This window comes from Microplitis demolitor, chromosome 3, assembly GCF_026212275.2.
Source record: "Microplitis demolitor isolate Queensland-Clemson2020A chromosome 3, iyMicDemo2.1a, whole genome shotgun sequence".
Classification (NCBI taxonomy): Eukaryota; Metazoa; Arthropoda; class Insecta; order Hymenoptera; family Braconidae; genus Microplitis; species Microplitis demolitor.
Genome location: NC_068547.1, coordinates 7,725,091 through 7,965,052, shown reverse-complemented (window position 1 = coordinate 7,965,052; position 239,962 = coordinate 7,725,091). Strand labels below are relative to the sequence as shown.

General features: G+C 29.8%; 14 protein-coding genes across 33 annotated transcripts; 6 read left to right on the top strand and 8 right to left on the bottom strand.

Moving 5' to 3' along the window:
* Positions 1 to 355: 355 nt before the first annotated feature.
* Positions 356 to 13,135, bottom strand: LOC103569726 (ankyrin repeat and fibronectin type-III domain-containing protein 1). 7 transcript variants are annotated; one of them, XM_053737644.1, is made up of 11 exons: positions 12,813 to 13,135; positions 12,435 to 12,709; positions 9,728 to 10,620; positions 9,163 to 9,241; positions 8,277 to 8,380; positions 7,936 to 8,196; positions 6,364 to 6,666; positions 5,859 to 6,295; positions 4,002 to 4,988; positions 2,772 to 3,584; positions 356 to 2,683 (listed from the first exon to the last, which is right to left on the bottom strand). In XM_053737644.1, exons 3-11 carry the CDS (start codon positions 10,416 to 10,418, stop codon positions 2,348 to 2,350), a joined length of 4,011 nt encoding a protein of 1,336 aa, XP_053593619.1. In that variant the 5' UTR covers positions 10,419 to 10,620; positions 12,435 to 12,709; positions 12,813 to 13,135; the 3' UTR covers positions 356 to 2,347. The 7 variants fall into 7 exon arrangements, with proteins under 7 accessions (XP_053593619.1, XP_053593620.1, XP_053593621.1 ...); XM_053737645.1 differs by lacking the exons at positions 12,435 to 12,709; positions 12,813 to 13,135 and adding an exon at positions 11,837 to 12,394; XM_053737646.1 differs by lacking the exons at positions 12,435 to 12,709; positions 12,813 to 13,135 and adding an exon at positions 11,867 to 12,394 and having other exon boundaries at positions 9,728 to 10,567.
* Positions 13,136 to 13,562: 427 nt separating this feature from the next.
* On the bottom strand, positions 13,563 to 18,779 carry LOC106693354 (uncharacterized). Of its 2 annotated transcripts, XM_014440526.2 has the most exons (7): positions 18,608 to 18,779; positions 18,288 to 18,362; positions 16,164 to 16,400; positions 15,008 to 15,186; positions 14,808 to 14,936; positions 14,563 to 14,734; positions 13,563 to 14,466 (listed from the first exon to the last, which is right to left on the bottom strand). In XM_014440526.2, the coding sequence occupies exons 3-7, from the start codon at positions 16,274 to 16,276 to the stop codon at positions 14,100 to 14,102; spliced, it is 960 nt and encodes a 319-aa protein (XP_014296012.1). In that variant the 5' UTR covers positions 16,277 to 16,400; positions 18,288 to 18,362; positions 18,608 to 18,779; the 3' UTR covers positions 13,563 to 14,099. The 2 variants fall into 2 exon arrangements, with proteins under 2 accessions (XP_014296012.1, XP_014296013.1); XM_014440527.2 differs by lacking the exon at positions 18,608 to 18,779 and having other exon boundaries at positions 18,288 to 18,376.
* Positions 18,780 to 23,499: 4,720 nt separating this feature from the next.
* On the top strand, positions 23,500 to 27,153 carry LOC103569699 (uncharacterized). 2 transcript variants are annotated; one of them, XM_053737651.1, is made up of 5 exons: positions 23,500 to 23,755; positions 23,927 to 24,148; positions 24,232 to 24,319; positions 25,262 to 25,492; positions 25,576 to 27,153. In XM_053737651.1, exons 2-5 carry the CDS (start codon positions 23,934 to 23,936, stop codon positions 25,687 to 25,689), a joined length of 648 nt encoding a protein of 215 aa, XP_053593626.1. In that variant the 5' UTR covers positions 23,500 to 23,755; positions 23,927 to 23,933; the 3' UTR covers positions 25,690 to 27,153. The 2 variants fall into 2 exon arrangements, with proteins under 2 accessions (XP_053593626.1, XP_008545378.1); XM_008547156.1 differs by having other exon boundaries at positions 23,500 to 23,786.
* A 9,489-nt stretch (positions 27,154 to 36,642) lies between these two features.
* On the top strand, positions 36,643 to 46,647 carry LOC103569701 (multiple inositol polyphosphate phosphatase 1). Its single transcript, XM_014440552.2, has 9 exons — positions 36,643 to 37,207; positions 37,286 to 38,441; positions 38,550 to 38,681; positions 39,452 to 39,645; positions 39,712 to 39,831; positions 39,903 to 40,053; positions 41,151 to 41,361; positions 41,438 to 41,647; positions 46,405 to 46,647. The coding sequence occupies exons 2-9, from the start codon at positions 38,276 to 38,278 to the stop codon at positions 46,637 to 46,639; spliced, it is 1,419 nt and encodes a 472-aa protein (XP_014296038.1). The 5' UTR covers positions 36,643 to 37,207; positions 37,286 to 38,275; the 3' UTR covers positions 46,640 to 46,647.
* A 43-nt stretch (positions 46,648 to 46,690) lies between these two features.
* Positions 46,691 to 52,314, bottom strand: LOC103569702 (DNA-directed RNA polymerase III subunit RPC5). Its single transcript, XM_008547159.3, has 7 exons — positions 52,144 to 52,314; positions 51,711 to 51,967; positions 51,450 to 51,646; positions 50,882 to 51,048; positions 49,230 to 49,434; positions 48,954 to 49,156; positions 46,691 to 47,508 (listed from the first exon to the last, which is right to left on the bottom strand). Exons 1-7 carry the CDS (start codon positions 52,192 to 52,194, stop codon positions 47,080 to 47,082), a joined length of 1,509 nt encoding a protein of 502 aa, XP_008545381.1. The 5' UTR covers positions 52,195 to 52,314; the 3' UTR covers positions 46,691 to 47,079.
* Positions 52,315 to 54,241: 1,927 nt separating this feature from the next.
* On the bottom strand, positions 54,242 to 60,452 carry LOC103569703 (protein DENND6A). Its single transcript, XM_008547161.3, has 9 exons — positions 60,061 to 60,452; positions 59,785 to 59,919; positions 58,081 to 58,353; positions 57,827 to 58,012; positions 56,379 to 56,635; positions 56,114 to 56,304; positions 55,754 to 56,022; positions 55,460 to 55,672; positions 54,242 to 54,654 (listed from the first exon to the last, which is right to left on the bottom strand). The coding sequence occupies exons 2-9, from the start codon at positions 59,872 to 59,874 to the stop codon at positions 54,454 to 54,456; spliced, it is 1,680 nt and encodes a 559-aa protein (XP_008545383.1). The 5' UTR covers positions 59,875 to 59,919; positions 60,061 to 60,452; the 3' UTR covers positions 54,242 to 54,453.
* Positions 60,453 to 61,987: 1,535 nt separating this feature from the next.
* LOC103569705 (myotubularin-related protein 14) lies at positions 61,988 to 69,082 on the top strand. 8 transcript variants are annotated; one of them, XM_053737485.1, is made up of 8 exons: positions 61,988 to 62,076; positions 62,961 to 63,107; positions 64,619 to 64,902; positions 65,489 to 66,045; positions 66,564 to 66,883; positions 66,950 to 67,412; positions 68,114 to 68,455; positions 68,729 to 69,082. In XM_053737485.1, exons 3-8 carry the CDS (start codon positions 64,816 to 64,818, stop codon positions 68,895 to 68,897), a joined length of 1,938 nt encoding a protein of 645 aa, XP_053593460.1. In that variant the 5' UTR covers positions 61,988 to 62,076; positions 62,961 to 63,107; positions 64,619 to 64,815; the 3' UTR covers positions 68,898 to 69,082. The 8 variants fall into 8 exon arrangements, with proteins under 8 accessions (XP_053593460.1, XP_053593462.1, XP_053593456.1 ...); XM_053737487.1 differs by having other exon boundaries at positions 62,035 to 62,222; positions 62,984 to 63,107; XM_053737481.1 differs by having other exon boundaries at positions 62,035 to 62,222.
* A 2,774-nt stretch (positions 69,083 to 71,856) lies between these two features.
* Positions 71,857 to 82,189, bottom strand: LOC103569706 (uncharacterized). Its single transcript, XM_008547163.1, has 5 exons — positions 81,594 to 82,189; positions 76,535 to 76,734; positions 74,812 to 74,947; positions 74,094 to 74,227; positions 71,857 to 72,572 (listed from the first exon to the last, which is right to left on the bottom strand). The coding sequence occupies exons 1-5, from the start codon at positions 81,787 to 81,789 to the stop codon at positions 72,267 to 72,269; spliced, it is 972 nt and encodes a 323-aa protein (XP_008545385.1). The 5' UTR covers positions 81,790 to 82,189; the 3' UTR covers positions 71,857 to 72,266.
* A 6,052-nt stretch (positions 82,190 to 88,241) lies between these two features.
* Positions 88,242 to 165,976, bottom strand: LOC103569707 (microphthalmia-associated transcription factor). Of its 2 annotated transcripts, none has more exons than XM_008547164.2 (7): positions 165,040 to 165,976; positions 139,293 to 139,500; positions 129,070 to 129,450; positions 105,754 to 105,934; positions 100,162 to 100,237; positions 96,710 to 96,989; positions 88,242 to 95,013 (listed from the first exon to the last, which is right to left on the bottom strand). In XM_008547164.2, the coding sequence occupies exons 1-7, from the start codon at positions 165,219 to 165,221 to the stop codon at positions 94,765 to 94,767; spliced, it is 1,557 nt and encodes a 518-aa protein (XP_008545386.1). In that variant the 5' UTR covers positions 165,222 to 165,976; the 3' UTR covers positions 88,242 to 94,764. The 2 variants fall into 2 exon arrangements, with proteins under 2 accessions (XP_008545386.1, XP_008545387.1); XM_008547165.2 differs by having other exon boundaries at positions 88,242 to 95,001.
* Positions 165,977 to 169,233: 3,257 nt separating this feature from the next.
* LOC103569708 (procathepsin L) lies at positions 169,234 to 172,685 on the top strand. Its single transcript, XM_008547166.3, has 5 exons — positions 169,234 to 169,432; positions 169,518 to 169,694; positions 169,765 to 170,124; positions 171,527 to 171,687; positions 172,184 to 172,685. Exons 1-5 carry the CDS (start codon positions 169,289 to 169,291, stop codon positions 172,377 to 172,379), a joined length of 1,038 nt encoding a protein of 345 aa, XP_008545388.1. The 5' UTR covers positions 169,234 to 169,288; the 3' UTR covers positions 172,380 to 172,685.
* Positions 172,686 to 184,804: 12,119 nt separating this feature from the next.
* LOC103569709 (growth/differentiation factor 8) lies at positions 184,805 to 195,057 on the top strand. 2 transcript variants are annotated; one of them, XM_008547168.2, is made up of 5 exons: positions 184,805 to 184,920; positions 185,088 to 185,435; positions 192,085 to 192,342; positions 192,499 to 192,881; positions 192,979 to 195,057. In XM_008547168.2, exons 2-5 carry the CDS (start codon positions 185,117 to 185,119, stop codon positions 193,132 to 193,134), a joined length of 1,116 nt encoding a protein of 371 aa, XP_008545390.1. In that variant the 5' UTR covers positions 184,805 to 184,920; positions 185,088 to 185,116; the 3' UTR covers positions 193,135 to 195,057. The 2 variants fall into 2 exon arrangements, with proteins under 2 accessions (XP_008545390.1, XP_008545389.1); XM_008547167.2 differs by having other exon boundaries at positions 184,805 to 185,435.
* Positions 195,058 to 200,608: 5,551 nt separating this feature from the next.
* LOC103569711 (acidic fibroblast growth factor intracellular-binding protein) lies at positions 200,609 to 204,935 on the top strand. The gene is made up of 6 exons (XM_008547169.3): positions 200,609 to 201,103; positions 201,174 to 201,375; positions 202,362 to 202,589; positions 203,371 to 203,598; positions 203,671 to 203,925; positions 204,768 to 204,935. The coding sequence occupies exons 1-6, from the start codon at positions 201,019 to 201,021 to the stop codon at positions 204,844 to 204,846; spliced, it is 1,077 nt and encodes a 358-aa protein (XP_008545391.1). The 5' UTR covers positions 200,609 to 201,018; the 3' UTR covers positions 204,847 to 204,935.
* A 329-nt stretch (positions 204,936 to 205,264) lies between these two features.
* Positions 205,265 to 208,322, bottom strand: LOC103569712 (pyruvate dehydrogenase E1 component subunit beta, mitochondrial). Its single transcript, XM_008547170.3, has 5 exons — positions 208,120 to 208,322; positions 207,945 to 208,007; positions 207,361 to 207,567; positions 205,652 to 206,282; positions 205,265 to 205,568 (listed from the first exon to the last, which is right to left on the bottom strand). The coding sequence occupies exons 1-5, from the start codon at positions 208,126 to 208,128 to the stop codon at positions 205,417 to 205,419; spliced, it is 1,062 nt and encodes a 353-aa protein (XP_008545392.1). The 5' UTR covers positions 208,129 to 208,322; the 3' UTR covers positions 205,265 to 205,416.
* A 10,143-nt stretch (positions 208,323 to 218,465) lies between these two features.
* On the bottom strand, positions 218,466 to 237,251 carry LOC103569713 (calcium-dependent secretion activator). Of its 3 annotated transcripts, XM_053737475.1 has the most exons (16): positions 236,804 to 237,250; positions 236,634 to 236,684; positions 230,530 to 231,084; positions 230,302 to 230,469; positions 227,836 to 228,327; positions 227,372 to 227,769; positions 226,826 to 227,290; positions 226,388 to 226,747; positions 226,064 to 226,303; positions 224,089 to 224,386; positions 223,576 to 223,732; positions 223,013 to 223,464; positions 221,536 to 221,694; positions 221,300 to 221,416; positions 220,984 to 221,222; positions 218,466 to 218,939 (listed from the first exon to the last, which is right to left on the bottom strand). In XM_053737475.1, exons 3-16 carry the CDS (start codon positions 230,974 to 230,976, stop codon positions 218,735 to 218,737), a joined length of 4,197 nt encoding a protein of 1,398 aa, XP_053593450.1. In that variant the 5' UTR covers positions 230,977 to 231,084; positions 236,634 to 236,684; positions 236,804 to 237,250; the 3' UTR covers positions 218,466 to 218,734. The 3 variants fall into 3 exon arrangements, with proteins under 3 accessions (XP_053593450.1, XP_014296080.1, XP_053593451.1); XM_014440594.2 differs by lacking the exon at positions 236,634 to 236,684; XM_053737476.1 differs by lacking the exons at positions 218,466 to 218,939; positions 220,984 to 221,222; positions 236,634 to 236,684 and having other exon boundaries at positions 221,335 to 221,416; positions 221,501 to 221,694; positions 236,804 to 237,251.
* Between the last annotated feature and the right edge of the window lie 2,711 nt (positions 237,252 to 239,962).

The following is a 239,962-nucleotide window of genomic DNA, read 5'->3' as shown; positions in this document are numbered from 1 at the left end:
GTAGAAGTATGATTAACGTAAACATATCTGTATCTAGGATCGTCCATTTGAGTAAAACACATTAGCATTGAATTTAAAAGCACCGGATTTAATTAAAAGTTGAAATTAAAACAAGTGAACACTTAAAGAGTATTGACAATAATAGGTTTTACTGTTCAAATATAAAATTTTAATAACTAAAGCTTTATTCTATAATGACGGATGTAGAATTTATCGAAAACTTTATATCACTACTTTGATTTTTTTATTAATAATACATATCAACTATCAATCTTCGTACGTACACTAGTTCAATTCAATGAAAATTCGAAATTAATTTGTACAATGTATGTTTTAAAAAATTTCTAGAATCTAAAGTTTACATTAATATTATTTTACAGGATATAATAATTGAATTTTACATTATATTCTATATATTTATACCATTACAATGGAATTAGATGTTAGTATTGTAGCGACATTATATATTATACATGAATCCAGGTGAAAACTGCACGTAAACAAGCATATCAGAAAAATTAACAAAATATGTATTTAAAAGTACACAGACTTGTGATAATATTTTGTCCAGTTTTTATGGAATATATATACTTCAATGCATAAATATATCAATAAATGTCCCCATCAAAAATACCCTTGTGGAATTGCATGGGAACCCATAAGAATAATTCATATGAGAAAGCATGAATTTATATAAGAATCTATGAAACTAACCACGGGTATTTGTATTTTCATATGGGGACTTCACATAGGTAACTAGTTACCTGGATTTCTATGCAGGAAACCCATATATAAGAAACTATAGGTACCTCATTAAAAGAAGCGATTTAAAGTGATTAGAAAAAAAAAATTTTTAATACTTTCTAATACTTTTGAATACTTTCAAATCGCCCTTTTTATGGGCATTTAACATTACAAATCGTTTTAAATCACTTCTTTTAATAAGAGGTACTTGGAATCCCGTATTGGAACTTGGATAAATGGATTTCTTTATGGAAACTCCACGTAGGAATTTGGGTTTCTATATAAGTAATTTCTATAGAATACGGGATATCTGGATTTCTATTATCTATTGATACGCGTACATGAATAGAAAAAAGAAGATCAATATTCTATTGGCAGGATACTTTTAAATGAAAAATTGATTAATAAATACTTTTTATATCAGAATTTATAATAAGTTATTAATTTATTAGTTAACTCAAGAAATATATCACTTTCATAGAAATCACAAATAATTCTAATAAAACATTAAATCAGGAATAATACGAAGGTATCGTATTCCAAAGAAGTTTATTAAACTCCATACGTTTTTTATGGCATTTGTTTCAATAACGTCATGCTTTTTGTTAATTTTTCTAATTCCTAATCCACACAAGATTCTCATATAGATTTTGATATGGTGCAGATTCTCATAGGGACTCATGTGAGAATCTATATCGAGATCTATGCTAAATTTTTGTGAGGAACCATATGAGAATCTACTCGAAAATGCCATGTCAGAATTCACATACGGAATCTAGACTGGGTTCCTCTATAGGTTTTTTTGATAGGGATGTTTGTATATATTTTTTTCATCGGTAGCTTTTTCCACGGCAGTTTTTATCCAGAAATTTCTTGCTATTCTAGTAAGATATCTACTACTAGGTGGTGCTACGATACAATATCGAAAAAAATTAGATCAGTGCAAACGTCATTTGCAATTATTCATTTCTTGGAAAATAAAACTTTCAAACCATTGTCTTGCATAAAAACTGCATGTTGAAGTTAAAATAGTGATTAATATAGTATGATGGATTTACAGAATCCACCTTGAACCATATTGAATTACAAAAGAACCTATCGGTTAACTTTGAAAATATCGCATACTATAATTAATCCGTTCTTCGATTTGTAGCATAAATAAATATTCTTTAGTCTTTTGTCATAAATAAAATAAACTTTTTTTTTTTGGTTTTTCTTCGCCATTCGCAAATAAGTGTAATTCATGATAAAAATTTACATTATTAATATTTACGAGATCTAGATTTCAATGAAAATCGTGCGTATACTTTTTTTATATAAAAATAAGTTTCATAACCCAGAACACCTTGATTTTCGATTGATAATTTTTTGTTTTTTATTTCAAACAAAACTTTATTTGAAATTATACTCAACTTGAATTCGTTGTTTGTTGGAATTTCATTTTATAAGTTTATACATTTCTAGTCTGACTGAAAGTTATTTTGTTTTCAAGAGAGTATATGCTTATTAATGTGTATGGTAATGAAATCAACAAATAAGCTTTGGTGATAGATTAATAATAATATTATGTATTGCAAAATATCATACAATAATTTTAATAATATTATAAATATGCCATATGTTTACTGCTGTGCTCAAGAGCAGCTAACACATCTTGTTTTTGTCTAACATAAAGACGACCTTTTTTCCATGGATTTTGAAGTTGAAGTGGCTTAAAGTCATCTCTTAAACATCTTTCTCTTGCGCCAATGACTGCTACTAAACAAAAATTCGGTAATTCATCAGCAGTATAAATTGGTCCTTCTTGACCTTTCAGTACTACTGCCATGTTCAGTTGTTTAACGACCAAATCAACAACTTCTCTTGCCGTTGTTCTAGGTGTAACATGCAATTTCAAACTCGTTCCAGAAGCTAGTCCAGTTTCATAAGCAACATACACCTAGTGAATAAAAAAAATAAAAACTTGTAGTTTACAAAAATTGCCCGCGTGTAATGCTTAGAATGAAAAAAAGTTATGATGTTTTTACCTGAAGAATACCATGTGGAGGGACTGGTAAAACCGTAGATTGATCTTTGAGTTCATCTAAATGCGTGTCCATCGAGATGCTTGCCATAGCTGCTACACTTGCTGTAGATTTGGATATGTCATTTTTAGTATGAATGCTAGACATATGACTTCGACTACAGCGTGGCATTGTGTTATAATTTTCATTGTTGATTAAATTAATACTGTCAGAGGTGGTACTTTTAACGCTTAATGAACTGTTAGTATTTGTTAAGGTGGTGGTAGAAATATCTATAAGTGATCGTTCATATGTAGTTGATTTTTCACCTAGTTGAGGACTAGTACTCGCTGAAGTGGATTTTATGGCCGTTAAGTCATTTTTGAGCCCACTACGACTTTGTTTATATTGACTAAGTAGAAGTATGTCGTCAGACTTTGAAGTTGGTATCGTTATTACTGGTCCATTCAAAAAAGTTGAACTACTGGATTTTACTGATTTTGCTGTAGCAAATAATTTTGAAGAATCTATATTTTTATTCGGACAGTCATTAATATCATGAGGATTATCACTTATATAAGTTCCGCAATTATCATTTAGCATATCTTGTTTCGATAGATGCTGTTCACTCTTACTAAATTCAGTTGCGAAAAGATTATTCGAATCCGATGTATTTAGTCCAGGCCAACTTCCTCTGCTAAGATTCGATTTTACTAATTTCTTATCTTTTACAGGAGTTTGTGATAAAATTCGTTTCACATATTGACCATTAGATTCGTTACATTGATCAATATTTAATAAATATTTCAAACTGATGATATTATTACTACGGGAAGCCTAAATAGAAAAATAACTGTGATAAACAAAATAATGTCAAATTAAGTTTCAGTTGATTCAAATTTCAATGAATTCAGTAGATTTCTCACAGAATTTAAAGTTATACGAATTATCCATGATTATATTTGTTTAAGATTTTTTAAAAATAAAAATATTAAGAATATATATTCAAAGAATATATTCAAAGTAAGTCAGGTCCAATATTTAAATAGTATGATCTAACGATGAATTGATAGTATGTTGATGGTATTTTCTAAAGTATTAAAAATAGAAACTTTCAATTTCATTTTAGAAAAAAAATTACATATTTTGAGTGTTTACGGAAATAAGAAAAATAATTATTTGAATCTTATTTTTTTTTCTATCAGTGTATATAAAGAAAAAATAGGCGAGCGTAATACATATTATAATACTCACAGATTGCGAAAATCCTTTATCTCGAGCAAATGTTATCACATCAATTAACCATCGAGCGCCTTTCCAAATGTTATTCATTTGGGATTGTAATTCCTGTAACTTCATTAATTTATCTTTCGTTGCACTAACTTCAATCGAACTAAAAGCTTCTCTATGTTTATGTTGAGCTTGTACTATTTCTAATTCAAGAATGCAGCTAAGCTTCGAATAACGATTCATGATATCTTTTTGATAAGCATTTAATTGCACCATTTCAAAAATTTGTATAGGAAGAGTTAATAAATCTCCTCGCTGAAACAGGATTTCTCGAGTACCTGGTACTAAACACACGTTTTCTACAGGTGGAACGATAATAAGAAATGACACTTCGTCAGTAAGTTCGATAATTTCAACATCATATAATCTGTGCGTTTGAGAATCTTCAGAGCTAATGCCCATGTAGGAAAAAAGTTGATTAACTGCAGCTGCCACTGTTTCTACAAATAACTTTCCGTGATTAACTATTACATTTTCATCTGATTTTTTTTTACTCTCTCTAACACAAACTTTTTCTGTACTGTCTGATACTGTAGTATGTATGATTTTTTTTAAATGATTCCATTCTTCAGCAGATACATGAGGATTATCACGGATTTTACAGTGAGGTAGAACATTTGGTGTTTTAGCGGGTACGACTATTTGGATGAGATCAACACTACTTTGCATTTTTAGATACCCCAAATAAAGTCCTTTACTTAGTTTAATACTGCTTAATTGATGATAGGCAATTTGATTTTGAATACTCGATATTAAAATATCTGAAACATTGCTTTCATCGTGAATTATTATTTTTTTCATAATTTTATTAAATGGTAGCCATCTGCTATTAAGAAGAGACACTGATTTTGGAGATGTAATATGATTTATTGCTGAAATGACTAACGTTCCTTGATTATCTTTAATCGGTTTGTAATAAATCTCACCTAAATCTTGAATACATAATGCCGCCTAAATTTAATGGGATTGAAAATTTTTTTAATATACTATCATTAAAATAACTACAATAATAGAATATTGTCTGACAAGATAAAAAACAAAACGATTTCAGGCTAGGGTGGTTGGCTGCTCAAGCCTTTCACGAAGGCTGACATCCTGGGCAGTCTGAAATCGTGTTTCATCCTGTGTCACGCACTATATTTTTCGTGATTACGTGCATAGGAACTTCAAATTTCAGTGTCGGCAGCCAGAAGGAAACAAGTTAATTTAAGACCAATGATGTGACCAACTCTTAGCGTAAACGTAAATTTACATTTGTAATTTATAATTAAGCAAAACTATGTATATATATTATTTACACTAATTCTTATAAAACTTAATCACAAAGTCAAAACTGTTATTTACGTAAATAAAATTAACATTAAACTAATGACAAGTATCAGAGTTTAAATTGTGAATGCCTTCAATTAGTGGGCAGAAACATTATTTTATGCCCTATTTGCCTCGCAAGCTTAAATTCCTGCCCTGTTTAGAGGGCAAAACGTCGTTATTTTCTTTTATGAGAAAATAACTGATGAAAATTAGCGCATGCACCACTCTTCCCACAAAAAGGGGCAAACATTTGGTCTTTCAGGTGCAGATCTCGCGGAAACTCGTATACACACCACGGAAGAAAATAGGACATCTCAATTCACGTTTTTGCCACCCTCACCTTCGGTTCGAGTGGGCAATTATGTACGTGGGTTGAAGTGTCTTACTTTCGTTCCTTGGTGTGTAATACACTATCCCAAGAAATGAAACATATTTGTTTCTGCCCTGTAGAGACACTGAAACTTTAAGTTACAATGCTAGTATAATGAAAAAATAAAGAAATGTGCATACCTGCATTTGAACCGCTGCTTGAAGATATTTGAGTCTAAAATGATTAATTGAGCTTTCATAATTCTTTTCCATGTCTTGCTTAAAAGTTTTTAAATTATGCCAAATATATGAAACCTTCATGAACCAATGAAAATCATTGTAAATACAGTTGGGATAAACTTCATCAATTTGAATAACCGGTAAAAAGTCTTCATTGGTTACTAATACTTTATCTTCATGGTATAAAATACAAGTGAAGTAAACACCTCGTTTTAGGTTTTTCTGAAATTTACTTGTAGCAGTGAATAGCTGTTTTATTGTTTTTTTCTTGTGATTCCGTCGTTGAAGAGCAGATGTATCTTTTGTATATTCTGGACGATGCATATCTACCAGTAGTGAATTTAATTGTCCTAATTGATCCGCATATCTCGGTAATCGTTCGTCGACGTCACGCCAACCTTGATATTGTGATACAAGTTTAATTGATTATTTTTTACGAATGATTAATAAATGTACTGATACTTACTACTTGTTATCGCATAAGCGGGAAATGAAGGCACGAATTTACTATATCCCTTTAAATTGCCCAAACATATTCTAAAAAAATACTTTTGCCCTTGAGCAAGTTCATTGATTCGACATTCTCGTTCTTTAATGTCAAATACTTCTACTTCACCCGTGATCACTGAAAAATTTTCTTTTGTACTCCATTGTACTTTGAACTTTGTACATACAAAAGAAGGTTCTTTTGAAGATTCCTCAAACCTTATATTCACTGAATTGACTCCAGAAACCTCAAGATTAACTAAACGTGGAATATCTGGGGGACCTTAAAAATATAATAAGATAATGAACAATAATGATATATTGAATGGACAAATGGAATATTCAATTGACAGAAAATATATTAATATATTGGGAATTCTGGCAGAGGTGTGGCTTAAAAAATTGCACCTAGTGGCGATAATATTCACTAGAGTGAGTAGGTCACTCTGCATGCTCTGTATTTATACACGGAAAGAATTTTTTGATGAAAATTACCCCGCAATTTCGAGTAATCCTGGGCGATTCCAAAAAATTACTATTTCTTATTTCAACTTTTAATGTTTCTCGTTGAAATATTAATCCCATTATACTATATTTTACTCTACTAACGAGTAATTTTTTAACAGCAGATAAAGTGGTATAATTATACGATTTTAAACTCTGTTGGAATTCCATATTTAATCGGTTATTGTGAATATTTTATCTGAATCTACCAATTTTTATTCTACGTGTATTAATTGTTACTCCCCAATATAGCATTCCTTGAAACTTATTGATGTTATGATGAAAAATTACTTGTACTTCGAATAAAATTTCGAATCTATTCAAGTAGTTTTTACTCTGAACCGCAGGGTAATAATTTAGTAGTCTTCGTTAATCTTCGGTTAATATTGGCTTCGATTACCTGTTTTTTATTTTGCTCGCGATAAATTACGTGTTATGAACACTAACGTATGCTTGGAAAAAAGAACAAAAATTTTGTATTGTTTCTTTTTCAACCCAATAGTAATATATTTTTTCTTTTTCAAAATATTTACTTTGAGTTTTATTTTAATACAATTAGATGGCTTTAGATTTTTTGTAGGAATTTCAACCTATTAATTGTAATTTTATTTTAATTCAATATAAATTTGATGAAATGAATAAGTTTTTATTATAACCTAAGAGTAAAAATTGAATTAAAACATGTTGATTTAGACAACTGCTAGGAGTAATTTTTACTCGTAACTGTGAGTAAAAATTCATCTGATTGATTTTTACTCACTGAAAGAGTAAAATTTCATTATTCAAAAATGAATTGGATTGACTATTAAATTTTGAAATAATTATTACTCCTTGAAATAATAAATAAATCATAATTATATTAATTTAAATTGAGTTTTATTCATTTTTCCATATAAACAAGCATGTAGTTCAAGTCAGCTGTTAAAAATTCGACCTACTTTTTTAGATGTTTAATTCGTCCATTAACTTGCGTATTCGAGCACCAGAGTTCCTAATATTTATAAAAAAAAAAAAACACCCTAATGCATAAATATTTCAATATACTTACGTGTTTGATCGAAACCAGCTAGCATTTTCTTCAAGGTTCGTACCCTACGCTCCCAAAGAGCTACTTCTTTGCTATTCGTTTCGTCATTCCATGACGCATGATTATTGTGCGTTGCAGGAAAATTAGCTTTAATATCTGAGGCCTCTAATAATGCAGTCTTACTAGCTACCAAAGATTCAGATCCACTCGCTTCAGATAACTTATGTTCAGCCGTCCGCATTAAAGACTTCAAGTGAACACTCAAATTTTCTGGAGATGAGACTATTAATATTTAAAAAAAAATTAAGTATTTTTGAGCGTAGAAAATTTATTTATAGATTAAAAAAATGTAATTAACTAACATTGGTTTCCTTCTCGAGCACCATATGTGATTAACATTTTAATTAATAATTTGTTATTCCCAAGCACAGCTAAGTCGAGAGGTGACAGACCATCGCTGTTCACACTAAAACAAAAATACAAACATTAAAAAAAACTGATCACATCTTTTTTTAATGAATGGTCTTGAAATTTTGGTGAAGGATACTAAAATAGAGACCCTGTTAAAATTTGAACTCTAAAAATGAATGTCACGAGGTTGCTAATCATTATTTTTGTTTCCCTTAAAAAAAGCGTAAATAATTGATAAGTAAATGAAAAGATAGCTTTTATTGTTTTGAACTATTTTAAATTAATTTGAAAAGTTTAAGCAATCTTTTTTAAAGTTTTATTTCGATTTTCAATTTAAAATGCACTAACGCAAAAAATTGAAAGAACAGAAAAATTTTATAAAGAGGCTGTAATTTTGTGAAAAATAATCGTATCAAGATTTTAAAAAAAGCATTTTATGGCTTGAAATCTCTAGTTTCGGTGTATTTTTATCAAAATTTTTTTAAGAACTCCGGTTATTGCGCAAACATAAGAAATACCGCGAGACAAAAAATTTCTAATTTTTTTTTTCCGAAGAGCCCACAGACTGTGGGAAAACTTTTGCAACTAAACCAATCCTTAGGTCGTTTAGCAAATTTATTCAGCTTCAACTTGGCTTTTTTTTTAACCTCGTAGGACAATTTGTCGCAGAGATATCAGCCTTCAAACAAAAAATGATTCTTTTGGCTTTGATCATCGATATTTCAGGTACCAATGATCGCACAGTAAATTTGAGGATGGCGTTAAAAACTTGAATAAATTCCCTACAAGACCTTCTCATCATTTATTGAAAAAAATTATTTATATTTTTGTTCTTACCTATTAATGTCTACGTCAGCAGATTCAAGTATCGACTTTACTTTCTCTAAGTTATCGTGTTCAATTGCTGTAAACAAAACTGAACAAATTCACATTTTTAGTAAAATTAACATTTCTTTTGTACTGATTTATTGTTAATCATCATGTTATTTAAAGTTAAATGATAGATGTAGAAGAATTAGTAAAAATAAAAAATTATAAATTACAACAAAAGAAAAAAAAATACCATGCAAGTACACGTTGAGAGAAAGCTGAGCCGTTAAAGGGTTGATGGACCCTACTATCAAGTAGTTGCCTTCATGACTATGCGCTTGGAGTTGAATTTTTTTTTTTCCAAACCCTTCTAAGAATTCCATTTCTTGTAAGAATTGTTATTCTATTTAAATGGAAATTAGAATATATAATAATTTAAAAAATAAATTGAAAATAATTCAGAAGTACAAAACAAAAAATAGAATTTTACTAAAAGCATATAAGTTTATACAAAAATTAAAAAATTATCGCGTTCGACTCGATCAGAAGACAGTAAAATTACACGTAATATTATGAATAAAAATAAACATACTGTTTAAAGTGGAGTTATCATCGACAAAAAGTTGTGAATTAAATTTTTGATCAACTTGAGTTTTCCAACTAAAGCTATTTATTTTATTACTACATACACGTTTGTAGTTATCATTTTCACTGTTCTTTCCCTTTTGTTGTGTATAATTTTGAGACAAATTTCCGAGTTTATTAGAATGCTCATCGACAATCGTAGGGAACTCATTTTCAAGGCGTTTATGTAACTCGTTTTGATATTCTACTTTTTCGTAATCGTCATAGTTTTCTTTACTATCAGTAACTGATTCAAAAAGATAACTTGTTATAGACGTTTCATGAGAAGAGTCTAGAACAAAGCTAGGATTTTCATATCCTTGATGACTTTCAGATTCAGGTCTAACAAAGTTGCTTGAACTTGCAAGCGATAATTTTGTTTTTAAATCATTAGAAATTTTTTCAACATTTACTGGTTTTTCCAAGCTGTTAACTGTTTTTGAATTTTCAGTTAATTCCGATGTCGTACTTTTTTCGGTACGAAATTTTAATGAGTTGTTAACTTCGATTTGGTTATATAATTTTGATATTAACTTAACAGAAGATCGTACCGGTTTAAAATTTTTTTTGTTAGATATTCGACTAGAATATGCGGTACGATGCCTGGAAACAAGTTCCATCTTTAAATTTTCATTATTTATACTTTTACGAAATTTCATTGAGACTATAGTTTTTTTAATTTTTATTACTCAATGTTATCACCTTATTGTTTTTGGTAACAAATTTTACTATAATTAACAATTCACCATAGAATAATATCTTTATTTTTATTGCCACCGCACTGCTTAATTGATATTTTAATTTTCGTCTATTTAATATCGTTTAATACATAAATAAAAATATTTTATTTTATGGACTACACTGAAAGAAAAAAATGTATGTTTTCCAGAAAAAATGCTTGATTCAAGTATTTTAGTTCCTTATATAGTGCCAAGCAATTATTTTCGTCAATCAAGTCAAATAATTTCTTTATTCAAGTATTTTGCTTAATACTAAGAAAATAATTTGATTTTGTCAAAAAAAAAAATACCATGAGGCATGCCTTTTTTTGATCTAATGTTGTTCAGATTAGTTTTGTACCTCTTTGATTAAAAGAAACGATTCAAAACAATTCAATTTTACTACTATATAGATAAACCTTCACCATTGAATGAATCGTTTTCTTCAATTAGGGCTCAACAAAAATTTTTTTTGAGAATAAATAATTTTACCCTGCCTAAGATTCAAACCGAAACCGATTATCCGAGACTTAGGGCCTATGCTTTACGCACTGTGACTTATTGGAAATCATGTTTCTAATAAACTCTCAAGTTATTAATTGATGTATGTCATCTTAAACATTAATTTAAACAACTAAATTATAAAATCTAAATATTTAATAGCTCATAGAAGTAGCTCTTGAACAATTAATATATTTTACATTTTTATCAATGCTAATAAAAAATTCTGTTATGTTATGAAAACAAATTTTTATGGAACTGAAAGCCCTCATTAAAAAGTGATTGAAAACGATTTGTAATGTTAAATGCCCATAAGAAAGGCGATTTGAAAGTATTTAAAGTATTAAAAAGTATTAAAATTTTTTTTTTCTAATCACTTTAAATCGCTTCTTTTAATAAGGAAGTAGCAGACATTGAAAAAACTTATTTTCCCTAAATAAAGAAATAAAATATTTATAGGAAAATTTTTGAAAGTTGCACATCAAAAACTTTTCTTGTGCATATTATAAAATTATATTTTATTTACAAGTAAGTTTTTAATAAAAATAATAAAATTTTCTGGTATCTACTACTTTCAATATTATAAATTTTTTTTTCTAATTTCGAATTATATCTTCCTTGAATTCCTTTTTTTTTGTATTTAATCAAATGATTGCTTTATTGAAGTTTAAATTGTGTAATAAATTTGAGAACGTATTACATAAATTGAAGAAATATTTGCTTGCCTTAAGTAATTGATGCTTCCAGAAATTTATTACTAAAGTGAAGCAATAGGTTTTTAAAAATAAAAATTACCAATTCCATTTTAGAAAAAAATTACTCATTTTGAGTATTTACGGAATAAGAAAAATAATTACTTGAATTTAATTCTTTTTCTCTCAGTGTACCTCTTTTCAATAAATTATTTATTCAATTATAATTCAAAAACACACTCTGAACACGCTTTAAAAAATAATTATACTTGTAAATATAAAACACGATATGAGTTCAACGAATATTATTATTGCTCCCGGATTAATTAAACAATTTTTAAAAATTTACGAACAACCACAAGCATCACAGAACTATAAACTTTTTTTTATATTTACTTTACCAATACAATGTGTGTTGATGCTTTAAGTTTTTAGTTTTTACTGACGCAGGTATAAATGAAATTCCGACTGACTGTATCTCACTAGACTAAGTCACTATCCCCATGTGCTTTTGAGCAACAGCTGCATTAAGTCCCCATTACGTACACCCTACTCTCTGTAGTCCCCCATCGAAATTTTGGTATTAGAAATGTTACAATGTCGTAGCAATGACAACTCTTATTATTTGTACATAAGACCTAATGTACGTTGATTTGTATATGTGTAGAACCAATGTATTTAAGCTCATGATAATAATCCACATATTAATTTATTTTGTACTATTCATTATATAAATCATTCAATACTTAATAAAAATACATACCTTTAAAAAGGATAGTTTTAATAGAAACACGTTTTCAATGCAAAAAACCAATTTAGATTTTTTCATCATTTACTATCTTCAATGAACAAAATTTATGTCAATTTTTAAAACGGCTTGATCGATGTTAATTTTCATTTGTTTTTTTCAATAATTCAGTCCCGGTAAATATATTTCATGTTGACATAAGAAACGACAATTACATTCAATAATTCAATTTCACGTTGTTTCAAACTTGTTTTATTCAAATTGATTTAATGATATTGCAAAATGTGTTGCTAAAATAGGAATATTAGAATTTATAACCTTAAATTTATATGACAACATATAAACATTTCTTAATAAACTGATGTAAAAAACAAAAAAAAAAACTACGCCTACATTTTCTCAATGAACGTTAGAACTATAAAATAAAATATTTCATTAAACTGTTTATTGTCTTTTGTAACACTTGAAATACAGTAATCACTATCAGCTTTATCACGATCAAAAAAATCGAACCACAATCAACCGAATGCAACGGTTAAATTTGGCAGGCTCATTTACCTGCTTTTTCTTGATTAACGATCGACCTGCTGCTATCACTTGTTTTTTTAATAGACATGCGTATTCTGAATTATCTACAACAGGAAAAAATGTGTTCAGGTGGTAAGAAAGAGAATTACCATTCCGCATAGCTACCCTGGATAGCAAGATTTTCTAGTCACAAAGTTCATTTCAATTATATTGCATGATGATGACTTTAATCTTTTGCAACAGACATATCTAATCGTTTGTGTTTAATTCTTGTGTTAAACACATAAAAGTTAAACTCTTGAATGCTGTTCTTTTTATACAGCTCTGTGTAAAACACGATAAAGGCATGTTTACTTATGCTTTGTTTCATTTGTGGAACGATTTCCGCACAAAATCCTTGTCAAGTTTCTGACGCAAGACTTGCTGCATTATATACAGTCCAGACATTGAAAAAAACTTTTGAACAAATATTTTCGGACAAGATTTGTTATATTTTGCATCAAATACTCAGTCAAATAATCTGTTCAAGCAACTTGAGTAATATGATTACTACCTAGGGACAAGCGCTTATTATCTGTTCCACCCTGTCTTGTAGCCTCGAGCACTTAACACCAATTCAAGTTTCCGTCAAAGTTTTTTCTTCCAATTACTTAACCTAATCATTTATCATTTATGTATTTAATAACTATGGATATATAAAAATAGCAGGTGAGATAGGCGTCAGCCAATTTAAAAATAACAAAACTTAAAATATGAAATTATACACCAAAAGATAAATAAATGATGCCCAGGATCCACCGGGGGTCATATCGATACTCCAATGAGGCTTAACCTGGGCTTTAATGGACATTGTCTACCTTCAGAAGTACTACAGTGGTCGTGAATAACCTGAACGATTTGGAACTATTATAGTTATCGCGGCGAATCTTTCATCACCTGACCAAAGTCATTTTAGTCACATATGGTGACCAAGCTAGAATTAATAGCCCAAGATCAAACGGCAGTGAAAAATGTGATTGATAGTGCATTGACGTATATTTTTATTCATTCACTAAGCATATTATATGTATACTGTGGATATTGTAATACCAAGGCAAATATTATTACTCAACTTTCTCATAGAATATAATCGAAAATATATATAATGATAGTTTACTCACGAACAGGAGTTCTTAGCCTCTTGCTTCGTTTACCATGTTCATTGTAAATAAAACTATGTTGCTCAATTGTTTTTAATCGTTTCGCTCTGGTTAGAGGAATTGAGTAGAAAATCGTATTTTGACTCGCACCATCGCTATTTACAAAAGCATGTGAACTAGGTTCAGTATTGATATCAAATTGACTTTCGCGCTTACAGTTCAATAGTTTAATATTTTTCATAAAATTATCAGTCTGATCTGATTTATAAACCTTCAAATCTGTCGAGTAAAATATATTATCCATAGAAGTACTCCTTTGTATAGATACTTTTCGTGGAATAGGATTACTTTGTCTCAATATACGATCATCTTCCGCAAATCTTGAATAAAATCACAAAATTACTAAAGCTAAACTTGAAAATATATGCTAACATAAATTGAAACACTGTCAATAATGTTTTTCAAAAATAACGTACGGAATGATGTTATAATTTATTTGTGGATTTAATAAGCTATTGGTTTTCTTCGATGGTTCTGAACCGATGCCTGAACCATGCATATCACTGAATTTATCACTACTGGTTTGAATGCTATTGTGTGGGCAAGCATTGTGCTCATCGTGAATTATTTTTGTAGATTTACGGCGTTCTTAAAGAATTAAATAAATTGTTATTATGATTTGAAATTTCTTAATTGTTCATTCTTGTTAGCGAAATCATACCTAGTATATGATCAGTAAAGAAGACTCTTGGTATGTGGAATCTATTATGATTTACAGCTGATGAAATATTTTCAACATTGTATTTTGACATAGAAGAGGCTTGTTGTCTTTTGATGTTGACTGGTTCAACTGGGGACAGCAAATAATAAAATTTGTTTAGTGTAAATGAAATAACTGAGATAACAAACTTAAAAGCAAACCTTTATTTTTAGCAAGCTGATAAGTATTGACTTGCAGTGAAAAAATATCAACATTAGGAACCATTATTGCAGGCAATGTTTTAGAGCGTAAAAGTGGAGCAGGTCGAGATCGTCTATTTTCATAGCGATTATTACCAATTCGATAAATTGATGAATTTCCTTCCGATTCAAGTGTTTCACTATTGAAGCAAGAAAAAAAAATGAATCAATGAGAACACCGCATTAAAAAAAATATCTGTTCAAATATATATATATATATATATATATATATATATATATATACATATATATTAGGGTGAGCTAAAAAATCTAACTTATCGAATTTGTGATTTTGAAAAGGACCTATATACCGAGAAAAAAAATTCTCACATTGGGCAAAATTTTTAGCTCAATTGCAAAAGGTATCGGTAGCCATTTGAAATTTCCCATTTAAAGAACATGCAAAAAAAATGTTTTTTGATTAAAAATATTATAACTTTTTAACTGTGTGAGATAAAAATTTGGCTCTAGAATATTCTTGTAGGGCATTAAATTTCCTAGAAAAAAGTCTTGATGTCGAATTTGTAAACTTGATATTTTGTATACTAGCAGGTCATCGAAATCTAGAGTAAACAGAATCATGGAAATTTAAGGGTTTATTATACTAAAAAGAGCGGTGTTAAAAAACTCACTTTAACTCCGCCCGGTGTTAATATGAAATTACACCGGTGAAAGAGGCGCGATTCGGTGGTGTTAAAATACCGGTGTAAAAGCGGAGTGATAACGGTGTAAAAGTGGAATAAACTACATCCAACTGGAGTATTAACTTTGAAAAGCTTATAAAACACAAAATGTTAATTCTTTATAAAAATTAATAGAAAATATCATTTATTAACAAGTATAAAATAAGAAAACAAAGTATTAAATTGATTGAACTATTAGATGCAGTGATATATATTATTATATTATTATTAAATACCAATCGTATAATTTATGATATTTCTCATGAAATTTTTTGAGAATTTGCAAAATGTTCTTGAAGCATTAATGAAGATATCATCTTTCGGAAAAATAGTTAATAATAGGTCTTTTTCTTTTTTTGGCAGGAATGAAAGTGATGAAATATTTTTAAATAAAATGACGTTACCAATAAGAAAATTTGATTTTTAATAAATACCTTGCTTCTTTCTTTTCTTGTTTCCGTTTCTTAAATGCCCTTTTCACCCTAAGAAGCAAAAAAGCTGCTCGGTCAATTGTTAGTCGTGAAACTAATTTGTCTTCATTAGCCATAGTTTTCCTTTGAATACTTTGAAGAAAATCTAAGTTATAATTTGTATTTTTGCCATGACTTCTTCAGGTAACTATTATAATTTTAAGTAGAGTTGCGAGCTTTCTAGCTAAAGTTCTTTTGTATCTAAAATTAAAAAACAAATCGTTTTTAACAAAAATAAAAAAAAAACAGTTCTGATAATATAAAAAAAATATGAGATCTTCTGTTTTAGTTTATTGTACAGTACGGTGATGTGTGAATAGAAAATCTTATATTTCCACCATGCATAGTGAACATGTTCACGCAGAGAAAATTTTTTATTTCTAAGGACTGAGATCTATATGTGTAAACCAGTCTAGATGAGTATATTTATCCGAGGTCTTAAAAATAGTTTGTAGAATTATTTTTACTATTTATGTATTTTTGTAGTTCAAGTTTTAATTTTTTGTGACGATTACATTAGGTGACGTAAATTTAGGAATTAGTATAGGTAACGTCATAAATGTGCATTTGGCATACTGTTGTCAGATGGGAATGTTACGCGGGACCGGAAAATTATAAGATTTTTGTGCGCAGTTATTTTAGAATAAGATGATTATAGTTGTGTTTTTTTAAATTATGTGCAAGCTTGACGAGGCAGGGGTGCGAAGTCCAGATAGAAAGGAATATACCAAGTTGTAAATGTTAAAAGGGCAGTTTAAGAGCAGCCTTTAAAAAGGATCTTTGTCGAGACGTTGTATTAAATAAACGCTTAATCTGAAAATAGATCCAGGAACATCAAAAGAATTGCCCCAGCAGGGTTAATATAAATAATGAATAGCAAAGAGACCAGGGTAGATCCCTGGTGGACACGGGGGTTCTGTAACATTTAAACTGAAGACAGTACGACCACGACAGTTCAACCGACGACACTTCAACCGAGAACACTTTAACCGTACAACAGTTCAATCAAACGACATCTCAACTGAAGACAATTAAAACAAACGATATTTTAACTATTAAACGTAAACTTATAAATTACGACATGTACAGAATTATATAATAGTATTAAATAATCAATCAGTAAAGATAAAAGTTCATTTCATGATACTAAATTATGCTTGTTTCCAGTGAAATACTTAATTTGTTCACCGGTTAATCCTTTCGACAACGGTTTCTCTTGAACGAATGAAACGATTTTGATAATTGAGGTGGCATTCGACACAGCTTATCAAGCTTCAGAGCCCAGTTGATTTTATAGAATCAATCCATCGAACACACTACGTTATCCAAAAAAAAACATAGCCTAACGGTTAGAGATCGTCACCCAGCCAAGTAGTAATCATTCTCGATGCTACTTAACTTTGGTGATTACCCGAGCCATGCGCGTGCCGAAAAGCCGCATCAGCCGCTTGGAGGTCTTATATTTTAATAACAGAATCATTTCTGTCTCTAACTATTCCGTAGCTTCCCGCGAATTCGATTTACCAAAATATACTAGTAATGGCGGATTCTTACAAGTGGAAGAAATATTTGTTTTAAAGTTCGAGTCTGCAAGTCTTAGAGATAAAAAATGAATTTTCATGCTTGGTTTCACACCACTCGCTCCGGAGATTATTTCCGAAAAAAAAATTGCATCTCAATGAATAATTTTGCATATGGATCATCTTTACATAGTTTCCTTAATAAAAATATAGAAAGTTTATAATAGCAGAAAAAAATTTTAATATTAATTTTAAAAATAAAAGAAACAAATAAAACGAGAGAGGTTTTTTTTTTTTTATCGCGACATAACTATTTATATAAAAAAAAAAGAAGTGAGTAAACATTGATGAATTTTAGATAATGAGTAGCCATAAATTGTCCCCTAGCGATAATGCATCAAGAGATGAAGGTTCCATGTCATAAAGTTTTGTTGTTTTTAAGGTATTTGATTTTCAAAATGAATGGTTATTATATATAAATTCCTGATGTTTGGAGAAAAATTTCCGTTGCGTACAGTGTAATACAAAAAGTAATTATGTTCCTCATAAGTTTAAAAAATGTACTTACCAATTTTTTCAAACTGAAAATTAACATGTCGTAGGCTTATTTTCCATATTTACTTTTCAATTGTGGCTTCAGCTTCTATTTAATTTTATAAAAATTATAAAAATTAAAAAATTTTCTTAACTGTAGAATAGCTTGTTTATCAACACATTTTAGATTGAAAGATGTTAAGTATTTATATCTTAAAATGTTACTAATCTTTATGTCTGTTATAGTAATTTGTAAAATTGAGTAAACAAAGATAAATAAATCCAACAATAAAAATTGATGAATTGTAACAAACAGTACGAAGCACCAAATATTTAAACTACAAGCGAATTTACCTCGTCAGTAATACAGTAATCGAAAAAAATTTATTAACATATTAAGCATCGAAAAATCATATTAAAAAGAAAAAAATACTGATGAAGAAAAGAAAGAAAGAGAGAGAGAGAGAAAGAGAAAGAGAGAAAGTGTCTCGAATCGACAATTGCTTGAAATGCACGATGTGTATATCACGGCGTCCCAGTATGGACTAACGGAGCAACGAAAAAACTCGGATTGACGACAGGTGACGACCATCCGATGACAAATGATGACTGTCATTTCACGCCCTGCTTTTATAGCTAATTTAGTAAATATACAAATAAAATAAATTTTCCCTTATTAATTTAAGTACAAAAAATGATCTGTAATGTTTTTTATATGTAAAACACTGCATAAAGGGGTTTAAAGTTATTTTACCTTTCATTGATCGCACCGTGCTCAGTATTTTACTTGCACGCTAGTGACCTTTTATAAGCAGAGTATTTTATTTCACAACGTCGAATAATAATGATTCTCAAGATCAGTCGTACCCAAACTAATTAGTTATTTTAATTTAAAAAAGAAAAATGAACAAAAAATCTACGGGAAAAAAAAATAGATTGTATGAAAACTGAGTGAAATACCATATTAAAATTAATTGTGAAACAAACTCAAAAACATTAGTGTGACTACATTTTCGAGCTCTTTGATCTCGAAAATGCTTTCACATGCGATTGTTTTATTATGAGCCTTTTAAACTCTAACAAGTAACGTTTTATGATAAGGTTGAAAAATTTAAGAATCAAAAATTATTAATGAACATGCGGTTTTTAAATTGTTAGTCCTGATTATGTTCAATAGAATAAAAAAATCAAGGTAAAAATCAATGTCAGTAAAAAAAATTAAGATTTGAATCAATTTTGACGCAGATCAGAGCAATAATATATAAAATATCCGCGAAAAATATTAAAAACTGTATTTTTTAAATTTTTTCGTTGATAATATGATTAAAACTAAAGAACGAGTTAGATAATATTATACGGGGATCGAAAGAGACCATAAGGACGAGGAGTTGGTATAATTTTGGACATATTATAAGACATTATATTATGACTTATCCGGAAAAAATAGCATAAAATGTTATTCTTTTCATATTTTGACGACGATGTCTTTTTTTTTGTTGCAATCGACGCGTTTTGTTGAATTCTAGAGCTGATTGAAATTTGAAATTGATTGGTTCAGTCGTTTCAAAGATATTGGAAAAAAGAAAACGTTTTTTTACATTTTTTTCTCCTACGATTGTTCTTTGACAAATAATCTGGTTCTTATGTTTGAAGTGGTCTGATTTTTGTTTGAAGTGGCAATCGTCCCGTTTTGATAGTCTAAAGTTGATCAGATTTTGAAATCATTTGGTTCAGCTATTTCAGTGCTTGAACGAATTATACGATTGAGATGGCTAAGGCGGCAATCGACGTGTTTTATTTTCTAAAAATGATAAGATTTTAAAGTCGATTGTATAAGTCGTTTCTGAGGAATCAATAAAAAACTAAAAAAAAATATTTTTTTTTTTGTAATCCGCAAATATTTTCGAGTCTACTTAATCAAATGATCTGAAATTTTCAAGAAAGTTGATGGCTAATAAGCTCTTTTGATTGGCTCCTCGACGTTAGCACGTGAAAGTACGAATATCGGACCCACTCACAGCTAGAATAATTGGTCATATTTGGTCAGTAACTTTCGTAATTTGGTCACGGTTTTGATTCTCAAAATTTCCAGTTAAAAATCCCAAGGCCATATAAAAAATTTTAGCACGGTAAATTCGACATTCAACCTCCAAAAAAATACTGTTGGAATGGAAATTAAGTGATATTAAATGGTCAATGAGATTCATAATTTGGTCAGCAGTATGTGCACTAGAAACAGCAATTTTCAGTGATTGGGCCTAAAAAAAAAATTACATAGCACCCCAAACTCATTGAAAATAATCGTTTCTTCGTTATTTAGATGGTACCGAATTGCACAAAAATAATCAAACATTATCATTAATTAGTCAAGAACAGAAAATTCAAAAAGGGAAGTTTAAAACTCCAAGGTCCCCTAAAATATATTGGCAGCCCAAAATGAATGTACAGACTCACATCACAGTTCAATTTAATCAGAATCAAAAGTATATAAATGGTCTTTATGAATTTTAATTCAGTCATTGCTTTACATAGTACTATTTATTTTTTAGGTCTTAAGTATATGAACCCCCTCTCAACGTTCATCAAGTTTTTTTTCTAACATACAGTGAGATATTATTACATTAAGCAATATATTTATTCCCTTAAGTTTGTGACATCATAATTAAACATGTAATAAGCTGAAAATTTTGGATCTTTTAAATAAATAACAAAAAAATTCGATTAGAAACAAGCATTTTAGTACAAAAAGTACATGACCATCTATGTTGAATTTTAAACATACCAGATAATATCAAACAGAAAAATCTAGTCGATGCTACATGATTCTGTGTATGAGGTGATTAGAAGTATAGTTACTATTCAGATATTGGGGATGTTATTTCAGATAACTAGAAAGGACAGCGTGCGAATTGGTTTGAGCTCGAACGGCTCTGTTATCATAGTGGAATGCTTAAGATCTGTAAATATTTCATATTAATATGTGGTATGTGATTTCAGATATTGTTACATGCTAATGTGCCCAATGCTATGTTACTGATTATGAGTAAAGAACATTTGAGAAATGGTCATCCATCAAACGAACCTAATTCTATCTTGAAGTGCATGTTAACTGAAAATATTGCGTTATTTAGTTTAAAATGTATTTGTAGGCACAGTCACTCGATTAATCTTCGCGAACGATGATAATGATAATTGTAATGTTAATGTGTAGCAACAGCGTAATTGAATTCGTTTTCTAAGAGTGGGGGTAAAAACCGACGGTAAATTATTCTCTGGGAAGACTTTACGTTTTTGGCTGACTTGTAAAAAAAACGTTGATAAAATTTCGTACTTTATGGAATTTTTTGTAATTTAACAAATCTTTATAAGATATTAAAAGTTTTTGAAAAATATAGTAAAACCTTATGTTTTTAGGACCTCAAAAGGTCAACATCTAATAAAAACTCGATTTTCAAATATCGAGGTAATAACAAAGACTTCCTGAATGTTTTAAAAATCGTTTATTTTCAATTCGGAAAGAACATTTATTCTTACGCCATCTGCTAGTTGCAAATCACATTCTACAATGGTAAAAGAGAACGCCACAAGTAGTCGATAACTTCTGTAATCGCCTCCTTTCCTAGTAAAAGGCTACCAGCTTTTTTCCCAATCGCACATATAACAAAATCTGCTGGAGGCAGTAGAGAAAGTAGGAACAAATGCTGTCAAAAATCAAAACAGAAACGATAACTTATAACTGCCATGAATTTTGAGTCTCGTTCTTTACAAAAACACCCCTGCTAAACTCTCTAAAACTTGAATTTGTAAAAAAAGTTTTTACTATTGCTTTTATCGTAATGTAAATATTATTTATTTTAAATTTCAAGTTCGTAGGTCCCTGGAATAAAAATTGGAAAAATTTCAATTTTTTTTATGCTCAGCTCGAAAATATTATTGTCCATACAAGTATAAGCTCTTTAAGCTCGACAATATGTTCGTCCTTTTATATTTTCGAGCTTTTAGAGCTCGATAAGATTCAGGTTCCTGTTAATCGTCGAGAATTCGAGATATTTATAATTATCATTAAGGGCCGTTTTTTTCAAGTCAATCACTATTATGATTGATGAATCCAATCTCTTGGACAGATATTGATAAAAATAATCAAGATAAAGAGTACGTTTGAATCAAACCAGCGGGTAATTTTATGAAACATTCGGAAAAAATGTTAGAAACATAAATAAATAAAACAGTGATTTTTTTTTAATTTTTGATGATAATTTTATTTAAACTATCGAACCAATTGCGATAATTTATGTAATGATCATTAACGAACTATGAAGTCACAGGACCAGTATGAGTTTCGAAACACATGAGAAATTAGGATGTACGTTATCCGAGAAAAATGAAGTATTTTGTTATTTTTTAAATTTTTCATTGCTGATATCCTTTAAACTAATAAACTAATTCTGATGTTTGAGACAGTATTCGACATAGTTTCTAACTTTGTACGTACCCTGTTTAGAAAATCTCATAGAATCCAATAGATCCTCATAAATTCCTATAGAAATTTTATAAGAATGAATGAGTTCTATGAGAAGTGCTATAGTTAAGTATATGGCCTTATACATACAGCTATAAGAATCTATCGGATTTTTTAAGCAGGGTAACAACATTATAAAAATCAATCAATTTTGTGATTTTTAAGATTATTCAAAAATGTACTATTTTTCGTGACTGATACAGCTTTAGAGCTGATTAGATTTTGAAATCAGTCCATCAACTCTACTAAAAGTTTTTCAAAAAAGACATTTTCCAGAAAATTTTATTTTCGGAATAACTTCAAACCTACTGTACCAATAAAGGTCAATATCTCACCTAGGAATTAATAAGCTGTTGTAAATATCACCTTAAAGATCTAAATTGGTTGATACGTTTAAAGTTAGAGAATATTTACATATTCATATCTGTTGTATAGATTTTGCAATTTAGAATAGAATTTGATATGGTGCAATTGTCAGTTATGAGTGTTTCAAACCCAAGCTCGCAAGAGCCATTGACTTAATCGTGCATAAGAATACTCTACATATTACCTTTATGACCTAGATCGATCCAAAACGTGTATAGGCTTGAGTCCAGGAGACAAAAGAATGTTATTTCCTGAATAATTTCGATTCAAAGAAATACATTCATTCATAAAATAAATAGATTCATTTATTTCAAGCTGTAAGATGGACAGCGAAATGATTCAGGTTAAGGTCCATCAAGGTCGCAAGTGTTTACAGTAAACGTTCGCTTGTGCGCCTTTGTCAGCCTGATATATATACATATATACTAGGGGATGTCGCTCAATGTACACTCGAGGTTTTGTGCAACCGATCAATAAATGGTAAAACTCGTATAATTTCAGACTGACAGTTCATATCGAAATCGTGAATAAAACGGAATGGGTTGTTGATTAACCGTTTTTTTTTACGTAAATCATTAATTATTGAAATTTTTGATCTGTTTTTATCCCACTTTAATGTAAGTGAAATAAAGTATTTTTAAACATTATGTAAGTACTAAATAAGTTATACTTTTATATTATAAATTTACGACTTATATGTATAAAGCTATATATATCCAGTATTTTATAATACATTAAGATATTAATTAAAAAATTATATAAATTTAACAAATTAATATTTTTAATAGATTAAAAATGAGTTTATTGGAAAACTGTTGGAAAGATGCGACTGAGGGCTTCAATACAGATGTATGTGATACCTGGTTAGCTCGTTTACAGGAAGTATATTCTGATGAAAAAAGAACGTATCACAATTTGGATTCTCTTATAGAAAAGTTAGGTCATTATTTAGAAATAAAAGATCAATTAAAAAATTCCAAAGCTTTGCTTTTAGCTTTATTTTTTCAAAAGTAAGAATACTTGTTTAATATTATTCAACTATAAAAAAGATTGTATTTAAGTTCAAACTCATTTTAATTATTATATTCAATAGCTTCGAATACGATCCAAAAGCTCTTGATGGTGAAAATCGGAATACAGACCATTTTATTGCATTTGCTGATGAAGCTGAAATACCTCAAGTAAGTGAATTTATAGTTTAATAAATGTTTATCATTGTTTTTGAATTTAACCTATGCATTTTTGTTTTCGAATATAACCCATGCATTATTAATGTTCACTTATAATCGGCTATAACGACCAATAACAGGAGGTCCTTTCGATGTCGTTATAAACGGTTTCCACTGTATTTACTGATTTATTTAGTCAAGTTATTGCAATTGGAATCGACTTACAAAATTAAATGTAGATAAGAACATCACAAAGGGAGATAGAACTAATTAAATAATAACATTAATTGTCAAGTCTCAGTTTTTACTTAGTTTAGAATATAGTGCATATTTTAATGAATATATCAGTGCACTGATACATGTATTATGCGATAATGATGAAACCGGATGATTTCAGTCGCCTGTGATGACTGACATTCCATGAAGTTTGAAATTGAATTTTACCCTATGCCTTACATTATACTCTCTAAACCTGAACTAGTGATTTTTCACTAATTCCAAGTGAATATTCACTTTTTGTCAATGCTACAATCGTACCACGCAGAATTAGTGACTATTCACTAAATGAATATGTGAATGGTGTTATGACTGTGGTGTTATTATTTCTAATTGTGTTGTGTTATTAGTTCTTTATAGCTTCTTACGATTATATCAATACGATTGCAGAGGAAGTCATAGGTTAAGGCCATAGTTATAGAAATAATTTTAATCATAAAAAAAAATCATCATTTAACTTTAATTCACGCCCAGTGAAGCGAACACCAATAAGATAGGATTTGAAAAGGCTAAAATGAAATAATAATTAATAACTAATTTGAATTCGCCAATTCGCATTGTGTTGATTATGGCTTGTTTTCAATTGACTTAGATAACCATTAATAATATCATTTTCAAAATAAAATTTGGTCATTTATTTTTCTTAATTTAAAAAATATTCAATTGATCGTGTTTTAGGATGATGAAATACGAGATGAAACTTGTGCACTCCTGAAAGCAATAGCGATTCACAGTACTGAAGAACATAAAATCGATGGTGCCTTTGGTAGCGAAGATGCTCACTATTTATTAGATTTAGATATGGCTGTTTTAGGATCAAATCCTGAAATTTACTCAGAATATAGAGACAAAATTCGAGGAGAATATTCGTTTCTCAGCGAACCAATGTATACAGCATTAAGACTGAAGGTATATTGATGATGAATTAATTTATAATCAAATAAATATAAAAATTGACTCATTTTAATAAATCGTTATTTTGTTACATTAAGGTGCTGCAAAATTTTTTACAAATACCAAATATTTTTGCCACGAAAGAATTTCGAGAAAAATTTGAAGACCAAGCAAGGCAAAATATTCAATCCGAAGTAGAATTTTTGTCTTGAAATTAATAAATTATTATAAAAAGTACCGCATTTATAAAAGTAAATATATGCAATTTGCGATTTGATTTTACTATATACAAAGTTTACTTACATTTTCAAACGTATTTTCTATATTTTATAAATGTTCAAAAAGTATTCGTTCGTTTTGTCTATTTTCAATCATTTTTTTTGTGGATTTTTTTTTTTTTATCTTTTTAAATAAGCACTTTAGAGGCTGGATAATTGATTTAATTATCGTGATTCCTGAAAAAGTTGTGGAAGTTAACATAATGGAGATTTTGAACAATTTAAAAACATGATATTTTTTAAGCTCGACTCAAAATTAATGAAGTACTTTAAACTTTCAAATTTGACATAAGGACATGGAGGTTGAAATTATCATTTAAGATTATGATAATCGGTACTTCAAAATGATAATTTGAATCTAAATTTGGTAACTTTATCCGCTTTTACCAAATTTCGGTTGAAATCGTCATTTTTAAATGATAAAATGTGCCCTCAGAATCTACATCGTTAGGGTAAGATTCTTTTCGGATGTGTATAATAGGTAAAAGGAAAGAAGGGAAAAGAGGACATTAATCGAAAATGACTGCCATCTCGACATCAATTTGAAACAAAAAAATTCTACAAATAATTTTTCAGTAGTAAATATCGTATTGTATGATTAAATCCGATGACATCGAATTTATTATTAATAATGATTAAAGGTATGCGATTAGTATTCGAATTGAAAATTACTTATCAATATGAAATTCGAATTGAATAATGAGAATCTTTAACTCATTCGAATATTATTAATGTTCAATCGCCTCGGAGTACTGGAAATTTAAAACCACCGACAGGTTCGAAAAATACTGCAGATAATTAATCTACTGGCGCCGGGAAACGATACTAACATTTAACAAATATGAAGCATGAACGCTGCCACATTGCTTCTCGACCGCTCACGTTCAGTAAATGTTTTCATCTATTTAAAAAGCTCTTATTATTGTAACGATAATCTTCTGTAAAGGAATTGAGCTCATTCGAATTTACAAATTAAAAGTATGGTAGGCATTCGAGGGTTAAAATATCCTTCTAAACTGATGATTATTTTTCCTTCATAGGCGGATTTACTTCTTCATACGCGATTTCAGAACACTAAGGAGTTGAGTAATATATTGCATTTAGTGGCAAGTCCAAAATCAAAAGAACTGAGTCCTTTGGGGCTCAGAAAACTTTATTAATTTTGACTCGAGAAGTTTTTTAAGTTAAAAGCACTATTGAATAACTATTTCTATGTGTATTTTTGATTTGTGAAAGATAATAATTTATATGAAAACAAAAAAATATATTGTTATCGAAAACTATTTAGTCTCAAATATTTGCAGGCAAATAAATGAGAAATGTTTCCTTTGTATTCGTTTTTCAAGTTATAAAATTTATGCAACAATATAACTATACATTTAGTAATAATAAAAATTGGTAGATAGCACAATAAAGTTATGGTTGTGATTTTTTGTTTAACTATAGAGGATTCAAATTTAAAAATTGTTATATGTGTTTCAATAATAAAAACAACATCGTTTTTAAATTAAGTGATTTTGGCTGGTATGTAAAAAATGTTGTGAAATATTAGAGATGAAAGAAAAATAAAATATAAATATTAAGATTTCTTTTTTATCCATAATAACTTTTTCACCCACTTACTATCATTTAAGTATTAAAATATATTCTTAATTTTAATAATTACAAGGAGAGGAAAAATGGAATTTTTCCAATTTTGCTTTGAGAAAATCCCGTTGTCGGCGTTGTAAGTTTTACTAAGTCAACATGTGAATTGTAACTATGTCACGTAGCAAATTTTGCTTTGTTACGTACGAATTATTTCCATATTGACAATGTAAATATTCCTAACCAAAAATTGGAAAAATAACTATGTAATATAGGAACGATTCCAATATTAACATGGAAATTTTTCATATGTTAACATAGTAAAAATTCCTACGTAAAAAAAAATTCCTGTGTGAACATTGCTGAATTCCTTCAATGACGAAGGAAATCCGTCAATGTCAACATGAGAAAATTTCCCATGTTAACATAGAAATTATTCGCATGTTAACAAAGTAGAAATTCCTACGTATGTAAAAATGAAATATTTGTAAAGTGATGATTTTTTCACGTAATTCATGAAGTAAATAAAATTAATTAATTCAATTGAAGATAATATAGTGTCGAAAACACGATTTAAGAAGTTGATAATATCAATAGTCTTTGAATTAAACAGATCTAATTTATTCAAATGCGAAAAGTTCCACCATCGTTTTAAGTTACTCTTGTATTGTTTTAATCTTGACTTTGCAATAGAGTTGATCATCATATCTGATGTATCCTCCGATAAACCCTTCCGTACGCCGTCCTGACAATTTGCCCGCGACCAATGGAAGGTGGGATTCTAATGAGTGGCTAATGTCTCTACAAGCAGATGCTAATGAATTATTATATGGTTTAAATATAATACTAAGTTCTGTAAGGAGATATGTAAATAGGGGGTACCACGGTTGGGTAGGCCATATCGGCACTACCAGTACTCCAACCACCTGGTGGTTAATTATTTTTCGCAATGTACGTAAAATTACTGCAAAGGGAGAAAAGGCATAGAAATATTGTTTTTCCCATGACGTAATTAAAGTATCAATCATTTTTGCTTCTGGGTCTGGGAACCTGGAGTAGAATATTTTGCATTTCTTATTTAACTTTGATGCGAATAAGTCTACCGAGAACCAACTGAATTTTTTCTTACTTTAATTAAAGGCAGCTTGGTCTAGCTCCCCTTCAGAATCTGCTCTTACATTGCGTGATGCTCTGTTAGCTTCCGTATTTTCTGCTATATAGGATGCTCTCAGCCATATCTGCCTGTCCTCACACCATCCCCAACTTTTTCTAGAAAAAACGCTAAGATGTGGGTATTGAACACCCCCGGCCCTATTTACGTACGCGATAGCCATTATATTATCTAATGCAAAGCACTTTATAGTAAAAAATGTGGTCAGTAATTCAAGATAATTTATATGATTCCTCTTTTCTTTCTTGTCCCAAAACCCAAAGGCTTCCTTGCTTTTACAATAACAGCCCCATCCTGACAGGCATGGGTCTGAGAAGGTTTCTAGAGCATAGTTTTGGGATCTTATGGGATTTGAACCAATGGCCGCATTTGATTTCCACCAACCGATGTCTCCCAATATTGACTCAGGTAAAAATATTTTTCCCTCATAGTTTCCGCCATTAAATTTTAATGCTAAAAATTTCTGTCTCTCCAGCCACTTACAGTGTAGAAACCCATAAGCTATCGTTGGACAGGCAGACGTTAGCACACCCAGTAACTCAGCGAGCCTTCTGATTTTATAAGCTTTAATTTACCTTAAACTCTAGCAAGGCTGGTTTACAAGCTTGGCCCAAGGTTCTACATACTTGGGCCAAGCCTAGGTCCGTCGTACTTTCCTTTCTGGGAAACTGCTGGAGATTGTTGTTAAAAATTTATATCCAAAATTATAAAGTCTGTGAACTGAAACCACATAGTGCCACGTGTCTAAATAATTATAGTAGAAAAGTCGCCATCAAGGAGCAACTCAGTTATTGTTATGGACATCACTGCGTAATAGTGTAAGTAATTCTTATTATTATAATTATCAATATACGATTACTAAGTTTATATAATTATTGTGGCTGTATTCTACCCTATCCTTTAACCTAAATAATTTTACATCATTTGTGAACATTTTAAGATGATTAGTCGTAAGGGAATTTAATAGGAGCCCCATCTATTGTTTATTTGATTGAGTGCGTTTTCTAGATAGAGTAAAAATTGGTTAGAGGCTAGCCTGAGCCAGGGTTTAACCTGCAAATTTTGATGTGATGACTATTAGTTAAAATCGCGAAGATAAAAAGTGATTTGTCTTAGCGTACATCTCCAAAAAAGTGAGGAAATGACCCCATAAATAGAGATAATCATATGAAAGTAATTGATCACCAGCTAGCGTCGTTATATTAATCAATCTTTCCAAGTTCCGACTTTGGTTCAAGCCACCATTACCTTCACCCACGTCTGAAATCGCCATGTTTCATCCCTTATTTCACAATACACTATTTTTTAGGAATATTTTGATGGAAGTTTTATTAATAATATTGTAAGTACATAGATTCAATGTCATGAGTATTATGATATCTATATCATGATTCATAACATATTCTACATTTTATTCTATAAACTCAATTTTATGGAAATAAGTATTATAAGTAGAAATTGCAAGCTTTCAGTTATCGCTTCCTGGCGTGACAGATACGGATTGGCGTAACATGCGAGTAAAGCAGTCTCAAAATGTGTTAGAAAATAGATGATGTTTCTGAACTTATTGTATACCTCATGACAATAATCGATTATTACTGCATGCATGTTACGATAAAACACTGATCTATATTTTAGCCTTCTTCTGTTAAATATTTACACTAGAATCATTGTTTTGATTTCGTTTTAATAGTATCGATTTTCTTGTATGGAAAAATACTTTGAGTTCAAATCTAATGTTACCAAGATGATGGAAGACAGAATCACATCTAACACGTAATAATACGATAGAAAATTTTGACGCGTGTCAGTTTATTTTATGAAACATAATACATGCAAGTTATTTAAATATACGAGGGTGAATAATTCACTTTCGTCTTCACCTCTTTCTTCATTCTCCAATAGTTCAAATCTAGAACCCAACAGACTCGTGACTCACGAAGGTGCTGGTAGTTACGATTAAATCACGCATTTACCATGGCTATCAGTTTTTGGAAATGCGTGAGTTCAATTTTAATACCATAGTTACTATAAATTAATTATAAATTTTAATATTTACTATCGTCCAACCAGTATTTATTAATTTTATTTACTCTCTTGAAATGAATTAGTGGAAAGTGTACTTCTATCAGAAACTTCAATAGTGACTGTCAAAACAGACTCAAATATACCACTTACTCAATCAGACATATACTTAAGCCTGAAAATTTAATACATATTTTTTAAAATTATAGTTAAGGATATTTTTGTTGCATAGTGTAAATTAATTCATATACTTTAATTATAGTTGGAAAAAAAAGAAAGTAGAGCAAAACTTCGACAACGAACTATAAATCTACATAAGAAATTGGCTTCTGAGGTAATTAGATAAGACTAAGTACATTCAAATTTATTATTAATTATGATAGTCAAAAATGTATCACACAGTAAAACACATTGTGTTAAAATGAATATAGTCTGTGTGTTAAAAGGTCCGCTCAATATTTGTTTTACTTTTTAACACATACTATTTGTCGTTTATATATTATTATTAAGATATCGGAAATGATGATTATTATTATTCAACATATAGTAAATAGTTCAACATTGAACTATTTTTTGATCGTAAACAATTTTTTTTATTAGATTCAAAATTTTAAAAAATCACGCAATTTTTCACACTAGTTGTAAAAAGCTAATTTCTTTTAAAAAACGAAATCACATTTTTAATCAGCGAAAAAGTTATTTTTACATTACATAAAATAATTTTAAATAATAATTAAATCTTTTTGATTAGTTTCATAAACGTTTCGGCATTTAGTAAATGGTACATTTAATATATTGGCAATAGTAAAAGTTTTTAAGTCAAATTGTCATTTATAAATTGTTGGTTTCATTTTCATTGTCCTAATAATTTTTCGGTGACTTGCCGATAGAGTTTTCAACATAAATTTTGTATTAATTCTAAAATAACAAAAATTTGGTGTTGACACTTTGGATTTTCGTAGTAGGTAACACTTCTGAAGTGTTAAATAGTAGATCGTTTTAAAATTTTGAAGCAACTCAATGAAATGTATTGATTTAACACAAAATAATCAACACAGAAAATTCAATACAGATTATTATTAACACGAATACACAAAATTTTTCACTATGTAAAAATACGTATTCACAAATTGAGAATTAAACTAATCGCGCGCTTTTGAAAATCAACAGCAGCTTGTGATCGGTGTCACGATGGTACAAAAATCGATCCGTCTCTGTAGCTTGGTTGCCAAGTATCTAAATACATTAATATTACCGAGATTGAACCAATTTTTATTTTAAAACTGCCTTTATTCTTTTCTATTATAAAATTTATAAAACATACCTCTGTGATGCCTATGACTTTCGACTCATCTGCACGAAATAGCATTGATTATGATCAGGTTTGCTTTATTATAAATAATAATAATAATAATAATAATCATCATGATCTAAATTTTAAATAATTCAATGAAAGTGAGAAATATATTATTTTAAAAAATAATTATTCGAGCTAAGGTATTATTGTCTATTAGCAGAGTCCAAAATATCAAAATTCATTTCGTCTTGATGCCCATCAACCATTTCGAGCTGATCCTGTGGATCAAATAGTTAAAACAGTTATGGGATATCGTTTTGAAGATATTACCTACGATGCTAATGCTGCTCCAGATGTATGTAGTCAAGTAGCTGCAGAAATTAAAAAAAAAGTTATGAAATTGCAGTTTGATAGGTATGTTGAACAGCCCTGATTAGAAAATACGTCTAATGATGACTAAAAATGTTTTAATCGTTTCAAATCGTCATAAATCGTTTTTAATTTTCAAGTGGGATCAGATATTGTAATATTATTGTACGATTAAAGACGATTCATGACGATTAAAAATTTCAAACCGTCATGTATTGTTTTACATACTCATTCGAGACCAAAAATCGCAATATTATTTGACGATTAAAGACGATTCTTGTAGGAAATAAAATATTGAAGGTTGGTCCGAGATCCGACCAATATTCAAGTGACGAGCCTCGGTTCACCAGTCTTGTGCCAAGATTCAGCCACAACTCAAGTAGCAAGCTTTGGTTTGGCAGTCTTGAAGCAAAATTCAACCAATATTCAAATAGCAAGCTCTGATTTACCAGCCTAAATAACAAATGGTACCTAAAATCCTCTGGCTTCTATGTGTAGCGTAACAGCTTATTAAATAAGACACTTGCTTAGAAGCCATGAAGAACCAGGTTCGAGACACAGCGAATGCAAAAAAAATTAGTTTCATCGATCTACCCGATTTCTCTATTGTAAAAATTTATTTCCATATGTTACCATCACACACATGTCTACTAATATTTTATTTTTTTTTATATGTATTTAATAAGTGTAGGTGCTTATTTAGCTACAGTCTTGTTATAATACTGGCTCTGGATATTCGGACAATACTAAGATGCAGTCTTGACACAATACTGTCACTCAAGCTTGGCTCGCTGTTATAATTTCGATGCTTAGACAGACTTATAAATCTTTCACCAAGAATAATAAATTTTTCGCCAAGCCATGGCTAAGCTTGGGTCTATCTCTTTTTCCTATAAGAGATGACGATTAAAAATCTCACGTCGTCATTAATCGTTTTTAATCTTCATACTGGACCAGAAGTTGTAATATTATTTTACGATTAAAGAAGTTTTGAAATTTTTCATCGTCTTTAATCGTAATATAATATTACAATTTCTGGTCACACATGAAGATTATAAACGTTTCATGATGATTAGAAATTTTAATCGTTATTAATTGTTTTTAGTCGTAGAATAATAAATCGTCTTTTGATGATTAGATGCAATTAAATGTGAAAAAACGAGACGATTATAAATACTAAAGACGATTAATGATGATTAAATTATTAGTCGTCACAAATCGTATTCTCTAATCAGGGAGAATATATATGTATACGGAGAGAAACCTCTAATAGCAATTACAATATATTTTGGGTATGATTCCTATACCGTACGGTACACGGAGAATAATTTATGGTAACCGTTCCTAATATGTTTATGAAATATCATCCCATACCGCTATGTTAATGATTACTTGGAATTATAGAATATAGAGGCCCATCCTTTCTGAGAAAAAGGTTTCTTACACTTTTTTCGTAAATCCAACCATTTAAGTGATACCGAAGCTCAAAGTGGATAGATTTAAAAATTAATGTTTTTCGATTAAACTTCTATAACTCTTCAGCAAACAGATATATACTTAGGCTTTTGACATTTTTTGTCGGAAATTCACTGCTCTACAAAAAATGGCCTTTTAGATTATCTAAATAAACTCAACCATTGTAGAGATATTTAAACTCGAAATAAAAGGAATTTTTTATATCATCAGAGCAAAATTTTGAGTTGGTGTGTGAAAGCTGTCTTTCAACTTAATGCTTAAATATCTCTTAAACGGTTGAGTTTATCAAAAAAATTTACGATATCGAACACAAAAAAAAAGAGTTTCAATTTTGTTTTCTTTGATTTTTTATGAAATTTATTGGAAACTTTTTGTTTATTTTTTCCTTGCATTTGCTGAGTAACCAACGCAGAAATGTAAAAAAAGTCAAAATGAGATTATTTTGTCATTTTGATTATGATTACACAATTACAGGAACAAAACTTGTTCCATTAATTGTTTAGCAAAAGGTTGATCGATCACCCACGAAAAACGGTTCGATAGATCAACTTGAAAATTTACAGGGTTATTAGGGGTACATTAAGCTAAAAAAATCCCTGGCAACATTAGTATTTTCATCTATATTTACTTACTTCTAATGGATGTTAAAAATAAAAAAAAAATTTTTTTTTTCAAAAATTGATGAAAAAATCTTGCAAGAAATTTATTCAAGTTTTTAATTAGTAAAAAATAGCAGTGTCAATAAAAGTTTTATTCTGAGATAGATTTTTCACTAAATCAAATAACAAATTTTATTGAATGGCTATGTTTTGTACTCTAATACTCAAAGTAATTTTACTTATAGGATTAAGCGATTATAATTTTTACTTATTCAAAGGAAAATTTCTATATTATTGGACTATTTCTAGTTTGCTTTGGCGGAAGAGTAATTTTTATTTGAAAAATAACAAATAATATCAGATTTTCTTCTCCGTGTAGTAGGAATGGGGACCATAAATTTCTCTCCGTGTAAGAATATAAAAATTAAATGAAGAAAATTTTTTTTTTAGGTATAAAATTGTTGTGGTCGTGACAATGGTAGAAAAAACAAGTCAATCAGTAAATTCTGTTATTGGCTTTTTATGGGATATTAAAAAAGATAATTACTCTACCTACACTTTTGAAACTCAAACTTTTCTGGCTTATTGTTTTGTTGGCGGTATCTATCATGAATAAATCTATATACATAAAAGATATTATTGAATTCAAATTATAATTTTACAGTAAAATAATACAATAAGAAATAATGTTTATTGAATAAATTATTTTATGATGTCTTGAAGTTAAAAATTATTAGCGACATCTATTGTAGCTCCTTGAAGTCGAAAACATTACAGTGAATATATTTTCTAGCTCTTCGAGTTAGGCGCAGGTTGTGGTACCCAGTTCAACAAATATTTCTTCTTTCTCCGCCCTTAATTCCCACTGTTATTTTCGGTATTAAACGCCCTGCGCTTGTGGTTCGTAAAACTATACAGGACAGTATCAAAAAAGCATTCAGGCCTTGGTGATTCCCAATGGTTGGCTATCTACCGTTTATGAGAAATAGCTTAAATGTAGAATTCATTCATCAATGAATTAGTGGGTCGATATGGTCCTATATACAGTTTACGAATTGGGAGCCCGCTATATATTGTAATAAAAGATTATCGTCGGATACGTACCCTGGTCAGTAAACGAGAGACTTCAGGAAGGTCTTTAACGGAGTTTACGATTTCAGTGGTGACAGCGAGTGATGAATTTTAATATACCATGACTTTTTTATTTCAATGAGATTTATTTATTGGTTTTGATGGGTTTGTGCATTTCTAATATTGGTCTCATCAAATCTAAGGGACTGCACTGGAATCAGCAACGATGATTTTTACACGAAAAGTTAAGGCTGTTAAGAATGACCAAGTCTACGAATAATTCGGCTTGAATGTTACACTCATAGAGAAGAGAAGTTAATTTAACTATCGAATTATAATGCAAGAACGCTTCAAATATTTAATCATCATTTCTACAACTATGATTTATAATAATTATATCAATCGGATAATAGTAAAAAAAAACTATTTTTCAGTGCAATTAGTCATGGAAATGTTAACATAACAAATTTAAAGATATTTATGAATTAAAAATTTTATTATTTTTATAATTTAATTCTAGTAGTTTTATTTACTAAAAGTATTTCATTCAAAAAGATAAAAATTTGAGTATCGTTAAATATAAAATAATAATTATTGGAAATATTTAATATTTATAAATTAAACTAAAATTTTCCAAACATGTTGACCAACGGAAAATTATCGGTACCAGTATTGCTAACAAGTTTGAAATATAACACTTCTGAAATAAGTTTCTTATCAGGGACACTACAAGTCGTAGGCGCTATCTAGTAGCGAGCACCGAACTATTCTCATTGCCGTTGTCTAGAACCGACGACTCTTCCTTTCACTATGTATATTTTTTGTGCCGCTTAGATACTTGATAAATATTACGGCCTTAAAATTTGTTACTACAGTAAATGCATACTCACTGCACTTTTTTACAGATTAAATTTGTCATTTGGCTGACATAATAATCAAAGAGAACAGTGTTCGATACAGTTTAATGCGATATAAAAAAATTTCACCAATTTTTCACTCAAATTGCGATTTTTTTTCCAAACAATTTATTTTACAACTTGTAACTTTTGAATTATAAGATTTAAAAATAATCGGGTAACATTATTTGATGGGCAATGAAATGATCTGCAAAAAATGTGCATGGACTCCTTGAAAAAAATACAAAAAATTTAGAAACTTTTTGTCTCGCGGTATTTCTCATATTTGCGTAATAGTCATAGTTCTAACAAAATTTGATGAAAATGCATCAAAACTAGATGTTTCAAGTTTTTAAATGTTTTTTTTTTCCATCTCGATATGATTATTTCTCACAAAGTCACAACCTTGCAAAAATCACTAAAAAATTTAGAAAATTTTCTGTTCCTTCAATTTTTTGCGTTAGTGTATTTATTTTATTTTATTTAAACTATGTGGTGTGAAGTATACAGATAAACTTAGGTACTACAGAGTAATCTCGAGAACAAAACTTGAGACATAATAGTATATTTTGTTATCAGTATAGAATCCAGCGCATTATTGTTGTGTATGATCTACTTATATTTCATTGCAAAGTAGTAGATAAATTTACTTCGTTATTATAATGGCTAACATATTTTGTGTCCAATTGTTATTTTTCTAAAATATTAATGAACGAACAAATTCAAAAATCACTTGAAAATCACAAGAATTATTCCATTCGCGTTGTCCATTACTGTAAAAGAAAGAAATATTTTTCTAATAAGTAGACGAAGGATAAGTGAAGTTATGTAACATTGCAAGCATTAGACATGCACTCATACTTAAGCGCAACGAGTAAATGAACTATGTATTTACTCGAGCGTTAAGAACTAGCAACAGCAAAGAACACAGTCAGTTTCTTCGGAATCGGTGATATGATCGGTACAGTAATTACTTAACTTTACAAAATTAGAATAAAGCCGATGATGTCATCTTAATTATCTTATCCACTACTTTCAGCAGTGTAAATGTCAAATTACAACAGTTCTATTGCATTCAGCAGAAAATGCATTAAAAATAAAGGTGTGGGTACAGGTATACTCTAGTATTCAGGTGTTATTGACACTGACAGTGAAAGGTCCATTCCGTTCACTATAAAGAACATTAAATATTTATGTTATTATAAATGTTTTCATTTTTAAAAGTTTATAAATAATAATTCTATAGATCCGTGTTTTTTAATTTATCACAAAAATATGAATAAATTGGGACTGGTGATAAAGGAAATAAACTAGACGTTAAATAAGTGAGTGAGTGATTAAAATATTAAAATTCATATAAAGTCAAAATTTTCTATACTATAAATATAAATTTATTTTGTTCAGTTAATTACGTTATTGTTGAATAGTGTAAGATAAAATTTCTATTTTATTTACTGTTATTAGACAAATATTTATTTTAGATAATTATATCACTGTTTTTAAAAAATAATTTTACTGCCGAATAATCCCATTTTGACAATAATCAATGCAATAAACTAAACATCATATTAATGTATTTTTTGTAGTAATTTAGATTTATTGAAAATCACCTGCATTGCATAGTTTTTAAAAAAAAAACAAACTTGCTTTTTTTAATTTTATTGATTGATATTTATTTGTGAGTTCGTGGCTGGGAAATAATTAAACATAGCTTCCATTACGAAGGCCCGTGACCTTCAATTTCAACAACCTTTCTATCAACTAAAGGATACAATCAAGGATTATTAATAATTCACTCACAAATCGATTCAGTTGCATGAGCTTATTTTTTTCTGTAGAATCTTTTCAATTTTACAAAGAAACAAGGATCTAATAAAAAAAAATATATATTCATATATACATTGAGTAATAAAAATTTACTAAATAGTTGACGTAAGAATATATAGTTGTTAAAAGAGAAATTTTAAGTCTTTATCGTCAGCAAAAAATTTGCAACATATATAGTTGTTATTAGTACTCAAATATCATCATGTTTCATTGGTCATCACTATTGCTGCTAGCAACTTTCATTAGTGATTCTCTATCTCGTGAAGTGGATTTGTGTTATGTAAATGATGATGACCCGTACCTCTACTTGGGTACAAAAACCGCCTACACTTTTGTTGGTGGAAGAACACGACTTCAACCGATACCGAGTAATTTTATTTTTTAAATTTATCTATTCATATTCAATATTCTACATTTTAATTATTATAAATTTTTTATGATAATTTCGACTATTTATTAAAATTGTTTTTTAATAGATTGTCAACCATTACAAGTCTGGACTATTATCAGACATGGTGCTCATTACCCGGGAACGGATAAAATAACAAAACTACGATCCTTATCTAAATTTCGTGATCAGATAATAGAGAATCATGAACAAAAAAAAAGTAAGTTTAACGAAACGGCCAAGGCTAGGTTACCCAGTCTTGGCCCAGGCTCGGGTAATGATTGGGATGGCCAGAATTGAGTATCCAATCTTGACCCAAGCATGGGCCAATATAGGCGTGCAAAATCTAGGTTCCCCAGTGCTGGGCCAAGGAGAGCCCCTTCGTTCGACTTTGGCAGCTCCTACATGGGTAAAGGAACAAATTTTGTTCTTTTGATTGTGTAATCATCATTCAAATGAAATTATTATTTTATTCGACTTTTCTTACATTTTTGCATGAGTAACTTGGTAAATATAAGGTAACGAACAAAAAAAAAAATTGGGCTTTTTTTCTACAGAATTTCACGAAAAAAGTTCCTGAATTTTTTTTAACCCTCGGAGTACACTAGGGGTCATTTTGACACCAGAATTTTATTTATCCTAAAATATTTCTCAAGTTAGGTTTAATTTTAATTAATTTTTTCACCATTAAAAATTAGTTAATTCGAAATAATGATAGTTGTATTCGAAAGAGTATTGTTTTACCTAAAAAAAACGTCATGACATGCATTCCGATAAAATGCATAGTTTTCGAGATATAACTCTTCAAAAGCGAAGTGAGATCAATTTGACCCCGTGTGTACTTCGAAGGTCTCTTCGGAGGTGTATACTTCGAGGGTTAAGTTTACTATGTATTTGTGACTAGGCTTGGGTAGCTACTGTAAGATTGTTATATGGTTAATAAAAATGTAATAAGAAAAATATATTTTTATATGTTAAAATAATTTTTAGCTGGACGTATGTGCAATCAAGATTTGGACAACTTGAAAATATGGTCACCAGATCCAAATATGAAAGAAGAAAATGCAAAAAAATTAACAAAGCAAGGTATTGAAGATATAAAAATTTTTGCTCGACGTCTTCAGTCTGATTTTCCAGAACTTCTTCAGCCCACTTTTGCTGATCTTACATCACAAAACTATGTGGTACTATAGCTATTAAATTTTTTTATTCATTTGAAATATTTGATTATCACATATTTTAAATTTAAGTTCAGAAATTCAGGAAGTCAACGGACTCAATCAAGTCTTGATGCTTTTGTAGAAGAATTTTTTAGTAAAGTTGGTGTTAGTACTGCATTATTATCACAAAGTGAAGATGCGTGGTTGAAGGTAAAAATAACCTAAGAGTAAACAAAAATGATCTACAATCGCATGTCATCAAATGTTATTATTTGTTATAGACGTACAAGAATTGTTCTCGTGAGAAAGATGGTGATCAAATAGATTCTGATATATTAGAAGAACGATCTAAATTTCTAATGAGTCCCGAATTTATGAACGCTATTCAGAATATTAGCAGCAGACTAGGTTTTAAATATAATTTATCACAAGGTATAGATTTTTTTTATTAATTTAAAAACTTATTAAATTAATGTATTACACGCCTTATAACGTGCCGCGTTGGACGTGCTCTATAACATAAAACATTTTCGTCCATTTTACTCACTTAAAATTTCTGTTACACTGACATAATTACGTAATAATAAGATGAATTATATACTATCATGTAGACACCTTGCGGATCCGAATGACGGTAAATTATGATTATTACCGTAATTAACTGTAAAATATCGGAATTTACAGCATTCAGAAGAATTACCGTGATATACGGTAATTTACCGCGAAGCACGGCAAAGTTGCGGTACAATTGCGGTAATACCATAAAATTGCAACAATCCTACGATATTTTACGGTCAAAGTGAGATATTTAACCGTTGATATGCAGAATTACTTCATTTTACCGTAACACAGTTAAGTATTTCACTGTGTTACGGTAAAAATGCCACGAATTGCAGTAAATTGGCATGTTATACCGCAAATTACCGTAAAATTCGGCAAATTCGCAGTAAAATACTGTATTTTACGTTAAACTAGGAAATTTACCGTAATTCGAATCCGTTAAGGCAATTTATTAAATTTTAATTTGGAATTAATTTTGAGTCGTTTCACCAATAATTTATTTAAAAATGAATATTTCAGTCCAAAAAACCTTTTACGCCAATTATCTTATATGAAACTTCGTAAATACGATAACTTTCGAAAAACACCCGTAATTAATACGATTCTTTTTTTAATATTTTGATTATATTAGTAGAAAGAACCCTATGGAAATTCACTGTCTAAGCTGTTGTTGTTTAATTATAATTAAAAAAACTTAAAACCTACAATTCCACAACATAAAATTTTGTTTTGTTTGTGCAATTTTTTTTCGCACGGGATATACTATCATTGCTGTCTATATCTAACTCACATAACGGTATCATTTAGTGTGCATTTAATGTACTACTGCAGTGCAGTCACTCTAGCAGTAGTACCAGGAAAGCGAAATTCAAAATGTGCTTTTGTAAAAATGAAGTCAAATGCGCATAAGGATTGCACTTTTTGATTTTCCAAACTTTTTTCTACTTAGATATCATTTATACTTACAGAGGCTATTTTTTTGATGTACGATATGTGTCGGTATGAAAAATCGTGGGTCATAACTCGAATATCTCCGTGGTGTGCGATCTTCAGTGCAGATGAACTTAAAATTATTGAATACTCTGAGGATATTTATTACCATTATGAAGCTGGTTCTGGGCGTGATGTTAATAATCAACTAGGATGTATTCCATTACAAGATATGTTTAAACATTTTCAGTTAGTTTTTGATTTTTCTTGTTAATACTAAAATGGTATGAAAAATTATGTTAAAGTAAGGGTAAAATTGTTTCAGTGAAATTGAAAATGGTGATGTTACTGACAAACCAAAAGGAGTTTTTCATTTTACTCATTCAATGCTAATGCTCAGTTTTTTGAATTCAATTGGTATAGGTAAAGATGAACAGCCACTTTTATCAACAAATTATAAGGAAATGACTAGACGTCATTGGAGAACATCATTTTTAGGACCATTTAATTCTAATCTTGTTGCTGTATTTTACAGGTAATTTGTCATCATTAAATTTAATTATAATATTCGTAATCGTGTGGTTGACACGAGACAAAATTTTCAAAAACCGTTCATAAAGCATCTTTATTTTATTAGTTTAAAATAAATTATTTTAACTCAAGAAACCAGTGCTGTCAATTGTTACGTATAAAATGTTTTTAACACGATAAACACAATTAATCGGCCTAACTTTTTTTTATTGTCTTGGTATTTTTTATTACAAGAAACCTTATGAAAATCACTATCTAAATCCTTTCAGTTTAATTGTAATTAATTAAAAACATAAAACTGATTAATCGCGAAAAATTGAGCTGCTACTTTTGCTGTTACTATATTTTCATTGTTTCTCTCTATTAATTACCGGTGGCAGCACTAGCGTGTCAATAGATTTGAAAAAAAAGAGCGAAATTCAAAACAAAAGACGGGAAATTTAAAAAAAAAAATGTTGATAAAAAAATATTAAACTGAAAATAAGAAATAAAAAAATCAAGTTGATAATTTGTAAATTGAATAAAAATTCATAAATAAAAAAATGCACTGATATTATATAATAAATGATTAAAAATAAAATGAGCGATCACGAGGTGTGTATTTTGGATTTTCCAACATTAATTTTACAATAAAACATTTATTACTAAATAATTGGTTGTAGAATTTAAAATTTAAAATTTTTTTCGATCTTGGCGCCAATTTTCGTTGATGGTCTCTTTTCGCTTCATTTTCTGTACCTATTGTACGCGGTCCAATGAAAGTTTTTCTTACCATAAAAATATAGACTCTAGAAGCTAATTTCATCATTTAAAAATGAAAAGTTGATTCTAAGCTGTGTAAAAGAAGGCAGTTACCAAGTTTAGGTTCAAATTATTATTTTAAAATACAGATTATCATAATCTAAAATGATAATTTCAACCACCTTCCCCTCATATAGAATTTAGAGGCTTAAATTACTTTTTTAGTTTTGACTCGAGATACGCTTAGCACTTCATTATTCTCATAACTGTAATTAATAATGTTTATGAAAAATATTTTTTTTTAATTAACAATAACATTTTTTTTCATTACACTTATCTATCATCAAAAATTCATCATAAATTCTTTTACAAGCAAACAAGTATACTATTTATTTGTTCAAGCCTGCTATTTTTTACTTAAGCTCATATCATCAGAACCGGACAATGTAGCTATTTCTAAACAATAGAGTTATCAGTTTTTTTTGTTTACTCATTATTGTAATGAAACGATTAAGACTTTGAAAACGTAAAAAAAAGGAATAGACTGAATTACATTTAAGCGATAAAATAATAATATTTTTTTATCTTCTAATCATAGAAATGAAATGTAGATCAGTATGATGATATCACATTGTAAAACACTCCCGTTGATAGCCGTAGTATTATTGCAAATATATTTTACTCTTGACACAAGCTTATCGATCGACGAAAACACTACCTCGAGATCGAGATTCTACGATATATTAGTTTCCAGAAGTAAAAAAAAATCAATTTAGCAAAGCGATGGACAACTTTTTCAACACGTTTCATATTCGGAATTTATAACTCAACTGTTACGGAAGTTTAATATTGATTATTATTAATTTTCATTATGGCTAGAGTATTTTTAATTATTAGCATCATATATATAAGTGGTTTTTTTGAGTGTTTAAAAGGTTCAAATTCAGAACAGCTTGAATGGCTTTTTGACTTGCGTAATTACATAAAAACTATTACAGACGAGTATCAGATAATGATCATTAATTCTGAAAACCAGACAGAATCTGTAGATAATCCATCGATACGTAATTTATTAATCAGTACAATTGAAAGTCGTCCTACTTTACGACTAAGCTTTAATGGATCATCAAAAACAACTAAGAATAAATTGTACGATGAAATAAGTGATACAGCAGGAACTTTTTTTATTTTAATCCGAGATCATAAATTTACTGACATTAAATCTTTGATGAGTATGATCGACATGTTAAAAGAACTCTCCGCAACGAAAGAAATAACAAAATTTTTACTCATTTCTTTATCCATGGAATCAAATGAAATTTTTGAGATAATTTTTCAGTATACTTGGAAAAAACAAATAGTAGATATTACAATTTTAGAAATACCAAATTGTGATATAAAGATAAATACAATACTGAAAGATTGTTCTGAAGAAATACCTATAATTCATCAATTCAATCCGTTCTTAAATTTATTTAAGCACGAACCATATTCATCTAAAACTCAGTGGTTTCCAATAATTATGAAAAATTTATACGGTTATCCTATTAAAGTTGCAGTTGTTAACGATCCACCCTTTTCTTTAGTAAAATATAATGAAAAATTAGAAGTAAAAAGTATGTCTGGCCCGGATATTTTGGTAATGAAAGCTTTGGAATCAAAAATGAATTTCACTGCAAAAATTCAACTTCATTTAATTGGTTACGAAGAAATACGAAACGGCTCAATAGATGAACTTTTCAAATTATTAGAATCCGATAAAATAGATTTATTAGCTCATGTTAATCCTCATTACACTGAAGATATAACTGAAAATGCATATCGTACTGGGGTCTTATTTATTGATGAATTGTGCGCTTTAGTGCCAATACAAAAAGAAGCTAAAGTTCCCTTGTCATTGAGTGCGCTGGAAGCAATCATTATATCTACTACAATAGTGATTTCATTTTGGATACCGGCTTTTTTGTTAAATTTCGACAGAAGCTGTTGGAGTATTTTTGTTATTTTTCGAGTGTTATTTGGTATTTCTGTAAATAAACGTCCGTTAATAACATCTCAACGAATTTTGTACACATTTCTTATGCTTATATCGTTTTCATATTCTTCAAATATTTATGCTTCTTTGACAAGTGTCAGTATGGATATAGACCATGAAATTGAATACAGAAATTATGATGATCTGGCTAAATCACCGTTAACACCAATTATTTCAAAATATCTTTATGAAAAAACATTTAGTGAGAGTGAAGGAGCGATATTAGAATTGAAACATAAAGTTGAAAATACAACGAATATATGGAAATGCCCATTTAAAGCTGAAAGAAATAAAAGTATTACCTGTTTGATGGGTAAACTTGAGAGTGAAATTTATTTATCATCAAAAAAATCAAAGAGGCAGACATTGAAGCTTTCAAAAGTATGTTTTTGGTCTGATAGTTACACTTTTTTATTGAGAAAAGGTTCACCACTTCGAAGGGCGTTCAAAAAAATATTTTTGATATTTTCTGCTATTGGATTACATTCAAAATGGTATAAAAAACATGCAGAAATGGAAGTGTCTGATGATATAATTGAAAATACTGTTGAAGAATTACTTATTCCTTCAGAAACTTTGCTTGAACAGCTGACAGCTATTTTATTGTTTGGTTACATAGCTTCCGGTACAGCTTTTATTGGAGAAATAATATGCAATAAAATACTGAATAATTGGAAAATGAGAGGCTATTAATTTTACCATTGCAAAATAGTCGAAAATAATTTTCTTCAATTAACAATATATAAAAGAATTTTCGTATCAATTATTATTTCATTTATTAGATGAATTGTATTGGATTTCTTACATTTTATTAAAGGTAAAAAAACTTATAAAAATCACACGAGAGTATGATACTCGATGTCACTAGACGTATGCAATAGTTTATGTAATGATATATAATACAACAACAAAAACGCCGTTAATTGTCTCAAGTCAACGTCTTGCAGTCGCATTGAGAAAAAAAAAATAAAATATAAGTAATTACTTTTCTTGTTTCAATAAATACTCAAAATGAGTCATTTTTTAATGAAATAAAATTGATAGCTCTTATCTTGAGAAAATTATTGTTTCATTTTAGTAATAACTTTTTAGAAGCCTCAATTACTTAAAACAAACAAATATTTCTTCGATTTAGTTGATACGTTGATACATAGCAAAAAAACATCATAACTTTTTATATAATATATATGAATGATCAATTGAAATTTATAATGATTTTTTTGCCATATATCTGTGATATAGTAGTAATTTTTACTAATAATCGATAGAAATGATCATTAATTGTTAATTATTATAAATTTCTGTTCTTTATTCTACTAAATATTCATAGATATTTATTATTAAGTTGGTAATATTGGATATTCAAGTTATATAGATTAATTTTGTCTAGCTTAAAAATAAATATTCCAAAAATTTTGAATAGGTATAATTTTGATGCTTGATTTCTTCGAGATGGCTTGTCTTACGAAAATCATCGATTAAACCTTTTTATAGAGTATATAATTACCTAAAACTATCCATCACGGGTAAAATTTCAAAAGTACTTTTCAGTCAGTAAACATTAACCAAACAATAATACTAACAAAATAAGTTAATTTAAAATTGAATTATCATTATTTTTATTTTTTCGTAACAATTTTAGGGATTGTGTTTGTTCAGGACTGATCATATCTGAATATTGGCCCGCCATAAGCATGCGAATCATGCATGATCTCACATGCTCAGGGCTGACCAATATTCAGCCATAATAAGATCTGAAGATTTTTTCCTGGGTACATAAATTTATTTGATCCAACTCATGCCCACTCGTGTCGCGAAACCCACACTCGAGTATAATACCGATTCCAAAAAATGTACAAGATACTACTGAACATCTTCGAAAATAATATAAGATTAATATAATGAGTTCGTGATACATTTTATTAAATACAATTATAATTACATATTTAAGATTTTACATTTCGTTTTTAAATTATTTGTTTCAGATGCAATGACAAAACCTCACCAAATCAGGTAATGTTCTATTTACAAGAAAAACCCCTGCAGTATGAGGGATGTAAAGTGGGTCTTTGTGATTGGGAATATCTGAAAAATAAACTTGGTGACATCGCTAGTCAATGTAATCCAGACATATGTGGATCTGGATCGACGTCCTTCTTTAATCGATCAATAGTTTACTCATTACTAACAACTGTATTAGTATTCATCTGGTTGATATAAATTATTCAAATAGTGACAAACAGTAAATAAGTATAACTTAATAGATCAAATATATTTACAGCAAATCATATGAAATCTAGATTCGAAAAAAAAACACTTAATAATCTAATGCTTATTTTATTTTTTTAGTATTTATGTGTCGAAATTTAAACGCTTTTTTAAATAAATGTTATTCGCAGTCTTCTGAATTGTAGTATAAATAAATTAATTACTTTACAATTATTGTTATTTTGTATTTTAAATAATTATTGCGATTAATCTGATGAGCAGTTTTTATTTTCATTATCCGTTTAAATTATTCAATTGTGTAAGCGTATTAATATTAATTCATAAATTTATAACGCTGAATGGCAGTGGAACGAAAACTGATTTCTATTTTTTTACCATCCTATTTATAAAATGTAAATCATACTATTAAATAAGTTGTTTTAAAGTTTTGGTCATGTTGTTTCCGACGCTTTTCGAGATTTATTACTTTTTTTACTTTTTACGGGTTCCGTTAGACCATCATCGGACATTGAGGAATCTCTCATAGTTTTTTTTCCACGTCCGACATTTCTTTCTTCATTTTCAGAACCTATTGATTCACGATTTGATTTTCTTCTTTGACGTTGAGGTGGGATACTTTGTGCTTCTATCAAATCTTTTAGATGTTTACGTTTTGCTTCCCAATGCATAGCTTGTCGATGAGCAATATCCGAAAATCTATTTGCAAACTCGGTATTGGGCGGCAAGATTAATTTCCATCCTTTCTTTAATTCAACTTTTCCTAAATTTTTTAATATTTCTTCTATTTCTTCAGGAGGTAATTTCATTACTGAAGCTATTGACTTTCTAGTAATATACTCATTTTCAGTGAAAGTTAATAACTAAAAAAAAATATTATTAGTTAAGAAATTAATATTACGTTAGAAAAAAAAAATGTTTAGTAATTAGGAGAGCATTCTTTTTGTGACCAACTAAAATATTGAATTGTAACTTTCCGCTATGGAAATCAATCATTTTTGAAAAATTTTGCAATAATTGTTTTCACTCCGATATTTGAAAATTGAGTTTTTATCAGATGCCAAGGTTATGGGGTCCTAAGAAAGTATTATAACTAATTTAAAGATATCGTTTGTCAAAAAAATTTCAAAAAATAACAATTTACGTTATTTTTCCTGAATAACTCACAATGTAATTTAACAAACGTGTAAAAAAAGGCTATTTGGCATCCAGAATGGAAATAAATTTCTTGATATTTATTTGTTCATTTTCAAGATCAGATTGAATTAAAAAGAAGTTTTTTTTTGACATTTTTTATATATTTCGAGGTAAAAAATTTTCAAAGATTAAGTTGGCGACAACCCTGCTTCGATATTGACGACAGTAGAGCACTACCACTCCGCTTCGCGTTTGAGGTGTTCAATATAAAAATGAAATGAAATTAGACATAACTTTTTGAATTGAAATGTTAAGATTTAAAAAGTGTCATACGTCAATAAACTTAAGTAAAACAGTCTCGAAAATTTAGGGAAAATTATAAGGGCTAAAGCGAAAAAAAAAAAAACATTTTTTTATTTTTTTAAAAATTTGGAAATTTATAAAAATATTAGAAAAAATTGTAAAAAGAATAAGTATATAGCACAAGTTAAAGTTGACAATGAACTATAAGATGCAATCACTCGAAATAGATTGTTTTCTAGATTCAGAAGTTACTTGATGATAAATCAATAGATGTCGATTTTTTCGAAAGAACAAAAAATGTTAAACGATCGTAGATTTTAAACTTTCTGGCTGATTTAGCTTTTTTCGAACTAAATCGAGCTCTTTAACTAGTGAAACTATCCGAAATTTTATTAAGATCAGTGTAGAACTGTGGTCGCTACCGTGGGAAAACGGCGCATTATATTGTATATAGAAGGGGGGAGGGGACAAAGCGGAGTATAAAAGCAACCAAAAATAAATTTTAAAAAATGCTCAATTATATTTACCCGAGTGATTTTGAAATGTTTAGAAAACATTTTAAAAAAAAAACTTTTTTTAGAAAATAATGGGTATACCCAATTTGCCTCCCCTCTACAAATACAATCTGTAAACTTTTGAACCAATGTTATTTTTGCACTCAACTAACTGAGACAGAAAATGGTAAATTTTCGGAAAAATAGGAAAGTATAAAATTTACAAAAAATCAAGTCAGTTTTTTGTTTTTATAGTCTTATGCAATCAACCCATAATTTGATGTGATTGGTCTGCCAATAAAATTTTTAAAATCATAAAAATTTCAGTCACAGAAAAAGAATACCACCCTGAATAAAGCTTTAGTTTTACATACAATATAATCTCTCGCTCGGCACATAAGCTCAGAATTAATTCCATTGTGAGCTGAAGTTTTGTCTTTTGGATAAACAAGCTCACTTTGAACAACCCAATTTCCTTGTACAAGAACCGCTACTTGTTGTAAATATTTTAAAATATCTACCGTATCGTGTTTGTCATCTATCATTGATCTTAACTGTTTGAATGAAATAACTCTTGCTACAAAATAATAAATTTCAATAATTTATAATTCGTTTTATGAGTTTTAAAACTTGTTAAATAATCAACTTACCATCTTTTACAATTATACGAACTTGATCTAAAAGTGGACGCGTGTAAATATAATTGGAGGACCTTTCATTAGTTAATGCATTAGGGTTTGAATATTCATCGGGTTTTACAGGATTGGCCAATAAGTTAAGATATTCTTTACAGGAAAGTTTTAAATTGTTTTTTGATATTTCGTTCATTGAACAAAACATTTCCAATCGTGTCAGCTAAAATTCAAATAAAAAATTTAGGTTAACTTTGCGGGTAATTTTTATTAATAATAGAAAAACAATAAATATTTCGACCAAATGTTTAACTTGTTAACAATTCATAGACAAAAGTATATCTCTACATGAAATCATTTTTTTAATTTTGCACAGAGAAAAACGATCCGATGAATATTTCAAGAAATAAAATATTTGAACGAATTTTTACGATAACATGTCAGAAGATAATAAGAGAATGTAATAATTGTAATGATAGCATAGTAAATTTTTTTGGTATTTGTATACAAGTGGGGCTGAACACATTTCTCAAAGTTCCAAAGGCCACCATAAGAAAGACGGTGGCGATAGAAAGGTCGATCCAAAAGTTACAAAAAAATTTTGAGCTCTTTTGATAGTGAAAACCAGCATATTTATGTTATTTTAATACTTTTAATGTGTACAGCAGCTCACATAACATTTTGCTGCAAGTAATTTGGATGGTATCTGCCTTCATTGCTAGTATAGTGTCTGGCTGAAGCCCACAACACTGTTTTACGCCGGCGCGTACTAGTAAGAGATGTAGTCTAAGGCAAGAGTGCGTTAACATAGCCTTACTGACAAATCTGTTAACGTACTTAGGACAAAACTACACAAATTATGGCAAATAGGCATATACCTTAAGTTTTGATAGTTGACTTAAAAGTCAATCCATGGAATGACATGAAAAATATGTCAAATAGTGCAGTGTGGGACGGAACTTGAAAATGTAAAGGTTAACCTAAAAAATAAGCAAAATTCGTACCCTTGGTACAAACTTTTTGGCTTAGTAAGTCTTATATAACAACAAATTAACCAAATGTATCTTTAATCCGCCGACAAACTCTGAATAATGATACCTCATTTGAAGCTATTGATCTAAAATTGGTCTAAATTTGGTGATCAAAAAGATTAGCAGCTCTGATTCTGCATGAATACCATTTTTCTTTCATAGAAAGAAGCAAATTAAAGCACCAAGTTTTTAGTTTTCAGATCCTGAATTTAAATATATTTATCACTGATAATTTTCAAGTAATCATAAAGTAATCAGAAGTAAAACTTTTTCTTTTAACTTTTCCTACCTTTTGGAAAGTCTGTGACCTTCAATAGTTTTTTTTTTTGGTACAAAATTTATTCAACTAAGTAAAAATTTTTTTAAATCACACATCTCAGTTTTTAAAATACGATTTTAATTTTTTTATGCTAAAATACGAATATTATAAGTATAGATTACACTAATCATAAAAAAAGAGTGACTTGTTTCAAGTTTGGTAGATTAGCATAATAAAGTTTGATATATTTTTTGTTGTTATTTTATGTATTTTTAAGCTTCATTTTGTCCGTGTGCTATGGTAGCAAGCAGAAATCTAACGTAAGCTTTTCATAAAATGATTATATTCATAAATAATATTAATTATTTTTATTTGCATACCTGGGCTTGAGTACTTGACGAATTTATATATTGAGTATCAATCCATTGTTCTTCAGAGCTTTTAACTGTATGATGATGAAATGATTGTTCCTGCAATTTTTTAGTTGCTTCGGATTTATTTCTTGAAAATGAAACATTAATTGACCTGCCTTCCTCTTCATCAGAATCTAATTTATTTTATAACAAAACAAAAATCAATAATAAAATTTAATTATTAACAACAATTAGAAAATAATTGTTATATTTTTAATGTCCACTGGCATTATTTTTTTTGCTCACCTCAAGCACGACTCAAATTAAAGCACGACAACACTGGAATGTTTATCATACTAATCACAAAGATTTAGTTATGATTTCAAATCATTTTATGCAATGTAATTTTTTTTTTTTTTTTTTTTTTTTTTTTCGATAAATGAAATTGAGTTTTTATCTTTTTAAAAGAAATTAATTGATTTACTACACTAGCCATAAAAATTAAGGATATTGAAAAAATTCCAAATTTTTAAGTGATTTTCAACATGCTGTCACTTGGAGGAAAATTAAAAAAAAATTTTAATGACTAACTTACCATTTCCTTGTTTTTTTGTTTCTTCATCTTTCTTATTTTTATCATTCTCTTCAAGATAATTAAACTGTGGTCTTAACTGGACAATACTTTTTAAAGGTGTAATATGTAACTCATTTCCATGAAAGCTACCGATTGAATAATTAGAACAATCTGGAACTGCTCTTGACGATTGAAGTACAGTTTTATCCATTAAATGACTGAAATAATATTTAATTAAATGTATAATAAATATCAATAAAAGAAGTTTCATTTTCACTATACCTATTAAATACTCGCTCCTGATCACTTTCAAATTTATCGGTTGGTCCATTGGCATTTCTAGCAATATCTTCACCTTTCTTTACATCGTAATTAGCGCTATTATAATCTATCGCAACCTCAATACGAAATTCTTGATTTTCTGGTTTAATTGATGTTTTTAAAAACGTGGTTTTATCATAACCTTTACTTGCAGGCCTTATGGGATATTGAAATATAAATAATTTATCGGCAAGTGTTGTTGACAATAATACTGGGAACTAAAATAATAATTTACGTAGATATGTATACATATTTTTTAATTTTTAAACCATAAACTATTATTATTTTTAAAATAAAAAGATAAAATAAAATCCATTTTTACTATAAGCTATATTTATTATAAAATATTAAATTGTGTCAAATTGAATACTACAAATAAGTATTTTATCTTTACCTCAGATTCAACTGGATCATTGTCACTATCCATACTATTTGGATCAATCATATTTATAATGATTTTTATATTTTCTATAATTATTAAAATGCAATATTATCATTAAAGCTGGTCATTTAATAATGGTACGAATGTACGAATCTCACGTTTTATTGTTTGTTATATTTTTTCTTCACTTTATCTAAGCATGGTCAGCCCCTGTGCGTGGATGCCGTTTCAACATCGTCAGACAGATGGGGTTTTGTACTCTTTCCTACAAACTCTAATAGCCACTTCAGCTTGAAATTGACGGTAGTTTGATGTAGAAATTAACTGAAATTTGCGGTTAATTTTTTTTTTCAATTTAAAGGTAATTTTTCACAAAAAAAAATTTGGTAATGTTCATTCTTACTATTTCAGAAAATAAGCAAATTTATACATAAAATTGCCTACAATTTGACGGTAAGAAAATACAACAATTTTTCAAGTCAAACTTATAATGACTTCTTAAAGGTGTCATTTTTAAGAACTTTCAATTAAGTGTTTTTGAAGACTCCATAATTAAGACGTCAGTTTTGTGACGTCTAAATGTATTCATTTTTAAACTTCTTTATTAACTCAAAATTAGGAGCTCCTTAAAGACGTCATAGTAAATTTATGCTGAAGTCTTATTCGCGAAGTCAGAAAAAAAAATTCTTTGAGAACTCTTTTTAAAGACGTCTTACTGAGTTCGCTAGGTGGCTCATCGACATCTTGAAAATTTCGTGAAGACTTCTTTGAGATGTTGATGAGACGTCCAAATCATAAACGTATTAAATCGACAAATAATAATTTTATTTCTGCGCCATTTTTTCGAGGTTTTAGGCTGCTACAGAGAATCCTGTGCAATTTGAATCCCGATATGATTTTTTTATGCAGCAAATCGAAATCTACAGCCCAGCCAATTCTTAAACCAATCCATTGATATTTGGATTTTTTAGACCCGTTTAAGCTGCTGATCTGGTGATTTTTTCAATTTTTCGAGGTTTCGAGGAGCAACCCTGCAATCCATATCTTTGGATTGGTTCAAAGGCCCACGTTCTGTAGAACTTAAAAGTTTTACCCAGGACTTAGATAAGAAATGATGTTTCATGTAGAACCTTCTAATCATTAAAAATTGTTATTTGTGCTTATAACTCTTCTATTTTTGTATTTATTTCAAAGTAACGGTCGAATGTATGTATCAATTAAGATTTCATCACTTGTATTTTTGCGTGTTTCTAAAAAGGTCTACCCTAAAACTAAAATATAAGAAAATAAATAAAGAAATTCATGAGTTGCTACATATATTTATTCTAATTCTCTATATAAAAATAAAATTTTCCATGAACACAGCAATATAAATTACATTAAATAATAAATACTAATGCTCAAAAATTGTCTTGGATATTAATCATTATTACTGTTTTTTTATGTACGTCATTACAGTTCTATCTCTTCCATAATTTTTATTCATTCAAAGGGAATGTTGATTATGGCGAATCTTAATTCAAAAACAGGCGCCAAGGCTGTTGAAAGAAACCTTTAAGAATCCCAAGAAAAAAATTTTTTTTTATTTGTGATGCCGGGTTAGGTCATGAAAAATAAGGGAGGATCGCGTCAATGGATTTTTATTAAACATAGCCCCGTAACTATTTTCCTGTTGAGAATTACTCCACGTAATACAAACGTTTTCTGTTTATTACAATGTTCTATAGTCGGAGAATCTCCAAAAATTACAGAGAAAAATTTATTTCAAGTTCTGACGCCGTGTCGAATTTGAGAAGATGAGAGAGGATAGGGGAGGATAACTGACTATGTACTTTTACAAAAAGTAGCCGTTATTTTTTATCTGTTGGGAGTAACTCCACCCAATACAAAACGTTTTTTTGTTCATTATAATATCCTCAAATAGGAAAGATTCCAAAACGACTTGAGAAAAATTTTTCATATAAAAATTAAATAACCTCGATAATTTCTACAAAAATTTTTATTTAAGTATTATTTTTAATCTCATTGAATTCATTTAAATTTCTTAAGGTCTAAAGTCTATCTAGACTTAATAGTTTTGAACAAATTTAAAATATAATAGTATCTATTCTGCTCAACTGTTAATAAAATTTTACTAAATATAATTACAAGTATACTTTAACATAATTAGGTATCATCTTCGAGCAATACTTTTATAAAACATAGAAAATGTTGCTGATTTTTATAACAATTGATTTTTCTATAAATTGAATACTTCGTCCCAAAAAACTTATCGATGGAGTATAAAAAAAATGTATATTTAAGGTAATAAAAATGGCGATGTCAAGATTCTTGTTTCAATATAGTTTTCAAATCATCAGGCAGTGTATGTGTAATATCGTTCAAACGTTCACCAAGTCTTACTCGCACTGCTTGAGTAGTCGGTACATCTTCACTATGACTTATTTCCAGTTTTTGTCGAATTTTCAAAATCATATCGATAACTTCAACTTCTTGCTTATCTTGAACCCATGTTTTTAAATCCTAAAATGTTTTATAAATTTTCGTTATTTAACTAAAAACAATAAAAAAAAAAATTAATGATTTAGACGAAGGAGTAGCGGGAAAATTGGATACCTCCAAATTTTATGAAAAAAGTTTGTTTTTTTAATTTCAAAAAAATAGCAAGAAATCTATTTGATTTTTTTTTCTCATTAATTCACAATAAAAGAACTCCCAGTGTCAAATTCCTTCAAGTTTAAAATATTTACGATTTATATATAATTTTAAAATTTAATTGACTTTTAATAATTTTTTAATTTATTACTCGAAACAATATATAATTGCTTGTTTAAAAATATATTTTTTGGAATCAAAACCGACTTATATCTTTTACTTTGAATTTAATAATAAAAAGTGAGTAACGAATAAAAATTCAAGAATTTAAAGGAGCTAAACTTTTTCAAAAATTACAAGTGTCAATTGAAAAATGTTAATGATTTATTTTATAATAAGAACTATTAAAAATTTTTTTTTCTTCCTTTGCATCCAATAATTATGTAAAATATAATTTTTCTTTGTGCAAAAATTACTCATAAAAAAATTTAATTTAATTTCCAGAAACTGTTTTTTTCACCTTTTTTGAAGGTAGCCCATTTTGCTCGCAAAAAGTGAAATTTTTTTTTTAACGGCAGCTCAAAAGATTTTCTATTCATTTTGAATATCATTAAAAAAAAAAAAAAAAAAAAAAAAAAAAAAAAAAAAAAAGAATCAACGTATTTGAGTTCCCGAAAACTTAAAATTTCCTTAAGAACCCCGTTTTGTCCCCTCCCTATAAGTTAAATTTTACCGCATGAGACAACGCTTCAAGTTGTAGTGCTTGTAATTTATGAGTGAGTTCTGAGTATCGAGAATGGAACCATCCGGAAAAATTTGGTGCTCGAAAAAATCGTTTATACAGTCCAACCCAGTCTCCTTTAATCCCTATAGTCAACTGCGGTCCAGCAGTACTAACCGTAGCCAAAAAATCATCAGGATTAAATAATTGCGGTATTGGAGTAGCCTAGTTTATAATTACAGAATTAATAATCACAAAGTTTTGTTTAAATATAAGTTGATTATTGACAGGAAATAAAATACAAACTTTAAACGGTGATATGTTTTTCTGTAACGGCATAAGACTTGCAATATAACGCTCAAGTGGAATCATAAAACTTTCAGTTAAATCCATTAAATGACGTTTAAGTAATGCAGCTTGAACTTCTCTTGGACGCTTTGTTTGGACACCTCGGATGAGCTTTTTCAATAGAGTTTTATCTTTTTGTAAAAATGTTTTATACTCTGTATAAACTCCAGGTTTTGAATCGAGTATTTTTAGACTATCAACTTTTTTGATTTTATATTTTTTATTATCTTAAAAATAAAAAAAAATAAAATAAAATACTGTAAATACAATATATAAATTTCAACTTTTTTACTAAAATTAACTTTTACAAAACTGTACCAGTATTCGTAATATCACAAATTCTTATTATATGTGGCCATCGTTGAAGTGTTTTTGCAAAAAATGGATTGGTAACCCCGAGAATAACAGCCGGAGGAACTGTCGCATCTGAAGTATATTCTTTGAATTCAGAGTCATGAATTGTGAAATATGGACGGTAATCAGAGCAATATTTAAAAGGCACAATCATTCTGAAAAAACATAATTATAAACCACTTAACTAAGTAAAATAATTTAAAAAGTTCAAATACTCATTGAAACTTACGCTACAAGGGCTTGAACCATATCTGAACAAGTTTTAGGAGATCCTGCCATAACTACGATAGGTTCGTTAAGTAAAACAAGCTCCCACAGTAAATGGACATGACTCATTATGTTCAATAAACTCTGAAACATATCTTCTTCAAGTGCTGATGCAATAATAAGTCTACGTACAGGTTGTATACTAGATGATTGCGAAAGACTATCTATCCCAGTGATTGTTGATATGTTAGCTTTATAATTTTCATTCGGAATATACGTCTAGACAACAGTAAATATAAATTTTATTTGAAAAATTTGTATATCGACTAACTTCATTAGCCAACTAACACCAAACTTTCTATTCTGTTTCTAAGAACTCTTCGAGCTCGAAAATATTAACGGGTTTATATATATATTCACTTTTTCAAGCTCAATAACACTACTTATAAAGCGTGCTTTTTCAAATCCAATGGTTTTTTCAATTTCCCGCTAAGAAAATTGAAAATTTTCAAAAAAAGTTATTGATTTTAGTCCGATTTTTGAAAACTGAGTTTTGAACAGATCTCGACGTTTTGAGGTTCTAGGAAGATATTCCGACTATTTTCAAGAGGATGTCTGAGTGTAAAAACGTATGTAGATATTCTATAACTTTTAAACGAATAAATCGATTTGGATCTCTAAGGTGACACTCGAAGCGGCTTATTAATTTCTATATGCTGTGAAAAATTGAGCCTGATCTGTACAGTACGTTTTGACTTATTCCAAAAATAAAAATTAAAAAAAAATTTTTTTTCAACTTCCCGCTAAAGAAATCAAAGATTTTTGAAAAATTCCTGAAGTTATTGTTTTCAACCTGATTTGCGAAAATCAAGTTTTGATTCATTTTTGTCGGATAACACATAATGTAATTCATCATATGTTCCAAAACTTATACCGAGCCGTTGCTTTTATAGTCTTTGATGATCGCTACATACATTATTGAAATATCAGTTTATTGGTATACATAATATTATCATAAAAAATTTTGAAAAATCACAAATTCCGACATTTTTTCCCGCTCTGGTTCAAAATACTGAAAAGAATTGAGAAGTGGTCACCCTATGCAAACTGTATATCTATATATACAAACAAAAGAACTGAAATTATTGGAAAGAATTCGAATTTTATCATTTTTTATTCTTATCAATCAATATTTTTAAACAGGGCGTATGTTTTATATTTTAACTCGCTGGTAAAATTTAAAGTTCATGTCACTCTCTATTTTAGTCAGTTCGATACATTCATGCCCAAAACCATCTAATTTATCAAGCATAATCGTGAGCAAATCTTTAAAAAACGATCCCAAATTGATTATTTTCAATTTCCCTTTTATTTTTAAATATTGTTAATAGCTTGTATGTAGCTGTATATTTCTACATAGCTGTTTATTTATAAACAGGTGTTACATCAGAAATGTGAAAATTGCTGTACCTGAAAGAGAACTCCAAGCAAAGGTAAATTAATCAGTTCACCTGGTGTTGGTGGAGGCCATTGATCTATTTCCCGGATTGCTACTTCCATAATAGTATTTCCAGATTGAAAAAATTCTTGTGCTAATAAAGCACATAATTCACCAAAGAGATTAACAAACGGCAACATTGAAATTATTACAACACTCTACAATAAAGCTTCTAATGATTATTTATCATTTTAAATATAATTAAGTTAATCCATTTTTAACGAACCTTTTGAAAATATCCTCTGGGTAAATCGTGATTTTTTACTTGCCGAAAATAAATATACCCCCAATAATAATTTTCATTGCATTGTAGGAAAGGAGGAGATTTACGATTATAATCTCTTCTGGCATCTTTATCTTGTGATTCTAGGCAATTTCTCCGAATTCTCACGTGATATCGAGTATCACCCATACATCCAGAATTTGAATCAGGAAATGCCAAGTAACATACATTAGATCGTTCTGTTTCTGATAGTTCGACATGACTAGGGTATACTGCCTGAGAAATATTAATAAATTTCGAAATTACTTTAGCTTTCCATAAAACAAGTTTCCATCACAAGTTGCTGGTCAAGGTATTGATCATATCTTTTGATAGATACTAGATAGACTTGCCCAAGATGATGTACACAAGACAATCTTATAATACTATTTTTATGAAACAATCTTGCGGAAGACCCCTAGATGTTTGTGTCTCTGTATACCTATTAATCTGTCACAAGATATTAATGCAAGATTCTAAGACGAGATTATTGCAGGACTTGCACATAATATTGTATAAAAAAACATTAAAAATGTCTTGCTCAAAATGCATTAGTAAACTTACGCGTATCTTGAGTAAGTCTTGCACCAGAAAGTACTTGCAGACACTAACGCATAACTTGCAGCAAATCTGCTCAACAAGTCTCATATTACACTATCTATATTTCTCACTTTTCTATCTGTCACTTTACATCAGGATCCTGTATCATATGAAAGTGAGACGGATGGTGTAATATGAGACTTCTTGAGCAGATCTGGCGCAAGATATGCGCGACTATATGCAAGTAATTTCTGGTGCGAGATTAGCTCGTCACTGTTCCAATACAATACACCTTGAGCAAGATATCTCCGATATTCTTGCCTATTTCTTTAAGTACAACATAACATATAGTATTTTTTTAAGTTTTGTACAAGGATTGCAATTTAAAACTTTGTACTAGTGTCTGCTGCAAGATCCATAGTTATATAAAGACACATTAATTAATGATTAAGAAAAGTGATTAGAAAAGGTTTAAAAAAAAAAAATAGTTTTTAATCTTTCTGAATTTTCAATAGAAGTTGAAAATATTTAAAGCAATTAAAAACTACTTGGAAGTATGAAAAAAAAGTGAGTACTTTTGAATCGTTAAATCTTGAAATATAAAATGAGATTGAGCTATTACTTGATGTCTTAAAAGTTTTTGGAAGTATTCAAAACAATGAAGTATTTTTGAATTTTTCTAGATCATTCCATGAATTGAAATTTCAGTATTATTTTGCTATTAAAAAAAATATGAGTCATTGAAAATTATGTTTATGAATTCTTTTGAATCTCCGTATAAAATGAAATTCGATTATTAAAGGATTGATAAGTATATAAAAAATTTTATATTTTCGAATCATCCTTAGTCTTTCAATAATCGGAAAATTCAACTGTTATTTAGTGATTAAAAATTATTGTCAAGTATTTAAAAAATTAAATAGCGTCTAATCTTCCCAAATTATCAAATAACGGCCGACTTGGAACTTTTCGGAAGGATTCAAAAAGTATTAAAAAAATATTTTTTTAATCTTTCCAAATCACTTTTTTTGATTAGGGACAGGTAATCAGTGAGCTGGTGACCAGACTTGGGCAAGATTGCTATGAGATTGTTGTATGGTTTACTTGTTGACCGGTTATTCATATTACCTCTAACGCTTGTCCCAATTCTAAATCAAAAGTCACAACACATATGCAATGAATCCAGTTATCAAAGTTTTCCCATCCGCATTTGGTCATTGTGATATTTTTCAAAATATTATTGCGTCATTTTATAAAAATAAACTGTAAAAAAAAAAATAAATAAATAAAACCAATGCTGATTTTTTGTTTTGTTTCCTACTTCTTTTATTCACTGAAAATTTTCAGGAAAAATTTTCGTAGAAAAAAGTTGTATGAAAAGATAAATTAATCTGTCACAGTTACCTTGGAGAAAGAATGAGATTTTTGTAGCCTTTCTAAACACACGATTCCTTTACCCCTTCCAGAATTAAAACTTTATTTCTATTTCCAGAAGAATTATATACAACAATTTTATAACAGCAACATAATTTTCTTTTATTAATTCGTATATATTAATTTAAAAATTTTGTTGTATATCAGTTGTTTGTTAATATGCCAAAAGTATGGAACAACTTTTTAACTTTTATATTCACACACCACATAATAATAATATATCTGTTATTGACATCTCCTACTTACAATATGAATTGGAACAAAGATTGGATTAATTTAATACTTAATAAAAAAAACAACACTAATTATTGAAATAAAAAAAAATTAAAGTTTGTGGTCCAATGATAAACATGGAGTTAGAGTTCAAGAATACACATACAGAATGTCGATAGTTTTTTTTTTTTTCGGTTACTACACCATCTCTGGGAAAAAATAAGAACTGAAAAACGAAAAATTTGTAAACAGGTAATAATTAACTTCTGAAATGGTAAGAATGAACATTACCGACCTTTTAACTTCCTGCTAGAAATATGGGCACTGGTTTCGTGACGAGTAATTTTACCCACTTTTTACTGTCACAAAACGGTTTTGTGACAATTGTAATTGTGACGCGCTGTCACAAACCATTGTCATCTAGCAGAATACATTTGAATTAAAAATAATAATATGTTTTGGAGGGAAATGCGCGGGTACTGTGTACTATGCACTTTAATAGCTTTGTAATAAATCGCATACTCTTCCCTGGTTAAAAATACTGATTGAAAAGAATTGAGAAGCTGTCACTCCATGCAAACTGTATATTTATAAATACAAACAAAAAAATTGAAATTATTGTATTATTGAAAAGAATTCGAATTTCATCATTTTTAATTCTATTCAATCAATATTTTTAAGCAGGGTTACATTTATTATTTTTTATTGAGTTAAATACATATGTGCATGTAATCATGATTAAATATATCGTTTATTCTTAATTGCGATCATAGCCAAATGCGTTATCGCTAAGTAATTAAATTATGTTACTTTTAGGTTATTCTACAATTGAACGTTCTTTCGGTACTCAGGGATGAATACATTCTTTAAAAAGGAATTGCCTGACTATTGAAAGGGCTGGAAAAGTGGCATATATCTCTCACAATATGAGACTTTTAGAGAATAAAATTGTCAAGAAAAGTCAGCGCAGTAACTGTGATTAAAATAATTCGTCTGAAGATGAAAAATATGATGACGAATATGATATCTAATAATGTTCATGATAAAACCTGACTAGTCATTACTTAGTTATTTTATGAAGAATTTTACTACTTGAATCTATTTTTATATTTAAAGTAAAATTATTAATATATAAGTAATGAATATCCAATGATCTCAAAAGTACCTAAAAACAAATAAATAAATCTTTGTTTTTTAAAAATGTGTATGTCATAATGCAAGCCATAAATTTAAGATATTAAAATAATAACTGGCTAGATTCTTTATACAAAATATAATTTTCAAAAAAACCTGGTAAGTATACTATATATATAATCACTTGAATATTGATTTGTTTTAATAAATTATATAAACAGACTGGAATCATACTTCACATCCGTAAAATCATAAAAAAACGTGAAAAAATTGTTTTAACTTAACTGGGTAATCAATTTTTCAAAAAAAAAAAAAAAAAAAAAAAAAAAAAAAAAAAAAAACCTTGAAAGAACGTCTATATAGTTGTATTTGACGGTAACAATGTGACCGGCGTTGTGACCGTCATTTGCACACAGACTTATAAAAAAAAATTTTGTGACGCCAGTGACCGTCAAAAGACGGTATTTATGACGGTACGTCACATAAATTGATAATACCAGTAATTGCCCATCCTCTAGTCGCAACTCATGTACACCAACTTTCTGATCTGAAACTCTGACATCAGGAACCTTGCTAGCGTTTATGAAAATTGGCCTTGTTGATACTTAATTATAGTTTGTGAAAATGGGTTAAACATGTGTAAGAAATTGACGAATTTTCAAAATATGTTATTTTTCGAGTGTACATTAATTTTTGCATCGCTTTTGTAGCTATTATCACTTGAAGTTTTTCGATTTATTTTCTAAATAAAACTCTACCGAATATCTACATTGCGCTCATCTGAAGTAATTTTTATTTATAAAATTAAAATATTGTAAATTTTCTCCAACTTCTATCAGCTTGGCCTCTTTTTTTATGGTTCGAGTGAATTAGTTGAAAGTTTTATTTATTTTGTCCGGATTAAATATGAGTAAATTTTAAAAAATAATTCAGTTTTCAATACTACGATGTAATAATTATCAGTATAAATTTTTAGTTTATCACTAGTCGTTTTTTTTTCTTTTGTTTAGTAATGAAATATGTTTTGATTTTTTTCTATTATAATCTGATCGCCCTTTAACTGCGTAATGTATATGCATATGTATTTTGACAAACATGCAATGCAATGTATGTATATATTTATATGTATGTAACAACACTATTAATATGTAGTTAATTTTATGATACTGAAAGTAGTAGACATCAGACGATTATTTGATTTTCATAAACAAGTTAATTGTAAGTAAAATAAAATTTTTCAAATATAAACAAAAAGATTTTTAGAAGTTTTTTCTACATGTATTTTATTTGTTTATTTAAACAAAAAAATTTCTTAATGTTTGCTACTGTCAGTTTCATGTTATTTTTTGGTATTTAACAAAAACAATTCTTATGTATTCATTTTTTAACTTTGCAAATAGTGATCGGAAATTTATTGATGCTACACGAAAGCTTTACTGAATTTATTGAATATTTTATTGAGAAAAGTTGATGCAGATTTATATTATATAAATTTCTATTTATTTTTTTTTGTTATAATGCAGCATTTACATCGCGTTGGTTACAGTTACAAATGTTACAATAGTTAAGTGTGAAAATCAAGTATTTTATGACCACGCTTGTACATATAAAAGTATCAATATGTGTATATTCTTATATATTTAGTATGCTGTTTTTTCTGAACCACAAGGGTAAGTTTTTAGTGTCACAGTTTTACAGTAACATTTCCACAATATACTTTTTTCTTTTTACATTTATAGTAAAGCCGTAATGAAACTTTTAGTGACCCAGAGAATTTTACAGTATTTTAAACACTAAAAGTTTATTGGAAAATTACTATAGTGATAGAAGCATAAGGACGGTATAGAATTATGGTAAAAATTACCGATAACATAGAAATTTTTAAAATACATCCAACAGAATGTGCTGCATCGTAATTGGTTATGCTAAATTATGATATTCAGTAAAATTCTCGTAAAAAATAAAATTAAAAAATAATTATAATTAAAAAAAAGCTGAAGAAATGGGTTAGATGCATTTGATAGTTCAACATACTTGCAATCACTTAGTAACATCAAATTAGAAACATTCAATTACAGTGGATTACTTTATTTTACGGTAGATTACTGTAAATTACGGTTTACCCACAGCAATTTACGATACATCGTTATTTTACTGTGGTTCACCGTATTTTACAGTAATTTACCGTAATTTGGGTCAGTTAGGGAATCTACTATAATGCATATTAATTTTTGATTATATTTAGTAAATTGAGGTGTGCTCTTTTAGATTTTTAACATTTTATTAATTTCGCGCTTATTTTCAACTATTGTCATAATGTATTGGGCGCAAAACATGTCATTTAGTTAGAGTAAATAAATGTATTCCTTGAAATGACATACCCATATAACAATCTTGTTCAAGGCTTGAACAAGCCTGGTCTTAAGTTCAATAGACGTTAATGTCTTTTCCTATCTATGTGTCTTGTTACAGATACTTGTGGCTAGATTTCAATAGCAAGTCTTATACAAGAAAATCGTGCCAGATTATAACTTAATTCTGAAGAAATACTATAGTTGAAAATAGTTGCGCATAGCTTGCTCAAGATCTGCTCAAGGCTCAAAATTTATCTTGAGCCTTGAGCAGATCTTGAGCAAGCCATGCGTAAGTACCTACTGAAAGTTACTGGTGCAAGAAATGCGTCAGGGATTTTTCAACTGTACCGTATCTAAAATATCTTCACTGTTCTTGCGCACAATGCTTTGAGCAAGTCATGCACAAGTTTTGATGACGATTTTTTGCTACATGATCTCGAGCGAGACTCGTGCGTAGAAAAAGACACTAGTGACTAAGAATTTTGTTCAAGGCACTGGCATCAGAATCTTGCTCAAGCATGTGTTACTTGAGAGTAAAGCACACCTAAATGATTCACATTTGTGACGTGCAAGACTTAAGCTTTAAAAAAGATATACTTTTTTTTTACAAAAAATCATGTAATCTCATTTTACGGTACTTTTTTACCTACGTGAATACATTCAATTTCTATTGAGATGTACAGAGCCCGTGTGAAAATTTTAAATAAACATTTCTACTAAAAATTTATCAAAATACAAATATTGAATTTAAATTTATAGCTTGGTTATATTTTTATTTTCACTTTTCCATCATAATTATTAATGTTTTTTTTTTTTTTTTTATACAGGATGTCTAAAAAGTGCAGAACTATGAAAAGTATCCTACATGAAAAAAAATTGAAAATAAAAATGAAAAATATGAGTAAATAAACAATTTTTACATAATTTTTTACTAGTACAATCAAAAAATTCAGTCAAGATTTTATTCTTCATTGTATTATTGTGTAATAATTATCGAAATTGTATTAGAATATTTATAAAAATCATGACTGATATCTCTATTCAAGACTTGCACGATTTGCTAGTTTATTTTTCAAAAAATACGTACAAAGCCAAAGATGCAGATTGCACGGTAATTATCAAAAATACTTCCTTGATTAAAAACTTTGATTGAATCTAAATGAAAATTTTTAATCGAATTTAATCGGAAATTTCTGATTGACTTTCAATCGGAAAGTTTATTTGAAAAAATGATCGATGAAAATTATTATTTTTCTATTGAATCTGATTGAAGAAATTCAATCGGATGTAATTGGAAAATAATAAATATTTTTTTCCGATTTTATCGAATTGGAATTCTATTAGTTAGTTGCCCTGATTAAAAACTCTAATTGAATCTGATTGGGAAATTCTAATCTGGTTTCATCGGAAATTTCCGATTGACTGTCAATTTAATCAATTATTATCGGATTTAATCGAAAAGTTCCGATTGAAAGTTGATCAGAAATCGAAGAGTTAATCGGAAAAAAATAAATATCTTTTTCCAATTGAATACGATTGGAATGCAAACGGATAGTCGGAACGCTCCCATGCATTTCTAATTGAATTTTTTAATTTGATAGAAGTCTGATTGAGTTTCAATCAGGTCAATCAGAGTTAATCGAAGTTTTTAATCAGGGTTAAACTTTGAATAACATAAACATGAATAATTTTTGCAGGGCCAAACAATTATGCAACAATGTCTTTTACTAGTTGATTTAGATTACACACATTCAGTAATCAACAATATCGCTGGGGACCTTAGTGCCCATTATCCAAGCCATTTAATTATTCTTGAAAATGAAAAGCGAAGAAATCCTTACAAATGTGATACACCACCGCAACTGCCACGTACAACGGAAACTATTTATGAAAATACATATGATACGAATAAGTTGAAGGAATTAATTAAAAATGCCAGATTTGCTAGATGTCGTTCACGATTTCCACTGCCCGTAATACTTTATAAGGGTAGATTTATTTGTAGATCAGCAACATTATCTGGAGGCCCCGAAATTTATGGAAGGTCGGGATTAAATTATTTATTTGCTGGGAATGAATCTGCAAATGCTTTTCATCAACGAATCGATGAGGCCGGATGTAGTGATTCTGCACTAAGTGATTGGCAATTATTTGATAAAGTTAGGAATCAAGATATAAAACTGTTAAAAGCTCTTAATGTTGGTAATATAATCGATTTTATGGTTGAGAAGAAAAAAGTTAAATTCGGAATGAAGTAAGTATTTCATTTTTTTTTTTTTTTTCATGAATGATGTAACCAAATATGCATATAAAAATTTTCTCCACTTTTTTTTTTTTATTTTGATTCGGATACATTTTATTTATAAATCAGGAAACAACCAATAGTATATTGTACAACTAGTGCGGTAAGTTGTCGATTGCTCAAGAGAGCAAAGTTGTGCGCACGAACGAAATGAGTGCGCTCATTTGCTCGTGTGGGTAGCACTGATATTGCATGAATGATAAAAAAGTGATTTTGTAATGTCTACAAAATATTTTAAAATAAAAACTTCTTTTATAAAATTTTGGGGATACCCATTTGCCCCTCGCCCCTAAGTTTATAATACTTTCCATCAAAATAGTAACGTATGCAAAAGATAACACTTCAATTTTAAATAAAGCAAGATGTATATACCAATATATATCTGAGTCAAAAATAAATTTTAGAGAAATTTTTAAATGCTTATTTGATGCACAATTTTGATATGGTTCTAAAATGTCGATTTTTTTCAGTGTAACTTCATCAGAAAAAGTAGATAAAGAAAAAAGATATGCTGATTTTACCATAATTTCACTGCCATATCCCGGATGTGAATTTTTCAAAGAATTTCGAGAAAATGATTATCAAGCAAAAGGTTTAGTCTTCGATTGGTCTCAAACGCATGTTGATGCTCAAATTGGGGTTCCGGAAGATGTAATATCTACTCAATTGAAAATAAATTGGGATCAATATCAAGTATGGGATTTAGTTAAATTGACGCAAAATTATTTCAAACTTATATTAAATTATCTCAGCGATAGTAGTAATGGAATGTTAATTCATTGTATATCTGGTAAGTTTTTAAAGATTAAATGAGAAAATTTTATAATTATTATCAATTATTAGTGAATGTTTTCAGGATGGGACCGAACTCCTCTATTTGTTTCATTATTGAGGATAAGTCTATGGGCAGATGGCGTAATCCACACGTCTTTAAGTGCCTCCCAAATTTTATACTTTACAATCGCATATGACTGGTTGCTATTTGGTCATGATTTGCAAGACCGACTCAGTAAAGGCGAGGAAATATTTTTTTTTTGTTTTTTTTTTTTAAAGCATATTCAAGATGAAGAATTTAGTATTACTCATAGGAATGCAAGGGCTCGACATTCAGTACACTGTCACGATAGTGATCCACAACTAGACAACGTAATGTTTGAAACTGAGTCAGTTGTCACATTAAGTTCAGTTAGCTCTAATATGAGTTTAAATAGTTGGTGTAGCTCTTTCAGCCAAAATAGTAGAGATAGTCAGGAAAATAATCCACCTACAGTATTTCCTTGCTCTTCCGTGGACACTCAAGATGACAGTCACAGTAATGGGTAAGTGATTTAAATTATATCGTTTTTTCGTTTGCTGCAATATTATTTGCATTTTTCTAAATATCCGTGAAAAAATATTTTCCAAAAATATTGTAAAACTTTATGGACAGCAATTACTTAAAAAAAACATATTACATATATGCGATATCGTAAAAAAAAGAAAAAAATTGCGACTAGATCTTATATATCGATTTAATGGATAATTACATTATTGCGAGAAATGACATTATTTTATTGACGTAAAAGTCCGAGTGGCTGCTGGATCGGACGCTGGATTCCTTTGATTTTCAAAAGGGTTCTTATGATGAAAAATACAAAGACAATAAAAAAAAATCTGTCTATTAGTTGACCCTGCGGGCCAGCCTCAAAATTTCCCGCTGTTTTCGAGCTCCTTGACTTTTTAATTATCATGAATCGTCTTTAATCGTAAAATAATATTGCAATTTCTGGTTCCGAATGAAGATTGAAGACAATTCGTGAGGATTTGAAATTTTTAATCCTTATTAATCGTAAAATAATACATCATTTTTTGAGGATTAGAGACGATTAAATGTGAAAAACCAAGGGGATTGTGACGATTAAAGACGATTAATGATGGTTAAATTTTTAATCGTTTTTAATCCTCACGAATCGCTTTGTTTAATCAGGGTATTTATATCATATTTTATAACTGAAGTAACCATGATTTAAATGTTGGGTAGGAATGTGGTGCCATGGACATTTTACAACTCCCAAAATAAAGAAAGTGTTGGTCACGGTTCATGTTCGCCTTTGCTATCAAATAGCCGAACATCTCCCGTAGCTGTTCCTATTCCTGGCCGCTTTCGACAACGTAACGAATCTTCGTCTTCCGCTGGTTCGTGGCAAATGATTTCAGGAACTGGTAGTTTACGTGGGTCAACAACTTCAAATTGTGCACTACCGGAATTGTTATCTACTTCTGCATTAGCTTGTAAATCACATTGCATTACGTGTTCTGGTCAAAACTCTCAGGAATCGAGTGTAACAGTTATTGAAGATGATCTAGCTACGTCATCAGCACAGTAACGTTTCATTACTTTTTTTCTCCGACAAAAACCCTAGCGCATCCAATTTACCGTAAACGTACAGTGAATCCATCGTATTTTACGTAATACTTACAGTAATGATGGCCCTAATTTACGGTAAATTAGTCATAACACTGCAAATTGCGGTGAGTTGTTTATCTACGGTGATATTGCTTTCATTTTGATAAACTCACTGTATTTTTACGTGAATTGGATCCGCCTGAAAAAAGAACATTTAACTATTGTTGTAATTTAAAATTATTATTTTAGATCTCGTAAAGATAGACTACACAGTGTACGCACATTGTTTTACAATGTTTATAGTCATACAGTTGGATTTAGAATGAAAGATAATTCAGAATCGAGTGGCTTTGGTCAATTATTGGGGAATTTCGCTGAAAAAGTAGGGATATTATCAGTGCAACGTACATCATTGTGACCTTAAATCATAGTTAACAAACAATCTATATAATTAAAGTTATACTAACTTAAATTGATTGAACTGATTTACATTAAATATTTCACAAATACTATGTGAGAGATAAATGAGAATAAATTTTCCATGGGAATAAAATGCAATTTTATAAATATTATGTATACGTGTACAATAAAATAAACTTAATATTTTTCATATAAATTTTGGTGTACAATTATAACTATAGTTTTGTGGAGTAATTATTGTTCTATTTAGGAAAACAAAAATCTAATTTCATTAATATTAAAGTTAATATAATAGCGTGTAATCGTAACACAAAGTATTGTTTTGCAATTTTAAAAAATTTAGAAAATCCAAAAGTGCGCACCTCAAACGTTCATGCAATATTTTGGGTAGTCAATTTACTTATATTAACTACTGAATCATATGTTTCTTTTTAAGCTAAAGAAAAGCTTTATCTCCCTGATAGCCACACCTTACTCAGCAAGTTCTGCAGTGAAGCATCTACGGCTAACTCAACGACAAGATTCTGGCAAGCCTTGGCTGGATAATACTTGCGTGTGAGTTGATGCAAATCAACTGCCGCCATCTGAATGTAATTTGACAGAAAAACGCCGTCAATTTGAACTGAAACTTCCAGTCAACTTAATGTCATTATCTGACAGTAACATTTGAAGTCAAGTTGAATTCAAGTTACAGGCAATCTACTGTCAACTCAACCGCAACTGTTTGCTCTCCAACATTTGCTTTTAAATTGGCTTCAGAATATGGCCGTAGCTTGAAGTTAACTTGCGGTTATGGTGGCTATCAGGACTGTTTAATAAACAAAAAATATTTTTTGACACACACTTATCATATGATATGCGTGTGATAAAGACAATTACTTTTGATAGTGTACCTATGTAGTAGTGTTTTTATTGGATAGGCTTAAAAATGGTGACGTTTGTTTGGTAGTGTATTTTGTTGGCAGAGATTTATTCTGGTATAGTTGAAATGATAGAGATGCTAATGATAGTTTTCATGATTTTTCGTAAAAGTCAGTTTTTAATCCCTGCTAAAGCTTATATAACTTTGAAACTAATATTCATAGACAATTTCCGTAAATAGTATCTGAAAGCTTGTCTAATAATCTTTAATTTATGAGCTGTAGATTTCACTCTTAGAAAAGGAGTCTAATTTTATATCATGACTATACACTAACATGTATGACAAGATATGTATGGATGAAACTAACTTTTTATATCGATTAATTGAAAAATCTACCTTCCATTTCGGCTGCCGAATCCTGATAAAAAAAAACGATTTGAAATGTCAAATGCCTATAAGAAGGCTGATTCAAAGGTATTCAAAGTATTTAAAAGCATTAAAAAGTATTAAAAATTTTTTTTCTAATCGTTTACAATCCTTTCTTTTAATAAGGGAATGACCTTTCTATTGTTTACTAAGGTAACTGAAGATATTCAGTTTCAATTTGGCATTGAAGCGGCATACATTTCGGTTAAAAAACAAAAACATTGTTTTTTTTTCACTTTTCTTTTGTTGTTATTATTGTGGCGTTATATTTTCTAGTTCACATGTGTCAATGTTTATATATTATTTAATATTATAGTTACCTATTTATTAAAATACATTACTTGTGAGAAAATAGAATTTCTCAAACTCGTGTTGGAGTCAATGATATTTTATTTTTTTTTTTTATCACTCCTCCACTGACAGTTTAAATTTCTGCCCTGTATATATACGTGTATGATGCATATACATATATGCAGACACATACAAATGTATAGCATCGGGTGGGAAACAGCGGACCTCGTTGTGGGGGTCGAGTTCAAGGAGGTTCCGCGTTAATGGAATCTAAACTAATAGACTTTGACTGTACAAACAAATAATATAACAAGTAGACTTTTTTTTTTATAAATTGGAGATACTTATTTTTTTTCATCCTTTAAAGAAACCCCAGACAGCATTCAAGTCGGAATGACTACTTTACCTTTATGACGTCTTTTTGAAGGCGTCTTCAAGAAGTCTTATAATGACTTCTTAGAGGTGTCATTTTTAAGAACTCTTAATGAAGAGTTCTTGAAGACTCCATTAATAAGACGTCAGTTTTGTGATGTCTAATTGTATTTTTTTTTTAACTTCTTCATGAAGTCAAAATTAGGAGCTACTTAAGACGTCACGGTAGATTCATAATGAAGTCTTATTTGCCAAGTCAGAAAAAAGAACTCTTTGAGAACTCTTTTTGAAAACGTCTTACTGAGTTCGCTAAGTGGCTCATTCGATATCTTGAGAACTTCGTGAAGACTTCTTTCAGATGTTGATGAGACGTCCAAATCATTAATAGGAACTCATTCAGAACTCACCAAGACGTCATTTTGCTGTCTGGGACGATTATCTTAGCACACTGAAAAAAAGATTTATTTGAGCCAAAGATATCGTATATTTGGATATGGCCAAATAAATATTTAATTGTGAGAAATATGTAATATATTTGAGTAGTTTAATTGCGTGAAATAAGTGATTTATTTGTGGTAAAGAAATGATTCAATTACTACAAATAAATAAGGGCTTCAAATATATAGATAGTATCGCCAAATTTTGGGTTATGTCACGAATTTAATATCTTTACCACAAATATATCAATTACTTACCACAAATAAATAATATATTTCTATCAAATTACAAAACTATTTGAATCAACTGTCATATTTTTTTGTACCAAATATATTTATTTGTCATTAAGAAATATTAAAAAAAAAGCCACAAATAAATTGATTTATTTGGGACAAATATTTCTTTTTTTCTGTGCGAAAACGGAAAATATAGGATTATACCATCAATAAGATAAAATACAAGTTCAAAATTATTACTTAATTCTTGTGATTTTTTATTTAGATAAATTATGAGTTAAAAAGTTTTTTTTTTCACAAAACAGTTTAAATATTATTGCAGTCATTAATTTGCAACCAACACTTTCAATTAATTTTTTTTGTGCTATCATATATTTCATTTACACATTAATAAATTATTGAATATCTAAAATTGATCAAATGTTAGAAAGGTATAACATATAGACGGACGGATATCGTACCAATGATATTGATAGTGAGTTTTGTTACTTCGGAAAAACTCAAATCACAATAAAAAATTAAAAAATTAAAAAAAAATACGGTAGTGTTTACTCGTTTCATTGTTATTGACGGTGATAATTTTTAATTTGAGGAAGAATCCGATGTTTATATTTTTTAATTATTTTACGTATAAAATTCGAACAAAATTCGTTATGATTTTTGTCATTGATAATCGAATAATTACATGCCTGATGCATTAGTCGCTTAAAATACATTATTTGAAACATGTCATACATAATTATCACGTTATGATGAGAAAAAAAAATAGGAAGTATATTAATTTGGATCGTATTTCATTTGCTGTATTTTTTATGTTTTCACGAAAATCACTTGCACTTAGTCTTTGATTGTTAACATAAACAACTTCTACGTGCTTTGCTGCTTCAAGAAGACGTGACCCGATTTCTGCCAAACATCGAATCTTGAGAGTACCTCCACTATCAGTGAAGTGACGAGTTTCAGTCCCAAAATGTAGTCCAAGAATATTTGCGGTACCCGCCGAGGTCATTGAAGATGTTGGGTAAGTTATCGTATATTGTTCAGGAACCTGGAATTATTACATATTATAAATTATTGGGATTTAAAAGGTGTGAAATAAAACAAGTTAACGTGTTTTCCCGAGAAAAAGTTATTGCTTAGGCTTACGATGGATATAAAGAGTCATTCATACACACTATGAAGTTGAATATGCTTTAATATACAGTATATTTTCAATACAGTCTAAATTATTTCACGAGAAGTATATGTATCAATAAAATTGAAAAATGGGTGATAAAAGTTTCGTGTTTTATTATACCGTGACGTAAATAGTTTCGGAATTAGTTATTGATATATTCATTGGTAGAATCACTCAGGTTGTAAATTAAGATTGAGTAACTTTTCGACTAATTTAATTTTAAAAATATTACTCGGAGAAATTATTCCCCTTTAAAATTCTGTGGTATCATAATTTTCTTTTTTTTTTCCAGGTACATAAACTTTTTTTTCTCTAATCAACGTGGAAATGTCACAAAAGTATATCTACGAAAAAAACAAAAAACAAATTAATTTTTTTTTTATGTACGCCCTTTTGGCTTTAAGAAAAAAACATTTTTAGAGCCAAAAGGACGTATCGTTTTTTTTTTTTTCATAGATATATACTGTTTTAAAATTCCTAAGTTAATTAGAAAAAATTTTTTTTTATATGCCCTTTTGACTGCAAAACCAAAAGGGCGTATATTTTGAGATACGCCCTTTTGTCATTAGTAACGTGAAATATCTATAATAGAATTAGGCTTTGGCCAATCTCATATCCAGTCAACAGAGTTGAATTTAAATTCAGATCCAAATAGAATTCAAAGATCGGTGACGAGACGAATCTCAGGTATGAAAGACTTCACACCTTTTGTGCGAAAAATTATTTCGGGTTTTACTGGAATTTGAACCCACGCTTGAAGTGATCAAGTTCGAAAGGCCTGTTTTACGCCGTAGATCGCTCTGCCATGATCACCAGTTTTATGGTATCATAGTAAATCCAGATCATATTGGCCATCTGACGGAAATTGAAATGAACACATACAATAAATACTATGACCACAGTGACATTTACAATGTTTACAGTAATTTGTGATATAATCATCAATTTTACTATTGTTACAGTAATTTTTGCATGAGTTTATTTCAATATTTGCAAGAGGCCAACATGATCTGGCTTTACCATGACACAATAGTATTTCAAACGAGAATTATTTCTCCGTGTACCAAACAATTGACGGTGTGTTACGCCCCCTAGATATGATTTTCCGCAGCTAAATAAAAGTACGTCTCCCTTAGATTTCAACGGAGAATAACATATCTCAGTCTCATCGAAATCGGAGAGGGACACTTGGGAACCGCCCTTGTGAGTTTAAAGAATATCAAAAGAACAGAAGATTTTTCCTAGTTATTGCGAATAAAATTTTATAGTATAAAAATTGATGCCATAGGTTATTTCAATGGTTACAAGCTACTATAAAGTTCTAAGCTACATAGGTGGGAAATTGAATAAAAAAAATTGAAAACAATAGTCAGCTATTAGAATTTTATTTACCGGCTTATCATTGATGGTCCAGTAGAGTTTCGCTCGTGGTACTGAGGGCCATGCTGAACAGTTTGCTGTGATATTTTTCCCAACTTCATAGTAGAGTGGCAATCCAATTATTTCTGGCCCGTGAATTGGTAAAGCTGGAATTAAATAATATGTTCGATGTTAATAATAGATTGAGTTTCTTTTGAAATGCGGATAATAATTTGTAATTGGTTTATAATTTATATAATATATTAATTCGATTTACATATCTTCTATTTGATATTGATATTTGATAGCCAGGTAAAAATACCAAAACTACTTACACTTGCTTATCATGCTATAAATTTTTGATTTATTTATCGATAAATAAAATTACATAATAACGAAAATAGTCATAGTAATCGCTTAGATAGTTTTCTCACGGGTATACACGCGTTTCACAAGTAAAAAAGGAGATGTGCATAGAGCTAGGGAGCAAATGACAAATATTCCTTGGAAACATTTTATGAAATTGTACACCTATCATGTTAAAGATATTTTCATTTGAAAATATACTGTGTGAAAATACGGGTAACCAAAAGAATTATACGTAAATGAACCAAAGTAATCAAAGACGCTCTAAATTGCACTGACAAATGATTGATAGCCAACAGAATAGGAATGAAAATATTAGTTTTTCTCGGGTATAAGCTCAAGAAAAAAAAAATTCGTATATTAATAGGTAAATTAGGTTACTTACATACGACATTGAGATTACCGGTCATAAAAGATGTTGCAAAAGCCGGTCCTTCAGTCGATACTTCACATTTATATTGACCAGCACTGGAAAGACTAAGATCTATTAAGCGTATCGAGTTTTCTCGGCTCAACATACTCTGAAAGAAAATAAATATTAATGTTTTAACTGTTTTCTCTCTATTCATTGTTTTGTATATAACATAAAATGCAGACAATTATATTTTACAGTAAAATCTCCGTAAATGAAGTCCAACATCAAAAGAATTGAGGCTTCTGAAGCTCAAGCTGTTTTTAATTTCTTGTTAAGAAAATTGAAAATTTACAAAAAAAAAAAAAAAAAAAAGGGGTTATTAATAATAAAGTTATTTTAATTTTGATTTGGAACATTTATTACATGCCAATTTAGTAATTGAAATGACTGGGTGCGTCTAATAGTTCGTAAATTTGAGTCAGGCGTGACTGATACTGTGAGTCAACATTTACAATCGACATTGGTTAACTGAAATTTAGCAATTACAGTTGAGAATTTATTTAACATCAGCTAATTTCAGAAATAATGTATTGTATAGTCAGAATTTGAGTATAGTTTTCGGCCAGGTTATAAAAATTTATACATCATGAAAACTATAGATTATCAAAAAATTAGATTTGTAAAATTTGTCGAAAAATTCTTAAGTACGCGCAATTGAAAATTCGCAAATTAACAAATTATCAATTAACTATCAAGTTTAACAATTTTTGATTAAGTCAGATAGAGGATTATTGTTGGAATACTACATTATATAGATTGCGTACACAATAATTAATAATCCTGTAATTGTGGGCAATAAACTAACCTCATACATATTAAATTCACTGTGCCTTCTATTGTTAGAGTACCCTGATTAAAAATACTCATTGAGAGGGATTAAAAATTTTTCCAATCTTTTTCAATCCATACAGAGGTTTTGAAAAGTATTGAATGGAATTGAAATTTCGATCATTTGAATACTTTGTAATTCTTAAAATGGAATTCAAAAGTATTAAAAGGAATTCAATCTTTTATCATTTCAATACCTTCCAATATGGAATTATTTTGGTATTGAGAAGGATTCAGAAAGATTCAAAAATTTCAATTCATTTGAATTCTTTTCAATCCTACACTCGATTCGAAATATCGAATTATTTAGGTATTGAAAAGTATTCAGAACGATTAAAAATATCAATTCTTTTGAATCTTTTTCAATTCCTCGGAAGTTTAGAAATTCTCATATTATTTTTGGATTCAATAGAATTGAAAAGTATTAATTTTATGTCCAGATGAAAATGTTGGGGTATAGAAAGTATTCTAAAGTATTCAATTCTCATCTTTTTTAATTCTTTTCAATGAGTATTTTAATCAGGGTATAATAATTCTAACAAAAGTATCAATAAATAAATGTAAATCATGTAAATAGCAGTAATACATTATATTTTATCGTAATTAATCGATAAAATTGTCAATAATATCAAGTAGACATATGATCCTCGTATAGAGACACGGTAATCTCGCGCTGCCATGTACATACACACTCATATACCTGTGTTTAAACGTGTATTTTGTGCGAGACACTACCGTGTCTATGGACTAAGTTGATAAAAGTTTTAAATTACTAATAATATTTTGATCTTAAACTTGACTGAGAAAAAAATGTCAGATATGAAGATTATGCATAGAAGCAGTTTAGCCAGCTGATATTACTTACTTGAAGTTTTACTCCTATCTGAGGAAACGTCTGAATTGGCTGAGGATTATTTGGAACATAACGGAAGAATTCATGGCCGTCTTTGTACCATTTAACAGAATACAAGCTTTTGTTGCCGTGAATTTCCCAATTACACCTCAAATCCACGTAGTCGCCGATTTCTGCTTCTTTTGGAATTTCAACGTTCACTTTTATGTCTTCTAAAAGAAGTCAGTAAAAATACATTAATATGAGAGCATAATAAATTGACTGAGTTGAAAATAAATATATGTTTTTATTTTAATAAAGATTTGAGCCCGGAAGAAAAGGTTTAGAACTGACCACATAATTATATCTGATTAAATCTGAAAAAGCAGATCTAACCAATAAAATCTTTAAATTGTCTCTATCTAACGAGATCCGATCAGATATAATTATATGTGGTCAGATTTTAATCGTTTTTCTCCTAAAATCCATTAAAAGAAAAATATTAAATTGTGAAAAAAAATATAGTTTTAATTCGACCCGGAATATAGTCTAATGTATTAGAAACGTTACTTAGAGTAAATTTCTAAAGTCTCATTGAACTCAAACTAAGAAGGAGATGAAAAATTAAGTTGAAAATTTCTTCGTTATTAAATTTAAGCATAAATACATGAAAAATATTCGATAATCTAAACCTCACATCATAATGGTTTACGATGTCGATAGAAAGGCCGCAAATTTACGGTAAATTTTCGATAATAGTTAAAAATCCCGATATTTCCAACCCATATAAATATAGTACTTTCACGTCGACAAGTCGGTACATTTGAGAAAATCTTCTACGTGCTCAGACGGTAAAATTATCATGGATTCCCTTTTTCTTCATTGCCAGCACACAGGATTTCTGACAAAAAAAAAAAAAAAAAAAACACTATATACCTGCTGGGATTTTCCTATGTTTTCACCATAAATTTATCGTAAACTTACTGTGATTTTATTTGGAAAACATTGTCATACTACACAGTGTACACAGTAGTACACTGTGCATTTATGATCATTTTGCTTTCAATCTGTAACTCTTTTACCATCGATTTACGGTGTGTTCATCGTATTTTCACTGCAAGTTCTCAGATTTTCTGCTGTAAGAAAATTTTTACGAAACTTAAAATTTCAACGAATCCACTTTATGTTAAATGAATTAGAGAAAGTTTTTAATGTATACGTTTTGGCTTTTTGACAGCAGAACACAGCCAACGATTTGAGTTCGGAGTGCGTGCAAGGTTAGTTATCTTTGGTATGAATAAAAATAATCATTATTAATGAACTTCATTTGTAATTTCAATGTATCGTGAAGTCGCGATCTCTGAGATTCGATGATCTGTTAGAGTGCCATTAATATCAATTATATATGATACAGATATATTCATGTTTCTATATAAATATTGTTCTATAATTTGCTAGACAAGATCAGCCCAAATCATGTACGAACCCGAACATAAATCTGCATCTTCGCTGATCCACCCCCATACAAACTGTGTATTGATAGATTTAATTACATGTAAATCCATATATAATCATGCGTAAATATTGATCTATTTATATGTGATCAGATATAAGTTCACTATGATGATGATATATAAGCTTACATTTAATTTTATATTCGTTCTTTTATAATTAAAACACGCAAAGTAATTCGTAGCAAAAATTACCTGAAAATTCTAAGTAACGGTGAGATAACTCGATATTCTTGACAGTTATACTATTTGCTTTAGTAATTTTTTGTTGAAACATACTTTAAAAGGTAATTATTATCACTGTATCACATATAGTTCGGCTGCTGAATTTCAAAACACAGTAACTGACAAAAATATAATTTTTGCAATATGAATTGAATTATGTTCACGAAACTCCATTGGAACTAATAATACGAAAAAATCGATTTTGAAAAATTTGCTTCTTACTGTGTTTTGAAATTGGGCAGACGAGTAATATATCTGACTGATCAAAAAATGTATTACTTAATTTAAATATTTACAAAACAAAAAACAAAAATCTGAAAAGCGATTGACCTTGAAAGAGCTGATAAGGTTTCGGAATCAATCCATCAAATATACTATAAGTTATCAAAACAAAAATACAAAAAAAAAATTTTTTTGAATAACTTGAAACGTACTGTACTGATCAAGCTCAATTTCTCACAGCACTTAGAAATTAATAAGCCGCTTCGAATATTCCCGGGTCATAATATCTAGCCTCACCAAACCCAAGTAAGTCTCAATCAAGCCTCACTTAGCTAAAAAAGCATTTTGAGCCTCAAATAATGCTCATAGAGCCTTAATGAACCTCAAATGATGCTCAAAGCGCCTCAATGAGCCTCAAATAATACTAATCGAATTTAAATTACATTTATTGAGGATCTGTGAACATCATTCGAGGCTCATTGAGGCTATATGAGCATTATTTGAGGCTCAAAATACTTTTTTAGCTAAGTGAGGCTTGATTGAGGCTTACTTGGGTTTGATGAGGCTAGATTGAGGTTCGATGAGGCTAGATATTGTGATTTGGGTTATCTCAAAGTTCTCTCATTTGAAAGTTATAGAATATTTACATGCACACATATGTACACTCGGATACCCTCTCGAAAATAGTCAGGACAGCTTCTTAGGACCTTTAAAAGTCGAGATTTGTTTAAAACTCGGTTTTCAAACATCGGTTCGAAACCTTTTCATCACGAGAAGTTTAAAAAATAACTAAAAAAACTATAGATGCAATACATGATCTAAATTTAACAATTTGTACTTTTTTGATGCTTTTGACTACACAAAATGGTAATTTTATCAAATATCTTTCAAGTTCGAGTTTGTTTGTAAATATTCGACTGTTTTCGTTGGTTCAAGTACTAATAGCTTAGAATAAATTATATGATGTATTCAGGCGTAAGTTAGCATCTTGATGTAGAGGACTTAGTCAATTTTTTTGTGTTATTATTATAGATATGTATTTAAATGCTTATGAAATTTTAGAAAAATTCAGTAGATGGACTGTTTTTATTTTTGTTAATGCTAATTTATTTAGCAAAACTAACATGTTTATAATTTGTTGTTACTGATTCTATGTATATTGAGAGGTTGAATGTAGCAAATCCATTTTTTTTCTTTTTTTCGGTTATAATTTTTTTTTTTATTTATTGCTTTTATTTTATTTTTCCCGAGAATTTAACTAATTATCATAATTTAGCATAATAAATTACGATGTAGCTGGTAAAAACTTCTCAAATGGAATTAAATCTGTTGTCTTGTGATAATTACACTGCACATTGTAATTTTTGTTGGATGTATTTAAAAATTTCTATGTTATAATGATTTCTTTTACGATAATTTCTATAATTTTTACTCTCTATTACTGTTACTATAGTATAATTTTCCTATAAATTGTTTTGCACGAAAAATACTGTAAGACTCTGATTGTTTTTGAAAAAGCATTTTTTAGAATTTTTTTTCTAGGGTAATACATAATTTTCAACTAATTTTTCATCTAACATTTTATTTTATATAGTTCACAACAGAATACTATTAAATCCAAAAAGACTGATTAAAATACAGTGCTGATAAACTTGAACATAGGGCGGGAATATATGAGGTTGGTTTGTGGGATCGATTAATTAGCTTTTCATTTGTCTGCTAAAATAATTTCCAAATGGCATACAAATTATCTTTGACGATTCTACTTTTTCATAAAAAGATATTTTTATAATTCTTAGATAAATACTCTATCCATTAAAATTTTCCAATTAACTCCCGGTTCATTTTAGCACGCTCTTCCAACACATTAGCCGAGCTTGAAACTAATATCTGATATTATAAAAATATTTTTATCAACTTTCTAACGAGCACAGATATTTATCTCTTTTAGTTCAAAAAATAGAATAATATTGTACTATTTTAAACAAAAAGCGAATTCAGAAATTTTTTCACGCAACATTTACTCTAATGTAATAAATTTTTGAAAAGAATGAAAGTTCGCTTTTATTAGTTTTTCAAGTCGATCTTGTAAAATATATGGCTCGCGTTAGTTTACTATTTATTTTGAATTCCGTATCTCAAATATTTATTAAGGGCAGGAGTGGGGAGGGGCAAAATGGGTTGCCTCCAAAATTTTATAAAAAAAGTTTGTTTTTTAAACTATTTCAAAATCACTATTTCAAATATAATTTAGGATTATTTTTAATTTTTTTTTTCATGTTTTTGAAAAATTTTGTTTTTGTAAAAAAATTATGAAATCATTTTGATTTTTTTTTTTTTTTATTAATTGACAGGAAAAGAACTTTCAATGTCAAATTACTTGAGATGTATTTCAATAATGAGCTTAAAAATATTTATGATCTCGAAACTTAATTAATTACTTTGAACCAATTATTAAACCTTTTACTTTGAAGTTAATAATAAATAGTGATTAACGAATAGAAAATTATTAATTTAAAGTAGTGGACTTTTTCAAAAATGAAAAGTATCATTTGAAAAATTTCATGACTTTTATTTTATAAGAATTGTAAAAAATTTTTTTTTCCCTTTTCATCTAATAATTATGTGAAATGTAATTTTCCTTTATGAAAATTACTTTTAAGAAAATTTTTTTTAATCAAATTTGTTTGATTTCCAAAAAAGTTTTTTTTCACCTTTTTCAGAAGGTACCTCATTTTGCTCAGAAAAAACAAAATTTCCTTTCTTAACGGCAGCTGAAAATTTTTTCTATTTACTATAAATTTCATTAAAAGAAAAATAGTTAACATATTTGAATCCCGGAAAACTTAGTATTTCCTTAAGTACCCCACCCCTATATTTTTTATCACCCTGAAATTCATGGGTAAATCAGTCAAAAACGCTAAGAGATCCAATAACATTACCATAATGAGCAAAGTGTTTCTTCAATTCGATAAATTATAATAAAATTTGTCAATAAAAAACAATGGTATGATCTTATGGTAAGATGAAAATTATTGTTATGAGCAGTATTTATGATCGAAAAAAATGATTGATATTAAAGGAACGGAACAAAGCAAAAATGTATTAACGGATGAAAATTATAAGCCACTTACTTTTTGAAAATGAAGCCGTAGAAAATCCAATATATAATAGTAATAATATCATGGTAACAATTTTATGAGGGCGATGCATCTGGTTTTCTTTATTGTTTAAATATTTTCGGAAATAATGAATTTTCGTGGGAAATATTAAATTACATTGGACACTGGGTATTGCACTTTCATAAATATCACTGTTATTTGAGGTCATTTTCAGCCTCGTTTATAACCTTATTATTGTTTTAAAATCACCATAATTCCGTTAATCCACCAAATATCAGTCGCATGATACTACTTAATTTTTAATCCATTTGAACGATTACTTTTGAAATTTTGTTTTGATTAAATTGCACGCGAGCTCTAAAATTGACGCATTTCTTGCCAGATACAATTTAGACTAGGAATTCCAGTAAGCGTCGTAAAGGTAGTTCGTAGGTTTACGTGGGCGGTTCCCATCAACGCGCAGCAAGGGGTTGCTACGGCCGGAGAGAAAAGGGTATGTGAAACAGAGATGTACTGAACGTTAGATAGAGAAAGAATGGGAAAGAGCGAGAAACTGTCGTGGAAAAATTTTGCGAACTACCCTCGTAAGCGTGATGCCGCGTCGAGACGCCCGGCACTACTGAGCGAACCGAAGGAAAATTCAGAGCCCGTTGGGGTGTTGCTACTGCTGCTGCTGCTGCTGCTGCTAACGCTACGCACACCCATTAAAATCGAAAGGTCACATTAGTTAGGTGGGGATGGAGCGAGATAAGTTCATATCTGTGTGCTTTATGTTGGTATCAAATTGGAAACTTTTTAGAATAAAATATCAAAATTCTTTTCAAGCTAATTATAATTTAATAGACATTGATATTTGAGTGTTTTGATCGATATTGATAGTAATTTTTCTTTTTGGAAAAATTAGTGACGTGCATAACAAAATTTGTTCTATAAAAATCTCTGAATAGTACAATCATTAAATATTTTTCATTTTTACGACAGTCTTATGGTTACGAGATAAAAAATGTCTATGAAATGATATAACTGTGACGGGAAGGGGACCGTCACAAACTCACCTATACTATTTTTAAGCTCAAATAGCTAGAAAAAATCAATTGTCGAAGATTTTTAAGGTCCGCGAGCTCAAAAACTCTGTTCGAAATACCGCTTTCACTAAGCTCTAAACTATATTTTCAGTGCCATGAACAAATATTTTTATTTTATTTTTATTTTTAGAAAAAATTTTTGAAAACGTAGACTTCATAGGTCATGTCCAGAATTTCATGCTGTTTCGAAATTCACAGAGTATAACACAGCCCCTATTCGCATACGATTTAAAAATATTCGGCAATTGAAAATAATAACTTCCCAAATTTTTAAAAAATCGTCGAAATCCATAGCGGAAAGTTATAAGGGGAAGACTATAAATTAAAAATAAATTGTGCTCTTAATTGAGACCTGTAACAACGTCAAAGGTAATTCTCTAGATTCCCAGCTAAGAGATTACGAGTTCGAAACCTCAGTACAACTGTGTGTTTTTTTTTTATTTATTAAAAGAACATGAATAATTAAGTTAATGTACTTAACACATTGAACTTATTAATATTTGAGAATTTTTTTTTTTCTTGAAAAAAATTTTAGAGTAAATTAGTTTTGGCCTCTTTCAAAAGAAATATATGCGTGTACAGAAAAAAAGGGTTTCTTAATGCGAAAAATTATTACTCGCCTCAAAAAAATTTTCAGTTACTCCAAGAAATTTTTTGCATTATGAATTGAAAACGAAAATTTTCTTAGTGCGAGAAAAAATTTCTTGCATCAAAAAATTTTGTCTAGTTCTAAGAAAATTTTAGTTTCCAATTCATAATGCAAAGTATTTTTTTGCTTCGGGAAATCCTATTTTTCTGTGTGAGCTAAACTTTATTAATGCCTAAAACTTGAATAAGTCGCACAAAATGAGACACGCCCAAATTTTTATTTGTACGAATTCAAAATGGTGAGAGCTAACTGAGATGAACTTAAAAATCTTTCATTTCTGATTAAAACCTAGAATTACTTTTCGACCCGGGTAATTAGAAAAGAACAAGAGAGAAAGATAGAGAAAGTAAGCTGTCAGAAAAAGAGGACACTAATATATTTCACGCACGCACGTATGTCTAATGTCAAATTATAATAAGTTGTGAGTTTTTTAATTACTATAATTAAATAGAATCGATTGAAACGGTGATTTCCAAAAGGGTTTTCAAGTTTTTGAATAAAAATTAAGTAAAAACTAAGTTTTGTTTTCGACATTGTTATGAATATGAAGGTCTTGAAGCGATATAAAGAAATAGTATGAACTGTAAATTAAGTAACAAAAAGTAAAGCAAATTAGATTCTCAAAAATTCCTTCAATAATACTGTCCTATGAGTGGAGATCTTAATAATATTGATCAATAAAAAGAAATCATTTTTTTTCTCAAATTCCGAAAATTTCGAATACCTACGTTCAAACGAATCGACCGATTTGGCGCAGTTTTGAAACTGTTTCAGCTTATGAACTATTATATATTCCTAAGTCGAAATTATAAAAGAAGTTTGAGCCTCAAAATCTCTTTATGTTAGACTTACTGCGGAATGTAATATGCTCTTTGAATCCTCTCTTTGAACCTTTGTAAAATGATATTTTAGCCCTTCAAAGCCTACCATACTTTTAATTTTCAACTTGAAATTAGTTCAGTTCTTTAACATAAGATGATTGTTACGATAATAGCTGCGTAAGCGTTCGAGTAGCAGTGCGGCAGCGTACATGCTTTATATTCGTTAGGTCTTGGTTTCGAATCCCGGTGCTAGAAAATTATTTTTCAGCCATATTTTTCGAATTCTTCGGCAGTTTCCATTTTCCGGTACATTATTCGTATTTATTGTTCACATAAAATAATTAACTATTAATAGTATACTATAATAACTCAAAGATTCTATTGATTCAATTCAAATTTTGAATCGATTAGTACTATTCGATTCGATTACTACTCGCATAACCTTAACTATCATTATTCATAAATTAGGTGTTACCTTTTTTGATCTTACAGTAAAACATTTATTTCTAAATAATTATTTGTAGATTTCTTTAATTTCAAATTTTTTCGATCATTGTAGCCGTTCCTAATTCATGGTACCGTTATTTTCTTTTTCTTTACCGATTGTACGTGATTCGAGGAGAATCTTTCTCACTTTACAAATTTAGGATCTGGAGGCTAATTTTACTCTTCAAAATTAATATGATTTGAACCTAAATTTGGTAAAAGCGGACATATTTACCAAGGTTAGGTTCAAATCACTATTTCGATGTACAGATCATCATAATCGAGAAAGATGATTTCAGCCTCTTAGCCCTCGTTTATGATTTGGAGGCTCAAACCACTTTTTTAATTTTGACTCGGGTTATATGACAAGGGATGAAACAAGATGATTTTAGACTAGGGTGAAGCTGGCTGTTCGAGCCATAGGAAATTCGTTGGAAATTTTTCCAATAGTTACATTTGCAATAGATATTTAGACAACTCTCAGAACATTTCCGTTGTAAGTTAAAAACTTACCCTCAGATTTATGGCATATGCCCAAATTCGCACTGAAAAAAAAAGAAAAGGACCTGATGGCTTATTAAAAATTTCTTAATTCATATCTCTTTTTTGCCATTCAATTTATTTCAATTGGTCCTTCTATAAAAACATAAAAAACGCCTCAAGAGTATCGATTACAACCTAACGATATTCGACGAATCCTCTCTGCTTTATGAGCAATCGCGTTTGTGTTTTCCGGCAACGTATAGTTTAGACTTCCGATTCCAATCACAGAGCTATGAGCTCACTTTATGCTGCGCCGACAGCTTCGGAAACAACGTTGAACTCTTCCGCAGCTTGTGAAGTAGAATAAAAAAAAAAAAAAAAAAAAAAAAAAATTATGGAAGCACCTCGACTTTAGTGTTTCTCAACATCCTATGATTAAAAAATCAAGGATAAAAGTAGTAAAGTCAAAATGATAAATAGAAAACGTGATCTGTAGAAAATAATATGTTTCTTCAACTTGAACTATTTTTATTTTAGAGTAATACGATTGTAAGAATATTTTTCTGTAAATTTATCCAAACTTAACCACATGGAATACTGATTGATTGCCCATAAAAAAATGATTCTCCAACCTGAGCGGTCTAGGAAATAATTATCGATATCGTTAGAAATTCAAACTTGATAGTCTGAATATTTAATAAATCAATTTCAATCTCTATTTCGATTAGTTCTATTGATTACCATTGAATATGATGAATATTTGAAAATTATTTTGTTTTGATATCACTCAAAATTTTTGAATTTTGAGATTTCTTATTGAAGAAAACGGGAGTAATCTGGAAGAGTTTTAATTTAATTACAATTTTTTCAACAATTATTTTTGGGCATGAATTCAAAAATATGTTTATATACTAAACTGCATATACTATGCGTTGATAGCAACATTTTATTTCTGCTAATAAAGTAGGGGCTTTCTAAAAATTGAAGTTATTGTTTTCAGTTGAATTTTGGAAAACCTAGTTTTGAAAAAATGTCATTTTTAGATCTAAGGTAAATATTTCAACTATTTTAAAAATTATGCTAGAAGGTACAAGCTTATCTATGATATGTGTGTGTGAACTTCCAGTAACTTTTTGATGAATGAATCAACTTCTATGGTTTTCGCGGTACTCGTCGACTTTTCTGTAAATTTCCAATTATTCGATCGAATAGACTCTGAGATAATTCAAAAATACGAATAAAAAATCTAATTCATATAAATCGGTTCATTCAACAAAAAGTTATAAGAAGATTATACGCATACTCTCTGAAAATAGTCAGAATGTCTTATTAGAACCTCGAAACGGCGACATCAGACGGTAGTTAAAAATCTGGAAAACGGTTGATCCTGTTAGTCAGCCCAAACACTTGACACTTTTTTCAAGATCAATTTTTCAAACTTTTTTTTTTCTCCACAACTTCTGTCGGGGTTTGATTTTACCAGGCCTCTAATCAGATTTCGGTAATACGTGACAGCATATTAAAATACTACAACCATTTATTGCAGGGTGATACTTTTTTCGTAGTGACACCTACCTAAAAAATCATAAAAATTATTCAGAAGCACTTCACTCATTCACTCAAGAACATGAGGAGATGTATAAATAGACAAAAACAAATTAAGCCAAAGAACTTATTTTTATTAATTTATTTGAAATTAAAATCTTTTTTCAGTAGTTGTCGCGTCTCCTGTACTGCGACGTACATATTAACAATATTCCATCAATCAATGATGTTTTATAATTTTTTTTTTTTTTTCAATCAATATATCTAATAAATCTTTACAAATAAGAATTGTAGAACATACAATGCGTATGTAAAATATATATCTACATTCTTATAACATTTGATCACTAAGTTTATTCATATTGATGTTTATATTAATATATTTTATAATACCATACTAAATTACATTTTTAAACCTCGACAATTTTTGAGCAGTCAGTTAAATTTACTAAACTATCTATTCTTGATGAAAAGTACTAATCCTAAAAATATGTAAACTTCAACATTAGTTTTGGTATCACTGTCAACCAATGAATCATTTGTTAATTTCGGTAAAAATGATAATGTTCTATTTTTTTTTTTTTTAGTTTTCAACAAGAATAATAGTATAATCTGTGTTCATTATTATTTAAACTTTCCTACGATACTATGAATTTCATAAGATGTGTACTATAACGTCGAATCGATTAAGAGAAGAATATGAAATTATCTAATTCTATGAGCCATAAACGCATTATTAAATACAGAAAGATTGTGACTAAAAATATGACTTGTGCACTTAATCGATAAAAAAGAATTCCATCCGTGGCTAATTCCTAAAGGATTCTTACACACAAACAAACTTCCTGACGAATCCGAATTACGGTAATTTATTGTATTTTGCCGTAATTTACGGTAAAATACAGTTTTTCTAAAGCTAATTTGCTGTCACTCACGGCAATTAACGGCATTTCCCAGCATTATACAGTAATATACAGTGAATTACGATAAAAGTTCGGCAAGTTACCGTAATTTACGGCATTTTCACCGTAAGCACTGTATGTTTTTTTATTTTTACAGTTTTTATAGTGCAATACTTCACTTTACGGTAAAATATCGCAGGCTTGTCGCAATTCTGCGGTAAATTACCGTTTTCGAACTGCGAATTTGCCGTAAAGATACCGAACTTTTGCTGTAAAGTATTGTACGTGTACCGTAAATTACGTTAAAATCCTATAATTCATCCATATGTCGTGAGTTACGGCAAATGCCAGTAATTACCGTCATTCGGGTCTGCCAGGGTGGTATGTAAAAAATTTTTTGTGTGAAAATGGTCTCTAAGGACATTACACGATACCCTCGGTGTGAATTAACAGTTTGAAATTTTTCGGTGTGAATCATCAGGTGGTGTAATTTTAACACGGTGTGAATGTTATCTTTCATACCTTACGGTGTTATTGCCTCAAAACTCAGATATTGTCTGATCATATGATCTAGAGTTAAAAGTGACCCAATAAATAATTTAACATTAATTTCAAAAATTCACAATTAATTTTCTTCAATAATGATTAAAAACAAAAACATAATTAATAACTGAATCAATATAAAAAAATAATGTCAAGTATATTTAATTAAAGATTACTCATTACAAGTAACATTGCATTCATTAATCCAATGTAAATTAAATACAAACTACAACAATTTATATACATAAATTATTAACATAAATACTTTTGTTAAAAATCATATTAATTAAAAATTAGAACATAAAATAGAAATTTCTGTAAAAGAATTTTTCATCATTATCTCGTCCGAATAACAAGTTATTTTTATTATTTTGTTTTTCATTTTGTCTATAAAAATACCATTTACATCGTTGGTGTGATCGTTCTAATTCACGAGGTCAAAAATTTACCACCGTGCGTCTTGTAACTATGACACCGGCCACGTTGAAAATTTTCACACCAAATCATTCACACCACACGTTGGACTGAATTGTTCACAGTGCCCTCAAGAGACGATTATATGCAGATAATTTTTAAATAAAAATTACCCATAAAATTTGGTACTGTGAGGACATCTAGCCAGTAACTAAATTTTTACTGTGTTGTAAGTAGAAATTGCACTTCATTTACATGCTATCAAGTAGTATAATTTACAACGTGCATGGGAAAATTTACATATTTACCACATGTCCTCACAGTATCGAAATTTTTGGATAATTTTTACTAAAAATTTCTCTGCGTGTATCAACTTGAATATGAATTTGTGATTAATATTTTATAAGGATATTGATGTTAATGATTCTGTTATAATTCCCTTATCAAATATTAATCAAAAATTAATGCTCAAACCCATAATCGTCCCATAAGATAAATTTTTATACAACAGAATCGATCACGAATTTATCATAAACTTCCCTTCACAGGGGCTTATAGTCAGATAAAAAAAGTAGCACACTTACAGCCATATGCCTTCAGCTAGAGTGAGAATTATGTACATGTATATATATATATATTTTATTGTATGTTATACATACATATTTTTTGTAGCTTTTGAAATACCACATTACTGTTTCTCGCGAAAAACCAATCATATATAGCCATATATTTTTATGATCATACATGTCCATATATAAATCATATATAACCATGCATGTAATTTTTAGAAGAAATTAATTTTTTTTTGCCCTGCTAACACGGCAGTTAGACTTTGCATCTAATTGACCCAGGCTATTTTGACTATTTATTAATAAACCTTCGTGTGTGTGCGTGTGTAAACCAATTTTTGTTTATGGCTTTTTTTAGCGAATTGGATTTTTTTTTGGTCCAAGCTTTTTTCAGAATTTTTTTTTTTTTTTTACGTAGAATTGAATATATGATTGATTTTTCGCGGGTTTTTTTTTAAACAGAGGCTTCTGATTCTGTGAGATTATAACATTTTACCAAAAAACGTAAATACTCTTAATAACTCTTATTCTATAAAAATTCTTTCAAAAATATGTTTCAACAGTTAATATAAAATTATAAATTTCAATAACAAATGTTTTTTTACAGCTTATATAAAGATACTATCTTCCAAAATCAACCATCATTAAGTATGCACTAATAATGAATGTCTGCTTTCAAAATGTGCAAAATTTATATACAACAATTCTTACAAGGCAAGTCAGAACTTTCAATTTATTTTTATAATTACGGAGTTTTGGATCGTAACTTATACATAAAATTCAAACATGTCTTATTAAGCTTGAGGAAATTAATTACCCTCAGAAAAAACTCCGATTAAATCCGATTAAATTTGAGTGAAATTCAGTCGGAATTCTATCGGATCAAAATATTCAATCAGAGTTGCTTAGGACTTTGCCAACTATCTGATTAAATTCCAATCGGATCCAATCGGAAAAAATATGGATTATTTCCCGATAAATTCCGATTAACTTTAATTAAAATATTTTAATCCGATTTTGTCGGATACAATTAGAAAGTAATCATTTTCTATAAATCGTTTTTCTGATTGAACTTTCCAATAAAAAGTCAATCGTAAATTTTCGAATAAATCCGATTAGAATTTTTCAATCGGATTTTTTTCCGGATAAAATATTGTGTTCCAATATAAGACTTTTGCTGAAGAGATTCAATATTAATAATGATAAACAAATATTGATATCCAACTTCGAATTAAATTGAGTTATATATGATATAATTTTCAATAGAAAAATTTGCATCGAGGTGATCCACTCAAATTCACTTATAATTTATTTTTTTCAATTTTTTTTTTTATGGTAATAAAATTTTAATTGAACCTTCTCCGAAATTTGGTTTTCAGGATAAAGTGAACGTACTAATCTTATGAATTATTATGGAAATTTCAAAAACCGGCTATTAGTATTCAATATTTTCGATAATATGTTTAGTGGGATTCAATTTTTTCAGTTTTGCGTGAACCCAAGTCTTAAGAATTTCAGTTTTTATTCTTGGTTTATTTGAATTTTCAAAAAGTTATCAAGGTACGTTTATGAAAATTTGAAAATTTTACATCTGTTAGCATAATTAAATAGGCTTATTAAATGCAAAAAATAAACAATTTATTTTTTCATTGTGAAATTTTTCTCAACACAGACTTTTAAAATTAAAAAATTTATCAAATTTTCCAAATTATGCTTACACTAAATCTTTTCACTTTTATCAACAATAATAGTAAGAAAAAATAGTCTCTTTCATCTCAACAAAAAACCAAAATTCAGAAAAAAAATCGTACATGGTAAGAAATATTTTGCGGATAATACTATGTCAGTATGGGCTCGAACGCCACACTGTATGGTATCGAAGATTTTTATACGTTGTAACATTGTGTGCATAGATGATTCGGTCATTGCAGGAATAGTAACACTGGCGATAGATGTCGCGGACGTCACAATATCAGTATGGCCGTCAGGTCCATACTGCGTTGCCGTATCCACAATGCTTCTGGCGGATAAACCTAATCTTATGACATCTATATAGTTTTGGCGGTAATACAATAGTATGCATTGATTGACATGGCAAAAATTATGGCGGGAAAAACTTGTAGCATTATACCCTCGGCATTGCAGTATGGGTCTCACGGCCATACTGTTTCACCGTGCTTGCTATACATCCGTGTAAGCAATACAATAGCACCAGTATTATACAGTATAGTAAATAACGCCATACTTCGAGACTTGTTACAAAGCTGTCTTGGAATATTTCACATACTATTTTAGAGACCATACCAGCATGGTGTTAAACGCCATGCATTTCTTACCGTGTAATTGGTATCACGGAGTCAAAAATTAAAATACCAAAATTTTGTATTACAATTGTCGATACTATCTTATTTGAAATACTTGTCATTTCTTTCAATATATAACCTCAAATAAATAATCATCTGAAAATTTACTCATTTAGTTGTAATTCTTGGAATCTTATTTACGATTTCTTTTATTATTATCATACATCTAAAAATATTAAATACTAATCATCGGCAGATTACGGAAAAATATTCAGTATCACTGTTTACTTTTTGCTATGTGACATCAGTTATGATTTTTAAAAAAATCTAGACATAACATGTTCGTTTCGTTCACCTTCATTTTTTTAAAAATTCCGCTACTATCTCAGTCGAACAATCGGCAACCGAATAAAAATAGTCACAGAAGTGACGAAAAACGATACGACATCTGGTCATCAACTTTTTAGAAGAGAATATAGATTTAATTATTTATGTAAGATCTGTTATTAAATCTAAACGAAGGTACTATATTTGGATTTCTTTTTATTAAAAACTAATGAGTCTGTAAATTTTTTGAAATATGAGACTTTCAAATATTTGTTTAACCACTTAATTATTAGGTTCATTATTAATCTGTACAATATTAATTACTTTAAAGCACTTTCAATTTACTCGTTTATTTCGTAAATGGTGAGCAGTATTTCCTTTTGATTCTACACGCAGAGAATTTTATAGTAAAAAGTACCAAAAATTTTAGAAAACGATATTTTTAAAAATTATACTATTTGTTTCAGTAATTTTTAATTTTATTTTATTAAAATATATTCGATAAGATAAGTATTTTTACCATGCCACATCGTAATATTTCTGACTATAGTTATTGATTATAATCAAAAAATATAGTACTTCATTTCAATATTGACAAAATATATATATATATAACTACAAAAATTAGTACCAGGTGCAATAGAAAATTTATTAATTTAAAATTAAAAATTACAAAGTTTTTGATACTTTGTACTACGCAGAATGGTTATTATCAAAAATCTTTCAAATTCCAGTTTGTTCAAATATATTCGGCTATCTTTGCCCATTCAAGAACTGATAGATTAGAATAAATTACGTAACGTATTCATGAGAACACTGCAAAAAATTGGTTCTGTAACATTTAAATCGAAGACATTTCAACCGCGACATTTCAACCGAACGACAGTTCAAACTAGCGACATTACAACTGAAAACGATGAAACCAAACAATATTCAAACATTTAAACGAAAACTTATAAATTTTAACATGTACAGTATCATATAAAAACGACAAAATATTCGCGACAACACATATGCTGGAAATCGTACTGTGCCCTTTTTTCACATATTTTGGGTGGGTATTATTTTGGAAATAGGTTAACACATATGATTGGAACAGCACAATACCCGTTTATTAAAAACCATGAATTATTTTTTCTTCGGATATCTCATCGCGGATATTTTGTCGCTAGGTTGAACTATCGTTCGGTTGAAGTGTTGCGGTTGAACTGTTCGCGGTTTAATAGTCGCGGCACCAAAAAATTTTAGGTGTGAAAATGGTCTCTAAAGATTTTACACGTTAAACTCGGTTTCAATAAGGGTGTGAAACATTAAGTGGTGTACTTTTAATACGGTGTGTTATCTTTCACACCATTTAGTATTATCAGCCCAAAACAGACATTATACTGAGAGAACAATTTATTCAAATCAGATAAGATTTGTTACATGTAAATAAATCCCAAATTTGAATGGATCCAATCAGTATTTATTTAAGACAAGGATATGGTTTTTTTGAATGAAATAATAATATGTTCAAAGTTAACAAATCTGTACTTGGATGGTGGCACTGTAGCGTCACCAGTCGTAGTGTAATTTTTTTTAACCACGATTTGTTAACGATAAACAAATATATATTTAAATGAACTAAATGATTTTATTCAGTCAAATAAATTGTTCTCTCAGTGTATCGAATCATATGATATGTAGTGAAAAATGACCCAATAACTATTTTCAATATTAAAATTAATTAATTTAATGGTAACTTCAAAAATTACCCACTAACTTTCTTTACCAATGCTTAAAAAAAAATACAATTAATAGCTCAACCAATTAAAAATACAATGTCAAGTATTTTCAATTGAAAAAATTACTCTTTACAAATAACATTGTATTTATTTATCAAATGTAAATTTATAGAAAACTAACAATTTATCTATACAAACCTTTGCCATTGCTATTTGTACGAATTTTGTATGGTATTTTATGGTTCGAACCAAATTAATTAACGATTCTATTAATATAAGTGTTTTTGTTCGAGATATCAATTAAAAATTAAAACTTAGAATGGAAAGTTTTATACAAGTATTTTTTACTACAACCTCTTCCGGACGAGAAGTTATTTTTATTATTTCGTTTTTCATTGTGTCTATCAAAGTAAAATACACACCGTTGGTGATGTAAGTGGTCTAACACACACGGCCAAAAAATTAACGCCAGCGTGTGTCGCATAACTTTTAGACCAGCGGTGTTGAAAATTTCCACATGAAATCATTCACACCACTCGGCAGATTCTGAATTTTTTGCAGTGTGAGTTTGCTTCTCTATGTAAAACTTCTTTTGAATTTTCTTTCGTATAATAATGGTTGATGTGTATTTGAATGCTTATAAAATTTTGGATAAATTTAGTATATAGACTGTTGTTATTAGTGTTAATGATGATCTTTACTATGTACATTGTAATTTCTGTTGGATGTATTTTAAAAATTTATGTTATCGGTAATTTTTATCATAATTCTATACTGTCCTCACGCTAATATCACTATAGCAATTTTCCTATAACTTTTTTGTCTGAAAAATACTGTAAAATTCTCTGAGTGTATAATTCGTCTTTCGTTATATAACTAATTAAAAAGTGTTGAAAAGTTTTTCAATAGTTATATTTAATTTTATGTACAACAATTATTATTACGTTCTTCATCATCAAGATATATCTCACGCAATTGCTTTTTACATGGCAAGTATATCATAGTATTTTCTGTTCGTTGTGGCCGATACAAAAGGGACGGTACGTACATATATTTTTTGAAAGTCTTAAGCGTCAATATGATTTCCGTCAACTTATAACAAATAAAACAGCCGATATTTGGAAGAAGCCTCAAAAGTAACGGTTGGTTCGATTTCCAATTAGTTACTTTATTACTTAGTTTTTATTGATATTTGACTGTACTATTCCTCAAAATCTTTCGATCCGATAATTATAATAATTATTCACAGTCTCATAACACTTGATCGTGTAATGAATCAATTATACATGCGAATAAGAGTCCACTAACGTAAGTGAGAACAAAAGCTGCTGGTTATGCCACTATATCCATTTCGGATGATGAATTTGATGGGGTAGGTACCAAGCTTCCAAGGGTATCTTCATCCGGAAGAGGATGACAGGCAGACTCAGGCGGACTTAGGGGTGGCAAATGTGGCGATGACAGCATCGGATCACCTCCATGAACAGGACCTCCCCCATCGTCTTCCATCAGATCTTCAAATTGTGCCAAGCTCAGTACTGACGTCTCTTCCGTCATGACATCTGGCATCTGCAACAATTTCTAATATATATAAGAACAAGTCAGCAATTACATTTTAATAAAAAAATAACGTGATAATAACTATCTTACTACTAAATTTATAATACCGATGGAGTTTCAATAATATTTCATATTTTGAGTTTAAATACACGAAGAGAATTTATCGTTAAATGTGATATTGCTAACCCTGAATAGTTCGGGCAAATACCATCAACTAGACTATTTAGATTGTTCTTTGTATCATAATAGTTTATAATGCAGTATGAAACTATTTTATCGCAAATTTGCAATAAGTTGATTATTTAAAAATAAAAAAAAACGTTTTCAAATTCGAAGTATAAGAGAATATTTTTGAGCTCAAAAAACTGAAAAAGGTGTTTGGAAAAAACGAATGTTGAAAATATTGTAATATTTAATATATTTTGGTAAAAAATACTGATGCAAATCAATACGTGCATTACTTTTACTATTCATCACTAAATTTACAGTAAAAATCACAAGATGCTAATTATTACTTTGTGATTATATGAAAAATTGCTAAATTGTTACTATTATTACTGATTCATGCTTATTCTTTATTAAAGGAGTAACAATTTTTATAAAGAGTATATTAATTTGTTACTAAATGTTGAGTAATACATTTTATTATGATAAAACGATTTTTATTCTATAAAAATATGCATTTAATACTGTACAGTATGCTAAAATTATCTGCCATGGAGAGAAATGTCAAGTAAATATGCCTATGCAGCACAGCAATAATTACATTACTCTATAGTTTGTAAAAGAGCGGCAGGACACAAACTATAGAGTAATGTAAAAATTACTGTGCTGCATAGGCATATTCACTTGATATTTTTTTCCGTGTGTTTTGTGATTTCTGTGAATCAGATGAATACTGAAGTATTTATATAGCAATTAAAAATTACTAAGGAGTTTGTAATTTTTTGAAAGCATATCGATAAAATTAACAATTGGTAGAGACAGGGTATACGAATATCTATTACAAAGTCGAAGAAGGACAGGATTCAGACGTCAAGTGATTTTTAAATATGAAAATTGACACCATCACTAATACATATGCAACAAATAATAACAATGATAGTAACAAAAAAAAAAGTTGAAAAACTAATAAAAGTATAGTTTTATTTAATTCTAATCATATAGTCAAGTAATCAACACAGAAAAAAATGATTGACAATAATTGTAGTTCAACTTCTAATTATTTATGTTATGTTCAATAACTAATGTCGTTTCAATCAGTTAAATTATGATTTTAATGTTTAAACTGCTATAATTAACAGTTAATCGTTGAAATATACTGCTTGACATTTAAAATTACTACTTAAACCTTAAAAAACTACAAGACACTTGTCAAAAAAAAATGCATCTGTTATTAATTTTTTAAATTCTACTCAGCAAAATTTACTGAGGTCCGGTCTAGGCGCGCTGTTGACGAGAATCTCAGTAATATTTACTAATATTTTTTTTCCGTGAAGTAATTTAAATTCATATTTTTAAATAAAGCTCCATGTATTTTCTTTTCCGTGTAGAGAAAAATGTTTTTAAACTCTGTGAGTTCAAAAACAACCATGAGTTTTAGATCTGGTCTGCAGAGTCTACCATTTTTCAGGTTTTTAATTTCAAAACCGTACAAATTATAAAGTTAAAAAAAGATTTAATTAAAAGAAAAAACTTAAAAATTCATTATTCTTACTTTTCTTCTGTCATTTTTATTCCTACAAATAGAATTGATAGCACCACTAGACGTAGAAGCCCAATGAAAGTCTGTTACGGGTAGACCATGAGTTTTCGCTTGAAGTTCCAGTTCCTGAACTCGTAGTTGAAGCCGACGATTTTGATGCTCTAGTTGCTTATGCCTCATTTCACACTGTTTCATTCGTGTCAACTCGTTTTTTAAAAGCTTAATGTACTCTACTGAAGATTTTAATATCGTTCCTTTGTTTGGTCTCACGTCTCTGACAATTTCATAATACCTACAAATAGAAACAAAACAGTGTTTTGATTGCTGATCTAATTAATTTCATGTGAATTTGATAAAAATTTCGGAAACTATTCCTTTTCAAAATACTCATATTGAATGAGATTATAGGAGTGTGCGAATCTTGTTCGAATCGAATATTACTCTTTGGTTCAAGTCAAATCGATCAATTCGAATTTTCGAATAATTCGTTTTTATCGATAAAACCGAAAGTTTTCGAATTATTCATAATTTTTCGTATTGCTCGATTCTAATCGAGAAAATTCTGATCAGCTTTTAAATATCAAATTTTTGTTTCATGGAGAGCTTAGTTTTTTAAAGTAACGAAAAGTAATTATTTCGTAGATTCGTGTCGGACTAAAAATCGAATTATTAGAAAAAATATTAAAATTTTAAGTTGTTTGAAAATAAATTTTGGGCTCGTTTGTAAAAATGTTCTAATCATCTGAAGCTTTATGAATGAATTGTAAAGTTTAAAGTGATTCGAAAACTTACGAATTATACGAAAATTTCCGAGTGATTCGATAACTCGTAAATATTTCGGACAGTTTTGAATAATTTGAAAAATTTGAATTATTCAGTTCGTAATTTTAAACTATTTGCACTCTGCTAATTTTTTTTATCGAGAATGATTTTCAAAGAAAATTTGATAATCGATTATTTGTTAATCCATTTTAATTTCGAGAATTCTCTACTACGACAGATAATTTTTCTACGAAATCGAAAAGCTCGAAAAGTCCTCGGAATATATTTTTTCTGTGGTTATATAAAAGAAAATCATTAATATCGTGCTGTGCGAGATGTTACGCATGAATTCAACATAAAATGATTTTGAACGTGATAAATGAAATTGTTGCGATTATTTATGGAATTGAATCGGTTATTAAAAATACAACTTAAATGTTTGACTTATTCACTTTTGAATTCTCGGAATTTTCTTCTTTTTTTTTCATCCCATTCATATTTTTGTGGGTTAATTTTTTTTATAACCTTATTCGAAACTAGAGGGAGAGAGAATACATTGGATCCACATAGTAGAGTAAATAGAAGATATTGAAGCTGTTTATAAGTTCTTGTGGTCATCGACACTGACTAATGAATCTCAACTCCCTGCAGCTAGATTGATAAATGGTCGATTTATGCGGGTGTGTTCCGTATGCTTGGGCTCGTTAGCACACGAGACTCCTATAGCCAACATACAGAGTAAATAACTACTGATGTAGAGTCAGCAAGAGATGCCTTCAAGCAGCATTGCATACTCAACGGGTTAGTAATTACGTTGAAGAGATAGGACAAGAACATAATGTATTTTGCTCAGTACTGAATTCTAGATGTAGTGTCAATGGAAATTATGTTTAGAAAGTTATATAAGCTTTATGTTTATGGGAAATTTTGATTTAAAATTGTAGACGATTTGTTCTACGCAGAAAAAAAAGAATTGTAATAAATCAAGTTCAATGATTAATAAGTATAACATACTCAGTAATCAATATTGATCAGAGCAGTGATATCATGATTTTAATAAATCATGCATGCTCATGTATGATCATGCAGAGCCATACTGCAAAAAATTTTTGGTGTAAACACGGTCGCCGAAAATTAAAAAAAAAAATAGTGTTCGGATCGACTTTAAGATATTGATATTAAAACGGTAATAACTAGAAAACAATGTGAAATTTTAAAAAACTTTATTCAAGATAATTTGTAGGAAATAAAATTGTCTGCAAAAAAGGTCCTATGACATTTTGTGATGAGTCTGACAGTTACGCTGGGAAAATAAAAAGATCTCGAAATTTACTATAAATTTGACTTCAAGCTTAAATAACTTTTGAACAGATGGATTGATAAAAAAATCATAAGAGACTTTTTTTGTAGAGCGCTAAATTTCCTACAAAATTATACCCTGGACTTATTAGTACAATACGTCATTACGGAAATATAAAATTCCAAACTTACAAATTTTTGTTCCCATGTTATTTAAATGGGAAATAGAAAATCGCAACCAGGGAGTACTTAATATTAATTTTAAGGGCTCAAATTTTAACTGGCGTCATCTTTTATCCTACTGAAACTTTTCAGTGGGTGTCCTTGATAAAAAAAAAATAGTTGTTTTATTTGAATCAGTCCAATATATATATGCATATAAACTTTTGCCATTGACTTTGTAAGAATGTTGTATGGTATTTTATGGTTCAAAGTTGATAAATTAACGGTTCTATTAACATAAATATTTTTGTTTGATATGATACTAATTAAGAATTAAAATTTTATTTTATTATTATCCCGTCAAATGATAAGTTATTTTTATAATTCTGTTTTTATTGTGTGTCTATTAAATTAACAATTACACCATTGGTGTGAACGTCCTAACTCACATGGCCAAAAATTTAACACCCTACATCGTGTAACTTCCACAAACGGTGTCGAAAATTATCATACCAAACCATTCACCCCGCGTGGCGGACTCTGAATTTTTTACTGTGTAATGTCATTTGCGGTATTGTATTGAAAAATACTTGATTTTATGGACGAATACCGTAAAGTCCGGTATTTTTGTACTTAATGCCGTAAATTATGGTATTTTTTGGTACAGTAAAGTAATTTTTTGAATGCCGTAACCTATAAGTTACCGCAACCCACGATATCTACCGTAATTTATGGTAATTTACCGTCGTTTGAATCTGCTAAGAAAGGAAACTTTTTTCTATTGCATTGACAAATAATTTTAGTTATGATGTGTACAAATGTAGTACTTTAAGTATAATTAAATTATTGTTATGCTGGCTATATATTTTTACCGAGAACGGCTACCTGAATACAAGAACTTACTGACAAAGCTTAGAAGGTCTTTTAGTGTTCTACTTTGCCTCGAGAGCACTTTATATAGTTTTTTAGCGCTGCAAGTCAAAGAGCCCCAGAGCGAGATCATTCAGTATAACTGATTAAGATTGAAATAACATGCTCAGATACATTGTGTGTGCATACAAGCATTCATATACAATCTCGCTATTTTTTTTCTGATTTCTCGGCAAAACATTCTGCGCACAAGCTTGAAGATAGTGTACAGTCGGGATATGATTCATCAATATATGTTAATGTATTTCCAGTTACATGAGAAAATTTAATGTACATTTTATTTAAAGCTTATCATAATAAAATATACTCACGGATCATTTGTTTTGGGTAATAGTGTACCAAGTTCTTTGATCCTATCGTTGATATTAAATCTTCGTCTTCTCTCAACTGTAAAATAAAGATTATGAAATAGTTTTTTGATTCATTTATAAATGCTAATATGCAGTTTTTTTAGTCAATCTATTTAACATTCATCATAGAGTGTCAAAAAGAATATTGATTATAAGGAAAGACGGAGAAAATGCGACAAGGAGGTGGCAAAATGGGGTAACCCAAAATTTTTATAAACAAAGCTTGTATTTTAAATATTTCAAAATCACTTTTGAAAATATAATTGAGCAGAAAATTTAATTGAATCAAACGTATTTAATCTCTAGAAATTTCTTTTTCACTTTTTTTAGGGAGTACCCTGTTCCCGTTCGGCATGAATGTCAGAAAGTCATCTTATTGGTATCATAAAGTTATTTTAAAAATTATGTTATCTTTCTGACATTCATGCTGAGTAGGTTACTTGACTAAATATCACATTTATAATATCACATGTCAAAATATCAATAACATATGTACGTCAAGCATTACGTCAAAATGTTACATGATATTATGTCGTATGATATTATGACTGTGATATTTAGTCATGACACCGAGTACCCCATTTTGCCTGCAAAAAATGAAATTATATGTTCTTTATTCCTCGGTCAAAAGTACGTCCAGCATTAATTTCGCGGCAGAAAGTCTAAGATTCGTGCATTGGTAAAATTACAGGCATGCCACCCTAAGATTTTCTGACAATTTTAGATTATTTAGTCAAACAGACTCTGAGATATTCAAGAAATACCAAAAACAAAAAAAATTTCTTTCCGTTTTTTTCTTGGATATTTTGAAAACTGTCGCGAATAGTTCGGAAACTATCGAATAGATCAATTCTAAAATCTAATCAGCTCTAGAACTCAATACAAATATTCGATTGTTGCCAAGAACATCTCAATCGGATAATCCGTTCAAGGTATATTTTTCTTTTAAATTTAGTAAAACAAAATTATATTATATTATTACAGTTATACATGACCACATATTGCCAATTTCTATGTATAATCATTTTTCACAGATAGATTACGGTTTTTTTGGGTGACTTCGGTTTCTGAATTTGTGCCGAATTAAGTTTTCCTAATTATGCAGAGGATCAGAAGTGCGTTATTTTCGTGATGCGAGCCTTATGCGGTTGCCTCATTTGGCGTAAACTCGGAGTTCGGCATGCCTTATCCGGCGCTAATAAAAACAAACTGAAATTTTTAGTCAGGATGCCACCTCAAACATCAAAATCAGTTCAGTCATTCAAGAGAAACTGTTTTCGAAAGAATTAAAATTTTTTTTTTTAATTTTTTGAAATTTCTCAAAAACGACTAAATAAATCAATTCCAAAATCTGACCAGCATTCAATGAAACGCATCGATTGCCACCTTAACTGACTCAATCTATCAAATCGTTGGAGAAAAAATGCTAAAAAACGTTTTTTTTTTTTTTTTTTTCGAAATCAACGGTATACGATCGTATTTTCGAGCCCAAGGAGTTTAAAAATAGCGAGGTTTTGGGGCTGGCCTGTAGAGTCAACCGATAGACCGATTTTTTTATGCACGTTGAATATCATTAGAAAAAAAAACAACGATTTAACATATTTGGGTTCCGGAAAACTTAGTATTTCCTTAAGTACCACGTTTTGACCCTCTCCGCCCTCTCCTCCTCTGCCATATGCATGTATATTTATTTTTAATTTTTAAGTAAAGCTAACAATTACATTGGAATCTATGAAAATTCAATAAGTAGTTGGTACGTACATTCTGTGCACGTGTTGTTCTTCATACTTGTACTCAGTTCGAAAGAAAAAAAAAAAAAAAAAAAAAAAAAAGACAATGTGAGAGGAAAAAGAATGTACGTGCACCTCTACGTTAACTCGCTATCAATCTACAAGCTCGCAGAATAAACGTGAGATTTTGTAGAGCTATGGGACAGCAAATATTTTTGATCGATCGACAATTGCCAGATGAATATATCACAAGCATTTTCCCATTTCATCAATATGTACATTTGGTTATCTGCATGAATAAAAGTTACAGAGCAATGTTCACATCTCTGTATGATTTAAATTGATCTCCCGCTCAATTTCAACGTGTTTAAATTATTTTTGTACATCAAAAATATACTAAAAAGAATCATATAAATTTCATATGGAGATCCATTCTGATCATAAACATAATCGAAAAATATTTCTTTTCAATTTTTTTAACGGAAAGTTAAAGATAATATTTTCTGAAAATTATTAAAATTTTTTTTTTAAATTCACATTCTATTAAAAACAGTAACTTTGAAGAGTTTGAATCTTTTGTTTACTCGTTTAAATTATCAGTATTTAAAAACAATAAATTATTTATATAATTTACATTTTTGTTATATTTTTTTCTTGACAAAAAAAAAATCCGACGTTTTTGACAGCTCGACTCTTCTTCTTTCTTGTTCAAGTTTTCAATTAAAAAATTCTTAATGATCCTATTTTCCGTTGAACCTGAAAACTCCGTTATCTTCAACTGTTTTGCGGGAAGCACGCTACGTCTCTCTACTATCGTTCCGTCAAGAATCTCTCTTCTACTTTTTTCGTTGAAATTCTGATTGGTTGCTTAGATTAATTAATACTTAACAAATTTTCTGCGCGCTAGATCAAAAAACGCCCCAATACTTTTTGTTTTAACATTGTATTCTCTATTCACTCTTAATTTATGTCTGTTACTTTTGGGACACCCTGTATAAGTGATCAATAGACAGGGTGCTCTACACGCACGCCGGTCGGCCGGGTGATTTACAACCACGCGGTCCAGTTATACTTTATCCGTTAATACTCTATTACATAATAACCAACTCTCTTATAACAATTTACTCAGTCAACTCAATTAAACTAAATGTAACTCAACAAATTCAGTCAATTACCAAAGAGTACATCTGTACATGCCTGTGATAATACAATAAAATCGTCTATATATTTTTATAGCAGCAACATCTTTTAACGTTCGTAAATTCTAGGAATTGGTTTACAGTGATGACATTTAATGATAATTTTAAATGCTTAAAAAAAAAAAAACAATTTTCTCAGGCACCTATTTTTAGAGAATGTTTCTGACTCTATTATTCACCGATTTCAGACAATGCCATGCATTAACTGTATGTCACTTTTTAAAATTCTTCGAATCACGATTAATAAGTTTACTTCAAATTTCAAATGTTAAACCTTCTTAACTATTTAAATTTGAATTTCGGACTATCTACTTTTTTTGAACTGTTTGATTCAATTTTCCAATTGAATAACAGTATATTATATACTAAGAAAGGAAAATAAGACGTTTCAACCCGTGTGTGCACTGTAAAGAATTTTCAACACTACCGGTGTGAAAGTTACACGACGCATGGTGTTAAATTTTTTAGGTGTTACTTTAAAATAGGGGTGTGCGAATACTCGAAACTTCGAATTATTCGAGATATTCGAATAGTTCGAAAGGTTCGAATAATTCGGGAGATTCGAATAGTTCGGGAGATTCGAATAATTCGAAAGGTTCGAAAGGTTCAAATAGCTCGAAATAACTCCCTAAAAACATATAGAAAACAAAATTGTTTTTTATTTTCCGTCAAGTTATGACCTCTATAATATTTTTATCATATTTTAGGCCAATATGTGGGGTAAAATAGAGCACTTGAAAAAATTGTAACGAAAAAATTAATTAAATGGAAAATTATAAAAATAATTTTTTCGTTGCAATTTTTTTTTGAGTGGTCCATTTTACTCCACATGTTAGTCTAAAATGTGATAGAAATAGAGAGCATAACTTGACGGAAAAGGAAAAAAAAAATTTTACCTAATTTTTGAAGGGGGCACTCGTGCCCCAGGTTCCCCTAATAGTTTTTTGATTGAATAAAGCTATAAATACTAAATTTCTTAGATGCAATAATATTATTTACCGAAGATTCGGAAAAATTTCGAACTATTCGAATCTTTCGAACTATTCGATATTCGACTCGAATATCGAATTGAATCTAACTATTCGACTCGATTCGATTCGAACAAGATTCGCACAGCCCTACTTTAAAATCAACACAAAAAAAGTGTTTAAATTTTAACATAAATTTTGTGTTGACGTTTAACGCAAATAGTCTGTGTTAAAAAATAACACAAATATTGTGTGGACCGTTTCTAACACACAGATTGTGTTGATTTTAACACAACATTTTTTACAGTGTAGTTGATCATTTCTTGAAGTTGATATTCAATTATTTAATTTTAATGTTAACACACCGTGTTAAAAGTACACTACCTATTGTTTCACACCGTCAATTTACACTGAAATCACCGTTTCAAGTCCTCTTAGACCGTTTTTACATCAAAAATTTTGTACAATGTATAATAACCCGGGCCGAAGGCGAAGATGACAAACACGCGGATTAGAACGCTCTACCTTTCTCCGCGATGATTGTACAATTTTTTACCAGATTTGTATCTGAATTTTCTTTTCACCCCGATTTTTTAAAATCGAATTTTTATCAGATTTCGAAATTTCCTGGTCCTTCAGCTGTTCTACTCTCAATGGGCACTAAAGGTTCTGCGTGAGTGTGTGAGAACTCTTTATAACTTTTTAACTATTAAACTGATTTGAATGATTTCTGCGACAATTGTAAGAACTTGTCAGCCATTGACTTTATGTCTTGTGAATTATGGTAAGTAATAAAAATTTTATTTAAGGTTTTTATTTTTTTAGATCGAAAAATTTCGTATCAAATTTTTTCAGTTCGGTTTAACAAGTTATGAGATATCAAAGTTATAAAGTCGTATTAATTTTTACGTGCTTTCTAAATAGAAATAGAGTCAAGATACGAAACTGTCGCATGCGAATATCGAGAGCCTATATTCCAGAGAATCTATATTCTGCTGTCTTTTATCGAAATTCCGAGACTTGTTATGAAAAAAGAGATGCTCGATTTATTCAGCACACCTTATTATTTACATCTCAAGTGAAAAGATAAAAAAATTTTTAGAACGAACGTCAATTCCGCAGGTACTTAGTTTTATCTCAAGTTTTCTGTTCTGCTCAAGTCTTTACCACACAAAACAACAAAGAAACATTCTAATCAATTTAAAAAAATATAAATCAGATTAGAATTGCAAATTAAAATTACCAATTAAAATCACGGCTTTACTATTTCAAGTACTCAAGAATTGAAATCAGTTTTAAATTTTACTATGTACGATATCTATTCACTTGGTTTTTTTACTTTTACCCCTTTTTCCACGGCTCATAAGGGTATATCCTCGAAACGATTATTCCATTCGGCTCAATCCTACTAGACTTCGTTTCGCAAAATTTTCGCTTTTTAAATTCTTGGCTTATACGTCTTTTTGCTACTAAATACTATAAAAATACAAAAACTAACTCACTATTTCACGTGGTATACTTAAGTTCATGCAAATAAATTTATAGCATGGCTGTGGAAACAATGGGTATAAACTTGAATAGTATGATACCGTGAATCATGAATTAAAAACTTTTACAGATACAACTACAAGCATCTTGACATAGTATTAAACTTACTCATATTGTGATTATCCTTTTTCTGACGATCTTTCGCAAGGGCATGAATTTCTGCGTCAGTAAGTAACAATGGTTCCGGTTTGATTTGTAAATCTGGTAAGCTACTTGTATGACTTCCGGTGTGACCATCCTTCAAGGATCCATTCTCAAATGATAAGATGTCATCTAAAAGATCTTCTGCCTAATTAACAAAAAGATAAATTATAAAAAAACCTTTAATACATATATCGTGTGCCAAATGCCAAAAGGACGTATTACAGCAGTTAGATAAGGTTCCATGCCAAAAGGGCATATAAAAAAATTTTTTTTTGCTATTCTTTTTAGAATCGCCCGAAACGTAAAGATCTACAGAAAAAAAAATTTGACGTACTAACGCCAAAAGGGCATATCTTAAGATATATGCCCTTTTGGCTTTGGAAATTTTTTTTTTATTTTTACGCTTAAAACATGTATGCAAAACGATTGGCTCCAAAAAAATAATTATACGCCCTTCTGGCTTTTCAGTGCCAAAAGAGCGTATAACGCCCTTTTGGCATTTGGCACGCGATATGTTACTAAAACAAAATTATAAATTTTGCCATCCTATCAATTGTCGGTTGTATAATATATCAAATTGAAAAAATAGAAGCTTATTTGGATCAAAGATGATAAATAGGTTATAGAACAAGAATATTGAATTTAGTATTAACAATCTCCAATTTTGAAAGTCAGGGAGGGGCAAAACATAGGTAATCTCAAAATTTTATAAAAAAAGTTCGTTTTTGGAAGTGTTTTTAAATGTTTCAAAATCACTTTTTTAAATATAATTGAGCATTATTTCGAATTTTTTATTACTGTAACTTTGTTATTTGAAATTTTGTTTTTATAAAAAAAAAAAAAAAAAAGTATAAAATCGATTCGATTTTTTTTTATTATCAATTTACAATAAATGAACTCGCAGTGTCAAATTATTTCAGATGTATTTTCTGTTACCATTCAAATACATTCTAGTCACTTGCAACACACTTGCAAACTTTTAGAAACTGACCACAGTGTGCTTAAATGGCAATTAAACACTTAGTTGTTTTAAATTCAAACATTTAGATTTACAGTGTATATTCATTATATATGCACAAATATATCCTTAAAATATTAAAACATTCCATGTAGTATTTTTCTTTAAAAAAATTCCCAAAAATCATCGGTTTTTCAGACGGGCACACTAATGGTCCCCTTAATCGAATTTCTTTAATTTCCAGAAATTTTATTTTCCACTTTTTTTCGGAGATACCCCATTTTACCGGAAAAAATAAATTTTTTTTTACGGCAGCTGAAATTTTTTTTATTCACTTTGAATATCATTAAAAAAAAGACATAACATATTTGAGTTTCCGAAAACTTAGTACTTCCTTAAGTACCCCGTTCCACTCTCTCCCCTAATTATGTATGTAGTTGTAAACTTTTTTGCATAGAAATTTATTTTTTAATTCATACCGTTACTCTGTACTCATAATCTAAATAGTACCTTACACACCAAGGAAGAAAAGTCGGATATTCCGACTTATGTGTATGATTGCGTGCTGCTGTTCGAGTCAAAGGTGAGGGTTGGACGCGGATTGTTACATCTTTCCTTTATTCGTGGTGTGTATACTATTTGTTCTCAGGATGAACAAGGAATCCATGTTTGATTCGTCTCATAAAATTAAAGAGACTCCATTTAAAGAGTAAAAAATTCATCAGGGATCGAACAAATGGATTATAGCTTGTTCACAACTGAATAATTACAGAGGACCCTTTTTAGGGTGTTAAGGGAAGATCTCGAAGCGGCTTATTCACCAGTACAGAAAAATGGTGCCACGGGGTGTTTCTCATGTTCGGCTTGGGTAGGCAATAACGCACGTGAGTTTAAATGTCCTACTTTCCTAATTAAGTGCATAATATACTATTGACACTACGGACCAAAAACAGTACAAAACTTTTAAATAGGCTCAGTAATAGAATATTGAGTCCAAGAAAAATTCGATCAAACTGAAATTTATTCAATATATTTTATTAGCTTATGAATTCAAATGAAACAAACTTGTTAATATAAACGTAATTGTTAATTATTTTCAACAGTTGCATAGCAATAAAATAAAATGGAATATCGGCTCCATAATTCAAAAACAATTCCATTGAATTTTAGTCAATAAAAGAACAATGTTGATCACATATGATAATAATGCATAAGCAGAATTGTTATGCTCGTAACGTTCTCCAGTCGATAGAGACGGGGTTGAGAGGGATAAACTGTTACGTAAACAAGTGTTATGTAAACACCAATAATAAGCACGACTTGTCCCAGTAGAATGCATAAAGTAATCGCATCCATTGCGACTAGATACAGGACTACAACATGCCGTGTATTCATTATAGAAAGAAAACATACCCAAGGGAATGAAGTTACATGCGTCTACATGTGACTAGATATTCCATATGAGAAAGACACAACGACATTGAAATTTTAATGATAGATGTGATGAAATTCAAACATCAGCGAGAATGAAATAGTTCGTGCAAACCAACTACACCTCGTGAATTGTTCAATCCAAGTAATACGAATTTTTAATTTTGACTGAGTTTTGGGAATATCACGATCCGAAGATTTTTGAGAGAAAAACCTTTGATTGTTTTATCCCTAAATAGCTTTGAAACCGTGTAATGACTAAATTCCGTAAAATTCATTTTGAAACTCGTTTAAAAAACTTTGGTTTCATTTACTTAATTTATTTTTTCAATGATTTTTAACTTTCCACTAAGGAAATCGGAAGTTTTCGAAAAAAAAGGCAAGATACTGATTTCGGTCCGATTTTTGAAAATCGAGTTTGTTTTCAAATCTCGACGTTCTAAGGTCCTGGGAAGCTATTTTAAATCTATTCAAAGTATTACTCGAGTGCTTGCGTGTGTGTGTGTGTGTTTCTGAGTGTGGGGGCGGGTGGATATGTGTGTATGTAAACTTTTTTTGTCCGACGACATCTCTGGAATGAATCAAACGATTTGAACGTCCTTGGCGGCAATCTAAAGGTATTACCAAGACTTAGAATTGATTAGATTTTTTAGCCGACCAGTTGAATAGTTTACGATTTATACGAAAAATAAAAATAAAAAAAAATTTGTTTTTACTTATTGATTACTGCGAAATACATTCAAATCGGTTGATTCGTTGCACAATAATTATTTCTTCCGTATTATGTATTTTCTTCGGGTCCAAAAGTTTTTTGAGCTCGAAATTACAAACAGTTACGTTTTTGAGCTTTCTAAGCATAAAAATAGCGCGAACTTTTGAGTTGGTCTCGCACAATAAGCCGTTTTTCAGATTTTTTTCGTTGAACTGTTTCGATTGTTAAAGAAGACTTATAAATTCAAATTAGTAAGGGGATATTTAAAACCGTTATGACTTATATTTTTAATGAATTTTTGTGAAATATATGTAAGCTATCTATATCTTTTAAGCCAATTGATCGATAAGAATCATTCTTGCGGCAATTGAAATAACTTTTCATCCGTCATCGTTTTTGTAAATTTAAAGTCATTCAATCAAATAGATTCTGAGATAAATATTTTCGATTTGTTGATTTATTTAAGTTTGATGAAGTCTCAATGAATTATTTAAGTTTAACACAAGATGTAAATTTTTCGAACTTCAGGATCTCGAAAACAGCGAAAAGTTTTCGGGCTGGCTCTCAGAATCAACCGGTTTCCAAATACTTTTATTTTTTTTTTTTTGTTCGGAATTACCAATATTATTAGAGATGGAGGCCGAGTGAATATGCGGTCGACAGAAATATTCGAAATCGTAGAATTCATTAAAAACTTTTATAATTGACATCCAGTCACACCAGAGGTTTGTTAACATCCTATTACCAAGTTTAATCTGCGTTAATATCATATTAGTATTGTATTTATACCGTCTTTATACAGTACGACCATCGTAACGATTTCCATGAACTAATATATCTCGTGAAAAAATAATTTTATAAAAGCTCATAAAATTTTATTATATTTTATATAACCTTTTGTGAAACTGTTAAATGTTATTTCGCCCCAGCACAATTAATTCAGTTTTATCTTTAAAAATCTATAGTGTAATTTTTAAATAAGGTTAAATGATAATATATTAGACCGAGAATATATGGGGCATTCCACCAAATAAAATTTTTTTGGGAGTGTGACCTCCGCGAATTCTGTTTAAATTTTGTGGAGTGATTCTCCATATCAAAATACAGATTTCCTAAAGAGTTGAGCTCTTAACATTAAGTATTTTCGAACTGATGTTTTTTTTTTTTGAACATTTTCGTTGAATTTTTTCTACAGTAAAGACATTTTCTATAGAAATGCAAGCAGTACATTTTTTTTTTTTGTAAGAAATTATCAGCTTTTCAATAAGAATATTAATTTATTGTAAATAATGGAAGACCCTCAAAAATTGAATTAAAGTGAAAAGAGCTATCTTTCTGACCTGATTGAAACTTGGAATCGAAAGAACCGGGGTTCGTGCCCAGCAGTCGTCAGATATTTTTCATCAAGAACAAGCATTAATCAGTCCGTCTAAGTGATGGTCCTAATCCATTAGATCACATACAGAATGTAATTGAAGTTTTCTATTTTTGTTCTACAATCTAATATTTTTTAAATTACTCTCTAAACATGAATAAGTGAAATAGGTGAATATTCACTAATTCTGAGTGTTAATCGAACCACTTTTTAAAATAAGTGGTCCGGTTTGCACTTAAAATTAGTGCAAACTAATATTCGCCTATTTTACTTATTCATGTTTACAGAGTATTTTAAAAAAATCGTAGAAACAATGTATACCATTAGTAGGATCATTGTATAAACACCGTAAACACTCGATAAAATCTCAGTCTAAATACCAAGAACAGCATTCACGAATACGCTGTATGAATACGGCAATAAGCTTACTATTTACTACATTTATATTTTAATATTGCGGTATTTAAACAATAGTGTAAAGCCCCAAGGGAATGCAAAACCTAGATAATTTGAATATTTGTAAAATAATAGCAAATTTATCAAATCGTAACCGTATTTAAGTCTCTGATTTTCTAATTTAATATTTAAACCTGTATGATATTCAGTTTTTTGCAATAAGTCGTCAAAATATAAGTGTATTCTATGCCGTAGCATTGCCAGATAGAAGATTGCCGCCGGATATCTCATAACATAACGAGTGTGATTAATTAAAGTTGTCATTGCTATTATCTTCACATTATTTTCTGCGCTTATTGAAGACGAGTACGCGCCAATTACATTGTTGCGCAATTATGAAATACTTTTCATTTCCTGTTATACTACTATATGAATGAATTTATTTACATTAACTGAAGTTACAAAACCAATATGTAATTTACCATATATTTTAAAATGGTATAATAAATTTTTAGCAAATTTCATAAAAATCTAACTACTGTATTTGTCCTCATGAGTCAACTTTAAAAAAATTTTACCATTCTTTCTCTCAGCTAATCGAGTTAGTTCTAAAAAAACCATTGGTTCAAAAATTCATATATACATTCATATATCAACTATTTTTTGATGATGAAGTTTTGTTTCCATTCTTTAAAAATTTTGTCTTCTTGAAATCTTATAAAGCTTAATGGATGAGCTACACCATATATTTAACAAAATGATTTCAAGGTCACCAAACAGTTAAAAAAAAACCTGGAAAACGCCTGATCTTGCGGGCCAGCTCTAAATTTTCCCTCTATTTTTGAACTCGGGAGTTCTTGAGCTCAAAAATAATACTTTTAATATATTTTTAAGCTTTTCAAGCTTGAGGTGACATTCGACGCGGTTTGTGAAGTTTTAGAGCAGATTAGATTTTGGAATCAATCCATGGGACAGATTACAAATTATCCAAAAAAAAAAAAAAAAAAACATTAGTCATTGTTGTCACAATGTAATATAGGATAATATCACGCATAAAATACATTTTCGGTAATAAAATAAAGGTGATTTTTGTATTCAATAAATGATCTTAAATAATCTAAAAATAATAAATTTCGGTAAATTTTTTTTTTTTTTTTTGAGTATTCACTTACTCCGAATACACTCTGGTTTCACTCGATACTACAAAGTATTATTCTGATGCATGATCGATCATTAATAACTTGACAACTTGAATAAATTGCAGTAACGTTATATGAATTTCGTCCAATTTACGGCGTTTTAGAAGAAAGACATAAAGCAATCGAGTTGAAAAAAAATTATATTCTCACAACTAAATGTAAGTTTACTGAAATTAAAACAAAAATAGATGGAATATCATCATTTTTTGCATAAAATTTAAGTATTGTAAAAACAAAAGCAAATACGCGAGATAAAGTTTCTAGTACGTTGACGCAATTACATATATTTTTTTATTGAGTGCGTAAAAGTCATCGGAAATACAAATGATATGTTCACAAGTACGCCATGTAATTGTTTAGATAATTCCCTACAAATACATGTGGCTCCCACCAGTAGTGTGTTTCACCGTATTTGAAGTCGTGGCCTGTCTGGCTCAACTCAAACCAAGTCGATTCAAAAGTTTCTTTTTATCAGTGTAGGACCTCAAAACATTAAGATTTGCTAGAAATTCGATTTTCAAAAATCGGACCAAAACCAATAACTTCCCTTTTTTTTTGAAAATTATTAATTTCCCCAACAGGTAGTTTATATGTAAAATGATAAAACGTCATCATATGTATTAAGGAGGTTGAATGACTAAAAAAGGAGGTTCTTGATAATAAAAGATAGAATCAGATTTCGGATAACGTGTCTTATCTTCAAGTTTTCTAGGTTATCTTACAAATAACTATAGAGATAGTATCTGTAGTTAAAAAGAAAATAAAAAGAATTATGAAAATAAAGGAACTTATTACACCAAAACCTTTTCTTATAATGTTTATACAGAAAAATACTAATGAACACTACTAGGAAAACATACGAATTGCGGTAATCAGAATACGGTATTGCCATGGTAAATTTACCGCACTTTGTGGTAAATACAACAATTTACAGTAATGCAGGTGAATTACGGCATTTTACGGTAAACTTCGAAAATTTTACCGTACTTCGTGGTATTTTTATCGTAAACACGGTATAAGCACAGTGCGATACTTAACTTTATCGTAAGATACCGCAATTTTGCATTGTGCGCATGCTTTTACGGTAAAATACCGAAGGCCTGTCACAAATTTGTGATAAATTTCCGTAGTCTGAGATAAATCGCAATTTACTGTAAAATGTCATGTTTCACCGTAATTCTTCGGAATACTGCAAATTACAGTTATTGTCGTAAATTACAGTGATTACAGTAATTTCGGTAAATACCGTAATTTACCGTAATTCAGATCTGCCAGGAACATTACTAAAACACTGATACTTGAATTTTTCCTTTGAATTGAACTTCGTTTTAAATACTCAATTTAATTGAACAGGCCTATTTTACTTGCGCATTAACTTGTTATATATGTACGTGTATGCTATCTCTACCAATTATTGATCTACTTTCGAAAAATTACAAACCGTTTAAAGTAATTTTTAATTGCTGCATAAAAGTTAATACTCGGCTTTTTATCTGATTTACAGAAATTACTAATCAGATTATAATATAATCGTTAAATCGATTAATGTAATGTATTACTCAATGTCTAGTAATAATTCAATATACTCTTTATAAAAATTGCTGCTCTATTAATAAAGCATACAAATAAATTAGTAATAAAAGTAATGATACAGCAATTTTTCAGATAAACATATAGTAATAATCAACATTATTTTATTTTTCTATACGCTTAGTAATAAATAGTAAAAGTAATGTATTTATGGATTTGCATTAGTATTCCTTCCTAAAATATATTAAATATCATAGTATTTCTAAACTCGATTTCTTTATGTAGGTTTTAAATATCTTCAATATATATTTTTTAAATGTATCAAAATCTACTCGATTGAATGATCTCAAAATTGCATAATATCTAAGTTCTAAATACAAACTCAATTATAAGAAATTTTGATTTTACTTTTGAAGATGTATAAGAATCTTTTCCCTGGTTAAAAATACTGGTTGAAAAGAATTGACAAGCGGTCACTCCATGCAATCTGTATATCTATATATACAAACAAAAGAATTGAAATTATTGAAAAGAATTCGAATTTCATCATTTTTAATTCTTTTCAATCAATATTTTTAAACATAATTATGTTCTGAATTTAAATAATTAACAGGAAAAAGATTTGACATTAACTGTAGAAAAACATAAAATTGAATACCATGGAAAATTTGTAAAGTTGGAAAAATTCAATGTACACGACATTGCGTACAACCCAAACTTTTTTTAATAAATATTATATTGAATTGAATTGTATAATTTTTTTCATTCCATTATCAAATATATCACGGTAATGGTATTAAAATTTCGAATAATCGTAAATAAAAATGTTTTCTTTGATGAATTAAAAAAAAATGTTAGCTATTAATTAAAAAATTTATCGCAATAGTATTAAATTTGTAATATATATGATTAGATATTTCATACAGAAAAATATATACAGTATTCCCTGCAGTTTTCATTTTCGCAAGCTCGCTTAAATCTCGTCATTTTTTTTTGCATTTTTTTTAGGGCAAATTTAAATACCAGAATTTTACCGGTAAAAAAATTTCGAGCATGTAAAGCTATAAATTCAGCCTTTTCTGTTCCCCACCTGAAATCTCGAGTTTCAACTTATTGTACTCAATTAATTACTCTTATAATTATGCTTGGAATCAACTTTCTTATCATTTGTCTCTTCAATTAATGCATGCGATAAGATGGTTTGATAAATAAAATATGATTATATGTTGCCTTTTTTTTTGCTGATAAAGTTTGTTTCCTGAGATACGAATTATTCTCTGGGCATATAATTTACAATAAAATAACATGTAATCAAGAATGTAGTTTAATAAGATATCAATAAATGTCGAGATTAAATGTAAATGAATCTAAACACGCACTTCATGTCAGTTATATTACAAACGAAAGTTGGAGCAAAATCAAACAAAGATAACGGTAAACTTTTATTGACCAATAGTAATACGTAGAAAAAGTTAACTGTGTTCTTCCTTGATTGTTTTTTATACGGAAAAAACGCAGCTCACAATTAATTAATAATCATAGTAATGAATAAAAAAACACTTCCCAGAAAAAAAAAAAATTTATAATCCGAACCAATAATTGATATTATTAGTGTAAATATATATATTTTTTTCGATTCTTATTTAAAATCACCAGAAACGTCACTCATAACTCAAGTTTTATTTATAGGAATTTCACAAAAATTACTTTTATATACCGATTATAATATCAAAGGAATATAATACCAAAAATTATAATATCAAAGGAAATTTAGTTAAGGTATTGCAGTTTTTAAAACATCGATAATGTAAATCACTACTTATCAGGTAAGAATTACTATGTACCAATGTAACTTTTAATAAGTAAGATATATAATATTGAGAGCATTATATCTTGTTTATGTTTGGTATACACCCTATGTAAAACTATATAAATGATATTCAAATTGTTCTTGTAGCCGAATGGTTCGCATGCTTGCTCCTCAACTAGAATACTAGCAAGGCTCGGGTTCGAATCCCGGCGCGGTAAAAAAAAATAGTGCATTTAAGCTGACATTTGCGATGTATATCATTAGGAAAAAAAAAAAATTATTATTACACATAAGAACAGACATATTTTGCAATTTGAATTAGTAGAAGTTCAATAGCAGTCTCAGTGAGAATTTCATTCTAAAATAGATTTTTTACTCTCTAAATATGAATAAGTGAATAAGTGAATATTCAGAATATTCACTAATCCTGATTGCCAACCGAACCACTTTTTGAAATTAGTGGTTCGGTTTGCATTTGGAATTAGTAAATATTTACTTATTTTCACTAATTCATGTTTAGAGAATAGTAAATAAAATAGTAAAATGTATTATAATTTTAACTTATTTAAAAAAAAATTTTTTGTATTTTTTGACGGTTTCAAGTTTGCCTCGATGTAGTAATTTTTATTTGAAAAAAAAAAAAAAAAAATAATAATAATAATATATATATATATATATATTATTAGACTTTTTTACTAAAAAAAAATAATAATCTTAACACGTGTGCTCGGAGTATATTTTATCCACTCATCATGTTCCCACCTCGGTATATAATTATTGACGTTCAACTTTTCAATTTGTTTATATGCTTTTGTTAGAACTTACTTTGCTTCGTCTTGTAATATATGTATGAACACTGGGTATGTTGAACACCGGCATTTTTTCTTAATAATAATACCACGATTGAGTTTGTCTGTTTTAAATTTCACTTTATGTCACTTAAAATAATTCTATTTTTTCCTTTTTTCGTTTTAAAAATATCTTGTTCATCCGTAACAATTGAAAAGTTCATCGAACTCACGGGAGATTTTTTTTCGCGTCAAGTGAAATCAAAATTTGTGGCTACAGCACGGAAATACTGATACCAATTACGATGAGTATACTATTCGACCGAGCGTAGAATATATTCAATAGACGAAAGACAGATTCACATATGAAAAATTCAGGACACGTTTGAGTTTTGTGGGTTTAAACTATGCACGTATTTTCTGCAACACACTAGTTTACGTTCTTGTGTAAGTCCACGTATTTAACTCACACCAACTATAGATCCGATGAAAACAGATATGCAAGTGTCCAATGGTCCAGTTTATTTTATTAAAACATATTTTAGTCTTTTTAAAGAGTTTTTGGTTTTTTTCATGATTTTTATTTGTGGCGATACTTCACATCAGATTTTTGCATATTACGTGAGTTGAAATAAAATTATTTATAAAATTTATAATATTGTTGTATATCGATTTAATTTAAGTATTTGGGTCGCTTGTCGTTTCTTGAGGATTACATATTTAATAGTTTATTTTATCTCACTTATCAATCTCCGGATGCATTAATTTATTTATTTTTTTCTTTTTTGCTCATTTTAACGTTTGTCCTTTTCTTTAACTCTTTGTCTAGTTTGATGTATTTTATGTTATCCTCGAGCCTTGTTTTGTAGCCTTGAGCGTTTTCTCATTTGTAACGTTTCAGCAGCTATCTAGACTTTATAATTACAAACCAAGAACCAAGGTTGAAGTTATCTAATACCATAGTTTTAGACAAATGCAGTTTACATTAATCAACAATGTTTATTATGACAATGATCTTCTGGAAACTGTATGTTCTATTATATATTCAAAACAGAATAAGATCAGTATACTCAAGATCTTACTTTAACTTTCGTTTAAAATACGAGTATAATAAAAAGTCATACCAGACAACAAACTTTTTACTCTATCGTTTCATTCTTTTTTAAATTAAATTACCTCTCCGTTATGTAGCAAAACAAATAACAAGTATTTTAATTCAAGTCCAGATCAACTATAGTTATTTCAAATCTTCATCAATTTCAATTCAAAAGTATCCTGTAACTTTTCGATTTAATTCAATCAAGGCAACATAAATGATTAATAGTTTTGCAGAAACTCAAGGTTCAAAATTCATTATAATTATAATTTTAGTCTTAAATTTTAAGTTAAATTAATTAAACTTGACAGTTCATTTTAAATAAACACAAGCATGAATTGAACACTAAAAGAAAAGTACTCGGTATTGCATCCGGTTGAAACGGTTGATCCGGTCGATCGTTGTCAACTGAGGCCTAACTTTGACACACTGTTTGACTCTTGATATTTTCATCACTGAGTCGTTCACGCATTAGTTATCTTAAAAATTTTTTAACCATTATAATTTCTTATCTGTCTTTCTCTTATTATCTTATATATTGAATCTTTTGTTATCTTATACAATTTACCTTATCACTTTTTGACTGTAATTAATCTTAGAGCATAAAACATTGTTATTAACCACTCGCGTAAAGACAAGCTCTCGGGCAATTGAATCAACTGTAAAGGCGTTGACTATTCAATATTTGTGGCCCGAAGTGCACTCGAGCATATATACAATACATGCAAGAGAATACAGACAGACAGACAGTACACGATCTCAAGCAACAATACGCAGCTGGAATCTGATGACGAAGTTAGCATAGAAAGAGAAGACGAGAGAAACGAAGAAACGAAAGAAAAAAAGAGGGGGTAGAGGCAAATGTTGACGGCAATGATTATATAACTCAGCCAGAGACACAAATGCCCCCGCCTCCCCCCATCGGCCTCAGCGATCCATCATTTTATCTCTCATTCAGTGGCGCTCTACCGTACTGATCAATGCCACATCCATTTCCCAGAAACGTCCTTTCTACTGGTGATCATTTTTAAATTATTTATTTAATGCTCAATTCTGGTAATTTTGTTTAATATTTTTATATTGAAATAAAGATAATATTAGATTTTATCTATGAATAGAAATTTAATTCGTCAAAACTGTCTAATTTTTTGTTGACAAATTACAAGTTATAAAAAAGGACAATGATTAATAGAAAACTTTTCAACCATATAATTGATCGTTGGGTAAATCTTTAGCAATGGTACAATTAAATAATTTTAAATACAGTAATTAACCTATGCTTCAAGATAATAACAACTGGAATAAATGAAGAGACTTATATGTGGTAGTGTCGTATCACTACACACCTACATAAGATAGCACAAGACTATCGATGTGTCTGTCCAGAAAGCAAGATAAATTTTATTTAAAAAATATTAAATTATAAAGAAAAAAAATAATCGCAGTTTTGGCAAAGATATCCTTAAATACACAGTCTATGTGATTACCTGAGGAAAAACCATTTTATAAAATTTTATGACATAAAATTAATAGAATTCTATAAATTTTATAAAGTTCTATGAAATTGTATGAAAATTTATTTTATTTTATTTTATGAAATTTCATAAAATTCGATGGAATTTCATGAAATTCAAATCTAGTTCTAAGCTAATGATTTTCTATCATTTTTCGAGTTCTGTATAGTTTCATTAAATTTTTAAAAATTCTATAATTTTTAATCGAAACTCATATAAGTTTGAATCCAGTATTGAAAAGAATGATTTTATGAAAATTCAGGTTCTATTTTTTATCATTATTATTATGCACACCTCAAGTGCGAAAGCGCAGAAAGTGCTTTATAATCGATCTATTACTTTTGACTCATTCACTCACATTGAATTATCTCTACACTCTTTTGATTATACAAAAACAGGTTAAATTGTATACTTATACATAGACAATTTATTAAAGAATAATTTCGATCCAATATTAAAACCATGAATTATTCCATAAATTAAATATAAATTATTTAAATTCTAAATAACCCCATGTAGGAGCTACCAGAGTTGAACGACGGGGCCCTACTTGGCCCAGTACTGGGGAACCTAGCTTTGGCACACTTATATTGGTCCATGTTTGGCTCAAGACTGGGTACTCAATTCTGGCCATCCCAATCATTACCCGAGTCTGAGTCACGACTGGGTAACCGAGCCTTGGCCGTTTCAATTACCCGAGCTTGGGTCAAGACTGGGTGCTCCTGCCTTGGTCATCCAATGGTAACCCAGACTTGGGCCAAAGCAGGATTACCCAAGTTTGGCTATACCTATGATTTAATAAGTAGATCATATAAAAGTATCAGTTCAACATTAATACGTTGGTCCAGTAGTTAACGTTCAGGCCCAGCATTCAGAAGGACGGAAGTTCGCACCCAAAGCCTTGCAGAATTTTCATCGAGTTTTTTTCACATCATTTACCGCCTTTAGATAATTTAAGCGTTAATGATCATGAACTCTACGAGGTTAATAATAATAAATTTTTTTTTAATCAAATTTATTCGTTTCGTCGATGTATGGGTCAAATTTACCAAGCAGGACTGACCCTGTGTTATCATTCCAGGACTCTACCAAGGCTGGTTTACAAGCTTAGATTAAGATTCTACATACTTGGGTCAAGTCTGGACCAAGCCTAGGTCCGTCATACTTTCCTCTCTGGGACTCCTGACTAACACAACTAATCGACCTAAATTTTGTTTTCTTATCTTTGTACTTTTTATCACAAGAACCCATTTGAAAAACACTATTTAAATCCTTTTAGTTTCATTGTAATTATAATTAAAAACGTAAAACTGATTATTTACGAAACATTTAAATAAAAGTAATTAACAATAAAATAAACGATCAAGATGTGCGCTTTCGGATTTTTCAACCTTTTTCATCATATAGAGGATTTATTAAGAAATAATTATAATACAACATAAAGTTGATCCTTTAATAAACTATTTTTGAAATAAATAATTTAGTTGAGGGGCCCTAATGTCAATTAACTAACTGATTTTTCGTCATGACGAGAACTCAGGAATAAAACGGCTCAAGGACCTATTTTTTTTTTGCGTTAATTGCGTGGCTACAAAAACCCTTTCGTAAATCACTATCCAACTCTTTTGGGTTTAATTGTAATTAATAAAAACTTGTAATTCATGAAAAATTTAGCTGCTACTTTTATTTTTACTCCTATTATATTTTCCGTTTTTCTCTTCATCAACTACTGGCGGCAGCATTTGCGTAACAGCAGGATTTAAAAAAAGAGCGACAAAATTAAACTTAAAATACGAAATGAAACAATGAAATTAATAATTTGAAAGTTGAATAAAAATTTATAATAAAAAAAAAATAAATTAATAATATAAAATAAAAAATGAAATTAAAGTAATAATTAAAAAATAAATGAGCAATCGAGGTCTGCACATTTAGATTTTCCAACTTTTTAAATCTTCTGTGCACTAAAAATTATTTTGATTGGTTATATTAGTGTTATAAATTAACACCAAATATCCATAACATTAACACTTTTACGATTCTAGTTTTTATTCACAATCTATAGCTAAAAATAACCGGTTGCATGATTTTAATGAATTCGTACCAAATATTATTTATAGTACAATTCTTTAGATAAAAATAAATAAGAAAGAAAATTATGGGGATGGTTCCCATGATTTTGTGAAATTTTTTTCTATACCAGTATAGGAATGACGACCATTAATTATGGCAGCAGTTCCTATAATTATAGGAATGTTACCCATAATTATAGGAATAGTTCCCATAATCATGGGAACGATATTCATAACACTCTAGGAATAGTTCCTAATATTATAGGAATAGTTCCCATGATGCAATTGGAATAGTTCCTATCTCATTATGGGAATCATTCCCATAACATTATGGGAATAGTTCTTATACCACTATGGAAATCATTCTTATAATATTATGGGAATGGTTCCCATAATGGTATAGGAACGATTTCCATAATATTATAGGAATAGTTCCTATCTCATTATGGGAATCATTCCCATAACATTATGGGAATAGTTCTTATACCACTATGGAAATCATTCTTATAATATTATGGGAATGGTTCTCATAATGGTATAGGAACGATTTCCATAATATTATAGGAATAGTTCCCATAATGCAATTGGAATAGTTCCTATCTCATTATGGGAATAGTTCTTATACCACTATGGAAATCATTCTTATAATATTATGGGAATGGTTCTCATAATGGTATAGGAACGATTTCCATAATATTATAGGAATAGTTCCCATAATGCAATTGAAATAGTTCCTATATCATTATGGGAATCATTCCCATAATACTATGGGAATCATTCCTATAATATTATGGGAATGATTCCCATAATGGTATAGGAACTATTCCCATACCATTATGGGAACTATTCCCATAATGCATAGGAAAACTTCCCATAATTTTTTTCCGTGTATAACGAAAACATTTATTTTCTCGTTTTTTCCATAGATTTTAATGTTTTTAACATTTTTACATTGATTGGAGCAAAACAAATTTTTATACGCTCTTTTGATTCTGCAGAACTAAAAGGGCGTATATTTTGAGATACATCCTTTTGGTTTTAGTAACGCGAAATATCAATGGCAAAAACTTATGTATATAAATTGTTCGTCTATAATGAATTTTCATTCGATCAATGAATACAATTTTCCTTGTAATCAGTAATTTTTTCAATTGAAAATACTTGACATTATATTTTTTATCAGTTCAGTTATTGATTGTATTTTCTTTAATCATTATTAACGAAAGTTAGTTGGTAATTTTTGAAGCTAATGTTAAGTTATGCTTAAAAAATGATACCGAGGTCATCGTGGAAAGTCCTTGGGGACCGTTTTCCCGCTACAAATTTTTTACAATATAGTATTTATCATCACATTATTTGAATACAATAATAAATTAAAAAAGTTAATTAGTTGAACAAAAGGAATTGTCATTCTATGAAGCAATTATATCATAATTATAGACACGAATTTTGTATATTTGATTTAATAATATTTAAAAAGTAATAAGCGCTATAAAATTCGAGAATAAAATAAAACGAAACTGGGTATTAAATGAATACCAATTTAATTTTTATCATTTAAAACATTTGTTTGTCAGTTCTGCTCAATTGGTATTGTAATAATCATAACAGACTAAATGAAATTATTTTTATTTTCGTTTCAAAGGCAAGACAAATGCTGCTCCAAACTATGCTGGTAATCAAGATGGATGTTATTAAAAAGGGCATTAAGATCAACGTACAGAACTTCCTATATACCAGAGCTAGTTATGTGTTGTAACTATATTGTTAAATGTTCCCAGATGATTTAGCGTAATAACGTAATCCGCTTGTTTTTATAATGATTATACGGGTATATTGTAAATAATGTAATGGTTAATACTAATTTAAGAATTGACCTTTTATTTCTTAAATACAAATGTATAGAAAAGTTAAATGTTAAATAACAAATGAATGTATAACAATCGTAAATTCAAGGGAACAAAATTATGCTATGAACGAGGATAGATTTGGGATGCTCCAATTAACGGTGGTAATACGATAGGTATATATTACCTCAGAAATATATACAGGCTCGACTCAAAACTCAGACTCACTTCAAATTAGCCCAACAGATTTTGAACGGTTCCATACCCATAATTATTATTATCTATAGATAATTTGATTCTTCCAAATCGATCTAATAATTAAAGCATCTTTGACGAAATAAATCTAGTGATTCTGATGACTTAATCTCAAATGTTCTTTTTTTACAAAATTTGTCAACTCAAAGTTGTAATATTATGTTACCAACAGGTAACTATTACTACCAGGGTATTAAGAATTAAAATGTTGATAATAGTCATAATTAGTTAAGATAATAAAAGTTATAATTTCTGGTTATCATCAATAGTTGTAGATTTTGCCATATAGTTGGTAAGTACTGCAATTCAGATTGTTTATTTAATAATTCACTTTAAAAATTTTACTATAACTAGATAATAGCATTTACTATAAAATTATTTCCGTGTACACAAAATTTACAATTCCGACAGTAAGAACAAACAACAAAATGAATTTTTTCACTAATAGTAGTCATTTTTGGTTTGGATTGTAAACTTTTTTTTCTAAACGTATCTTCTAATTCGCTATTGTAATTATCAACTAATTCCGAGCTACGTTTTTTTTCCGTGTATTATATTACCTTTTAATCAGCTGTAAATCTCGTTAGGCAATATTATTTTATAATTCTACTTAACCTAGGCACATAGGGCAATATCTATTTATACATAGTTGTCAATAACTACATTGATTACTACATTATCTAGCCATCAAAATAATATACAGCGACATACAATTACATATCTAAAAAAAAAATTTTCCTGATAATAATTTAAAAATATTTTTTCAACTACATTATTATGCATGACCTAAATAAATTTTTGATATACTCAATACCATTCAATATTATATTTTTACCGAGATAAGAATTTTATAAATTATTAATTTATAACGCTATGAAAGCTAACACTCTTAAATATATATATGTATGTATATATATATACTGTGTGCAAACATATTTATACAATCGATGTTAAATTATTTAATTTATGAAGGAATATTTTATCTGTTATTTATTTATCGTTAAACGAAGCATATTATCTAATATGATAAAAGAAAAATCCATTATATCTTTATAAGCTTTTAGGTTTAAAAAAACTATTAAAAACTAATGGATACGTAATATAAGGTTTTTATTTGTCAACAAAGTACTAATTAAGTATATTTTACTTTTTCTTTATTTATCTTTGACATATTATATTATTTAATATACCTAAATGGGCAATATATCACCATTGATTTCTATCATCATAAGTCATTAGTGATGATACTTTCTCAAGGGGTCTATTGCGTATGATGACTTCACTTGCTAACGAAAACTATTATGCTTCATTGAGGAGTACATAAGTTTAATTGCATGGCAAGATCTATAGTTATATTAAAATAATAATCATAACAAATGTATAAAGATTTTTTTTCTACATGGAGTTGTTTTCCTCTGAACACGACGTCAACAATATTTATTTATATATAAGAATCAATTTAAAGTCAACAAAGCACGTTCGTAAAATACGACAAGTAAATTTCTTACTCTTGTGTACGTGCCTGACTTAGTAGGACAATGTAACGGTGTGATCGCGAAATACGATGGTGTCGCAAGATTGTCAATAGACTATGAATTACGAAAATTGTAGCCTCAATGCAGCTACATTCAAGTTATACTACATATTTTAAATTTTCAATTACTAAACAACAGAGATCGGAAAGCTAAACAAGTACTTTGTATTATTAATTTCCTTTTGAAGTTCAAATTTTTAATTATGACAAAGTCATGTAACATGTTGTCACGTCAAGTTAATAAATAACTGACGATATTGAATTATTAGACGGTATGTTTTGTTCCTATAATAAATTTAATATTGCACACCTCGAACGCAAAGAGGAGTGGCCTAGTGATAGTGTTCTATTATTATGAAAAAAAAAATCGGTCCATCAGTTGACCCTCCGGGCCAGCCCCAAAACTTCCCGCTCTTCGAGCTCGAAAATACTTTTGTATGCCGTTGTTTTCGAAAAAAATGTTTTTTACCATTTTTTCTTCAACGATATCTCTTAAACGAATTGACCGATTGAAACGGTTTAGGTTGCAATTGACGTGTTTTATTGAGTTCTTAAGCTGATCAAATTTTGGGATTGTTTTATGTAGTCGTTTTTGAGAGATTTATACTAAAAAAAATTTTTTTCTTCAATTCTTTCGACAACGGTTTTTCTTGAACGAATTAACCGATTTTGATGGTTGAGGTGGCATTCGACGCGGCTTATAAAGTTTCAGAGTCCAGTTGACTTTAGAATCAATCCATCAAGCACATTACAACTTATTCAAAAAAAAAACATTTTTGAAAAAATTTCTTCAAGATCTTAATTATTCTTGCGTACCAAACCATATATATATGAGCAAGACATACACAAATCTTGACATAGGTTTCTCGATACACAACCTTGTGAAAGACACATATGTAGAAAAAGACACTAACAGTTAGGGGCTTTGCTCAAGATACTTACTCCAGAATCTTGCTCAAACACATGTTATTAGGGAAATTAGCCGCGTATTAATATAAATAATATATTTATAGAGATATAAAATTTTGAACTTACATAATAAATTTTATAAGATTTTATGAAATACATATAATTTTAAAAGAACTGATAATTTTATAAATAAAGTATACAACGTATAATAAATAAATTTTCGGCAACTCAACTTCCTGTTTCAAGTTTGGTCGACAGCATAATAAAAATTCGTAGATTTCTTAAGCCCATTTTGCTTCGTATACCAAAACAAGAGTCATAATGAATGATTTGAATGAGAAAATATATTAATCTAGGGTTACAAATTTTTAAAATAATTTACTAGTTTGCCAATATCATTCGATATTACATGGCAGCACTGAAAGTTGCATATATGTTTTAATCTTAAATTTTAACGAAAACCTTTTTTTCGTATCTAATGGAAAAATATCCTTTCAAACTCGTTCAATATATTATTTTTAATAAGATTTCGGAACAGAAGTTGTCATCTTTTCATGCACGTTTACATATATATATATATATATATATATATATATATATATATATATATCGAATGTTTGTCAATCCGCTTAACTCGTTGTTGAAACTGGGATTAACGTCCTCAACAACATCGTTAGCAGTATGCCTTGTTTTTAGAAGATGGATAGTAAGAACGACAGAAATGAGTTTATACAAGATTTGTTGTAAAACTTAGTTCAAAAATTTTAAATAATTTTGAAATCCATACATAAAACTAGATACAACGATGAATTTAATTAGAAAAACAAAAAAAAAATCTGTCTATCGGTTGACCCTAGCTTTCTTACTGGCTACCTAATTTGGCATACCGAACTTCGGCAAGCCTTTGGTCATCACTGTTAAGTATCAGTCAGAAATTCCAAAAGTATTCCTAACTAACGCCATGCCACACCTTTTCCAAATAACAACCAAGTTTGGCATGTTTTTGGCATTCCGAGCTTTGGTTTTCCTCATACAAATACTATAAGGTCCGAATTTAGCCTGCCGTATTTTGGTTTTAATTATGAGGCCGGAATAAGCTCCGAATCAGGCTTGCCGTATTTCGGAAAGCCTCATTCGGTCCGAATTGGGCTTTCGGCAAGCCTAATTGGAATTTCTAGTCGGGCTGCAGGCCAGCTCCGCTGTTTACGAGCTCCTTGAGCTCGAAAACTTTGTCGAATACGTTTTCGAGCTCTTCGAGCTGATGCATCTAGTAAATATAGAAGAGGGAGGTTCATGACAATGTACCAGAGCAAAAAATCAATTTCGATGAATTTTAATCACCAGGTGCACTTCGTATTTTATCTATTTTAACTGAGCCATAAAACAACAAATAAAAATTTTTAGCACCATTTGAAAAATATTTTGGGCCTTGCAAGAGATAATCCACCGATGGCGGGTGAGTTAGTTTAGAGAGTACAAAGTCTAGAGTTATCTCTCTTTCAACGCCCCAAAATAATTTCCAAAAGCTGCTGAATATTTTCATTCCTTTTCTACAAACTTCTAGGTAGTCAGTAAGACCCAAAAAAGAAAATCTTTATTTCTCGTCTTCTGGCTGCTAGACATGTTTTTTTGACAATGAAATGTTTCCGATATATAGGTTTAATTTTTTTAATTGGAAATTTTGAAAGGTTGTATCTACGATTACACAAGTCTTATTTACGTTTTCGTACGTCAACTACGTTTAAAATAAGTTTTAGGGCTATTTATATCTTCAAAGGTTGAATTTACGTTTTCTACGTCTAGTACGTTCAATCTACGATTTAAATTTCGAATGAGGTTTTGAGAAAAAAAAAACTTTTTTTTAGCGATTTTACGTTACTTCATAGTCCGCTATATTTTCTTATATTGAGGAGTAACCCACTTATAAATGAAAGCGACTTCTGTCCAAGAATTTATTCCTTGTTTTGGAAAGGATAAATTCATAATTGGACAATAGATTTTTATTTATATTAGTTATATACATTGTAATAATGAAAGCGGATCGAGTTATTCTACCTGAATTGACCTGATTGGGTTAAAAAACTCTCCATTTGTTTTTTACATTGTTTTATTATTTTTAACATTTGCATACATCGAAATAACTGAAACATAACTAGGGTTATTTTTTAACATATTCTGGTTGATTGTTATCGTGAATTTAAAGCGTTTGGCAGATAAAAAAAAATTATTTATTAATTATTATAAAAATAATTTTATTTATAACTATAACAGAGTATCAGAGGTGAAATTCGATCAGGCATGAATGAATAGGTGATTTGGTTACCAAACCCATGATTTTAATGAACAATTAGCCAAAAACATATTTCTCTCCGTAAAACGATGCTACATATACGTTTTCATTATCTGGGCCTTTTTTCAGCCGAGAAAAAAATTTTTTTTTTTTCAGTTTGAAATATTTTTACCTGAGGTTATTAAATAAATTGTAATATTCGAGTTCTACTCTAATGTTATTAACTCAAAATTGTCATATTATCAAAGAAAATTTTGAACATTGCTTTTAGAATGATCGTTGTAACCCTGATTCAGAAATCTAATTTGGAATGATTTAATCCATGCTAGAGTGTATAGGGGAGAGTGGGGTCAATTGAACCACGGGGCAATTGAACCAGTAAGCTTAAAAAATCGAAAAAAATATAAAAATAAGTCATCCTTATGGAATTATATTTCAATACACTAAACCTCAGTCTGACCAAAATTTTGAACCAATATGATGATTTACTTTTAAAAAATTCAAGTTTTTGTGTTTTTAGGCATCTGAACTTTGTTTTTCAGCTCTTGACAAATTGTTTGATAATTTTTTAATTTTCAAATGTAATCTTAAAAATTTTTTTGTAATAGCTTCTTACATATATTAGTCATAAATTTCTAGCTTTACACTTAGTAAAATAGTTCTTGAATATTTTTTTTTTAAACTAATTATTTCAATAAAATCATATGGGGTCAATTGTACCAGTACTCTCAGGGCGGTTGAACCACACGAATCACACTGTGAGCATCAGACATGCGCGCGCATTTTGACAGAATGTGAAAACAAGCTAAACTAACCAAGAAAAAAAATAATTATATTGACAGAAGTTTTTAAAGTGATTGTTTTAACATATAATGTTATATAAAATAATAAATATTATTAGAAGTGTTGTAATTTTAGTTTTAAGCTGTAATGAATAGTAAATTATTCATTAAAGTCATTCGTTTGTTGTTCTAATACTCTTGGTTCAATTGTCCCCGACTAGTGGTTCAATTACCCCCGCAAAGGGGACGATTGAACCATTTGATGGAGTTGTACAATTTCGTATTTATTGAAAATTTTTATCATTTGTCAAGTTATGTGCTTACGATAAATGATAGTCTATATAATGAATTTTAATTTCGTCAAAAAAAAAATATCTTTTTGCTTTTATTCATATAAAAAAAAAATGTCAAAGTATTTTGGTTCAATTGACCCCACTCTCCCCTACCTATATATAGTCAATGTTACCAACTTTGAATTGTTTTGGATCGTGTTTGAATTATTCTAAATTAGATTTCTGAATCAGGAAAAGCAGTTATTAATTATTACATTTGTCTTTTCAATTGTGACTTGTCTGTATTATAATTTTCACAAATCATAAAATTTACTATACCAATAGTAAGAATTAACAACGAAAGTAATTTTTCGCTAATAATATTAATTTTTGGTTTGGATTGTAAATTAATTTTTTCTGCAAATATCTTTTGCTTCGCGATTGTAAGAATCAATTAGTTTTAAATGGTGTTTTCCGTGTGTTAAGAAAATAAAAATAAAAACCACTGACCTCAGAATTACTAGTTGCGACGCTTGAAAGTCCGGGTGACATAGTACCACCAGTTAGGTCAGGGCTGGCTGAAACACCAGACACCTGAGAAAGGAATGACGATGTATGGGGGTAAGATGCAAGATCAGGGTGATGTGGCTTTAGCTGATGATGCGTTAGTCCCGGTGGAGCACTTTGAACTGTCATTGGTACTTGGGACATTCCTATGTTTGATGTAATGCTGCTGACATTACCACCTTCAGAACCACTATTAGAACCCGCAATCTTCTGTGCGGCTTCACTATCAGCTGACCAAAATGACTCGTGGAGATACTGTCGTACTTGATTCTTCTGTTTCTGTACCACATGGTAACGCGTAGGATTTTCTAAAAGTGTTCTCACCTGTAAAAATTATAATGCATGAGAAAAAACATTTTTTTTTTTATTCATAATTATCACTTTAAATGATCAGAAATTATTATATTTTTATTTGCTGTAAATTGAGTTTATCTGAAAGTATAAATGAATATAGACTTTAAATAAATAACATAATCATAATAACGATAAGAACAATAAAATGTAATTTAGCAGCTAAAATCGAAAAGAAATTTCTCAAAAAAAATTCTAAAAAGTTCCAACCCTCATAAATCAGCAAAAATTAATAAAATTAGAACAACAGCTTACTCTATCAGTTTCAATGTACTTTTCATAGAATTCAACTGAGTTGCTCGATTATAAAGTTATGAGAGGAATTAACTATTCTCTAAAAGTGAATTATTGAAATTCACTGGCAAATATTGAATATTCACTAATTTTCACTAATTCAGTTCTAATGAGTATGGATGTGGAACCTAAATTAAAAACTCCAATTGAATTTGATTAATTTTTTCATCGGATTCAATAAAAAATAATAATTTTTTATCGATCATTTTTAACTTCCCGTTACGAAAATTGCAAATTTTCAAAAAAAGAGAAGTACTATTGTTTTTTTAATAGATCCAGATTTCTTTTGTTTAATATTTTTTTTATTTACGTTATTCCATACAGTTTTTTTTATCGGTTTCACTTTGTATAACATAAGTAAATTATAATTAATGTGATCAATTTTTTGTAACACACTATCTGAAAATGAATTAGCGAAATTCACTGCGAATTTACGTATACCATACGGCCTCCAGATGCATCTTAAAATATAATCTCTCGTACAGATAGTAATAAAGATGTCTAATCACCCAAGTTGAGTGACGTCATCCACACATAAAATTCGTTTTATGTGACACAAAGAAACATACAACTTGTGCATTAAATAGATCAACTGCAAGGAAAAATAAACCTGTTGCGGCTACAGAACTTAGTTTTAAGTTATTAAAGTATATGATAGAATAGTATTTTGTCTTAAAAAGTATAAGAAAACACGAGGCCAAATGAGACAGTATAAAATTCATAAATAGTCAAATTAAAAAAAAAAAAATTTTTAATTTTTGAGTGTTGTAATTTTTTGAGAGTAAATATTAAGGAAAATTACTAATGATCAGTATTGGAAAACACTAATGAAAAATTAATGCTCTAATATTTTCGCAAACTGATGCTAAAGCGTAATGAGTGCGTTTAGTTTTTACAGTATTTTTAATGTCATAATCGTAATTTACTTATTCTTTGGTGTTGATGGTGTAACCTGAAAAAACAAAATTTCGATCTAGTCATATATGCTCAAATTACTATTTATATTAATTAATTGAGGTTTATTAATTATTTTATCGATAAAAATTACTCGCCATTACTAAGTCGAACTTAAATCCTTCTGCAAATCAATTGAAGCTGGTACCACTCTATCAATACTACGGACTCAATAGTTATGATTATTCGAAGGTCAATATATTAACCATAGAAATTTCAATAGTCTTTACAATGCAAATGATATTAATCGTGATGATTGAGCAGTTTACAAATTTTTATATTAAAAATATTGAATAAAAAATTTCAAGATTAGATTTTTTGTTATTTGAAACATGATCGATACTGATATCACTTTTAGTAGTCATATAGACTCACTGATCAGACTACTTATCGACATTATTGAAAGCAAGATCAGCAATAAACATTTCCAATAGTTTCACTAGATTCACTTGCCAGAGTATTAATGTTTACTAATAAATACTAATGAATTTTTAATAGTGTTTACTAGTGTACGCTTCACGCGCGTGTCGTTTTTCATACATATTTATTTTAATGTATATTTTCATATCGTTTGCATATATTTTTTTTCTCCGACCAATCACGTTACGAATAGTTTGGCTTCACATATTTTTCATTTCTATTATAAAATAGGGATAAGTATTTATTAGTTTATTTCTGTAAGGTAAAGGCTCTGAATAACCTCAAATTTCCTCTTTTTTAAACATATAAATTCGTAATAGTACGAATAGGTATTGAACGCTCATATGTTAGCATACTTCTTTGTACCTCCCCGGGAAAGTATGATCAGACCTGATCAGACATGAATAGGTATGATCAGACTTAAGTGTATTTAACGCTTCAGATACGAACAGACATAAACAGGCATGGAAAGATATGATCAGGCCTAAGCTTTTTTGACGCGCATCAGACATGAACAGGAATGGATAGATATGATCAGGCATGGAAAGACTTGAACAGGCATGATCAAGTCTGATTTCAGGCCTAATCATACATGAACAGACATAGTCAGGTCTGATCATTTTTTCCCGGGTCATATTATATTTTTATACCTCATGTATCATTGTACTCGTTTTTACCAAATGTGTGAATAACTATTAAGTATTAAAATTCTCTGCAAATTTATGTATTGTTATTATAAAAAAACTCTACTAACATTATGGTATCAATGTAGAAGGAAAGTTTCTGTCATTTCTAAGTGTTATATGCTAATAATAATTTAAATATAAAAAAATAAATATATTTCTAACGTATCGAAAGATCGTAGAGAACGGAAAGCAACTGCCATAACTTCAATATTTTGGGTGTAATAAGAGGAAATAGTCTAAGGCGGGGAACGTTAGATCGATTTACCGATGAGTCCACTGACGCATCTGGGATGAAATTGCTACTTACCAGCTACTCTGATATGACTTGAGCTTTAGTTATTGACAAGATTCAACACATTGAAATGTAAGTTATGATGACACGTTGTACATATCATAATATAGCGACATAAGTACAGTAGTGCTCAATAATATTTTGATAAACATATTTATTTCATTTATTAAGAGCACACAAAAAACGCAAAGATCTATAAGTTACATTTTTAATTGATATTCAACGTTTTACAGAATACATTAATATTACACTGATAGAAGGATTTCTTAGTATTAAAAAAGATTTGTTAATATTTAACAAATTATTTCTTAACGGAGCTTTATTTAAGAAATATTTATTAATATTTAACAAATCATTTCTTAAACATCATTTTTTTGTATTTAATAAATATTTCTTAGCATCTAATAAACGATTTGTTAATATTTAATAAACGATTTCTTTCCATTTAAAAAATGATTTATTAGTATTTAATAAATCACTTTTTAACATTTAATTAATCACTTTTTAATAATTAATAAATGAATATTTTATATTTAATATATTTTTTATTATTTGAACAAATTTTTTTTTTATATTTAAGAAATTATCTATTAACTTATTTATTAAAATTTAATTCATAAAATCACACAGTTCAAGAATATATATCTATATATGTTTTTGCATGCAGCTACACACATTCATTAATATTTGTATTTATAAACAAAAATAACTAAAACAACCATCGTATAAAATTTTCTGTTCTTTTAATTTCAAAATACAATTTCATAGTAATTAACACTATAACTAGAATAAACAAATTAAAATTTCTTATATTAAACTACGCTGAGAAATAACATAAAATCCGTTTGATAGTACATGTGTTTTTAATGGTTTTATATTTGATTAAAATTGAACTGAATAAAATTAACAAGGCTTCCATATTTTCATAGTTATAATATGGATGACAATTTACAAAACACTTCTGATATAAATATTATTTAAGTATATGAGAGCTTCAGTTGTAGGTTACGTTTAAACAACAATGCAAGCTAGAACGGAGTAAACAATATGACGTCGCAACGACACACACATATAGCTTTTTTAATACTTGTACACCACTACAGGCTCGTGTGTAGCCCTCTACCGACAAATTCGTCTAAGAAATATTTATTAAATATTAACAAGCCTTGTTTGGTGCTAACAAATATTTCTTTTATGTTAATAAGGCTTTGTTAGCATTAAAAATATTTCTTAATAATAAAGAAGTTACTTATTTCATTATAATAAATATTGTTAATAATTACTAAATATTTGTTAAATCCAAAAAAGTCAGTTGAGAAAAATTTAATAAATCAATTTATTACTCCCAAACAAATCCTTCTATCAGTGTATATAGAAATATCAATTAAAAAGTTTAACTTATAGATTTTTGTGTTTTTTGTTAAGTAGCTCAAAAACAGCTAGATAGTTTGAGATTCGCCCGCGGAGTTTTGTTAATTTTTCAAATTACTTTAAATAAATATATTGATTATTATTTTTCTACAATCTTATCTAACATTCAAAAAATAGTATATTTTTTCAAGAAAGCTGCCAACATCCCATTTTCTTACGAGCCTACGAAAGAGTTTTTTTTAGAAATATTTTCTTTTTACATGGAAAACCTCCTTGAGTAACTTTATTGATAACCTACATTGACAAGACATTTGAAGACGAATCGTGTAATTGGCGAGACTAAGTCGACTCGTAAAAAGATAAAGTCAGGTCGTTGCGTCGTCTTCTCTATCATTTATGGATATTTGTGCTCCAGTAGAGTACTCGTTCAATTCCGTTCTATCTAACCCGAAACGCTTTGTGGTATCTTCAGAAAAATTATGACTATCAAGACTTGTTTTATCCTTTTAATTCTTTTTATCTTGATCTTGCTTTATTGTCTTTTTTGTTTCCGAGCCCGTAAAGTTTCCTTTTTCGCTATCTCTTTATTTTATATTCATTATGATTCCAAAATTAATCAATAGCAGCGTTAATAAACATGGAGATTATCAGTTTATTTTTTTAATTAAAAAGTATTTGAAACCAAAAATTATAATTTTGACTGATAAACAGCATAATGGATGGCAAGGGATGAAACAATACGATTTAACACGAGGGTGAGGTTGATTGCTTGGGTCGAAGGCAACGGCTGGTATCATACAAAATCTAAAATCGTTTTTTATCCTATACCATATATTATATTTTTTATGATACCAGCACCGAAACTTAAACTTTCAATGTTCTGCATAGGTATACACGCGCTGTCAAGCCCCTAATTCTTCTTCAGACGATATCCTCAGTCGAAAAATATAATCAAGTGACCAAGGGTGGACGTTAACCGGCGAAGAATCGAAAGAACTCAGCTCAATGACGCGTGGTGTCTAACCACAATCACCACAAATCCATCCCCATGTGGGCCTAACACTTCTTCCATCTCAGGAAATGAAAAGACTGATCGCAGTGAGCTTAGAGAAGCCTCCCCCCCATGGCATCAGTTCTCTGTACTGGTGAACAGGCCACTTTGAGACAAAATAGTAAGAAGCGGCCCTGCCTTAATACCTTAAATAGGGCCTTCTTTACTTGTAATCATTCAGATTACGAACAAGCTATTATATTCACTTGTTCACGTGTAGCTGATCTCAAGTTAAAGGCTAATTTAGTGCGCAGAAATAAAGCTTTCTTCTATCCCTAAAAATGAAAATATATGTAGTAGGCAAATTTGCATTGGTCTGGCAAACTCCTCCTAGACTAACTGTCTTAACTCGGATAGCTAGTGGAGAAGCGAAAATTACCTGAAAATTTCCTGAAAATTTCGACTTATCCAATGCTTCCTCTCCTTTATAGAGTAAGCCACAACGTATATGTGTTCTTACATCTGCATGTATGATGTCTCAGTTTTTACACAGATACATACAAATGTATAGTATCGGGTGGGAGACAGCGAATCTCACAGTGGAGGTCAAGATTGAGGAGAAGTTCCGAGTTAATGGACTTCAACTATATTGGAGCTCGTTTCATTGTAAGTCATATAAAAACGATTATTAATTCGCATAAGAGTGCTTAGATTTCACTCTTCTAATGTTTTCTCTGCTTTGTAGATGTATCAGATGATATATGAAATTTTTTTTGGCAACACCTGCTTCGACAGTTCAGTTTCCGAGCGCTGTAAGTCGTATCGGAAGCGCCTAATATATTCAGCCTTGTCTATACACGTTTTTATTCAACCGCACTTGGGAGCTAATTATCATATAATCGTACAGCTTTAACTTTACTATACTATCGTAGTTATAAGATATCACTACCAGTGACTTTATTTCATTTTGTTCTCTATAACTAACGATGTAACTGTATTTGAAGCGATGGAAATCCTACCATAAAATGCGGCAACGCAGTACATTTTATCTCTTATATGAGATGAAATAAGTAGTAATAATAAAAAGTGCAAGTATAGTTACTTGAATAAAAAAAGTTAAATTAATTTTAATGAATTTAGATTAAAAATTCACTTCGAATTAAGTCCCGCTTTTTACAATGTACTGAAATTAAGTAATTACTAAATATTTTCAATCATGTTATTTCCGAAGAAATATATGAAAATTATACAGCGGATAGATTTCTTATATCTTTTTTGAAGAAACAAATAATAAAAAGAAATAATGTATATATAAGTTGAAAAAGAGTTTACTTTAACGAGTAAATTGCTTGGGATGCGTTTATTAAAAAATGAAAAAATTTACATGTATTTGAGTACCTGAATACAAAGAAATAAAAATAAGTCGACATCCGGAAACATTCATAGGAGTGGCATTGCGCCATATGAGAACTTATATTAAGGGATTGGCGAGACACCAACTTTTGAAAAAACAGAAAAGAAATGCGTTGTAACAAGATGGTCGTAAATGGACCAGATCGAAAACACACAAAGCAACTTATAAGTATGGATAGGAAGTTGGTGGAATTTAAAGTAAGACTGTTAACAGAACATTGCTATTTGAGAAAGGAATACATAGAAACCAGATGTGACAAGCAATATATAGCTAGTGAATATAACAATTGGAAAAAATATAATAAAATTAAGTCGATCGGCTTATATTTTTATACAAATAATATTGTCTCTTATCATAGAAGGGTGGATCACCTCGGACTACTTATATTAAAAGAGTAAACGACGAAACATGAAATAGAAGGCTTAAAAATTATTATCTATATGGTATGGTACCGAAGCCTACCCTTTCTTTACATAGGGTTGTTTCCTTACTTATTATTTTATCAAAATTTTATAATTTTAGTATTTTCTTCGAATATTTCATATTTTGATGTTGTGATGATTATTATTTCTATTATTATTATTATTATTATTATTATTATTATTATTATTATTATTGTTGTTGTTATTGTTATTGTTATTATTATTATTATTATTATAATTATTATTATTATTATTATTATTATTATTATTATTATTATTATTTATTTGGCAATACAGTCAAGACATAATCGTATACATATTAGTTAAATAATAGATACGACAAATAATAAGATTAGTATAATTATTCCATTCATCATCTTGATTAGCAATTATTCAATTTCAGTAATAATCACAACACGATCTTCGGAATTCAATAAAGTAGACTCCTGCATGCAAGCACTAGGTAACTCATTTCATATTCCACTGCACTAGTTAAGAACAATTTGTCATAATTTGTGCCGTGGCACGAATGATCTGAAACTCCTTTGAGTCATCATTTCAATTACTTATATTTAGTTCTACCCGAATTCAAACATTCCATTAACAATAATCGTAAAAAAAAAAATTTAAGAGTTACCTGTTTTTTTAAATTGTTTATGATTCATTTAATTTTCATAGTACAAGGGAAGAAAAATATTTTTGAGCTCGATACACCCAATTCATTCAAGAATATCTTTAACCTCGCAGAGCTCAAAAGTATTCGTAATAATATTTTCGAGCTCCTCGAGTTTTAAGATTAAAAATATTGCTTAGAAATAAACATCTTTTTGTTACGCTCTTAGGGCTCCTAGTACCTGTATAGAAAACGATAAGAGCGTATAAAAAATTATTTTTGTAAAAACACTTTTGAGCTCTTCGAGCTCAAGAATACTCGTTAATGAATCAGATTCTTCTTAAAATTGATGCGGTTCATTGAACTGTAGAGCTGAGTAGATTTTGGAACCGATATTTAATTTATTTTTTGTAAAAGATTATGTAAAATATTTCAAAATCATTTAATCGAAACTCTAGCACATTGAAATATGTAAGCGCAGAGAACTCGTTTTTGATGAGAGTGACTATTCGAATCTTATTATAATTACAATACAATTATTATCTAATAGGTCTTAAGTAAATTCAGATAATTTTATATATCTTATATGATGCAACGTAAAATTATCTTTTAGATATAAGTTTATATTATTTAACTTGGTTTCTTGTATTTAGTTATGATTTTTATTGCCCCTCCAATTCATTTAAATGTAACCAGAGTCAGTTTACTTTACAACTTTATCTTATCCAGCGACATGCGAGATTTTTTAAAATATAAATACTTAAATGTTTATTTTTTAAAATGATAAAAATAATTCATTTTCTTATATTTTATAAGTAAGATAAAACACAAGCCATTTGTACCGAACATACATTGTTGGAAAGATTTTGAAATTTCAAATAAATTGATATAAAAAAAAGTACAAAATGGTTGACCCAACTGACCAACCTAAAACTTTTCATTGGTTTTAAACTCTATGAGCTCGAAAACATTATTGGGCATTCATTTTCAGGCTCTTCGAACACGAAAAAGAATATTTCTTATGAAATGAATACAATTAAAAAAAAAAAACGAGCAATTTTTTCAATTTTTGTTGACGCATTGAGAGAACAATTTATTTGAGCCAAATAAGATTTGTTGCATGTAAATAAATCCCACATTTGAATGAACCCAATCAATATTTATTTGAGACAAACAAATTCATTTATTTTTTAAAGACAAAGATATGATTTATTTGAATTAAATAAAAATTTGTTTATAGTTAACACATTTTTATTTGGATAGTGCCGACTGAAGCGCCACCAGCCGTAGTGTCATTTTTTTCAACCGAGATTTGTTAACTATAAACAAACATATGTTTGAATGAAATGAATGATTTTTAGTCAAATAGACGAATGCATTTGATTCAATTAAATTTCTATTTTACTCAAGTCAAAGTATAAAATATCAAAGAAAAATTGGAAAAAATGGACATATTTCGAATCTCTTGTTTACGATTGTTTTCAATTTAATGTTTTTACTATGTACAATATAAAAAATATAAAGTCCGCAAATTTTTTGCGCCATTAAGTTTTGTGCGCCTTTTTGGGTACATTTTTTATCTGATAAAATTAATTCCATATATTACTGTCAAGCTAAATTAATACATTATAGTGTAATATGGATTGAATGAATATTGAGATCAGTGAAATTGTTAGCTAAGTAAAATTCCCGAACTTGTTATTCATTAACTAATTATTTCTAGAAATCTGGAAGAAGATAAATAGCTGTATCTAATAGTCTCATTAATAGTTAACCTAACCAGTGGACTCTAAATAACCAAGTACCAAGACGCTGAAATGACTGTGAATAATAAAAAAAAAATTTGGGTGGCGCCCAACACAAAATTATCGCCGATCGGCATTATGATCGTGGCTTATAAGTATGGAACACATCTGCGCATCAAAAAGTCCCGGTAATTATAATTTAATTCACAAATAGAGAGTAGAGACCAGAGTATTTTTATTTCCTAAGATGGAAGAAGTGTCAGGTATACTGAGGCATGGACTCGTGGTGGTTGTGGCTTACCATACGTCAATAGGGCGAGCTCTTTGAACTCTCCTCCGATTAACGCCCACCTTTGTTCACTTGATTATATTTTTCGACTAAGGGTATCGTTCGGGAAAATAGGAGCTTCGCAGGGCGTGTATACCCAGAAGGTCGAAGAAACTGCCTCCCGTAGAAAGAAAGTGGGTCGTGGGTCCGTTACATTAATTTTTTTTTATTCTAATAATAATCATTATGTTTCAAATATGATATGCATGCAGAGCTTTAAAAAATATTTTGAAATGATCCTTAAAAATTTGAGATAAAACTTTGTAACAGTGTAATTGAACATACTTGAAGAACTTGTGGAGGAACATCAACACCTATTGTAGTTAATTGTGCACCAGGAACAGGCTTTGGAGTTGCCGCTACTGGTTTCTGTTGTTGTAAACTCTGACGAAATTCAGCCTCTCTTCTTTCCTGCTCTTGCAACTGTTCTCGCATTAATTGAAGCTTCAATTGTGTCCTCGAAGTTGGTGTTGCAGTTTTAAATGTCGGAGGACTAAAAAACGAAATATATTTTTAAAATTAAATTATGAAGAATTTTAATTTATGAAAGTAACTATAAAATACGTAGTCTTGACTTATGCGACTATGAATTTGATAAAAAAACCCGACTAAGTTTTATGACCTTTGAGAAGTATTAGCGTAATTGATATAAACAGAACAAACTAAATATTTTATCAGTTTGGAAATTAACTTTTCTTGTAATAATAAGTAAAGAAACGTTTCTGAAGTTCAACTAATAGCAAAAACCGCTGAATGTATTCATATGAAACTTACAAATTTTTCGTGTTCTGGTGATAGTTTTAGTGTATTTAATCCCAATACCACTGTTTTAAGGTACTCTTTTTAATTTGAAAAAAATTTTTTAAATTTCATTGTATTGGCACTATTTAAGGGAAGAGGGGGGGGGGGGGGTTCTGCTGAAAAGTTTTTCTATTTACTTTGAATAAAAAAAAAAAAGAAAAAATTTAACAGGAGTTATCAGATATTTTCGGCTGAGTTTTTCTCTGCAGACTGCACATTGATGCACTACTGTTTAATCTAGCGAAGTGCCCTTTAATTTTTTGACAATGTTGATTTGTTTAAGAGAAAAACTCAACCAAAGTTCCTGATTACTGTATTATAGTGCAATAAAGATAATACAGTTCGCCTATTTGGGTGCGAGAGAGGGAAAAAGTTAGAACGCCTGCTAACGTATTTGGGTCCCTAAAAACAGTGAGTCCTTAAATACCCTGTCCCCCCCCCCCCCTTCCCCCTGTTCCTTAATAAAGAGTGTCATTTTGTTGGTTATCCTGCAACTGCGTAACCACACATTGCTATAATTTTGAACTTTGAATTGAATAACATTTAAAATTACACCTTAAAGCAGAGTATAGTTACGCAGTATTACATTAGCACCCATTATTTGTTTTTATTTGACCTAATTATATTGATTGTCTAATGATACATTGCATCAGTCACAAGAGTCTTTGAAATTAAAAAGTTGAAAACCGTGCAAGAGGCAACTGTTTTGAATTTTAGATACGGGTCTTTTCAACTCGTTGTATAAACAAAAAATAATTTTGCTTCAATTCTTAGATTTTGTTTTCAACGAGAACGGGTGCCGAATTATTTTTTCAAACTAGTCGCTTTAAAATTGACGATTTTCAAAAAACTCGGGAAAAGAACTTCGATTATTGTTTTCAGCCCAGTTTTCGAAAATCAAAATTTTCATTACTTGTCGACATTTTGAGATCTTATGAAGCTATTCTGACCATTTTCAAAGTGATGCCAGAGTGTGTGTGTGTGTGTGTGTCGCATTTGAGGTGTGTGAATTTATTAATTTGTTTTCAATAATTTTAATATTTATTAAACTACATTCTCATACAAGTAAATCAAGGCTGTTTTGTTCTTTTTCATACTTATAAGAAATCGAAAATCTTTAGATAGTGAATTCGTATAAACTAGAAATTAAATTTATTCATGGCGCCCATTTACTTTAAATTGAAAAATCACAGAATGCAATGTCAGTTGAGTAGATAAACTATCGATTACGAGTACTGAAAGTTTTTTCCAGGGGGTACAAAACCAAAGAAAAAAATAAATCAACCAATTTTACCATAAAAATAAATAAATAACATCTATAGTCCGTGTTTCCACTTAAAAATTAAGAGCTAAAATTTTAAGAGATTTTAAGTACCACTTTATTGTACAATTACATTAAACGTTATGATTAGATAGCCATCAATCTTTATCAAATCAGCTAGATAATTTTGCAAAATATTATCAAGTTGTTGAGGTTCGCAGATATCAAAAAATTAGTTATTATTCTTAAAATTTCTAGGTAAACCTTCCGTCACTATTAATTTCGACAAAATTTCTAGATGATTTAGTAATACATAGGGACTCATTAGAAGAGAAGAAAATTATTTTTCTCTGAACAAGATGATTTTTATAATTATAAAATATCTTTAACAACACATTTAAAAATACACCGTGTAAATTTAAAAACAACAAAAAGTGTAAGATCTATTTCATGGTATTCTACCGTACATGCAATAATAAACGCATTTGAGCTTGAAATTGATCTATGGTTCATGAGCGCAATATCAATAATAAAATAACACAATAAAAATGAATGCGGTTTGTGTAGATATAAATGAAAGTAGCTGAATACTCGACATTTCTATTTCCTTAAAATAATTTAGGTTTTTTAAAAATAAACAAAATTATTTATCCAATATTTAATCACTTGAAAATTATAACTACAGAGCAAAAAAAGTTTAAAGAAATATTATTGACATAATCAACTTGTTATAACATTTAGAAATAAACAAATGGTCTAGACGGAAAGTGTCAAGTTCGAGACAAGATCTTTCCAATCTTGTCTTGTCTCGGCTCGAGTCAAGCCCAACGACGTGAGATTAGATTTATTTTCTAAGAGTGGGGGTAAAAATCGAGGACATCTTAACTTCCCTCTCTGAGGAAACTTTATAAAAAGTGTTAAAGTCGAATTTCTGAATTCACTTTTTAATATTTTTTTAGAGTTCTGGAAATGAATGAATGTTATTAAATATTAAAAAATCTTTCTATTAGTATTGTTTATAATCGATTTTTTTCCTTTTAAGGTCATTATTGCGGATAAATCGAAGCAACGTTTATAGCTAATAGTAATGTGCTAAAAATCTTATTCGTCAACACTAGATGCGAAAAAAATACGTTAATTTTATAATCGAATATAAGGCCATGTGTGGTAAAAAAATATTCATGTTGGAAGTAATGAAACATTTTACTTGGAGTCACCAAATTATCCGGGACCATATATACCTAATGAAGAGTGCTTTTGAGTTATAAATGCACTTGATAACCATTTCATATCAATAGAGTTTTATCATTTCGATATTGAAGAAAGTCTAGATTGTAAATATGATTCCTTAATAGTACGTAACGCTGGTAATCATCAAGCACCACTTATTGGAACTTATTGCGGGAAAGACGATAAATTAAAAATAGTTCTAATGGGGCGCGACTTAAATTTCTCACATTTATCCCTGTTAAATCAATAAACGGAGACCGGTTCTCTGCTGCCATTACTGTGCGATTATAATTAATATTTATCAATAACAGTAGTATTAATTAATATATTCTTTTCCTTCTATTTCAAATTTATGAAATTTCTCAAATCTTCTTTATAGAAAAGGCTAGAACTGAAGTGGTATAAATAAAAATTTGTTGTACCAGTAAGTAAAAACTGCTGAAGAATTCGAAAAATAATCTGCTGGCGCCAGGATTCGAAACCAAGACCTCACGAATATGAAACATGACCGCTACCGCACTACTACTCGAACGCTCACGTTCAGTCAGAAGTATCTTTCTCTCCGTAGAACGCAGCTATTATTTGTAACAATAATCTTATGCTAAAGGATTGAGCTAATTCGAAGTTATAAATAAAAAGTATAGTAGGCTTCAGAGGGTTACTGCACTATTGCAAAATGGTGATTTACTTCACATGCGATTGTTAGGACATTGAGGACTTGAATAACATCACATTCAGCGGCAGGCCCAACATCGAAAAAATTGAGGCCTTTTAGGCTCAAACTACTTTTTTAATTATTTTAACTTGGGCTGTATCAAAAGATTCAACAACTCTAGTAAAAAGTGTTTTTCTCTTGTAAACTAAATTATATACTTTTTCTAAAAACGGATTAAAGAATTTAAAATAAACAATGTTCAAAACACGTCTTAATGGTGCTAACTCATAAAATTATATAATTTAATTTTTTCTTCGATACCTATATAATGATAGCTCTATTATTTAACAAGGGTAATGAAACATAATAAACTTTCTCTAGTATAGTTGTCCTTAGTGAATTCATGTTACCATTACAATATATTCCAAACGATTCTGATGTTATCAATCCCCCTGAGATATAATTCAGTTAACTGCAAATTTCCGACAGTCAATTACTCGCGAATATATGCTACTGCACTATAACTATATGTCATTTAAGTCAACTACTGTTTTCGAAGCTAGTAGAACAACCGAGCATTCCATCAGACAATTTATAACCTCTTTATTATGAATATTATTGTTCTCTTTCTCACCAGCTTATATCTAGCTAGTATCTTACACATATATTGTGCATAGGATATACGCTGTTGGAAAATTATTTCCCGAATTGGGAATAAAGCCAACTTAAACTATCCATAAACTTTAAAGAGAAATATTGCCCAATTTCAGATGCATAGAGAGGCTTGAATGTTTTCGTGCTATTTATCAAATTATTAGAAATAATCAAATGTTCTGTTAGGAAAAAATTAATTTTTCTTTGTTCATCAAATATTACCCTAGTAGAAATAATCTAGTTTTTACTCGATTTTAGACCAGTAACTGGCCAGCGATCCCGGCTAAAAACTAGAAATCCCGCCACCTACAACTAAGGCGTACACATTGGTCACACCAATATATTTTCTGTATTAGTGTGTATGTGTGTGTTTATTTTTTTTCTGTTTAACCTCTATTTTTTAATGTGTACGTTAATATGTAAATAATTTTATGATAAATAATTAATAATATACACATTAAAAAATGGAATCAATGAAAGAAATAAATACAATAAGTGAATTGCGACTATGGGCAATAGAAACAAATATTGTAAATTGTCATTTAGACGAATTATTAAAAACTGGGAAGGAGGAAGTCGAAAAAAGGGATAATTAAAAATAAAAAATATTATACATAATTAATAATAAAATGTTAATTATAGTTAATTTTCAAAAATACGATTTAATGATTACATTTGTTTTTAAAATATAATGATGTTGCCGGCTTTATAGTTTAACATTCATATATTAAACTCTGATTTTTTAAGTCAATAAAAGACTCAATAAATAAATTTTATAATAATTTTGTTTGTCAATCATTATTTTTATTTTAAGTTATAATTTATTTATTTAAATTAATTAATTTTTAATGTCAGTCAATGTGAGTCAATATTTATTTATTGATCTATATATCTATGCTTCAGGTTAGATTTATCTATCGCATATAAATTTTTGGAGTAATTTGGAGAAAAATACATTAATTTGAATTAATTTTTGATTTGTCTGGGTATTTTTTAGAAAATCGTTTTATTTTTCCGAGGAACTGATAATTTTAATAACCTCAAAATTTAAAATTTTAAAGTGACAGTTTTTTCAAAGCCGCCATGTTTCTCTTGGATCTCTAGTAAAACTGGCCAGTTACTTGACAAAAACTCGATTTCATTTCTACTAGGGTAAGGGTAGACCGTTGAGACGTTGGGCCTCGATCTTCTGATAGTATATAACTTTTATAAAAATATTACTTTCAAGATGTAGCAAGAATATTATTAAAAATTTAATAGATGAAGAAGTAAAAAATCTGTAATTTTGATATAAAAATTAATTTATATATATAATTTTAAATAACTTTAACGTCTAAACACATTGCATGAATCTTGCGTGACTATTTCTTCCTCGTCATGCATAATCAAGCATGATTGAACATGATTTTACATGGACATGCATAATGTTGCAAAATCCGTGCAGTGTCATGAACGATCATTCATGATTAAGCTTAGCCATGCATGAAATTGCATGAATGCGTAACCATTCTTTTCTGGTTATGCATGCCCATGCATGATTTTGCATGGCCATGTATGCCTTTGCATGAATCATGCAGTTCCATGAACGATCAATCATAATCGAGTTTGGTCATGCACAATATTGTATGAATCATGCATGCCTATTCTTTCTTCATCATACATGATCATGTATGATTGAATATGGTCTTTGCATGGTCATGCGTGACTTTGCATCAATTGAAATTTAAAAGTTCAAAAAATCTTAAATATTTAAAATAATAAAAAATAGGAATGAATGAAAAAAGTTACAATTTGAGTACTGTTACTTATTACTTAATAAGAAATTTTTAATTAAAAAAAATATATATCAGATTTAGCGGTTCAAAATAGTACCTCATAATATATGGCAGGATCCTGAGGTTCAATGTAGGAGCCAAGATGGCTTACAGTGCTCTAAATCGGTTCTATTTTGGGCTAGAGACATGAATGTAATTTTTAATTTTCGACTCGGGATGGTTTCATGGTATCCGAACGACTAGGTTTTGCAAGAATATAAATCATAAATTAGGAAATTAAGAAATTGAACAAAAAACTAATAACTAACTTAATCATATTAAAAAGTATTGTAAACAGTAAAAAAATTTATTGTACTTCTAATTGTTTTTAAGGAGCATTTATAATTTTTTATAAAAATCCTAAAAATAGCCTTATATTACTATCGTATTAGAATAATAAAATAAATCCACACAGAGAGAATTTTATAGTACAAGTTATCATCGAGTTATGGAACAAATTTTAAGCTGAATTCGATAGTAGTAAGTATAATTCAAATTACTAAATATACAATCTGAATTGTAGTATCTACTAACTATATAGTAAAATCTAAAATTATTTATGATAATCAGAAATTAAAACTTTTAATAGTTATAACTATTATAAACATCAGAATTCTTAACAACGCGATGGTACTACACTGTGAAAAATTTCCAACAAATTTTACTGAGTGCATTGTAACCCCGGACCATAAGAAAACTGGTACAAAATTTACAAACGTCCCATAGTAAACGGTATGCGCAGACGACACGACTGGGACCTATGCGCATACCGTTTACTATGGGACACTTGTAAATTTTGTGCCAGTTTTCTTATGGTCCGGTGTTACAATGCACCCATAGTAAAATTTGTTGGAAATTTTTCAGTGTAATTGCCATCAGCCCAAATAATAATTGCTCTTCAAATTAATAAATAATTTAAATATCGGTGTTACGCAGTCGGAAGTTTGTCTGCATGTGATTTTCACTTTTTGATCAATTTCACACACACACACACACACACACACACACACACACACACACACACACACACACCCATGATGAATATAAATAACGCATTTTAACTAATATGAACTTATTCTATTTCATGTTTTAGAATTTTTACAACCTTGAATGATAACAGTTACCATTTTCAATTGTAGCTGTTATCATTTTCAATGGTAATACTAATTATTATTACTACCGAAACATTTTACTATTTCAGATAGTTAAAATTAAAAATTTCGTATTGAAGATAATATAATTAAATTTTTTCCGTGCAGAAATTACCAAATTAGTTTAAAACTTATTTCTGTCCTTCATCAATACTCACATTATGTTAAGAATTACCATAAATTGTTAACAGGAAAAAAAAATGTTAGAAATACGATGACAGGCCAAGTCAATAGAATATTCTTATAAAAAAATAAAAAAGTTTAAACTATTTTGACTATCACCATCCTCATGATACTAAGGGACTAGCAAGATTTTCCTTCCGTGCAATTAAACGTCGTTAGAAATTAAAAATTCCTTCCTTCCGCAGGAAGTTGGAAAGTCGGAAACTGAGACTCGCCATAATAAAAGCGTTAAAACTTTCAAGAGATGCTATACTACATCCACTTCTCTTATCTGCTCTTTGTCGCTCTTGTTAGTATAATCTTAACCCCGGCAGCAATTTTCTTATTTCACCGGATTTACAAGATAGGAATATTTGTTGAAGCAAACGAGTATCTACATTCAAGCATCAAATTTTTATGTTTTTGAATTCATCAAGAACTTTATCTTTTTTTTTTATTTTTTAAGTTGAATCTTCAAAATTGTAAAATCAAGACCTCTTTGTAAAAAAAAAAAAAAAAAAAAAAAAAAAAGAAAATGACTGTTAAGAGACACTGTCACTATTTCGTGCTGTTCACAAAAATGAAAAGTACACTGTAAAAAATTCTGAGCACCGTATTAGGTTTGAACTAATAGCATTGAATGGTGTGATAGATAACACTCACGACATATTAAAAGTATACCGGTTGGTGATTCAAATCGTAAATTCACACTGGGAACACGATGTTAAATCCTCAGTAATCATTTTTACTCAATAACTTTTTTACAGCGTAGCTTAAAATATTATGATTTCCAAAAAAATTAATTTGTAAACTTAGAATTACTCTAATCGACTGAAAAGGCAATATACTAATTATACCATAAGCACACTACAAAATAACACCAGTACACAAAAGTGAATCTATTTTAACACCGGTTTTCTCACAGTGACAATAGATCTTTTACAAATATTAATACAATTCACATATACGTAACTATAGAAAAATAATATGCATTAAAAAATATACTCATATAGGGTTTCAAGAATATTTTTTTTCGCTCCATGAGTTCTTGTAATGAGAAAAAATTTTGTATATTTGGCGAAGTTGACTATGTCAAAAGAGCCATAAAAAATGTAACGAGTGGTAAAAAATAAATCTGAGAAATTAAATCAAATCTCGTGAGTTCGTTTGACGATATTTTTCTCACCTCTTGATGAGAAAGAAGTACTATAATTATACATAAACGCGTCCCTGTGTAATAACAGAGAAGGCAAGTAAGCACGTTTTTTTTTCTTTTCTTCATTTTCTTACTCTCTTTTATATTATTTTTTTTTTCTTTTAATTTAATTTAATTTTTTTTTTTTATTTCATATAAGTTTCTACAGTATTCCATAATTTAATGACGACGCTTAAATCAGTTTTCTCGTATAATTAAAATGGAACTGGTTGAATTAATCCAAAGGGTAACACACTAGTCAAGAACTTAAACCTCTTTCGGTAATATTTACATTCTGGAATGAAATTTTATTTTCTTTTAACATTAGTTTTCCAATAAAGATTTCTTTACTATTTCAATTTTTTAATGAATATAGTCTTAATTATATAACACAGATGGTCTATTATTTTAGTAAATATCTTATACAGTCAAATTATTTTTTGTGTATATAATCGAAAAAAATAGTTGGAGAATAAAAAACTACACAACTCAAACACTCATAGTGTGTGTTCGAATAATCAATTTATTTGATTAATAATCGAAGCACATATTCTTTTTGAAAAATATAATAATGCATTCATATGCGGGCCTCCATATGCCCTCATGTGCCCGTATCTGCTCTTATTCTCCGCGGTGACGATTACATTTAAGTATAAGAATATAGTTTTCATATTTAAAGTGGGCAAGTTTTCTATAAATAATAATTTTAAATAATACAAATTAATCATAGACATAAGAAAGACAACAAAATTTAAGAAAATGAGTCAAAAGTTATTTTGCTGCAGACAAATTTAATTATTAAATAAAAAAAAGTGTTAATAACTTTTTATAAATTTGTTTAATATGAGTGTAATTAAACAAAGTATTGTCGGTAATTGCAATCTGCAAAAAATTTTAATCTGGAAAAGAATGTTAGAAACAGTGATTTTTCAAAAATTTTGATGATGATATTATTGAAGCTAACTGATTGCAATAATTCATGTAGCGATCATCAAAAACAATAAAATCGAAAGGCTGGCATAGTTCGAGAATCATTTCCATAATATATAGGAACACTTCCTATAAAATATAGGATCCATTCCCATAAATTATAGAAACCAATCTCATAACATTATACATATGGTTCCCATAATAGTATGAGAACGATATCCATAATATTATAGGAATGGTTCCCATGTATGAGATTATAATGCATAGCAAAACTTCCCATAATGTTCTTTCCGTGTACTGACTTTCCTAGTTTAGTCTGATTTTGGTATACCAAACCGGCAAACCTTACTCTCTAAAAACGAATTAGTAACAATCACATGACAATCGCTATTTGGCAGTGAATAATCACTTATTGCTAATGAAAAGTATACCACTATTTGAAGTAGTGACATACTTTTCACTAGGACACAGTTAATAGCCACTATTTTCACTATTTCAAATTGAAGAGAGTAGGTTACCATTGCTACCTACCAGTCAGGAATTCCAATAGTATGCCTTACTTCGGCAAGGCCACAAAGTTTCGTGGTCACAATCGAATCTATAATTATTTCGGCTTACCAATGTTCATTTTGCCTTATGAAGATCTGATGATACAAATTAGGCTTGCCTTGTTAGGCAAGCCTAGTTCGGGCCAAACTGATGTTTTGGCAAGCCTCACCAAAATTTCTAGTTATGTCAATATTTCTCTTGAAGGAATGATCTGATTTCGATGATTAAAGCTACAATCGACACGTTTTATTGAGTTCTAGAGCTTATTAGAATTAATAATGGATCGATTCAATTATTTTGCAGATATTTGGAAAAAAAATTTTCTACCATTCCTTTCTCCATTAATGTCTCGAACAAGACAACCGATTAGGATGTTCCTTACGGCAATCAACGTGTTTTATAAAGCTCTAAAGCTGGTTAAATTTTGGAATTGACTAATCGAGTTGTTTTTCAGAAATTTAAAAAAAAACTGAAAAAAAAAAAAAAATTTTTCGTATTTCTCAATTATTTCAGAGTCTATTAGATCGAATGATCTAAAATTTACAGGACAAATTATGGCGAAAAACTTCCTTTGATTTCCGCAAAAACCATTCAAATCGGTTGATTAGTTTTAAACGTTATAGAGTGTTCTAAAAACTCGATTTTCTTAGCGGGAAGTTAAAAAGAAATGCTCGGAAAGTCGAAAAGTGCATGTCTCATGCTTATGTTGCAGTATAAAATCTAACCTTTAAAACAAAATAAATAAGTAAACTAACAGCTGGTTCAGTTTTTTTATAGGGGTACTAGTAGTACATACATGAGTAAAATAGATAGATGGTATACGTATATAAAACAGAGCGAGATTTATATGAATATAAATGTAAAAAAAAAGACAGGAAGACATATGGCCGATAAATTTTAAGAAAAAATCTCAGAAAATTCATTGATTTTTACTGGTATTTTTTCAATAGAGAAGGCGTGGTTTCTAATATTCAACAGGGTTCATCTCATGGATGAATGACAACTTTTACAACAAGAATTAGGTTCATTCATTGTTTGTGACGGTGTCCAGTAATCCAGACGACTAACAGACATACATCCTAACGGACGTTACTATAATGATCTCTTTAACTGAATTCTTTAATTATGAACAATTACATTTATTAAAACAATCGACCATCACAATAATCAGATTTTGAAGTTTCCAAAAATCATTAATAAGTACACAAATAACTAATTCTTTTAGGTATTGATATGACTTTATGCAAGCATTTTTTGCAACGGTGGCTATTTGACAGTAAAGCCCACCTAAAGGCATGCAAAAAATTTTATATGTCAGCCAAAATGGAAGGTAGATTTTTTTAAAGTAGTTCTAAAAATATTGAGCCTTTATAAAAGCATTAAAATTCATTATAAAAGAAAATCAAATTAAGTTATATAGACCTGCCATAAAAATATTATCGGCGTATAACATCAACTATGCACACACTTATAAAATCTCATGTAAAACAAAAGAGCCATTTGTCAATGAAATTTATGTTAGAGGTGTCTGAATCGTGTTCAAATCAAATATAACTGTCGATTCGATAATAGGATCGAATAATTGGAATTTTCGAATAATCCAATAAAATCAAATAATTCGAAACTTCTCTGAATTGAATAAAGAAAAAAAGTTAAATAACATTACCACAGTCGATTGCATTTTAATAAACTGATATGATAGTAGTTAACCATAACAGAAGAATATAGTTGATAATTTATTAATAATGAGATGATAATAAATTAATTATTAATAAATTAATCTGATTTTTATTCAACATCACCAGAAACAAATTATATTTCGTTAATAATGCTTATATTGTTAGCAAACATTATCACAAGATAATTGTAGTGATCACCATTATTAATTTATCGTTTAGTGCCTTTCAACGAAATAAATTTAAAAAGTAATTAAAACTTATTGCGTAATTAATAGATTTCAATGGTCACCAATATCTCTTGTCAAATCAGTGAGGTGTCACTGGCGTACTAGTAGAATTTCAATTATATAGATTAAGAGAATGTACTTGGCTTAGTTTTTTACAGCGATTCTGATCAAAAATTCTGATTGGAAACCAAACACAAATATTATTTTCCGATTGAGTTCAATCGAATCTTAATTTGAGTCTGCGCCTGTGACAAAACCTCTAAAAAATTTTATTAAATTTTGTGTCCAAAATGGCCTGGTAAAAATTTATAAAATTATACAAAATTTCATAAAATTCTACAAATAGTTATTATTAAAAAAAAAATAAAAATGCCCAAAAATTTAATGACGTGAGATATTATTGAGCTAGAAAAGCTAATCCGTATGCAGTAAAATCATTTCTTCGATTTTTTTTCAATGTTTCGTAAGTGACTCAGTACTAAATGATTGACGGAGTGTAAAGTTAACTATAAATAACGAAGAGAAATCTCTTTGCCATAACCAGACTTACAAATTGATTTCTAATACCATCGAACTGTAATTTGACTAAGTACCGACGAATAATCTAATTAGAAAATTTTAGGAGAGATAAAATATTTAAACTCCGGTTTGTAGATTGAGGGTTATTATTCCCGGAGCTGATGACCCCAATCTCATAAAATATTTATGAACTCGAATAATTTATAGCGAGTAAAAATTAAATTACATTAGTCTGGATTTTTTCAGAAACATAATAATGATAACAATAAAATTACGTTTTATGTCCATCACTCCTTTACGAACTCTTCACGAAAATTCTTTGATAATATAAATTCTATGTTTACCAAAACTCGTGCAGTTCCACGAAAAAGTTTTTTTTTGTTTATAAGGTAGGGGGTAGAAATAATCCATATGTGAAAATGCGTAAAATACCTACATTTTATGGGTATTTTTCCTATATTATATATGTTTTTTTTCCAATGTCGACATTGTGATTTTTGGTACATCGATCTGGGAATAATTGCTATCGGGTAAATTACGGAAAACCACCGTAAAATACCGATTTACCGTAAATTACAGTGGATTTGCCGCAATTTACGGTGATTTTACTGGTAATCCACCGTGAATTACGGTAGTTCGGCAATCCACCATAAAAATACCGGCTTATTGCAATTTACGGCAGATTTACCGTATTTTACAAAAGATTGCGCGTTCTGTGGTTCATTGTTATTATTTTACGATAAATTTTACAATCGTATCTTTGTGAAATTATCGAATTTTACTAAAACTGCAAGGTACTTTACCGTGTTTCACGGTAAAACCACCGTAATTTACCAATTTACCGTAAACAAACCTAAATTACGGTGATCCCATCTGAATTTTTGCAGCAGATGTACCGTATTGTGCGGTACATTTACCGTATTTTACGGTAAATCAGATCTGCTAGGGATGTTAACATTGGAAAAATTCCCTTGTTGACACAGTAAAAATGCCCAAGTACAATTTTGCATTGTTGGCTTTTTTCTTCGTATTATTATCACTCTGCTAATCACGGATAGACTACAGATTAATGCCATTAAATTTAGTAGCCATAAAAATAGTATAGCTGTATTTCTTCTAATTTAAATCATTATAACTTAGAATTATTGAAAATTACTCATATAATTAATTATTTGCTATTCAATTAATACTATTGTCATTAAACGAATCACTATTTAGTTATCGTAAGCTCCTGGTTTAATTAGAAAATTACATTATTAATATGATGGGTTTACTCGTTGAGTCAATATAATATAAAACACATCGTTAGGCTGATGTAGCGAAACGTTATCATGAAATTCAGTCAATAGAAAGAAAAATATTATGCTGTGAAGAAATATTCCTTTTACCGACTTTAGAGTGCAATAAAATGCATTGATTGCTGCAAGAACCATCTTAATCGTTTAATTCGTTTAAAAAATATTGACAACAAAAAGTTTTAAAAATCACATTTTGTGTCATTTTTCCTGAATAAATCATAATATAATGTACTAAAATGTATAAAATAATGTTTTCGAGCTCTTCTAGCTCAAGACAGCGAGAAGTTTTGGGGCTGTTCCGTAGGGTCAACCGATCTCCAAATTTTCTTGTACTTAAAAACTGCCTTTATATTAATTTAAATTTCAAACTCAAAGGATTTGCGTGTGCTTTATAGCCGCCTCAAACTTATTAGCTGCAGTGGAATCTCTTTAACTTTGAAAACGAAGTTCTTTAAATTCTTGGAATCAAAGTTACAGAATAGGTGACAGTAGATGAAAACTTATCTTTGTCTTTTGTAAGGAATGGGGGGGGGGTGAAAGTTCGGGAGTCCAAAGTTGAAGAAATTCCACAGTGTTTCACTGATGTTAGATCATTTTTATACTTTATGCATTAGATTCAAATAAGGTAAAATTTATATCATCATATAAATAAAATTTTTGAAAGAACCGATCTGACACAATATTTACTTGATTCTGATTAAAAAGAAAAAAGCCAAAGGTTATTACTACACGGAAAGAATTTTCCTTTAAAAATTACCGTTAAATTCACTGTAATCGTGGGACGAATGGCATGACCTAATCATTTGTCGATAAGTGAGATAGTTTTCAACTTTTTTTTCAACAAATTTTACCGTAGTCTACTGTAAATTTTATTCGGTTTTCGATAAAGTTTATGAAGTCGACCATAAAATAAATAAATTTTTTCGTAATTTTTATTTTAAAAATGGTTATAAATAGAAGCGCTAAATTATGTCCCACATTACAGTGAACTTAACCGTAATTTTTAAAGAAAATTTCTTTACGTGTACGAATGCTGCCTCAAAAATCAAAATCGGTTTGTGAGTTTAAATAATACTATCGCCCAAAATTATGAAAAATCACTGTTTAGACTGCTCTGATTAGATTTAAAGCTCATGTAACTTTCTATCTTCATCACTTCTATGAATTTCTTTTCAAAAACATTGAACTTATCAAGCTTAATAGTAAGAAAAGCTGAAAAATCGATCATTTATAATTTCTCAAATTTTCAGAGACTTATACGAAACATTACTTTTGTCATGCTCGAAGGGCTCGAAAATACCAATATATTTAAAGTTATTGTCGAGCTCAAAGAGCTCGAATGTGTAATGACAATGATGTTTTTGAACTCCATGAGCTTGAAAACAGCGAAAAGTTTCAGGAATGGCCCGCAGCGTCAACCGACTTCCACATTTTTTCTTTTACAATCTCTCTGTTTTTCATACAATTCGCTTTTGATATCTCATGAATACCGGCAACAACATCAGCATGACAGTAGCGCAGTATAAGACGATATCTGTTACCATCATTGAAAAAATGGCGGTTTATTTGATAAAATTCAAAGTACCAAAATATATCATAGATATTAAGTACTCTAAATCAATAATGAGATGAATATTTTCTAGCTGCTACCAAATTTTTTTAGAGATGTCGCCTGTAAAATTATCTTAGAAAAAAATTAAAATCCTAACAGTCTTAATTTAAAAATTTCGATAGATTATTTTTATTATGATATAAGCGATTGAAGTGTGCACTTTAATACTTTTAAGCCTTTTATTTTATTTCAATACGCAAAAGCCTACCTCTTTATTCTAAAATTAACATTTCCCCCACATGTATGCTTATATATCCTTGAATAAATTAAAAGCCGTTTATTTCAAATTCTGTTGGATCTTAGTTACAATAAAAACTATCTGTTACAATTCTATATATATATATATATATATATATATATATATATATATATATATATATATATATAATTAAACAATTATGTTTTTAAAAATACGGTATATGTCATCTCAATAATTAATCACTAAATCATAATAATCATGGACGACATCCAAGAATCAACATTAAATTTCATCCTCTTGGTATATATAACGTACGCAATACAATTCATGGCAAGTAGCCATATAACATTCGACAGATATACGTCGCGTCATCAATTCTGTGCATAACACAGATTCTGAAGCAATCAATTATAACGAAGAGCACAAACAAGCAATATAAGTACGGACGTATTTATCAATCCTCTTGATTGTCATCTCGGCGATTAACCCTATTACTTTCGTTGTTAGTCGCCATTAAAACGAATATATAATAATGATATACATCGTATGTTAATAAAAGATTAAAAAAGAAAAACAAAATCTTAACAATTATAGTTAATCTCGAATGCTGTACCAGCCTTGTGATTGATGTTTTTGTGGTAGCCGTGTAAACCAAGTGTTGGGTATCCAAGAATTTTTAGCCACAGTATTGCCAGCTGTTTGATTGAACGGAATAGTTGCGACGTCAGACGGAGTTTGGGATGTTGGAGATAACTGTCTATCAACTATTGATGGATCCATCTCAAGAATCATCCGAAGATCTTCATCAATACCTATATTTATCCGAACACGCTTCGTATCTTCTTGAGTGGGTGGGAATGAGGATGGACCTTCCTGATGCGGATATTGCTGATACTTTTCTCGAGCTGGGGTATAAGAAGACACAAGTGGATTTGCGGGACGACGACATAAAGGCATTGAAGAGTTACTCTCATTACTACTGTGCAAATCATTTATGTTATCCATGCGTGACACAAGTTCTTCAAATTCGACAATTTGACGCGTAGCTTCTGACACGGCACGCATGTCCAAACGTCTGACTACGGCTAACGTTTTTACCCGATCAAACGGCTCCAAATGTCGCGACGTTACTAAAATTTACCGTACTAGTAATGATACAGCTTCAACAAACGTTTATGCCAAAATAGTGACGTAAAAATCTTAGTATATTTACTCAACGCATGTCTGTTATTTTATTCTAACTTTACGTTTAAATCTTAGTCACTATTTCTTATGAAGATTATAGAAATATAATTAACCTTACCAAAAACTCTATGCTCTGCAACAGGATTTTGTAAGCAACCTTCGGACATTATTTTTAAACGAACAAAAATCTGATAAAGTTATGAGTTATTATAAAAGTAATTGAAAGAAAATAAAATACAAGTTAAAATTCAGTGCATTTACATCAAAAGTTGACCTTGTTGATATTTTTATTAGTATTCTATAACTGTAATTATTGAGATTGAGAAGATGTGGAAAGGAACAGATTTTTTTTTTCAGTTTTCATATAAAAATGAATTGAAGAAAAAATCTCCTTATACAATAAAATCATAGATCATCATCATGCAGAATTTGATAAAATTTTTTTAAACTTTATGAAATTTTATAAAAAGTTTTTTTATTCCTGGGTATTTTATTGGACAAAATCGGTCTATCGGTTGACCCTGCGAAAATATTTTTATCTTTGTAGGCTTAGCTTGACCTATTGAGTATCCATTTAATTAAAAAAAAAAAAAAAAAAGTTAAATATAAGTTATTTTTCTGACCTGGATGTAGAAACGCGATATAACAGTTATTACTTATTAGTAAAAGAAACATAACATTTACTGAGCATTTATGTCTTTTTTTTCCAAAAACACAACTGTGTTATCAAGTAAAACTTAAAACGGTTGCTTTTGCTATTATATTTGTTTGATAATAGTCACTAATTCAAAAAATAAATAAATAGAATAAGAAGAAGTCAAAGAGGTTGTATAAATAAGGTAAGTACGTACTCGAGAATAATAATAAAAGTTCTACTAGTGTCACTTTAAGTTATATTTTTTAGCTTTAATGCTCAACTGAAATACAGTAATAGATAAAAAGAGTAAACACATTGGTTAAAACGATAATCATTCTACAATATCCGCTCTCAACGCCTCGTTAACCAGTCTTATATTTTTCTCCGGATAATATCTAGAATGGTTGTAGTTGAAATTTTAAATCTATTTCCGCTAAAACTTTCATACTTTTCATCGTCTATATATTTTTACATTCGAAAATTTCTTAAAGGAAACTTGTTTTAGCGAATACATTGTCTGGTAGTAAACTAACATAACTGCCATTTAGTTTTTATATTGGAATTAAATTCCATTATTTACCTACATAGTTATTTATCTTTGAGTTATCTGACAGATAATGATAACGAGTGTTAAAATGTAATAAATATGTTCACAACCAACAAATTTTTTTAATAGATCTTGTAATGTTATATAAGAATAAAAAAAAGTAACGGTAGAGTTATAATGAAATATAAAAAAGTAAAAAACCGTAGAATTTTCGAATAGGTATCTTCAATTCAAAATTGTTTTAAGAAACATGAACAGTATGATAATGCAAAGTAAATATTAAATGTGGGATCAAGTCATCCCACACGAAAAAATATGTATCCCGGCAAAATAGTATATATCCGGCTTATATCTTTAGTATTGTCTTATGTATGCTTTTTTGCTGGCATATATTCTCGGATATATCTTTTTTCGTCTGGGATGAACATTTAAATCAATCAATGCATTACTTTTACTATTTATTACAAAATGTATAGTAAAAACCACAAAATGTTAATTATCATGGTATGTTTTTCTGAAAGATTGCTATATTATTACCCTAGCGAATTCGATCATACCGAAATTTCGGGTATATTCTGGGTGTGTTTCGAACATAGTATACATTTGATAACATTTGGGTACGTTTTACGAATAATGCCCTAATCATACCGAAATAATACCGAAATTAACGTAAATGTTGGATATGTTTGTGAACTTTTCATACCCAAACTATACTGAAAAAAATCATTATTTGTGAAATATAGTATAGATGGCGTTTAATAATGAAATGTCATTTTACTGTTCAGCTTGAATACTGTTGTACCAACGATACAAATACAATATTATGTATTTCTCTAAAACCAGCTCATACACTTACATTTTTGAAAGTGGAAAGATTTAATTGCATTTAATAATAACTTTATATTCTAAATTGTTTTACTGGCACTGTTAGTGTAAGTTATAAATAATTGTGTCAACTAATAAAAAATAATGGAAGTGAATAGGCTCTACAAAGAACAAGATTTTTGAAGCACACGAAGAAACATAACCCTAAACATAGTATCTATCAATGGGTCACAGATTTTCTTAAAAACGATCGATTTGCTCGAAAAAAACTTAACGAGAAGTCTGTAATATTTCCCAACAGGCAGCGAAGAGCGAAATTTATTTAAAAATAGTTGGAAATTATTTTTATGTTTTTTATTAATAAAATCAAAAACCTTTTCATTTTTATTGTTCTAAAAAAAATTTAATAAAATAACGAATTTATAATTTAATAAAAATTTCGAAATTTGAATAAACATGTGTTTTATTTCCCTCCTATCAATTTCTTACTTTTATTGATAAATTGATTTTATTGGTTAATAGATTAAAATTTGACTTTGCTAAATTTAACAATTAAGAAAAAAAATTAGAGTACTTTTTAGGTATATAATGTTCACAAACATACCCAAAATAGAGGCATTATTTAGGTATAATTTGGGTAGCTTTTTGGTATATTATCGAAAAATGACCGAAACTGAGCTAAAATTCAGTGGATATTTTCAGTATTTTTTAAGCATAACCGAACCCACTAGGGTACATTTATTACTATAATTTACTCTTATTCTTCAGAAACAGAACAGCAATTTTTTTAAAGAGTATACTAAATTATTACTAAACGCCTAGTAATATATTTCATTGTACGATTTAACGTTTTTTATTCTGTGAAAATTTAAAAATCAACTGAACATATGCATTAAATAATCTACACTATGCAAAAATTACAATCTGTTTAGTAATTTCTGTAAATCAGATGAAAAGCGTAGCATTGAGTATTATACAGCAACTAAAAATTACCAAATGATTTGTAATTTTTCGAAAGTAGATGAATAAAAATTTAATTTAATTTATTCGAAAAAAAAAACTAACTAAAAAATATATATAATACAAGTTCAGAGACTCTTGTTCAGAGAGACATCAGAACGACAGACTGAAGACAAGGTTCGCACGCGAGAGATTAGGGTTCGAATCTCGGTCAAGTCGTCATATTTTAAATATGAAAACTGACACCAAACTAATATACATGCCACAAATAATAACAATAATAAGTATTAAATATTAGGAATTACTAAACATAACTGAAAAATAAATTTTGAAGATATGGTAAAAATTAGACAGTTTCAATTGCATTTTACATTAACAATATGAATTTAGTAATTTCAACTCATATTTTTAAGTGAATTTCCGTATATTTTTTTTCTCTGTGTACATATCATCACTCCATAGTTATTTTTACATTCTTATATTTAGTTAATTTTAGCATCATATTATTGTGAAACTTGTCAATTAAATTAGTAAATCAACTCATGTTTCAGCTGGTAACACGAATTATTTAGTACATATTTATTCTTTTTAAGCGTTAAGTATTAATACTTATTTATCCAAAAACAATTGCATCCGAACATTTAACATTCTTATGCACATATTACATTTTAAAGTAATTTGCATGCTATTGATAACTGATCGTTGCGTAAAGTCTTATATAAATCGTATTTTTTTTTTAATTCTGCTTAACCTTGATGTGGAGAGGTGTAAAAATTGTAACTTCATAGAAAATGCAAGATTTTTTATGCGTAAAACGAGACTTACATTTTTAAATAAGAGCTAAAATATTTTTTTTTTATAATTCACAAGTGCCAGAGAATTAGCCTAAAAATAAAATGTTTTTTGTATTGATGAAGATTTTTTAGTTATAATTATCAATAATTTACGTGTTTGCTAATAGTTATTCGCGGCATTAGACCGTGAAATTAGCTTTTTTCAAATGTCTGTTAAAACACTGAAACTTTAGGTTTAACTCTGATAAGTATTTATAGTTTAGATGTTTTACGCCTATTTAACCCTTGAACATACAATTTTCTCCTTTAACTGACATTTATTGGTTTTATATAGGAATGGATGTTCTATACAAATTAAGTACTGAGTAAATCCTTTCCTTTTTGATGCTAGAATTTCTAGGTTCTAGCAAAGCTTTAGTCTTCGACTTGGGAACAAACGAGACTTCAGTCTGTAAATATAATCAAGTGATCAGAAATGACCATTTACCGGACGAACATTTAAATGAACACCCTCGTAGCATATGGGATCTCACCACAATTACCACGGATCCAAACGTTTTCGGACCATAACCCCGGACAGCGTAGGAAATAGAGAGAATCAGTTCAAAGTGGGTTCGGAAGTCCCATCCGTGGCACTAGTTCCCTGTGCTAGTTAACAGAACGCTTAGAAAAGTGGTCAAATGAGGCTTTGTCTTATTCCCTAAAAAGAGTTCTCTCCACTGACAGAATATAGTTAAGAAATTTCAAACAAACAGATAAGCACATGCTTATATACACTGGTTTCAAAATAACCCTTGTTAAAAATTGTAATTTTGAGTTTTTTGAGTTCTTAAAGCTTTATTATAATGATTAAATTGACAAACGGTTGAAGACGTCAAATACATAATGATTTTTTCATTATTTTCAAATTCAGAAAAATTAGCTACGATGACAATATTTTTAGTTTTATATACTGTATGTAATATTTCTTAAACTATTTAATACAAGATTCAATTTTTCAAAATTTTATTAACTATAACAAAATGATTGTGCTACATAATTTAATCCATGTGAATAAAGTGAGGTTAGAGTCATTTTATTCTAATTACACGTGGAGAAAAATGAACCATATAAATTGAAAACGACAAGTAATATAATAATAAAGTGATCAGTAAATACTATCATTCTAAATAGTAATTTTTTCATTTATGATTAAAACATGAATAATTACAGGATAAGGATGAAAATATGTTGTCTATGCAAGAAAAATTACTATTTGAACTTTAAAAGTTTTTGAAATCAAACTGCTTTGGTGAAAGCTAATCTTAAAGTTTTGTCCCAACTAAAAAGTATACCCTTTGCAAAGAAAGGGAAATGCTTAATCAGTAAACCTAATATTTCGAGAAAATGGAGGGAGTGGAAAAGAGCCGGGCAATATACAATGTAGAGTGTATGTGCACGTGCATATAAAAGCTATAGATGTATGGGATCGAATCCGATAGCTCGTTTGTAAGCTAGGACGTGTGTGTTGTGTATAATATATACATTCAACATCATTATTATCGCTTGCGTATGTAGTGTTTGGTGTATAGTATTAGCTGTAGTAAACAATATTTATGTAAACGTTTTGGCATCGTGAATATTAGAATGAACTGTAGAAAATGGAGAGTCCGCTTGTTAATTACCAAATCCAATGCTGAATCAAAATCTAGACAAGCGAATAATTTTTTTAAAATGAAATTTTCAATGAAACAATCCCGAATGATTCAAAAGAGCCAACGTCAAACGTAAAACCTCTATAGACATAAGGGTTGAAAAAATATTTGAAAATGATAAATCCAAAAATGGCATTTGTATAGAAGAGGGGCTCCACACATTTTTCGAAGTTCCAAATGCATGACTCGATTTAGCTTTTTTTCATTCATCGGTAAGAGTCAAAATGTATACATTTATATTTAATCATTTTTTAGGTAAATTAAATCTTATTAAGTTAAAATGACAAGGATTTAACTATTTCAATAGCTACGGTCTGAGCTTTTAACATTATTGCCGTGTTATTAGTAACGATAATTATAATTGTTTAGATACTACCACAGTTAAAGATAGAAGAATAATGAAATGGCATTATACTGTAGTCTTCGGAATATTATAATCACTAATAATTAGTAATAAATTAGTTATTAATTGATTAATAAATAACATTAAATTGAAAGATTAAAAAAAATACAATAAATCTCTCAAGTACCTTGGTGTTTTGATTGACGATACGTTATCTTAAAATGATCAGATCATAGCTGTTAGTAACCAAGCTATGAGCAATCTTACTCGCCGGAAAATGCAAAACTGGTTGTTGCTGTAATTTTACCGATTTTTGACAATTGTGTTGCTCTATTTTCAAGAATTTATGGAAATCTTAAGACTTAACTCTAAAAAAAATTCAATATTTGTATACGTTTTATCTATCATCTGTCGCGACATGAGCTTATAACTCGATATAGAGAGCGCGCCTTGGCTAGCTGACGATTCAGAGACAGCCGATAATTCTCGATTGCCTGTATCATTTAAAAGATGATACATTTACATCGTGACAGTATGCTTGGTGAAAATTATCGCATACTACTGTCCGTTCACAACCGTGCTCTAAGACATAATGGTGTATTCTTTGAGCCTAGGAATAGAAGAGTGACTTACGAAAAGTCATTTCTATTGAAGGCTATCTAAATTCCGAATCAATTACTCTTAAACCTTATTGCATTGAGAGGGGTCTGAACTTTTTACTCTATCACACTCAAGTTAAGAAATAGTACTATCTTTGTTGCACTTGCGAGATTTTCTCTTTGACTGTGGCAAAATGTAAATCCCTGTGGAGCATTTTGTTGGATACGAACCACGGTGCGTTGATGATAATTCTGAATTGCATTGAAATTGTTGAAGGATTTCGACGTTGCTAGTGCTTGCGGTGCCCCAAAGTTGAATGCCATTGGTACAAATTGGAGATTGTAGTTGTATACCATTAATATAGGTAAGCGGGTCGTAAAACGGGGTACTTAATAGGGTTTATTAAATATTTTTACCTGCGTTTTTTTCGGAAACAAACTTTTAAATACAAAATACAGACTGCACATTGATTCACTACTGTCTAATCTAACGAAGTGCTCTTTAATTTTTTGACAATATTCGTTTGTTTAAAAGAAAAACTCGGCCAAAATTTCCATTTACTGCATAAGTGCAACAAAGATAGTACCGTTCGTGAACTTGGGTGTGACAGAAAGAAAAGTGCAATCCCTTCTTAAGAAAACACTAAGTTCTCAAGTTTGAAATACGTTCAATTTTTTTTTTTTTCAACGATATTCAAAGTAAACAGAAGAAATTTTCAGCTACCGTTAAAAACAACTCCATTTTTTTCCGGCAAAGTAGAATACACTGAAAAAAAAAAATTTGCTATAATAACAGAAGTCAGAAGTATGCAGCTATTTGTTATGATAGCTAAACTATCTTGGTTAACGCAACGAAGTGACATTTGTTGTGGTAAGTAAAGTGCAGTTGCTGTTGTAACAAATGATATGTGTTGAGGAAAAGTTTTTTGAATAAGCATAGAATTTTGTGCTTTAATTAGATGAACAATATCATTAAGAATTTATCATAAGTTTTGGATTTTGGACATAAATTGTGTTTGTAAATTATGGCTAAAGTATTAAACGCTATTTATTTTGGAAAGTATACCAATATGTCTAAGTCTAGTTAAAGGCGAGCGCCTTGAAGAAGTGATTTTCTTGACTCAAGAGAATATATCGAGAAGCGATAACATCGTAGGTGAAGTGAAATTTTCTCGAGTCAAGAAATCTTTATAAAACCGAATTTAATATTTAGCTCAGTGCATGTCATTTCTTATAACGACAACTTCACTTTACTTACCATAACAAATGTTACTTCGTTGTATTGACCGAAGTGAATTTGTTATCTTAAAAAACAATTGAATAATCCTGACTTTTATTGTGATAGCAAATTTTCTTTTCAATGTACCTTCAAAAAAAGTAAAAAAAAAAAATAAAAAATCTGGAAATTAGATAAATTTGATTAAATTAAATTTTCTTACAAGTAATGTACATAAGGAAAAATTACATTTCACATAGTTATTGGACGCAAAGGAAAAAAAAAATTTTAATAGTTTTTATCATAAAACAAAAGTCATTAACATTTTTCGACTAACACATTCGATTTTTTAAAAAGTTTACTTTAAATTTTTCATTTGTTAATCATTATTCATTATTAACTTCAAAGAAAAGATTTAAGCTGGTTTTTATTTCGAATAAGACATTTTTAAAAAAGCAATAATATATTGTTCAAAGTAAAAGATTGAAAAATTATTAAAAGTTTATCAAATTTCAAAATTACAAAAATTGTAAATATTCTCAAGTTGATGATTGGAATACATCTGAAGTAATTTGATACTAGGAGTTCTTTTATGGGAAATTGATAAGAAAAAAAATCAACTTGATTCCATACTATTTCATTACAAAAACAAGTTTTCAAAAAAAGTAAAAAAAAAAAAATTCAGAATAACGTTCAACTATATTTACAAAAGGTATTTTGGAATGTGTAAAGAACAAACTTTTGGGGGTACTTCATCCCCCCCCCCTCCTTCTCTTATATATAATTATACTTTTTTTAGGAGGCACATTTCAAGGTCGGTAAGTTTATCAAACAAATAAATAAACAAGAAAATCATATTGTAATTTTAGTACAAGATGAATAAAACTATCTATCAATATTGAGACATACATCAGTGCGGGATGCACTTCCTTTCACTTTTCAAGCGCAACCCGCTCTCACTTTCGAACCTTTCGAACCAGTATCATACTATGCAGAAAATTAAACTGTTCCAATTATCCATCATAAAAAGCCTCTCTAAAAAAATAACATCTGTCTACTAGAATAATTAATGTGCCGTGTCGTTGTTTAAAGAATGCTTTTAGTAAAATACAACTACATGTCAACATGTAATAGAATAAATTTAACTTAACGTCGACCACCTGTCAAAATAATGCCAAAAGTTTCTTTATTTGTTTATCTTGTTGTTTAATAAATTTGTACTATTAGATTCGAAAATAAAACGAAAAATGTAGCTAAAAATTAAAGAGATGTCATTACTTGTTATAATTTACATACCTGCCTGTATTTGGCGCCCGACTTTTTATTTCATAATAGACGAAATCTTGAGAATTACAGAGCATCGACAAAACCTGATCGTAATCGTTGTAATCAACATCGACGTTTTCATCACTTGTCAGCGCGGCAAGATCAAAACCCATATCAATTCCTGATTCTTCCATATTCGTTATTTTATCCATTTTTTCATGTACACTTTAAATAATTTTTTTTAACACTTGTAATTATTTACAAGCGTATTCACTGCACTTGAATGTGTCGAGACTGGTACGCGCATGGTACCCATTGACCAAATTAATAAGATAACAATAAGAAGAAGAGAACATAAATTAATACTGAAAACAGCAGCACAAGCTACAAAAACACTATAATTATTTCCGTACGTGACAACAAAAGAGAACAAGTTGAGAATCACTAAAATTTAAACTCTTTTAACACTTTAGATTTCACTCTTATTATAACCGTAAAAGATGATTTTTGTTAATTATTTATATATATTGAATAAATTTATATCAAATTCCGCGGTTGGAAATGATTAACATATAATGTTACCAAGTGTACTATGACGAGTGTGAAAAATCACACGGATCATTTTATCTATCATGCTAAAGCCCAGAGTTCACACAGAATCTCGCATCTTTCTTTAGTAAATATTTGTATATCGCATATCGCATATGAATACATGAAGCGACCTGCTCATCCACAACAACTGATATACCGACAAGTGCTGAAAATGCATATGACATAATATTAGACGTTTATTGGTTAAAAGAAACGCGCAAAACTATAGAATATACCACAAAAGAATATGTACACACAATGCTATCCAACTCTATTGGACGTACCATCAAACGCGATTCATAGAATAGACTACGCGTTGAGTGCACGTTATTAGATCGTGGTATCTCAATTGAGAGAACCCGCGTGACACGCTCTCACTTAGCATCGTCCCGCTTCGACCATATTGACGTGGATCCGTAGATCCGTGGATCACTGTGACAATGCCATCTACCGAGTTCGTATTAAATCCTCTCTTATTTGTGGAGTTTTTGAAACGAAAATATAAGCCTATTAATTCAATATGAAAGCGTGTTACAATCGCCGCAAGTAAACTGGTTAAAAATAAAAGAGTCGGTTAGAGTAATATTTCAAATTAAAACTATCCAGCAGTGTAGCGTATCTCTTTAAATTAATTAATTAAATGAGTTACACATAAAAACCTTACAGGGGTGTGGGGGAAAAACGGGGGGGGGGGGGGAGTTTCCCCAATATTTTATAAAAGTTTGTTTTTGCAACATTTTAAAATCACTTTTGTAAATATATTTTTTACCTTATTTAAAATTTTTTTTTGTTTGTCCTCGAAAAATTTATTTTTATAAAAAAATAGTACAAAATCAATTTGACATTTTTTCTGATCAAATTACAATTTACCGATCAAAAACAGACTGAAAAAATTATATCGTTTATAAAATTAGTTAACAAAAAAAAATGTTGATTGGATGATAAAACAGAAATTTATTTCGTGAGAAATCCAGTCGATTGGTAGTATCGACATTTTATCGAATTTTTTTATTTTCACTGATATTTAATAATAAAAGAAACTTAGAAATATTTCAGTCTATCGACCGTCTGATGCGATTTAACGGAGAGGGAACCCTAGTACAGAGCAACTGTTCATGAAAGAGGGGAAGCAGAGCACCCGGCTTGTTTTTGCTATATATCTCGCGAAATATTAGAGATAGGAAAAACAGTATGAATGTCGTTTTTGTGTATCTTTTCATTTCAAACATTTTTTCCTCAATAACCTTCCCACACCATAAAAAATTTCAGGTAATAGTCTAGAAGTGAGGCTCCACTTATTTTTGGCTATAAAATGTCTTCTGTTTGACCGTTTTTTATCTTTTTTTTTTTTCAAATTTTTTTACTCCTCGGTGGATTAAAATGAAAACGAAAAAATTGAAAAAAAAAAACCAATATTTCTATTAGTTATGACTGTTTGAAAATTTAAACAAGAAAATGATTTTTTTACAATAAGTATGGTTTCTAAAAAAAAAAAAAAAAAAAAAATTTCAAAACTATTTTTGTAATTTTATGGGTATTTTAATATTTTTGAGTGTACAAAAGAACAAAAAATGAATTATTCCGCTTTCGATATGGTTACTATAAAAAAAAAAAAAAAAAAAAAAAAGTCAATTAAATTGAAATAAATTAACATTTGCGGTTTTTTATGATTCTAGTGCTACTTGTCACACTTTTTTGGGTATGGGTATATTTTTGTAACTGCACACACACGCAAAATTCGTGAAAAAAAAGGCGCTATTTTTTACACCATTTCTGTGCGTGAGTAAATTTTCGTAATTGCACACATATAAAGAATACATGAAATAGTACCCACGAATATTATATTTCTTTTTTTTGCCGAACCCTACTAAAGCGGGCGCGGTCATTAATAAGTCTAACGTTTTTTCTCTGGATTAAAAATTTCTAATTCGATTAGAAATGCAATTATTCGCATATTTAATAATCTCTGCGTCGGCAAAATAATTAAAAAAAAAAAAAAAATTATGATAATAATCCTCGTAAATGTAAACAGTATTATTTAAGAGTTTCCTTTACAGAATTCGTGAAGCTTTAAACATCCCCAGAAAAATGGATTGATCGTGAAGTGTTTCAAATTAGTGTTACACAGATGTGTAACACTCTTCGTCATCCGAAGACAGAAAAAAAAACGCATCATAAGTATGTGTGACGTCGATAAAATGTCTTCAAGCTCGAAAATACTTTCATGTGCGATTGTTTTCGAAAAAGAACGTTTTTTACCATGTTTTCTCCAACGATATCTCTTAAACGAATTGACCGATTGAGACGGTTGGGGTGGCAATTGACGTGTTTTATTAAATTCTAAAGCTGATCCGATTTTAGAATTGAATTATGTAGTCGTTTTTGAGAAATTTTAAAAATACTAAAATTTTTTTTTTTTTAATTCTTTCGTTTACGGTTTCTCTTAAATGAATGAACTGATTTTGAGAGTTGAGGTAGCATTCGATGCGGCTTATAAAGTTTTAGAGCTGTTTAGATTTTCAAATCAATACATCGAGCCCATTACAAGTTATCAAAAAAAAACATTTTTGAAAAAATTTTATTTTTGGAATATTTCCGAACGTGCCCTACCGATCAAGCTCAATTTTTCGAATGACGCCTTGACGATCAAAATCGGTTTATTCGTCAAAAGTTACAGATATTTACATACGTACATACGTCCCTTCGTACATATACACATACATATACTCGGACATCATCGTGAAATTAGTCTAAATAGCTTCCTAGAACCTCAAAACGTCAAGATCTGATAGGAATTCAATTTTCGAATATCGGACCGAAACCAATAACGTCCCGAATTTTTGAAAGTTTTCAATTTTCTTAGTAAGAAGTAAAAAATTAATTACTACAAAGAACGTTAGGTTTATTAATCAAATGTAAATTAATTAGAATAGAAATTTCTGTAAAAACATTTTTTAGTATTATATCTCGCCCAAAAAAGAACTGATTTTTATTATTTTGTTTTGCATTATGTGTCTATCAAAGTAAAATTTACACCGTTGGTGGTGTGATCGTTCTTTTTCACACGGCCAAAAATTCAACATCGTGCGTCGTATAATTTTTACACTGGCGATTGACGGTGTTGAAAATTTTTACACCAAATCAATCACACCACACCGCGGACTCTGGATTTTTTACAGGACATTAAATTCAGCGATAAGTTCAAGATCAAAAGAATTGAGGCCTGAGGCTCAAACTACTGTTTTAATTTTGGCTCAGGTTACGTGATTCTTATGAACAATCAACAATTGAATATATTTTTATTTTATACTTTTATTTGCTGATTCCTGGAAATCTGATATTTATGAGATCATAAATTTGATAATTTATGTAAACACAGTTATGAAGAAATTAACCCAATTAAAAATTATTAAATCAAGATTAAAGACTCTTTGACATGTTATATAAATAAAATTATTATTATTATAAAAGTGCGGTTACTTAATTAGTACAGCAGACAGTAAAATTTGTACAATGAAAATAATGTCACAGTTTACTTTTTAATGAGTAAATAAGTAAATAAGTTATTTGTTCATCATAATGGTGTTGTCATTTTTTTCGCTGACTAACAGGAATTCATGTAAGTAATTGTACTTTTTAATGTAAGTATGGACAGCAGTACACACTTAAGCACGAGCTCAGAGTGACCATGCAATTATCAAAAGGATGTATATCACTTCTATTATTTTCTTGTATTTGTGCTCAAAATAACGAAATAAAAATTTTAGGAAACAATAAAAAGTTGCCTCAGAAAATTTCCGAACGTTTAGATGAATACTGGTATATATACAAGGTAATGAGATAAATAGATCGATTATTATTATTATTTAATTGTTAGCTTTTATGAGTTATCATTATAACTAAACGTGATATTTCAGGCAACTTTAAACAAAACGTACACGGCGAAGGAGGAGCTTGTTAAACGAGTGGCTTGGGAGAAGAACCTGCTGAAAATTTATGAGCATAATTTGATGGCTGAAGCAGGCCATCACAGCTACACTCTGAGAGACAATCATATGGCAGATTTATGTACTCGCCAATATATGAAAAATATGGTAATTATTACTACACATTCATTAAAAAAAAAAAAAACGATATTTTATCGATAACTTTATCACTTGATAGGTAAAACTTGTACCGAGTCGGCGACGGAAAATTAGTGATAATGAAATAGTTGGTGCGGTTCTTCATGACCCAAAAACAATTCCCAGTCACTTAGACTGGCGACAAAAAGGATTTAGAACATTGCCGGTAAATCAACAATCTTGCGGTAGTTGTTATGCCTACTCCATAGCTGAAAGTATAGAAGGTCAAATATTTAAAAAAATTGGAACAATGATTTCATTGAGCGCTCAGCAGCTCATTGATTGTAGTACCGTCACTGGAAATTTAGGATGTGCAGGCGGTTCTCTCAGAAATGCTCTCAAATATTTAGAAAAATCTGGCGGACTTATGGAACAAAGAGCATATCCTTACATTGCTCAGGTATAGTACACAGTAAGAAAGAATTTGTCAAAGTGTAAAAAATCGTGTGTGTTAGAATCTTAAGTGTTGAAATTTTAACACGTGTGTAAATTTATCAGACTTATTACATTGAATAACCAGTTTTAATTCATTGATTTTCTAATACACAAAGACGTTATTTAGTAGAAACTAACTAACATTTTTAAATGCTACAGTAAAATCAACAGGAATTTGACAAAAATACTCTCGATCATCACAAAATAATTTTCGGACAATTAAGAGTAAAAAAGACATTTTATAAATGGAAACTTAACACATGATTCCTGTTGATTTATTAAAATTAAACAAAGTTCAAATGTTGCAAATAACATCTAAGTGTGGAAAATTTGATGATTAAATTGTCGAGAATCTTAACATTTATGTGTATACTTTTTTCTACACGAACAACGTACATATTAAAATACCATACATGGAAAAAAAGGACTGCATAAATTTTAAATGCACGGAGAAACACACCACGGAGAAAAGTAGGAAATCCCAATCCGAGTGTTTACGTCTTGCCTTCGACTAGGGTAGGTAATTATACACTCGGTTAGGAATGTTCTTCTTTCTTCCTTTAATCTGAAACATACCTATTGAGATGAAATAAAATAATAGTCGAATATTAGTAGATTTCTTAGAGGGTCCATTTTGCCTCAAATTTTATTTTTTTATTTTTGGTGCATATTGATTACGAATACATGGCAACAGACTAAAAAATGTAAAAGCGATAAAAAAAATCATACATTGAAACTTTTTTTGGGAGGCCTATTTTGCCCCGACTTTAAAGATTTTTAATTTTCAACAGGCGCAATACATTAAGAGCAAAAACATGGTAAGGGGCTAGAAAGAAGTAAAATAAGTGAGAACCTCTGAGGATATGAGCCAGTGCTGCCAGAACGTGCGATATTTTTACCCCCTCCTGCCATTACAGTCAATGCTATTTCACCTGAAGAGGGGGTAAAAATATCGCACGTTCTGGCAGCACTGATATGAGCCCTTTTTCAAGAGGCCCATTTTCCCCCTCTTCCCCTATTTGAACTTCAAAATCGTAACTTTAACATTAAAAATTTATGAGACAAATTATTAAATTCATTGTTCGGGATGTTGAAATTCCTTACATTGACACCCAGGTTCTGGATTATAATTTCAAACACTATATTTTTTAGTATCTTTTTTTCCGCATATAAATGAGTGTAAATAGTTTGTTTTACACACGATTACTACAAATTTTGACAAATGCTTTTTTATTGTATATGTTCATTTAAAAATAAATTACAGAGAGCTGTAAAAAAACTAATACAGTAGCATTAACTCATATTTATGAGATAAATTATTGGCTCAATGGCAATTTTGTTTTAATGAATATAAATTATTATAACAGGAAGGACAGTGTAAATTTCAAAAAAATCTTAGTGTCGTTAATATCACTTCGTGGGCAATCTTGCCAGCGAGAGATGAACGAGCATTGCAGGCTGCCGTTGCGACTATTGGACCTATAGCAGTTTCTATAAATGCCAGCCCCCAGACATTTCAGCTGTACCAGTATGTATTCTACATATTTCTTCGTTAGCAATTTACTGGAAATCGATTGAAATCTTAAAATTAAGATAAGTTATATATCAGACAAATAAAATAAAAATTATGTTCGTATAAAGTTTTTTTTTTGACTTAGACATTTCGAAGTTATTCAGCATCATTGATTAAATTATACATGAATCCAGATTTAAATTCCATTTCAAACAGTTTTTATCGAATCGATTCTGAACTGATGATTCTCTTTTCGCATCGCCACCTCCAGGGCCGGGTACCCGCTTCAAAGAATAATCGACTTGGATGTAATATTCCTTTTCTCGCATAAATTATATCAAAGACCGATTATTTTTTTTTTAACGTCTTTTGATTTATAGCATTTTAAATGTCGGAACCACATCATTATTTAATATTTTACAAGATGAAAGTTTTAAGAGTTACAGAAACTCACTTTGACACTTTATTAGTAGGTAATAAATTTTCATAATTAAGTTTAATTAATTTTCAGTGAGGGAGTGTATGATGATCCATTATGCAGTTCTGATATGGTGAACCACGCAATGCTGATAGTGGGCTATACGCCAAACGAGTGGATTTTAAAAAATTGGTGGGGTGAACAATGGGGAGAAAATGGTTACATGCGACTCGTTAAAAATAAAAATCGTTGCGGTATTGCCAACTATGCTGCTTATGTGCGGGTATGAGGGTATCACATATTATTTGAATGATGCATTAATACAATTTATTCCAACCGAATAATATTCATTAATATAAGGTACATTTTTTATTTTTTAATAATCTAATAAAATTAATCATCTTTAATAGTTTGATAAATTATTTGCTTAATATAATTTTGTTGCATCATCCAACTACTTTTTCATATATTTAGATTTTTAAAAACTTTCTATAAAAAATTTCATTGCTAGAATAAAATAATAATAATTACTGAATAAACAAATTATTGATTTTACCTGAGAGAAAATCTTTTTACAAAATTATATAAAATTTCATAAAGTTTAAGAACATTGTATAAAATTCTGTAATATTTCAAGAAGTTTTATAAAATAATTAACATAAATCTATAATACTTCGTAAATTAACATAAAGTTATGTAAGAATTTATTTTATTCCATAAAATTGTATAAAATTTTGTAAATTTTTATGAAGCCATTTTCGGTGTAAAATCTTACAAAATTTTTTAAAAATACTTTTTAACGGATATACCTAGTCCTTTACTAATAAATTCAGTTACACGGTGATTTCACAGCTTTATTGTCTTTATATTAGGGTATTACGGTAGGTACATCATGTCAAATCCATTATAGTTTTAATTTCAGTTAATTTAAATACGTGGAGATTATACAGTGTCAACACCCTATTAACATGTGGTAACTTTATCCTGCTAGCAGAAATATCCATGCCATAATAACACGTTCATTGCAATTATAAAAAATTCACATACATGGTGATTACCCATTACGAATAAAATCGAGTGAATCATTTAGTAAAAGTACCCGTGTTAAAAAAAATTCATTCGAAAAAGAACTCAAAAAAGTTCGACAAGCAAAAGTTTTAAATTTAAGACGGATTAGAACTTTAAGTTGAAGTTTTTTTGAAATTTTAGCTTTTAAATTAAAGTTTTTCAGTCTTTTTCTGACCGAGGAAAAAATTTGAGTATTATCTATACGTTTTGAGAATTACGTTAAAAAAAATTCTTATCGGGATTAAAAGTCATCCAAGTTTTATTTCGAACCAAACAGTTATATTCGTTTCATTTCGAAGACAATTTATCTTTTTAAATATTATACAATTCATTAAACTAATCTTCATAGATATATACTCTTATGGTGTAAAGGCTTTGGGTCCTAACTTATAGAATCCAGGAAATATTCTTTACTAGACCCACTTAGTAATTTGGTAGATATCTCTATTAGCAAAAATTTTTTTGCGTGCTTAGCTATGATGAATTATAAGATGACTGGGAAGAAAATTCAGAATGAGATTAACCCTTTCCCGAAAGTGTGTGTCGAAATGAATCGGTGTGAACTCTACGGGGGTAGCGCCAATCAATTCATCGTTAAGGCTGTTGAGTAACGGTTTAATCTTAATAGTGCATGCATGCGCCCTCTTCTACTATTTTTTCTGCCCCTTTTCTATACAACAGGCTAGCGCTCTCTCGCTTTAAGACGAAGACGTACGATTCAAATTAAGAGTAGGGACTCAAGGTCAAGCGGAAAGGGTTAAGTAAGAGTGTAATATTGCACAAAGACATAATATTTTATTGACTCATGGATTCAAGAGTATTTTGCTCAATCGTTTCCTCGATTATTAGTAACACATTACATAACAAGTGGGCTAAGTGAGTCGTTATACAGGAAGCACAATGTTTTTAGTTTGAGTCGTAAGTACACACGCACAAACATTAGTGAGATACTAAGAACATTATGTATGACGGATGACGGCTTAGCTGACGTAATATGCACTAGACTATATTCAACAAATTTCTGCTTTTTGCGAATGATTATATCAGCAAAGTTGCCTACGGCTGGTGCGCGCATGCTTCAGACTCGTGCTTAAGCCACTGCGGTTGACGAATAATTGCTGCCTTAGTCCACTCATCACGCAATGTACTGTTATTTTAGTTAATAAAAAATAATCTATTTATTTATGTATATAGACACCGACATGGAATTTGTTAGATTGATTGTACTACTCATCTCAAATACATTTAGTTTCGAGATCATTTGCTCTTATGATAATAATAGAGGTTGTTTTTGACAACGGTTGATAATTACTTTAGAGCAAGGTGACCATTAGTGATACAGAATGACCGTTATTTTTATTTTTGGTCACAAATACTCCACTAACGGTCTTGTGACCCACGAACCTAAATGAGGAGCCTGTTCTAATGTGAAATAACCGTCACAAATTTTTCGGTCAGAGTCCGTCATTTCGGGCCGTCAAAAAATTTTTTGTCACAAATTTGGTCAGTCACATCTAGCTAGATGATTTATGACCGTTATCGATTTGTGGTCACAAATTAACGTTTAATCAAGAATTTTGTCAGTCACAACGGGGGTTATCATCTCGGGGTATTTTTAAGAAAATGGCGGTTTCAAAATTTTAATTTTTATAAAAGTTACGACGGCATTTGTAAGATGTCACAACAATGGGGATGGTACGTCATTTTATGAACGGTCCGCTGACGGTCTTGTGACTATGACATGACGGTCAAAAAATAACCTGACGGTCAGCTTCACATCACTAGTGATTATGGATTCAAATGTGTTTGTTCACAATTTCCATAATCAAATGCTGTTGCGGAGGACAGGAAGCCATTTGCTTTTTGACAAATTATTAAACATCAATCGGTAAACGGGCATTTGGGGTTTGGTTTGCAGATGTGATAAGGCACGATAATACGCCATGCGTCGAATAAAATGTTTTATTTGAATAAGGCGCCAATTTATCGTCTTTATCATTATTTATCCTATTTTTGGCTCCCCTTAATGCTATCATCTTGTCATTAGCCTTGCTCTATAGATCATTAAATGCTCTTTCAAAGTTTCCACAAAAGCTCCACTGTTACATAAATCATTTTACCGGTGTAATAAGTTTTGAAAGTATTTTTTTTTAAATGCGCGGTTTTTTTTAATATTAATTTGTAAACTACTGAATTTCTACACCAAAGAAGAAAAATGGGCTGTAATCTAGATTTAGCTGCGGAAGTCATTTTTCCTATGAAATTGACCTTTATTGGCTTGCAGAACGTAAATCAATTAATGCACACCAAAACTGTTAACAGGAATTTTATAGGAAATTTTATTCCCTTAAAAAAAACCCCTTGAGTCAAGTCGCTAAAGTCCATAGTTACCGAGTTATAGGAATTTCAATAATTTAAAAAATGTAATATTAAAAAAAAATGACAATTGCTATCGTCCAAATTCCCCTTAATATTTTTGGTGTGCATTCATTGGTTTACGTTCTGTAAGCCGATAAAGGTCAATTTAATAGGAAAAATGACTTCTTCTGCGGACATCAGTGAAACAGCTGGAATTACAGCTAAGTTACTATGGGTATTTTTGAAGAACACCAAATACCCTACAATTTGCGACCAAAACCGCGTCGACATCATAAAACGCAGCTCAGTACTAGAAAGTTAAAAAAAAAAGTAATTTAATTTACGTGTATTTTAAATAGGAAATCTTTGAAATCAAATGGAAAGTAATTAGGTTACATGTTTATTGTTCACGGGGTCCATCAATGCGGATTAATGGTTGTTTATTGATCTATAGAAATCTATATACTTTAGGTGAGATTTAATATCTGTCTGTTGCATATGAATTTTAGGGATAGTTTTGAGGAGGTTAAATTAAATTGAATTAATTACTAATTTGACTGAGTATTGTTTTAATTAACAAATCTTTTTAGTTTTTCGAGCAACCAACTATTTCGATAACCTCAAAACCTAAAGTTTAAAAGTGACAGTTTTTTCAAAACCACCATGCTTCATTGGATTTCTGGTCAAACTGGTCAGTTACTGTACAAAAATTCCATTTTATTTTTACTGACTATCATTTCTATTATATTGAACTATATTATTGTTTTGAGAATAAAATTCGATTTCTGAGACATCAAAATAAAACACTTTTTTTTTTTCAACACCGCTTATCTCCGGGAAAAATTTCGGCTTCGCTACCGGTATTATGTCAGGGAGGCTTGGACTTACACCGGTTTTCTCTAAATAGTATAGTCTACATCAGATGAATTCTATGTTACAGAAATATACGAATTCGAGATTTCATCTTCAAGTCAGTCAATAATAAATCGATAATTTATGTTCAGTAATCAATTATATTTTTTTTATCAAGGAGGAAAACTTCCATTGTATTATACAAATTTGATTTGCATTGATAATTTAATAAAAACAATTTAATCAGCAGTTAATAATAGCAATATGGAGACTGGAGTAAAAAATACTTTAGCACATATAACTTTGCTAAAAAAAAAAAATAATTAGATAAATAATGTTGTTGTATTAAAGTTTTGTGGTGACATAGTTTAAAGATTATCCTAGTGAGTCAAGACATTGCGTGGTCGGTAGAGCAAAGCCTCGCGTACCTCCCCTCGTTATTCATAATCAAAAGTCAGTCTTCGTTTCTTGGCAATTTTTTAACCTACAACCATAACCAACTCTGAATATTAATCATGATGAAAAAAAATCTGATAAAAGGATAGAACGACCGGAGAATAAATGTCAAGATGAGAATAAACTTGGAACTTAACAACTGCAGAAGTTCGATAACGACACAGAAAAACTAATGTTTAATCTGAATTTAAATTCCACAACAAATTACAGCATCTTTATTCAGAAATTTGTGACTTTCTTTCGATCGAGGACAAAAGCCAAGGAAACAATCATTTAGTGTATCCAATATAACTTTACATTACTAATCCAATCATGCTGCAGTAAGCGTTGAATATCAAGTTATTTAGTATAATTTAATAAATTCGGCGACTCCTAATACTTTAGAGAAACAAAAATCAATACCCACTATCTTCAAAATCAATCATTTTATGTTCTTTATTAAAACTTAATAAAATGAATAATAAATATTTTTATGTAAATGAATTATTTCACAAGAAGCTTCAATGCATGCGCAATACTGCTTCTAGTTAACAAAAAATAGCAAACTTATCTAGCATTTGCTCGTTAGTTACTTCAGTATATTCATCATATTTTTATCAGGGTGCTTCATAGAGAAATCCATTACACGGAAAGAAATTCATGGTATCAATTACAATATATTATGGGAATGGGTCTTATATCGAATGGCAACAGGTTTTTTTTAAATATCGATTATAGGAATGGTGCCTATACAAATTATGGTAACCATTCGTATCTAGATGGGTTTAATTCCTATACGATACCGGAAAAAATTCCATAATTTATGGGAATCATTACATAATCTTATGGTAATGGTATACATAATGTGATAGTAACCATTACTATGATTTTATGGTAGTGGTGGTCATCATAATAGTATGGTAATAATTCCCATACATTAAGGCAATCATTCCCGTAATGTATGGGAATAATTGCCATAATATACGACACCGTTTGCCATAATAGTATAAAAACGATTATCATAATACTATGGGAATACTTGACACATATTTTCAGAACGGTAACCATAATAAATAAGGTTCATTCCCATGAGTATGATAATCATTACCATAATTTAATTACCATCGATATAGGAACTATTACCCCAGTTATAGAATTTGTTCCCATAGATGGAAAATTTTCCCAGTAAATACGAATGTATGTCCTATAAATCCAAGTAATTATTACCATAAAATTATGGGTAAATTTTTTATAAGACTAGAAACGGTTACCATAATTTTCACTCCGTGTATTACACACCTCAAGTGCGAAAGCGCTAAGGGTGTTTTAAGATCACTCAAATTTTTTTGACTCATTCACTCACATTAAATTATCTCTACACACTTTTGATTTTTAGAGCTGATTAGATTTCGGAATCGATCCATCGAGAACATTAAAAGTTATCTGAAAAAAACATTTTTGAAAAAATTTTATTTTTGGAATATCTCCGAACGAGCCCTACTGGTCATGCTCAATTTTTTACAGCTTTTAGATATTAACAAGCCGTGTCGAATGACACCTTGACGATCAAAAGCGGTTTATCTGTTCAAAAGTTACAGATATTTATATACGTACGTACGTATATGCACACATGCATATACTCGGACATCATTGTGAAATTAGTCTAAATAGCTTCCTAGAACCTCAAATGTCGAGATCTGATAGGAATTCGGTTTTCGAAAATCGGACCGAAACCAAAAAAAGTATTTTGAGCCTCGAATGATGTTCAAAAAGCCCCAATGAGCCTCAAATGATGCTTAAAGATCCTTAATAAGCATCAATGAGCCTCAAATGAACCTAGTGTCGAATATGTAATTTAAATTCGATTAGTGTTATTTGAGGCTCTTTGATTACCATTTGAGGTTCATTGATGCTCTTTGAACATCTTTTGAGGCTCATAATGCTTTTTTTACTTAGTGAGGCTGGATTGAGGCTTACTTAAGTTCAATGAGGCTAGATATTTCGACCTCGATAATCAATTCCGATATAAATTTTTTTTTATTTTTTTCTAGCGTGATTGTTTATCGTTGTTTTATCTTTATACTGTAAATTAATTTGTAAATATATTTGTAACGTATTTTTTATATAATTTCTCAACTATGGCAGCTATTTTAATATAGACCCTTATGAAAAATTCTAGTTGGGTATAATTGATTAAATGAGAGTATAAAAACTACTGTTTCTCGTCTTTGTTGTCGCTCTGATACTGCTAATCACTTTGAAATAATTGGATGTGAGTAATCGCTTTGAATTTCCAACGGAGGTTATTAATATTGTTTGAAAAAAAAAATTTCTTGTAAAAACAGTACGTTCTTTGAATAGTAAATCAGCAGTAAAAAGTATTACATTATTAATATCATACCTAATTGGAAAAATAAGTTTCGTGACAGATGAAAATCAAAATTTCTTTACATGCAATATAAAAAAAATGAAGAAAAAAAAAACCCATATTTAGAGCCGAACTCAGATTTCTTTGATTAAAAAAATGATATTTAATTAAATCTTGAATTGTTGTACTACAAATATATTAAATTGATAGTTTCTGTTATCATTATTTTTTTTTTTTTAAGAAAGAAAAACAAAATTTTTGCAATTTATTTTTTCTCTCAGTGTATTTTATAATAATTTATTTTTTTTTTATTTAAATGCTAATGTAGGCAAGCATTGCCTATCTCATGATATACAATGTTTACTCAACTCATTTTTCCTATACCCGGTTATTTTTTTGCGGCTGTGGCACGACGTGCTTGTACTGTACTGCATCATTACGGTGATGCACTGCTACTTCCTTTGTGCAATGGAGGAGTAGTGGCGTAGGGAAACCACAGAAAAAACCTAGCCAGTACAGTTTTGGTTTGAGTGAAGTTCCAGTGATCGATAAAATTCCCATTTTACCGATCACTGGATCTTCATCCCGCACCTAACGGTCAGAGATCTCCGTTTGAACCCGACGCGTGGTTAAACGGTCACCCAGCCAAGTAGTAATCCTGCTCGATGCTACTTAACTTCGATGATCGCCCGAGCCACACGCGCGTCGAACGGCTGCCTCAGTCGCATATTCTATAATAATTTATTAATATCATAATCGTCATGTTTTTTTTAGATGAATAAAAACCGTTTAATCATTAATCTATAAATAGTAAATGTATAAGAGTATTTCATAATCGATATCTTGAATGTAATTTTTAAATACATGAGTTGTGAAATTTTAATTTATAATATAGATGAGATTGTAAAATATTACATCAAAATAAAATTACGATATCGATTCCTAGTGTTTCCGGGAAAAATTTTCATTACTACGGAAATAATTCCTTTAATTATGGTAATAGTTGCCATATCGTGTGGCAACTGGATTATGACAATTATTACTATACTCATGGGAATGGTTTCCATAGTCACAAAGTAATGAATTTTGTATTCACATTGGAACGGTTTTTAGGTATGTATGAAAATTCTTTACATCATAGTAACTGCTTCCATAATATTTGTCAAGTATTCCCATAATATGATGGTAATTGTTACAGTAACAATATGTTAACTATTACTATGAAAGTATGGCAACCATTATCATAATATTATAAAAATGATTTCCATAATATGAGGAATTTATGAGGGTGTGAAATCGTAATCGTATATTATAGTAATCGTTGCCTTATATTACCGTAATAGTTACTATAATATCATGGTAACTAATATAGTAATATCGTAGCAAATATCACCATAAATTATAGGAATTTTTGCCATAACATATCGACGTTCTAATTAGCAAATTATCTAACTTAGTATTTTTCATTAGGTGATTTTGTGCAATTTTCAGATAGTAATAGTCAGAGAAAATATTATTTGAGTGACCTAGGCAAAAATATTGTGCATATACTAGATATAGAATTGATTTTTAAACGAAAAAAAAAGTTTTAAATTACTTTTTTTCCGCATAAATGGAGGATTCTCTGAAATGGAGATAGACCATTTGCTAATTAGAACGTCAATGCAGTAACGCTTTCTATAAAGACATAAGAATCATAACCATAATGTGTATAGGAAGTATTCCTTCAATATTTTGTCATTATTACCATCAATTTCTCTTTGTATAGGGAGCAAGATTTATAGATATTATAATGTATAATTTTTTTAAAACAGCTCCACTATAGATGTGTTTTTCCGCAGTTGACCCATTTACTCCATCAAAATAAAATACTACTTCATATAAAGACTTACAAAAATTAAATGCTATCAATTATGAATGAGGCATTTTTACAGTTCATAAACTTACTCAGTTGTTATTTTGTTAAATTATAAATTACAAAAATAAAAAGATGATAAAATTTGCGTTTTTCTTTGTTGATTCACAAAAATTCTCAGTTACACTAAAGCAATCTAATTGTAGGGGGGGGGGGGCTAAACGGGCTCCAAAAATTTAAGGGACCCATTTTGCCCCCAAATCATTCGAGGCACTCAAAATTTAAAACCTCCTCTTCCCCTATTAGAGGAGAGTGGGGCAAAATACACCCCTGAGGGCAAAATGGGGTGACATTTATATTACATATAAGCCCTCATTTCTCAAGGAGCCCATTTTACCCCACCTTCCCCTATGTATTTCATTTATATGTGACTGCGTTGAATTGTTAACACATAGGAAATAATCAATAAATTTTGAATTGTGTGCGGTATCCAAGTCCTTAGATTCCTAACACATAAGATTTAAAAACTTTTTTTTCTGCAATAAACGTCGAATGGATGAATATATTGCTTGAACGTGTATAAATAGTAAGTATGATTGTTTTGTAAAAGAAAACTTTCAACAAACTTGAAAAGTATCTCAAAAAGAATAATATAATTCTGAAGGGTGTACAAACAAAATGTATTAAAAAGAAGATTGTCAGCGTTAACTCGTTTGAAAGCGATAGTAATGTTGCACTGAATTTGTCGCTTTTAGATGAAATCTTTGAGGAAGTATCCTTTCATGACTATCTCGCTAAAAACTTTACTTTAAAAGACGATAGTCATTAATATTGTCAACAGAAAAACTAAAACTGCAGTAGTTACCGTAATTTTAGTACTTTCTTGACTGGAATCCAATCATAGAATAACAAAAACGATTCAATTGATTGATTTCACAATTTAATAATGAACTCGAGATCACTCAAAAGATTTTAAGTTAGTTGATTTGTTCGAGAGATATTGTAACGATGAAAAATTTATGAGGAACTTTATTTAAAAATATGAGTTGAAATTACTGAATTCATGTTCTAAACTCAGAACGCTATCGAAATTGTGTAATTTTTACTATTTTGAGAATTAAATTTTATTGATACATTTGGTCATTTTTATTATTTGAATAATACTCTGGATTTCTCTTAATACACTGTTACGTTCTGGCTTTAATTATATTTAAATAAAAATTTTTAAATTTCTTTTGGTGAGGTATAATAAAACTTTGGTCGCTCTGATGAAGAAAAATTCTGTCTGGCCCGTAGTCTAAACTCATGACGGGGCATGAGACCCGGGCCTCGACGACGTTCGCTAAGGTAACCTGAGATGTGACGTTGGACGATTTATAGTTTTATAATTTTTTGTACTGGATTTGCGCAGACAGAATAGGCAGTTAGCCGACGAACATCTAAGTCACCGGACCTCGGTCCGGTGACTGACTGACTCAATAATTAATTTTATTAATTGAAATTTACCTAAACTTAGTAAATATGGTGTACCATTTATTATATAACCCTAATCAAATATTGTAAAAATTCATAATCACTAATAATCGACAACGGACACATCTGGGGTCGATAGATACCCTAATGATGTCAAACCTGAACATTTAAATTAATAAAATAAATTTAATTATATTTTTAATTATTCTGGGGTAATACCCCAGAATGTAACAACACACTGAAAAAAAAAATAATTTCCTCCCGGAATCCAAAGTATTATCGATCCAATATTCCTATAGTTAGTAAACATATTCTTACTGTAAGAAACCTGGTATAATTCCCACAGCAATACCGAGTTTTCTTGTGGGACTAAAACTTTATACTGGTTTACTATAGCAAATGCAGTGGTATCTCCAGCGCTTACATAATTATCCTATAGCAATTTTTGTTTCCCGCACTTTTATAGTTGGATTAGCGAAAGTTTGCATTTCGGATATTTTCGGTTTTTACCCCCACTATCTAAATTTAATACCTAAGACATTGCGCCTTGATGATGGGGGTAAAAAACCGAAGCGCAAAATCTCGCTAATCAAACTATACCTCATATTATCATGAGATAGAAATAAGAGGGCAAGTGACAACAAATATTAAAATAATGCGTGCAATATTCTTCTTTGTAATTATAAAATTATTAATTAGTATTTATGCATTTTTCGTCTCAATTGTTGACAGTACGTCTGTTATAATAAAAAATTCTCCTATTTACATATATTCATGTATGTCAATAAAGTAGGCGTAAGTTTATTTTATTTTAATTGTGGTTTTATGCCTATAGCAATACCGAGTTTTGCTACATTCAGAATACGTATTGCTCCGTGAAATAAACTTTGGTATTCTTTACCACAAGAATACCAGTATTGCTACCAGAACAAAACATTTACCAGGAGGAAAAAAAACTTTTTTTTCAGTGCACTGTAAATAAATTTTGTTGTGAAAATAGTCCCCAAGGACTTTACACGGTGTCCTCGGTGTAAATTGACGATGTGAACCATCAAATTTTGCACTTTTAATACGGTGTAAGTGTTATCTTTCACACTATTCGGTGTTGTCAGCTTAATACTCATACATTGTCCGATCATATGATTTATAATTAAAATGACCTAATAGTTGTTTTTTATATTTAAATTTGTTAATTTAACATTAACTTCGAAAATTATTAATTAACTTTCTTTAATAATGATTAAAACAAAGTACAATATTAATAATTGAACCAATAAAATAGAATAATGTTAAGTATTTTCGATTGAAAAAATTACTTATTAGAAGTAACACTGTATTCAAATGTAAATTAATTACAAACTGATAATTTATATGTATAAGCCTTTGCCATTGACATTTGTACGACTTTTGTAAGGTATTTTATGGTTCGAAATAAATTAATTAACGATTCTGTTAACATATTTATTTTTGTTATTATCTCACCCAAATAAGAACTTGTTTTCATTATTTTGTTTTTTAATGTCGTTCTAATTCAGACGGCCAAAAATTTAATACCGTGCGCTGTGTAACTGTCATACCGGTGGTGTTGAAAATTTTCATATCAGATCATTTACACTTAATCGCACACTCTGAATTTTTCAGAGTTTATCGGTTAAGAAAATAATTTCTTAAAAATGCAATGGGATTGATAACTCCTTAATAATTAATAATTAACAACTCCTTTCTTTTCTCAAAATTGGCTATAATTCCTTCAAGAAGTTAAAAAAAACTTCTTCAATAATTTCTAGAGAAGTTAAACTAGACAAATATTTTTTAGCTTTATACCTTTAATCAAATTTTCGATTGCCTGATATTATTCTAGTTTATGTACATAAGCATATCATAAAAAGACAACTGTTTTTTTTTTGTCTCGTCAAAGAGTCTATCGACGATCTAATCGACGATTATAGACTTAGTCTCTGAGTGCTTATATTTTTAAAAAGATCATCAATACTTGTAGCACTTGTCAATAATTTAGTAGTATCTTTAAAACCAAAAATTTAATTATTATTAATTAATTATTGAAATGGAATGATTGATTGACATCTCGAAAACAATCTGGTTTATTCTAGTTGAAACGGTCCAGATGAGTTCAAAAGCTCAAAAGATCACTCTTAGCAGCACTTAGTACCAGAAACATGTCGACAACGCGTGTTTCTCCGACTGATATCAACTCATGCTATCCAATAAGCAGTCAGCCCCGATCACGGGACAAAGGTCGCCGTCGCCAAGTCGACTGCATGACTGGCCCAACGTCACGCTTTACCTCCAGTCTTCGTCATCGTCTGCTTAGACAATCATTTATATTTTTTAATAAAGTTAAACTCGTTTTTTTTCTTCTGTATTTATTTTTTACAATAATCATTGACATAGTATGATAAAGTAAATATCAAATTTAATTAACATTAGTAAACTATCAAACGAACATAAATTTAAAAAAATGCATTGGTTAACTTTTGTGATTTTGAGTGGTTTTATATATTTTTTAAATGTGAATGCGTTTATGTTAATTGATCCCTTAAAAAGCGTATGGTCTTCTCTCTATTTAGGGAAATTGAGTAGCGTCAGTGATAGCAATATGGCCTCTAATGAAAATATTATGGTAGCCGAAGAACCTCAACACAAATGTTCAGCATGTATAAAAAACCGAGTGACCCCAAACGAGGAAATTGAACATATTCTCAATGAAATTAGAGTTGAATACGTAAAACAACAAATTTTAAAGAAGCTTAGACTAGAAAAGCCACCAGATGTTTCAATTTCACTGTCAACGTTACCAAAGCCTTTAATAAATGGATATGTGCTTGAACTACGACCTGGTGAACCTTTTGAATCAGAAAAACAAGCAGAAAGTTTTTACGGGAAAACAGATCAAATTGTCGTTTTTCCAAATGAAGGTAAAATCACAATCGACTATTTTTTTATTTTATAATCGAATCATAACCTTGACATTAACCTTGTCATTATATCTTTAACTTTTCACTTTAAACATTCTTATTTTTTTAAATTTCTGCGTATCAAATTTTTATTTAAATTATCGCTTACTATTCTGAGATTGACATAAATCTATATCGGTTTACATGAAAAATATGGTCTTCATTTTCATTATTTTCTGATGCAACTCGTTCAAACTTCCAATCAGTTCTTAAGATTGATTACTCAAGTAATTTACAAGAATTCAAAAAATATTATTATCATAACGAATCATAAAGATAATCAATATTTTGGACTTTAGAAAGCTCGTGAGTTGCAAAGTAAATAGTTAGTCGCATTATTTTTAAATATCATTAAATTCTTGCTGAACACACATTTTAGTAAAATGAGTTCATATTTATAAAATTATAAAATTAATTCATTTCAAATTATAAGATTATTTTTATTAACCTTTAAACCGTAACAGCAGTCTTGAGACTGCTAATCAAACTTAAAATAAATAAAACTCTTAGTAATTTCCTAACTATTTAATTCCCACAAATCATCAGTTTTTAAAATTTTTTTCTAACCGTTTCACAATCTATAGGCTGTTTTTTTTTATTCGTAGTATATGGTTCCTGTTAATGTAACTTTTTTTTCGTTTTTATTCCTATGAACTTTAATAGGAACTAAGTCATAACCTCACTAAATAATGGAGTCCAAAACATGAAAAATTAGTAGTTACAATTGTCGAGGATTTTAAGAGTTAGAATGATGAATAAACTATAATTCTTACATCAGAGAATCATGTTTAAAATAGAAAAATTGCATTCAGTATATGGACCAAAAAATTAACAAGTTTCTGCATTGTCGTCTGTCAGATCGGTGATTACGAATAGCACAAAAATACGGTTTGAAGGTTCATTTATTTATATCTGAGTTCGCAAAAGAATATGACTTTCCCCCCGCCATTTTTCTACAATTGCCATACTGCGCATGCGCCTTAGTGCAAATTTATTCACTTCATCAGAACCAAGTAGTAATAGGAGAAAAGATCATTCTTTTGCAGACTCTCACCTGCATATTTATGAAAATTCTTCAGGTTATGCTCTTGTCTGGTATTAGAAATATTCTCAACAACCAAGATTCATTAGCGAGCTTTTAATGGAATTAAAAATAATAAAGTTACAATAACAGACCCAGATTCTTAAATTAGGAAAGGTAGGAGAGCTACAGGATAAGGGGAGGGGGATATCCCCAAAATTTTATAAAAAAAGTTTGTTATTGAAAAATTCCATTATTATTTTTGTAAATAATTTTACTGTTTTCGAAAAATTTTGTTTCTGTAAAAAATAGTATGAAATCAATTTGATTTTATTTATTATCAATTTACAACAAAAAAAACTCCCAGTGTCAAATTACATCAGATGTATTTCAATAATCAACTTGTAAATATTTACAATTGCTATAGTTTCGAAATTTAATTAACTTTTGATAATTTTTTACTCTATTACTATAAACAATATGTAATTGCTTTGTTAAAAATATTTTCTTTGGAATTAAAACTAAATTAAATCTTTTACTTTATAGTTAATAATAAATAGTGATTGACAATTCAAAGTAAGTAATTACATTTTCATCGAATAATCAGTGAAATGTAATTTGTCTTTTTATAAATTACCCAAGAAAATTTAATTTAATCGAATTTACTCAATTTCCAGAAATTTTTTTTTTTCTTTTTTGTAGGGGCCATCTGATGAAAATTCTTTGTTAACGGCAACTGAAAATTTTTTCAATTTACTTTGAATATCATGAACGAAAGAAAAGATTTAACGTATTTGAGTTCCCAAAAACTTATTATTTCTTTATAAATTTCCCGTTTTAACCCTCCCCTCCTTCTTACCTAAATAAAATTAATGATACAAAAAATGTGATGCCTCATTATTATCTGAAAATTATACTGTTAGTTCTTTTATAAAAGGAATAGAGATACTTGGAGCTATTTGTTTTATACTAGTAGTTGTGTTTACAAGTTATCGCTGATCGATATTATATGCTCGCTCTGTTGCTTATTGTTGTGTATTTACTTACACTCGAAAAATACCATTGAAAAGTTGGATGCTTATTATCATTGTCATAAACAGTAAAAGAATATGCTCTTTGGAATCTATCCAGAATTGTTCTTATTCCATCTATATATCGTTGAGAACATTCTAACATTCTTTAAATGCTTTAATTAAAAAATGATAATTTTAAGACATTTTCTTTTTAAGTATTAAAAGTCATGTATTATTTAGAAAAATTTCTCTATTTCGAAATATTTAAGGAAATACTAAATTTTAGGGGATTCAAATACATTTAATTTTTTTTTTAACGATATTCAAAGTGAATGGCAAATTTTCAGGCCGTTGAAAAAACATATTCCTCACTTCGTGGACCGTTTAAAAGAAAAAGAAAAATTAAGAAAATTATTATCTCGTGCTATTTCTCATAATTGTGCTATAACCGTAGCTTTAAAAAATTTGTATCAAAAAAGTGATCAAAAATTTGATACGATTTTTTTCCACAAAGATACAGCTTTCCAAAAATTACTAAAAATTTTCTGACAATTTTTCTGTTCCTTTTATTTTTTGCGTAAGTGTACTTGATTCGTAGTATCATGCTTAAAATTAAAAAATCGCTTTGAGTATTAAAATGTTATCAAGTGTTGTTTTTAGTAGCATATTTTAAATTTCACTTAAAAATTATGAGCATTGATTATTACCTTTTCTGATGGTTTTTCTGGTGAAAAATAATTATTGCAAAGGAACTATTGCTCCAATGCTTCTTTTTTTCTTTTTTTTTCACTTATTATTGATTAACGTTCATTTTATTAGAGCTTTACAAAATATTAAATCATATTGAGGGTTAACCCCGTGCACTTACATAAGCAATACAACGGGTTGCGCATCTAACCATAACCTTGAATGATGTATATATATGAATATATATTTATATCGGGTCTCTCATCCGATGCTACGCACTTATACATACGCGACATTCACATGATGTAGCAGCGCATGTGTATTGTTTACACTTCAAAAACCGTATTCTCCAGTGACAAACCAAAAATTTACGGCAAGAATACGTACGGTAGAGTACCGTAAAAGAATTCTATACCCATTTTGACATTTTTGCGACCAAATACCGTAAATTCAAATAAACATTCGGTGGGATACCGCAAAATTCCATAGCAGTACAGAATACTACGGAATTTCATTTTTTTACAGTAACTTACGGTATTTTACCGTAAATTCACCGAAATTACGGGTTTTCACCATAATTTAGGTTCGCCAGTCGACTGATACTTTCGATTTTTGAAAAAGTTTAAGGTAGTAGTCTGGTAACTCGCGTGGCTTTTCGTGCATATTTTTAGAGGCTTTTTTTTTTTTGAAAAAAAAAAAAAACAAATGAAAAATTTTTAATTTTTAATGTTTTTATTTACATCTTAAAATTACAAAAAAAGTTTTTTCTGAACAAATTAAATATTGTTTTATTATTATTAATATCACTTAAGTTGGCATCTCAAAAAAAAAGTGCATCGATGACCCGAGGTGATTTTGGCTCTTGAGGACACCTGAAATCAAAAATTCTTGATTATTCTTAATGTGCAGACATGGCATTCCCGTCGGAACTAGGATTATGAAATTTTATCGAAAAATAACAAAATGACGTACTTTGAAAAAAAAGTCACGGAAGAAAAATTCTCGTGACCAGCACGATACGATTTTCTGACTGTCATGATACTCATTTACCCATTTGTAATGGAGGTTAGTTAGGTTAGCGTTAGGTACAGAGGTGGCGGTGGTGGCAACGATCGTATTATGAATAGGAGTCGAATGAATCGTAACGGTAGCTATCCAAATTTCTATACTATAACTATACAAGATCGCTCCCTTCATGAGCCTAAGAGATATCTTAATTTTGGGTCCACTGCTATAAATTTCTGCTTTTGTTCTTTCTAAGCTTTTGGACCCGTCCATAAACCAGACTAGCCCCTTGGGGGACAGGATGTGGTCACTCTTCACTCTATCCATTCCTGCCTGCTTGGAAATAGAACCTTGTAATTGAATCTGAATTAATGACGACGAGAGCCATAGTCTCCTCGCAGGGCCAGAAACTCTTCGAAATTCCTGTCCCTTAGGATTGACGCATGCCCCATCCTGGTCATCGACCAAAGTTCATCAAAGTGCAGTCTTATTGCCATTCTCATAGACAAAGACTCTACAGTAAAGTTTGGGGACACTATATTGAAGAGGGCCCCCATAGCTACAGTAGGAGTTGTTTTGAACGCTCCCATTATATGCCTAGCATAGCAAGTTGATAGACTTTATCTAATGCCTTAATGTTGACGTTCTTCTGTAAAGAAGGGCAACAAATAATTGAGGCAAAAGTTATCTGAGGTACCAAAATATCCGTGTAAATCCACTTGTCTAACTTTGATTTGAAACCCCAAGTTGTGCCAAATAAAGTAATAGATTATCATTAAAAGATATTAAAGTTTTCAAATTTTTAAAATCGTAAATATTTTAAAGTTGATTATTAAATACATCTGAAGTAATTTGACACTGAGAGTTCTTTTATTGTAAATTAATAAGAAAAAAAAACCAAATCGATTTCATACTATTTTTATACAAAAGCAAAATTTTTCGAAAACAGTAAAAATAAAAAAAATTCAAAATAATTTTCAGTTTAGGTAATAAACTCAGTACCCGATCAGGGAACTAGTACCCGATCGCTCATGTATTTGTTTATCTATATTTACTAAATTTTATTAAATATAGATATACAAATATATGGAGTGATCGAGTACTAGTTCCCTGATCGGATATTAGGCCTTTTACCTTGTATTTACAAAAGTAATTTTAAAATGTTAAAAAAAACTTTTTTAGAAAATTCTGGGGTACTCTATTTAGTCTTCTACCTCCTCACCTATAAATTTTTCAGGATTATGATAACATCTAGTAACGGAAGTTTAGATAATATTGAAGCTTTAAAAATAATAGTTTAACTAATAATTATTTGTCTCCTGTTCTGCATTATAATGCTTTACTCGGTTGTGCGAATTCAATACTGTTTAATTAAAATTATTCACTAGTGTTCGGCGTTGATTAGAACACAGAGCGATTGGCTTTTTAACTTCCAAACTTTAATTACGAATAATTTCATTCGTGTGTTACGAGCAGCGTTCCCTGTAATTTTATTCAATTTACATGTCAGTTTGCTTTTGCTTGATGATCGCATGATTTATTCACAGAATTCCGATGAATATTCATCAGCAGAGTAAGTCATTTTTTTAATTTCTATATTCTCTCTAGTCTGGATTGTGCACAAAAAATATTAATTTATGTAAACATAATATATATGATTTAGCAGGTATTTTGTAAAATAAATTAATAATATTTTCCATTAATTAAAACCGATAGGATAAATTAATGACAGTGATAATATTTTTTCAAGATAATATGATTTGCACAGTTTTTGGTAATATATGTAAAATTCATCATATTTCGAAATACTAAAATAATATTTGTATAAAGTGTTTTCTTACGGATAAATACTAATGAAAAACTACAATCGTCTAGTATTTTTGCGCACTAATGCTTTATTGTCATTCTAAAAAAAATAAAATTAAAATAATTTTAAAAAAATATGTTACAAACTTTCTAAAAGTTTTGTTTTTAATTATTTTGATTTTTTTTTTTTTTACAAATATTAAGAAAATTTTTTTTCTCGAATATTGACACTCTTTAAAATTATTCTTAAAATATTTAAAAACTAATAGGATATAAAAATTAAATATGGGAATAAAGCATTAGAAGCACAGTAGAACTGTAATTTTTCACTAGTTCCATAGCGTAGCGGTATTATCGTTGGTCTCTCGCACATTTCGTGTCTTATTAGGTGTTAGGTTCAAATCCTCTGTAGGATGATGGCAAAAATCCAATTCTCAGAGAGAAGAGCGAGCATGTAGGTATGATATTAATATGTTAATTCAGTATAGAAGTAGTTACCCTTGCGCTTCTCTTGAAATGAGAATAAAAAAAATTAATTTTTTGAATTTATCATTGATGAAATAATTGAAAGCGCTAAACTAATATAATACCTATAACTATAAATTCTTAATACTAGTCACTTTATTTATATTGTGATGATAATTATATCGAATGAAGCTTGCTAACTGTAGAAGTATAGTTGACAACAATTTTCTTCTGGTCATGATGAATAAGAAACTGTGAAATTGACTACTAAATAGTCACCTTAACTGTACTTTTTTGTTACTGTTAGCTAATATCATATCAGTTACCGAAACTGCAGTTAATAGTGTTGGTCTCATTCAACTATGTTTTTCATAGTTCAGAAAACCATTTTTTTCTCTCAGTGTAGAGTTTTTTTTTTTACTTGAAGCATGATCGATACTGATATCACTTTCAATAGTGATGACTCATTAATCGGACTGCTAATGATCAATAATCAACTTTTATGAACAGAAATAAATTTTCAATAGTTTTTATTAGAGCTCATTAGTTTTTTTCCATAAGGGTATAGTCAAACGTAACATAATTATATCAAAAAAAAAAATTTCATTTGCAGGCATAGCAGATATTAAAAACTGTCGCCAAAATTCAAATCATTTGACGGGTTTTAGCCCTGCAGCGTGTTTCACTTTCAACCTTCCAACAGAAATGCAATTTGTTGATGTAACTTCAGCTGATCTTTGGTTTTACAAAGAAAATGATGAAAATGATGTTTATGGTCAAACATTTGTTTTGGCAGAATTGGATCATTGGGATCAAGGTGGTAGTTTTGAAAAAAATACAATCATGGCAATTTTTGAAACTTCTATTGAAGGTAAGTTGTTTTTATCATCGATATAACTTTTTTATTAGTTTTCATTTCTGAAATATGCTTAACCTCTTTTTTTAATTAACTTTTTTTCTGGCCGTCCGAAGTTGATAATCGTCTGACAAATTTACTGGAAATACTTAATTTTTTCTTTATTTACAGAGGGTTGGGTGAAAACTGATGTAGCATTTACTGTGAGAAAGTGGGTAGAGCGGCGAATCCTTAATCACGCGATTCAAATAGCATGCAGTACATGCTCCATTGATCGTGAAACTGCTCCAGTATCTACTGAACTAACGTTAAAGCCTTTTTTGGTAATTCATACATCGCCATTGCTTCCTAAAAATCGACCGAAACGAAATTCTAATTGTCTACCAGAAATGAAAGAATGTTGCCGGGATCAACTATATATAAGCTTCGATGAAATCGGGTGGAGCGACTGGATTCTCCATCCTAGTGGATACCACGCTTACTTTTGTCGTGGATCATGTTCATCTGCAGCATCCCTAATTATGAGTGGTTCGCCTTACAACAATATTTTAAGAGTAAATAAAATTTACTTAACAAATAATTATAAAAATTTTCCAAAGCTAAAAATAAATTTTTAATTAAAAGTTATGAATAAAATGTTAATGTTTACAGAAATGGTTAATGAAAAATGGTGGACAAAGCGAAATTGTACCTTGCTGCTCGCCGACTCAGCTTTCCCCAATTCAGCTGCTTTACGTGGATTCTAACAACACGATAACCCAAAAAACACTTCCAAACATGGTCGTAGAAGCTTGTGGTTGCATGTGAGACTAAATCTTCTAACGTGGAACAACCAAGTCCTTTTATTTCAGCGTGAAAGCTGTTACTGTGGCTGGTCTACGTAAGACTCGTATCAACGACAAATTGTGTTCAAAATGTGATGCTCAGTTTCTTTTCTCTCGCTCGCTGTGGTTACCTTCAATGAGGACTAAAGAAGAAAGTAGATAGAGTAAAATAAAAAAAAAGAGATAAAGAAAATAAAGAGACGTAGAGAACATTTGAGAGAAAGGATTTTGCGACGAAAAAAAAAAGAAGAGTAATAGTGAAACGTGTCGGAGCGACCACTCGTGAAGATCCTCTCACGTCGGGAAGAGAATGGTATTCTCGAGTTTTTCTCTTCAGTACGTTTATGTTATTGTATTATATGAACAACAGATACTACACTCTTGTTATTTATAGACAATGTAATAAAAGTCTTCAAAATGAGAAAGGTACTGAATGATGAAAAATAAGACAGTATTTTTTTTTTAAGTGTTAATCTTAATTTGGGTTTTTCAGTATAGCTTATTATCGGGAAAACAAATCTACATATTATTAACTGTATATATGAATCAGAATATAATCATTACTTAGGTTTTCTTTTAGTTTTAATTATTTCGCCACTTAAAACGATTCTCAATGTAAATAAAAATGTTTGTACCAAAGTATAGAAATGTATAGAAATTCAATCAAGTATACGAACAGTTAATAGTTTGGGGGCTTATTATATATTATGCAAGTGAATAATACTGGCAAATTTGCCCTTACGAATGTTCCAATAATATCGTAAAGATATCGGTACTTGGAACATATTAAGATGTTAAAATCTTAGTATTTTTAGACCTCTATGTTGGTTTTTAAATACAAAATCTAAACTAAAAAATAGGATACAATATTTTTCTCCACATTCTCTCCACTGATTTTTTTTTTAATTTAATACAATTATGAGGCATACTCATATAACAATCATATAACAATCTTGCCCAAGCCTGGTCACCAGTACACTAGTTATATGCGTCTTTATATAACTATGGATCTTGCTGCAGACACGTGCAAAGTTTTTAAGTAAAAGTCTTATATAACAAAACTTTAAAAAACATTTTGTGTTAAGAATCGAGTGAGAATGAAAATATTTTTTGCTTAAGGTGCGTTGGTACAAAGAATGGAGCGAATCTTGCACCAGAAATTACTTGCTATACTAATGCACATCTTGCGGTAGGTTTACTCAAAAAGTCTGATATTACACTATTCGTCTCACTTCCGTCTGTCACTTTATTCCTCCATTGGCATACGATGCATAATCCTGGGGTAAAGTGAAAGAGATAGGAGTAAGATATATAGATAGTGTAATATGAGATTTCTTGAGCAGATCTGCCGCAAAATATAGGTTAGTGTCTCCAAGTAATTTTCGATGCATGATCAGCTCAAGATACACGTAAGTTTACTAACACATCTTGAACAAGACGTCTTCAATGTTCTTCTGTACAATATCATGTGCAAGTCCTGCAACAATCTTGCCTTAGAATATTGCATTAATATCTCGTGACAGATTGACAGGTATACAAAGACGTAGACACCTAGGGGTCTCCTGCAAGATTCTTTCACAAAAATAGTACATGACTACTACAAGATTGTCTAGTGTACGTCATCTCGGGCAAGTTCATGCCCTTCTTAAAAAATCCAATAGATTCTTATATAACTGTATGTATAAACGCATATACTTAACTATAACACTTCTTATAGAACTCATTTATTCTTATAAAATCTCTATGGGAATTCATGAGAATCTATTGGATTTTACGAGATTTTGTAAACAGGGTGTAGTATCTATCAAAAGATTCTTGTGATCAGTGCCTTGACCAGCAACTTGTGATAGAAATTGTTGTATAAATAAAATTACTCTAAACAGATTATAACAGTCATTCAGCTGCATAAAATATCACACAATAAAGTTGTTTATTGATTTTTCTTATTTATAAAACGATTATTTTTAGAAATATCCTATAAAGTTATCTTGAAAAAATGATAAAAATATGTACTTAAGTCTTTAATGCTTTAAATGAGTCAACTTTAATATTATTAGTTGTAGCAATAGAAACACATTTATAGTAACTCGGCAAATTTAATGATTTTTTTAATCATTTCATCTATGTAAAATGTTAAGTAAATGGATGATTATAAGTATATTAATACTTCATAAAAATTTCGAATGAGTTATAATTAAAAGTACCTCACAAAAACTTTATTGACGTCTGCACTGTAAAAAAGAATTTCTGACGTCAATCCAGATTCGTTTGGCTCAAATACTTCTCCAGCAGACTTGTTCCTAAAGATCTTAGCTTCAAAATAGTAAATTTATGATACAACGTAATTTTCTGACATATGAGATGAAGATATAGTTTAATGGAATCAAAACGGTCAGAAACCACGAATCGTTTTTAGGTGACCATAGATTGCCTTAAGCTTGTTCACGCTTGAGGAGTGTAATACCAATTTTTCTAATTGTCAATTTGTTTTATACACCCGCATAATTTCCAAGATAGTTTCTAAGAACCACGAGGGAGTGTAAAAAAAGTTTTCGTTCGATAATCGATGCAATTTTTATCTATAGTATGAAAATAAAAATAAAAAAATTCCAATGCTCTTCAAATTTCCGAGATAGGTTCGGGAGAGCGTAATTGGTATATAAAAACAATTTAAAATGAGACAAAATTCTTTTTTCTGCCCTCCGGCCAGAAAGTGGCAACTTTCGGGCCGCTGCCCTGAACGAAGTTGCAACTTTCTGGCTTCATCGAGCAGAGAAATAATATACACAGTAAAAAAGAAAGCCTCAGATCACATGTTTGTCAGCCTCGGCCAACAATTACATGTGCTTTGAGACTTTTCTTATTTTACTAGCCTAGGTATGTAATATACTATTTATTCTTTTACATTCAAATGGAAAAATAAGTTGTCGGATGCAATATGGGGATAGGGAAGGGGGGGGGGGGGGGGTAAATGGGCCCCCTAAATTTTTGGATGCCTCGAAATTTTTGGGGGCGAAATGGGCCCCCCCAACATTTTTGTTCAATTTAAGTGATTCAAGAATAAGAAACCCTTGCAAAGTGTTTGAGATTTTACTTTTTTTTTTAACACATAAGCTCAAGTAGCTCAATTAAAAAAGCACTCGGCGCGTAGTCGACATGGTCTCAATTCAACTTCCAGATTATTTCCAAGCTTTGAAATTAAAAAATTAATTTCGAATTTAAATTCAGAAAATTTTTTGTAGTTAGACGAATTAAAAGTAAATCACAATCTCAAACACTTTTTAAAAGTTTCTTATTCTTGAATCATTTACATGCATGCATCTGGATACGAAACATTAAAATAATTCAGCGCGAAAAATCCATATTGTGAAAAATTTATTAATTAGCTTCTTTACTATACCTGCACCGAAAGTTTAAATTCCTGCCCTCTTTAAAGAGAAGTAAGGCGTTTTTTCCTTTTATGAGAGAACAAATTATAAAAAAAAGTGTATGTGCCATTTTTCCCACAAAACAGGCAAAAAATTAAACTTTCAGATGCAGATCTAGTGAAAAATCGTAGACACACCACGGAGTAAAGTAAGAATTACCAATCTAAGTGTTTTCCATCATTGCCTTCAACTCGGGTAGGTAATTATACCCTAGGTTTGAAATGTTCTACTTTCCTCTTGCTGTTTAACATACTATTAAGATGAAATAAAATGATAGTCGAATTTTAGATTTTCTAGAAGACCTACTTTGCTCAAAATTTTAATTTTTTATTTTCGGAGCACGTCCTAATAACTTCCGACCGTCAATTCACACCGAGGATACCGTGCAAAGTCCTTAGAGATCATTTTTATACCAAAATTTTTTTGCAGAGTATTGGAAAGTAAATTTTTTTCTTCTCAAATGTATGTAATTAGTAATAACTTTTACAGGATTTATTTTGCCGTCTCCGTTTTCCTTCTACGTTAACTATACTACCTTTCAATGTCAATACAATGCGTAAGTAGTACCCTGACTGAAATTCCTACTACATTCGTATGACTTACATCAAAGCAATTAGTATTGTAAACACGCGCATTACAAATACTGAGCATGCCCTAGTGCTTTCTTGGCGGAATAGAGATATTTTTTTCATTTAATGCAGAAAATATTTTCCGCTACGGAGAGGAATTCCGACCCTTGTTTATTAATTGTATGCATGCATACCAGCCAACAGAATTTACTTCCAGTGTAAAAACAATAGAAATTAACTTTTTTTTCATTTTATTAAGCACGTAGCTTGAATTATATTCTTCATATATCTATACAGAAATTAAAAACCTGAAAATTTCACGTTATTTGACTGCGAAAAAAATTAATTTTGATCGGTAATAAGCTTTCTCACTGATTGAAATAAGATGATTATACTCCAATTTAAAATCTAAGAAACGATAAGAATTCGTAATGGTTAAAACTAATTAACAATAAATTATAAAAATATTCAGAGCTTATATTAGTTCATATAATTATATGATACTATGATATATAGTGAATACAAAATATCCTATGAACGACATACAAAAATTTAAAGAAATTGAACTAGTGTAGAAACTAACTGAAATATCGTTCACGCCCTTTCGTTGCCAAAATTAATGTTTGCTATCATGATTATTTTAGCCACATGAGTTCATTATACAAAATCAGTAAAATAATGTTATACTATAATTAAATTAATTGAAGATAAATGTAAATAAAGCTATTATTCAATTCATAACTTTATCATTGTTGAATTCACGAGTAAAATGCAAATATTGATCCCAAGTAAAAGGTAGGTGGCTGGTCTATAAGGACGTTCATAGTATAGTCAAGTAACGTACAATGCGCAGTTAAAATTCGAAAAAAATTCACGCGGTCATTATGACAAATACCGGGCATAATTTTACATAGCTTATAAGCTACTCAAAAAAATTTACCTAAAGTTTGATTAATTATTAAGCAGCCATAAATATTGGGAATTTATCGTAAAATGTTAAAAAAAATAATAATAATTTTGAATCATAATGTGTCGTTATTGAAATTACATATCAAACAGTTTATTTGATCTTAAACAGCTCATTTTGAATAGAAGAGGGCGAGCAAAGTGAGCCCCGCAAAATTTTCTATACGTCAATAAATTCGAACGGATAATAAGCTTATCAACATTTTTTATGTAATGAGGACTAAAATAGATCACCAAAATTGTTCATTAAATATAATTTATTAAAAAAGTTAAAGAAAATAAAATTACGCTTTAAAGTTATATCGCAGTAGATTATTAAAATAATTTTTTATATTATTGAAATACAATTGTTTTATAGTAATTTGCGAACATCATGCTTGCAGCTCCGTACGACTTTGGCGACATTGAAAATTTTTTTTAGGACATAAGTTTATCTTGGATTTGAACGAAGGAATAAACTAAATTTTCATTTTTGGATATTTGGTAAAAGTGCAATCGAAAAACTCAGATTTTTTTCAAAAATTTCTCCTTTTGTTTAATTAAAAAATAACTAGGTATTGAAAAAAAAAAATCCTTCTTTCAAATCTTAGATGAACTTATATACTAAAGAAATCTTTTTGGTTTTTTTGACATCAAATGAGGCTGACATGAGTTATCTTGCCTACGGCATTGAGACTTTTTTTGAAGTGACTTGGTTCTTCCCACTACCTCTGGCGTATTTTTTAATATTTTTTTATGAAAATTTAGCAGAATATTCTTAGAATGATGCTCAATCATGTCACAAATTTTAATAATGTTCATAAATAAGGTACTTTAAAAGAAAAAAAGAAATTACAAAAATGTACTCTTTTTTCGTATCTCAGACCCCTTTCTCCCCTTAAGAAAAACAATTTCAATCGACTAATACATCTATATGGGTGATTATGTTCTAACTGTGATTCTTTTTACTAGAAATTTTAAGATTTTGAAATTAAAGTTTTTCGATTTTTTTATGCACATTATTCATCTGTTTCACTGTGAAAATAAAAATCTGAAAGGATTCTATTACAACTTCAAAGCGTCAAGAACGAGCAATAAATTTCAAATTTTGTGTTCCATGGTACTGACATAAAATAAATTCGGTAGAAATTGTTTGAGAAAATTATTAAATTTATTTATAAATTCCGTTACAACACTTTTAAACCCCTTTTTAATAATTATTCAACACATTAATAATGATTAATAACAATTATAACGATTAACTTTATAATTTATAGCAACTATAATCTAATTTATAGTATTTACTAAAAAATAAATTAATTAATTAACAATGAATAAATTAATTGTCACTTGTATCAGGTAGCTTTCTAGTACGAAGCATTGATGCCATCTGTATAAAAAAAAATTACAATAAACCAATAAAATAATTTTACAACTAATTATTATAACTATATATTAATTTTATTATTCTTTTACATGGTACTGACAGACACGGTACTGACAGTTTCATTTTAAATAACAAATGTAATTATTTGGTTATGTATTCGATAATATCCATTTACTGTAAAATTGAGACTGGTATTAAGTACATGAATTTACTATTTTGTTCAGTAAAAATTAATAGTTAATGAAGTTTATCAATACCATGGTATCGACAAGACAATTTATGACATACCTTTTTGAAAATTGAGTTCTAACATGACACAAACTCCCGGCACTATTTCATCAACTCAATGTTTGTAAATATTACTCAGATGACGTGCTTTCAAGATGGTTCACTAGACGTTTCATAAATCTCAAGGTACATGGCGCTCGAGTCACACAAATTCAAATTCAAAAATTCGTTAAAATTTAAAGACAAAAGTTATTAAACCGGAGTTCAATGTTAACTTAGTATATTAAACAAAAAGTGTGCCATTTTTTTTCAGTTTGATCATAAACATTAGAATTTATGAGGTAATTAGTTTAAATCATTTATTGTGACAAAAAATTAACAGTTTATAGGCAAATTCTAGAAATGGACATGACACGGTACTGACATTCAAGTGATATATTGTAAGTTTTCTCTATGTAGCAAGTTATATAATAGAAAAATAATGTTGGAATATGTTTATAATTATCCAATTAACACAAAAATTTAATTAATTGATTATTAATTAATGACCTGTGAGAACAAACAAAACAGGACATTGAATATCACAGTTAAAACGGAATCACCCATGTACACTTAGTATAAATTAAATTATTTCTCTTAATTAGGAAAACTGAAAGTGCTTGATATTCAAAATAAACATTCATTATTAAAATTTGATTACCATAACATCCTTATTCGGATATCTTCGGTCTCTGCAGTGAAATGTTCGGGTTCAACTTGTTATTTTAAAAAATTGTCTCAACAAAAGAATGTACCTCGGGTATTTTCGGTTTTTACTCCCACTGGGTGTTCTGTCTGCAAAGTATTCCCCCACTTTTTATTGCGCATGTGCTCTTTAGAAATGTTCGGTAGCGGGAGCGATTTCTTTGGAAAGAGAGTTCACACAAAAGACAAAACACTATTCCGAATACTAGAATGTCGTTTTCTCGGTACTTGCTAACCTCACAATAACAATAACGAGTATATATATGTTTATTTATATTTTGTGTAGTTCTATTATTAAAAAGTGTATTACCATCGTAATTATATGTAAAGTCTACTTCAGCTAATTAATTTAGTTCATAAAACAAATTCGGCCATCAAAAAATTTGTGTGGTTAAGACTTTCTATTAACCAAAATAAATAATTAATAAGAATTTTCGTACTTAACACAAATAGCGAATATAATTTTTTTTTTTATGTGATTCATATCATAGTTTATTATCGTCTATAATAATGAAATTTACTAAATAAGCTAAAGATTTAATTGTCGCTAAGTGAAAAAAATTAAAATGTTATCTGAAGTTGACGTCTTCATTAGCAACTATACACTCGTGGATCCTGAAGTTTATCAACTTTGGGTTGATGGCTACTCATGTAATGATTTTTTTACTTTAAGTTTCATTGTTAACTATTCCCATATTCAATATTTTGTATATAATTGCAGCCACTGATGCTGTCAATCTTCTAAACCAACGGGGCATATGTCAACAAATAAACGCTTCGATGGATCTTATCGCATCTGATATATTAGATCATTACCGAACTTATTCACTACTTGAAAGATTGATCCATACGCCAACAAAATTAGCCAGTGAACAACTGGCATTCCAAATCGAACCACAAACTAGTCAAATGTTGATAGAAATGTAAATAACTGTTTAATTTTAATATATTAAAGCTACAACTCATTAACCTTGGGACGATTTGTCAGTAGGATATTTTAATTACAGTTCAAAATTATGTAGAAGCTATTTGAATACTAAAGTTATAAAAATATATGTCCTTGATAATTCAGTTTTGAGCAGAAAAACTTTTTTTTAAAAATACACAGTAAAAAATATAAGTGTTAAATTTCAACACTAAAGTTGTGTTAAAATTCGAATACGAAATTCGGGTAATACGAGAAATGAATTAAATATTTTCTAAATGTCAATGGTGACACTAAAAAAATGTTGACTTTTACATTTCACTTTTTTAAAATGGATATTCATTAAATATTGTTTATAAATATTATTTTGAGCTTATCAAAAGTGATGAAAATTACTATTCAGCATTCAACTATTTTTTTATAGTAAACAATGTTTTCACTAAAGCAAAGATTTTATTTCTTTTAAAAAAACAAAACATTATTATTTAGCAAAAAAATAATGTTCACATTACACAAAATAATTTAAAATTGTAACAAAGTCTTTTTGCTTAGTACCCCTGATCAAAAAATATGATTTACTCCATGTTAAGTGTATGTCTATAAATTAGTTTATTAGTCGATTCAAATTATTTTAAATCATTTCAAATTTTTTTGAATCATTCCAAATCATTTTTCTTAACCAGGGATGATAAAAATTTCAGCTTTCAGTAAACGGTAAATTAATTATGCTCAATAATTAAAATTTTTAAGTTAAATTGACATTCATAAAATGTCAATTTCACTTTTATTTTTCTCATATTTTTTTCAGTGACTATCGATTGAGTTTTTAACATAAATTTTAAACTAATGATTAATAAATATTGATACTTCAGATGTTTATATTAAATAACACTTCCAAAGTATTAAATAGTAGATTAATTTAAAATTTTAAAGTAACTTTTCTGTCCAGATATATAATTTAATGTATTGAATTCATTATTACAGGTATTATGAATTTGATGACTCTGTGGTACGTGAAATATTGGGTAAAAAACTAACTTCTAAAAGTAGAAAAGATTTAGATGAAGTTGCTGAAAAAACAGGAATTACGTTAAAAAGTTGTCGAAGGCAATATGACAATGTGAAAAGAATTTTCAAAGTTGTGGAAGATTTGCCTGGTTCTCTAGTCACTAATATAAAACAACATTTTTTGCTTCCTGATGATTTGGCTAAGTAAGAACAATTATTTTTTATTTATCTATTTCGAAGGGTAAATTTTTAAATCAGGTAAAAAACGCATCATCCACTTACCTTTTATTGGAGTGAGATTAAGCCACTCAATATAAATTGGAAAATCAAATGAAAAATCATTTTTTTTTATAGTTTGTTCTCTATTTTTAAATATTAGAATAAAATTTTAATTTTCAGATAGATTCTCATGAATTTCCATAGAAATTTTATAAAAATTAATAGGTCCTATGAGAAGTGCTATAGTTAAGTAAATACAGGGCCTTATACATACAGCAATAAGAATCTATCGGATTTTTTAAGCAGGGTCTTGTCTCAAGGGTTGAGACATTAGCGACTTGATTTAAGACAACACTTTATTATACTAACACATGTACTTTCTTTTTTAAATTATAAAAATAACGTCATGGCTACTCAATATTTTGACATTCCAATTTAATTTTTATTTTAAACAACACTGACTTCGGGCGGGTTCGAAGTCGCGTCATTTGAATTAGAAGTCATGTTTGCTATTCACCAGGCTGATATATGTCCTAGATATTAGAACCTAAAACTTTAACGACGATATCGAGGTCGTTAAATTTTTTTTTCTTCATCCTAATATTCTTGGGTCAAGTAAATCCATCCTCACTCAAGTTAGTTATTTTTCTGGATGACAGTTGAAAGTCATTATTATTGAATATTTTTAAAAGTCGGGCACCGTCTGAGATTGCTCTTAACTTAAGATTAAATACTTGTATTAATTTGATATTTTTATTTCTGACAGACGATATGCAGCCGTAGTATTTATAGCCTGTTTAAGATTTGAAATGAGCAAACGGAAACTACAATTCTTAACATTCTCTGATTTTTATCATTGTGCAAATGTCATGATGTCGTCGTGGACTTACCGTTACACAGGTTCAGAATATTTTGATACAGATTTAGACAGAGAGTTTCTCGTTGAACTGTCAGAATGCCGAATTTTGTTGGAAAATGATAAACACCACAAATAGTAAATAACTGATTGATAAATTTTTTATTATTATATTTCTATAATTCATATTTAATATGATTAATATTTTAGTTTGGTATGTATGAAATTGAAGCCAACACTTTTGGAACGGATGTTTCAAGAACTGGACTTGAATTTTCGTTCTTACTCCCGAGCGCTATTGGGAATCGGCTGTAATTTACATCGTTCAAGAGAACTAAGATTTTTTTTTCTCGAATTAGTTGAGCGATGCATTGAACCATGGCGACAAGTTAATTGGTCGCATACAGACTTGAAGAATTTTTTGAATGCCTACACCCAATGTGCACTTGATATGGATGTTTTGAGGTATATACAAAAATTTTATTTATATATTTAAGGGTGCTTGAAGAAAAATACTATACACATTTAATAGGGTGACCCAAAAAAAAACCGACTTTTTTTTTCGAGTCTTATGAAAATTTGTTGGATGAAATCAAATGACTACGATGAAAATTTAGATATTTGAATGTCGCTCAAGAATTTTGAATGTTTCGGGTACTGTCTCTTGGACGTTTTCAAGCGACCCTTGAATATTAACAACAAAGCTTCTCGATTTTTTACCATCAATTTGTATCATAATGAATTAATTAAATTTTTAGGTTTTTTTGCTTATTCAAAACCCACCCAATTTTATTGTTCAAGACTGCCCTATATATTTTCAGTTATGCAAAAGTTACATTCAAATGAAATGACCATAATTGTGTCATGAAAAAATAAAAAAACTTATTCCAAGTATTAGTTACATATTATCAGTTAATATTCAAAATTCTTGAACGCGGTTTAAATACACCGGCTCACAAAATAAAAAAAGTGGTTTGTACTTTTGACCGGACCTACCTATCCTTATATATTTCGACGTGATGAATCCGAATCTAAAATCATTTTTGTCCGTACACCCTCAAAATTTTAAGTAAATTGCAAAAAACCATAAAAATCGCCAAAAATTAGCAGTTTTAGTAAGAAAAAAAATTTATCGAACTATAGACCAAGTATGATTTTTTCCTTTGGTCCGCTGAATTCGAATCTGAAGTTTATTCAACCATAAGCCATTTAAAATCTAAATAAATCGCAAAAAAAACCCTTATCATAATAAATTATTACGGAAAATAACATTACTTATTTATATTTATTTGTTATTTTTTATATAGGGAAGGAACTTTAAGGGATGCATTTGAGCGATACATGAAAGTTGTTACGAGTTGTTTATTACGAATGTATCACACATGACGACTAATATACGTCTGTAATATAGACGTAATTACTGTACATCAAGAGGATGAAGAAAAAGAAGATGAAGAAAGTCGATAAATAGTTTATATTACAATTTATTTCCTAATTTTTTTTTTTTTTTTTTTTTTTTTTTTCTGTAATAAATAATCAATAACGTATGGCAGAGTTTCATGTGCTTCGTCTATGCCATAATCAGTATTCACAAAACTACATTTATATATTATTGAAATTTTTTATGATATTCTATTTTAAATTGCGAGCTTAACATATTTTTTTTTCGCTGTTAAACGACCAATTTATTACAAAAAAAAAAAAAAAAGAACTATGAAACTGGCGTTCATCTTCAATCAAACATTGATAATCAGCAATATCTGAGTGCGTATTTATTTAATTAATTTATTAATCGTAGTACTAATTTAATTTTGTGTAAATTAATTTTATTTCGTAAGAAAAAATCAATTAATTTTTTTGTCCCAATAAAAAATAAAAAATAATCAACAAAGAACGCTAAATTCATGTGAATAAATGAATTATCATTAAATCCTTTTAATTTTCTACGTAATTTAGCTACTGTGATACACCTAGAATTTTTTTCACTGTATGAACAACATCTTGCGATCGTGGAAGAGCCAATGCTTCTAATGACTTAGTATAAGGCATAGGAACATCAGCACCCGTCACACGTATAACTGGTGCGTCAAGATGATAAAACGTTTCGCCTAAAAAAATCGTGTTTAATTATTATAAAATTATTCACAACAATAAATATCACCAATCGATTCTGATTTTTTTAAATACTTACTTTCCATAATTCTCGCGCTAATTTCTGCACCAATACCACATGTGGGCCATCCTTGCTCTACAGAAACAACATGATGAGTTTTGGCTGCTGATTTAAGAATAGTTTCCGTGTCGAGTGGTCTAAGTGATCGTAAATTAATAACTTCAGCTTCTATTCCTTTACCAGCAAGCTCGTTGGCAGCTTCCAGGGCAAGTTCAACAGCTTTGGAATGTGCAACTAGAGTGACATGATTTCCCGCCCGTTCTATTTTAGCTTTACCAATAGGTAAAACAAAGTCTTTAGACATTGCCTCATCGGACATGGGATATTGAACACCATAAAGAAGTTCATTTTCTAAAAATACTACTGGGTCAGGATCTCGAATCGCGGCTTTAAGTAAACCCTTACAATCTTCACTATTGTACGGAGAAATAACTTTTAAGCCGGGACAATGTGCGTACCAAGCACCGAAGCATTGGGAGTGCTGGGCACCTACACCTGAAGCTGCACCATTGGGTCCTCGGAAAACAATAGGTACATTTACTCGACCAGCAGACATGTAAAATGTCTTTGCCGCTGAGTTTATTATTTGATCAATTCCTTGCATAGCAAAATTGAACGTCATGAACTCACAAACCGGTCGTAATCCAGCCTGTAAAGTAGTAAAATTTTATTAAGTCAATTATTAATTAGTTAAGATAAGAGACCCAGTACCCGATCAGGGAGCTAGTATCCGATCACTCATGTATTTTGTATATTTATTTTTACTAAATACAGATATACAAATACATGGAGTGATCGGGTACTAGTTCCCTGATTAGGTAATAGGTCTTTTATGTTACATTTCACGTCGCAATTTCCATCACAACAAGATCCCTAGGTATCTAAGTTTTTATTTACTTATCAATCTGTCACAAGATATTAATGCAAGATTCTAAGACATGATTGTTACAGGACTTGCACATATGATATTGTACAAAAAATTATTGAAGATGTCTTGCTCAAGATGTGTTAGTAAACTTTCGCGATCTTGAGCGAGTCTTGCACCAGAAATAATTTTAGACTCAAGAAGTCTTATATTAAACTATCTATATATCTTACGTCTATCTCTGTCACTTTACCTCTGAATTCTGTATAGTACGGCAATAGAGGGGATAAAGTGGTAGCCCTATTAAAAAAGTCCATATGGGATTCAGCTTAGATTCTTAGGTGCTTAAGCATAGATTCATATACTCGTTTTTCTATATAGATTCCTATGGGTTCCAATGCAATCCTACGTGGACTTTTTTATAGGGAGAGACAGAAGTGAGATGGATAGTGTAATATGAAACTTTTTCAGCAGATCTGGCGTAAAATATATGTTAGTGTCTGCAAATAATTTCTGGTGCAAGGTTAGCTCCAGTCTCTGTACTAATGCGGTTTGAGCAAGATATCTTAAATATTATTGTCCAATTCTTCAAGTACAACATAACCCAAAGTATTTTTTCAAGTCTTGTACAAGATTTGTAATTAAAAACTTTGTACGTGTGCAGCAAGATCCATAGTTATATAAAGATGTAGACAACTAGTGTACTGTTGACCAGACTTGGGTAAGATTGCTATAAGATTGTTATATGGGTTTTATGTAGTCTATAATTATAATACCGACTTTGTACTCTGTATATTATTCTGTCTCACCGCTGTCAGGAGACACAGGCCCTATGGCTAAATAATATAAAATTATATTTTACCATAGCTGCTCCGACTGTGAGACCAGCAAATCCAGACTCAGTAATTGGAGTATCAATTACGCGTTTGTCGCCGTATTTTTTCCAAAGACCCCGAGAAACTTTGTATGCACCGTCATAGAGGGCAACCTCTTCACCCATCAAGAATACTCGTTCATCTCGTTCCATTTCTTCATCTAATGCTGCGTTTAATGAATCTCTGACAGTCATCTGGAAAATTATTTCAAGTGATTGATATTTAATAATCATATATACTCGTGAAGACAGCGTGATAATTTATGAATCGTATGACAAATCACATGACCTCTATTGTCCTTGAGACTTAGAAGATTGTTAGCTAATCATTTAATTATTTTCATTTGTGTATTCCCTTATATATAACCTTAATAAATAAAAAAAAAAAAGTAAAAAAATCTATACACTGACAAGTATTTTAGAGGTGATTCTATAGAATGAAATATGAAAAACTAAGTGACGAAGATGTTAATTAAGTTGACTAATAAATAAAGTGTCTTAACTGCTAGTAGACGTTTTTAAAAATCTAGGTTAGTTGTAATATTTAAAAAAAAATATTGATAAATATTAACCTGCTGTGCGGCAGCCCATTTTGAAGTAGAAAATGATCGTCGTACGATCCCTTTGACAGCAGACTAAAAGTTAACAATTGATTATTATAATTTTAATTAGTGTAAAATTTAGATAAAATAGCTTTTATCTAACAATTTGAGTTTTGTTATTTAAATGGATTTAAAATCGTTTTACCGTAAGCATGATGGTTGCGATGAACGAAACAGTCAACAACTCGTTTTTTTTTCTTCGATTTTATTTTTTTCGTCGACTGAATTTCTGAATTACAAAATCGACTCTACTTATATACGTATCTGTTATAATTTATTTATATTTAATCGTATGTAATCTAAATTATGTACTGTACTGGTTAGAGAATCGGCTTCGGGTCTCGTCGGCTCCGAATCCCTCTGTGGATAAAAATGTTCGGCTCTCATACTACTTTAGCCACTGCATGCAATTTCGAAGCCAATTTTCTATAGTGTATTATCTACACATACATATATATATATATATATATATATATATATATATATACCAGAGCAAGTAACATAAAATTTATCTACCGTAGGTAACAAAGTCATAAAAAAATCTATCCTACCCTGACAGCCACCCTAACCATAAGTTAACTACAATCTCTGATGGCCAAGTTGGCGAGAAACTGATGAGAAACTTGCAGCTGCAACTGGACACCAATTTGGCCGCCAACAGTTGAACCTCCAATAGTTGATAGACATTTTCTGAGAAAGTTGGTGGCAAAAGTTGCTTGCAAATGTTGGAAATCATAAGTTGACGGTAAGTTTCCTTTCAATTTCCTCAGAAACTTGCATTCCAGTTGCGGCTCCATACTGGCGCCAACTTTCTCAAAAAGTTGGCGGTAACTTGTAGCCAAAAGTTACAAAAGCTGAAGTTGTCGATAACTTGTCGTCAAGTTGGTCGGAAACTAATGAATGACCAACTTTTTCACGATCAACTCGTGGTATCAGGGAAGCTACTGTCGTAATCTAAAGGTAACTTAAAAAAAAGTGTTGGAGAGCAAGCAGTTACCTTTAAGTTGACAGTAAATTGTCTGTAATTTGAATTCAAATTTGACCACAAGTGTTACTGTCAGACAATGACGTTAAGTTGATTGAAAGTTTCACTTGAAATTGACGACAAGTTTTTCTGGCAAGTTACATTCAAGCTACTGCCGTATTCTGAAGCCAACTTAAAGGAAAGTATTATACAGCCAAGGTTTGCCAGAAACTTTCTCATTAAGTTAGCCGTAAATGTTTCACTGCAACACTTGTAGAGCAATGTCTGCTTATCAGGGTAGCTTTGATAGCCAATTTAACTGCAATAAGTTGACGTAGAAATCTACAGCTGAAATGGGACCTCAAGTTGACTGCAAAAACTTGGTGTCAAAAGTATCGGAATAAAAAAAAAGTCTAGGCATCAGTTGACCCTGCGGGCCAGCCCTAAAACTTCCCTCTTAGAGCTCGAAAACATTAGTATAATTATATTTTCGAGCACTTCGGATTCTGAAAGAGCATTTTGAGAGCAATTTTTTGGTGTATCGTTAATTAAAAATTATTAGATTTCCGCGCCAACTTAATAGTGGTGCTAACGGGGCGAGATTTATTAATATTTAATAAACATTTATAAACTATTATTATGTGAGGTTTGTCTATAGTGTTAATGAAAATGGTGGCGTTGTACCCTCTAACCTAACGTATTGCCTTGTATACGCGTTACAACTAATAAATTGTTTTTATGCTTGTTAAAATAATTAAAAAAAAAAAAAACATAAAGTGAAAAAGAAGAATTATTTAAAAAATAGGACTTTCTAAATTTCTCCTAATCTACATTAACCTAACATACTGCTTACGTATCACGATAGTAAATAATATATATAGCATCCCTGATTAAGCAAAACGATTTGTGACGATTAAAAACGATTAAAAATTAAATCATCATTAATCGTCATGGATTTTCAGATTTAATCGTCCTAAATCATCAAAAGACAATTTATTATTTACGATTAACAACGATTAATACCGATTAAAATTTAAAATCGTCATGAATTGTCTTTAATCTTCATTCGAAAAATTGAATTGTTATTAATATTTAACAATCATCGACTTGGAAACAATCTAAGTAAACCGTTTTTTGAATATTGTCAAATTTTATTAATTTTTGATAAATTATTTTTTCAGTGTTTCGAACGGATTGTCCGATTGAGACGTTTTTCGCGACAATCGAAAGCTTTTATCGAGTTCTAAAGCTGATTAGATGATCGAATTGATAGATCTAACAGTTTTCCAATTATCCAAAAAAAAGCGAAAAAAAAATTTTTTTTTTTCTTATTTCTTAGATATCTTAGAGTCTATTCAACTAAATGATCTAAAATTTTCTTAAAACCTAATGTAAAAAGAATTCTTTTGAATGCCGCAAGAGTCATCGGAATCGGTTCATTCATTAACAAGATATGAGAAGTTTGCAGCTCCCCCCCCCTCTCCCACACACACACACACGCGCGCACACACCGGTCTGTTAGAATACTGTAAAAAAGACTAAAATCACCCGTCTGTCAGAATACTGTAATAAAGACTGAAATTACATGTCTGTTCAAATTTAATAAAAAAAACTGAAATCGCCCGCCTGTCAGATTTCTGTAAAAAAGACTAAAATCACTTGTCTGTCGGAATTCTGTAAAAGAGACTAAAATTGCCCGTCTGTCTGAATTCTGTAAAAAAGACTGAAATCACCTGTCTGTCAGAGCTACTAATTATATGCTAATTATCTAATGAAAGTTTTATAATATGCAACATTTACTATATAGATTTTTAAAGCTCAATCTTTAATTTATAATTCTAAATACTATTTAATCTCAATAACTATTCAGCGTATAAATAATTTTATTATACAACAATAGTGATTTATTTAAATTGTGTACATAAATAACTTACACTCTACAATATATGAACATTATTTCGCATATGTAATTAAATAACTAAATACATAATTATTTTATAAGTATAATTATTTAAATAAGTATGTTAAATTACTATTTGAAAGGTGTACCGAACTTCAAAAAACACTTTTTAAACACAACAACACAATATAATCATAGAACTTTCTGTATAGGAAATGTATTGTAATTCCGGAAAAAATTTTAATATATTGAAAGATAACAAGACCATCAAATAATTACTTTCGTACGACTAATCCCTTCACACAAACAACAACTTAAGTAAAACTTATCGTATTTTATTAACAACACGGAAAAAAATATTCAGTAGCCGCTACCGATTATTTTTTTCTGGGTACTGGTTTCCACAGGATAGGAGATGTGCAGATTTTCCTATGTATTTTATTAATACAGTATTAAAGGTTTACAAAAGAGAATTTTTTTTATTTTAAATGAAAATTTTCGTTTGTCGATAGTTAAAACCATCATCCTGTTAATTCAAAAATTATTTTCAAAAAATTGAAAAAAAAGCATTATTTCCAATTTTTTTATCACAAAGTTATGGAAAAAATTAGCAAAAGAATCTGAAGAAGAAAAATCGATTGTTTCCTCGATTGGGCACCAAAATTTTTCGAAATTTCAACGAAATTAGAAATTTAAAAATTCAAAAGTGCTCAACATGACGCGATTAACCAGTGAATTGAAAAAAAAAAATACCTCTAGAAAATTCGTAATATTTTATTAAATATTTTTCTTTTCAAAAAATTTCTAAACTTGTTTTACAAAAAATTTTTATCACAATGGATTATTGTTATACTAAAAAAAAAAGTAATTAATGATTTTTTTTATCACATTTAATATCTTCTTCAAATTAACACAATATATAAGCATTTTTTTCTTTTATTGTGTTTTGTAAATTTGCCACACTTTTTCAACTGATGAATTTAATTGAATCCAGATATGTCTAAAATATTAAGAGATTTTATTTTTTTCATGAAAATTTACAACAGCAAGAAAGTTGGCTTACTGTGAAGAATAGAATTTTATTTTTATAACAAGTAGTTTTTACAAGCAAATATGATCTAAGAAAAAATCTCTGATTCAATTCGAAATATCTATGACTAAATTGGTAATACATCAAATAATCGATTTTATAAACGACTCAACTTTAAAAAACGAAGGAATCAAACAATTTATAGGGAATGATTCAACACTTTAAAAGCACTCCCTATCAAAAAAATCCACGTGGAAAACCAGCTTAGATTCCCACATGGCGTTTTCAGATAGATCCCCATATAGTCATGAGAAGCTAATTCGCTTACGCAGCAAAATCGTTCAGAATAGACTTAAGAAGTGCGAGATTTCCGTATACACTTTTTATATAGAAATTATGCATTCATGTCATCTCATAAAAATTAAATACCAAATCTATGGCACTACTATGCGCGAGCGTTCGAGTCGTAGGTGGAAACCGTTCATGAGCATAGAGAACACAAGCCATCGCTCGATTGTCGTGATTAGAGATAATAATGCCTTCATTCATGTTTACACCAACATTCAATTATGTTCAGAACAAAAATTGTCGCATATTTAACCGTTTAATATTTTACATCCGATGTTTTATTATAGTTTATTAAAAATAATAAATATATCACATATTCGAATTTTTATTCTATACAGTTTATATCACTATTCATGGAATCGGTCCGTACGTAAATTTATTTTTTTTTTTTTTTTCATATTAATCCATCACTTTAATAATTTCATTGAAATAATATATTTAATGCTAGAAAAAAAGAACGATTCATTTCTCAAATTACGGATTTCTTTATTTAAAACATTATGAGCTCTGTTTCATTTGGTAATTGGTTAGAATTAAAGCCTCAATATTTTCGTATAGACTTAGTTATACAGTAGTATAATGCATTATTTAATACATATTCATGTACTATTCATGTGAATTCATACATACGCATATGCATAATTACAGGAAAATCTGCTAATTCGTAATCAAAAAACAACTTGCAATTAATTAATAAATAGATAATAAGAACAGTGTGAAAAAGTGTATGATAACGACACACTTTTGTCAGGCCGATAATATATGTCTGTATTTAAAAGTAATTTCTACATTACATATATTTATATATATGTATAATAGGGTATGACCTTTTAGACCTAAAGTATAATACTAGATGAAAAAAAATTTTCAAGAGTACAATTTGATTATTTATTTTATAGCTCATGAGCGGATTCCTTTTCTTTTTTTAAAATCTAAGCAAATTTTTACTCACATTCCGCTGATAAAACTATAAACAGAAAACAAACTGATCAAATAGTATATTGTGTGGTAAGTAATATTAAAACAGTGCCATCTCAGAAGAGCACCCTGACGGATTCAAATGACGGTAATTTACCGCATTTTGCCAGTTTTTACGGCATTTTATTGTGGATTACGGTAAATACGGCAATTTACCGTAATTTGAGGCATTTTTACTGTAAGAACCGGTTTTCGTTTCTTTTTACAGTTTCTACAGTGCAATACTTCACTTTACGGTAAAATACCACAAGATTGCCGCAATTTTACGGTAAATTGTCGTCCTTATGCTGCAAATTTACGGTCAAAATGCCGTACTTTTACCGTATCATATCTACGTTTACCGCAAAACGGGTTTTTTATATACATAATTTACAGCAAATTACACGTTTTTACGGCCTTTTACCGTAAATTACCGCAAATCACGGTCCGGATCCCTATGGAAGGGAAATTTCAATCCTGTTTGTCTAGAATCTTGTTTCGTTTTGAGGCACATACATATTTCATATATTAACAAATATAATTAAACGCTTTTTTTTAATCAAAATTTTTTATCTCTCACCCATATGAAAAAATATATATGTGACATATATGCATCAATGCATTGACTATATAGGACATATATATTATTTATATATTTTTTTGTGCAGGCAATTTGAAAGATGGGGTAACTAAACCAGTGAATGACGGGTTGTATTTTTTAATATTTGAGTATTAAAAATTGCAACTAAATTACAAGTGAAGTTCTAAAAGTTGTGAATCAAAATAAAATCAAGTATTTTCTTCTTTTTTTTTTACTGTGGTTAAAGCCTAAATGATGTAGGTTACGATAGAACAATGTTCATTAGCTGGTAGTATGTATTCATTCTCTGGACTGATCATCTCATAATATATGTTGAAGTCATAGAAAAATTTATAGATTCTAATAGTTGTCTGTACACATTCAAAATTGTTAGCCGTCAACTTTGCTGTAAATTTTGGATCATTCGATCGGATGGATTCTGAAATAAATTAAGAAATGCGAAAATTTTTTTTTTTTTTAATTTTTCAAAAACAACTTGATCAATCGATTCCAAAATCTACTCAGCTCTACACGGAGAGAATTTAATTAAACTATCTATAATACTAAATTTTTATTTTTAACTATTTGAAATAGTAGTAATAATAATTAGTTTTACCATTGAAAATGATAACAGTAACAATTGATGGTAGTGACAATTACTATCGTAGATGCTAATTGTAACTATTAAAGATTATAATTGTTACAATTATAGATGGTAACAGTTACCATTCAAGGTTGCGAAAATTCTAAAACGAGAAATAGGATAAATTTATAAAAATTTAAATTCTTTATTTATATTCATAATGTGTGTGCGTTTGGGTGTATTTGTGTGTGAAATTAATCAGAAAGTGAAAATTACATCTAGGCAAGCTTCAAACGGTAACGCCGATATTTAAGTTATTTATTAGTTTAGATAGTAATTATTATTTAGGCTAATGGTAACTTTTACTATAATATTCTCTCCGTGTATAATTCAAAAAAACGCCTCGGCTGCTGCAAAAACAACTTTAGTTGATTAAGTAATTCGAGAGTTATCGTTGGCGAAAAAAGCTTAAATAGCTCGAAAACATCGAAAATTTCAGGATCGACCCGCAGGGTCAACCGTTTATCAGATTTTTTTTTTATTTAAGCTCGCTAAGCATAAAAAAAAAGTTGCCGAAGACAATGCATGGAGCTCAGTTGATTTCTATCGCTTGAAATGTAAAAAGGATTTATTTGACATTAATAAAATATTTAGTTATGATAAATTATAACAAAAACATGTTGATAAAAACTGTTTTCAAACTTTAGATTTTGAATATCTTGAAAACTTCTTTGCCTACCGATCCACGAAGTTTATCGGATCTAAGTTTAGATAGACTTTTTCGATTGTTGGAAAATTTGTTTAAATTAGTTAGTTCGTTCCAATGATATCTCAGGCATTCGCAATTAGTCCGAAGCAATTCCTTAAACTTTGAACCGACAATATCGTTCGGAAATTCGAATTCTGAATTTAATTGAAAAAGTAAATCTCTTATGAGCACAAAAAAATTAATATCGGATTATATTGTATTTTTAATAGTATATTAGCGCATTGAGTGGAAGGTGCTTTCGACAACGAGTGTGATTGGTTCACGAGCCGTAAAGCGAGTGTTGCCAACACACGAGTTCCAAAAGCCCTTCTTATTCAATCCGTTACAATAGTTTTTGCATCGAATAGTAAACAAAAATGTCTTTTATTGGTGAAAAAAAAGACACTACGTTAAATTTAATTTTTTAATTAACCTCAAATAATATTCAATCGTAATAAAATAAAATTATTTCTGATGCAAAAAATTATTAAATAAAAATAATAATAGTAACAATTAAATGTGATTTAATTTATTTTTATAATAATTTAAAATTATTTTTATTGTTTTCAATATATTGATGCTCAGCAAAAATAACTTAAGTTTCGAGTCAAGCTCGAGACAATTCGCGACAGTCACATAGCGAATTGTACATTATAATTAAATACAGTAACATGATTTTCTATAATTTGAGACTTTCCATTATCGTAACTCGAGACAGCTGTTCATTGGGTTATCTGTTAGATCGTTTAGTGACTAATAAATAGTATATCTATACATATATACAAAAAGTGTAGATTTGTCACATTTTTCACGAACAATATGAACATTCTTTGTAGTGTCATTTTTAACCAATCAAAGACGTGCTTTCTTACCATGAGTTGTAAAAAAATATTTTTACATCTTCAAATTAACTATTAAGACTGTAAGTGAGGAATAGAAGTTGATAAATTTTGTACAATTGGGAATAATATACGAAATGTAAAGATTAGTAGACAAAGTGTATGTATGTAAATTAACATACCACTTTCGAATAATACATTGCAATATGCCTACAGAGAAAAGTATAAGTTAATTGTTTAATAATTATAGTCTGGTTGATATAGTAACGTTGTACTGAAATATCCTCAAAATTGAGGAAGGTCGCTGAGAGTTTCTGGCCGTTATAATATTTTGTTCTGTCTGATGACGATACTTGTTAAGATCCAATTGACTTACAATCAGAATCGAACAGTTTCTATCGAAGTTTTTAATCAAAAGATAGCATAGTTATATATAAAGGACTTTTGACTCAGCTTCAATTATCCGCACTCCCCTGATTAAAAAAAGGGATTTAAAAAGATTCGAAATAAAAAATTTTAAATACTTTTGAATACCTTGAATACTTTTGAATCTCTCTTCTTATGGGAATTTAACATTGCAAATCATTTTAAATCCCTTTTTTTAATCAGGGTCATTAAAAATGACATTCATAATTATATAATTAATATCTGTATTATCGATTCCCATATATTACAGTATCTTATACATCTTGTGGAATCAGTATTATACTCGAGTGTGGGTTTGGCGGCACGATGCACTGAGAGAAAAAAATGTATATTTTCAAGAAAAAATGCTTCGTTCAAGTATTTTTCTTTCAGTATCTAAGTGAGTATTGCCAACACGTTAGAATGTAATACGCGGTGTCACTAGATGTATACAACAGTTTATGTAACTATAATGCATGAAGGGAAACGTCGTTAGATGTCTAAAGTCAGCGTCGTGCAATCGAAGTTGTAAAGATAGTTGACTGTGTTATCATCAAAAAAGATTTATACTTTATAGAATTGGATAATTTTTTTAATGTTATTATTCACTTAAGATAACTTAACTCTATAAAAACAACGTCAAATTTGGTGATGTGTCGCATCAATTAACGGAGATATGTAAGGTTATAAAATTCAGCTGATGTTGCATTGATCTACGCATGCGTGTGCTTATTAATTAATGCGCATGTGCAGTCCAGAGATTTTGGCCATGTTAATAAGGTAGCTAAATTTAAAGTGACGTCATAAAAAAGAGAGGTAATAGATTTGTTATTAAGTAGGGATAAAGATAAACTTTACATTTTGGCACGTGGCCCAATTGGGACGATAGCCAATAAGGAGAAAAACTCTGTCCATTTTACTAAAATTTCATGATTTAATATAAAAGGTAGCTATATAATATATATTAAATAATACTTTTGACTAATCAGAATGGATTGCATTTTAATATAAAATTTTATGAGGCTGACTTTAGCCACTAGTGGCATATTCTTCGGGCATGAACCACACGGATATTTTAAATTCTTACGCCAAAAATATGTTCGGATACTGAAGTATTTTAATTACCACTTATACAAAATATTATATTTTAAGGTGTACTCTGTAAGCATCTTACCAAGTATTTCCTGATCATACATTACAAAAATGTTTTTTTTTCTTTTTCTGTAAATCTTACAGTGTTAAAAGTTAGTCTTAGGTATAGAAAAAATTCTCCCAAAACATCAGCTCACTTTCCCATTTAAAATAAACATAATTTTTTTTGACAAATAAAAGTATTTAAGCTTTTTTTTTTTCGAAATTAAAATATGTCCTATCTTCGTCCCTATGTATGTAATATACTATTTTAAAAGAAAGTCGTTCTTTTCTTTTATGAAAAAACAAATGATGAAAATCAGCGCGTGTGCCATTCTTTCCACAGAGACAAAAATTGAAAAGTTCAGGTTCTGATCTGGTTGAAAAATAGTATTTTACACACCGTGGTAAGAAGATAGAGCGTCATAATCCACACATGTGCCACGTTCGCCTGCTCTGTAGGCAATCATATGGTATCGAGTATGGTTTAAATCTTCTACGTTCCTTCTTTGATGTGCAATATACTATTTTTACGTAATTTAAATAAGAAAATGAATATTTATTATATTCTTAGAAAGATTCAGAAATTTCGAGCTAAAGTTTTCGGGAGAATTTTTTTTGTCCTTAAGACTAGCTTTTAAGACCATAAGAAACAAAAACTTTTTTTTTTAACTACCCTACTATATATATATGTATAGATATTGAGTAATTCTCTTTCATTCTTTTAATTGTTCATACAATTGGCAAACGAACATCAGTTTCTTATATTATTTTTTTTTTAAATTAATTTTTTATTACTTTATGGTCTTAATTATTCGATTACTTACATTCAACTTTTAGGCATTACATTTTGTTGTACAAATCAATATTACTTACTCCACTCAATTGTTAATATATATATATATGTATATATATATATATATATATATATATATATATATATATATATATATATATATATATAACATCTATTTAATTATCAATCAAAATAAATACATCGCTCGTTTTTTTTTTTTACTTTTGCAACGTAAGTAAAGACAAAGATTCGTTTCTATGAATTTTAAGTAAATAATTATATCGTATATTACTATGTGTTAAGTTTTCATGTGTCGTTATTAAAGTTCAATGCATAGAAGTATCTTTCTGTTTCTTTAAAATTTGCTCTATCTTTTTTTTTTTATTTATAATAATAGTAATAATGATAATAACATTTTTTATTAATTGCGAAATATTATTAATATTATGTTGCCTTCGTGATTTTGCTATTTAATAAATCTAAAACCAACTTGCTCCACCAAATTTTGTTGAAAGACCCCCAATTCCTTTTCCAAACATACTTCCAACTTTTCCAACAACATTAGATGTTGCATTGGTAAGATTGGCGACATAGTTTGCATCATCCGCACCTGCAGACTCGACAACAGTTACTTTTGTTTTCGGTCGTTCAACGTCGTCATCATTCCCATTTTCGGAAAGCCCTCTGTGTCAAGAATAATAATAAATTTTCGATTAAACGATCGTCAGTAACTAATAAAATATACCATTGGCTACCCGTCATACGCCTCTTTCTCTCATTCGGGAGTCATTGAATCGAAACAGTTTCTCCCACTTAACCACTCTAAGGAGTTTCGTATCAAACATTAATGATGAAAATAATCATTAATACATTGAACATTCATTCTGTTAAATCAACACTAAGCTTTTTGACACAATGACGCAGAATTTTTTACGGTGCAACTATATTTTACTATTGAGTCGCAACAACAGTATTAATCCTGTTGCTGCAACATGACTGATTTGTTGCAGCTGCAGGAAAATCCTGTTGCTGCAACGTAAATTTTTTTCCGTGTAGAATATAAGAAAGCTTATAACGAATAATAAAGGGATAAACTAAATGCACGGTAGTGAGGAGACCGAAATTTCGCATACGACCCCTAGACCAGAGCTCCTAAGTCAAAATTAAAAAAATAATTTGAGCTTTCAAATTGTATAAAAGGGCAAGGAAGTTGAAATTATCATTTTAAATTACGATGATTTGTACTATAAATTGATAATTTGAACCTCGAAATGGTAACTTTGTCAACTTCTACCAATCCTGATTAAGAGAAACAATTTGAAACGATTTGCAGTGTTAAATGTCCATAAGAAGGATGATTCAAAAGTATTCAAAGTATTAAAAAGCATTAAAACGTATTCAAAAAATTAATAGTGTGTAACGACAGATATGAATAAACAAACGACAGATAAAAGTTAGGTTTGAAGAAACGTAGGAATGAAGAACTTGATAGATGTATAATGTCCGTTCTCATGAACGTAATCTCCGAATAAAGTTCTCTCCGATAAACCGAACGTTTGGTTAAAGTGAGATTTGTAGTAACAGAAGAACAGAAAGCGAGATATTTGTGGAAACGGAGAAACAGAGAATGAGACATTTGAATAAACGCAGTTAATAGAGAACGAGTTTGTAGAAATGGAGGAACAAAGACCATGGCATGTAGACAGCATGCGAAACGGTTAACGTGAGGTTAGTTCACAGTGACTAACATATGTTAAAAACCTCACGTTAACCGTTTCGCACGCTGTCCACATGTCACGTTCTTTGTCCCTCCGTTTCTACAAACGTCTTGTTCTCTGTTACCCGCGCTTATTTAAATGTCTCCTTTTCCGTTTCTCCATTTCCACAAATATCTCGTTTTCCGTTCTTTTGTTACTACAAATCTTACTTTAACCAAAAATTCAGTTTATCGAATGAAACTTTATTCGGAGATTACGTCCATCAGAACAGATGTTATACATCCATCAAGTTCTTCATTCCTACGTTTCTTCAAACGTAACTTTTATCTGCCGTTCGTTTATTCATACGTATCGGTACACCTTTACGTTTAATGCAAGTGTGCGTTTCGTGTAACCTCGATTATGCACAGGTTGTAAATCGTTTCTTTTAATTAGGGAAGTTTAGGTTAAAACTATACATTTTAATGGTTAGAAAGGCTCTCATTAGATCGCATACAATCAGTTCGAAAAGTAGTCAAATCAAATATCACTAAGGAATTCGAAATTCGAACCGAATGATTAGAATCTTTGACTTTCCACTATAATATTATGGTTTAATTGATTTATGTGAACAATAAATACGAGTGATGTATTGGAAAACATAAACTGCCGAAGAATTCGATAAGTACTCTTGAGAAATAATCTACTTATCTACTTAGAATGCAGCCATTATTGTAATAATAATATATCTTGCTTAAGAATTGAGCAGATTCGAAGTTACCATTTAAAAGAACGGTAGGTCTTGGAGGATTAAAATACCGTTTCAAAATGGTGATTTAATCGTTCATGCGCGATTTTTGGGACATTGAAGACTAAAATAACACATTACATTCAGCGAAAAGTTCAACATCAAAAGAATTTAGGATTTTGAAGCTCCAACTAATCTGATTTTGACTCGGAGTATGACGGCTAGTTGATAGTACATATGACCATATGAACGTATGTATAGTATTATTTTACAAACGACTTACTCGTCATTCTGAGCACTCATTGTTAAGGCACAAGTTGCTTCTTCTGTCTGCATTCTTTGCGCTATCGTCTGATATGTCTTGGAATTCAATTTGTCTTCCATCACTCCTTGAAGTTCAAAATCTGAATAAACTTTCTTTACAATATGAGCTAAACAAGTACACTGATAAAGATGAAGACTATGATCCAATCTGTCCGTTAACCAGGTGCACAGCATTTTTATTTGTTCAGTATACCATTGCTAAAATTCATAACGATATCAATTTAACAACTGAACTACACATTTAAATTTATTGCACTTATGTTCAATAAATGTACCTCAAAAAAGTTTAAAATCCATAATTCATCAATAACTTTACTGCGAATTTGATCCATACAATTTCTCGTAAAGTTAACGTAAGCTTGGCCCATTTCTTTACCACTGCCAGATACTTTCTAAACATTCAAATTACGACATGTTATAAGATAACTGTTTATAAAAATCACAAATGCATTTATTTTAAATGAAGATTTGACTACCGGAAGAATCTTCTAGGCTAAAATAATTTCTATACCGTGAAACTAAGAATTGAACCAATGAATGAGCCTTCATCGTAACGTGATAACTTGGATAAAGTTGCTTCTAAAACTGTGACGAGTTTGTTGATCATCCCCTGATTCATACTGGCCGATGTTTTCTCTATCAAATCATCAATCTTAGAGTGGTACTGATGCTAAAATCATAAAAGCCATTATGTTTATCGTGTTAAACGATTGGAATTTTATGTATGCAATTTACGGCATTTTCACCATAGGCACCGTATGTATTTTTATTTTTACAGTTTTCACAATGCAATACTTCATTTTACGTAAATTACCGTTCTCTTACTGCGAATTAAAAGTGAAAATACTGTAATTTTGCTATAAAATATCGTACTTTTATCATAAAATACTGAAATTCTTCCGAATACTGTAAATTATGGAAATTAAGGTCATTGCCGCCAGGAGTATGTGAAGTTACATGAAAAAATTACTCAATATAACGAAATCATAGATGTTACCAAAATTTAAAATATTTTATTTATTTATTAATTCTCATCATTACTAAAAGATAGACGCCACGAGTAAGGATTCCAGCTCACAGTTAAGATATATGTTGCAGTGTTTCATAGCGTTTGTTAGTATTTAAATTAGAGTTACTCGGGAAATCTAAAGTAAATTGTTATTTTTTAAAAATTTTTTCTTTCACGATACCTTTCGAAAGAATCAACTGACGAAGACGATTGTTGGTGTGACCGGCACGTTTTTTAATGAATCAACCAATTAAGGTGGTTCTTGCGATAATCAATGCATTTTATTAAATCCAAAGCTGGTTAATTTTTAAATTCATTAGTTTAGTTTTGAAGATATTGGAAAGACATCATTTTCTACTATTTTTTTCTCCCGCGATATTTCTCGAACAAATTAAGCAATTAAGATATTCTTTGTGGCACTCGACGTGTTTTATGATGCTCTAGAGCTGATTGGATTTTGGAGTCAGTTGGACTAATCGTTTTTGAAATATTGAAAAAAAATTTGTTTTTTCGTATTTCTCAATTATCTCGGAATCTATTTAATCGATCAATCTTAAATTTACAGGAAAATTGACAGCAGAAAAGCTTTTTCGATTGCTGTAAGGATGGTTCCTATCAGTTAATCAGTTATAGAGAATTTACACACACACACACTCGGACATCTTGAAATTAGTCAGAATAGTTTCCTAAGGCTTGATTTTTGAAAATCGATAATTTTTATAACGCAAAGTTAAGAAGAAAGTTATGATTATCAGTTGTCTTAGTGTTCTATCAGACCAAGATAAGTTTCTCGAATGAATAATTGTTTTTTTTTTTTTTTTATATGAAAAATCGCAGCGTCTATTAAGCTCGAACTTAATTCATTCGACTCAAAATCTAGTAGGTTGACCACTGAATCATGTATATGAAAATGCAGTGCCTCTTGATTATTAAGGCTATAAATTTCCGACTATTAGATTAACGATCAATGACTACTTACCACGTCAACTCCATCAACTGCACATAGTTTAAAGCTTTGATTCTTCGCATCTAAAATAACATTAACCATAGCACACATTTCGGAAGGTATTATATAATCCGTCGAGATGAATGTTACGCCTTTCTTTAGCCACTGTTGAAATGACGTATCAGTTCGTTGAATGCATGATTCTATCATATCACACGCCATGAGCTTCAAACGCTGTTCTAAATGTTGCCTAAATTCTTGATCAGGCCAATGAAGACCACCAATGAATGATTGCAGAGCATCGAGTTTCCAAAAAAGATCTTCCGAAGTAGCGCATCCATTTCCTTTAATCTCCCAGCGTTCTTTTTCGAATCCTTTGTGAATAGACTGTGCTATTGATGTTTCCATGAGATCTACGTAACGTACCACCAATGGTGCAAAGGTATCTCTAAGGTGTTGATGAAATCGTCCATTTTTTAAATTGTCTGTTTTGCATTTGTATGAAATTATTTAAACAATTATGATATTAAATAATTTAGTTTTGATTAGTGAATCTATATTATACAAAATTGACTTTTCTTTAAGTTATTACTTACCATCTAATCGAAGATAATCGTTCAAAATTTGAAATAATGGAAAACTGTCCCAGGTATCAGCTGGTTGTTCAGATAACACTTTGTCCATGTCAACCGCAAAGAGAGACCAGAAGATCTCAGCATGCTCCACCAGGAGGTCGCTAAACCAGGCGAACGCCTGCGGTGCAGTGTAGTAGGAGCGAAACGTGAAAATATTGGACGACACACAAATACGGTGGAAAATATTTCTTTTGCCCAGGACGGTGGGATCGCCAGCCATGGGCAAAGAGCTCTCGAGGACTCAAAAGACACTACAAACTATTTTTCTACTCTATATACTAATTCTACTAAATGAATGTATGCTAAAATAATTTATTGGAATAAGCGATATCGATCAATGCTTTGTTAATAAAAATTACAATTGTCTTCTGAGGAGGTTTCAGACCCTTACCTGAATCTGTTTGATAGCATGCTTTCCCTCTACCTCGAAAGCCCTTAACAATCAACACTCAGTTCTAAAAACCTAACTAATACCTCCGAATAATGTTCTTCATTTTGTTGTAGTAAGTCGACGCAAAGTTCAGCTAATCTTATCAGATCCTCTAGTTTTTTTCCTGGAGGAGCACATTCAGTGTTGTATTCATCTTCTATTTTTGCTGCAGCCGATAACATATCATAATTAACAAGTGCTGCAGTTTCTAAACATGATTTAATCATTCCTCGAACTTCATCAGGTGGAACTGGTGTCGATATGTCTTTCATAAGAACACGTTCTAAGAGAGATAAAGTTGCCTTCAGAGCACCTTCTGGACGACCAAATGGAAAACTATACCTGTAAATAATGCGAACGGATAAATCAGATACTTAACAAATTTCATCTCGAAAACTGTTCTCAGGAAAAAGTCATCTGAAAACACTTGTACACAAAGAAAATATTACAGTGAAATCTAGTTGATAGTGAACCATGAAGGATTTCAATTGTTTTAAGTTCTGGTGGGCCAGCCTGAAAACTTTTTAGTGTTTTCGAGCCCCTTGAGCTCAAAAAAATTATTGTAAGTATATTGTAGTGTCATAGGAAAGAAAAACTATTTAATGTTAAAACATGTCAGGTAATGGTATTCGGACGTGGTGGAAAGATCAATTTCTAAGGACAATATTAAATTGGAAACTAACGTCTTAATGAATTAACTGTGGTGAAAAACCTTAGTATTTATGATAGATAGTAAATCAAATTTTGTTAGTCTCATAGATAGGGTACTATTACATGTACTCGTACATAGACTAGCAAAAGTAAAAAGAGCTTTGGGTGGAACAATAATATGTAACATTAGTTAGACCTATATTAGAATGTGGAAATGTCATCTGTTCGTCGTTTTTGCGATGCACAGAAATGAATGAAATTTGTTCGGTATCGGGTAAATAACAATGAAGTTCACTATTGGAGCTGTAAATACATCAAAATAAGTGAAAATGAAGTGAGGATCAATGTAGGAATGATCGAATTATCTCAGAGACATAAAATTACTGATCTACCCTCCTTTTATAAGGTAATAAATATCCTGTTTAGAAATTCTCATAGAACCCAATAGATTCTCATGAATTCTCATAGACATTTTATAGGAATGAATGAGTTCTATGAGAAGTGCTATGGTTAAGTATAGGGTCTTATACATATAGCTATAGGAATCTATCGGATTTTTTAAGCAGGATATTCTGATTGACTCTTCTGAGATACTAGCAGCCCTGGTAGATCCGAATTACAGTAATGTACCGAAATCTTCTGAAAAATTCGGGATTTCTCGGTAAAACTACGGTACTCTTCGGTGAAATACTGCTCACGATACACCAACAAAATACATAATGAACCTGAACATCGTGCTGATCATAAAATACTGCAACTTTGCCGTAATTTACGGTATTATATTTTAGTTTGTTATTTCGGTACTATGGCGTAAGGGCGATAATTTGTCATAATTCGCGGTGCAGTGACATTTACTGTAATTTACGGTAAATTATGACAAATCGGTTCCGCCAGAAAGATATTAACTCCAACAAACTTCATCGGTAATATTCTAAATATACTAAAGCATTCAGTGCATTCGAAAGTAATAGAAAGTTAATATAAGTAAAAAGTTAGTCTTGATAGTTAATATAATGAGTTCAATTCCGCACTGTTACATTTTGAGTATGTATTGTATAGCTTGTGAACGCTTTAATAAAAGAATAAATAATTTTCTCCATTTAAATATAAAGTCACAAAAAAATTAGATGATATTAAATTTGGTGTTTAATAAACAATTGTCAGCGTTCTCTTTAATTGCATTGATTACCATTTTTCTATAAGAACATCAGTAAAAAGTAACTTTACACTTGCTACCGACTGACAATTTAACTGAATGAAACATTCACGAGCGTCTGATAAGAGAATGATTTCCAATCATTAATGGTGTTGAAGATGGAAAGGATTTCAAGACAAAATCATAAAAAAATCTTAATCCAACATTATTACCTGAAATTTGTTATTTGTTTTTCTAACAGTTGTCTTAAACGTTCTTTGATTTCCTGAAATTTATCTTTCTCTTCGTGTGTTATAGATCCTACTCCATCTGGACGATTACCATGGACATGACTCGCGCAGAATGCAAAACTATAATGGATCAATGTGGGATCTATCATACAACCACGTTCTGCACGATCTAAAAGATCACTCAGATAACAGAGATGTCTAAAACAGCCACGAACTCCATATCTAAATCAACAAACAATGAGATAAATATCAAAAAAATAATATATTAAGAATATCGACGGTCATGAATTTTCATTATTGCATTACCTCGCACAATACTCGTCTAAAACGAAAACTTGACCCGGCGAAAACCATCCCAAAGAACAATAAGGATCATTAAGCCTATAGTCAAGAGTTAAATTTTGAAGAAATTTGAAGAGATTTGCATGATCAAATTTACATGGATCTGCACTTATAAAGTCTTCCATGCCATGTTTTCTAGCTCTATCGGCATCTCCTTGTATTTTGCTAATAGTAGAGTTTTTGTCAGCTACGGAAACAGGTGGTGTAGGTTTATGAGATTGACCAGTCGCTCTGTACATAGCCATAACCCATAAATGGCACTCATTCTCGTCGTCCGAGGCAAAAACAATGTTGTCTCCTTCGCGGACGGCGTTGAAGAAGTACCTGAAACAAAACAAGTGGAGAAAGGTATGAATAAATAACTCAATGACATTCCATAGAGACATGCTGTAATATATTTACCTTCCACCTTCTAACTCTGTGCCAAACATTATATTAGCAGAAACGGCTTCAATATAGTCCACTGTATAGCCATCGAGCTGCATCATTTCCGACGGCTCACTCTTTTTTTCTTTATATGAGCACATCGCAAATGTGTACTGCGAGACTTGAACTAGAGCATAATACCGTTTCTTCCATTTTTTCCATACTGACTTTCCCATAGCATAGAGATGACCGCAATGTTTCATATTGAGTGGCTTATCCATTCGACAAGCTATTTTAATTCGTAAATCTTGGTCCGGATTATTTTTTGGGACGTTCATACGGTGCCACTCGGGAACTTTTGAAGATAATGGGGTAGGTCGTAATATGACTTTACCCAATTCCTTGTCTTCAAGTGCTAATATTGCAGGATTTTCTGTATATAAACGAACTTTTACTACTGGTAAGGGATGCATCGTTGTAAAGTCACCCTGAGTATCCCACCTAAAATAGGGAAAGTATATTTATTCTTTATTCTATACATAATTATGATTAAAGGTTGAAATTTTTTTCAAAATCTTTTACATTGGCTTAGAGGCTTCAGCTTGATCAGTTTGGAGTTTCTCGCCACCTTCTACCTCCATAGTACAATAGACAATGCGATTTGGTGCGAGACTTTTAAGACCTTTAACCTCCATAACAACAACTTCCATTGAAAAACTTAAGCCCACATCCATTTTTGTGAGTTGCGGATCGGAGTCAGCGGAGTCGCCCTCCAGTTTAGCGAGAGAGCCCTGGGTGCGGTAGCGGGAGCGGTCACTACGGCGCTTCAGCTTCTGCAGCCCATATTTGCTGTCTATCGAACCCTTGGAGACCGGTAATGACTCCAAATTAGTCATTAGTAGGTTGATAGACGACTTGAGCTCCTCAATGTAGAGCGACTCCATCTCTTTAAGGAGAAACCTCGGCATGAGCTTTCGATTCTAAAAAAGAAAAAAAAAGCAGTGGTTATTGATTGCATATTGATATTTTCAATAATTTTTTTTTACCTTTTCCATTTCATTAACTTTCTGAATGCGACCGTCCAGCTCCCTCCTGATGGCGGCAGCCTGCTCGTCGGCTGAATCCAACAGAAGGGCGTTGAACAGAAGCTGATGCTCAAATTTTTTTATGCCAAGGATTTGTTGAAACATGTCGTAAAGTTGCTCTTTCGACAATATTAGCTCCGAATTTAAAGACTGCTGTTGCATCCTAGATGGCCTCTTGGTGTCTTCATCACCAGTTCCTTTAAAAATACAATCGAATTTGGCCAGCCAGGACGTAAGAACAGTCTCTTTGCTCAACCCATCGATTTCCGGGAGGCTGCGAACACGTTTTTCGATATTGTTCCTGAACACCTCTCGAAAGTCGTGCTGGGAACAAGCTCCGCTTTGTACTATTTTTACAACTCTTTCTGATTTTAAGAATACGTCGAAATAATTCTGAATAGCATTGTGAAAAGCTTCATCTGCTATAATTTGTGTCTCTCCTTTCAAAAAAGCCTACAAAAATAAAAATAATAAATTAGTATATTGTGTGACATGGAACAAAATAAAATGATTTCAGACTAGTGTGCAGTCGGCTGCCCGAGCAGTAGCGAGAGCTAACGTTAACCGTAGACTGTAATCATATGGTTTCATCCCGTTTCATGATTACTGACATTGAAAACAAGTTTTAGTGTCAACAGCTAGTCAAAATCAGTTAAATTTAAAGCTTATAGAGCGGAAAATTATTAGAGTATGCGCAAATTGTGGTTTGAAATTCACAATTGAATAGAAATAAATAAGAAAAGCATTGCACAAAGGAATCATTTTCTTTTTTGTGTGAAGTCATACTTATTAAATTCTGTTGTAACAAACTCCTTACAAAATCTATTTCTCGTTCATCAGAAGATACACGTGGTGCGGGTATACCTTTTATCTGACCCACGCGAGAATGGCAGTTAGTACGTAAATATAATCAATTGACTGATTAGAGATTGATGTTTTCCGTAGGCGTAGTCGATAAGCACTCCATTAACATTTGTGATCTAACCACAATTGTTAAAAGAAAAAAGTTCTTTGGACTGTCTTAGGACAGAACAAGATGGATATTTTGTCCATGACATTAGTTACCTTAACTGGTTAACAGGCCTCTTCAAAAAGAGATTATATTTGCACGTGAAATCGAACTAACAACCACTAAAAATCTGTTTTTGTGAAACCCAAGCACTTGGCTTCCCTCGTGTAACAGTTGGCCAAACGGAGACATGTTCTCTTCCCCTGCCTCTTTTGGGCGACATCCAAAAGTTAAACTGAAATAGTTAATTTAGCGAACCCGCTAGCCTTTGAAGACGAGTACTTTCGAAGCTTAGTCCTCGTGAAGCCTTTACCTCGCCCAATTAAAAGGTACACACACGACCGGGGTCCCTACTTTTTCTCCAGACGACAGTCCTGGTCTATGGATATAATCAAGTGATCAAGGGTAGATATTTCCTGAAAGTGCTTTCATATAAATACACCCTATAAGTGTATTTGGTCTCTGCACAACTACCACAAATCCAAACTTTGTTGAACCATCACTCTGGCTTTCTCCAGAAATAAAGACTCTGTACAGAGTAACACATGGATAGTCTGCCCACGATATCAGTCCCTTTCACTAGTTAAACGCGACATCAAAAAGTGGTAATATACTGTTTCGCCTTATTCTCTACGATAGTTTCTGCCACGTTGCTATAATAACTATAATCAATGAAATTTTGAACAAGTAGACAAGCAGATGCTTGCTTGTTGTTCGGAAGGTAAACCTCTTTGAACTTCATTTTTTCGAGATAAGCCGGTTTGTTAATGCTCAACTTCAACTGAAGTAATTAATGAAACAAAGCCGTCGGTTTTTACACCGGTTGATCCCAACCCCTTTCTACGGCCGCTGTCTTATTCAAATAGGGTATAAATGCTCTGAGAGTTCAACTGAATTAACTAACAAACAAATGACATAGTAATAGGGTAAGAACGATCATTTAATTTGACCCGCAACGAGCGGAAACACTTTTGTTTACATCCACTGATTTAAAATATTTTCAATTCACGAAATTGCTCATGAATGTCCATAATAATGAACTAAAATCAGTTTGTTTTGACTAGCTGTAAACTCTGAAACTTGCAGTTTTGATGCAGGATAAAAAAAAATTTACTCATTCTCATCAACTACAGACTTGCAATCGTATTTTTATAAATTTTTAATATTTTAATATTGTAAAAACTTTCTGACTTAATTAACATTATTTAAAATACCTATATATTTGATTAAATGCATTGAAAGGTTATAGGTGAAAAATTCAAGACTCTCTGTGAGGCTTCTAAAGAAATCAGAAATTTTCATTGCATGGCTTCATAGATCTCAGATATTAAAATTATGAAACCTAACTCTACATCATATTACCAAAATAGATTTTTCAATATTAAAAAAAAAAAAAAAAAAAGAATAAAATTATGTACCTGGAAACGAGAGCACAATGTTTCCAGTTGTTGCTTTGTAATTTTCGTTTGTCTTCGGGTCATGTCCGTGGGCTGCTTGGCATTGAATGGATAAGCTATACATCTAGAGATAAATACATAAAGTTGTATGCGAGTTTTTCTTTCTTCCTCTTCACGTTCTTGTTTATCCTAAAATAATAAGTTGTCAATTAATAAATAAGTTGAATGAGTTATTCGATTGGAACTTACTTGTAAATCAACTTCTGTTTTTTCACTAGCAACAGACGGTGATGGGCTAGTAGGCCTTTGCACCGACTTTGCATAGTTCGCAGCATCTTGGGTAGCGCTCATTGATGGTGACAGCGAATTGCGTGCACTTGACAAGTTAGGGACATCTAATCCAGAGCCTGCAGCTTCTTGGGCTGCAGGGCCTTGGTTTACTCCTGCTTGACGTCCATGTGATCCACCATGCAAGCTTGGTGATCCTCCACTGCCTTGACTCTGACCTCCAGGTGATGCAGTAAATCCGGCGGCACTGCCTCCACCCATGGCACCCGCACCGGAGCCTCCACTTCCAGCACTGGGATGACGTCTAGAACCATGACTACTTCCGGTAGCCCGACTCCCGCTGGCTGCTCCACGCTGTGCGTTTTGGTCCTCTTCGGGTTCTTCATCTGATGAACTTGGATCAATCATGACGTTGGTTGAACGTACAAAATACGATTACTTTCACGCGAATAGGCCGTTTCCAGCGGCGTGTGCGTGATGTCGTTTCCGTTATTTGGGTTATCTTCGATTTTGAAGCTATAATCAAAAAAGTCCTGTACGATTAAAATACGAAGAAAAGATACATGTTAAGAACGAAAAAAAGAGATCACATGCCGTATAAATAATTTCGGCAATCTTGAATACTATTTTTAAAATTTTTAATTTTGCTTCAATTAAAAATTTTTTACAAAAGTTTGATCAAGAAAAAAATAAAAAGCATCGATTTAGAAGTTTAAAAATCTTTATTTTAGTACATTTTTCTTATTTTTAAATTAATTGTATGCTTATGATATAAAATGTATTCAATAATAGGGTTTCACAAGAGTTAGCCGTTGGAGATTGTAAATTCCGTTTATGTAATAAAAGTTTTGAGCCTGAATGATACAACTATTACGCTTATTCTGCTGCTGTTGTTGAGACTCGGAAAATATTGTGCTTAGTCACATCTGAACTAACCACCGGACTTTAATGAAATTTTTTATTATGAAAATGCAAACTCAAGTATTAAAAATAATATCAAGCTTATTCATAAGACAGCTCTTTTTAAATTAAGGTATGTTTATACCATACTAGTAGAGTAAATACCCTGTGAAGATAAGTTAATGTAAGTGGATTACGTAAAAACTATCAATCGAGTATAAAGCACTGTTGGGGCTTTTATGTCATGTACAAAATTAACAAAACGTATGTATATTTATGCCCGTTGAAATAGAGATCAATCGACGTGTAACCTTGATTCGAACATAAGATTCATAATGATCTTATGATTTAAAAAAAACAGTTGAATAATATTTGAAACCGTATTTTTTAAACAGCGAAGCTATTCCATTTTCAAAATTCCTATATTATCATGAGAATAAGAAAATAGCAAATACTACATACTACATAGAAAAATTTTAAGATGACCAGTTACTGACCAGCGCACTAGTTTGTGTGATCACAGTAACAGTTTATACTTAGAACCGTACTCAGTCTGGTATAATACAAGAATTGCAGCACCATAATCAGTCGTGTGTGGAAGGTACTTAATTCACGTGCGCACACTAATGAATAATGTCCTGCACAAGACTTACAACTGTATATCACAGCCGTGGATAGTATTTAGCACAGGAACCATTCATGTGCTGCACACGGCTCATGATGGTGACATGAACATGAATAGTTCCTGTGCTAAACGCTAACCAGTGTTGTAACATATCATAGTCAGTCTTATGTAGGACATCACTCATTCGTGTGTGCATATGAATCAATATCCTCCGCACACGACTAGTTACGGTGCTGGCATTCTTGTGCTGCATCAGACTGAGTATAATTCTGATCATGAAATATTACTATGAGCACACGAACCAGTCACGTATTCAACCAATTTGATTAGTGGTCACTAGAGTTTCACCTCAACTGCTCAATGAAGGCAGAAGGAGAAGCAAGCAGTTTCCGATAAAAGGCAAAAGTGTGCAAGGCCAAAATTACTATACACCGCAAATTCCCATTCATTATTTTTACTACATCTTATTAAATTTTGGTTAAAAAATAAAACTAAAAATGTCGATGGGTTTGATAATGATATAATAAATTTTAGTAATCCTCAAATGGTCAATGATCATATCTGCGCTCACTATATATTCATTTTTACCCTGACGGATCCCTATTTCGGTGAATTACCAAAATTTACCGTTACTTTTACAGCAGGTAAATAGACTAACAATAGATACCGTATATCACGGAAGTTACTCAAAGTTACGGTATTCAAAAAAATTACGGTATCTACGGTAAAAACCTACCGATCCAACAGTGTAAAATACAGTACTTATGGTACCGTATCCTGAAAATGTATTCTAACATTTTGGGAAAATTCTGTTTTTAGCTGTAGACTACGGTATTCTGTAGTAAAATACAATACTTTACTATCAATTACGGTCAAACGTGGTATTTTACAGTACAATGCCATAATTTATCGTTATGTCCAGTAAATTTCTGTAAGTTACTGTAACTCAGATCTGGCAGAGTACTTTTTTTTCAATGTCTTTATGTTCGATAATTCATTTCACGAAAAACACTAGTTTAGATCCAATTTTCAACTCAAACTTTATTGCAATTGTTAATCTGCTACCAGATTCAAGGCTATGACACAGTATGAAAGGAAGCTATGTTGAGATAAGTATGTCGACTGCGATTAAATTTAAACTGTTCAAGATCTGAACGGCAGTTGAACAATTATGTTTATTTCAGTCCATTGTACAATTATAGATATATGACTATCGGAATACTCAGAGAACATATGATTTAGCGAAAGTTATTTTTTGTAGATCTAGGATACGTTAAAGAGGTCATCTGTCCTTATGGTCTAGATAAGAATTGTAGAAAATCGATATTAAAAATAAAAAATGGACTTTACTAATGGAAATAATAATACCATTCAAATCATATTGAATGATTACAAATATTCAAATAGTTTTAAATAATACCTCTTATGAAAATATTTACATCGCAATGAAATTCGAATTATCCTTTTTACTCAAGGACATTGCATATTTTTAAACGGATTATTATCTTCTCATTCACTACTAAAACGTTCTAATTATTGGAATGGATAAAACTGACTATAACTTTTCACTAATCGAACTGTATAAATAACTTCTGATCAATAATTATCGATAGAAATGCACTTAATCTTTAATTATTAATATGAGATATAAAAGTTAAGTTATTGAGCTTAATTTTCTATTGTTAATACATTGAAATATTGTTTATAAAATTGAATGGAAACAAAATACATAATTGTGCATGTATTTCTAATGCAAACCTACGATAAAGGGCGCACATAACATTTAAAAGTTTCAAATGATTTTCAAATATGAATAGCTTGATTTGATGCGAAATAAATAATTCGTGAGTTTGAACTATTCGCATACTCCTAATGTGTAATGATGTATTATCGTAGATGATAGCGCACTATATGTTTGTATACCTTCTTATGTATCATATATGTCTATATATAGTAATATATGGTCATATGTAGACATACAGATTTTTAAAATAAGTTTGAGCTGACTATCACAATTACTTACATACAGGATGTTGTAGTGCAAAAAAAATATAAGAAATTTTTTTGATATTAATAATTGCAAATTGATGATTACATTCTGCTTTTTGAGAAGTGAATATATTCTTTCAATCTTATGTAGCTCAACTAAACAGTTGTTAATGTCGGTTGCGTAACCTAGTCGTTAAAGCCTCGGTCTTTCATGCATAAGGTCCCGGGTTCGAATCCGACTAAAGCAGGTACGGTCATTAATAAGTCTAGCGTTTTTTTTCTGAATTAAAAATTTCTAATTTGATTAGGAATGCAATTATTCGTATATCTGATAATCTCCGCGTCGCCAAAATAATTAAAAAACAATGAAAAAAAATCTTTTTTTTTAATTTAGTTAAAATTCCTATACATAGTCATATCAAGTCATATATGACCATATCAAGCTATGTATGGTCATATATGGACATACACGGTCATGTATGGACATGTCTGGTCATATATGGCCATGTCTGGCCAATTTCCATACATGGAGCACTCATATATGTCCATGTATGATTCATTTCTCACAGGTGCTTATATCAAAAAATAAAATTTTAATATAAACCTATGTAATGATGTCTATCACAAGTTGATGGTCAACTTACTGGTAACAAAAGTCTTTTGACAGATATTACATGGGTTTGCCCAAAATGACGTATATAAAATAATCTTGTAGTACTATGTTTATAAAAGTATCTTACAGAAGACCCGTAAATGTTTGCGTCTCTGTATACCTATCAATCTGTCACAAGGTATTAATGCAAGATTCTAAGACAAGATTATTGTAGGACTTGCACATGATATTGTATAAAAAAACATTGAAAATGTCTTGTTCAAAATGTGTTAGTAAACTTACGCGTATCTTGAACTAATCTTGCACCAGAAATTAGTCGCAGACACTAACGCATATTCTGCCACAAATCTGCTCAAGAAGTCTCATATTACACTGTCTATGTATCTTAATTCTATCTCTGTCATTTTAACTCAGGATCCTATATCGTATTCCAATGGAGAAAATGAAGTGTCAGAGACAGCAGTAAGATGGATGGTGTAATATGACACTTTTTGAACAGATCTGCCGCAAGATATGCATTAGTGCCTGCAAGTAATTTCTGATGTAAGATGAGCTCCAGTCACTGTACTAATGTACCTTATGCCAGATAACTTCATTTTTTTTCACAATTCTTGAAGTACAATATAGCACAAAGTTATTTTAAAGTCTTGTACAAGATTCGCAATTTAAACTTTACACCAGCGTCTACAGCAAGATCTATAGTTATACAAAGATGTAGACAACTAATGTACTGGTGACCAGGCTTGGGCTAGATTGCTATAAGATTTTATTATGATGGTTGAAATTTTTCTTATATTTGTGTTTAGGTCCGCACAAATGTCTTCACAAAGAACCGAAAAAATGTAATAAATGTTTTTAGACACTATTTTAAATCTTTCTTTTATATTTTGAAACCTATGAGTATTTGTAAATATGATGATTAATAACGTTATTTGAATAGATTTTACAAAATACTTAGGACATTCTATAAGATCTCGAATTGATTCAATATTTCCATTATACCATATCTACTTATATCTGGTTGGATCTGGCCAAATTTAGTCAGATAAATACAAATGAAAGGTTTGGTCTTACAAGCCTAACTAAATCTGAATGTATCTTGTTAGACCTAATCTTTTTTCCAGGGATTAGGTTGTGTAGAATATTGAGTACGAAAACACGAATTTTAAAAGTTGTGAACTCATATATTAATACTATCAATTTAATTACTTAAGTACGCTTTCTATACTGTTTATTGATTGGCTCAAGTCAAAAATATATCGTCAGTAATTTTATAATTGCTATTGATAAAAGTAACGAAATTTTGATGTGATATATAATAAAAGTATCAATGTTTAATTTTGTTATAATATGTATTTCAAGCTTCGTTGACATATCGGTCACGAGGCTTTTGGAGCACAGCAGTGACATCATTACTTCAATTACCTCTTAAAACATAAAAAGAACAGAATAATCTACGAATATATTCGAGAAGTTATTGATTATCTAAAGTGTAAAAATACGAATCGTATGATCAGATTATTAATTTATGTCAATAATAATAAGCTTGAAATACTTACTAATTAATAATGCGAAACGAATAAAAACCCCATTTTATGTTATAATCCTATTATTGTCTATGAAAATATATGACAGCGTAAAATCGATTATTTTTTAGTAATGACGATGAAAGAATTACGTCAAGTTCTCCTGAATACAATATAGTAGTCACATTGTGGAATTCTTCACGGAACGTTATTGATCTAGACACGAGTTCTAAACCTCGCCATTGCTCTAGCTACTGTGGCACATGTAACGCGCAGAGCAATACGAACTTGGGTGTGTCATTATTTTTATGAAAATTTTTAAAATTAATCTACAGCAATTAATACTGAGGAACCACTCAACAATATCTCCAGAATATCAATGTCTGACCAATGCTATAACTGTTTCACTAACCTCTTCAATTATTGTCTCCATCATTAATTTAAACCGTGAAACAAGTCATCGCTTAAGCCCAGGAAGATAACAATGGTGTCACAGTGATAATATATATTAATGCAAATAAATTAGTGATTACAACACAAGAAGAAACAAAAAAGTTGCTTTTTTCAGACCAATTATCTTACCATGTATTGAGATATGAAATAGTTTAACTTTTCCGATTAACACTTGAGAACAGATTTAACACCGGTACTAGAGTGAAGGAAATATAACAGCTTGGCAGTGAGGTTGGTGGATTATTGAGTAGGACACAAGGAAATGCAGCAATGTACAGAAAGAGTAAATAAACGTAAAAAAACTGAAATGGAGTAGATAATTGTGGAATAATGTTATGAAAAAATGAAACTTATAGTAAAGAATAAAGTGTAAGAAAGAATTTGAGGAGAGGTTAAAGAAATGGAAAAAAGTCATCGACGATAATGGTTAAAAAGAAATTGCAAGGACCGATTGGTAACAACACGCGCACTATGACGCGTTTGACTGTTTGGTAGATAACGAGTGAGAAAGCTAGAAAGATAGAAGAGGTTGAATCAACGTAATGTGGTAGTGCTAAAGCGGGGTAAGAGTAAGGAGCGATTAATATCAGGGGAAGGGAATGCGGCGTATAAGAGTGGGATTGCCAAGCACGAATGAGAAAAGAGAATTCAGTCGATTCGAACGAAAAACAAGTAGAGAGGGAGAGAGTTTCTCTACCTGTATAAAGCGCTACTAGGCCATCGATCGGCTGCGCGCTTGGTGTAATAGCAGCTGACCGTTTTGTACAAGCAAATACTCCGTTTTGTTATGTATTTTCAGCCTCATAGAAATGCCTCTGTCTATAGAATACGAAAAAAATTATATTTATAAAATATGATTTCTCGAAATTCGTTAAAGTCTTCGTCATTTTCAAAAGAGTTAACAGATGCATATGATCATAACATTGGTTACATGATGATTTTTTAAATCATAGGTCGTTTTAATCTTGTAAAACTTGGACCTTCTAATACAAAAAACTTCATTCGATAGCTTTTCTGTGTACTGTAAATTCAAGGACTTGGTTCCTGATAAAAAATATTTGTTCTTGTCATTCTCAAAAATTTTTAATTTTTTGGTATAGTTTTTTATAATAGAAACATAAAAAAACACCTTTACGGATTTATAAAACGATTATGATGTTGATCAAGAATATAACAATTATATTGGATTTACAGTATATACGAAATATATACTAATTTTATTTAACTTACTTAAAAATATATGTATATGTAGTTGTTTTTATCAAAAGAATGACTTTTTTCCAAGTTAACCTACTATTTTCGTATCCCCACCATCAGCTCAAAGATTATTCTATTTCCGGGACTATAATTGAAGTGTATATATATATGTATATATATATATATTTATATATATTTCATCGTTATCTGAACTGAGTATGCTTTTGACGGAAATATCCAAACTGGACTGAGAATAGCCAACCAATTATTGGAATACGTTGAATATCTTTTATACAGTATTGTAGTTTTGTAAGACATAACTATAAATTTAAGAGAAATCACAAGATTTCTTTACGTGTACACATAAGAAATTATTCCACTAAATAATTTCTCTACGTTAGAATATATTTGAGAAAATCTTGATTTTTGAATGATCTATATCTATATAACAATCTTATAGCAATCTAGCCCACGCCTGGCCAATAGGACACTAGTTGTCTGCATCTTTATATAACTATAGGTCTTGCTGCTAACGCTAGGACAAAGTCTAAATTTCAAATTACTTGCAAAAACTAACGCATATCTTGCGGCAGATCTACTCAAAAAGTGTCATAATACACCATCCATTTCACTTCTGTCTTTGTCACTTTATCTTCACCACTGCATTTGATACAGGACCTTGGGTTAAAGTAACAGAAATAGAAGAGAGATATATAAATAAATTGATATGACACTTCTTGAGCAGATCTGTTGCAAGATATGCGTTAATATCTGCAAGTGATTTCTGGTGCAAGATTAGCTCAAGATACGCATAAGTAACTTTATTAACACATCTTGAGCAAGACATCTTTAATGTTCTTTTATACATAATATCATCCCGTGAAAAATGAAACATATATGGTCAGGTATGGCCGTATATAGTTCTTATATGAAACATATATGGCCATACATGGAGCATATATGACTATACATGGGCATATCAACTTTTGGTCATACGAAAAAAATATATATCTGGATATATATTTTTTCATGTGTGTCTGACTAGAGCCGTAAAAACTTGAGACCTCAATTTGAATCGGTTGATCAGTTGCTGTAATTGGCCGTGAATTAAAAATTTAATTTTGTCAAAGAGAATTAAATTACACGCTCTTAATTGATTTACTAGATATTTATTTTTATCAACCGATTACCGTACTCAAAAGATGGTTAAACTCTCACTCTCATAGCCACTTTATTTTAATTATCACTATACCGTCTAAGTCCCCTGGTCTCTCAACACGTATATATTTTATTTAATTGAATTACACGCCATATCCCTTATTACCCGAACTTCCCCGCTCTGACATACAAAATCATTCACTTAATCCTAGACCAAGACCGGCTTATATTTGCCAGACCTAAGATAGACAAATAGGAAATTGATCAACTCATTATAGAAATGATAGCCATCAATTAGAAACCATTTTCCTGCGTAGAAGATCGAGGGTTTAAAAACCTATTGAAAAAGTTAGCTTCCGATTATGAGCCACCATATAGGGCTACCTCTTCACGCAGTCTTGCTCCGATTTTATATCACAAAACAAAACAAAGGTTAATTAATGACTTCAAACATGATTTATAATTGGGTATAATGAGCTTATCATTTGCTATCGATTGTTGGAAATCGAGAACATATGATTGTTACATATCTTTGACTCTATATTACTTAGCTGTTGACTATATGCTCCTATAAATCTAATGTTAAATATTGAACAGTTATCGGATCGTCATACTAGCACTAATCTTAAAATACACTTGAAAAAAATGATGGACGGGTGGGATTTATCAGATATTGAGAATATCACAATAGTTTTAATTACCGATAATGCTCGAAACATATCATTAGCGACTTCTCAGTTGAGCGACAGCCACCTCCTGTTTAGACAATCTCATAGAATCCGATAGATTCTTATAGCTGTATGTATAAGGTCCTATACTTAACTATAGCACTTCTCCTAGAACTCATTCACTCTTATAAAATCTCTATGGGAATTTATGAGAATCTATCGGATTCTATGAGATTTTCTAAACAGGGATAATTAATTATAGGGC

Excerpts from the sequence above, each read along its gene's own strand:
- LOC103569726 (XM_053737644.1), bottom strand. The coding sequence starts at position 10,418 with ATGAAATTTCGTAAAAGTATAAATAATGAAAATTTAAAGATGGAACTT. Across the intron at positions 9,242-9,727 it reads TGATAACTCCACTTTAAACA|TTTTGTTTACAGCAATTGAA; the intron begins GTATGTTTATTT and ends GAATTTGTTCAG. Across the intron at positions 3,585-4,001 it reads ATAAAGGATTTTCGCAATCT|GCTTCCCGTAGTAATAATAT; the intron begins GTGAGTATTATA and ends TTTTCTATTTAG.
- LOC103569708 (XM_008547166.3), top strand. The coding sequence starts at position 169,289 with ATGCAATTATCAAAAGGATGTATATCACTTCTATTATTTTCTTGTATT. Across the intron at positions 169,433-169,517 it reads AATACTGGTATATATACAAG|GCAACTTTAAACAAAACGTA; the intron begins GTAATGAGATAA and ends GTGATATTTCAG. Across the intron at positions 170,125-171,526 it reads CATATCCTTACATTGCTCAG|GAAGGACAGTGTAAATTTCA; the intron begins GTATAGTACACA and ends TTATTATAACAG.
- LOC103569713 (XM_053737475.1), bottom strand. The coding sequence starts at position 230,976 with ATGATTGATCCAAGTTCATCAGATGAAGAACCCGAAGAGGACCAAAAC. Across the intron at positions 228,328-230,301 it reads CATTGTGCTCTCGTTTCCAG|GCTTTTTTGAAAGGAGAGAC; the intron begins GTACATAATTTT and ends TTATTTTTGTAG. Across the intron at positions 221,223-221,299 it reads GGATTTTAAACTTTTTTGAG|CAATGGTATACTGAACAAAT; the intron begins GTACATTTATTG and ends TATGAATTTTAG.
- LOC103569709 (XM_008547167.2), top strand. The coding sequence starts at position 184,979 with ATGCATTGGTTAACTTTTGTGATTTTGAGTGGTTTTATATATTTTTTA. Across the intron at positions 192,343-192,498 it reads TTTTGAAACTTCTATTGAAG|AGGGTTGGGTGAAAACTGAT; the intron begins GTAAGTTGTTTT and ends CTTTATTTACAG. Across the intron at positions 192,882-192,978 it reads CTTACAACAATATTTTAAGA|AAATGGTTAATGAAAAATGG; the intron begins GTAAATAAAATT and ends TAATGTTTACAG.
- LOC103569699 (XM_053737651.1), top strand. The coding sequence starts at position 23,934 with ATGAGTTTATTGGAAAACTGTTGGAAAGATGCGACTGAGGGCTTCAAT. Across the intron at positions 24,320-25,261 it reads ATGAAGCTGAAATACCTCAA|GATGATGAAATACGAGATGA; the intron begins GTAAGTGAATTT and ends ATCGTGTTTTAG. Across the intron at positions 25,493-25,575 it reads ATACAGCATTAAGACTGAAG|GTGCTGCAAAATTTTTTACA; the intron begins GTATATTGATGA and ends TGTTACATTAAG.
- LOC103569706 (XM_008547163.1), bottom strand. The coding sequence starts at position 81,789 with ATGACCTCAAATAACAGTGATATTTATGAAAGTGCAATACCCAGTGTC. Across the intron at positions 76,735-81,593 it reads TACGGCTTCATTTTCAAAAA|AAGACATAAAAGTGAACGTT; the intron begins GTAAGTGGCTTA and ends GACTTCTTTTAG. Across the intron at positions 72,573-74,093 it reads GGACCATCAATGATAAGCCG|GTTCCTGAACAATATACGAT; the intron begins GTAAATAAAATT and ends TAATAATTCCAG.
- LOC106693354 (XM_014440526.2), bottom strand. The coding sequence starts at position 16,276 with ATGGCTAATGAAGACAAATTAGTTTCACGACTAACAATTGACCGAGCA. Across the intron at positions 15,187-16,163 it reads CAAGAAAAGAAAGAAGCAAG|TGAAACACTTGAATCGGAAG; the intron begins GTATTTATTAAA and ends TTGCTTCAATAG. Across the intron at positions 14,735-14,807 it reads CTTTACTGATCATATACTAG|AACGCCGTAAATCTACAAAA; the intron begins GTATGATTTCGC and ends TAATTCTTTAAG.
- LOC103569701 (XM_014440552.2), top strand. The coding sequence starts at position 38,276 with ATGTTTCATTGGTCATCACTATTGCTGCTAGCAACTTTCATTAGTGAT. Across the intron at positions 40,054-41,150 it reads TAAATATAATTTATCACAAG|AGGCTATTTTTTTGATGTAC; the intron begins GTATAGATTTTT and ends TTATACTTACAG. Across the intron at positions 41,648-46,404 it reads CTTGTTGCTGTATTTTACAG|ATGCAATGACAAAACCTCAC; the intron begins GTAATTTGTCAT and ends TATTTGTTTCAG.
- LOC103569705 (XM_053737485.1), top strand. The coding sequence starts at position 64,816 with ATGACTGATATCTCTATTCAAGACTTGCACGATTTGCTAGTTTATTTT. Across the intron at positions 64,903-65,488 it reads CCAAAGATGCAGATTGCACG|GGCCAAACAATTATGCAACA; the intron begins GTAATTATCAAA and ends TAATTTTTGCAG. Across the intron at positions 66,884-66,949 it reads GTTAATTCATTGTATATCTG|GATGGGACCGAACTCCTCTA; the intron begins GTAAGTTTTTAA and ends GAATGTTTTCAG.
- LOC103569712 (XM_008547170.3), bottom strand. Across the intron at positions 206,283-207,360 it reads TCACAGTCGGAGCAGCTATG|GCTGGATTACGACCGGTTTG; the intron begins GTAAAATATAAT and ends ACTACTTTACAG. Across the intron at positions 205,569-205,651 it reads TAGCGCGAGAATTATGGAAA|GCGAAACGTTTTATCATCTT; the intron begins GTAAGTATTTAA and ends CGATTTTTTTAG.
- LOC103569707 (XM_008547164.2), bottom strand. The coding sequence starts at position 165,221 with ATGGATAAAATAACGAATATGGAAGAATCAGGAATTGATATGGGTTTT. Across the intron at positions 139,501-165,039 it reads CGGGCGCCAAATACAGGCAG|TCCTCCGACATTTAAAACTG; the intron begins GTATGTAAATTA and ends TTCGTTTTTTAG. Across the intron at positions 129,451-139,292 it reads TTCCTCCACAAGTTCTTCAA|GTGAGAACACTTTTAGAAAA; the intron begins GTATGTTCAATT and ends TAATTTTTACAG.
- LOC103569711 (XM_008547169.3), top strand. The coding sequence starts at position 201,019 with ATGTTATCTGAAGTTGACGTCTTCATTAGCAACTATACACTCGTGGAT. Across the intron at positions 201,104-201,173 it reads TTGGGTTGATGGCTACTCAT|CCACTGATGCTGTCAATCTT; the intron begins GTAATGATTTTT and ends ATATAATTGCAG. Across the intron at positions 202,590-203,370 it reads CTTCCTGATGATTTGGCTAA|ACGATATGCAGCCGTAGTAT; the intron begins GTAAGAACAATT and ends TATTTCTGACAG.
- LOC103569703 (XM_008547161.3), bottom strand. The coding sequence starts at position 59,874 with ATGACCAAATGCGGATGGGAAAACTTTGATAACTGGATTCATTGCATA. Across the intron at positions 58,354-59,784 it reads AATTGGGACAAGCGTTAGAG|GCAGTATACCCTAGTCATGT; the intron begins GTAATATGAATA and ends AATATTTCTCAG. Across the intron at positions 58,013-58,080 it reads CCAGAGGATATTTTCAAAAG|AGTGTTGTAATAATTTCAAT; the intron begins GTTCGTTAAAAA and ends GCTTTATTGTAG.
- LOC103569702 (XM_008547159.3), bottom strand. The coding sequence starts at position 52,194 with ATGATTGATCCAAATAGTATGGATAGTGACAATGATCCAGTTGAATCT. Across the intron at positions 51,049-51,449 it reads AACAAAAAAACAAGGAAATG|ATTCTGATGAAGAGGAAGGC; the intron begins GTAAGTTAGTCA and ends AAAATAAATTAG. Across the intron at positions 49,435-50,881 it reads CGTCAAGTACTCAAGCCCAG|CTGACACGATTGGAAATGTT; the intron begins GTATGCAAATAA and ends TTTGAATTTTAG.